Source organism: Triturus cristatus, chromosome 8 (genome assembly GCF_964204655.1).
Source record: "Triturus cristatus chromosome 8, aTriCri1.1, whole genome shotgun sequence".
Taxonomy (NCBI): Eukaryota; Metazoa; Chordata; class Amphibia; order Caudata; family Salamandridae; genus Triturus; species Triturus cristatus.
Window position 1 is genome coordinate 1,530,044,333 of NC_140591.1, and position 288,358 is coordinate 1,530,332,690.

A 288,358-nucleotide genomic window follows, 5' to 3' on the forward strand; every position below is an offset into this window, starting at 1 on the left:
ACTATCATTAGAGAAAGCTAATATAATGAGGAAATGTATGTTTAATATTTTAACTCCAGTGCAATAAATATTGAGGTAAGTACATTCAATTGGGCAGAGGCATGTTTACTATTCTAACTCCAGTCCAACAAAAATTGGAGAAAGTGCATATATTTAGGGAGCTCAGATTTACTATTTTAACTCAAATCCTACTTACATTGGAAAAAGTGCTTATGTTTAGGGGAGGCATGTTTACTACTGTAACTCCAATCCAACAAAAGTGGTGTAAGTGCATATATTTAAAGAGGTCAGACCAGCTGATCCAACAAGCATAGGGGAAAGTGCATATATTTAGGAAAGGCAAGTTTACTATTCTATTTCCAATCCAACAAAAATGGTGTAAGTGCATGTATTTCGTGTGCCAGAACTGCTAATATAGCTCCAGTCCAACTAACATTGGAGTAAGTGCATATAATTGGGCAGAGTCACATTTACAATTCTTGCTTCAGCCCAAAAAGAATTACAGAACGTGCATATATTTAGGGAGGTTGGATTTACTATTCTAACTCCAATCCAACCAACATTGGGGAAAGTGTATATATTTAGGTGAGACATATGTACTGTTCCAACTCCAATCCAACAAATACTGTGTATGGGCATATATGAATATCAGATTACCTATTTTAACTCCAATCCAACTAACATTGGAGAAAGTGCATATATTTAGGGGATGCATGTTTACAATTCTAACTCTAATCCATCAAAAATGGTTTGAGTGCATGTATTGGGGGTGTCAGAATTGCTATTCTCATTCCAGTCCTACTAACATTGTAAGTGCACATGATTGGACAGAGTCATATTTACTGTTCTTACTCCAGCCCAAGAAAAATTACAGAATGTGCATATATTTGGGGGGTGGAGTGGAGGGGGTCAGGGTGGTCTGATTTACTATTCTAACTCCAGTTAGACTAATATTGGGGCAAGTGCATTTAATTGAGGGTGGAGGGGAATTTTTACTGTTCTAACTCTAATCCAAAACTAATTGGGGTAAGGCAGAGGGGGATATATTTACCCTTCTAATTCCAGTCCAACAACCATTGGAATAAGTGCATGTAATTGGAGTGAGGGATGTTTAAAATTTTAATATTTTTAACTCCAGTTCAACAAAAATTGGATTAATTCGATGGGAGGGCATTTATAATATATTATTCTAACTTCAGTCTAACAGACATCAGAGTAAGTAAATATAATTGGGACTGTCAGAAATAATAAAATTGAATTGCAAAAAGCACTACTTATAGAAAACATATTTTTAAAAGTTGACATTAAAAATCAAAATCCAATCCTACACATACTGTTAATTTCCATTTAATTTTAAAATATAACACATGAATTTAAAAATGTAATATGTCTTAATATTTCATATAACTTTATTTTTAAATTGTTGTAAAATTAAATAAAATTAAATACATTGATAAAATTAAATTAACGTTCACATTAAAAATCAGGAACATAATTACTATTGTAGGTATTTATTTTTTAATTATTTAAGAAAAATGTAAATATAACTACAAAATATTTGAATATTTCAATATTTAATGTTTAATCTATTTTAGAAACTGAAATATATGATAAAAATCTGTTGATTTACTATTACCTAATTTTGTATTTTAAACACTACCCACCCAACACACCAGTAAAACCCAGAGGCCCCCCAAAAATGTTTAAAAATCATACAATCTTTGAATATGTTAATATAAAATAATTCTTATGGTAGATAAATACTTAAAACATCAAAAAACACACTTACACACTGCCCATCTAATACAATCTATGAACTCAACAGCTCAAACAAATTAACATCTATTCTTTTAATGCTACATTTTATTTGATGATTAGCAATATAGCAAAAAATCGACCTTCTGGTGAAAGTTTTTCATGATATATTACAATATTTTAGTAATCAATATTTTAAATGTTAATCTTATTCTAGTCCTTATGTTTTGAACTCGATATTAAGCCCCATCAGTATTCTAGAGTCAATATTTAGGATCTGCACCCTCACAGACTAGCCACCGGAATTCTTCAATCTAATAGTTTCAAACCTCCATGGCTACTTAAATAACTATGAAAAATAGAAAAACACGATTGCCCAGAAATTTGAAAAAATGGTTATGGATTTAATGTTGATATCTAGAAATGATTAAAGTAATGTTCTTCAATGCAACTCAGATACCTGTAGATGAAAAAATATGGAAGAGATCAGTGAATTATACCAGCAAGTGTAGGTTGTTATGCTAATTATCCTGGATGTTATTCAGCACTCTGTTATTTACATTTACAAGCAAGTGTAGATTTCCTAAAGTTTTTGAATTTATGAACTCCTCAAGGAATCATCATGGAAATCTCACTTGGTGAGGTGCCCTTGTGGAGTCCTTGGAAATTCATGTGATGTCTTGGAAGAGGATGACTCTGTATGTAGGGATTTCAATATGATGGAAACCTTACACAGAGAGAATAGATTCCTCTACTAAAGAGATAAATAAAACAAATCTCTGTGCGGACTAAATCGTTCCTTGTGGAGATACCCTTTACCTTTCACAACCTCCAAATGATGGGTTAATATTGTCTTTCCCGTCTTGGAAATACATTTACAACACCCTAGGCTGAAGCTAAAATTCAACCATCTTTCCAGGATGGACTGAGTAATGAAAGTAGTTTGTGAATGCCCTCAAAAGTACTTGTTTGTACAATATCCCAACCTTCCTATGCGCACCACATCTTGAAACCCATTTGAGGGGAGTTTATGGGTTTGGAGATCTCCAAACCCATATAGGAGGTCTCCTCTCTCATAACTGGGTTTATGACTGCCAGAAATACCATTGTGAATTTCTGGCAGTTATAACTGAAATATTTCCTTCCAGATGTAGGTATGCATGTGAATTCCCATTGTAAAAATAATTAGAAGCGGGCATGTCATTTTGATTTGATGTTTTAACTGATCTGTAATGCCTTAATGTTAACACTGTATTACAAAAGGCCTTGATTTTGTAAATATATATATATATTCACTGAAAAAACCATAGGTTTCACACATGTTATAGTTAGCTGGACATTTTACTGATAAAAAACCAATGAAATTCCCCCGTTATAGTTAGTGCAGGCAACTATAACTCACGCGACCGCAATCCTCTGCTGATGACATATGTGTCTTTATGAAAAAAATTTGTAATATATGTATAGCTAAAATTTAATGGAAGAAGACATGGGCAAATAAGTGTCTAAATACAGTATTAGCATCAGCAGAGGATTGCGGTCGCGTGAGTTATAGTTGCCTGCACTAACTATAACGGGGGAATTTCATTGGTTTTTTATCAGTAAAATGTCCAGCTAACTATAACATGTGTGAAACCTATGGTTTTTTCAGTGAATTTGCAAGGTTTTTTAAATGCTAATTCCTAACTATAACGTGTGTGAAACCTATGGTTTTTTCAGTGAATTTGTACGGTTTTTTAAATGCTAAGTTACTTTACGCCATTCGTGGCGTGCGCGCCCACTTAACGCAGTTTTTTCAGTGAATTTGTACGTTTTTTTAAATGCTAAGTTACTTTACGCCGTTCGTGGCGTGCGCGCCCACTTAACGCAGTTCGTTCCGTGCGCGCACGGTGCGCTTCGCGCACCGTGCGCGCACAGTGAGCGCGCCCACTTTACGCAGTTAGTGCCGTGCACGCACGGTGGGCACGTGGTGCGCTACGCGCACCGCGTGCCCACGTTACGCTGGATGGGCCATGTACGCACGAGGCGCTTCGCGCACCGTGCGCACATGGAGGACATATTATGCGCTTCATTGTGAAAGGTAATGTTTGATTATTTATGAGTATATAGAAATGCCATGCTCAAAAGTTGCCCTTCGGGCACCATTTGCACACGGGGTGTGGAGAGTGTGGATATTTTTTTTTTTTTTTTTTTTTTGTTTACCGTACGCGTACGGTAAGCGTAATAGGCGATTTTTAAAAAAAATATAAAATTGAATTTTTGGCCTTGGGGGTTCGTTGGGGACACCTTCATCAAGGCTAGGTGGTTGGGAGCAGTCTAAACAGCTCCTTTACATGTTTTTTGCCTTTGTATTTCCTCCCCCCCTCAGAGTGCGAGATAGAAAATGGCGGACGCCGCTTCCTGGTTTCGACCGATTCAAATGTTTACTAAGATCTAACAGCCAATCAGAATCGCGCTCGTGCACGGCACCGTACGCGTACGGTAAGCTTACCGTAAGCGCACGGTAAGCGCACCGTAAGCTGCCACAGATATATTTATTGATTTAAAGGCTATTTTCTCAGGATCTACTGAACAGATTTACACCAAACCTACAAAAGGCACTTCCTTGACCTGTAGACTACCTCTCTGCCAAATTTCAAGTAACTCTGTTCAGCCGTTCGGTCTGTAGCTGTGTCTAAAGGTCCTATGGAAAAATGCATGGGAAAAACGCGTTTTGGGACCCCCCTTTTTTCTCAGCCCCCGCTTGACAAATCCCCCCGAGACTTTCAGGGTAGGAGCGGAGCATAGCGCCCCACCTATTTTGAAAATTTCGCGAGGATTCGTCGACCGGCGCCAAAGTTATTCCAAATAGAATGTTGCGGATTTCCTATGGAAACGTGGTCCTAACTATAACTATCTACTGGCGACCGCCAATAGATAATATATATATATATATATATATATATATATATATATATATATATATATATATATATATATACATTATCTACTGGCGGTCGCCAGTAGATAGTTATAGTTAGGACCCTGTTTCCATAGGAAATCCGCAACATTCTATTTGGAATAACTTTGGCGCCGGTCGATGAATCCTCGCGAAAGTTTCAAAATAGGTGGGGCGCTACGCTCCGCTCCTACCCTGAAAGTCTCGGGGGGATTCGTCAAGCGGGGGCTGAGAAAAAAGGGGGGTCCCAAAACGCATTTTTCCCATGCATTTTTCCATAGGACCTTTAGACACAGCTACAGCCCGAACGGCTGAACAGAGTTACTTGAAATTTGGCAGAGAGATAGTCCTCAGGTCAAGGAAGTGCCTTTTGTAGGTCTGGTGTAAATCTGTTCAGTAGTTCCTGAGAAAATAGCATTTAAATCAATATATATATGTGGGCGGAGCCTAACCACACATCTCATCCTGAGATCTGATTGGCTGTCAGCACTTCATCCAAGAAGTGTTGGCAGCCATCTTGGGACCAATATACATGATAGCACCTCATTAAAAAGCATTGCAGTTAATAGAAGATTTTAAGACTTTAGTTACATTATAAATCATTTGTTGATGGTACCATACTCATTTTAGGAATTGTGGTATGTTCTAAGGTGATTTCACCATGTGAAAAAGCCTTCTGCTGGGATATCATGATTGAGAGAAAAATATTTTCTCATGCTTTTACCACAGAGGTTTGGAAGGTGATCTATAAGCTAAACTGAGAGCTTATTTTCTGTAAATTCACATTATCTTTCTCAGTCATGTGAGAATGAAGTCTGACATTCTCAGTAAAACATGTACATCCAACAAGGGCAGAGACTGTCAGTTGATTCCTTTGTGTTCTACTGCAGCTTTCCAGAGTGTTCCAAAGAACTACTAGAGAGCTAACCGTCCTACTTATGATAAATGTATGGCACACCTGAAGCCATCTTGCTTGGATTAAAGTGGTAACTCTTAAAACATTTAATTTAAAAAGGAACAAAATGAGGTGGTTCATTTTTCCATAAAAAGTATGATTAGTGCTGCAGAAAGAAAAATTAGGGCACATTTTGAGTGACTTCTCAAATCCTGGCATGCAGACTGAAACATGCACTTTCAATACCAGCAGCAGTTTTCCCTGGTGAGCAGTAGCTTTACTACAGTGATCTAATGAGCAAAAAGAGTGCTAACATTCTGATTTTATGGCAAATGTGTGACACATTTGAATGCCTTCTTGATGGAATCAAAGTAAAAAACTGAAAGTATTTCCTACTGAGGAGACTGCAGTAAATGAGGAAATTAGGAAACTTCATAACAAATAAGTCTCCCAAGATGGCCACCAGAGACAAAAGAGCCCAAATGTAGCCCAAATATCACCCAGATGTAGCCCAAGTATAGCCCAATGACAGAATGTCCAAGAATGTTCTTAAAAACAACTAGAGCACTTACTGTCTTCATTATGACAAAAGTATGGCACACCTGAAGCCATCTTGATTGGAATAAACTGGTAACACTTAAAACATTTAATTTAAAAAGGAACACAATGAGGGGGTTCATTTTGCCATAGAAATTATGATTAATGCTGAAGAAAGAAAATGAGGGCACATTTTGAGTGACTTCTCAAATCCTCTTCTATTTCATTAAAAAATTCTGACATGCAGACTGAAACATGCACTTTTAATACCAGGAGCAGACTTCCATGGTGAACAGTAGTTTTACTACAGTGATCTAATGAGCAACTAGAGTGCTAACATTCAGAATTCATGGCAAATGTGTGACATATCTGAATACCTTCATGATGGAATCAAAGTAAAAAACTGAAAGCATTTCCGACTGAGGAGACTGCAGTACATGAGGAAATTAGGAAACTTCATAACAAATAAATCTCCCAAGATGGCCACCGGAGACAAAAGAGCCCAAATGTAGCCCAAAATCACCCAGATATAGCCCAAATATAGCCCAATGACAGAAGTGTGCAAAACACTTATTATTTTGTGTTTTTGCAGTGTTATATAGTGCGGACTTGTCAGGTATTGGAGTGCTTTACATGAGCATTGGTTACATCACACAAGAACAAATTCATTTTGGTTGTAGACATGGGGAGACGAAGTGATTTGACCAGAATCACAGAATGTCGAGCTGAAGCAGAAACTTCAACCTGGTTCCCCAGTTGCAAAGTCTGCAGTTCTGGAAGTAACACCACATCCTCTCCCCTAAGTGCAACATTTAATCAAGTTGTCAACTAGATAAAAAAACATAAAGATAACAAATAATGTAAAAGTGCTTTGTCGCTATTTGAAAACTCAGAAAATATGTCCTTATTTTAGTCTTTTAGAGTACTATCCATAATTTTGATGCCAATAAGACCCTCTCATATATGTAATTTCTAAAGGAATGCTCTAGGTATTACAGTTTTGATTACATCAAGATGATGTCAGGCGTTCCACACTTTTGTAATAAATATAGAATGTTAGCAATCTAGTTGTTCATTAGGATACTGTTGAGAGGCAGAGGCCAGGGGCACGGACTCTGAAAATTGAAGGCAGGTAGGAGGGTGCAAAGGCAACAATTTAACCACACTGAGCAGGCAGGAAGGGCCGTGGAAGCACAACAGACTATGGAGGGCAGTGGAAAGGGGGGCAGGGGCAACAAACCAACAATACAGGACTTGCAAGAGAGGCTGTTGGAGGGAAGATCTATTACGGGTCAAGGAAGCTAGGGGCGGTCCCCAGAGCCCCGGGAGCCACCACAGAACTGAGCAGGAGAGTGAGTCAGGGACAAAAGGGGCACCTTAATTTGAGCCGGGGTGCCTAGGAACGCTTGCTCCAAAAATGAAGAAAACAGACATATGAGACATGGAATTGGAGGCAGAATACAATGGCAGTTTAATGAGAAGATGCAACTTCAAAGAAACCGCAGAATAGAGACATAAAGTACAAAATACAGAATCCAGATAATCATACAGCTGTCATGATATTCTCTGTATCTCAATTGATGGACTGACAGAGAGAGAGAGAAAACACATCTATAAATGCATCATGAGAAACAAGTTACACCAAGGAAAATGTTACCTAGGGACACTCACATTTACTCTTAGAGCAAGCATTCCTGCAATTACAATACAACATCTTTTAAATGCAAAAGTAAAGAGAACAATGGTTAAACATAACATGACATTTCATATAGGTAAAATAGAATAAGATACTTCAAGCAAAGCAGAGCAAGACATTTTAAGCAAAGGAAGACAAGAGCTCCCAGTTCTTGGGGAAAACCTGCACAGCCTGTTAACCTACATACAGACGGCGAGGTTGTCCGTCGATATCTGTGGGTGCTCCCTTTTTATATCATTTTGTGGGCTCCTTTGCACGCTACATCTACCTACGTATGCTACCCAAAAGCTTTGTCTGCAGATTTTACCAGACATTTCGTCATTTACCCACTTAATGCTGACAATGGACTGGGTGAAAAGGTCAGTCTCTCAGGCCAATCGCTTATCGAAAGTTCCATAGAGCAAGCAGAAAATAATGGGTATTGTACAGGAATTCAATATATTCATGTATAAAATCTCCTCAGTTCTCCTAACTTGACGCTCTGCGGTTGCCACTTCCTTAAAAGCGGGAAACCTGCCCAGGAAGCAAGTACCAGTCCAGGATGCAGCCTACTGTATGTCGACAGCTTCAGGGGGATGTTGAACTTTGATACCGAGCACGGAGCACTCGGGTAGGGTGGGGGCTACTAGTTTGGAGCAGAAGGCCTCGCAGACCTGCCTTCAGACTGCTATACACTAAAATTGCAGAGCTATGGTCAATTTAACAAAGAGGCCTACATATTGAACAGAAGGGCCTACACAGGGGTTTTATGCTGGCTGAGTGGTAAGGATGTCTCAGGATAATTATATAGCAACACAGGACCCGCTGGTCAATTTAATACGGCCTACAAATGCGGCTGGCAGGGCAAGGACAAGGGTCTCATACTTCAGGTGTGGACAGAACGGGCCAGGGGCCCCCTGTGATACAAAATCTACCCTCCTTCAAGGCTGTGGCAATGTAATAGACCATTGTGGGCAGAAGGAAGAGGCAATGGTATTACAACCATACATGCCAACAGACCCGATTCAGCCAGGAAACGTCCAATGTTTTTAAGCTCAAATGGGCTTTATTTGATCTGTCTCCTGTCTACAATATCCTCTTTTTCAATGTAACTCAAAGGGGAAAATCAATACCCCAGTTTTTTTTCAAAATCTCCCTCTTACCAAGTTCAAAATGTTCGCAAGTATGGTACATTGGATCATGGAAGGAAATGGGATAGGGACATGGACTTGGATAACAGAGGACAGGAGAGACATGGAGAGGTGCACCAAACTGACCCTGCAGGGCAGGTATCAGGGTTTGCAGCAGCACAATACACCACACAGGGCATGCAGGACGGGAGTGCAGCACAACAATCCATAGAAAGCAAGAGGGAGGGGACAGAACCATGCACATGGACAACAGAGAACAGAGGGGCAAGAGGCAATGGTAGCTAGCTGACCATAATGGACAGACAGGAGAGAAGGCTGCAGCATAACAGACCATAAAGGGCAGGAGGGACGGATCAGGGGCATTACAATGGAACAGACAAGCCAGGAGGGAGGGAGTAGGGGTCTGCACATGTAAACAGAGGGCTGGGGGCAAGGGGGCAGGGCAGGAGCAGCAAGATGGCCATGGAGGTCAGGCAGGATGGGCACTAGAAGCAAGACACAACATGAAGAGCAACAGTGAGACTGTGATGGCATACACACAGACCATGGAGGGAAGGTGGGAGGGGGTCAGGGGCAGCTAACTGACCACACAGGGAAGGTGGGAGGGGCCATGGCAGCACAGAAGACCATGCATGGCAAGTGGGAGGGTTAGTGGCAGCACAATGGCTATGATGGGCAAGAAGGAGGGTGCAGGGGCATGCACAAAGGACGATGGAGGATAGAAGGGAGGGTCAGGACCTGTGCACAGACAAGAAAGTTCAGGGGAAGGGGCCTCACAACAGACCACACGGGGCAGGCAGGAGGAGCAGTTGCAGCACAACAGACCAGGGAGGGCAGAAGGGTGTGGCAGTACAATGGACCATGTAGGACAGGAGGAAGAGGATAGAGGCATGGCATGTGAACAGGCAGGGTGGAGGTGGCAGGGACAGGTTACAGTCATCTGACAATGCTAGGCAGGTGGGAGGGGAGTGGCAGCTCAACAGAACACTCAGAGTAGATAGGAGTGGCAGGTCCATGGGACATGGTGGGCAAAAAGGATGGAGCAGGGGCATGCACAAAGACATCGGAGGGCAGGGGGAAGGAGAATAGGGGAAGCAAGCTAAGCACAGAGTTTAAGCAGGAGGTCAATGATGGGGCATAGAATTGGGCAATGGAGGGCAGGAGGAGTGGACTGGTACATCATACTAAATTGAGGGCAGTGGCAGCACATCAGACCATGCATGGCAGGAGGGAGGAGGCTAGTCTATGGATTCACACAACAGAGGATAGGGAGGAGGGGGATGGGGCAGCAAGCTAACTGTTCAGAGAAGGCGGGTATTAGAAACTTTATTGTTTTTAAAACATTTTGTCTGTGCAAACTACTTAAAATATGAACAAGTATGCAGCATAATCTCACTTTTATTCAGGAAGAAGAAGACGTTAGTGACTGTGACTCCGGGCTCACTTGGCAAAAACACCCCCTGACCCTCCACCCCCTATCGCAAAATGTAATGCCCGTGAAAAGGGTAGGTGAACACAGTGTTATATAGAACATAGTCCTGAGAGCACGATTGAAAATGAAAACTAGATATAGTGTATGGTATAAACTATGCACCAAAAAGTGTGATATAAGATGAACCAGGCGTGAAATATAATATGCAATACATTGTGCGCAATGACAGATTCATTGGAGAGCGCGAGATAGCACAGGCACTAGCGCGTGCTATGCGATATGCGCCTTGGAGTGTAATATGCACAGGGCAGTGTTGTGTAACCTAACTAGTCTCTAAAGTTGTAATATAAAATATGTGCTGGGGAGTGTAACGTTGCATATGCACTTTGACAAAGATATGGATCCCAAATTGTAATATGTATGGAATAGCACTGTGCGTTATAACATAGGCATCGAGGAAGGCACGTTAGATGGGGCAATATAACCCGTGCGAAGACAAGTGTGACATGACATTTTCACGGGGTGGTGTTACAGTGCACATGGGCTAGAGAGTGTCATAGCATATGCACTAGCTAGTGGAATACAATACAGAGGTGTGTGGCACTCGGCAGGCAATGGTGGGTGTAACACAGCATTGGGCTCTGTCAGGAGCGCGCTGTGACTCGCAAGTGATGTTCGTCCCCTTTCCAGAGAGTAAAATAAAAAGTATTACACATCCGGCAGTGGATGTGTGTTTTATTAACTGTGAGGGGGGTTTCTTGCATAGTTTTGGTCAAATTTTTGTCGAATCCCCTTTGAATGGCTTGGTGTGCATGTGTATTAAATGTGCCCGTCAATAGCTACCCATGTTTGTATAAATAAACGACAAGGGTGTCTACCGGGATTAGGCACGGTAGAGCATCAGACATGTCAGAGCTTCACTAGTGGTGTAAATACATTCCACGTGGATTAATTGCATGCATAGTCGCCTTTTAATGAATATCACGCAAATCGTCATGGTGATAGGTACGTACGGTTTGTCCAGCATGTCCTAGGTGTGTCGATAAATATATATTTTTTAAAAATAATAAAAAACAGTGGCCGGCCCTGGGGATTGGGGTCAAAAAAATATAATTAGGAGACAGGCCCTGGGGGATGGGGTCATCAGGGCCAATAAATTAGAATAAGAAGGGGAACCACACAGCCCCCCTTCTTAAAAAAATAAAATAAATAAAAGACTGGCATCGTGCCGGAGGCCATGCCCCCTCCATGCAGCACTCTGCAAACGCGCCCCCAACAGGCATCTCCAGTATGCGCCAGGGAGCTGCGCTGCAGACAGGTGTTCTGAGGCCAAGCCCCTTTTTACACCTCTCTGCAACGCAGCTCTGTGGCGCTTACTGGAGGTACCTAGTGGTCTAGTGTGACCCTAGGGACCCTTAGGATTCAAGGGGACTTAATCTCTCAACTTAGAACAGCCACAGGGCGCGTTTACACAGTGGTGAAGGGAGGGGACGGGGCCTGAGGTGACGTGTGCAAACACGCACCATGGCACGTTTTAAATTGGGGATATAATTTCCCTTCAATACTGAGGGCCCCTGGGGGCTAACTAGCCCACCAAGTGCTTCCAGTAAGCGCCACTGAGCTGCATTGCAGAGAGGTGGTCCAGGCCGTGCCACTTTTTACACCTCTCTGCAACGCAGCTCTGTGGCACTTACTGGAAGCACTTGGTGGGCAAGTTAGCCCCCAGGGGCCCTCAGGACTCAAATGAACTTAATCTCCCAACTAAAAACGGACACAGGGCGTGTTTACACAATGGTGAAAGGAGGGGACGGGGCCTGAGTTAACGTGTGCAAAAACGCCCTGTGGCCCGTTTTAAGAGGTAGTTTTAATCCCCATGCCCTATTATATACTAGGGGCTTATAGAGGAGGTAAGGCTAATCACAGGGGGACCCCAACGCATAATGTTCCCTAGTGTATGTAGGTGTTTTCACTGTATTCTAAGTGTCTTTTAACATAGCACTGGCTCTAGGACTGGTTAGTCAGACTCAGTTACCACCAGTATCCGTCTGAAAAAGTTGAGGGTACAGGATGATTTTGCAACAAGGCTTCTTTCTGCTCTTCTTTTTGTTCTTTCTGCACGTTATCCTTCTTCCTGCACTTATCTTCGTATTTGAGGACTTCTGTTGCTTCTTTCTGCACTTCTTTTGTTTCTTTCTGTGCATTTTTTCTTCTTTCTTCACATGTCGTATCTCTGTAGGCATAGTTGGAAATTAGCATTTAAAAAACCTTTGAAATTAACAGAAAAAACCATAGGTTTCAGGCACGTTATAGTTAGGAATTAGCATTTAAAAAACCTCAGAAATTCACTGAAAAAACCGTAGGTTTCAGGGGTGTTATAGTTAGCTGGACTTTTCACTTGTACAAAACCATTGAAATTCCCCCGTTATAGTTAGTTCAGCTAACTATAACTCGCGCGCCCGCAATGCACTGCTGATGACGTCACATATTACATCACTCATGACATGGTCAGTGACATCACTCATGACATCACTGATGACATCTCAAATGACATCACTGATGACATCACTGATGACATCATCCTTGTGATAGAGTGGCAGACCTCCTCTCACCCTAATATAACCTTTGATACACACATTCAAAAATAGAGACTAAAATTTTCAAAACAATGGACATACCAATACCAGTTACAACAACCTCTTCAGTAATTCTAAGATCCACATACACATCCACTCATTCACCAACAGTCCAATACAGTCACTCATACATGTACTCACTCATCATATGTACTCATACACCTATACATCCTGTTACACAATGCCACTCATCCATAGAGTTACTCACACACATAGTCACTCATGCTAATAAAGAATCAAACATACATTTACTTGCATATACAGTTATACACACACCACCACACTTACTTCTACGGAAACTTACACATACTTAGTCTTTTAAACAATCACTTATAGAAACACATACTTATTCATACAGGAACTCTTTCAATCTCTCACTCTCACATATACTCACATATATACACTAATAGTCACATATACTAGTTTAAAACATATGTAGTTACTCATAAAGACACTATTGAGACAGTCATTCACTCACTAACACACCCATAAACACACTCATCCACCCATACAGTCCTGCACACATACTGTGTTCAACACATACAAACAGTGAGTCACTCATTCATGCACCTATGCACTACGTAATACCCCCACCGAACCATGCAGACACTCAGACTGATACTCAAAAAACCAACTAATAACCTATATAGACACCCATGTAGCTACTCACCAACCCATGCAGCCACTTATACACAAAGTGAGAGACTGATACAGATATTTACATATTTAAACATTACTCACTAAGCCATGTATTCACTATGATACACTTAATCAGTCAGTTACACAATCAATTTTTCAAAAACAAATCATCCATTTAGACACTTATATACCCATTTATTCTTCCATCGACCTTGAGATATACATATATAAAACATATTTAATTTTCAGAATAGCACACATTCACTGGATGATGTCATCAGTGATGTCATCAGTGATGTCATTTGAGATGTCATCAGTGATGTCATGAGTGATGTCACTGACCATGTCATGAGTGATGTAATATGTGACGTCATCAGCAGTGCATTGCGGGCGCGCGAGTTATAGTTAGCTGAACTAACTATAACGGGGGAATTTCAATGGTTTTGTACAAGTGAAAAGTCCAGCTAACTATAACACCCCTGAAACCTATGGTTTTTTCAGTGAATATATATATAAATATATATGTATATATATATATATCGATCAAAAAGTTTCTTCAAATGACGATGCACACTCAGGAGCCCATTGCATCCACAGGTATTTATTTCAAACAATCGCTACGCGTTTCGACACACAGAGTGTCTTGATCACACGATCTCATAAGAAGTTCATGACGTGTATATATTAACAAGCAACATAGAAAAGGCACTTCCTGTCAGGTATACACTCTCGCCTCATTAATTGGCATCCATCTTGCACTAGTTTACATATAATGAAATACATCCCTATTTCTTAGGTTTGCAAGTCTATAGAATGACAGAAGATTGGTTTCGGCATTAATATATCATGTATTCCGTAATCATACATAATGTAGTCATTTGAAAACTGGTGATGTTAAACATTGCGATATACCAAGATAATCGTACATCAGTGCTATAAGGTTGGTTCGATTGCACAGTAAACAAATATGTGTGTTGTACTCGCGAACTGCAAGTGCAGAAAATTGCAAAGTAACTCATCAGCCGAAAACATCTAAAAGCAATACTGACAGCTGTGTGAACTCGTGTTGTCATTGCCAGTTGTCAATAAAGTTTACAACCAAAAAATAATAAGAAATTTATATATAATGCGACAAGTGTCCAAAATAATACAAGACTCAGTTTGTTTCTTGGTAAGTTATTACTAGTGTTGTGCTTACAGGCTATTGTAGCAGAACAGATGGAATGCATCCTATGATTAGACAGCTTCTTCGGCCATACTAAAACATGTGCGATCTAGTGTCCCAATTATTTAACGTTGGTGAAGTATAAGCATGGCTTGAAAAGGCAAGTGCCCTACAAAAACTGACTTGTTATTAGGGAAAGGAAAGTGAGATGGACCGTATAGAAATTAAACGCCACAGTGGCTATGATCCAGGCCTTTAGACGTGGTTCAAGGTAATGAATTCCAGGTAAGTGCATATAATCATACAAAATAGTATCAGAAAAGTGCTGTACATAATCTAATGTGTTTTTACTTCTCTTTGATGGTGAGTGCCCAGATGATTCTGACGAAGGAAAAGGGTAGGGTGCCCGTGAAGTTGTGCCCGCAAGTGCCCGTGAAGGGTCCCTTCCTTTCCTCCTAAAATTCAACAAGAAAAAAACTTAGTTAAAAACACATTATTTACAATATAAATATAAAGTAAGCAATACATTTATCACAAAATTTCTGTACATACAATTTCATATTTCACACAGTTTGTATCCAAGAGAGGGGGGGGGGGGTTAATCTTCATGTAGATGACTTGCTAGTTCTTCATCGAGATTATGCCCCCCCCCCCGGAATCTGGTTTCTAATTCTATAATCCATCTGGATTCCTTCTTTCTAAGGGCTGCCTCTCTGTTTCCGCCCCTCTTACTTGTGTTGACCTGTTCAATGGCAAAAAATCTGAGAAGGGAGTTGTCTGATTGATGTTTTGCTCCGAAATGACGAGCTACGGGGTAATGCTGATCTTTATTAGTAATAGCCCGTAAATGTTCCTGCACTCGTTTCTTAACCATGCAGGTTGTGCTCCCCACATATCTTAATTTGCAAGGGCATTCTAGAACATATATTATGAAGTTAGTGCTGCATGTTAGGAATTGCTCTATCTTTCTGTTGTGTTTTGTCCCTGGGACCCCAAACTCTTTCACCATGTGGCTAGATTTACACGCCCTACAGTGCCCGCATGGGTAGAAGCCTTTGAGGTTATGGTTCTTTTTAAGAATTTCAGTAATGTCTCCTTTAACTAAGATATCCTTTAGGCTTCTGCCTCTCCGATACGTGATCAGGGGTCTGTCTCCTATATTGGGACCTATCACGCTGTCAGTTTTTAAGATTTTCCAGTTGTCAACTAATATTTTCTTAATCTTTTCAGAATCATGATTGAATGTAGTGATTACTCTGGTGTCCGATACATGTTCAAGTATCCACGGTACTCTCAAATTGGATTCAGCACCAGGAACTGCTCACGTGGGGCAGGGGAGCCAGCACAGTACACAGGGATTAAAAGAAGCGGAGATCTACAACCGCAATTTTCTTTCAAATCGTGACGTGTATAATCTATGGTAAAGTACACATAACTCTGTGTGTTTTATACACGGTTTTTCCAATATGGATGAGGAAGATGCAAGGCGAAGAGAAGCACAAACTTTATTTGCCAGAGCACCGGGAAGAGGCATAAAGAAGGTTACAATGGCAGACAAATCGGAAGGGAGTCTGATTAATACTAAACTCAGAAGATACGAAAAATTGAAAAAACAAGAAACCTCTAAGTGGTGGGAGGCAATCTCCCTACAAGACTACATGGAGAAAGACATGGTACCACGAGGATTGCGCATTTATATTACTCCTTCACATGAATCACCCAACCCCAAGATGCTTGATGATTGGGCAGCAAACTCAGCGGCCAGCTCGAAAAATATGTTAGGCATACTGGTGAAGTATGCATGGGAAGATCGGGAAGCCATCATGAAGGAACTTCAACAGCTAGATGAAGAATTTAACAACAGCACTGAACAAGAAAACATCAAAAAATTCAAAGACGAATTGAAAGACAAATTGAAGAAATATGAAGATGATATAAAGTTCCGGAAACAAAGGAAACTTCACAGGGACTGTGGTGACTATGAGAGCGGCTGTATTTTGACATACAGCCCTAAATACGACCACCTATATAATCAGGAAGGAGTTCGTGTAGATGAAATCATCACTGATGAAGTTCCAACAACTATACAAGATCATGGCCTGATTAGCGATACAGACACTGATGTGTCAGCAACAACTATAAGCAGTACCTCTGATGTAGAAATCACCTCCAAACCAGCGACTTTTTTAGACGAGTTTCGGGTGTTGAGAACACGTCGACAAAAGGAACAGTCACAATCAACACCCCAGTCATACCAAACAGAGAGAGGACGAAGCCGGGGGAGAGGAAGAACAAGAGGCAGGGGCGCTCAAAGAAGAAACGCCTCAAACAACAACAGAGGAAACGGAAGGAGAGAGCCAGTGGGAACCAGACGTGGAGGCTACAGAGGAGCAAAGTGGACATGGATATGTCAATGGTAAATCGTACTATCATTAATTTATCATCGAGAACACTGACTCAAAGCGAGAAAACCACACTATGTTTAGGACTTACGTTCTGTCCCACTGAACTGTTTAATTACACTAACACTAGAGTAGACATTTTTAAATTTATTCGTAAATTAAAATTAAAAAAATGGAACTCTATATTTAACAACGAGCGACCCACAACCATGACGGACATATGTGAGGAAGCTAGTAATCTTCCCATGTTGACTGTAGGTGATGCAATTATGTTACAAACTGTGTACAATTTGGGTGACATAGAAACGAATAATGAAGATGGGGTATATTCACAATATACCAACACAAATAGAGCAGCATGTACCCCTTTTAAACCCAAATCTGTATTTTGCCCGGTTCTACCCCACGACTCACTAGATACTTTTCATGAAGTTGTAAACAGAGAACTGAACAAACAGAAATACAGAGCAGTTAAATATAAGAACGTTAAATTTAACTTAACTAGACAACAAAGAGATTTCATCACCACATTGGCCAAAGACACTAATGTGATCATTAGACCATCAGACAAAGGTGGCAACATCGTGCTTTGGGGTAGGCAGATGTACATTGAAGAGGCTTGCAAACAACTCAATGATAGCAACTTTTATGTTGTCAGCAATACTACAGAATACAACCAAACCATTACTGACACATGGGAAAAACTGGCTCTATGGCAAGAAACTGGTCTACTGACTTGGCCAGAGTACTGTTTTCTCAAAAAGGACTATCCTAAACTACCCATAATATACTTGCTACCTAAAGTCCATAAAGATGCAAACAAACCACCAGGCAGACCCATTGTTTCTTCGATAGGAAGCGTGAATGAAAATATATCCAAGTATATTGATTTTTTCCTGAGAGAATATGTCACACTTCTCCCTTCCTACACTAAAGACACGAAAGATTTTCTTAACAAAATCGAAAATGCAAAATGGGCCAAAGAGTATCTTTTGATCGCAATGGATGTAAGTTCACTCTATACAATTATAAACCATGACCAAGGTATAGAGGCTTGTTTTCATTTCTTACAACAACGGGATATATGCTATCTTGAACATACGAACATGATTATTGAAATGTTGAGAATATGCCTTACTAACAATATTTTTATGTTTGATGGTGACCTCTACAAACAAGTACGCGGTACCACTATGGGTTCTTGTTTTTCACCGAGTTTTGCTAATTTATTTTAGGCAAATGGGAGGAAGAAATCCGCAAGGACGATAATCTCAAATCTGAATTTAATTTAGTAGTGATGTGGATCAGGTACATTGATGACCTGTTTGTCATCTGGAAGGGTACGGAATTAGAAGCACATATCTTCATTGAGAAACTTAATTCTAACCCATACAACATTTCACTGACTTCCAACATCAGTAAAGAAAAGTTGGATTTTCTTGACACTCTTATTGTAGTGGAAGAAGGCAAGCTAGTCAGCAGTCTCCACAGAAAAGAAACAGCTGGGAACAGTCTCCTTCATGCCCTCAGTGCTCACCCGGAAGCTCTCAAATGGAGCATCCCTTTCGGGGAATTACTGAGGGCAAGGAGGAACTGTAGTACTGAAGACTTGTATTTACATGAACAGGAGAAAATGCTTGCTAGGTTCAGAGAACGTGGCTACCCAGAATGGGCCCTTAACAGAGCAATTGATAAAATCAAGGATGCCACGAGATCAAGTACCCTGGAAACCAAACAACCAATAGTGAGTGAAGAAGTTGACACCAGAGTAATCACTACATTCAATCATGATTCTGAAAAGATTAAGAAAATATTAGTTGACAACTGGAAAATCTTAAAAACTGACAGCGTGATAGGTCCCAATATAGGAGACAGACCCCTGATCACGTATCGGAGAGGCAGAAGCCTAAAGGATATCTTAGTTAAAGGAGACATTACTGAAATTCCTAAAAAGAACCATAACCTCAAAGGCTTCTACCCATGCGGGCACTGTAGGGCGTGTAAATCTAGCCACATGGTGAAAGAGTTTGGGGTCCCAGGGACAAAACACAACAGAAAGATAGAGCAATTCCTAACATGCAGCACTAACTTCATAATATATGTTCTAGAATGCCCTTGCAAATTAAGATATGTGGGGAGCACAACCTGCATGGTTAAGAAACGAGTGCAGGAACATTTACGGGCTATTACTAATAAAGATCAGCATTACCCCGTAGCTCGTCATTTCGAAGCAAAACATCAATCAGACAACTCCCTTCTGAGATTTTTTGCCATTGAACAGGTCAACACAAGTAAGGGGGGCGGAAACAGAGAGGCAGCCCTTAGAAAGAAGGAATCCAGATGGATTATAGAATTAGAAACCAGATTCCCGGGGGGGGGCATAATCTCGATGAAGAACTAGCAAGTCATCTACATGAAGATTAACCCCCCCCCCCCTCTCTTGGATACAAACTGTGTGAAATATGAAATTGTATGTACAGAAATTTTGTGATAAATGTATTGCTTACTTTATATTTATATTGTAAAAAATGTGTTTTTAACTAAGTTTTTTTCTTGTTGAATTTTACGAGGAAAGGAAGGGACCCTTCACGGGCACTTGCGGGCACAACTTCACGGGCACCCTACCCTTTTCCTTCGTCAGAATCATCTGGGCACTCACCATCAAAGAGAAGTAAAAACACATTAGATTATGTACAGCACTTTTTCTGATACTATTTTGTATGATTATATGCACTTACCTGGAATTCATTAACTTGAACCACGTCTAAAGGCCTGGATCATAGCCACTGTGGCGTTTAATTTCTATACGGTCCATCTCACTTTCCTTTCCCTAATAACAAGTCAGTTTTTGTAGGGCACTTGCCTTTCAAAGCCATGCTTATACTTCACCAACGTTAAATAATTGGGACACTAGATCGCACATGTTTTAGTATGGCCGAAGAAGCTGTCTAATCATGGGATGCATTCCATCTGTTCTGCAACAATAGCCTGTAAGCACAACACTAGTAATAACTTACCAAGAAACAAACTGAGTCTTGTATTATTTTGGACACTTGTCGCATTATATATAAATTTTCTTATTATTTTTTGGTTGTAAACTTTATTGACAACTGGCAATGACAACACGAGTTCACACAGCTGTCAGTATTGCTTTTAGATGTTTTCGGCTGATGAGTTACTTTGCAATTTTCTGCACTTGCAGTTCGCGAGTACAACACACATATTTGTTTACTGTGCAATCGAACCAACCTTATAGCACTGATGTACGATTATCTTGGTATATTGCAATGTTTAACATCACCAGTTTTCAAACGACTACATTATGTATGATTACGGAATACATGATATATTAATGCCGAAACCAATCTTCTGTCATTCTATAGACTTGCAAACCTAAGAAATAGGGATGTATTTCATTATATGTAAACTAGTGCAAGATGGATGCCAATTAATGAGGCGAGAGTGTATACCTGACAGGAAGTGCCTTTTCTATGTTGCTTGTTAATATATACACGTCATGAACTTCTTATGAGATCGTGTGATCAAGACACTCTGTGTGTCGAAACGCGTAGCGATTGTTTGAAATAAATACCTGTGGATGCAATGGACTCCTGAGTGTGCATCGTCATTTGAAGAAACTTTTTGATACTTATTTACCGGCTTGGGTTTCTGCCGGTCGACGCATCACCTGGCAAAGGGACTGATCCCGGAAGGACCCGTATTTCTCTTGGTATATATATATAGATATATATATATATTCACTTAAAAAACCATAGGTTTCACACATGTTATAGTTAGCTGGACATTTCCCTCGTAAAAAAACAATGAAATTCCCCCGTTATAGTTAGTGCAGGCAACTATAACTCACGCGACCGCAATCCTCTGCTGATGACGTCAGATATTACATCACTGTATTTAGACACCTATTTACCCATGTCTTCTTCCATTAATCTTTAGCTATACATATATTACAAATATTTATTTTTCAGAAAGACACATATGTAATCAGTGATGTAATATCTGACGTCATCAGCAGAGGATTGCGGTCGCGTGAGTTATAGTTGCCTGCACTAACTATCACGGGGGAATTTCATTGTTTTTTTATGAGGGAAATGTCCAGTTAATTATAACATGTGTGAAACCTATGGTTTTTTAAGTGAATTTGCAAGGTTTTTTAAATGCTAAGTTATGTATTTATTAATATTTTTTTTCCAGGTTTTTCACCGTGCGCGCGCCGTGCTTTTTCGAAAAAAAAAAATGTTTTTTTCACCCTTGGGGGTCCTTCAGTGACCCCCTGACAAAGGCTAGGGGCTCAGGAACTGTCCACCCTGACCCCTTTTCACGTTCTCCACCTTTGTTTTTCACTGCCTCAGAGTGCGAGAGACAAAATGGCGGCCGACACTTCCTGATTTCGACCGATTCGAATGTTTACTGAGATATAACAACCAATCAGGATTGCGCTCGCGCATGTCACCGTGCACGCACCATGCGCGCACGGTGCGAGCCTATAGATATGTATGTACTTTTAACTGCAATTTTCTCAGGAACTAATGAACAGATTGACTCCAGATATGCAAAAGGCACATCCCTGACCTGAGGACTACCTCTTTGCCAAATTTAAAGTAATTCTGTTCAGCCGTTTGGTCTGTACCTTGGACTAAAGGTCCCTATGGAAAATTGCATGGGAAAAACGCGTTTTGGGTCCCCCCTTTTTTCTCAGCCCACGCTTGACGAATCCCCCCGAGACTTTCAGGGTAGGAGCGGAGCGGAGCGCCCCACCTATTTTGAGGATTCATCAATCGGTGCCAAAGTTATTCCAAATAGAATGTTGCGGATTTCCTATGGAAACACGGTCCTAACTATAACTATCTACTGGCGACCGCCAGTAGATAATATATATATATATATATATATATATATATAGCACTTGATGTAACTGCACTCTATACCAGTATTATACACACAGATGGCATAGCGGCAGTGAAACACTACCTCACACGTAGACCTGAACAATATCAAGACCATAACTCTATGTTGTTGCAGATGCTGGAATTTTGTTTGTGTAATAACATATTCATGTACAACAATCTTCTGTACCGTCAACTGCAGGGTGTAGCCATGGGGGCCAGTTTTTCTCCAAGCTACGCCTGCTTACACATGGGGGCTTGGGAAGAACTGGTCCTCAGGGTCCAACATAAGTCAATCTTCAGTACCAACATCATTGCCTGGTACAGATATATCGATGATCTTTTTGTGGTTTGGAGGGGTAGTAAAGAACAGGCAGAGAATTTCATCTCCATGATCAATGATAATCAATTTAATCTAAAATTCACTGCAACTATGAGTCAATCAAGTATAGCATTTTTGGACACTGAGGTATTTATTTTTAACAACACAATCATACCAGGCTATACAGAAAACACACTGCAGGGAATACCATCCTCCACGCAGGGAGTGCACATCCTAATCATCTTATCCACAGTATCCCATACGGTGAGATGCTTAGACTAAGGAGAATATGCAGTAGTCAATCTGACCTAGAGCTTGCACAACAAGCAAGTAAAATCCGATTTTTGGAGAGAGGATATAATGCACGAGTCATCAACAGTGCTATTATGAAAAGTATGCAAGTAGACAGACAAAAACTGCTTGATACCTATAGAACCTTTGATTCTACGGTACCCGTCAAAAAGAATACTTTGCTACCACCAACAGCTAGTCCATTCAGGATTATCACGGGATACAGTAGTCAACACTCAGATTTGTACAAAATCATCAATAGAAACTGGCCCATTATCCTCAGTGATCCAATCATAGGCCTTACTCTTCCTCACAAAGCTTCTATCACCTATAGCAGGGCCCCCTCCATGAAGGACCGTTTGGTAAATACTAGTCCCGAAACTATTGAACGAACCACATGGCTTCAGACCAACAGCGGATTCTTTAATTGCAAAACTTGCAAATCTTGCATCCATGGTTCTAACACGAAAACATACAAAGATGGCTTTAGTGACAGGGAGCACCTTATTGACAAGGTCTTAACCTGTAAAACAGAATTTGCCATATACGTTTTACAATGTCCCTGCCAACTTAGATATGTCGGCAGTACGAAACTTGCCGTACATAAGCGCATTTTACAGCATCTCAGGGCTATAACTAACGAGGATAATACTTATCCAGTGGCCAGACATTTTAAGGAGCACCACCGTAGTGACAATAAGGGCCTAACATTTTTTGTCATTGATACAGTGACAGCGAGCAGACGTGGAGGAGATAGGGAGCATAGACTCCGCCAACTTGAGACACGATACATATTGCAGCTTGATTCGAAACACCCTGGGGGATTGAATATCACAGAGGATCTTTACACTTGCCTACCTTAAACACCTTCTAATAGTAGGCAGACTGCAGTCCCTTCATCATAGATTCTATTACATCTGGCAGGACTTAGAGGTAACCCACAGTTCCTCCAATTCATTTATATCTATCTATTTATTTATTTATGCATTTTAAATAATCTTACAATCTGATGTAGGAAATATGACCCCTTTTAGATAATGATTCAATATGTACCCCCGGGGTTGCTGCCAGTCTCCTCAGAGTGCAATCTGAACTTACCTGTTCTTGATTTACAGTCACTCTAGCACCCTTAATACATATGGTGCTCTTCTCCATTTTTGTCTCACGTGTTTTCTCATGACAATATACGCCATGGTGAGGGCTCTCACAAATGGGTGTCTTACCTTGAGAAAACATTGCACAGTCTCCTCTTATTTCGATGGCTACTGGACTTGCCTTCCCCTGAGATCTGTTCATTGTGTCCAGTGAGGCAGAAAATATCAAGCAGATTTATAGGTCTCCGTCTGTCTGTTGTATGCTCTTTACATGCTTTTTACTAAGATTTTTAACATCCTGCTTAAATTTTAGTCACCAGGTATACAGGGCCAAGTCCTTTTATACATTCAAGTTAAATCTTGAATCGAATATACCCCTTAATATGTGATTAGCAGTTAATTATTGCTACTAAAATCACACTTGCATACATTTAAATATCCAATTTTATTTATTTATCTCACAGGTTCACACATTTTATTTTGCACATTTGCACAAAAAAAAAAAAAAACTTTTATCTTGTGACTGTACTTATGACATGAGTTCTAATTTAAGCAGACTAGCTTACAGCGTTACCTTTAGGGATTTACCCCGTAATATGTTAATACAGTTTTGAACACTAGGATGTGAGACCATGCGTTTATAAAAATGTGTCATCTTGATTCATTCAGATGGTTACGCAAAGCATTCAAAACAGCGATTTTTTGCACAAATGAAAGTATATATATTTATTTATCCTTTGTAAAATTGCTTGTTATTTGCACATACATTGATTTTAAATATATTATATATTTATTTATTTGATGTATATCCTAACATTGTTTTTTTTAAATTATTTATAATTTAATTACCGTGTGTTCACTACTTTTAAATGCGCTGTTTTGCACTAATATATCAGTTAAGTCTGTTGTCTATATCCTTTTAGAGGCAGTCACATGATCAGTTGAATGTTAGCACAGTCACTTTATAAACCAACTCTCTATTGGTTCATGTTGTCATGTGATCAAGGCTCGGAGGAGCCGAAACGTTATGGTGGCAGAAAGGCACAAAATAAAATAATCAGCACTTCAATTTTGGTCCGTGTCCATGTATGCTGTGACGGTGTGGAGTGGCATTCGCAGCAAGCCCACTGCTTCTCTCATATATATATATATATATATTACCTACTGGCGGTCGCCAGTAGGTAGTTATAGTTAGGACCACGTTTCCATAGGAAAACCTCAACATTCTATTTTGAATAACTTTGGCGCCGGTTGACGAATCCTCGCGAATTTCTCAAAATAGGTGGGGCGCTATGCTCCGCTCCTACCCTGAAAGTCTCGGGGGGATTCATCAAGCGGGGGCTGAGATAAAAGGGGGGTCCCAAAACGCGTTTTTCCCATGCATTTTTCCATAGGACCTTTAGAACGAGCTACAGCCCGAATGGCTGAACAGAATTACTCAAAATTTGGCAGAGAGGTAGTCCCTAGGTCAAGGAAGTGCCTTTTGTAGGTTTGGTGTAAATCTGTTCAGTAGATTCTGAGAAAATAGCCTTTAAATCAATATATATATCTGAGCCCGCTTACGGTACGCTTACCGTACGCTTACGGTAAGCGTACGGTGGCGTGCGCGAGCGCGATTCTGATTGGCTCTTAGATCTTAGTAAACATTCGAATCGGCCGAAACCAGGAAGCGGCGGCCGCCATTTTGTGTATTTCACTCTGAAAAAAAAGAGTGAAAACAAGGAAAGGGGGCAATGAGGAGAGTTACAGACCCCCTAACATTTGTAAGGGGGTCAAAGAAGGACAGAAAAGTACAATAAAAACATTTATTGATTTTAAAAAAAATCACGGGGTACGCGTACGGTAAGCTTACGGTAAGCGTACGGTAAAAAAAATAAAAATAAATAAATGAAAAGCAGATTTAAGAGTTTAGAAATTAGGGAGCTCTAAAAAGAGCTGTTGTGTTTATGAAGTCATTTTTTTAGTGGTACCTACAAGTAAGTACCGATGCAGAGTCTAAGGTTCAAGAGGAAGACTCTGTTCCCTTCATCATTGAAGTGCACACCATCTCCTCTATAAATGTCTTGCATGTCATAACGCAAGTTGTTGTGGTAAATGGCACCCATACCATAGTCACGGAGGAAAGCAGAAACAGATTTGTTGACGTGCTTTCTTGCTTTGTCAATCTGCGGACAGAAATGATTGGACCAGTTCCATTTTTGCCTTTGGCATATGTTGGAAAACACAAAGGCAGTTTTAGGGAAAAGTGTAAACAGTTGTGCAAAGGTGTCCTTCATAAGCATTTCCAGACCTACCCCAGTCAAAGTGCCTAGGTCATTGCCACCACAGTGCACTATTATGAGGTCAGGGTGTTGGATTTGAATGAAGGATTTTACCAATGGCATCAATTGGTGCCACTTTAACCCTCTCTGACCAATCCATTTAATGTCTACATTTGGCAAAGCAAGGTCTCTCACCATATCTGTTTTCTCTGCATACTTTTCACTCCAGAAGACATAGCTGTGCCCTACAATCCACACTGTGAACATCTTCAAAGGAGAACTGGATGCACTCAGGAGGTGTCTTTCAGTAGAATGGCAATAAGAAAAGAAAGACAGTTTGGAAATGGAGGCATACATATTTTTTACAAATTAAAAAGAACTGATTGGCTGTTTCAAACCATTCCAGAATAAAAACTAGGCTGTATGTGAAAATTAATAGAAGCATGTTTTGTATTGGTACAAAAAAATGTGTAACCAAAGAACAGTACTATGGATTTGCTGTTAGGTTTGAAAAGTCAAGCACTCTTGCTCTGTGGAATTGAAACATTGTGTGTCGAACTTCTGACCTAACTGCACACAGCAGTGTTCCATGAGCTGTTGCTATGGTAGCAGGCAGAAGTCAAGTTGGGGGAAGGGTACTAGGCAGAAGTCAAGTTGGGGGCAGGGTACTTTTGGAAAAGGGTTGGTTTTCAACCAATAGAAATGTGTGATTACATTTAAAAAAAGGGGGAAGCACTGAGATTTGAAACTTACATGTATATGTGTGGAAAAATAGAGGGAAAGTTTGCCATTATCTGGTTCTGCTGAGAGGAGACAGGTGAACACAACAGAGATCCTGGCTCTGATAATCTGCTGTTTGAGTGTCACATTTCTTTCAGAACTAACTAATTTTAAAGGTGAGTTTACAGTTTGAGAGGGTATGTATGTGGTAACTTAAGAAATGAATAATAGAAATGGGAATTGTTTTTGTTGTAGTTACACATGGTGGTTTCATAATGTGTCAGTGTGTAAAAGTGATTTACATTTGCCCCTGAAAAAATAAAAGAGCAGTAAGTGTGCTTTGAAATTGGCAAAGAAATTTCGTTTTGGCACTAATGTGAAAACATGACTCTGTGTGCATAGAAGAATTATAGACAGAGATTTATTGCGTCTTGCTCTGGTGATTTCACAGTTGCATTAGATGGAAAGGGGGAGCGAATTTTTGGGGGAAGAAGCAGAGGCTTAGCACACACCCATGTCCTTGCCGTGTATAGTCATGCACAGTATGTACAAGCCAGTGGGGTTTTCAGGTTTAAGTCTGTAATGCAAATACATTCAGCATCACTAAGGCTGGTTGCCCTTGGTGGAGTGTAGGCAGTCACAGAGAATGCACATGGTGGTGGTCTGAAAAAAAAACAGCTTGGACACGTGCAATTAAATAAAGCAAAAATAGTGGTTTCATAATGTGTCAGTCTGTAAAAGTGATTTCAAATTGTAAAAAGAGATTTTCACTTGCCCCTGAAAAAATAAAAGAGCAGTAAGTGTGCTTTGAAATTGGCAAAGAAATTTCGTTTTGGCACTAATGTGAAAACATGACTCTGTGTGCATAGAAGAATTATAGACAGAGATTTATTGCGTCTTGCTCTGGTGATTTCACAGTTGCATTAGATGGAAAGGGGGAGCGAATTTTTGGGGGAAGAAGCAGAGGCTTAGCACACACCCATGTCCTTGCCGTGTATAGTCATGCACAGTATGTACAAGCCAGTGGGGTTTTCAGGTTTAAGTCTGTAATGCAAATACATTCAGCATCACTAAGGCTGGTTGCCCTTGGTGGAGTGTAGGCAGTCACAGAGAATGCACATGGTGGTGGTCTGAAAAAAAAACAGCTTGGACACGTGCAATTAAATAAAGCAAAAATAGTGGTTTCATAATGTGTCAGTCTGTAAAAGTGATTTCAAATTGTAAAAAGAGATTTTCACTTGCCCCTGAAAAAATAAAAGAGCAGTAAGTGTGCTTTGAAATTGGCAAAGAAATTTCGTTTTGGCACTAATGTGAAAACATGACTCTGTGTGCATAGAAGAATTATAGACAGAGATTTATTGCGTCTTGCTCTGGTGATTTCACAGTTGCATTAGATGGAAAGGGGGAGCGAATTTTTGGGGGAAGAAGCAGAGGCTTAGCACACACCCATGTCCTTGCCGTGTATAGTCATGCACAGTATGTACAAGCCAGTGGGGTTTTCAGGTTTAAGTCTGTAATGCAAATACATTCAGCATCACTAAGGCTGGTTGCCCTTGGTGGAGTGTAGGCAGTCACAGAGAATGCACATGGTGGTGGTCTGAAAAAAAAACAGCTTGGACACGTGCAATTAAATAAAGCAAAAATAGTGGTTTCATAATGTGTCAGTCTGTAAAAGTGATTTCAAATTGTAAAAAGAGATTTTCACTTGCCCCTGAAAAAATAAAAGAGCAGTAAGTGTGCTTTGAAATTGGCAAAGAAATTTCGTTTTGGCACTAATGTGAAAACATGACTCTGTGTGCATAGAAGAATTATAGACAGAGATTTATTGCGTCTTGCTCTGGTGATTTCACAGTTGCATTAGATGGAAAGGGGGAGCGAATTTTTGGGGGAAGAAGCAGAGGCTTAGCACACACCCATGTCCTTGCCGTGTATAGTCATGCACAGTATGTACAAGCCAGTGGGGTTTTCAGGTTTAAGTCTGTAATGCAAATACATTCAGCATCACTAAGGCTGGTTGCCCTTGGTGGAGTGTAGGCAGTCACAGAGAATGCACATGGTGGTGGTCTGAAAAAAAAACAGCTTGGACACGTGCAATTAAATAAAGCAAAAATAGTGGTTTCATAATGTGTCAGTCTGTAAAAGTGATTTCAAATTGTAAAAAGAGATTTTCACTTGCCCCTGAAAAAATAAAAGAGCAGTAAGTGTGCTTTGAAATTGGCAAAGAAATTTCGTTTTGGCACTAATGTGAAAACATGACTCTGTGTGCATAGAAGAATTATAGACAGAGATTTATTGCGTCTTGCTCTGGTGATTTCACAGTTGCATTAGATGGAAAGGGGGAGCGAATTTTTGGGGGAAGAAGCAGAGGCTTAGCACACACCCATGTCCTTGCCGTGTATAGTCATGCACAGTATGTACAAGCCAGTGGGGTTTTCAGGTTTAAGTCTGTAATGCAAATACATTCAGCATCACTAAGGCTGGTTGCCCTTGGTGGAGTGTAGGCAGTCACAGAGAATGCACATGGTGGTGGTCTGAAAAAAAAACAGCTTGGACACGTGCAATTAAATAAAGCAAAAATAGTGGTTTCATAATGTGTCAGTCTGTAAAAGTGATTTCAAATTGTAAAAAGAGATTTTCACTTGCCCCTGAAAAAATAAAAGAGCAGTAAGTGTGCTTTGAAATTGGCAAAGAAATTTCGTTTTGGCACTAATGTGAAAACATGACTCTGTGTGCATAGAAGAATTATAGACAGAGATTTATTGCGTCTTGCTCTGGTGATTTCACAGTTGCATTAGATGGAAAGGGGGAGCGAATTTTTGGGGGAAGAAGCAGAGGCTTAGCACACACCCATGTCCTTGCCGTGTATAGTCATGCACAGTATGTACAAGCCAGTGGGGTTTTCAGGTTTAAGTCTGTAATGCAAATACATTCAGCATCACTAAGGCTGGTTGCCCTTGGTGGAGTGTAGGCAGTCACAGAGAATGCACATGGTGGTGGTCTGAAAAAAAAACAGCTTGGACACGTGCAATTAAATAAAGCAAAAATAGTGGTTTCATAATGTGTCAGTCTGTAAAAGTGATTTCAAATTGTAAAAAGAGATTTTCACTTGCCCCTGAAAAAATAAAAGAGCAGTAAGTGTGCTTTGAAATTGGCAAAGAAATTTCGTTTTGGCACTAATGTGGAAACATGACTCTGTGTGCATAGAAGAATTATAGACAGAGATTTATTGCGTCTTGCTCTGGTGATTTCACAGTTGCATTAGATGGAAAGGGGGAGCGAATTTTTGGGGGAAGAAGCAGAGGCTTAGCACACACCCATGTCCTTGCCGTGTATAGTCATGCACAGTATGTACAAGCCAGTGGGGTTTTCAGGTTTAAGTCTGTAATGCAAATACATTCAGCATCACTAAGGCTGGTTGCCCTTGGTGGAGTGTAGGCAGTCACAGAGAATGCACATGGTGGTGGTCTGAAAAAAAACCAGCTTGGACACGTGCAATTAAATAAAGCAAAAATAGTGGTTTCATAATGTGTCAGTCTGTAAAAGTGATTTCAAATTGTAAAAAGAGATTTTCACTTGCCCCTGAAAAAATAAAAGAGCAGTAAGTGTGCTTTGAAATTGGCAAAGAAATTTCGTTTTGGCACTAATGTGAAAACATGACTCTGTGTGCATAGAAGAATTATAGACAGAGATTTATTGCGTCTTGCTCTGGTGATTTCACAGTTGCATTAGATGGAAAGGGGGAGCGAATTTTTTGGGGAAGAAGCAGAGGCTTAGCACACACCCATGTCCTTGCCGTGTATAGTCATGCACAGTATGTACAAGCCAGTGGGGTTTTCAGGTTTAAGTCTGTAATGCAAATACATTCAGCATCACTAAGGCTGGTTGCCCTTGGTGGAGTGTAGGCAGTCACAGAGAATGCACATGGTGGTGGTCTGAAAAAAAAACAGCTTGGACACGTGCAATTAAATAAAGCAAAAATAGTGGTTTCATAATGTGTCAGTCTGTAAAAGTGATTTCAAATTGTAAAAAGAGATTTTCACTTGCCCCTGAAAAAATAAAAGAGCAGTAAGTGTGCTTTGAAATTGGCAAAGAAATTTCGTTTTGGCACTAATGTGAAAACATGACTCTGTGTGCATAGAAGAATTATAGACAGAGATTTATTGCGTCTTGCTCTGGTGATTTCACAGTTGCATTAGATGGAAAGGGGGAGCGAATTTTTGGGGGAAGAAGCAGAGGCTTAGCACACACCCATGTCCTTGCCGTGTATAGTCATGCACAGTATGTACAAGCCAGTGGGGTTTTCAGGTTTAAGTCTGTAATGCAAATACATTCAGCATCACTAAGGCTGGTTGCCCTTGGTGGAGTGTAGGCAGTCACAGAGAATGCACATGGTGGTGGTCTGAAAAAAAAACAGCTTGGACACGTGCAATTAAATAAAGCAAAAATAGTGGTTTCATAATGTGTCAGTCTGTAAAAGTGATTTCAAATTGTAAAAAGAGATTTTCACTTGCCCCTGAAAAAATAAAAGAGCAGTAAGTGTGCTTTGAAATTGGCAAAGAAATTTCGTTTTGGCACTAATGTGAAAACATGACTCTGTGTGCATAGAAGAATTATAGACAGAGATTTATTGCGTCTTGCTCTGGTGATTTCACAGTTGCATTAGATGGAAAGGGGGAGCGAATTTTTGGGGGAAGAAGCAGAGGCTTAGCACACACCCATGTCCTTGCCGTGTATAGTCATGCACAGTATGTACAAGCCAGTGGGGTTTTCAGGTTTAAGTCTGTAATGCAAATACATTCAGCATCACTAAGGCTGGTTGCCCTTGGTGGAGTGTAGGCAGTCACAGAGAATGCACATGGTGGTGGTCTGAAAAAAAAACAGCTTGGACACGTGCAATTAAATAAAGCAAAAATAGTGGTTTCATAATGTGTCAGTCTGTAAAAGTGATTTCAAATTGTAAAAAGAGATTTTCACTTGCCCCTGAAAAAATAAAAGAGCAGTAAGTGTGCTTTGAAATTGGCAAAGAAATTTCGTTTTGGCACTAATGTGGAAACATGACTCTGTGTGCATAGAAGAATTATAGACAGAGATTTATTGCGTCTTGCTCTGGTGATTTCACAGTTGCATTAGATGGAAAGGGGGAGCGAATTTTTTGTGGAAGAAGCAGAGGCTTAGCACACACCCATGTCCTTGCCGTGTATAGTCATGCACAGTATGTACAAGCCAGTGGGGTTTTCAGGTTTAAGTCTGTAATGCAAATACATTCAGCATCACTAAGGCTGGTTGCCCTTGGTGGAGTGTAGCACTGTGGACATGGGCTTTTTAAAAAATCTGAAAAGTGGTTTCATAATGTGACAGTTTGTAAAAGAGATTTTCACTTGCCCAAAAAAAAGAGCAGTTTGTGTGAATTCAAATTGGCAAAGAAATTTCGTTTTGTGACTATTGTGAAAAGAAATTTAGTAATATATTTAAATACAATAACAGATTTTTTTTTTAGTTTTTTTCAGGTATTGCTGAAGAACAGTGAACAAAATTTAAGATGCCTACAAAATCTCGAGTTCAAAAAACGCTAAAAAAAAAACTATATTTGAAGACAACTGGAGGACCAAAGTTAGTAGAAGATGCTGATGTTGGGAAAAAGAAAAAATCTTCTGGTAAGCAAAAAAAACAATTTCTAAACAAAATATTCAAAACAAAGAAAAATGTACAAAATGTCTGTTCTCGGAAAAATGTAACAAAAAATAGAGAACAGCAAAAAATTGAGAATTTAGTTAATGCAAATATACCTTCTGCAATTGAAAAGTTTAACATAAACAGAAAAACAGCATTTAAAGAGATACGTAGAAAAATGTTTCAGAGAAGAGTTATGTCCAATTTGATAAAGGATATAAAGAAATATAAGCAAAAGGCAAAATATTACAAGAGAAAAAAAGAAATTGAAGCCATTGCAGCAAAGGCATTAGAATTAAAAAGGAAACTATTCATTTTAATTTTGAATAGGATGCGTACATTAGATAAAATGGTTAATGTACTGAAATCACAAAGCAAAAGCAAAAGAGTAGTGAACAGAACAAACTTTTGTAAAGTTTTTTTAGGAAAGTGGATGCATAGTTCAAGTAGTGAACCTTTTTTTAATGAAGAGAGCTATTTTCAAAGTAATAGTTTGCTGCATGCAGTTGACACCAGAGGTCGTTCATACGAAGTAAAAAATGGTTGCATAATGGAGAAGGAGATAATGGTTCCAAGAGATGAGGTACAAGTGATGGCAGATGAGGCAATGGGGAGACGTCCTAAAGCCCCAGTGTACACTTGGAATTGTAGTAGTATTTGCACTGTGCGTCAGGAATCTATTGACAGATTTCGAGAGTTTCTAAGAGAATATAGTAAAAAAAGTGTAAAACAAAAGATTAAGGTGCTTCAAAGTCTGGATCCATGCAGAGTGAGAGAGAATACTGGTTTGCAGGGTCATTCTCTTGCTTGTCTATCTAGAAAAGTGTGCAATAGTGTTTTCCATCATTTTAGGATGCTGGCTGTTCATCATACTGAAATGAGAAAGTTTGTGAGACGGTTGTATTTTGCCAAAAGTCCAGCAATAAAGTTAAATGAATTGAATAGGGCTCTGTTCCGAGGAACGGTATCAGATGTAGAGAAGGTTGTTGATGAAATTCAGTTTTGTTACTTTGGTCCTGAACAAAACAGTGCAGAGAAGGACACAGTAAATGAGGCAGAAGTGGAAGAGAATGTAGAACCTTGTGTAAGTAAGACATTTAATGATCACATAACAAAATTTGCAATAATCTCTAATGAAAGACCAAATGTTACTTGTATTTGTTGCCGCAGAACTCATTATAGAAAACAAACTAGGAATGTTGATCTCTACAGAAAGAGTGAAAATGAAGATAATTATAAGTGGATGGATTTTGCCACATATATATTTCTTGAAAATTGTTTTGAATTGGGTGAAGATCAGCGTATTTGTAAATACTGCTACAACAAGTTAGAGGAAAATAGAATGCCGACCAGAGCTGTACATAATAATTTAGAATTGGATGCTATTCCTGCTGAACTTTCTGAATTAAATACATATGAGTCTATACTCATTCAATGTGTTCATCCGTTCCAGACCATAGTACGTATGGAGCCCAAAACTGGTAAATTACCTCCTTCAGATTTACTGAGAGGTTTAAAAGGTAGAGTGGTGTATTTGCCCTTGGATTTGAAAAAAAATATGGAAACTATTGATGCGGATACTTTGGAAACTGAACCATTAATTATTCTGGTTAATGGTGTACCTACAAAGAATAAGAAGATTTGGCAGGAGCTGGTAGATGTGCGGAAAGTACAAAGAGCAAATTTGTATTTGAAAAAAAATAACAAATGGTATGAATCAATTTATATAGAAGAAGAAGAAGAAGAAGAAGAAGATTTACAAGGAGACACAGAAACACCAACTGGACAAATTGAAAAAGTGGACAAGTCAAAGGAAGAAGAAATTTATGAACATTTTAGCATACATCCTCTCCATTCGAAAGAAGTTATGGGAGACAATATTGATCTCTTTCAGATGAAGAAAGCAAAAGGAAATCCCGTGAGTGTATGGGAGGAGAGCTTGGAAGCTCGATGTTTTCCCCAGCTGTTTCCTAAAGGAAAAGGAGGACGATACGATGAACGTCCAGAACAGATTCCAGCTTCAGAGTATCGGACTACAAGACTATATGCTGAAGATCCCAGATTTCGACAAAGTATTCCTTATTTGTTCCATCTTTTATTTGAAAGCGACTTGTCTGCACTGTCTTATGCAGTAAATCACATTTTAAAAAGTGGAGTACATTTACAAAATGTGTCTGCTAAGGATTTTATGGAGAAAGTGCAGCACCGAGATGATCATTTGGAAACACAACTGATCAATCTGATGGCTTGTCAGCGTGGGACAAATGAATATTGGTACCGACGCCATGGTGAACTAAAATGCATGTTACGCAATTTAGGAACACCAACATGGTTCCTTACCCTAAGCTGTGCCGAGTACGCTTGGGATGATTTACTGGATTTTCTACGAGAGGCCAATTCAAACATTAAAAACATCGAATACAAGACAGCAGGAGAACTGTGCTCATTGGATCCGGTTAATGTTTGCAGATATTTCAATCATAGATTTGAGGCTATGATGTCCTTCATCTGCAATAAAAAAAATCCACCCCTTGGAGAAGTAGTGGATTTCTTTTGGAGAAAAGAGTACCAGGCAAGAGGTGCTCCTCATATTCATATGCTGCTGTGGATCAAGGATGCCCCAAAGTTTGGAACAGATACTGATGAAGCAGTGTTATCTTACATTGAAGAATATGCAACATGTGCTATACCTAAAAGCACAGAAGAGAACAAGTTAAAGGAGCAAGTTCTACGTTTCCAAAGTCATCGGTGTGGAAAATACTGTCGACGGAAATACAAGAGCAAAGAAAAATACTACACTAAATGTCGATTTGGATTTCCTAGACCTGTTCTTACAAATGGAAGAGTCAACAGTTTTATGTCAGCTGTGAGACATACTATCACAAGAAAATCACCTAAGAATACCTACAACCTTAAAAGAAAAGAAGAATCAAAAAATATAAATGACTACAACCCAGTCATTTTATCCATGTGGAACGCTAACATGGATATACAGTATGTTGCTGACAATTCCATTGCTGTTGCTCGATATGTAACGTCTTACATTACGAAATCAGAAAAAACAGAATTGAAGGAAATGTGGGAAGAGATTTCTCACGAGAAGACTGTCAGTAAGAAGCTGTACAGTTTCAGTTTGAAGATGTTATCGCATCGAGAAATTGGATCCTACGAATGTTCAGATAGGTTATCTTCTGCAAGTCTCTACTCGAAGTCAAGAAGAATAATTTGGGCAAGTTTAGGCCTTGCAGCAATGAGAAATCGGGTACTGAAATCTGTTGGAGAAATTGAATATTTGGCTGAGAATGACCCAGAAAGTACAGACATATTGAAAACAAACATGTTGGACACATATTATCCCAAGAGAAGTCATCATCTGGAGAACATGTGTCTCTATGAAGTGTTACAGAACTACATTTATTCACGGAAAGCTGCAGAAGACATCAACAGTGGAAAATATAAAGTTGTTGGTGAAGAAGGATGTTTGGTGAAGCAAACCAAAGGAAGTTTGATAAATCACCGGAAGCTGAGTTGCGACACTACCGACAAGAAAGAATTTTACTACTTGGCTCTTTTACAGTTGTTTAAACCATGGCGTACAGAGGATGAACTACTGGGAGAATTCCAGAGCTATGAAGATTCTTTTAATGCTTGCAAAGACAGCATACAATGCAGTACATTCTCAACTTATCTGCAAATGTTAAATGAAGAAATTGAACAGGAAACTACAATTGCAGCAGAAATAGCTAGAGACAGTTCTCAGGACAGCCAAAGTTCAGGAACACACAGTCAAGATCCCCTAGGACAACCAATCGTTGAAAATGAAGCATCAATAGCCATGAATGAAGTGGAAACGGCTATGAATCAAGCTCAAGAAGAATTTATAGACTTAGAAAATTTGGAAAGACAACTGAATCAAGAGCAGCAACAAATTTATGAAGAGATCAAAAACAAAATTGATCACGGATTTCTACATATCAAAAAAGAGTGCTCATGCACATCATTTCATCCAATCAGGATGTATGTAAGCGGACAAGCTGGCACTGGAAAAAGTTTCCTAATTAAAGTCATCAGAAGCTACCTAAAGCAAAAAACGGATTCTACTTTGTCTTGTGTGGTTACTGCTCCAACTGGGTTAGCAGCATATAACATAAAAGGAATCACCTTACATCGTTTGCTAATGTTACCAGTGGAGCATGAGAACAAAATACAATTCAACAAGCTAACTGGAGAAGCATCCTTGGAAGTTTCACGAGTATTGAAGAAGATGCAAGTTCTCATTATTGATGAGGTGAGCATGGTATCAAACTTAATGCTTGCCTTTGTGCATTTAAGAATGCAGCAAATTTTGAAGACAGACTATGACGTGTTATTTGGTGGAAAACACGTCATAGTTTTTGGGGATCTTTTGCAACTTACTCCAGTTAAAGGACAACCAGTGTTTAATACTGTGACACATGAAGACACAAAGAAGTCATTGGGAAGCATTGGAAATACAAATATTTGGTCCTTCTTTGAGTACAAGGAACTTACAACTAATATGAGGCAAGCAAACGATGAAGAATATGGAAGTATTCTGAAAGATATCAGGATTGGACTACTCACAGATGTTGGGAAAAAAGCATTACAGAGTCGGCTGCTACATAATTTATTTCCAAAGGAAGAAATAGTTGCAGAGAAAATATACAAGAATATTGCAGAAAACAAAAGTGTCATCTGCTTAATGCCAACTCTACGTGAATGCTCAATATTTAATGAGGAGCTTTTGAAATTGGAAAAGGAAGACATCAGGAAATTGGAAGCAGTGGACAAAATTGAGGATGGAAGAATTACAGTCACAGTAACAGGCAAACTGAAAAATAAATTGGACTCACTAGAGAAGAACATCTCCAAAACAGCAGGATTAGAAAAAAATCTTTATGTTTGCATGAACTGTAGAGTGTTTTTAAGGAGAAATTTGGATGTTGAGAAAGGCTTAGTGAATGGAGCGATGGGAAGAGTTGTGGGTTTTATTAATTATCAGAAAAAAGAAGGAATTGAATGTTTACAGATAAAATTTGATCAGATAGAGGAAGTTAAAGACATTTGTCGTTGTTCAGTTCGTTTCATGCTTGTGAAAGACTTATATGTACGTAGGAAGCAGTTTCCGTTTTCACTAGCATATGCTGTAACTATCCACAAGTCTCAAGGATTGACTGTAGATTGTGCATTTGTGAACATTGGTTCAACTGTGTTCAAAGAAGGTATGGCATATGTAGCTTTGTCACGAGTCAAAACATTATCAGGTTTATTCATGATAGACTTTGATGACTCAAAAGTTAGTGCTGATACAAACTGTGTAAAGGAGTATAATAGATTAAGAAGAAGCTATGCTCCTCATTTAGGTCAGTATCCTGTGTTGGAGAAACGTGTAGTTTCTCGTAAAAGGAGAAATGAGAATATCTGTAATGAAGATGTAGAGAAGAGGAAAAAAAAGAGGAGTGATGTAATTGCAAGCAAAAAGAATAAGGAAAATGAAGAACAGGTTGTAGGATGTCATTTTGAAAATAGCTCTGGTGTCAACTGCTACGCTAATGTAGTGCTGAATGTTGCATTTTATCTGGAAAGTTTGCAAGAGCAGATAATAGTAAATCAGGGAAAAAGATTCTGTTCAGAGCTCAGTCTCCTTTTTCAAAAGCTGAGTAAAGATAAAACTCAAATAGAAAGTGCTACTGAAATTAGAAAACTTTTAGATGTATGTTCAGGACGAACACAGTTTTCTCAAAATGAACAGCAAGATGCACACGAATTTTTGATGTATTTTCTTCAGGTAGTGGAAGAAGAAGGAGTTCCCATTGACATTTTTTTTGGTCTCTCTTATAAATGGGAACATAGTTGTGATAATTGTTATAATATATGTGGCTCTATTGTTGATAATGAAAGGTTTATTTATTTGACATTGCCAGAGAGTAAAACAGTCACTTTTGCAAAATTAGTTAAAGATGCTAATCATAGCATGAAATGTGGTGAGTGTAATTCTGACATGTTTTCAACATTAATTTTAAGGGAATACGGACAGTATGTAATTTTAATGATGCAACGATGTAGAGCTGATGGATCAAAATTGGATACTTTAATAAAGAAGTTTACAGGACAGCAATTATCAATTTCAGGAAAAACTTTTGTAACTGTTGCAATAATTTTCCATGATGGACCTACTGTTACTTCTGGACATTACACAGTTTATCTAAAATGTGAAAAAGGCTGGACACTGTGTAATGATTCCCAATTGATTTTCAAACAACGTTTGCCTTTTGATTTAGCAAATTCCTATCTAATCTTCCTGAAACCTAAATTTTAGAGAGATTTGGCAAGATCTGGACAAAATAATTTTACCATTTTACTGGATTACCATTGCAATTTTGTAGAAAAAAGATTTTTAAAATTATCATTTGGCCTAAAGGAAAGATAACCAATTGTAATGTGGACTTTTTTAAATTTTAATGCAATTTTCAAAAACCAATAATTTAGAGATAATCGGTAACTTCTGCACATTTTAAATTATGGAATGCTATTGGACTGCCATTGGAAATTTTTTCAAAAATGATTTAAAAAATTACTATTTGGCCATGTGGAAAAGTAAGCAATTCTATTGTGGACTAAATAAATTATTCAAAAAATTTTCGTGAACCAAAATGTTACAGAGAATTGGTGAGATCTGGACAGATTAAACTTTAGAATTTTAATGGTTTTCCCTTGGAAATTTATTCCAGGAAAAAAAAAAAAATACTATTTGGCCTAAAGGAAATAAAATCAGATGTATTTTGGAGTTATTTGAGATATAATATTGTGATTATACTTCTGAAACAAACATATCAGACGGTATTTTAAAGAAAAAAGTATTGTTTTTAGATGATATTTTTTTAGAATAATATGCATTTCTGTAATGATAAGTTTAAGTGAGAAGACATTCTGGGCTTTTTTAATACAATCTTTGTGATTGTTAATTTTTTTTGCCCGCTGTAAAATGATGAATGCAATTGCTTTCACAATTAATAGTGAAATGCAATATATTCTGAAAACAGCAAAAATAAGGCAAAAATATTTTTTTGTAAAAAATGTAAATATGTGTATTGTATTATAAAATGGATAAAAAATATTAATACTTTTTTCTTTATTTTCAGATCGATATAGAAAATTTTCGGAAACTACAACCATTTTAAAAACTATTTTTTAAAAAAACAAATGAATAAATATTTTTTTGAGTGAGTATGGTAAGTTAAAAATAAAAATTGTAGTCTCTCAAGGACTTTGTAATGAGATAAATGATTTTTAGTGTTTTTTTTTAAAAAATAAAAAAAAGGTACGCTTACCGTACGCGTACGGTAAAAAAAAAAAAAAAAAGTTTTTAAAAAAAAAGAAAAAAAAAGATGAAAGATAAGGTTGGCTCTTAAAAGAACCGTTGTGTTCATGCAGGGACAGAGGAAAGAAAGATTGGGAATATTAGACGGTACGACAAGTGTGCTGATCTATTTTACTGTTCACCAGGGAAACACTGGTCTCCCTATAAGTAATTAGATCGTGACAAGTGGCGCACCGTACTTCAACCCTCGCAAACCGAGGGTTAATTTCCAGAGGGCCAGCAAAAGGAGATTCTCCCCCCACAGATGAAGGGCTCACCTGACCTGCAGAAGAAGGAGTCTGCCCTGCAGATGATGGTCCAGGCTGAGCTGCTGTGGATGTACTGGCTCGTCTTTCTGAAGAGTTACCTCCAAAAAGATGACCATGTGTCCTTCTGTGTACTTCCTGGAGGTGTCTCTTCATGGTGTGATTCCCAAAGGAATACTTCCTGTTAGGATTACCTCTAGAAAGTACACGCTTACACAGCTTGCAAGTAACTAAGGGTGCATTCACCTTTTGCTGGCCTTCTGGAAAAGTAAAATACTCCCAAACGTAAGAAGGCTTTACTTTCCTCGCTCTCTGCCTCAAGACAGTGCTGCTGGTGCTAGCCTCACTCTCAGAAGAGCTCTGCTGTTCTGCCATCGTATCCCAAAGACAAACCAGCTCCTTCTCCCAAGGGATCACAAGCAGAAATGAGGGGAATGGGTGTGGTGTAGGAGAGTTCTAGAACTGAAAGTAGTTTCAACCAATCAAAAGTTGTGTTTCAAGATCACATGACCTACCGTACGCTTACGGTACGCTTACGGTGCGCTTACGGCAAAAAGTACGCGTGCGCGTAAAAAAGACACGCGCTTCCGCGCATGCGCATAACAGTCACTCCCCGGCACTTCCGCGTAACGTGCGCGTGTGGCGTAAGCGCGCACGCGTCCCACGCGCAGTACGCGCGGTTACGCAAATTGCGTAACTATACGCAAGCAGCGTAGATAGATTACGGACGTTGCGTAAACCGTACGCTTACCGTGAGCTTACGGTACGCGTACTAAAAAAAAAAAAAAAAAAAAAAAAAAAAAACTGGAAATACATTTTACATGTTTATTTTAAAAAATATATATAAAAAAAATATTTAAGGATTTTAAAAATTTAAGCATAGTCTTTATAAAAGATAAGAAAATTAAATTAAAAATATGTTTGAAAAAAATGAAGAATAAAAAAAAAAATAGCATTTAAAAAACCTTGCAAATTCACTGAAAAAACCATGGGTTTCACACACGTTATATTTAGGAATTAGCATTTAAAAAACCTTGCAAATTCACTGAAAAAACCATGGGTTTCACACACGGTATAGTTAGGAATTAGCATTTAAAAAACCTTAGAAATTCACTGAAAAAACCATAGGTTTCACACACGTTATAGTTAGGAATTAGCATTTAAAAAACCTTAGAAATTCAGTGAAAAAACCATAGGTTTCACACATGTTATAGTTAGCTGGACATTTTACTCGTAAAAAACCAATGAAATTGCCCCGTTATAGTTAGTTCAGCTAACTATAACTCGCGCGCCCGCAATGCACTGCTGATGACGTCACATATTACATCACTCATGACATGGTCAGTGACATCACTCATGACATCACTGATGACATCTCAAATGACATCACTGATGACCTCACTGATGACATCATCCAGTGAATGTGTGTTTTTCTGAAAATTAAATATGTTTTATATATGTATATCTCAAGGTCGATGGAAGAATAAATGGGTATATAAGTGTCTAAATGGATGATTTGTTTTTGAAAAATTGATTGTGTAACTGACTGATTAAGTGTATCTCTCACTTTGTGTATAAGTGGCTGCATGGGTTGGTGAGTAGCTACATGGGTGTCTATATAGGTTATTAGTTGTTTTTTTGAGTATCAGTCTGAGTGTCTGTATGGTACGGTGGGGGGTATTACGTAGTGCATAGATGCATGAATGAGTGACTCACTGTTTGTATGTGTTGAAGACAGCATGTGTGCAGGACTGTATGGGTGGATGAGTGTGTGTATGGGTGTGTTAGTGAGTGAATGACTGTCTCAATAGTGTCTTCAGGAGTAACTACATATGTTTTAAACTAGTATATGTGACTATTGGTGTATATATGTGAGTATATGTGAGAGGGAGAGATTGAAAGAGTTCCTGTATGAATAAGTATGTGTTTCTATAAGTGATTGTTTAAAAGACTAAGTATGTGTAAGTTTCCGTAGAATTAAGTATGGTGGTGTGTGTATTACTGTATATGCAAGTAAATGTATGTTTTATTCTTTATTAGCATGAGTGACTATGTGTGTGAGTAACTCTATGGATGAGTGGCATTGTGTAACAGGATGTATAGATGTATGAGTACATATGATGAGTGAGTACATGTATGAGTGACTGTATAGGACTGTTGGTGAATGAGTGGATGTGTATGTGGATCTTAGAATTACTGAAGAGGTTGTTGTAACTGGTATTGGTATGTCCATTGTTTTGAAATTTTTAGTCTCTATTTTTGAATGTGTGTATCAAAGCTTATATTAAGGTGAGAGGAGGTCTGCCACTCTATCACAAGGATGATGTCATCAGTGAGGTCATCAGTGATGTCATTTGAGATGTCATCAGTGATGTCATGAGTGATGTCACTGACCATGTCATGAGTGATGTAATATGTGACGTCATCAGCAGTGCATTGCGGGCGCGCGAGTTATAGTTAGCTGAACTAACTATAACGGGGCAATTTCATTGGTTTTTTACGAGTAAAATGTCCAGCTAACTATAACATGTGTGAAACCTATGGTTTTTTCACTGAATTTCTAAGGTTTTTTAAATGCTAATTCCTAACTATAACGTGTGTGAAACCTATGTTTTTTTCAGTGAATATATATATATATATATATATATATATATATATATATATATATATATATATGTGTCCACCAAAGTACTCGAGAGCGCACACGACCACAAATGTAATTATTTTCGACACGAAAAACGAACTGCAGCATTCCGGTGTCTTTTATTCTTTTAAGCCTGACGCGTTTCGAGGCTTTGAGCCTCTTACTCATAGGCAGCTTTAGAGAATCTTACACAGTGCTCTGATTGCTTTTTTAATTGCATGCTACTACTTTGCATATTTCCCCCTGTGGGCTTTGCATAGTGCGTTGTCCTTCTGTTGCATGCTGGTACTATTAGTCCAAATCAGAGTCAGTACTACCCTTAGTGGGTTCTGTTTCTCCATTCCCAAATTTCAAGCATGTCTTTTGACCTCAATAGGTGCAGGATGCCGAGGAGGTTTGTATTTTTCCATTTGCAGTGCTGCTGAATGGGTTAAGGCAAAGTTCCAACCATGCAGCCTTTCCTGTTTTCGAAATGGTGCAGCTCTCAACGGCAGGGCAGCCATTTCTTTTATGTCCATCAAAGTACCCGAAAGCTTGAGAGCGCACACGACCACAAATGTAATTATTTTCCACACGAAAAACCAACTGCAGCATTCCGGTGTCTTTTATTCTTTTAAGCCTGACACGTTTCGAGGCTTTGAACCTCTTACTCATAGGCAGCTTTAGAGAATCCTAAAAAGAGTGCTCTGATTGCATTTTTAATTGCATGCTACTAATTTGCATAATTCCCCCAGTGGGCTTTGCATAGTGCGTTGTCCTTCTGTTGCATGCTGGTACTATCAGTCCAAATCAGAGTCAGTACTACCCATATATATATATATATATATATATATATATATATATATATATATATATATATATATTATCTACTGGCGGTCGCCAGTAGATATTTATAGTTAGGACCGTGTTTCCATAGGAAATCTGAAAATTCTATTTTGAATAACTTTGGCGCCGGTTGACGAATCCTCGCAAATGTTTCAAAATAGGTGGGGCGCTCCGCTCAGCTCCTACCCTGAAAGTCTCGGGGGGATTTGTAAAGCGGGGGCTGAGAAAAAAGGGGAGTCCCAAAACGCGTTTTCCCCATGCATTTTTCCATAGGGACCTTTAGTCCAAGGTACAGCCCGAACGGCTGAACAGAATTACTTGAAATTTGGCATAGAGGTAGTCCTCAGGTCAGGGATGTGCCTTTTGGATATCTGGAGTCAATCTGTTCAGTAGTTCCTGAGAAAATTGCAATTAAAAGTACAGATATATCTATAAGCGCGCACCGTGCGCGTACGGTAAGCATACCGTACGCGCACGCTGCCGTGCGCGAGCGCAGTTCTGATTGGCTGTTAGATGTCAGTAAACATTCGAATCGGTCGAAATCAGGAAGTGTCGGCCGCCATTTTGTCTCTCGCAGTCTGAGGCAGTGAAAAACAAAGGTGGAGAACGTGAAAAGGGGGCAGGGTGGACAGTTCCTGACCCCCTAGCTTTTTTAAAAGCGCGAGGTGCATGCACCGTACGCACACGGCATGCACAACGCATCGTGGGCGTTCGGTGCGTGAAGCGCACCGAACGCTCACCGTGCGCGCACGGTGCGCGCACCGCGAAAAATCTGAAAAAAAAAATATTAATATATACATAACTTAGCATTTAAAAAACCGTACAAATTCACTTAAAAAACCATAGGTTTCACACACGTTATAGTTAGGAATTAGCATTTAAAAAACCTTGCAAATTCACTTAAAAAGCCATAGGTTTCACACATGTTATAGTTAGCTGGACATTTCTCTCGTAAAAAAACAATGAAATTCCCCCGTTATAGTTAGTGCAGGCAACTATAACTCACGCAACCGCAATCCTCTGCTGATGACATCAGATATTACATCACTGATGACATATGTGTCTTTCTGAAAGATAAATATTTGTAATATATGTATAGCTAAAGATTAATGGAAGAAGACATGGGTAAATAAGTGTCTAAATACAGTGATGTAATATCTGACGTCATCAGCAGAGGATTGCGGTCGCGTGAGTTATAGTTGCCTGCACTAACTATAACGGGGGAATTTTATTGGTTTTTTACGAGAGAAATGTCCAGCTAACTATAACATGTGTGAAACCTATGGTTTTTTAAGTGAATTTGCAAGGTTTTTTAAATGCTAATTCCTAACTATAACGTGTGTGAAACCTATGGTTTTTTTAAGTGAATATATATATATTCACTGAAATATATATATATATATATTCACTGAAAAAATCATAGGTTTCACGCCTGATATAGTTAGGAATTAGCATTTAAAAAACCTTTAAAAAACCTATTTAGTGAGACACTATAAATTAGTCAAGTAAACAGTCAATCACACTGCTACTAAATCCTCCATCCAGATATTTATATTTATATATCCACTCATTCTTCAATGCAAATTGATACATATATAATACATATTTAAATAACGAACCAAACCACATTCACTGGATGATGTCATCAGTGATGTCATCCGTTATGTCATCAGTGATGTCATCAGTGATGTCATTTGAGATGTCATCAGTGATGTCACTGACCATGTCATGAATGATGTAATATGTGACATCATCAGCAGTGGATTGCGGGGGCGCAAGATGTAGTTAGTACAACTAACTATATCGGAGGAATTTCAATGGTTTTGTTCGAGTGAAATGTCCAGCTAACTATAACACCCCTAAATCCTATCTAATTCCTAACTATATCAGGACTGAAACCTATGTTTTTTTTAGTGAATTTCAAAGGTTTTTTTAAATGCTAATTCCTAACTATATCAGGCCTAAAACCTATGGTTTTTTCACTGAATTTCAAAGGTTTTTTAAATGCTAATTCCTAACTATATCAGGCCTGAAACCTATGGTTTTTTCAGTGAATTTCAAAGGTTTTGTAAATGACAATTTTTAATGTATTGATATACTGATGTTTTTGATACTGATTTACTACATTGTTTAAATTGTTTATTTTTAGATATTTTATTTTTTTAATTACATTATACATTACAATACAAAATATACTTTCTCAGAATGAATTACTTTAGTTTAAATACTTTGAAAATAGGCAATAGACTTTTAAGTACAGTAGTTACAGTTGTTGCAATGGGCAACACAATTTCAAACACAAAGCAACATTGAGCTCAATGTGAATTTCTAGTCAAATGCAATTAGTTACTTTATGGATTACTTTTCTAACCACAGGATTGGATCCTAGATTCAGTCCTTGGACATCTCCTGTAAACAGTTGAGTAAAAGCGTTTTGGTTACAGTAATGATTTTTAAGGATTATTATTGTATTTTAAAAGTTGACACTCCGAAAAAGTTTCACATAGAATCACCAATGTTATCCTACGGCAGAAAATTCACTTAGCAGATAAGTAGTGTTATCGTTACTTTTTCTTACTCAGTGGTGGATCCTGGAACCCGCACTGACCAATCTCCTGTAAACAGTTGAAAGAATGTGTTAAAGACATACAGACAATTTTTTAGGAATATGTTTAGTTTGTGAAAATAGACACTTGGAAACTTTTCTGCTCAAAACCACACAATGGATTCCAATGGAAGGAAATACAAGTGACTGGTAAGTACGCTTAGAATTACTTTTCAGGGTCAGTGCTGGGCTAAAAGATGAGCCCTGGGTTCTCTCCTGATAACGGGTGAGTAAATCGGAATTCGTAGTTCGGCTGATTTTAGAGGAATATTTGTACAATGGTGAAGGAAGGGGGCGGGGCCTGAGGTGACATGTGCAAACACGCCATGTGGCGCATTTTAAGTTGGGGAATTAATTCCTCTTCAATCCTGCGGTCCCCTGGGGGCCAACTAGCCCACCAGGTACCTCCAGTATGCGCCAGGGAGCTGCATTGCAGAGAGGTATTCAGAGGCCACGCCCCTTTTTACAACGTGGCGCTTACTGGAGGTACCTGTTGATGTCATTTGAGATGTCATCAGTGATGTCATGAGTGATGTCACTGACCATGTCATGAGTGATGTAATATGTGACGTCATCAGCAGTGCATTGCGGGCGCGTGAGTTATAGTTAGCTGAACTATAACGGGGGAATTTCAATGGTTTTGTACGAGTGAAAAGTCCAGCTAACTATAACGCCCCTGAAACCTATGGTTTTTTCAGTGAATATATATATATATATATATATATATATTACCTACTGGCAGACGCCAGTAGGTAGTTATAGTTAGGACCTATTTTCCATTGGAAATCCGCAAAATTCTATTTGGAATAACGTTGGCGTCGATTGATGAATCTTCACAAAATTTTCCAAACTTTTGGCCAGCTCCCGTCCGCTCCTATCCTGAAAATTTCACGGTGATTCGTCAAGCTGGGGCCGAGAAAAAAGGGGGGGTCCCAAAACGCGTTTTACCCATGCATTTTCCCATAGGACCTGTTGACACAGCTACAGCCCGAAGTGCTGAACGGAATTACACCAAATTTGGCAAAGAGGTAGTCCTCAGTTCAGACTCATGCCTTTTGCTTAAATGGTGTAAATCCGTTCAGTAGTTCATGAGAAAATCAAAAGTAAAATCACATATATATCTGGGCGGAGCCTAACCACACATCTCATCGTGAGATCTGATTGGCTGTCAGCACTTCATCCAAGAAGTGTTGGCAGCCATCTTGGGACCAATATAAATGATAGCACCTCATTAAAAAGCATTGCAGTTAATAGAAGGTTTTACGACTTTAGTAACATTATAAATCATTTGTTGATGGTACCATACTCATTTTAGGAATTGTGGTGTGTTCTAAGGTGATTTTACCATGTGAAAAAGCCTTCTGCTGTGATATCATGAATCATGTTTGAGAGAAAACTATTTTCTCATGCTTTTCCCACAGAGGTTTGGAAGGTGAACTATAAGCTAAACTGAGAGCATCTTTTCTGTAAATTCACATTATCTTTCTCAGTCATGTGAGAATGAAGTCTGACATTCTCAGTAAAACATGTACATCCAAAAAGGGCAGAGACTGTCAGTTGATTCCTTTGTGTTCTACTGCAGCTTCCCAGAGTGTTCTAAAGAACAACTAGAGCGCTAACAGTCCTACTTATGACAAACGTATGGCACACCTGAAGCCATCTTGGTTGGAATAAAGTGGTAACTATTATAACATTTAATTTAAAAAGGAACAAAATGAGGGGGTTCATTTTGCCATAGAAAGTATGATTAGTGCTGCAGAAAGAAAAATTAGGGCACATTTTGTGTGACTTCTCAAATCCTCTTCTATTTCATACAAAAATTCTGACATGCAGACTGCAACATGCACTTTCAATACCAGCAGCAGACTTCCCTGGTGAGCAGTAGCTTTACTACAGTGGTCTAATAAGCAACTAGAGTGCTAACATTCTGAATTCATGGCAAATGTGTGACACATCTGAATGCCTTCTTGATGGAATCAAAGTAAAACATTTAAAGTATTTCCTACTGAGGAGACTGTAGTAAATGAGGAAATTAGGAAACATCATAACAAATAAGTCTCCCAAAATGGCCACCAGAGACAAAAGAGCCCAAATGTAGCCCAAATATCACCCAGATGTAGCCCAAGTATAGCCCAATGACAGAATGTCCCAGAGTGTTCTAACTAACAACTAGAGCGCTAACAGTCTTACTTATGACAAAAGTATGGCACACCTGAAGCCATCTTGAATGGAATAAAGTGGTAACACTTAAAACATTTAATTTACAAAGGAACAAAATGAGGCGGTTCATTTTGCCATAGAAATTATGATTAGTGCTGCAGAAAGAAAAATTAGGGCACATTTTGACTTCTCAAATCCTCTTCTATTTCATAAAAAAATGCTGACATGCAGACTGAAACATGCACTTTGAATACCAGCAGCAGACTTCCCTGATGAGCAGTAGCTTTACTACAGTGATCTAATGAGTAACTAGAGTGCTAACATTCAGAATTTATGGCAAATGTGTGACACATCTGAATGCCTTCTTGATGGAACCAAAATAAAAAACTGAAAGCATTCCCACTGAGGAGTCTGCAGTAAATGAGGAAATCGGGAAACTTCATAACAAATAAATCTCCCATGATGGCCACCAGAGACAAAAGAGCCCAAATGTAGCCCAAATATCACCCAGATGTAGCCCAAGTATAGCCCAATGACAGAATGTCCCAGAGTGTTCTTAAGAACAACTAGAGCGCTTACTGTCTTACGTATGACAAAAGTATGGCACACCTGAAGCCATCTTGATTGGAATAAACGGGTAACACTTAAAACATTTAATTTAAAAAGGAACACAATGAGGAGGTTCATTTTGCCATAGAAATTATGATTAGTGCTGCAGAAAGAAAAATTAGGGCACATTTTGAGTGACTTCTCAAATCCTCTTCTATTTCATTAAAAAATTCTGATATGCAGACTGAAACAAGCACTTTTAATACCAGCAGCAGACTTCCGTGGTGAGCAGTAGCTTTACTACAGTGATCTAATGAGCAACTAGAGTGCTAGCATTCAGAATTTATGGCAAATGTGTGACATATCTGAATACCTTCTTGATGGAATCAAAGTCAAAAACTGAAAGAATTTCCTACTGAGGAGACTGCAGTAAATGAGGAAATTAGGAAACTTCATAACAAATAAATCTCCCAAGATGGCCACCAGAGACAAAAGAGCCCAAATGCAGCACAAATATCACCCAGATGTAGCCCGCATGTAGCCCAATGACAAAAGTGTGCAAAACACTTATTTTTTGTGTATTTGCAGTTTTTTATAGTGCAGACTTGTCAGGTATTGGAGTGCTTTACATGAGCATTGGTTACATCACACAAGATCACATTCATTTTGGTTGTAGACATGGGGAGATTAAGTGATTTGACCAGAATCACAGAATGTTGAGCTGCAGCAGAAACTCCAACCTGGTTCCCCAGTTGCAAAGTCTGCAGCTCTGGAAGTAACACCACATCCTCTCCCCTAGGTGCAACATTTAATCAAGTGGTCAACTGGATAAAAAAACATAAAGATTACAAATAATTTAAAAGTTCTTTGTCGCTATTTGAAAACTATATGTCCTCATTTTAGTTTTTTAGAGCACTAACCATAATTTTGATGCAAATAAGACCCTCTCATATATGTAATTTCTAAAGGGAATACTCTAGGTATTACAGTTTTGATTACATCAAGATGATGTCAGGCGTTCCACACTTTTGTAATAAATATAGAATGTTAGCAATATAGTTGTTCATTGGGATACTGTTGAGAGGCAGAAGCCAGGGTCACGGACTCTGAAAATTGAAGGCAGGTAGGAGAGTGCAGAGGCAACAATTTGACCACACTGGGCAGGCAGGAAGGGCAGTGGCAGCACAACAGACTATGGAGGGCAGTGGAAAGGGGGCAGGGGCAACAAACCAACAATACAGGACTGGCAAGAGAGGCTGTGGCAATATAATAGACCATTGTGGGCAGAAGGAAGAGGCAGTGGTAATACAACCATACATGCCAACAGACCCGTTTCAGCCAGGAAACGTCCAATGTTTTTAAGCTCAAATGGGCTTTATTTGATCTGTCTCCTGTCTACAATCTCCTCTTTTTCAATGTAACTCAAAGGGGAAAATCAATACCCCAGTTTTTTTTCAAAATCTCCCTCTTACCAAGTTCAAAATGTTCGCAAGTATGGTACATTGGATCATGGTAGGCAGGAGGAATTAGGGTAGGAACATGGACTCGGATAACAGAGAACAGGAGGGACATGGAGAGGTGCACCAAACTGACCCTACCAGGCAGGCATCAGGGTTTGCAGCAGTACAATACACCACACAGCGCATGCGGGACGGGAGTGCAGCACAACAATCCATAGAAAGCAATAGGGAGGGGACAGGACCATGCACATGGACAACAGAGAACAGAGGGGAAAGAGGCAATGGTAGCTAGCTGACCATAATGGACAGACAGGAGAGAAAGCTGCAGCATAACAGACCATAAAGGGCAGGAGGGACGGATCAGGGGCATTACAATGGAACAGACAAGCCAGGAGGGAGGAAATAGAGGTCTGCACATGGAAACAGAGGGCTGGGGGCCAGAGGGCAGGGCAGGAGCAGCAAGATGACCATGGAGGTCAGGCAGGATAGGCACTAGAAACAAGACACACCATGGAGAGCAACAATGATACTATGATGGCATACACACAGACCATGAAGGGAAGGTGGGAGGGGGTCAGGGGCAGCTAGCTGACCACACAGGGAAGGTGGGAGGGGCCATGGCGGCACAGAAGACCATGCATGGCAAGCAGAAGGGTTAGTGGCAGCACAATGGCTATGATGGGCAAGAAGGAGGGTGCAGGTACATGCACAAAGGACCATGGAGGATAGAAGGGAGGGTCAGGACCTGGGCACAGACAAGAGAGTTCAGGGGAAGGGGCCTCACAACAGACCACGTGAGGCAGGCAGGAGGAGCAGTTGCAGCACAATAGACCAGGGAGGGCAGAAGGGTGTGGCAGTAAAATGGACCATTGAGGACAGGAGGAAGGGAATGGGGGCATGGCATGTGGACAGGCAGGGTGGAGGTGGCCGGGACAAGTTACAGTCATCTGACAATGCTAGGCAGGTGGGAGGGGAGTGGCAGCTCAACAGAACACTCAGAGTAGATAGGAGTGGCAGGTCCATGGAACATGGTGGGCAAAAAGGATGGAGCAGGGGCATTCACAAAGACATCGGAGGGCAGGGGGGAGGAGAATCGGGGCAGCAAGCTATGCACAGAGGCTAAGCAGGAGGTCAATGATGGGCCATAGAATTGGGCAATGGAGGGCAGGAGGAGTGGACTGGTACATCATGCTAAATGGAGGGCAGTGGCAGCACATCAGACCATGCATGGCAGGAGGGAGGAGGCTAGTCCATGGATTCAGACAACAGAGGATAGGGAGGAGGTGGATGGGGCAGCAAGCTAACTGTACAGAGAAGGTGGGTATTAGGAACTTTATTGTTTTTAAAATGTGTGTCTGTGCGAACTATGTAAAATATGAACAAGTATGCAGCATAATCTCACTTTTATTCAGGAAGAAGAGAACGTTTGTGACTGTGACTCCGGGCTCACTTGGCAGAAACACCCCCTGACCCTCCACCCCCATCAAAAATTGGAATGCCCATGTAAAGGGAAGGTGGACGCAGTGTTATATAGAACATAGTCCTGAGAGCACGATTGAAAATGAAAACTAGATATAGTATATGGTATAAACTATGCACCAAAAAGTGTGATATAAGATGAACCGGGGCGTGAAATATAATATGCAATACATTGGGCGCAATGACAGATTCATTGGAGAGCGCGAGATAGCACAGGCACTAGCGCGTGCTCTGCAATATGCGCCTTGGAGTGTAATATGCACAGGGCAGTGTTGTGTAACCTAACTAGTTTCTAAAGTTGTAATATAAAATATGTGCTGGGGAGTGTAACGTTGCATATGCACTGTAACAAAGATATGGATCCCAGATTGTAATATGTATGCCATAGCGCTGTGCGTTATAACATAGGCATCGAGGAAGGCACGTTAGATGGGGCAATATAACCCGTGCGAAGGCAAGTGTGGCATGACATATTCACGGGGTGGTGTTACAGTGCACATGGGCTAGAGAGTGTCATAGCATACGCACTAGCTGGTGTAATACAACACAGAGGTGTGAGGCAATCGCCGGGCACAGGTGGCAGTAACACAGCATTGGGCTCAGCCAGGAGCACGCTATGACTCTCAAGTGAGGTTTGTCTCCTTTCCAGAGAGTAAAATAAAAAGTGTTATACATCTGGCGGTGGATGTGTGTTTTAATAACAGTAAGGGGGATTCTTGCATAGTTTGGTCGAATTTTTGTCGAATCCCCTTTGAATGGCTTGGTGTGCGTGTATATTAAATGTGCCCATCAATAGCTACCCATGTTTGTATAAATAAACGACAAGGGTGTCTACTTGGAGAGTACCCACCGGCGGGGATTAGGCACGGTAGGGCGTCAGACATGTCAGAGCTTCACTAGCAGTGTAAATACATTCCATGTGGATTCATTCTATGCATAGTCGCCTTTTAATGAATATCACGCAAATCGTCATGGTGATAGGTACATACGGTTTGTCCAGCATGTCCTAGGTGTTTCTATAAATATATATTTTTTAAAAATATTAAAAAACAAAGGCCGGCCCCGGGGGATGGGGTCCCCGGGGCCATAAGTGGCCTGAGGAGGGGGGCAAGGCGGCCCCCTCCTAAAGAATAAAAAAAAAAAATAAGGCCATGACCCAGGGGCTGGGGTCCCCGGGGCCGATTAAGGCCTTGGGAGGACCAAATTTATTTTTTTCAACAAAATAAGTAGGGGGGCCACACAGCCCTCCTTCTTAAAAAAAAAAAAAAAGAAAGACTGGCATCGTGCTGGAGGCCACGCCCCCTCCTTGCAGCACTCTGCAAACGCGCCCCCTGGCCAGTTGTAAGTTGGGGAATTAATTCCCCTTCAATACTGAGGGTCCCTGAGGGCCAACTAGCCCAACAGGTATCTCCACTATGCGCCAGGGAGCTGCGTTGCAAACAGGTGTTCTGAGGCCACGCCCCATTTTACACCTCTATGCAACGCAGCTCTGTGGCGCTTACTGGAGGTACCGAGTGGGCTGGTTTGACCCTAGGGACCCTTAGGATTCAAGGGTACTTAATCTCTCAACTTAGAATGGCCACAGGGCGCGTTTACACAGTGGTGAAGGGAGGGGATGGGGCCTGAGGTGACGTGTGCAAACACGCACTGCGGCGCGTTTTAAGTTGAGGAAATAATTCCCTTTCAATCCTGAGGGACCCTGGGGGCCAACTAGCCCACCAGGTGCTTCCAGTAGGCGCCACTGCTCTGCGTTGCAGAGAGGTGGTGCAGGCCGTGCCCCTTTTTACACCTCTCTGCAATGGCGCTACCTGGACGTACCTAGTGGGCTATTTTGCCCCTAGGGATCCTCAGGATTCAAGGGGACTTAATCTCCCAACTTAAAAAACGGCCACAGGGTGTGTTTACACAGTGGGGAAGGGAGGGGACGGGGCCTGAGGTGACGTGTGCAAACATGCCCTATGGCGCGTTTTAAGTTGGGGAAATAATTCCCCTTCAATCCTGAGGGACCCTGGGGCCAACTAGCCCACCAGGTGCTTCCATTAAGCGCCACTGAGCTGCGTTGCAGAGAGGTGGTCCAGGCCATGCAACTTTTTACACCTCTCTGCAACGCAGCTCTGTGGCGCTTACTGGAGGTACCTAGTGGGCTAGTTGGACCCTAGGAACCCTCAGGATTCAAATTAACTTAATCTCTCAACTAAAAACGGCCACAGGGCGTGTTTACACAGTGGTGAAGGGAAGGGACAGGGCCTCAGTTAACGTGTGCAAACAAGCCCTGTGGCGCGTTTTAAGTTGGGGAAATAATTCCCCTTCAATCCTGAGGGACCCTGGGGGCCAACTAGCCCACCAGATGCTTCCATTAAGTGCCACTGCGCTGCGTTGCAGAGAGGTGGTCTAGGCCATGCCCCTTTTTACATTTCTCTGCAACACAGCTCTGTGGCGCTTACTGGAGGTACCTAGTGGTCTAGTTGGACCCTAGGGACCCTCAGGTTTCAAGGGGACTTAATCTCCCAACTTAAAACGGCCACAGGGCGTGTTTACACAGTGGGGAAGTGAGGGGACGGGGCCTGAGGTGACGTGTGCAAACACGCCCTATGGCGCGTTTTTAGAGGTAGTTTTAATCCCCTGCCCTATTATATACTAGGGTCTTACAGAGGAGGTCATGCTGATCACAGGGGGACCCCAACGCATAGTGTTCCCTAGTGTATGTAGGTGTTTTCACTGTATTCTGAGTGTCTTTTAACATAGCACTGGCTCTAGGACTGGTTAGTCAGACTCAGTTACCACCAGTATCCGTCTGAAAAAGTTGAGGGTACAGGATGATTTTGCAACAAGGCTTCTTTCTGCTCTTCTGTTTGTTCTTTCTGCACGTTATCCTTCTTCCTGCACTTTTCTTCGTCTTTGAGGACTTCTGTTGCTTCTTTCTGCATTTCTTTTTTTTCTTTCTGTGCGTTTTTTCTTCTTTCTTCACATGTCCTATCTCAGTAGGCATAGTTAGAAATTAGCATTTAAAAAACATTTGAAATTCACTGAAAAAAACATAGTTTTCAGGCACGTTATAGTTAGGAATTAGCATTTAAAAAACCTTAGAAATTCACTGAAAAAACCATAGGTTTCAGGGGCGTTATAGTTAGCTGGACTTTTCACTCGTACAAAACCATTGAAATTCCCCCGTTATAGTTAGTTCAGCTAACTATAACTCGCACGCCCGCAATGCACTGCTGATGACGTCACATATTACATCACTCATGACATGGTCAGTGACATCACTCATGACATCACTGATGACATCTCAAATGACATCACTGGTTACATCATCCTTGTGATAGAGTGGCAGACCTCCTCTCCCCCTAATATAACCTTTGATACACACATTCAAAAATAGAAACTAAAATTTTCAAAACAATGGACATACCAATATCAGTTACAACAACCTATTCAGTAATTCTAAGATCCACATACACATCCACTTATTCACCAACAGATCCATGCAGTCACTCATACATGTACTCACTCATCATATTTACTCATACACCTATACATCCTGTTACACAACACCACATGTCCATAGAGTTACTCACACACATAGTCACTCATGCTAATAAAGAATCAAACATCCATTTACTTGCATATACAGTTATACACAAACCACCACACTTACTTCTACAGAAACGTACACATACTTAGTCGTTTAAACAATCACTTATAGAAACACATAGTTATTCATACAGGAACTCTTTGAATCTCTCACTCTCACATATACTCACTCATATACACCAATAGTCACATATACTAGTTTAAAACATATGTAGTTACTCATAATGACACTATTGAGTCAGTCATTCACTCACTAACACACCCATGCACACACTCATCCACCCATACAGTCCTGCACACATGCTGTCTTCAACACATACAAACAGTGAGTCACTCATTCATGCACCTATGCACTACGTAATACCCCCCACCGAACCATACAGACACTCATACTGATACTCAAAAAAACAACTAATAACCTATATAGACACTCATGTAGCTACTCACCAACCCATGCAGCCACTTATACACAAAGTGAGAGACTGATACAGATATTTACATATTTAAAAATTACTCACTAAGCCATGTATTCACTAAGATACACTTAATCAGTCAGTTATACAATCAATTTTTCAAAAACAAATCATCCATTTAGACACTTATATACCCATTTATTCTTCATTCGACCTTGAGATATACATATATAAAACATGTAATTTTCAGAAAAACACACATTCACTGGATGCGGTCATCAGTGGTGTCATCAGTCATGTCATTTGAGATGTCATCAGTGATGTCATGAGTGATGTCACTGACCATGTCATGAGTGATGTAATATGTGACGTCATCAGCAGTGCATTGCGGGCGCACGAGTTATAGTTAGCTGAACTAACTATAACGGGGGAATTTCAATGGTTTTGTACGAGTGAAAAGTCCAGCTAACTATAACGCCACTGAAACCTATGGTTTTTTCAGTGAATATATTTATATATATATTACCTACTGGCAGTCGCCAGGAGGTAGTTATAGTTAGGACCTTGTTTCTATTCAAAAAGCGGTTTTTCTTTTCCCAATAATGGCGCGGGTTGATGAATCTCCGTGAAATTTTCAAAACGTTGATCCCGCTCCGGTCAGCTCCTATCCTGAAAATTTCGGGGTGATTCACCAAGACGGGGCCGAGAAAAAAGGGGGCATAAAAAACGCGTTTTCTCCATGTTATTTCCCATAGGAAACTTTAGACACAACTACAGCCCTAACTGCTGAACGGAATTGCACCAAATTTGCCAAAAGGTAGCCTTTGGTTCAGAAAGAGACCTTTATTTTAAATGGTGTAAATCCGTTCAGTAGTTCCGGAGAAATTAAAAAAATAGAGGTAATAAAATCAATTTCCCAAAGGAAATTTTAGACACTGTTACAGCTGAAACTGCTGAACGGAATTACACCAAATTTAGGAAAAAGGTAGTTCTTGGTTCATAAAGCAACCTTTTTTCCAAATGGTGTAAATCCATTCAGTAGTTTTCGAGATATTAAAGGAAAAATATCTTTATCTATCTGGGCGGGACCCAACTACACAAGCACGAGCTTGGCTCTAATTGACTGCCAACACTTCAATCCAGGAAGTGTTGGCAGCCATCTTGGTGCAATGCTTTTTAGGCCTCGCCTTGTGATGCAGCGCATGCGCTGCACACTACACAAACACCACTGCACTGCCCTGAACCCTAAAACACTACACCAGCATGACTCCCTACACTGCCCGAACACCACTGCACTGCCCTAAACCCTGAAGCACTTCCCCCAGCATGGCCCCCTACACTGCCCGAACACCACTGTACTGCCCTAAACCCTGAAACACCACCCCCAGCAAGACCCCCTACACTGCCCGGACACCACTGCACTAAACCCTGAAACACCACCCACAGCATGACCCCCTACGCTGCCCGAACACCACTGCACTGCCCTAAACCCTGAAACATCACACCCCTGCACAACCCCCTACACTGCCTGAACACCACTGCACTGCCCTAAACTCTGAAACACCACCCCCAGCAAGACCCCCTACACTGCCCGAACACCACTGCACTGCCCTAAACCCTGAAACACCACCCCAGCAAGACACCCTACACTGCCCGAACACCACTGCACTAAACCCTGAACCACCACCCCCAGCAAGACCCCCCTACACTGCCCGAACACCACTGCACTGCCCTAAACCCTGAAACACCACCCCCAGCAAGACACCCCACACTGCCCGAACACCCCTGCACTGCCCTAAACCCTGAAACACCACCCCCTGCATGGCCCTCTACACTGCCCGAACACCACTTCACTGCCCTAAACCCTGAAACACCACCCCCTGAAGGACCCGTACACTGCCCGAACATCACTTCACTGCCCTAAACCTTGAAACACCACCCCAGCACGACCCACCACACTGCCTGTACACCAATGCTCTGCCCTAAACCCTGAAACACCAGCACCAGCACAACCCCCTACACTGCCTGAACACCACTGCTCTGCCCTAAACCCTAAAACACCACCCCCTGCACGACCCCCTACACTGCCTGAACACTACTGCACTGCCCTAAACCCTGAAACACCACCCACAGCACGACCCCCTACACTGCCCGAACACCACTGCACTGCCCTAAACCCTGAAACACCAGCCCCAGAACGACCCCCTACACTGCCCGAACACCACTGCACTGCCCTAAACCCTGAAATACCACCCCCGCATGACCCCTATACTGCCTGTACATCACTGCACTGCCCTAACACCACTGCCCTAAACCCTGAAACACCACCCCAGCACAATCCCCTATACTGCCTGAACACCACTGCACTGCCCTAAACCCTGAAACACCAGCCCCAGCACGACCACCTACACTGCCCGAACACCACTGCACTGCCCTAAACCCTGAAACACCAGCTCAGCACTATCCCATACACTCTCCGAACACCACTGCACTGCCCTAAACCATGAAACACCAGCCCCAGCATGACCCCTCTACTCCCCGAACACCACTGCACTGCCCTAAACCCTGAAACACCTGCCCCAGCATGACTCCCCACACTGCCCGAACACCACTGCACTGCCCGAAACCCTGAAACACCACCCCCCTGCATGACCCCCCACACTGCCCGAACACCACTGCACTGCCCTTAACCCTGAAATACCACCCCCGCACGACCCCTATACTGCCTGTACATCACTGCACTGCCCTAAACCCTGAAACACCACCCCCGCACAACCCCTACACTGCCAGAACACCACTGCACTGCCCTAAACCCTGAAATACCACCCCCGCACGACCCCTACACTGCCTGTACATCACTGCACTGTCCTAAACCCTGAAACACCACCCCCAAACTATCCCCTACACTGCCCGAACACCACTGCCCTAAACCCTGAAACACCACCCCGCGCACGACCCCCTACACTGCCCGAACACCACTGCGCTGCCCTAAACCCTGAAACACCACCACGCGCACAGCCCCCTACACTGCCCGAACACCACTGCGCTGCCCTAAACCCTGAAACAGCACCCCCCGCAAGACCCCCTACACTGCCCGAAAATCACTGTGCTGCCCTAAACCCTGAAACACCACCCCCAGCAAGACCCCCTAAACTGCCCGGACACCACTGCGCTGCCCTAAACCCTGAAATACCACCCCCAGCAAGACCCCTACACTTCCTGAAAACCACTGCGCTGCCCTAAACCCTGAAACACCACCCCCAGCAAGACCCCCTACACTGCCCAAACACCACTGCACTGCCCTAAACCCTGAAATACCACCCCAGCAAGACCCCCTACACTGCCTGAACACCACTGCCCTAAACCCTGAAACACCACCCCCAGCAAGACCCCCTACACTGCCCGAACACCACTGCGCTGCCCTAAACCTTGAAACACTACCCCCTGCACGACCCCCTACACTGCCCGAACACCACTGCACTGCCCTAAACCCTGAAACACCACCCCCTGCACGAGCCTCTACACTGCCCGAACACCACTGCACTGCCCTAAACCCTGAAACACCACCCCCTGCACGACCCTCTACACTGCCCGAACACCACTGCACTGCCCTAAACCCTGAAACACCACCCCCTGCAGGACTCCCTACACTGCCAAAACACCACTGCACTGCCCTAAACCCTGAAACATCACCCCAGCACGACCCACCACACTGCCTGTACACCACTGCTCTGCCCTAAACCCTGAAACCCAGCACCAGCACAACCCCCTACACTGCCTGAACACCACTGCTCTGCCCTAAACCCTGAAACACCACCCCCAGCACGACCCCCTATACTGCCTGAACACCACTGCACTGCCATAAACCCTGAAACACCACTCCAGCATGACCCCCTACACTGCCCCCTACACTGCCCGAACACCGCTGCACTGCCCTAAACCCTGAAACACCAGCCCCAGCACGACCCCCTACACTGCCCGAACACCACTGCACTGCCCTAAACCCTGAAACACCATCCCAGCACGACCCCCTACACTGCCCGAACCGCGCTGCACTGCCCTAAACCCTGAAACACTACCCCCGCACAACCCCCTTCACTGCCCGAACACCACTGCACTGCCCTAAACCCTGAAACACCACCCCCGCATGACCCCTACACTGCCTGAACACCACTGCACTGACCTAAACCCTGAAACACCATCCCCTGCATGACCCCTACACTGCCCAAACACCACTGCACTGACCTAAACCCTGAAACACCACCCCCCGCACTACCCCCTTCACTGCCCGAACACCACTGCACTGCCCTAAACCCTGAAATACCACCCCCCGCATGACCCCCACAGTGCCGAACAACAATGCACTGCCCTAAACCCTGAAACACCACCCCCCGCACAACCTCTACACTGCCCGAACACCACTGCACTGCCCTAAACCCTGAAACACCACCCCCTGCTCTAACCCCTACACTGCCCGAACACCACTGCCCTAAACCCTGAACCACCACCCCCGCACTAACCCCTACACTGCCTGAACACCACTGCCCTAAACCCTATAACAGCACCCCCAGCAAGACCCCCTACACTGCCCGAACATCACTGCGCTGTCCTAAACCCTGAAACACCACCCCTAGCAAGATCCCCTACACTGCCCGAACACCACTGCGCTGCCCTAAACTCTGAAATACCACCCCCAGCAAGACCCCCTACACTTCCCAAACACCTTTGCGCTGCCCTAAACCCTGAAACACCACTCCCAGCAAGACCCCCTACACTGCCCGAACACCACTGTGCTGCCCTAAACCCTGAAATACCACCCCCAGCAAGACCCCCTACACTGCCTGAACACCACTGCGCTGCCCTAAACCCTGAAACACCACCCCCAGCAAGACCCCCCACACTGCCCGAACACCACTGCGCTGCCCTAAACCTTGAAACACCACCCCCTGCATGACCCCCTACACTGCCTGAACACCACTGCCCTGCCCTGCCCTACCCTAAACCCTGAAACACCACCCCCAGCACAACCCCATATACTACCTGAAGACCACTGCACTGCCCTAAACCCTGAAACACCACCACCAGCACGACCCCCATGCACTACCCGAAGACCACTGCACTGCCCTAAACCCTGAAACACCACCACGCGCCCGACCCCCTACACTGCCCGAACACCATTGCGCTGCCCTAAACCCTGAAACACCACCCCACGCACAGCCCCCTACACTACCCAAACAGCACTGCACTGCCCTAAACCATAAAACACCACCCCAGCACGACCCCTACACTACCCAAACACCACTGCACTACCTTAAACCCTAAATCTACCCCCAGCATGACCCCCTACACTACCCAAACACCACTGCACTAACGTAAACCCTAAATCTACCCTCAGCATGACCCCTACACTACCCAAACACCACTGCACTACCCTAAACCCTAAAACACAACCCCCAGCATGACCCCTACACTACCCAATCACCACTGCACCACCCTAAACCCTAATACACTACCCCAGCACGACCCCCTAGACTACCCAAACACCACTGCACTACCTTAAACCCTAAAACACTACCCCCAGCACGACCCCTACACTACCCAAACACCACTGCACTGCCCTAAACCATAAAACACTACCCCCAGCATGACCCCCTACACTACACAAACACCACTGCACAGCCCTAAACCATAAATCTACCCCCAAGCACGACCCCCTATACTACACAAACATCACTGCACTACCCTAAACCCTAAAACACTACCACCAGCACGACCCCCTACACTACACAAACACCACTGCACTACCCTAAACCCTAAAACACTACCCCAGCACGACCCCTACACTACACAAACACCACTGCACTGCCCTAAACCCTAAAACACTACCCTCAGCACGACCCCCTGCACTACTCAAACACCACTGCACTACCATAAACCCTAGAAAAGTAGCCACCACCCCATGCCCAATCCCCCTTACCTCTCACTCCTCGTGGTCCTCTCTCCTCATGGTTCCTGCTTCATGTCGACTCTCAGGGGTGGTGCACGTCGTTGTGAGGAATCGGAACAGCCTCTGTTTTCTTACAACGAGGTGGATCGTCTACATTTTTTTAGAACTCATGGTCATTTACCGTACATACCTTTACAACAAAATTTGTTGTAAAGGCATGCGTGGTACATGACTATACATTCTAAAAAAATGCATAGTAATGACTTTGCGATGTACAACGCATTCGTGGTAATGCATACATTGTAATGGTTTCGCGAAGTAAAAAATTTGTTGAAATGGCTGTTTACCGATCGAAGCTGGCCTCTGTTCTTCAGTGAGTCTTTTTTTGATAAATTAGGAGGAAGGACTGTGTTTTTTTCACCGAAAAGTGCATTCCCGGCTGTTGCATTGTGAAAGTGTCCACGTGGCCTGGTTTCATTTCCGGTGAGAGAATGGAATAGTCTGTTTGAATCTAAAGGGGCTCTGCTGTTGGATGGGGCTGGCGCGACACGTCATCAGAAAAAACTGCTAATGGAAAGCGTTGTCCCCGAAGTGTGGAGCAGTGCCACGAGAGGTCAACGAGTGTGCGTCCCACTGCAGTATGACCATAACGCGTGACCCTTGTGCCGCCTCCTTTGTACGGAAGGCAGAAGCGACATCCATCGCAGGTCCTCTTGAAGACCGTTGTAGCACTAATTATACATTTTGGAACTAGGACATTTTAACCTTGTTGTTCCTGCCAGATACAAAGAGAAGATCCTGTGTTATTCAGTGCCCACGTTACCTTTTCTGTGGGTAGTGGTGCTTGTCACTTCGCTGACCCGCCGGTGCACACAACTGGGCTCCCCATCTCATGTGCCATCTGCAGGGTCTCTGCCCTCGGATCACTGGTTTTGGTTCCTGGAGTGGTAACATAAACAGTTGCTCCCAAAGGCCTAGCCTGAACACTTAGGTGAATATCCCCTGTGCCAGGGCTCCGCTCGCGACACCGTATGATGTCATAGGAGCCATAAGGGGACCTCGTCGGCGTGCTGACGTCAGTTCCACCCATATCTTCCGTGCCACCGAGGTAAACAGGTGGACCGACAAATTTTCACATGTATACATATTATACTAAATATATATATGTATATATATATATTTATATATTATCTACTGGCGGTCGCCAGTAGATAGTTATAGTTAGGACCGTGTTTCCATAGGAAATCCGCAACATTCTATTTGGAATAACTTTGGCGCCGGTTGACGAATCCTCGCGAAATTTTCAAAATAGGTGGGGCGCTCCGCTCCGCTCCGCTCCTACCCTGAAAGTCTCGGGGGAATTCGTCAAGCGGGGGCTGAGAAAAAAGGGGCGTCCCAAAACGCGTTTTCCCCATGCATTTTCCCATAGGACCTTTAGTCCGAGCTACAGCCCGAACGGCTGAACAGAATTACTTGAAATTTGGCAGAGAGGTAGTCCTCAGGTCAGAGATGTGCCTTTTGCAGGTCTGGTGTAAATCTGTTCAGTAGGTCCTGATAAAATAGCATTTAAATTAATATATATATCTGTAAGCGCGCTCCGTGCGCTTACGGTAAGCTTACGGTACGCGTACGGTGCCGTGCGCGAGCTCAATTCTGATTGGTGGTTACATGACTGTAAATATTCGAATCGGTCGAAATCAGAAAGTGTCGGCCGCCATTTTCTGTCTCTCGCACTGAAAAACAAAGGTGGATAACGTGAAAAGGGGGCAACGAAGAGAGTTGCAGACCCCCTAGCGTTTGTCAGGGGGTCCACGAAGGACCAAAAAGTACGAAAAATACATTTAATAATTTAAAAAAAAAATCGCGGAGTGCGCGTACGGTAAGCTTACCGTACGCACACGGCAAAAAAAATAATTTAAAAAAAAAACGAAATAACAATCACATTTATTAAATAAATTAAAGGACCCGCAAGGGAGAAAAAAAAATTGTTACTGTGTAAAAAAAGGCGAGGCGCGCACGGTGCGTGAAGCGCACCGTGCGCGCAGGGTGTTCGCACGGTGAAAAAACCAGAAAAAAATAAATAAATAAATACATAACTTAGCATTTAAAAAACCGTACAAATTCACTGAAAAAACCATAGGTTTCACACACGTTATAGTTAGGAATTAGCATTTAAAAAACCTTGCAAATTCACTTAAAAAACCATAGGTTTCACACATGTTATAGTTAGCTGTACATTTCACTCGTAAAAAACCAATGAAATTCCACGTTATAGTTAGATATATAACTTGCGCGACCGCAATCCACAATGTGTCATTTCAGATGTCATCATTGATGTGAAGAGTGATGTCACTGACCATGTCATGAGTGATGTAATATGTGACGTCATCAGCAGTTTATTGTGGGCGCGCAAGTTATAGTTACCTGATCTAACTATAACGTGGAATTTCATTGTTTTTTTACGAGTGAAATGTACAGCTAACTATAACATGTGTGAAACCTATGGTTTTTTAAGTGAATATATATATATATATATATATATATATATATATATATATATATATATATATATATATCTATATATATATATATATATATATATATATATATATATATATATTATATATATATATATATATATACAAATGCATAACCAATAAAGGCATAAACAAATAGCAACAGATCAAGCATTTCTCACTATTAAAACATAAACATGATTAAGACATATTAAAAACATTCATGTCAAACAGTAAAAGCATCTTTTTGGTAGAAAGAGGTGGACAACGGGGAGGCGGGTGGGACAGTGAGGAATCCACAGGCAGAAGGAATCCACAGGCAGATACTGTATCCACCAGAAGAAGCGTTACCGAAGGTAAGTAACTTTCTCTTCTGATGGATACTTCTGCCTGTTGATTCCTCACCTTTTGAATAGAATCCTCAAGCCGTACCTCACCCGGAGGAGGGTGTCCACCTGACTAGACTAAAAAATCTTGCAAAACAGATCGAGCAAAATGGCCATCCCACCTAAGCTCCGAATCGAATAATAATCAAATAATTTTTAGTCGAAGTTATATTGAAAATAATACTTTAAAAATACTTTTATTAATAAATTTAGACAAACACTTAAAGAAAAACTTTTATTTATAATTAATTTAAAGATATTTCATGCTTTACAAATTGCGCCAAAGTCGGGAACCCAGCGCGACTTTTCAAAATGGCTACCGGAATGCACGCAGCCATCGTGTAGAGTGCGTGAAGGGTGCACGACTTCTGTATAATATTTAAAAAAAAGAATGAATATAGTTTTCCTTACTAAAAATTGTTCACAATTCTTTTAAATATATATATATAACGCGTCTGGGTCATTTTGGAATACATTTATCTTTCTTTGGCAATTAATCCACGGAGTCAGCGCCTGCTTGATTTGAAAGTTTGGACTGGTTTTTGATACCGGTCTGATTTTGGGACGCCACTTGGTGTATGGAGAGACCCCTCACTGAATGGGTTACCACATCGCACTACGATTACCAGCATGCAACGAGCCTCAGGCCAGCGCGAGGATCAATGCAGCGCACCTGTTAACATTCTGACCTTGGGAGGGGCTACAGTACCAACTTGTGATTATAAACAGCCCCTGGTGTAAGAACTGGCGTAGAAACGAGGCACTGAGGAAAGCCTATGCTGAAACGCGTCTGCCACGGCGTTTCTACATACATGCATCCCACGCGCTGTAAAGAAATTTTGAAATAAATCCAGTTGTTAAATTCCTGGCGTGTCGGACTCATTCGGATGTGAGTGAGTATTGGATTTATGTTTTGACCAGCACGCAGGCGCCGGTCTCCGACACCCCCTCACGGTCTGGAGTGACACGTAAAGCCAGCAACTTTGGACTTTGGTATGTTCGTACAACGTGACACCCCCCCAAGCGGAGATATTGCCACTGTGCTTCACTGTCTGCACGGGGAGTGAGGCAGTAGATTGCACTACTGAGGAAACAACTGGTCTCAAGTTTTATCTATTCTCCTGGGATTCGAGGCTGGAGGTGAGAGAAGTTGTGATGCCAACTGATTTTGGGATGCCACTTGGTGTATGGAGAGACCCCTCACTGAATGGGTTACCACATCGCACTACGATTACCAGCATGCAACGAGCCTCAGGCCAGCGCGAGGATCAACGCAGCGCACCTGTTAACATTCTGACCTTGGGAGTGGCTACAGTACCAACTTGCGATTATAAACAGCCCCTGGTGTAAGAACTGGCGTAGAAACGAGGCACTGAGGAAAGCCTATGCTGAAACGCGTCTGCCACGGCGTTTCTACATACATGCATCCCACGCGCTGTAAAGAAATTTTGAAATAAATCCTGTTGTTAAATTCCTGGCTTGTCGGACTCATTCGGATGTGAGGGAGTATTGGATTTATGTTTTGACCCGCACGCAGGCACTGGTCTCCGACACCCCCTCACGGTCTGGAGTGACACGTAAAGCCAGCAACTTTGGACTTTGGTATGTTCGTACAACGTGTAACCCCCCCAAGCGGAGATATTGCCACTGTGCTTCACTGTCTGCACGGGGAGTGAGGCAGTAGATTGCACTACTGGGGAAACAACTGGTCTCAAGTTTTATCTATTCTCCTGGGATTCGAGGCTGGAGGTGAGAGAAGTTGTGATGCCAACTGATTTTGGGACGCCACTTGGTGTATGGAGAGACCCCTCACTGAATGGGTTACCACATCGCACTACGATTACCAGCATGCAACGAGCCTCAGGCCAGCGCGAGGATCAATGCAACGCACCTGTTAACATTCTGACCTTGGGAGTGGCTACAGTACCAACTTTTGATTATAAACAGCCCCTGGTGTAAGAACTGGCGTAGAAACGAGGCACTGAGGAAAGCCTATGCTGAAACGCGTCTGCACGGAGTTTCTACATACATGCATCCCACGCGCTGTAATGAAATTTTGAAATAAATCCAGTTGTTAAATTCCTGGCGTGTCGGACTCATTCGGATGTGAGTGAGTATTGGATTTATGTTTAGACCAGCACGCAGGCACTGGTCTCCGACACCCCCTCACTGTCTGGAGTGACACATAAAGCCAGCAACTTTGGACTTTGGTATGTTCGTACAACGTGTCACCCCCCCAAGCGGAGATATTGCCACTGTGCTTCACTGTCTGCACGGGGAGTGAGGCAGTAGATTGCACTACTGGGGAAACAACTGGTCTCAAGTTTTATCTATTCTCCTGGGATTCGAGGCTTGAGGTGAGAGAAGTTGTGATGCCAACTGATTTTGGGACGCCACTTGGTGTATGGAGAGACCCCTCACTGAATGGGTTACCACATCGCACTACGATTACCAGCATGCAACGAGCCTCAGGCCAGCGCGAGGATCAATGCAACGCACCTGTTAACATTCTGACCTTGGGAGTGGCTACAGTACCAACTTTTGATTATAAACAGCCCCTGGTGTAAGAACTGGCGTAGAAACGAGGCACTGAGGAAAGCCTATGCTGAAACGCGTCTGCACGGCGTTTCTACATACATGCATCCCACGCGCTGTAATGAAATTTTGAAATAAATCCAGTTGTTAAATTCCTGGCGTGTCGGACTCATTCGGATGTGAGTGAGTATTGGATTTATGTTTAGACCAGCACGCAGGCACTGGTCTCCGACACCCCCTCACGGTCTGGAGTGACACATAAAGCCAGCAACTTTGGACTTTGGTATGTTCGTACAACGTGTCACCCCCCCAAGCGGAGATATTGCCACTGTGCTTCACTGTCTGCACGGGGAGTGAGGCAGTAGATTGCACTACTGGGGAAACAACTGGTCTCAAGTTTTATCTATTCTCCTGGGATTCGAGGCTGGAGGTGAGAGAAGTTGTGATGCCAACTGATTTTGGACGCCACTTGGTGTATGGAGAGACCCCTCACTGAATGGGTTACCACATCGCACTACGATTACCAGCATGCAACGAGCCTCAGGCCAGCGCGAGGATCAATGCAGCGCACCTGTTAACATTCTGACCTTGGGAGTGGCTACAGTACCAACTTGTGATTATAAACAGCCCCTGGTGTAAGATCTGGCGTAGAAATGAGGCACTGAGGAAAGCCTATGCTGAAACGCATCTGCCACGGCGTTTCTACATACATGCATCCCACGCGCTGTAAAGAAATTTTGAAATAAATCCAGTTGTTAAATTCCTGGTGTGTCGGACTCATTCGGATGTGAGTGAGTATTGGATTTATGTTTTGACCAGCACGCAGGCACTGGTCTCCGACACCCCCTCACGGTCTGGAGTGATACGCAAAGCCAGCAACTTTGGACTTTGGTATGTTCGTACAACGTGTCACCCCCCCCAAGCGGAGATATTGCCACTGTGCTTCACTGTCTGCACAGGGAGTGAGGCAGTAGATTGCACTACTGGGGAAACAACTGGTCTCAAGTTTTATCTATTCTCCTGGGATTCGAGGCTGGAGGTGAGAGAAGTTGTGATGCCAACTGATTTTGGGACGCCACTTGGTGTATGGAGAGACCCCTCACTGAATGGGTTACCACATCGCACTACGATTACCAGCATGCAACGAGCCTCAGGCCAGCGCGAGGATCAATGCAGCGCACCTGTTCACATTCTGACCTTGGGAGTGGCTACAGTACCAACTTGTGATTATAAACAGCCCTTGGTGTAAGAACTGGCGTAGAAACGAGGCACTGAGGAAAGCCTATGCTGAAACGCGTCTGCCACGGTGTTTCTACATACATGCATCCCACGCGCTGTAAAGAAATTTTGAAATAAATCCAGTTGTTAAATTCCTGGCGTGTCGGATTCATTCGGATGTGAGTGAGTATTGGATTTATATATATATATATATATATATATACATATTATCTACTGGCAGTCGCCAGTAGATAGTTATAGTTAGGACCATGTTTCCATAGGAAATCCGCAACATTCTATTTGGAATAACTTTGGCGCCGGTGGACGAATCCTCGCGAAATTTTCAAAACTAATGGGGCGCTACGCTCCGCTCCTACCCTGAGAGTCTCGGGGGGATTCGTCAAGTGGGGGCTGAGAAAAAAGGGGGGTCCCAAAACGCGTTTTCACTATGCATTTTTCTATAGGACCTTTAGACACAGCTACAGCCCGAACGGCTGAACAGAGTTACTTGAAATTTGGCAGAGAGGTAGTCTACAGGTCAAGGAAGTGCCTTTTGTAGGTCTGGTGTAAATCTGTTCAGTAGTTCCTGAGAAAATAGCATTTAAATCAATATATATATCTGTGGCAGCGCTCCGTGCGCTTACCGTGCGCTTACGGTAAGCTTACCGTACACATACGGTGCTGTGCGCGAGCGCGATTCTGATTGGCTGTTAGATCTTAGTAAACATTCGAATCGGTCAAAACCAGGAAGTGTCGGCCGCCATTTTCTCTCTCGCACTCTGAGAACATTTAATAGATAACCTTTCACAACGAAGCGCATAATATGTCCTCCGTGTGCGGACGGTGCGCGAAGCGCATCGTGCGTACATGGCCCACCCACCGTGCGTGCACGGCACTAACTGCGTAAAGTGGGCGCGCGGTGCGCTTCGCGCACCGCGCGCGCACGGAACGAACTGCGTGAAGTGGGCGCGCACGCCACGAACGGCGTAAAGTAACTTAGCATTTAAAAAAACTTACAAATTCACTGAAAAAACCATAGGTTTCACACACGTTATAGTTAGGAATTAGCATTTAAAAAACCTTGCAAATTCACTGAAAAAACCATAGGTTTCACACATGTTATAGTTAGCTGGACATTTCACTCGTGAAAAACCATTGAAATTCCCCCGTTATAGTTAGTGCAGGCAACTATAACTCACGCGACCGCAATCCTCTGCTGATGACATATGTGTCTTTATGAAAAAAAAATATTTTTAATATATGTATAGCTAAAATTTAATGGAAGAAGACATGGGCAAATAAGTGTCTAAATACAGTATTAGCATCAGCAGAGGATTGCGGTCGCGTGAGTTATAGTTGCCTGCACTAACTATAACGGGGGAATTTCAATGGTTTTTCACGAGTGAAATGTCCAGCTAACTATAACATGTGTGAAACCTATGGTTTTTTCAGTGAATATATATATATATATATGTATATCCACACGAGCAGGAAAGCCCCAAAGGAGTTCAACCACACGAAGATCAAGTTGTTCATGCCGTTTATTTGAAAACTTGCAAGCAGGCAGAAAACAGGCTTCAAACATCGGTAAATCAAAAGTGCCAGACGCGTTTCAGGAGTCAAATATTCCCTTCTTCAGTGGCAAAGCATAGTGACTAAGAGCAAAGTTTCTGACGCACCTTTTATATTCATGTCCCCTGCCTCAGTGGGCGTTGCCTTTCTCAAAGCCTTCTGGTACACGTAGTGCGCTGCAGTGTTCCACAGTGGGTATACTCTTGTGCCTGTGCAATGAATCAAAGTTATTACCCCAGTGGGTTTGTGCTCTGTCCCGTTCATGTGCCTGCCCCGCTTTACAGGATCCAAAATGAACATAAGCTGACACCAGTCCTGCAAAGGCGCCAAACTCCTTCGTTTCGTTCCTCGCAGCACCATCGTGGCGCCGCTCAAACCCGCTCAGAAGCGGTGGGTCGAAGCTCCGCGGCTGGGCAACAGCCGTTATAAATCCACACGAGCAGGAAAGCCCGAAAGGAGTTCAACCACACGAAGATCAAGTTGTTCATGCCGTTTATTTGAAAACTTGCAAGCAGGCAGAAAACAGGCTTCAGACATCGGTAAATCAAAAGTGCCAGACGCGTTTCAGGAGTCAAATATTCCCTTCTTCAGTGGCAAAGCATAGTGACTAAGAGCAAAGTTTCTGACGCACCTTTTATATTCATGTCACCTGCCTCAGTGGGCGTTGCCTTTCTCAAAGCCTTCTGGTACACGTAGTGCGCTGCAGTGTTCCTCAGTGGGTATGCTCTTGTGCCTGTGCAATGAATCAAAGTTATTACCCCAGTGGGTTTGTGCTCTGTCCCGTTCATGTGCCTGCCCCGCTTTACAGGATCCAAAATGAACATAGGCTGACACCAGTCCTGCAAAGGCGCCAAACTCCTTCGTTTCGTACCTCGCAGCACCATCGTGGCACCGTTCGAACCCGCTCAGAAGCGGTGGGTCGAAGCTCCGCGGCTGGGCAACAGCCGTTATAAATCCACATGAGCAGGAAAGCTCCAAAGGAGTTCAACCACATGAAGATCAAGTTGTTCATGCCGTTTATTTGAAAACTTGCAAGCAGGCAGAAAACAGGCTTCAGACATCGGTAAATCAAAAGTGCCAGACGCGTTTCAGGAGTCAAATATTCCCTTCTTCAGTGGCAAAGCATAGTGACTAAGAGCAAAGTTTCTGACGCACCTTTTATATTCATGTCACCTGCCTCAGTGGGCGTTGCCTTTCTCAAAGCCTTCTGGTACACGTAGTGCGCTGCAGTGTTCCTCAGTGGGTATGCTCTTGTGCCTGTGCAATGAATCAAAGTTATTACCCCAGTGGGTTTGTGCTCTGTCCCGTTCATGTGCCTGCCCCGCTTTACAGGATCCAAAATGAACATAGGCTGACACCAGTCCTGCAAAGGCGCCAAACTCCTTCGTTTCGTACCTCGCAGCACCATCGTGGCGCCGCTCGAACCCGCTCAGAAGCGGTGGGTCGAAGCTCCGCGGCTGGGCAACAGCCGTTATAAATCCACATGAGCAGGAAAGCCCCAAAAGAGTTCAACCACATGAAGATCAAGTTGTTCATGCCGTTTATTTGAAAACTTGCAAGCAGGCAGAAAACAGGCTTCAGAAATCGGTAAATGAAAAGTGCCAGACGCGTTTCAGGAGTCAAATATTCCCTTCTTCAGTGGCAAAGCATAGTGACTAAGAGCAAAGTTTCTGACGCACCTTTTATATTCATGTCACCTGCCTCAGTGGGCATTGCCTTTCTCAAAGCCTTCTGGTACACGTAGTGTGCTGCAGTGTTCCTCAGTGGGTATGCTCTTGTGCCTGTGCAATGAATCAAAGTTATTACCCCAGTGGGTTTGTGCTCTGTCCCGTTCATGTGCCTGCCCCGCTTTACAGGATCCAAAATGAACATAAGCTGACACCAGTCCTGCAAAGGCGCCAAACTCCTTCGTTTCGTACCTCGCAGCACCATCGTGGCGCCGCTCGAACCCGCTCAGAAGCGGTGGGTCGAAGCTCCGCGGCTGGGCAACAGCCGTTATAAAACCACACGAGCAGGAAAGCCCCAAAGGAGTTCAACCACACGAAGATCAAGTTGTTCATGCCGTGTATTTGAAAACTTGCAAGCAGGCAGAAAACAGGCTTCAGACATCGGTAAATCAAAAGTGCCAGACGCGTTTCAGGAGTCAAATATTCCCTTCTTCAGTGGCAAAGCATAGTGACTAAGAGCAAAGTTTCTGACGCACCTTTTATATTCATGTCACCTGCCTCAGTGGGCGTTGCCTTTCTCAAAGCCTTCTGGTACACGTAGTGCGCTGCAGTGTTCCTCAGTGGGTATGCTCTTGTGCCTGTGCAATGAATCAAAGTTATTACCCCAGTGGGTTTGTGCTCTGTCCCGTTCATGTGCCTGCCCCGCTTTACAGGATCCAAAATGAACATAGGCTGACACCAGTCCTGCAAAGGCGCCAAACTCCTTCGTTTCGTACATCGCAGCACCATCGTGGCGCCGCTCGAACCCGGTCAGAAGCGGTGGGTCGAAGCTCCGCGGCTGGGCAACAGCCGTTATAAATCCACATGAGCAGGAAAGCCCCAAAGGAGTTCAACCACATGAAGATCAAGTTGTTCATGCCGTTTATTTGAAAACTTGCAAGCAGGCAGAAAACAGGCTTCAGACATCGGTAAATGAAAAGTGCCAGACGCGTTTCAGGAGTCAAATATTCCCTTCTTCAGTGGCAAAGCATAGTGACTAAGAGCAAAGTTTCTGACGCACCTTTTATATTCATGTCACCTGCCTCAGTGGGCATTGCCTTTCTCAAAGCCTTCTGGTACACGTAGTGTGCTGCAGTGTTCCTCAGTGGGTATGCTCTTGTGCCTGTGCAATGAATCAAAGTTATTCCCCCAGTGGGTTTGTGCTCTGTCCCGTTCATGTGCCTGCCCCGCTTTACAGGATCCAAAATGAACATAAGCTGACACCAGTCCTGCAAAGGCGCCAAACTCCTTCGTTTCGTACCTCGCAGCACCATCGTGGCGCCGCTCGAACCCGCTCAGAAGCGGTGGGTCGAAGCTCCGCGGCTGGGCAACAGCCGTTATAAATCCACACGAGCAGAAAAGCCCCAAAGGAGTTCAACCACACGAAGATCAAGTTGTTCATGCCGTTTATTTGAAAACTTGCAAGCAGGCAGAAAACAGGCTTCAGACATCGGTAAATCAAAAGTGCCAGACGCGTTTCAGGAGTCAAATATTCCCTTCTTCAGTGGCAAAGCATAGTGACTAAGAGCAAAGTTTCTGACGCACCTTTTATATTCATGTCACCTGCCTCAGTGGGCGTTGCCTTTCTCAAAGCCTTCTGGTACACGTAGTGCGCTGCAGTGTTCCTCAGTGGGTATGCTCTTGTGCCTGTGCAATGAATCAAAGTTATTACCCCAGTGTGTTTGTGCTCTGTCCCGTTCATGTGCCTGCCCCGCTTTACAGGATCCAAAATGAACATAAGCTGACACCAGTCCTGCAAAGGCGCCAAACTCCTTCGTTTCGTACCTCGCAGCACCATCGTGGCGCCGCTCGAACCCGCTCAGAAGCGGTGGGTCGAAGCTCTGTGGCTGGGCAACAGCCGTTATAAATCCACACGAGCAGGAAAGCCCCAAAGGAGTTCAACCACACGAAGATCAAGTTGTTCATGCCGTTTATTTGAAAACTTGCAAGCAGGCAGAAAACAGGCTTCAGACATCGGTAAATCAAAAGTGCCAGACGCGTTTCAGGAGTCAAATATTCCCTTCTTCAGTGGCAAAGCATAGTGACTAAGAGCAAAGTTTCTGACGCACCTTTTATATTCATGTCACCTGCCTCAGTGGGCGTTGCCTTTCTCAAAGCCTTCTGGTACACGTAGTGCGCTGCAGTGTTCCTCAGTGGGTATGCTCTTGTGCCTGTGCAATGAATCAAAGTTATTACCCCAGTGGGTTTGTGCTCTGTCCCGTTCATGTGCCTGCCCCGCTTTACAGGATCCAAAATGAACATAAGCTGACACCAGTCCTGCAAAGGCGCCAAACTCCTTCGTTTCGTACCTCGCAGCACCATCGTGGCGCCGCTCGAACCCGCTCAGAAGCGGTGGGTCGAAGCTCCGCGGCTGGGCAACAGCCGTTATAAATCCACATGAGCAGGAAAGCCCCAAAGGAGTTCAACCACACGAAGATCAAGTTGTTCATGCCGTTTATTTGAAAACTTGCAAGCAGGCAGAAAACAGCCTTCAGACATCGGTAAATCAAAAGTGCCAGACGCGTTTCAGAAGTCAAATATTCCCTTCTTCCCTATATGTATATATATATATATATATAAGAAAAAAATTGGATTGAGATACATTAGACTTATAGATTTTCATTTAAAAAACCTTTGAAATTCACTGGAAAAAGCATAGGCTTCAGGGACGTTATAGTTAGAGATTTGCATTTAAAAAACCATGGAAATTCACTGAAAAAAACATATGTTTCAGGCACATTATAGTTAGAAATTAACATTTAAGAAACCATAGAAATTAACTGAAAAAACCATAGGTTTCAGGAACGTTATAGTTAGTTGGACACTTCACTCGTACAAAACCATAGAAATTCCAGCGTTATAGTTAGTGCAGCTAACTATAACTCGCGTGCCCGCAATCCACTGCTGATGACGTCACATATTACATCATTCATGACATGGTCAGTGACATCACTGATGACATCACTCATGATATCACTGATGACATCATCCATGTGAAAATCTGATGCACCTCCCCACACCTGAATATAACCTTTGATACACCCACTCTAAAATACAGACTACTATTTTAGAAAAAATAGACACATCAATACCACTTACTAAATACGCACTGACTGATTCCTAGGTCTACCCACACATCCACTCATTCACCCATACAGTCACTCATACATGCAGTCACTCATCAATACAACATTATCATATGCAGTCATACACCTATACAGACACTCACACACTGCCACTTATCCAGAGTTACTCACACCCTTAGTCAGCCATGCAAAGACTCAATCATACTTCCATTTACTCACCTATGCAATTATACAGACACAACCTCACTTATTCATACAGATACTAACACATAATTACTCTCTTATAGAATCACTGATACAAATACACACTCATCCATGCAGCCAATCTCACAATTACTGACTCTCACATATTGTAATTTATATACACTATTACTCACATATACTGCCTTTTACATATGTAGTTACTTGCACATGTACCACTGAGACATCCATTCACTCACCAACACACCCATACACACACTCACCCACCCATACAGCTGTATCCACATGCACTCTTGAACCCATACACACAGTGAATCAACCACTCACACATCTATGCACAGAGTCACACACCTCCCACCCACCCACACACACACTCAGGCAGCCATACAAATACTCAGGCAAGCAATCAATAACCCATATAGACACTCATGCAGCTACTCACCAACCCATGCAGCAGCTTACACAACAACAGACAGACTGATACAGACTTTCATACAGTTTAGTCACTAACCCATTTATTCAGTAAGACACATTTAATCACTCATTTATACAGTCAGTCACATACCTACTAAATCCTCCATACAGACACTTATACACCCACTCATTCCTCAATACAGCTTGGCATATATATATATAAAACAAAATTAAACTTTATAGAAACACACAGAAAAACCATAGGTTTCAGGAACGTTATAGTTAGTTGGACACTTCACTCGTACAAAACCATAGAAATTCCAGCGTTATAGTTAGTGCAGCTAACTATAACTTGCGTGCCTGCAATCCACTGCTGATGACGTCACATATTACATCATTCATGACATGGTCAGTGACATCACTGATGACATCACTCATGATATCACTGATGACATCATCCATGTGAAAATCTGATGCACCTCCCCACACCTGAATATAACCTTTAATACACCCACTCTAAAATACAGACTACCATTTTAGAAAAAATAGACACATCAATACCACTTACTAAATACGCACTGACTGATTCCTAGGTCTACCCACACATCCACTCATTCACCCATACAGTCACTCATACATGCAGTCACTCATCAATACAACATTATCATATGCAGTCATACACCTATACAGACACTCACACACTGCCACTTATCCAGAGTTACTCACACCCTTAGTCAGTCATGCAAAGAATCAATCATACTTCCATTTACTCACCTATGCAATTATACAGACACAACCTCACTTATTCATACAGATACTAACACATAATTACTCTCTTATAGAATCACTGATACAAATACACACTCATCCATGCAGCCAATCTCACAATTACTGATTCTCACATATTGTAATTTATATACACTATTACTCACATATACTGCCTTTTACATATGTAGTTACTTGCACATGTACCACTGAGACATCCATTCACTCACCAACACACCCATACACACACTCACCCACCCATACAGCTGTATCCACATGCACTCTTGAACCCATACACCCAGTGAATCAACCACTCACACATCTATGCACAGAGTCACACACCTCCCACCCACCCACACACACACTCAGGCAGCCATACAAATACTCAGGCAAGCAATCAATAACCCATATAGACACTCATGCAGCTACTCACCAACCCATGCAGCAGCTTACACAACAACAGACAGACTGATACAGACTTTCATACAGTTTTGTCACTAACCCATTTATTCAGAAAGACACATTTAATCACTCATTTATACAGTCAGTAACGTACCTACTAAATCCTCCATACAGACACTTATACACCCACTCATTCCTCAATACAGCTTGGCATATATATATAAAACAAAATTAAACTTTATAGAAACACACAGAAAAACCATAGGTTTCAGGAACGTTATAGTTAGTTGGACATATCACTCGTACAAAACCATAGAAATTCCGGCGTTATAGTTAGTGCAGCTAACTATAACTTGCGTGCCCGCAATCCACTGCTGATGACGTCACATATTACATCACTCATGACATCGTCAGTGACATCACTGATGACATCACTGATGACATCTCAAATGACATCACTGATGACATCACTGATGACATCATCAAGTGAATGTGTGTCTTTCTGAAAAATAAATATTTTTTATATATGTATATCTAAAGGTTGCTGGAAGAAAAAATGGGTAAATAAGTGTCTAAATGGATGTTTTTTTTTGTAAAATTAATTGTATAACTGACTTATTAACAGTATCTTAGTGAATAGAAGTATTAGTGAGTAATGTTTAAATATTTAAATATCTGTATCAGCGTCTCGCTTTGTGTAGAAGTGGCTGCATGGGTTGGTGAGTAGCTACATGAGTGTGTATATGGGTCATTAGTTCGTTTTTAGAGTATCAGTATGAGTGTCTGTATAGTTCAGTGGGGGATGTTACTTAGCGTATGGATGCATGAATGAGTGACACACTGTTTGTATGTATTTTGAAGACAGTATGTGAGCAGGACAGTATGGGTGGATGAGTGTGTGTATGGGTGAGTAAGAGAGTGAATGACTGTCTCAATAGTGTCTTTATGAGTAAGTCCATATGTTTTGAACTAGTATATGTGAGTATTGATGTGTACAAGTGAGGATATATGAGAATGAGAGATTGGAAGAGTTCCTGTATAAATAAGTATGTGTTTCTATAACTGATTGTTTTAGAGAGTAAGTATGTGTACGTTTCTGTAGAAGTAAGTGTCCTGGTGTGTGTATAGCTGTACATGCAAGTAAATGGATGTTTATTTGCATGTGTGAGTATGTGTGTGAGTAACTCTATGTATGAGTGTAGGTGTGTAACAGGATGTATAGGTGTATGAGTACATATGATGACTGAGTACATGTATGAGTGACTATATAGAAGGGTTGATGAATGAGTGGATGCGTATGTAGATTTTGGAATTACTGAATAGGTTGTTCTAACTGGTATTGGTATCTCTATAGTATTCAAAGCCTTAGTTTGTATTTTTCAATGTGTGTATCAAAGTTTATATTCGGATAAGAGGAGGTCTGCCACTCTTACACAAGAATGATGTCATCAGTGATGTCATCAGTGATGTAATTTGAGATGTCATTAGTGATGTCATGAGTGATGTCACTGACCATGTCATGAGTGATGTAATATGTGACGTTATCAGCAGTGGATTGCGGGCGCGCGAGTTATAGTTAGCTGAACTAAGTATAACGGGGGAATTTCAATGGTTTTGTACGAGTGAAATGTCCAGCTAACTATAACATGTGTGAAACCTATGGTTTTTTCAGTGAATTTGCAAGGTTTTTTAAATGCTAATTCCTAACTATAACGTGTGTGAAACCTATGTTTTTTTCAGTGAATTTGCAAGGTTTTTTAAATGCTAATTCCTAACTATAACGTGTGTGAAACCTATGGTTTTTTCAGTGAATTTGCAAGTTTTTTTAAATGCTAATGCCTAACTACACCGAGTGTGAAACCTATGGTTTTTTAAGTTAATTTGCAAGGTTTTTTAAATGCTAATTTATGAATGTATTATTATGTTTTTTAAATATTTATTTTACAATAAGCAACCTATGTATATAGTTATATATTGACTGTATCCTGTAATATGGAATGGCTCAGCTCTTTTTTTTTTATTTGGATAATGTTGAACAGCATAGTTAATATCTCCTATAAACTTATAAACAGTTTAAAATGTTTTTTTTTTTTTGAAGGGTTTTTCACGGTGCGCGCACCGTGCGCGCACCAGCAATTTTTTTAATTAAACAAAATGGTTTTTTTTGATTTACGAGGTCATTTAGGGACCCCCTGAGAAGGTCTAGGGGGTCAGGGAGTGTCTTCCCTGACTCCTTTTCATGTTTTAGAAATCGGGTTAAAAGTAATTCATTTCTGAGGCGTGCGTGCACCGTGCGAGCACCATGCGCGCACGGCAAGTCATGTGATTACGAAACAACACTTTTCATTGGTTAATAGTAGTTTCTGTTCCAGAATCTTCAAACACCACACCCACTCCCCTCACTATTTCTTCTTATTTCCTGGGACAAGGAGCTGAACAGCTATTCTAGCACAATTTTACTTTGAAATGGCAGAACAGCAGTCTACTTCAGGGAGTGAGGAGGAGACCTTTATGGTACCACCAAGGAAGACCAAAAAAAAAGGCTCTTTCATCTGGAAATACTTCACCTTTCCAGAGGGCCAAAAGAAGGTCAATGCCCCGAAGGTGACATGCACTATTTGTGGAAGTGTCTTATCCAGAGGAGATCCAGGCAAGAAATACTTGTTTAGTATTTATTCAATGTTGAGACACTTCAAGACAGTGCATCCTGTACCTTATGCTCGAGAGACAACTAGAGCCCTAAGAGACAACCCTCAACCTGCTCAGCCGAGCACATCATCTGCGGCCGCAGATTCTCCGTGTACCAGGACACTGGAAATCCGCCCACTTTTCCAGAAGGTGCACATACATTGTAATGTGTGCAATGCTGTTCTTTGCTATGGTGAGAGCAGTATTAACGTGGTCGAAAACAAAATACAGCAGCACACATGCTCCAGCCCATAATTTTTTTCATTTATTATTTTTGTTCCTGTTGAACAGTTCTTCATTACCAGTTGTATTTTTTTTTAAGGGTTTTTAACCGTGTGCGCACGGTGCGTGCATTCGTACGTGCTCCGTGTGCGCATGCGTACGTGCTCCACGTGCGCACTGTGCGCGCACCTCGCCGCGCACGGTGAAATAAAATGGTTTTTTCACCCTTCGGGGTCCTTCAGGGACAACCTGACAAAAGCTAGGGGGTCAGGCACTCTGTACCCTGCCCCCTTTTCACATTCTCCACCTTTCTTTTTCACTGTCACACACAAAATGGCGGACGACACTTCCTGATTTCGACCGATTCGAATGTTGACTGACATGTAACCACCAATCACAATTACGCTCGTGCACGGTGCGCGCACCGTGCGCGCACGGTGCGTGCATATAGATATTTATGTACTTTCAACTGCAATTTTCACAGGAACTACTGAACAGATTGACACCATATATGCAAAAGGCACATGCCTGACCTGAGGACTACCTCTTTGCCAAATTGCAAGTAATTCTGTTCAGCCGTTCGGGCTGTACCTTCGACTAAAGGTCCTATGGGAAAATGCATGGGGAAAACGCGTTTTGGGACCCCCATTTTTTCTCAGCCCCCGCTTGATGAATCACCCCGAGACTTTCAGGGTAGGAGCTGAGCGGAGCGCCTCATTAGTTTTGAAAATTTCACGAAGATAAGTCAACCGGCGCCAAAGTTATTCAAAATTTAATTTTCAGATTTCCTATGGGAACTCGGTCCTAACTATAATCTACCGGCAACCGCCAGTAGATAATATATAAACATATATATATATATATATATATATATATATATATATATATATATATATATATGTATATATATTAATCACTGAAAAAAACAAAGGTTTCAGGGACGTTATAGTTAGGAAATAGAATTAAAAATCCTTAGAAGTTCACTGAAAAATACCAAAGGTCACAGGGATGTTATAGATTTTATTATTACAAAACCATTGAAATTCGTCAGTTACTTGAGCTAATAACTTCATATATTACTTGACTCATGACATGGTCAGTGATATCACTGATGACATCTCAAATGACATCACTGATGACACCATTCACTGATTGCATGGTAAATGCAGGGACTGGAAATGTTGCAATGATTTTTAATGAAGGAGTAATTAAATAGCGAGATTAATTTTACCTGGAAAGTTAACATATACTAACAGAGAAAACGTACACTCAAGAGCCAGAACATCTAGTCTGACTAGTACAAATTTATACCTAAGGTTAAACTTGGTGCCATTTTGAACTCCTCACTATAGTCATTTGGTAAAACTCATAGGGGTTGGTGTAACTCCTAATTGTCCATGTTTTTCGTCCATCAAACCAAAATGTTTGATTCAAGCTGTTCTAGCTTGTATTATAAATTCCCCATTTCTATTTCCCACAAGAAAATTGTGGGAATAAAGCACTATTTTTGGAATTAGATGGGTTAGAATACATGGGACTTAATATGTTGCCAAAGGATATAGATTTTTTTTTAAGTTATCATTGAATAAATAGTATTTTTTATGCAAATCAACATCATAGAGCAACAGGAGACTCTGTATCTTTAAGATATCATAAGATTGATAGCTGAGTATAAAATGTTTGTTTTGCTACAGTTTACATTGCCATTTCCTTTAATTAGGAATTTGTTGCAGAAGGGTAGAGATATTAAAGAACTGAAAACCAAGTTCACTGGCTTTGAAAAATAAAACGAAATTAAATGAAAAAAGAATTTTTAAAGCGCACTACAATCCGAAAGTGTCTAGGCACTGGCCTACAGAAAAGAAGCAGACTAGAGAAGCTTTCACTAAAATGCTTTCCACTCCCGCTTTCTCCATGAGCAATGCAAACAAATTGTAGGGCATGTGGAGTAGCATTCACTCTTGTTCTGCACAGAACATCAGAAATTCACTAACCATTGCGCAGATCAGAACAAAGCTGAAGAGACATCTCTTCAGAGGACACTATCTATTCAGGTGACGGGATTCAACACAGACAAACCTAATGCTTCATTGTAAAAGATCATAGATCATACCACTGGGCTCTCTCCCAAGCTCAGCACTCCCTTGGCTTTAGGCCTGGACAAAAATTAAATTACGCCAATGTCAATCGAGTAATTTGGGAACTTTGCATTAGTCTTGTTATGCGAGATTCCTAAAATCACAAGATTACACCACTCCTCATAATTACAAGCTACTGTGAAACACAGCATTTTTATAGCGAATGCACTTATAAACAATGGCGTATAAGCAGCTGTTGGTTGTGGTGCTTTGTTTAAAGCTATCCTCGTGGGAAAAAATGACCAAGGATAGATTTCACTCTAAAGTATAATGCAAAATGATAGATTTGCATTTTGCATACTATAGCCTTATAACCAGGCTATACTGGCTATTAAAGGCATTCTGCAGCGTTAAAGGCATGAGCCGAAGGTGAGGGACTTTAACAAGGGAGCGATACATTAATAGCCAGTATAGTCCAGATACAAAGTGCTAAAAGGCTATTAGAACATTCTGCCACTAGAGGGCAGAATGTTCAAATTAATTAAACATAGGCCTCTCGGAGTTCGAGGGGTTTTAAATCCCCTCGGGCTCCAAGAGGCCTTTGTGAAAACAACATTGGAATGTTGCTTTGCGGGCCTTTACCGGCCTGTAGAAGCATGAAGCACTCTATTGTCTTCAATGGAGTGTGCCACATTCCAATGTTCTAATTACACATACATTTGCAGAAATTTCGTGTAATGGCACAAAAGCAAATTAAACAAATTTTGCACACCCCTACTAGGATTGCACTCTACAGATACCTATACCTGCATACCTGTATATTCATTAGTATTTTCAATTGCTTTATTGTAATGATTTTTCTCTCCCTTTTTGTTCTTGTGAAAGTCTTGTAGATGGTCTCTTGTGTCCTCCTTTAACAACCTGTTCATTATTATTTAGGGCATAACAAAGATTGCTGACAGTAGGATTTTGGAGTGCATGCTTCAACTCTTTTCACTTTTTAATTCAGCTGGTAGAGCCAAAACCGCTTGGCATAAACACTATTGTCATCCCGCTCCACATTTCAACATCCCAACATGTTTTCATCTGCAGTCACAAGTCACTTGACAGGGGTTCTAACCGTTTGGATGTTGCTACCAATAGTGTCCTAGACTCTCTTGGGGTGTAGAGTTACACCCCTAGCAGTGCTAGTTTGATCTTGGGTCACTACAGTCCCTATGATCAAGCGATGAACTAAACTCAACACATTACCAGATTATCCAACATCTAAAGCATAATATATAGTTTCCAACAAAAAAACTTGCCTCTAGCTGGGGTGTATTACATCTTGCTAAAACGACCTGCATGTGAGGCATCGCAGCAAGCCTTTTCTAAAAATTAATTGGTCACATTTGATTTCCCGGTTGCTATATTCAGGAGCTAAACTGGTGCTAATGAGCTGAAACGTTTCCCCAGTCAGTTTTAATGAATGTTAAAAAGAAAAAAAATAACTGTGGAATATTACTGTCACAGCATGTGCCGTATAACATCACAAAATGTGCCTTTACTTCCTGAATTCTAAGATCGTCAGTTGCCGCATAATTACTGAAGTCCTGACCACTACCTAGAGAGAGAATGTTTACCTGGACTGTGGCTTTACACTCAATATGAGAGAAAGGTCTTGTGTCCCCTTTGGTAATAAACACAAGTGCTGCTGCGTTGCAATGTTGGACTGTCCACACTAGCTGTAATGTTGTCACACATCTCACAGCTTCTCTTGTTCTCCCTTTAAAAATTGCTCTGAATTTTATGTATTTTAGATACAATTAAATCGTTGCTAGGATACACAAACATACGCTCACACGCACAGAGTTATTGTTAATGAAAAGAAACCCATTTCACAAAATATCTTGATTAATACAAATGTAAATTAGAAAAGAGCCTGTGAAGGATTGCAGAAGATTGATGGCTAGGGACCGTATTCTTTAAATCACCAGGGAACAGCACACACTGAATGGAGGTGCATAAGGATGTATGCGTTAACCTTGCATGCAGATTATTTTACTTTGGTTCTGAAATTCATGTCTCACTTTCAATTACAGCTTTGCACGCTTCCTAGATTTTCAACTTAAGATGACTGATTTACCTCTGATGGAATAATCAATCTACCTAGCAGAGGTGAATGATTTATCATTGTTTAATCAGGATGAGCACTGGGGATAGCATTTAATTGTTTCTGCGTGAACAGGTGTGCCGTATATTAAGGCCAGAGATAAAAGTCTGCACTTTGTTTTTTTTTGTTTTAGGAAAGTGGAAGTTGGAGCCTGTAAAAGGAATACGGCGAAACTTTCAGGTGAAATGACATGCAGGAAAAAATACAATTGTCGACATAATCATTTAGCTAGGGGCATATCTATTTGAATGTATAGCGGGTATTCTGTATGAGCTGCTTCTTGGCAAAGTAATCTAACAATTCTTAAATCTTTACCTGATTGCCTCCTTTTGTAGCATTTTGTCATACAGCCATTGTCAGAGACTAAAGTACTCAAACCTACTCTAAAGGGTAACCTTTCAAAACAGAAGGCTACAAAGTCAGTATGCAAGACTGTGTCAAAAATCAGCTCAGCTCATATGATTTGCACACCATCTGCTTTTATTAAACTATCTCGAGATGAGAAGACTTTCCTCAGTGGCGTCTCTAGAAATGATTTTTAGGGTGAACACACAATAGGCCACAGCTAAAATTGTTGGGACCACCTACAATGGGCAATCGTGAACTATGTATACGTGTCATTTATTTGTAACTTGTGGCATGCCTTAGGCACAATTTCTTCTGGGCTTTCCTACCACACCCTAGGTTTTTGAGCTCCATTAGCTGCCCATCTTGCCCTTCCTCTCTCTTAATGTCTGCCCCAGTAGACGAGGCTGAACCGCTGCTTGAAACTCCTAACTGCAATCTTCGTGTCCGTCCTACCTACACCACCTCACCCTGTTTTACATTATTTCTCTGATGTTCATGATACACATGCACCACCTTTCTTATTAATGTTTGTACCCCCCTATCTTTATTAATGGACTTCCTGGGCAGAAGGTACCCCCTTTAATTAAACCAGATCAGTGGGTGGATTTTTAATCTGTTGTCATATGTGCGCCTAAACTTTTCCACCTCCACTAAATGTGTGATGAGCTCCAAAAACTTAATATTCTATCTTATATCTTAAATGTTGCTCTCCCTGCTGCTAGACAATTTGTATCTGATGTTAAATAGCTATTAGATGCATTTAACCTAACACGCTACGTGCACCCAAATTGATCTACCTCATTTGGTGACTTTTTACCTTAACCGTTTCTTTATTAGCTGCTTGATAATCTGTATTTCAGCTGGAAATGCTCCAAGATGTTTTGTACTTTATGCGCTATGTATCCCAAAAGTACCTACCTCACTGTGATATTTTATATTTTATATGGTTCCTTACCCGTTGTTAGACAATTCTGTAATTTTGTTTTTCAGAATTGCTGCTGGTCGGTAACCTAATGCACTATGTGCTTCCAAATTGTTCCTCATCATTGTAATGCTCTTATTTCAAATGTTTCCTTGTCCGCTGCTAGGCCATCTGTATTGTTAATCTAACATGCTATGTGAACCCAAATTAATTTACCTCATTGTTAACCTAATATGCTACTTGCACCCAAAGTAATCTATCCCATCTTGAGATTTTCTATTTCAAATGTTTTTTAGCTTGCTGCTAGTCTATCTTTATTCTATTTGGAATGGTGACTAGATCTTTTAACCCATACTACTACATGCTCCCAAACTGTTCTTCCTCATCCTGATTTTAACTGTCTTGAACGACGTTGATCCGCTCTGTCACCCTAATTCACTCCATACTACCCACCTCTATCCCACAGACCGGACCCCTAACTTCCCGTGGGAAGAAGATCATTGGGATCCTGCATTTCTCCCCGGTCTCCTCGCAATCTTAATCTCTCCCCTCTCGCTCAGGCCTATTCTTCCACCCGCTGGTCTATAACAGGGACTCCCCAAGTCACTCGTATCACTCTTCATTTCCCCTCCCATCCTCACCCCCATAATCTCCCCACTTCCCAACCATGCCACCCCCCCACACCTCCCTCTCTCCTCCTGATCCTGCACTTTATAGACATGGCCCCAACTCATGGAACATCCTATACCCCTCCAACCTTTCAAAAAACGGCAAGAAAAACTTCAAGCATAAATTTCTCACTCGTCTCCCAGAAACCTTAATAGCCGATACCTATCTTAGTCTCACCTCTCCCATTAAATCGAATTACATTTTCTTTACCAAACGCCCCTCTAAATGGAAAAGCACCTTCCTCCGCCACCTTCAAATCTCTAAATCTACTAACATTCCTTATGGTTTTAAACTGTCTACCTCCCCATCCCCAACCTTTCCCGGTGAAATTGACATTTCCATCTTCAAAACTGGCAACATCATCATACAAGCCTCAGACCACCACCTCACCCTCCTTGACAAACACTTTAGTACCTTGACGTACCAACTCTCTCTACCCTCTCCTAACCCCACCCAGACTCAACTACCCGACGACCACATTCGGTCCCCTCCCCACTAGATCTCCCTCTCCCATCCCTACACATCAACCCAGTACAAACTGTCATACCTACTTTCCCTCTCACCCACGACCAACCGTCACCTACCCTTCTGCCTGCCCTTAACCTCTCTCCTCTCACCCTTCCCCTACAACTTATACATCCTGCCCCACCTCTCCCACTGCTAATCTCTCCCCCCTGAATGGCTCCCCCCTCATTCGGAAGTAACCATTCCCAATACCCCCAATCCCCACTCTCCGCCTTCCTCTGCCCTGAATTACCCTACTTCCAACCGTTCTCTATACACGCATAACATCCTGCAAAACAGCTGGAAGGTCCTTCCACCGGCACCTCTGGATCCCCCTTCCCCTCCACACGCTAGATGTTCTCCAAAGACAAGAACGAAACCTACTGCATCCCCCTCTCCCTTTCAACTGAACCCTCACCTACTCTTCTAACTCAGACGCTTACCAACATCGAGCGATGTCTCTCCATTGTGACCTCTGAACTCTCAAGGTTCACAAAGGACTACAACTCCCTCAAATCCATGGTCCTCCCTAACTACAAGGAGGCACCCTGTACCGGCACCCGAAGCATGCACCTACACAATAAGTATTAAACGACATCCTCCCGTGACCGAGCTCGCAGGCCTATGCGCACTGTTAACGACTTATCCTCTTCTGACCTCAGGGACCTCTGTGACTCCTTCCTCCCTTATTTGTCGGTTCCCAACCTTCCCCCAACATGCCAATGATCACGGGTATCAACAGAATCCCATCCACATTCCCTTCCCCCGACCCCCTGCTCAACTCACCTCCATCCAATGCATTACTACATCAGATAGCCCAAACCCCTCTCCTACATGCTAGTAAACTGCCGCTCGGCGGTCCGACCTGCAACCGAATTATCCGAAACTATACTCAGCGAAGACATTGACATCGCCTTCCTGACAGAAACCTGGTTCAAGGACCATTCGACGGCTTTTCTGGACCTAATCATCCCACCCGGCTTCTCTAGCCTCGGGAAAAATAGGCCTGTAAAGAACGGTGGCGGTCAAGCCATAATATATAAAAACGTTCTTAATCTCTCCCCTCTAAAAGACTCTGACCACCAAACCTTTGAATACCTTGGTGCTGAACTCTCAATACAGGGCGCCCCCCCATCCGACTGCACAACATCTACCACCCGCCGGGCGAACCGCTTCTCTTTGCCGAAGAACTGTCTGACTTCATCTCACTATCCTCTCTTTCAAACTCCAAAAATCTCTTCCTAGGTGACTTCAACATCCATTGGAACAATTTAGAGGATCCTATTGTCATGCGCCTCAGTAACCTCCTAGAGATTAATGATCTCAAAAAACTATGTCAAAATCCAACCCACATCAAAGGAGCAACTCTTGACGCTATCATTTCTGACAGTGACCTTACCAGCATCACTCCCACTGACTGGTCGGACCATCACCTCATCCTTTTTCAGATCGTAACTAATCCCATTTAACAAGACAGTCAATGAGGTGCTGGATCACTTAGCCCCTCCCAAACTAAAAAAACAAAGAAGCATCCCATTCAACTCTTGGTTCAACTCTGATCTGAATATTGAAAGACGTTCTCTTAGACAAACTGAAAGAACATGGAGACAACACCCCTCTCCCTCCCATCTAGCACTCCTCAGATCAGCAAGATCGAAATACAAGAAACACATCTTCAAGGAAAAGGCTAGTTTTTTTCGTTCCCAGCTTGATCGCGCTAAAAATAGGCCCAGAGAACTGTTCAATATTGTGAGAAAAAAACATCTTCTGCCCCCCCGGAGCTGATTGCCTCCTCTGAGAGATGTGCAGAAATTGCCAACTTCTTCTCTGAGAAAATCACAAAAATCGAGCAATCTTTCCTCACTACTCCTGCCTCGCCTACCCTTCTACCTGCGAGTGTTATCTTTTCAGCCCTCTCGCCCACGTCGATCCCGCACCTTCATCTCAGCACTCCAACACATAGTCCTTTTTCTGCCTCTCGTGTTTCCTTCCCCTCCATTTTACAGCTGAAAAATAATGCCTTCAGGCAAAATTTCCATCTTGTGACTGAACAGGAAGTCCTCAACATCATCTCTAAACTTAAACCTTCTTCGCACTCCAAAGATCCCCTCCCCCCCAGCCTCGTCCAGGGCCTCAAACACATCATCGCCCCTTACTGGACTTCAATCATTAACTCCTCCTTTGCCACGGGGTTTGTCCCTGTCTCTCCCCAGCTCGGTCAAATCACTCCCATCCTCAAAAACCCATCAGCCGACCCGAATGACCCTTGCGCCCCATTTCAAACCTCCCACTGCTATCTAAAGTCCTGGAAAAATGTGCTCTCCGACAACTCGACAATCACATCGACAATTTCCAACTACTTGACCCATTGCAATCCGGTTTCAGAAAAGGATGCAGCACGGAAACAGCCAGACCTTCACCAGTTCGTTGACAATGGGGAGTCCTGCCTTCTCATTCTCCTTGACCTCTCCGCTGCCTTCGATACAGTTAACCACGACTCGCTACTTAACTCACTCAAAACACGTTTTTGCATCAATGGTCTAGCCCTCAAATGATTCTCCTCCTTTCTCCAACATAGAACACAACAAATCAAAATCAAGGACTGCCTCTCCAACCCCACGCCGGTCTCCCTAAGCGTACCCCAGGGGTCCATTCTCTCTCCCTCCCTCTTCAACCTCTTTATGGAACCCCTTACCCTCATTCTGAAACAAGCAGGAATTAACTACCATCTCTACACGGACGACACCCAACTGTACTACAAGATCAAATCCCACTCAGATATTCTTCACCTTAACAATGCCCTGAGTATGATCCAATCCTGGTTCTTCTTCAACCACCTCAAACTTAACCCTAATAAAACCAAAATCATTCTCTTCTCACCCAAAAACAACAAACTCCCTGCCCAAGATTGCCTCTCTGACCTCAATGCCCTGAACTGCTCGCTCTCCTTATCTAACTCAGCAAAATTTCTTGGCTTCAATATTGACAATAAACTCACTCTTAATAACCACATTAAGAATGCGGCAAAAGGAGCTCTCTGCACCCTTCTGACGACTTTAAATGGGTTGTCCAATCCCTAGTCCTCTCCAAAATAGACTATGGTAATGCTATCCTCACTGGAATCCCCAAAACACACCTCGCTCCCCTCAGATCTGTGCTTAACTCACCGATTGCAAGTACTTCGACCACATATCCCCAGCCCTCAAGGCCCTAAACTGGCTACCCATTGAGGGAAGATCAGCATACAAAACTGTTTGCATTACACACAAAGCCCTCCACCAACAAACCCCACTATATCTCTCTGACAAACTTGAAAAAGCGGGCTGTGCCTGGCAGACGAGAAGCTCTAATGCTCTTCTTCTCGTCCCCCCCTATCAAATAGGTGCTCCACACAATCCCGTTCCTTCTCGGGAAACGCCCCGAACATCTTGAATGCCCTCCCCAGAGACCTGCGCTGCCACCCCTTGTACCACAGCTTTACAAAAGACCTCAAATCCCACCTTCTTTGCAAATACTGGGGTCCGTAATCGCTGCATTCTACCCTTTATTCATCCCCCGGTATTCATTTCCCCCTGAAAGTCTTTTTCTGTCCGACTCCTCTCCCCTCTCCCCTCTCTCTCCCTCCTTGACTTTTTTTCTCCACTCTAATGCTACCCTCCCTCCATTTAACACTTACCTCTAGCTCCTCCTCAATTCTCCCCCAAACTCGTTGCTCCCTTCTCCTCTCTTTTGCTCCTTCCCACCCTATTTCACTTGATTCTTCTTCTCTTCCTCACTTAACAGACCCAATCTCTCCCTCTCCCCCTTTCCTAATTTGAGCGGTGCTGCATGTTTCGGTCAATGTACATCTGATCAGCCCTATCCCATTTAACTGCATAAACGAAAGCCTTGTCCCGGGTAAACTACCCTCCTTTACCTTCCTTGCCTTTTTTATTGTTTCTGTGTTAATTGTCTGCAGTGGCATTTTCATTCTACTCATGGCCATATCTGTTAGTTTATTTTGCTTATTTAAGAAGTGTTTTTGTTAAATGTGCAATGTCTGTATACTTTCTTCGATCCCGCTGAATCTACTGTACCGACTGGAATCTTAATGCTCATGTAAAGCGCTCTGCTACCCCCGGGTCTTGTTGCACTATATAAAACTTTTCAAATAAATAAAATAAATAAATACATTTATATATATATTCACAGAAAAAACCATAGGTTTCAGGCACGTTATAGTTAGGAATTAGCATTTAAAAAACCTCAGAAATTCACTGAAAAAACCATAGGTTTCAGGGGTGTTATAGTTAGCTGGACTTTTCACTTGTACAAAACCATTGAAATTCCCCCGTTATAGTTAGTTCAGCTAACTATAACTCGCGTGCCCGCAATGCACTGCTGATGACGTCACATATTACATCACTCATGACATGGTCAGTGACATCACTCATGACATCACTGATGACATCTCAAATGACATCACTGATGACATCATCCAGTGAATGTGTGTTTTTCTGAAAATTAAATATGTTTTATATATGTATATCTCAAGGTCGATGGAAGAATAAATGGGTATATACGTGTCTAAATGGATGATTTGTTTTTGAAAAATTGATTGTGTAACTGACTGATTAAGTGCATCATAGTGAATACATGGCTTAGTGAGTAATGTTTAAATATGTAAATATCTGTATCAGTCTCTCACTTTGTGTATAAGTGGCTGCATGGGTTGGTGAGTAGCTACATGGGTGTCTATATACGTTATTAGTTGGTTTTTTGAGTATCAGTCTGAGTGTCTGCATGGTTCGGTGGGGGGTATTACGTAGTGCATAGGTGCATGAATGAGTGACTCACTCTTTGCATGTGTTGAAGACAGCATGTGTGCAGGACTGTATGGGTGGATGAGTGTGTGTATGGGTGTGTTAGTGAGTGAATGACTGTCTCAATAGTGTCTTTATGAGTAACTACATATTTTTAAACTAGTATATGTGACTATTGGTGTATATAAGTGAGTATATGTGAGAGTGAGAGATTGAAAGAGTTCCTGTATGAATAAGTATGTGTTTCTATAAGTGATTGTTTAAAAGACTAAGTATGTGTAAGTTTCCGTAGAAGTAAGTGTGGTGGTGTGTGTATAACTGTATATGCAAATAAATGTATGTTTGATTCTTTATTAGCATGAGTGACAATGTGTGTGAGTAACTCTATGGATGAGTGGCATTGTGTAACAGGATGGATAGGTGTATGAGTACATATGATGAGTGAATACATGTATGAGTGACTGTATAGGACTGTTGGTGAATGAGTGGATGTGTATGTGGATCTTAGAATTACTGAAGAGGTTGTTGTAACTGGTATTGGTATGTCCATTGTTTTGAAAAGTTTAGTCTCTATTTTTGAATGTGTGTATCAAAGGTTATATTAGGGTGAGAGGAGGTCTGCCACTCTATCACAAGGATGATGTCATCAGTGATGTCATCAGTGATGTCATTTGAGATGTCATGAGTGATGTCACTGACCATGTCATGAGTGATGTAATATGTGACGTCATCAGCAGTGCATTGCGGGCGCGCGAGTTACAGTTAGCTGAACTAACTATAACGGGGTAATTTCAATGGTTTTGTACAAGTGAAAAGTCCAGCTAACTATAACACCCCTGAAACCTATGGTTTTTTCAGTGAATTTCTGAGGTTTTTTTAAATGCTAATTCCTAACTATAACGTGCCTGAAACCTATGGTTTTTTCTGTGAATTTAAAAGGTTTTTTAAATGCTAATTTCTAACTATGCCTACAGAGATAGGACATGTGAAGAAAGAAGAAAACATGCACAGAAAGAAAAAAAAGAAGTGCAGAAAGAAGCAACAGAAGTCCTCAAAGACGAAGAAAAGTGCAGGAAGAAGGATAACGTGCAGAAAGAACAAAAAGAAGAGCAGAAAGAAGCCTTGTTGCAAAATCATTCTGTACCCTCAACTTTTTCAGACGGATACTGGTGGTAACTGAGTCTGACTAACCAGTCCTAGAGCCAGTGCTTTGTTAAAAGATACTTGGAATACAGTGAAAACACCTACATACACTAGGGAACATTATGCGTTGGGGTCCCCCTGTGATTAGCATGACCTCCTCTTTAAGCCCCTAGTATATAATAGGGCAGGGGGATTAAAACTACCTCTTAAAACAGGCCACAGGGCGTTTTTGCACACGTTAACTCAGGCCCCGTCCCCTCCCTTCACCACTGTGTAAACTCGCCCTGTGTCCGTTTTTAGTTGGGAGATTAAGTTCATTTGAATCCTGAGGGTCCCTAGGGTCCAACTAGCTCACTAGGTACCTCCAGTAAGTGCCACAGAGCTGCGTTGCAGAGAGGTGTAAAAAGTGGCACGGCCTGTACCACCTCTTTGCAATGCAGCTCAGTGGCGCTTACTGGAAGCACTTGGTGGGCTAGTTAGACCCCAGGGGCCCTCAGTATTGAAGGAAAATTATATCCCCAATTTAAAACGTGCCATAGTGCGTGTTTGCACACGTCACCTCAGGCCCCGTCCCCTCCCTTCACCACTGTGTAAACGCGCCCTGTGGCTGTTCTAAGTTGAGAGATTAAGTCTCCTTGAATTCTAAGGGTCCCTAGGGTCAAACTAGACCACTAGGTACCTCCAGTAAGCGCCACAGAGCTGCGTTGCAGAGAGGTGTAAAAAGGGGCTTGGCCTCAGAACACCTGTCTGCAGCGCAGCTCCCTGGTGCATACTGGAGATGCCTGTTGGGCTAGTTGGCCCTCAGGGACCCTCAGTATTGAAGAGGAATTAATTCCCCAACTTACAACTCGCCAGAGGGCGCGTTTGCAGAGTGCTGCAAGGAGGGGGCGTGGCCTCCGGCACGATGCCAGTCTTTTATTTATTTTAATTTTTTAAGAAGGGGGGCTGTGTGGTTCCCCTTCTTAGTCTAATTTATTGGCCCTGATGACCCCATCCCCCAGGGCCTGTCTCCTAATTATATTTTTTTGACCCCAATCCCCAGGGCCGGCCACTGTTTTTTATTATTTTTAAAAAATATATATTTATAGACACACCTAGGACATGCTGGACAAACCGTACGTACCTATCACCATGACGATTTGCGTGATATTCATTAAAAGGCGACTATGCATACAATGAATCCATGTGGAATGTATTTACACCACAAGTGAAGCTCTGACATGTCTGATGCCCTACCGTGCCTAATCCCGGTAGACACCCTTGTCGTTTATTTATACAAACATGGGTAGCTATTGACGGGCACATTTAATACACATGCACACCAAGCCATTCAAAGGGGATTCGACAAAAATTCGACCAAAACTATGCAAGAAACCCCCCTCACGGTTAACAAAACACACATCCACTGCCGGATGTGTAATACTTTTTATTTTACTCTCTGGAAAGGGGACGAACATCACTTGAGAGTCACAGCGCGCTCCTGGCAGAGCCCAATGCTGTGTTACACCCACCATTGCCTGCTGAGTGCCACACACCTCTGTGTTGTATTCCACTAGCTAGCGCATATGCTATGACACTCTCTAGCCCATGTGCACTGTAACACCACCCCGTGAATATGTCATACCACACTTGTCTTCGCACGGGTTATATTGCCCCATCTAACGTGCCTTCCTCGATGCCTATGTTATAACGCACAGTGCTATGCCATACATATTACAATCTGGGATCCATATCTTTGTCACAGTGCATATGCAACGTTACACTCCCCAGCACATATTTTATATTACAACTTTAGAGACTAGTTAGGTTACACAACACTGCCCTGTGCATATTACACTCCAAGGCGCATATCGCATAGCACGCGCTAGTGCCTGTGCTATCTCGCGCTCTCCAATGAATCTGTCATTGCGCACAATGTATTGCATATTATATTTCACGCCCGGTTCATCTTATATCACACTTTTTGGTGCATAGTTTATACCATGCACTATATCTAGTTTTCATTTTCAATCGTGCTCTCAGGACTATGTTCTATATAACACTGTGTTCACCTACCCTTTTCACGGGCATTACATTTTGCGATAGGGGGTGGAGGGTCAGGGGGTGTTTCTGCCAAGTGAGCCCGGAGTCACAGTCACAAACGTCCTCTTCTTCCTGAATAAAAGTGAGATTATGCTGCATACTTGTTCATATTTTAAGTAGTTCGCACAGACACACGTTTTAAAAACAATAAAGTTCCTAATACCCGCCTTCTCTGAACAGTTAGCTTGCTGCCCCATCCCCCACCTCCCTATCGTCTGTTGTGTGAATCCATGGACTAGCCTCCTCCCTCCTGCCATGCATGGTCTGATGTGCTGCCACTGCCCTCAATTTAGTATGATGTACCAGTCCACTCCTCCTGCCCTCCATTGCCCAATTCTATGCCCCATCATTGACCTCCTGCTTAAACTCTGTGCTTAGCTTGCTGCCCCTATTCTCCTTCCCCCTGCCCTCCGATGTCTTTGTGTATGCCCCTGCTCCATCCATTTTGCCCACCATGTTCCATGGACCTGCCACTCCTATCTACTCTGCTGTGTTCTGTTGAGCTGCCACTCCCCTCCCACCTGCCTAGCATTGTCAGATGACTGTAACCTGTCCCTGCCACCTCCACCCTGCCTGTCCACATGCCATGCCCCTATCCTCTTCCTCCTGTCCTACATGGTCCATTGTACTGCCACACCCTTCTGCCCTCCCTGGTCTGTTGTGCTGCAACTGCTCCTCCTGCCTGCCCCGTGCGGTCTGTTGTGAGGCCCCTTCCCCTGAACTTTCTTGTCTGTGCACATGTCCTGACCCTCCCTTCTATCCTCCATCGTCCTTTGTGCATGCCCCTGCACCCTCCTTCTTGCCCATCATAGCCATTGTGCTACCACTAACCCTCCCACTTGCCATGCATGGTCTTCTGTGCTGCCATGGCCCCTCCCACCTTCCCTGTGTGGTCAGTTAGCTGCCCCTGAACCCCTCCCACCTTCCCTACATGGTCTGTGTGTATGCCATCACAGTCTCACTGTCGCTCTTCATGGTGTGTCTTGCTTCTAGTGCCCATCCTGCCTGACCTCCATGGCTATCTTCCTGCTCCTGCCCTGCCCCCTTGACCCCAGCCCTCTGTTTACATGTGCAGACCCCTACTCCCTCCCTCCTGGCTTGTCTGTTCCATTGTAATGCCCCTGATCCATCCCTCCTGCCCTTTATGGTCTGTTATGCTGCAGCTTTCTCTCCTGTCTGTCCATTATGGTCCTGCCTCTTGCCCCTCTGTTCTCTGTTGTCCATGTGCATGGTCCTGTCCCCTCCCTCTTGCTTTCTATGGATTGTTGTGCTGCACTCCCGTCCCGCATGCCCTGTGTGGTGTATTGTGCTGCTGCAAACCCTGATGCCTGCCCTGCAGGGTCAGTTTGGTGCACCTCTCCATGTCGCTCCTGTCCTCTGTTATCCAAGTCCATGTCCCTACCCCATTTCCTTCCATTATCCAATGTACCATACTTGTGAACATTTTGAACTTGGTAAGAGGGAGATTTTCCCCTTTGAGTTACATTGAAAAAGAGGAGATTGTAGACAGGAGACAGATAAAATAAAGCCCATTTGAGCTTAAAAACATTGGAAGTTTCCTGGCTGAATCGGGTCTGTTGGCATGTATGGTTGTACTACCATTGCCTCTTCCTTCTGCCCACAATGGTCTATTACATTGCCACAGCCTCTCTTGCAAGTCCTGTATTGTTGGTTTGTTGACCCTGCCCCCCTTTCCACTGCCCTCCATAGTCTGTTGTGCTGCCATGGCCCTTCCTGCCTGCTTACTGTGGTTAAATTGTTGCCTTTGCACCCTCCTACCTGCCTTCAATTTTCAGAGTCCGTGCCCCTGGCCTCTGCCTCTCAACAGTATCCTAATGAACAACTAGATTGCTAACATTCTATATTTATTACAAAAGTGTGGAACGCCTGACGTCATCTTGATGTAATCAAAACTTTAATACCTAGAGCATTTCCTTTAGAAATTACATATATGAGAGGGTCTTATTGGCATCAAAATTATGGTTAGTGCTCTAAAAGACTAAAATAAGGACATATTTTCTGAGTTTTCAAATAGCGAGAAAGCACTTTTAAATAATTTGTTACCTTTATGTTTTTTTATCCAGTTGACCACTTGATTAAATGTTGCACTTAGGGGAGAGGATGTGGTGTTACTTCCAGAACTGCAGACTTTGCAACTGGGGAACCAGGTTGGAGTTTCTGCTTCAGCTCGACATTCTGTGATTCTGGTCAAATCACTTAGTCTCCCCATGTCTACAACCAAAATGAATTTGTTCTTGTGTGATGTAACCAATGCTCATGTAAAGCACTCCAATACCTGACAAGTCTGCACTATATAACACTGCAAAAACACAAAATAATAAGTGTTTTGCACACTTCTGTCATTGGGCTATATTTGGGCTACATCTGGGTGATTTTGGGCTACATTTGGGCTCTTTTGTCTCCGGTGACCATCTTGGGAGATTTATTTGTTATGAAGTTTCCTAATTTCCTCATGTACTGCAGTCTCCTCAGTAGGAAATGCTTTCAGTTTTTTACTTTGATTCCATCATGAAGGTATTCAGATATGTCACACATTTGCCATACATTCTGAATGTTAGCACTCTAGTTGCTCATTAGATCACTGTAGTAAAACTACTGTTCACCATGGAAGTCTGCTCCTGGTATTAAAAGTGCATGTTTCAGTCTGCATGTCAGAATTTTTTAATGAAATATAAGAGGATTTGAGAAGTCACTCAAAATGTGCCCTCATTTTCTTTCTTCAGCATTAATCATAATTTCTATGGCAAAATGAACCCCCTCATTGTGTTCCTTTTTAAATTAAATGTTTTAAGTGTTACCAGTTTATTCCAATCAAGATGGCTTCAGGTGTGCCATACTTTTGTCATAATGAAGACAGTAAGCGCTCTAGTTGTTTTTAAGAACACTCTGGGACATTCTGTCATTGGGCTATACTTGGGCTACATCTGGGTGATATTTGGGCTACATTTGGTCTCTTTTGTCTCTGGTGGCCATCTTGGCAGACTTATTTGTTATGAAGTTTCCTAATTTCCTCATTTACTGCAGTCTCCTCAGTAGGAAATACTTTCAGTTTTTTACTTTGATTCCAAAGGCATTCAGATGTGTCACACATTTGCCATAAATTCAGAATGTTAGCACTCTTTTTGCTCATTAGATCACTGTAGTAAAGCTACTGCTCACCAGGGAAAACTGCTGCTGGTATTGAAAGTGCATGTTTCAGTCTGCATGTCACAATTTTTTAATGAAATAGAAGAGGATTTGAGAAGTCACTCAAAATGTGCCCTAATTTTTCTTTCTGCAGCACTAATCATACTTTTTATGGAAAAATGAACCCCCTCATTTTGTTCCTTTTTAAATTAAATGTTTTAAGAGTTACCACTTTAATCCAAGCAAGATGGCTTCAGGTGTGCCATACGTTTATCATAAGTAGGACTGTTAGCGCCCTAGTTGTTCTTTGGAACACTCTGGGAAGCTGCAGTAGAACACAAAGGAATCAACTGACAGTCTCTGACCTTGTTGAATGTACATGTTTTACTGAGAATGTCAGACTTCATTCTCACATGACTGAGAAAGATAATGTGAATTTACAGAAAATAAGCTCTCAGTTTAGCTTATAGATCACCTTCCAAACCTCTGTGGGAAAAGCATGAGGCTTTTTCACATGGTGAAATCACCTTAGAACATACCACAATTCCTAAAATGAGTATGGTACCATCAACAAATGATTTATAATGTAACTAAAGTCTTAAAACCTTCTATTAACTGCAATGCTTTTTAATGAGGTGCTATCATGTATATTGGTCCCAAGATGGCTGCCAACACTTCTTGGATGAAGTGCTGACAGCCAATCAGATCTCAGGATGAGATGTGTGGTTAGGCTCCGCCCACATATATATATGATTTTACTTTTGATTTTCTCAGGAACTACTGAACAGATTGACACCAGACCTGCAAAAGACACATCCCTGACCTGAGGACTACCTCTCTGCCAAATTTCAAGTAATTCTGTTCAGCCGTTCGGGCTGTACCTTGGACTAAAGGTCCCTATGGAAAATTGCATGGGGAAAACGCGTTTTGGGACCCCCCTTTTTTCTCAGCCCCCGCTTGACGAATTCCCCCGAGACTTTCAGCGTAGGAGCGGAGCGGAGCGCCCCACCTATTTTGAAAATTTCGCGAGGATTCGTCAACCGGCACCAAAGTTATTCCAAATAGAATGTTGCGGATTTCCTATGGAAACATGGTCCTAACTATAACTATCTACTGGCGACCGCCAGTAGATAATATATGTATATATATATATATATATATATATATATATATATATATATATATATATATATATATATATATTCACTGAAAAAAACATAGGTTTCACTCACGTTATAGTTACGAATTAGCATTTAAAAAACCTTGCAAATTCACTTAAAAAACCATAGGTTTCACACATGTTATAGTTAGCTGGACATTTCACTCGTAAAAAACCAATTAAATTCCCCCGTTATAGTTAGTGCAGGCAACTATAACTCACGCGACCGCAATCCTGTGCTGATGACGTCAGATATTACATCACTGTATTTAGACACTTATTTACCCATATCTTCTTCCATTAATCTTTAGCTATACATATATTAAAAATATTTATTTTTCAGAAAGACACAGATGTCATCAGTGATGTAATATCTGACGTCATCAGCAGAGGATTGCGGTATATATATTATCTACTGGCGGTCGCCAGTAGATAGTTATAGTTAGGATCGAGTTCCTATAGGAAATCTGAAAATTCTATTTTGAATAACTTTGGCGCCGGTTGACTTATCTTCGTGAAATTTTCAAAACTAATGGGGCGCTCCGCTCAGTTCCTACCCTGAAAGTCTCGGGGTGATTCGTCAAGCGGGGGCTGAGAAAAAAGGGGGCTCCCAAAATGCGTTTTCCCCATGCATTTTCCCATAGGACCTTTAGTCGAAGGTACAGCCCGAACGGCTGAACAGAATTACTTGAAATTTGGCAAAGAGGTAGTCCTCAGGTCAGGCATGTGCCATTTGCATATATGGTGTCAATCTGTTCAGTAGTTCCTGAGAAAATTGCAGTTAAAAGTACATAAATATCTATATGCGCGCACGGTGCTCGCACGGTGCGCGCACCTAATGTCCGCGAGCGTAATTCTGATGGGTGATTAGATGTCAGTCAACACTCCAATCGGTCAAAATCAGGAAGTGTCGGACGCCATTTTGTGTGGGACAGTGAAAAAGAAAGGTGGAGAACGTGAAAAGGGGACAGGGTAGAGAGTTCCTGGCCCCCTAGCCTTTGTCAGGGGGTCCCTGAAGGACCCCGAAGGGTGAAAACAACATTTTATTTTTTTTCAAAATATCACGGGGTGCGCGCACCCCCCAGCCGCCATTTTGAGTTTTAGAGGCAGAAGAGAGCTAAAAACACAAGTGGAGAACGTTAAAAGGGGGCAGGGTAGAGAGTCCCTGACCCCCTAGGCCTTCACAGGGGGACCATGAAAGACCCGTAAGGTCCCCAAAAAAAAACAATTATAAATATTGCGCGGTGCGCGCACGGTGGCAAAAAATTCATTAAAAAAATAGAATTAAAAATCAAGTTTAAGTGTTTAGATGTTGGTTGGCTCTAAAAAGAGCCGTTGTGTTCATTGAGTGTTTTTTTGTACCAACAAGTAAGTACCGATGCAGAGTCTAAAGTTCAAGAGGAAGACTCTGTTCCCTTCATCTGTGAAATGTACACCGTCTCCTCTATAAATGCCTTGCATATTGTAACGCAAGTTGTTGTGGTATATAGAACCCATACCCTAGTCTCTGAGGAAAGCAGAAACAGACTTATTGACGTGCTTTTTTGCTTTCTCAATCTGCGGACAATATTGGTTGGACCAGTTCCACTTTTGCCTTTGGCATATATTAGAATATACAAAGGTAGTTTGTGGAAAAAGTGACACCAATTGCACAAAGGTGTCCTTAACAAGCATTTCCAGACCTACCCCAGTTAAAGTGCCTAGGTCATTTCCACCACAGTGCACAATTATAAGGTCAGGCTGTGGGAGATGTAGAAAGGATTTCACCAAAGGCATTAATTGGTGCCACTTTAACCCTCTCTGACCAATCCATTTAATGTCTACATTTGGCAAAGCAAGGTCTTTCACAATACCTCTTTTTTCCGCATACTTTTCACTCCAGTAGACATAGCTATGACCTACAATCCACACTGTGAACATCTTTCAAGGAGATCTGGATGCACTCAGAAGGTGTCTTTCAGTAGAATGGCAATATGAAAAGAAAGATAGTTGTAAAATGGAGGCTTACATACTTTTTTTTAATAAAAAGAACTCATTAGCTGTTTCAGACCATTCAATACTAAAAACTAGGCTGTATGTTTAAATTTTTAAAAGCATGTTTTGTATTGGTTCAGAAAAATGTGTTCCCACAGAAGATTACTTTGGATATGCTGTTAGGTTTGAAAAGTCAAGCACTCTTGCTCTTTGGATTAGAAACATTGTGTGCTGAACTTCTGACCTCTCTGCTCACACCAGTGTTCCATGATCTGTTGCTATGGTAGCAGGCAGAAGTCATGTTGGGGGTAGGAATCATTTGGAAAGGGTTGAAATTTGCAACCAATAGAAATGTGTTTTTCCATTTAAAAAATGTGGGAAGCAATGTGATTTGAAGTTAACATGTATATGTGGGAAAAAAGAGAGGGAAATTTTGCCATTTAGTGGTTCTGGTGAGAGGAGTACAGCTCAGAGATTCTGGCTCTGATAATCTGCTGTGTGAGTGGCACATTTTTTTCTCAACTAACTACTTTTAAAGGTGAGTTATGAATTTGAGAGGGGATGTATGTGGTGTATTTTGATATAAATAATAGAAGAAATGTGTTTCTTCTTTTAAAGTTGTGTTTTACATTTTATGTTTTGGAAGATATTTAACTGCCTTGAACTTGTAAGCTATTGTGGAGTATGTCTTCACCATAAGTTAAGGTGTACTGGTATCACCCAGGAATACGGTTTTGTGCCTAGAATCACATCATGAGTCTGTGTGCACACAGGAAGTGTTGTCAAAGATTTAATTTGTGTTGCTCTTGTTCTGTAAGACTTGCACTCGTAGGAAAGGGGCAGCTTGTTTTCTTGAACTGTGATGGTTAGCATTCAGCAGAAATCACTATCTCACAGATGAGAGGCAAATGCTAACACATTTGAAAACAACAGGGTAGATTTTCCTTCCACTCCTGCAATGGGTGAGGTAGTTCCTACATGTTCAAAACTCCAATTAACCCTTACCACAGGTGATCTTACATACATCCCTGCAGTCTTCATGCAGTTGTGCAAGCGTCCATGCAGATCTCTCTTGCACCTGACAATACACAGTCTCCAGAAACACACTTTTAGCACACAGGCAGCTGCTTCTCCTGCACTCTCATGCTTACTGTTCAGCACTGTGGGGTATTTCAGATAGCAGTGTGTAACGCTAACACATTCAACATCACCAAGGCTCATTTCCTTTGCTCTAGTCTAATCACTCACCCAGGTTCCACATGCTCATGGTCTCAAGTAGCTGTTAGGACATGTGCTCTTTTCTGCCTCTCTAAACTATAAGGAAAATGTGTCAGGCTGTTACAGTAATTATCACTTGCTCTACCACAGTAGTAAATGTGCTTTGAAATTGCCAATCAAATATCGTTTTCTGCCTAGAATCACACCATGAGTCTGTCTGCACACAGGAATTGTTGTCAGAGATTTAATTTGTGTTGCTCTTGTTCTGTAAGACTTGCACTCATAGGAAAGGGGCAGCTTGTTTTCTTGAACTGTGATGGTTAGCATACAGCACACATCACCATCTCACAGATGAGAGGCAAATGCTAACAAATTTCAAAACAACAGGGTAGATTTTCCTTGCAGTACTGTAATGAGTGAGGTAGTTCCTACATGTTCATAAGCCCAATTAACCCTTACCACGTGTGCTCTTACATACATCTCTGCAGTCTTCATGCAGTTGTGCAAGCGTCCATGCAGATCTCTCTTGCACCTGAAAATACACAGTCTCCAGAAACACACTTTTAGCACACAGGCAGCTGCTTCTCCTGCACTCCCATGCTTACTGTTCAGCACTGTGTGGTATTTCAGATAGCAGTGTGTAACTCTAACACATTCAACATCACCAAGGCTCATTTCCTTTGCTCTAGTCTAATCACTCTCCCAGGTTCCACATGCTCATGGTCTCAAGTAGCTGTTAGGACATGTGCTCTTTTCTGCCTCTCTAAACTATAAGGAAAATGTGTCAGGCTGTTACAGTAAATATCACTTGCTCTACCACAGTAGTAAATGTGCTTTGAAATTTCCAATCAAATATCGTTTTGTGCCTAGAATCACACCATGAATCTGTGTGCACACAGGAATTGTTGTCAGAGATTTAATTTGTGTTGCTCTTGTTCTGTAAGACTTGCACTGATAGGAAAGGGGCAGCTTGTTTTCTTGAACTGTGATGGTTAGCATGCAGCACACATCACCATCTCACAGATGAGAGGCAAATGCTAACACCTTTGAAAACAACAGGGTAGATTTTCCTTGCAGTACTGTAATGAGTGAGGTAGTTCCTACATGTTCATAAGCCAAATGAACCCTTACCACATGTGCTCTTTCATACATCTCTGCAGTCTTCATGCAGTTGTGCAAGCGTCCATGCAGATCTCTCTTGCACCTGACAATACACAGTCTCCAGAAACACACCCTTAGCACACAGGCAGCTGCTTCACAACACTGAAATAAATTAAACATGCCTATAAAATCAAAAAAGAGAAAAGAACAGCAAAAACATCAATATTTGAAGACAACTGGAAACCAAAAATTAGTTGAAGAACCTCATGTTGGAAAAAAGAAAAAGTCTTCTGGTAAGCAGACTAAGGATTTTTTTTTTAAATATCCTCAAACATAGAAAAAATGTACAAAGTATATCCACTGCAAATAGTGTTTCAAGAAGAAAACAACAAGACAATAGAAAGAAAATACTAAATGCTAATGTACAATCAGAAGCAAGAATGAATGACTTAAAAAGAAAAACAGAATTTCAAAACATTCGTAAACAAATGTTTCAGAGAAGAGTGGTGTTCAATTTGCCAACGGATGTGAAAAAATATAGGAAGAAAGCAATATTTTATAAGAAAAAAACCATATAGAATCAATTGTTGCAAAGGCTTTGGAATTAAAAATAAAACTATCCATTTTAATTTTGAACAGTATCCGTACATTAGATAAAATAGTCAATGTAATGAAGTCAAAAAGCAAAAGGAAAAGAGTAGTGAAAAAAAATAACTTTTGTAATGTGTTCTTAGGAGAATGGAAGCATAGTTCAAGTACTGAACCATTTTTTAATGAAGAGAGTTATCTTCAAAGTAATAGTTTGCTGCATGCAGTTGACACCAGTGGTCGAACTTATGAAGTTAAAGATGGTTGTGTAATGAAAAAGGAGAAAATGGTTCCAAGAAATGAGGAAGAAGTGTTAGCTGATGAGTTTATGGGGAAACGTCCTAAAGCCCCAGTGTACACTTGGAATTGTAGTAGTATTTGTAATGTACGACAAGAATCTATTGAAAAATTACGTCACTTTCGAAGAATATAGTAAAAAAAGTGTTAAACAGAAGATTAAGGTGCTTCAAAGGCTAGATCCATGCAGAGTGAGAAAGAATAATGGTTTGCAAGGACATTCTCTGGCTTGTCTTTCTAGGAAAGTTTGTCAAAGTGTTTTTCACCATTTTAGGATGCTGGCAGTACATCATACTGAAATGAGAAAGTTTGTGAGAAGATTGTATTTTGCTAAAAGTCCAGCACTAAAGTTAAATGAGTTGAATAGTGCTCTGTTGCGTGGATCTGTATCAGATGTAGAGAAGGTTACTGATGATATTCAGTTTTGTTACTTTGGTCCAGAACATGAAAGTGCAGGAAATGACACAGTTATTGAAGAAAATGTGGAAGAGAATGTAGATCCCACTGTTAGTAAAAATTTTGAAGATCAAATGACAAAATTTACTATCATCTCTAACGAAACACCAAATATTACTTGTATTTGTTGCCGGAGAAGCCATTATAAAACTCAAACAAGGAATGTTGATCTCTATAAAAAAAGTGAAAAAGAAAATAATTATGAGTGGAAGGATTTTGCTACATATTTGTTTCTGGAAAATTGTTTTGATTTGGGTGAAGATCAGCGTATTTGTAAATACTGTTATAACAAGTTAGAAGAAAATAAAATGCCAGCTAGAGCTGAACATAATAATTTAGAATTGGTTGATATTCCTGCGGAACTTAGTGATTTCAATACGTATGAGTCTATACTCAATCAATGTGTCCATCCGCTTCAGACTATAGTTCGTATGGAGCCCAAAACAGGTAAATTACCTCCTTCAGATTTACAAAGAGGTTTAAAAGGAAGAGTTGTCTATTTGCCATTAGATTTGAAAAAAAATATTGAAACAATTGATGCAGATAGTTTGGAAACTGAACCATTAGTTATTCTGGTTAATGGTGTACCTACAAAGAATAAGAAAATTTGGCAGGAGCTAGTAGATGTACGAAAAGTACAAAGAGCAAATTTATATTTGAAAAGAAATAATAAGTACTATGAATCAATTTATATGGACGAAGATGGAGAAGTTTTACTAGCAGACACAGGAATACCAACTGGGCAAATTGAAAAAGTGGATAAGTCAGAAGAAGAAGAAATTTATGAACATTTCAGCATACATCCTCTTCATTCTAAAGAAGGTATGGGAAACACTATTGATCTGTTTCAGATGAAAAAAGCAAAAGGAACTCCCGTGAGTGTATGGGAGGAGAGCTTGGAAGCTCGTTGTTTTCCCCAGCTGTTTCCTACAGGAAAAGGTGGACGATATGATGAACGTCCAGTACAGATTCCTGCTTCTGAGTATCGGTCTACAAGATTATATGCAGAAGGTCCAAGATTTCGTCAAAGTATTCCTTATTTGTTCCATCTTTTTTTTTAAAGTGACTTGTCTGCACTATCTTATGCAGTAAATCACATTTTAAAAACTGGAGTACATCTACATAATGTGTCTGCAAAGGATTTTATGAACAAAGTGCAACAGCGAGATGATCATTTGGAATCTCAATTGATTAATCTGATGGCTTGTCAGCGTGGAACTAATGAATATTGGTACCGACGCCATGGAGAATTGAAATGTATGTTACGGAATTTAGGAACTCCTACATGGTTCCTTACCCTAAGCTGTGCTGAGTACGCTTGGGATGATTTACTGGATTTTCTTCGAGAGGCAAATTCAAATATTGAAAACATCCAATACAAGACAGCAGGAGAATTGTGCTCATTGGATCTGGTTAATGTTTGCAGATATTTCAATCATAGATTTGAGGCTATGATGTCCTTCATCTGCAATAAAAAAAATCCACCTCTTGGAGAAGTTGTGGATTTCTTTTGGAGAAAAGAGTACCAAGCAAGAGGTGCTCCTCATATTCATATGCTGTTGTGGATCAAGGATGCCCCAAAATTTGGAACAGATTCTGATGATGCAGTTTTATCTTTCATTGAAGAATATGCAACATGTGCTATACCTAAAAGCACAGAAGAAAAAAACTTAAAAAAGCAAGTTTTAAGTTTCCAAAATCATCGGTGTGGAAAATACTGTCGATGAAAGTACAAGAGTAAAGATAAATTCTACACAAAATGTCGATTTGGATTTCCACGACCTGCTCTTTCAAAAGGAAGACTAAACAGTTTTATGTCAGCTGTGCGACATACCATTACAGGAAAATCTCCGAAAAATACCTACAACCTAAGAAGAAAAGAAGAGTCAAAATATATAAATGACTACAACCCAGTCATTTTATCCATGTGGAATACTTGGTATGTCACATCTTACATCACTAAATCTGAGAAAACGGAATTGAAAGAAATGTGGGAAGAGATTTCTCACGAGAAGACAGTAAAAAGCTATACAGTTTCAGTTTAAAGATGTTATCGCATCGAGAAATTGGGTCATACGAATGCTCAGATAGGTTATCATCTGCAAGTCTGTACTCCAAATCCAGAAGAATAATTTGGGTAAGTTTAGGCCTTGCAGGAATGCGAAATCGGGTACTGAAATCTATTCGAGAAATTTAATATTTAGCAGAGAACGAACCAGAAAGTACAGAAAATTTGAAAACAAATATGTTGGACACATATTACCCAAACAGAAGTCATCATCTTGAGAACATGTGTCTCTATGAAGTGCTGCAGAACTACATTTTTACACGGAATGCCACAGAAGACATCAACAATGGAAAATATAAAGTCATTGGTGAGGAAGGATGTTTGGTGAAACAAACAAAAGGAAGTTTGATTAATCACAGGAAGCTGAGTTGCGACACTACTGACAAAAAGGAATTTTACTACTTAGCACTTGTACAGCTGTTTAAACAATGACGTTCAGAGGATGAATTACTTGGAGATTTTCAGAGCTATGAAGATTCCTTTAATGCATGTAAAGATAGCATAGAATGCAGTACTTTCACAAATTATGTACAAATGTTAAATGAAGAAATAGAACAAGAAGCTACAATTGCAGCTGAAGTAGCTAGAGACAGTTCTCAAGACCGTCAAAGTTCTGGTACGCTCAGTCAAGATCCCCTCGGACAACCAATCGTAGAAAATGAAGCTACAATAGCCATGACTGAAGTGGAAACAGCTATGAATCAAGCTCAGGAAGATTTAATAGACTTAGCAAATTTGGAACAACAACTGAATGATGAACAACAACAAATTTATGAAGAAGTCACAAAACAAATTGATCATGGATTACTACATGAAAATAAAGCGTGCTCAAGCACATCATTTGAACCAATCAGAATGTATGTGAGTGGACAAGCTGGAACTGGAAAAAGTTTCTTAATTAAAGTAATTAAAAGCTACCTACAGAAAAAAACTGATTCAACTTTGTCTTGTGTTGTTACAGCTCCAACTGGGTTAACAGCATATAACATAAAAGGAATTACCTTACATCGTTTGCTAATGTTACCAGTAGAGCATGAGAACAAAACAGAATACCACAAGCTAACAGGAGAAGCATGTTTTCAAGTTTCAAGAGTGTTGAAGAAAATGAAAGTTCTCATTATTGATGAGGTAAGCATGGTATCAAACTTAATGCTTGCCTTTGTGCATTTAAGAATGCAGCAAATTCTAAAGACAGACTATGACGTGTTATTTGGAGGAAAACATGTTCTAGTTTTTGGGGATCTACTGCAGCTCACTCCAGTTAAAGGACAACCAGTATTTAATACTCTTGCACATGAAGACACGAAAAAGTCATTAGGAAGTATAGGTAATGTGAATATTTAGTCATACTTTGAGTACAAAGAACTCATTACCAATATGCGGCAAGCAAATGATGATGATTATGCAAGTATTCTCAAAGATATCAGAATTGGACTACTCACAGAACATGGCAGAAAAGCTTTACAGAGTCGATTGCTATGTAATTTGTTTCCAACAGAACAAATAGTTCCAGAGAAAATATACAAGAAAATTGCAGAAAAAAATACTGTAATCTGCTTAATGCCAACACTACATGAATGCTCTATATTCAATGAACAACTTTTGAAATTGGAAAATGAAGAGATTATGAAAATGGAAGCCGTGGATAAAATACAGCATGAAGGAACAACTATTATATTGACAGGCAAATTGAAAACTAAATTGGATTCTCTAGAGAAAAACATATCGAAAACAGCTGGTTTGGGAAAGAATCTTCATGTATGTATGAACTGTCGATTAATTTTAAGACGTAATTTGAATGTAGAAAAAGGTTTAGTGAATGGAGCTATGGGTAAAGTTGTGAGTTTTGTTAATTACCAGCAAAAAGATGGAATTTAATTTTTAAAAATACACTTTTATCCATTGAAGAGGTTAAAGACATTAGTCGTTGTTCAGTTCGTTTTTTGCTTGTGAAAGACTTATATGTACGTAGGAAGCAGTTTCCGTTATCTCTAGCATATGCTGTAACTATTCACAAATCTCAAGGATTAAATGTAGATAGTGCTTTTGTAAGCATTGAATCTAGTGTGTTTAAAGAAGGTATGGCATATGTTGCTTTGTCACGAGTGAAAAAATGATCTGGTTTATTCATGATAGACTTTGATGACTTAAAAGTTAGTGCTGATGCAAATTGTGTAAAGGAGTATAATAGATTAAGAAGAAGCTATGCTCCTCATTTAGGTCAGTATCCTCTGTTTGAAAAACGTGTTGTTTGTCGGAAAAGGAGAATTGAGAATATCTGTAATGAGGATGTACAGAAGAGAAAACAAAAAGAGAGTGATGTGATTGCAAGCAAAAAGAAAAAGGACAATGTTGAAGAGGTTGTTGGTTGTCATTTTGAAGATAGCTCTGGTGTCAACTGCTACGCTAATGTAGTGCTGAATGTTGTATTTTATCTTGAAAGTTTGCAAGAGCAGATAATACTAAATCATGAAAAAAGATTTTGTTCTCTGCTGAATTTCCTTTATGAGAAGTTGAGTAATGATAAAACTAAAATAGAAAGTGCTTCTGATGTTAGAAATCTTTTAGATGTATGTTCTGGATGTACACAGTTTACACAAAATGTCCAGCAAGATGCACAGGAATTCTTAATGTATATGCTTATGGTACTGGAAGATGAAGGGGTAGAAATTGAAAATATGTTTGGTCTCTCTTATAAATGGGAACATTGTTGTGAAAACTGTATGAACACATGCAGCACTAATGTTGATTCTGAAAGGTTCATACATTTAACATTACCAGAGAGTAAATCAGTGACTTTTAGTAAATTAGTTAAAGATGCAAATCACAACATGGAATGTTCTCAATGTAAATCAGAAATGTTATCAACGTTATTTTTAAAGAAATATGGACAGTATATAATTTTAATGATGCAACGTTGTAGAGCTGATGGAACAAAATTGGACACTTTAATAAAGAAGTTTGTAGGAAATCAATTATCAATATCAGGAAAGACTTTTGTTGCAGTTGCAATAATTTTCCATGATGGACCTTCTATAACTTCTGGTCATTACACAGTTTATCTAAAATGTGAAAAAGGCTGGACACTGTGTAATGATTCTCAATTGATTTTCAAGCAACGTTTGCCTGCAGAATTACCAAATTCCTACTTAATTTTTCTAAAACCAAAATTTTAGATACAAATTGCAGCATCTGAAGAAACCATTATTTCGATTTTATAGGATTACCATTGGATATTTCACCTAAAAAGGATTTAAAAATTACCATTTGGCCTCATGGAAAGGTAAATGTTTCTATTGTGGACTTCTTTGACAGATATTATTTTGGTGTATGTGCTTAAGCAACAAGATTTACAGACGTTATTTATTGCAAATAGTTATTGTTCTTAGAAGATATTTTTAATATATATGTTATATTTCTATCAAGGTATGTTTTACTGAGGATAGATTCAGGGCTTTTTTAAGCAATCTTTCAGATTGTTTATTTTTTTGCCCGCTGTTAAGTGATGAATACAATTGATATCACTATTTTCAGTGAAATTCAATATATTCTGAAAACAGCAAAAAAAGGGCAAAAAATTACTTTGTTATATATGAAAATATGAGTACTGTATTCTAAAATGTATTGTTAAATATTACTACTTTTTTTCTTTTTTTTCAGATCTAGAAAGAAAATTTAGGAAATTGAGTCCATTTTTCTTGTAATTAAAAAAAACCCATTTATTTCTAATTAAGTTATTTTGTTGGTCAGGTAAGTTTAAAAAATCTGTATTTCTCACCCCTTCACTTTCATGCTCCCTTTTCTTCACTTTTCCTCACTCTGCTTCTCTCATTCCCCTTCCCTCTCTCTTCTTCCTTTACTGCTCTTTCGTAACTCCCTCACTCCTTCTCTACTACTCCCCTAGGTTTACTGCCTCCATCACTATTTTTTCAACCATGTTTCTCTCCCTGTCTCCATATGTCTCAGTCATTCTAACTGCCTTACTCCTTCTCAGTTCCATGCTCTCTGTCTCTGTTTCTGTCTCTCTCCCTTTGTCTGTCTTACCCTTAATTTCCTTCACATCTCTGTTTCTACCACTCCTCCTCTCTCCATCACTCATTTTCCATCTATGTTCATTTTTTAACCGTCTCCGTCATTCTCCTTCCCTCACCTTCCCTAACTGTCACTATCCTTTACTCATAGTCACTCCTATTCTCCTACTTCACTTCCTCCTGTCTGTATCTCACACCCCTTCACCTTTTCGCATTCTTTCCTTCACTCTCCCTCACTCTCCTTTGCTCATTGAAATCCTGACTCCCTTTCTCTCACTCCAGTTTCCTAAATCCCTCCATCCCCTCACTCCCCATCTTTCACTTTCCCTTACCCCCTTTTCTAATCCTCATACCCCTTATCTCACCATCACTCCACTTCTCTTACTTTCAATCCCTTTATCCTGCTGTACTTCATCTGCTTCATCTGTTACTCCCTTTTCCTATCTCCGTCCCTTACTCCCCTTTTCTCACTCCCCCTCCATCACTCTCCATTACTCACTGCCATTCCCTTACTCATTCACTCTTTTTACCTGTATCCTCTACCCTTAGTCCTTTTGTTGCAGTCAGTCTTTCACTTCCCTTTCATGACTGATCATACTTTCCTTTTCTCACTCATTCTGTCTTTCCTTTCCTCCTCTTCACTCAGTCATTTCAATCATTTCAATCATTCATGTATACACTACACATTCATTCAATAAAATTACAACACAGTATATTAGGAATATAGCTCTTCTTGGAGAAGTGAAGTAAGTTTTGAAAAGAACTGTTTTTTTTGTCTTTTTGTTTTGTATTGTTTTTTTAGTTTTTTAACAATTTTGTAGTTTTTTTAGTTTTTTAGAGCACCAAAAAAAAACTGGTAATGAAAAACTGTTCAACAGAAACAAAAATAATATATGAAAAAAATTATGGGCTGGAGCATGTGTGCTGCTGTATTTTGTTTTTGATCAAGTTAATACTGCTCTCACCGTAGCAAAGAACAGCATTGCACACATTACAATGTATGTGCACCTTCTGGAAAAATGGGCGGATTTCCAGTGTCCTGGTACACGGAGAATCTGCGGCCGCAGATGATGTGCTCGGCTGAGCAGGTTGAGGGTTGTCTCTTAGGGCTCTTGTTGTCTCTCGAGCATAAGGTACAGGATGCACTGTCTTGAAGTGTCTCAACATTGAATAAATACTAAACGAGTATTTCTTGCTGGGATCTCCTCTGGATAAGACACTTCCACAAATAGTGCATGTCACCTTCAGGGCATTGACCTTCTTTTGGCCCTCTGGAAAGGTGAAGTATTTCCAGATGAAAGAGTCTTTTTGTTTGGTCTTCCTTGGTGGTACCATAAAGGTCTCCTCCTCACTCCCTGAAGTAGACTGCTGTTCTGCCATTTCCAAGTAAAATTGTGCTAGAATAGCTGTTCAGCTCCTTGTCCCAGGAAATAAGAAGAAATAGTGAGGGGAGTGGGTGTGGTGTTTGAAGATTCTGGAACAGAAACTACTATGAACCAATGAAAAGTGTTGTTTCGTAATCACATGACTTGCCGTGCGCGCATGGTGCTCGCACGGTGCACGCAGGGTGCACGCACGCATCAGAAATGAATTACTTTTAACCCGATTTCTAAAACATGAAAAGGAGTCAGGGAAGACACTCCCTGACCCCCTAGACCTTCTCAGGGGGTCCCTAAATGACCTCGTAAATCAAAAAAAACCATTTTGTTTAATAAAAAAAATTGCTGGTGCGCGCACGGTGCGCGCACCGTGAAAAACCCTTAAAAAAAAAAAACATTTTAAACTGTTTATATGTTTATAGAAGATATTAACTATGCTGTTCAACTTTATCCAAATTCAAAAAAAAAGAGCTGAGCCATTCCATATTACAGGATACAGTCAATCTATAACTATTTACATAGGTAGTTTATTGTAAAATAAATATATAAAAAATATAATAATACATACATAAATTAGCATTCAAAAAACCTTACAAATTCACTAAAAAAACCATAGGTTTCACAAAAATTAGCATTTAAAAACCTTGCAAATTCACTGAAAAAACCATAGGTTTCACACACTTTATAGTTAGGAATTAGCATTTAAAAAACCTTGCAAATTCACTGAAAAAACCATAGGTTTCACACACGTTATAGTTAGGAATTAGCATTTAAAACATCCTTGCAAATTCACTGAAAAAACCATAGGTTTCACACATGTTATGGTTAGCTGGACATTTCACTTGTACAAAACCATTGAAATTCCCCCGTTATAGTTAGTTCAGCTGACTATAACTCGCGCGACCGCAATCCACTGCTGATGACGTCACATTTTACATCACTCATGACATGGTCAGTGACATCACTCATGACATCACTGATGACATCTCAAATGACATCACTGATGACATCACTGATGACATCATCCAGTGAATATGTGTCTTTCTGAAAAATAAATATTTTTTATATATGTATATCTAAAGGTTAATGGAAGAATAAATGGGTAAATAAGTGTCTAAATGGATGGTTTTTTTTGTAAAATTGTATAACTGACTTATTAACAGTATCTTAGTGAATACAAGTATTAGTGAGTAATTTTTAAATATTTAAATATCTGTATCAGTGTCTCACTTTGTGTATAAGTGGCTGCATGGGTTGGTGAGTAGCTACATGAGTGTGTATATGGGTTATTAGTTTGTTTTTAGAGTATCAGTATGAGTGTCTGTTTGGTTCAGTGGGGGATGTTACTTAGCGTATAGATGCATGAATGAGTGACTCACTGTTTGTATGTGTTTTGAAGACAGTATGTGAGCAGGACAGTATGGGTGGATGAGTGTGTGTATGGGTGAGTAAGAGAGTGAATGACTGTCTCAATACTGTCTTTATGAGTAAGTCCATATGTTTTAAACTAGTATATGTGAGTATTCATGTATATAAGTGAGGATATATGAGAGTGAGATATTGGAAGAGTTCCTGTATAAATAAGTATGTGTTTCTATAGGTGATTGTTTAAGAGAGTAAGTATGTGTACGTTTCTGTAGAAGTAAGTGTAGTGGTGTGTGTATAGCTGTATATGCAAGTAAATGGATGCTTATTTGCATGTGTGAGTATGTGTGTGAGTAACTCTATGTATGAGTGTAGGTGTGTAACAGGATGTATAGGTGTATGAGTACATATGATGACTGAGTACATGTATGAGTGACTATATAGAAGTGTTGATTAATGAGTGGATGCGTATGTAGATTTTGGAATTACTGAATAGGTTGTTCTAACTGGTATTGGTATCTCTATACTTTTCAAAACTTTAGTTTGTATTTTTCAATGTGTGTATCAAAGTTTATATTAGTATAAGAGGAGGTCTGCCACTCTTACACAAGGATGATGTCATCAGTGATGTCATCAGTGATGTCATTTGAGATGTCATCAGTGATGTCACGAGTGATGTCACTGACCATGTCATGAGTGATGTAATATGTGACGTCATCAGCAGTGGATTGCGGTCGCGCGAGTTATAGTTAGCTGAACTAACTATAACGGGGGAATTTCAATGGTTTTGTACGAGTGAAATGTCCAGCTAACTATAACATGTGTGAAACCTATGTTTTTTTCAGTGAATTTGCAAGGTTTTTTAAATGCTAATTCCTAACTATAACGTGTGTGAAACCTATGGTTTTTTCAGTGAATATATATATATATATTATCTACTGGCGGTCGCCAGTAGATAGTTATAGTTACAACCTAGTTTCCATAGGAAATCTCAAAATTCTATTTTGAATAACTTTGGCGCCGGTTGACAAATCCTCGTGAAATTTTCAAAACAAATGGGGCACTCCGTTCAGCTCCTACCCTGAAAGTCTTGGGGTGATTCGTGAAGCGGGGGCCGAGAAAAAGGGGGGTCCCAAAACGTGTTTTCCCCATGCATTTTTCCATAGGACCTTTAGTCGAAGGTACAGCCCGAACGGCTGAACAGAATTCCGTGAAATTTGGCAAAGAGGTAGTCCTCAGGTCAGGCATGTGCCTTTTGCATATATGGTGTAAATCCGTTCAGTAGTTCCTGTGAAAATCAAAAGTAAAATCATATACATATCTGGGCGGAGCCTAACCACACATCTCATTGTGAGATCTGATTGGCTGTCAGCACTTCATCCAAGAAGTGTTGGCAGCCATCTTAGGACCAATATACATGATAACACCTCATTAAAAAGCATTGCAGTTAATAGAAGGTTTTAAGACTTTAGTTACATTATAAATCATTTGTTGATGGTACCATACTCATTTTAGGAATTGTGGTATGTTCTAAGGTGATTTTACCATGTGAAAAAGCCTTCTGCTGGGATATCATGAATCATGTTTGAGAGAAAACTATTTTCACATGCTTTTCCCACAGAGGTTTGGAAGGTGATCTATAAGCCAGTCAGTCAGTCAGTCAGTCAGTAATACTTTATTCGATAAAAAAATGTCATCATAAAAGTAGTATACAGTATTCATGACCTATTATGAATCATCATTAAAATTTTACAACAAAAGTCACATAAAAATCTCAATACAGAAAATATAGTTTAAAATTCATCAATTACTCTACAATTAACGGCATAAATACTTGTTTCCCCGACTAAATAAGTAACAGGGGTCTCTAACCCAGCCCATGAATCATTCCTTCAATATGACGTCCCGGCCTGCAAGGTAAGTAGGAGCTTTAGTCTCCTCAAACGGATCACCCAAGCACTTCCGATAAATTTGGCAACACCACATACCAAGGAAGAGGAAGATGTATCAGTACAGAGCACTCGCAGGGCCATTACGTGACATCGCAGGCCCAGGCCCCTGCATAGCGGTTTTAGCCATATCCTTCTAGATACTCTGTAAGCCGGGCAAGCAAACATAAAATGCGCCACAGACTCAATAGGGGCTGCACAGCACGGGCACCCCTTTGATGAACTACCTTGTGCATTCCACCCGAAGGTAAAGGCATTTACAGGGAGGGTTCCATACCTAAGTTTTAAGTATAGTGATCTATCCAATGGTTTCTCGATGTAATCAAGGAGTAATTCAAATTGGCATAACCCCTTTATTTCTAGAAACCGCTCGGTGAGGGAACCCACACCACCTCTGGACAGGCTCTCCATCTTAACCCACTCCCAATAAAGCTTCTTGATGACTAATTTAGGTGGCGGGGAATGACTCTTCCATAGATCACTTAGGCCTATGAGTCCCACCAGCTGACCTAAGTTACTCAGCCACTTAATCCTATTACCTTTATCCAACAGGATAAGTTCATCCAATGCCGCAGCATAGTTCTTGAGCTCCTCAGTCCTTCTCAGCCGTACCCAGAAAAGTAGGGGGCGAAGGCGCACTATTTCCTTAAGGGGGCGCCTGCCCATATCTAAACGTAATGGTAACACTGGGGTAGAGGTTGGTAAGGTGACCAGGTCTCTCAAGAACTTGTTTTCTAAAATGATTAAATCCTGAATATTCTCAAACCCCCATAGTTCGGAGCCATACAGAGCACTTGGCAAAATTTGACCTTCATAGATGGCTAGAGCCGGGGCCACAGGTTTACTCACTGACTCCCTATGCTCGCGTATTACCACCCCAGCAACTCTTTTGAAATTTAGTGACATTTTAGCCAGATGGTCATTCCAGCGCATCCGGCTATTCACCCTGACACCCAGGTAGTCAAAGGACTCCACCATGTCCAGAGACTCCCCATTGAGCGAAAAATTATTCCGAAATCTTCTGGACGGGGAGAGGGCCATCAATTTCGTTTTCGTAGTATTAATTGTAAGGCCCCTGTCATTACAGAAGTCACTAAAGCGATGTAATAGCTTTTGAAGGCCTGCCGGGGTTTTTGAAATCAGGATGGTATCGTCCGCGAAGAGGAGGGTTGGTATTTTTTCCCCAGCCAGGGATGGCGCATCCGCCGCCTCAATCCTCAGGTGGTCCACCACACCATTCACAAATAGGGAGAATAGGGTCGGCGCCATGACGCATCCCTGGCGGACTCCCCTCATCACGGGGACCCTCTCAGTCAATTGGCCTTGGGTACCCCATCTGATTCTTGCATAGTTCCCTTCATGGAGCTTAACTATAAGATCCAAAAGGTATCCCGGCAAACCCATCTCCTCCAAAACTTCCCATAGCCTAGCTCGGGGGACCAGGTCGAACGCCATCCTGAGATCTATAAACGCCAGGTAGAGACTACCCTGGTTAATTAGCACAGTTTTCCAGTAGATCGCAAAAAAGCGGAAGACCTGGTCCATTGTACCCACTTTTTTCCGGAACCCGGCCTGGAAGTGAGAGAGGACCTGCTCCTCCTCCATCCATACACCTACTCGCAAAATGATGACCCTGCCAACCACTTTCTGAATTACGTCTATCAGGCTAATTGGTCTGTAGTTGGCAGGGTCATCCCTGTCACCCTTTTTAAAGACTGTGATCAATAAGATAAACTGGGAGCATATTTTCTGTAAATTCACATTATCTTTCTCAGTCATGTGAGAATGAAGTCTGACATTCTCAGTAAAACATGTCCATCCAACAAGGGCAGAGACTGTCAGTTGATTCCTTTGTGTTCTACTGCAGCTTCCCAGAGTGTTCCAAAGAACAACTAGAGCGCTAACAGTCTTACTTATGACAAAGGTATGGCACACCTGAAGCCATCTTGATTGGAATAAAGTGGTAACATTTAAAACATTTAATTTAAAAAGGGACAAAATGAGAGGGTTCATTTTGCCATAGAATGTATGATTAGTGCTGCAGAAAGAAAAATTAGGGCACATTTTGAGTGACTTCTCAAATCCTCTTCTATTTCATTAAAGAATTCTGACATGCAGACTGAAACATGCACTTTCAATGCCAGCAGCAGACTTCCCTGGTGAGCAGTAGCTTTACTACAGTGATCTAATGAGCGACTAGAGTGCTAACATTCTGAATTTATGGCAAATGTGTGACACATCTGAATGCCTTCTTCATTGAATCAAAGTAAAAAACTGACAGTATGCCTACTGAGGAGACTGCAGTAAATGAGGAAATTAGGAATCTTCATAACAAGGTTCCCAAGATGGCCACCAGAGACAAAAGAGCCCAAATGTAGCACAAATATCACCGAGATGTAGCCCAAGTATAGCCCAATGACAGAAATCCCAGAGTGTTTTAAAGAACAACTAGAGCGCTAACAGTCTTACTTATGACAAAGGTATGGCACACCTGAAGCCATCTTGATTGGAATAAAGTGGTAACATTTAAAACATTTAATTTGCAAAGGAACAAAATGAGGGGGTTCATTTTGCCATAGAAATTATGATTAGTGCTGCAGAAAGAAAACTTAGGGCACATTTTGACTTCTCAAATCCTCTTCTATTTCATTAAAAAGTTCTGACATGCAGACTGAAACATGCACTTTGAATACCAGCAGCAGACTTCCATGGTGAGCAGTAGCTTTGCTACAGTGATCTAATGAGGAACTAGAGTGCTACCATTCAGAATTTATGGCAAATGTGTCACATCTGAATGCCTTCTTGATGGAACCAAAGTAAACAAGCATTGAAAATGCAATAGGTCTCGCCCTCGTTTAAGTTAAAGCAATTCTGTTTATAATTAGGTGGCTTTTTAGCTTTGCTTTTAGTAGTGTTTTTCAAAATTTCATATACATACCATGCATATGTATGCATATATGTATATGTATATGTTTGCATGAATTTATATTTATATAGATATGGGAGATGTAGTCCGTAATTGCTTATCCATAGATGGTTGCTTCCTTAGTAATTGCCAGCTCATAGCTCTACATTGAGCCCCAAGGAGTGAAGCCGCGCTCAATCCATGCGCCGTGCTCCACATTGAGCCCCGTGCTTCGGAACTCGTGGCCCCCTTCACATGGGGTGGTGCTCGCTCAGCGGCTGGTCTGCCGCTTGTTACATCAAGGCTCATAGGGGTGACCAAAGGGCAAGCAGCATTCGAACACGACACTCTTTTCCCCAGTAAAAGCATTTATTTGGTATGCTCTACTTCGCTTCTCAGACTATTAGCATACGACTGCCACCTGACACGTTTCGTAGTTCACTTCCTCAGAGGCACCGCAGTCGAAGGAAGCAAGCCAGGCCACATCCTCCTTTTTAATCCAATCGTCCGCTGATCTGCAGCTGCTCTGGATGAGACAAAACGCAATGATTAATGGGAGATGTAGTCCGTAATTACTTATCCATAGATGGTTGCTTCCTTAATAATTGCCAGTTCATAGCTCTACATTGAGCCCCAAGGAGTGAAGCCGCGCTCAATCCATGCGCCGTGCTCCACATTGAGCCCCGTGCTTCGGAACTCGTGGCCTCCTTCACATGGGGTGGTGCTCGCTCAGAGGCTGGTCTGCCGCTTGTTACATCAGGCTCATAGGGGTGACCAAAGGGCAAGCAGCACTCAAACACGACACTCTTTTACCCAGTAAAAGCATTTATTTGGTATGCTCAGCTTCGCTTCTCAGTCTATTAGCATACGACTGCCACCTGACGCGTTTCGTAGTTCACTTCCTCAGAGGCACCGCAGTCGAAGGAAGCAAGCTGGGCCACATCCTCCTTTTTAATCCAATCGTCCGCTGATATGCAGCTGCTCTGGATGAGACAAAACCCAATGATTAATGGGAGATGTAGTCCATAATTACTTATCCATAGATGGTTGCTTCCTTAATAATTGCCAGTTCATAGCTCTACATTGAGCCCCAAGGAGTGAAGCAGCGCTCAATCCATGCGCCGTGCTCCACATTGAGCACCGTGCTTCGGAACTCGTGGCCCCCTTCACATGGGGTGGTGCTCGCTCAGCGGCAGGTCTGCCGCTTGTTACATCAAGGCTCATAGGGGTGACCATCCAACCACACACAAACTCAGTGTCCCATACAAATACTCACCCAACTAATCAATAACTAATATACACACTCATGTAGTTAGTGACCAACTGAGGCAGCATGTTATACAACAATAGAGACAGTGCTGCACACATTCACATAGTTTCGTTACTAATCCATGTATTAAGTGAGACACTTTTAACTACTCACTTAAAAAGACAGTCAGACAGCTACTAAATCCTCCATCCAGACAGTTATATATCCACTCAATCTTCAATACAGATTGGTATATATATAATACATATTTAAATTTCAAACTAAACCACATTCAGTGGATGATGTCATCAGTGATGTCATTTGAGATGTCATCAGTGATGTCATCAGTGATGTCACTGACCATGTCATGAATGATGCAATATGTGACATCATCAGCAGTGCATTGCGGGCGCGTGAGTTATAGTTAGCAGAACTAACTATAACGGAGGAATTTCTATGGTTTTGTACGAGTGAAATGGGCAGCTAACTATAACACCCCTGAAACCTATGGTTTTTTCTGTGAATATATATCTGTGTAGGCATTTTTTTGTGTTGCTAATAAGTTTGGGTCCATTTGATGAAATAGTGTTATTTTTGCTTACTTTGTGTAAGGAAAGTTTGGGGTGCTGTTTGTGATTTGGTGTAAATCCATTCAGTGGTTTTTGAAAAACTAAGGTTTCAAAAAAATTATTTATCTGGATGATTGGGTCTGCAATAGGCTCACAAGAGTTTAGTTGGAGCGGCAATTTAAAAATAGAGCTTTCTGGTTGTCCCAGGGAGCTTTTTTCCCTTGGGCCATTTCGCTTCTGTGGGAGTAAGACTCCTGTGGGAGTGAGCACTCCGACTGGCTGCCAGCAACATGAGAAAAACGTTGCTGGCAGCCATTACAGGACTCGGGGACATAGTAAAAATAAACAAGCATTGGCATAGCAAATAGGTCTCGCTTTTGGGACCTTATAAGTATTTAGTTATGCAGCACAATACCCTTGGTGCAACAACATGAACTGTTGCATGGCTAAACACTTTTAAGGTCCCAAAGGTGAGACCTATTGGCTATGCCAGTGCTTGTTGCATTTCTGTTTACCCCTTGCAGGTGGGAGCTGTGGGCAGATAGACTGTACTACTTTGTACTGTTGCCCATTTGTGTTATGCCTGCTTTGGGCAGCACCTCTGTCGCAGGAGGGCAGAGGAGAGGAGTGGAGGATTGCACAGTGAGGGGTACGATGACGGGGGGGTGCTGAAGCCACATGAAGAATCGGCTTACTTTAGGCAGGTCATACTCTGGCGTCGCCTTGAATACCATGCTGATCTTCCATTTCCTCTGTCACGGCCAGGCCTCTCTTGTATCAGAATACCTACCCCACCCCGGGCGGGTGCACAATGAAGGTGGAACTCAGATGAAGCCTAGCCTCTGCCTAAACGTCTCTTGGGCTGTCCAAGCTCTGAATCTTCGTTTGCTTGAGCAGCATGTAAAGAATCCTCGAGCCTACATAGTACGTGCAGTGAGGGGGCACAGGAAAGTAGACAGTGTGTGCACAGATTCGCCTGCTTTCGCTTGCAGGCAGATCTAGAGTCAGAAATGGTTTGTTGAAAACTCTGCCCTGCCGTAGGAGCTCTCTGCCATTCAGTTCCCTTGAAGGGAAGTCTCAAGGCATCCATAGCTGTGAAGTCTGCCTGGGCTGAATAATCAATCGTAATCGTAGCAATTAATATTGAGGGTTTCTTGGAAACTCTAAACCTAAATTTCCTCACAGTGGTGCGTGAAAGAGCTGCGATGCCTGTGAACACCAAGGTGCATAGGCTAGTGCAGTCTTTTCTTCATTCTCTTCCTCGGATCAGCTGATGGTGCTGCCAGGCGAGAAGCAGAGAGAGAGAGGAGTACCCATGATGAAACAGCCTTCTCTAACAAGTAAAGTCAAGTTTAGATGTTAAGGGAACTAATTCCAAGGAATCACATTTTGCAGCCTGTGTGCATTGTATTTGTGTTTTTGAATAGGGAAATCCTCTTCTACTTGTGCATGCAGCTAAACTATATTCGAAGTGACCTGCTTACACTGGAGTTTCAAAAATGATCATGTTTGGTTATGTACCATGTTGGAAATACCCACTCCCACACCGGAAGGGTGGTGGTGGTCTTCCCGAACACACTGTGGTAGCTTGGCTCGAGTGGTCAGGAAACAGGCACCGTGCTAAGCATACGTTATACCCATACAATAACCATGCGTGCATCCGTTCCAAAAACGACTCTACACCGTAAAAATTATGAAAATATCTTTCTTTATCTTTTTCTCTCAGTTGCTGATTGGAAAAATAAATAAGACAATCACAATGTACAAATTTTAAATAGTGCAGGTCAAATAAATACTGTCTGAAGATTCAATAAATAGGGGTGATCATAAATATAAGGGACATAAATATAAGTGCAGGTAATACAGGCAATTAAATATTCTGAGGCAATAAATACTGTACCAATAAATATTGTGCACCAACAAGTCCTGTGGACCAATAAATATAGTGAAGTAATAAATAGGTAAAACTCAATAAATACAGTGCCCCCAATAAATAATTAACAGTATACAGCAACACTCATGTAATCAGATCACTTTTCAATTCCTAAGGGCTGATTTGGCCCAGGCACAGCTTGTAGGGTTGTGGAAGGCTTGAGGGGGGGGGTCTACTCCCTGGCTGGGACAAGGCTGAGGCCTAAACTGAGGTAGATCAAGGGGGGAATACCAGTGCCCTGGCTTTCTCTCTCCACACAACCTCTCTAGGTTAGTCCCAGTTCACCCCTGGCACAGTCAGGTTGGTTTCAGCACCTCCCTAGCCCCTTAGAGCAGTCTCTCAGGTCTCCACAGGGCCTTAGGCGCCCTCTACTCCACTTACTGCCCTTTTTCTGATGTTCCGACGCCGCTGGAGTCGTGTCGATGCCGTGAGGCGGTTCCGGATCGATCTCGGCGGCCTCGGCACAATGTCAGTTCTTTGTCGACGCCGGTAGGCGGTTCCGGTCCGATGTCGGCGGCCTCGGGTCGATCTCGACCTCCGATTCGACGGCGTCGGGCAGTCTCTACTCGATGTCGACTCCGGGTGGCTCCAGTCCGATGGCGCTCTCGGCTTCGATGACGTCAGCCGGCCTGGCCTCGATGTCGACTTCCGGCGACTCCGGGGTGCGATCCTCACCCCCGACCTCCGGTGCTCCTCTCCTCAGGTTCCGGCGACTCCGGAGTGCGATCCTCACTCCCGACCTCCGGTACACTTCACCTCGGTCTCCGACGACTCCGGAGGGCGGACTTCACTCCTCCGATGACGCCGCTCGCTCGACCTCGGTTCACTTCCTCCTCGACCTCTGGTATTCCTCACGACCTCCGTCGGCGCCCTCTCACGACCTCAGGCGGCTCCGGGTACGACGTCTGCTTCTTCAGTCAGCGCCGCTTCTCCACCTCGGGCTCCAGATCTCAGGCTACTCGACGCCGGACTCCAGGGAAACCAGTTTCCAGGTCAGGATCTTGCTATCTTCTGTTTCTAAGGCCTGTTCCTGCTGTCCAGGTCCTTAGGATGAGTTTTTCTGGCTTTTTCCCACACAGGGCTCCAGGCTGGGATCCGTCAGTAGGGACTAGTATCAAGGGTGGGTTTATGGACCCCACTCCAGGCACAAGTTTCCACCCCTGCTGCTTCACTCCTTCCTCCTTCACTGTTGTGCTGCTCACTCTTCACCAGTCAGGTGCCAACTGCCAGCTCCAACTGCCAACACTCTGTCTTAACCTCCCAACATTCTAAACCGCCTCCAACTGTCACAGAGTTCTGGAATGTTCTGGAAGGTGCTGGTAGGTTCCAGTGGATGCTGGTGATGTCACAGGTGGCCACCATTTTGTGCTCCAGGCCCTCAGACAGAAGTTTCAGGGGTAGCTAAAATGGCTCCCTGAATCTGCAGCAACACTAAAAAGTCTGGTGGTTCCCAAAAAGGAAAAATTCAAACAGGGTTTGAGGCAAAAGTGGGACAAAATAAATAATGATGAGGAGGGACCACCCAAAGGGCTGACAGGTCTAACATACCAGTTTTACCTCTCTTGAAAACCTTGGTGCATGATGTAATGTTTTCTTGGTAGTTGGCGTTTATTTTTCTGTGTAGTAGCTTTGCTTTCTTTCTTCTTGATATCTGCTTGCTAATGCCATTATTTGGGCTCCACACGACTTGAACAACTCCTCCAATCTACCCTGCAATATGTTAAATGTGTTTTGAAGGGATTTCAGTGCATTCGTAGATTGCCTATTTGCCACGCAGAACGGCTGCATTTCATTACAATGCACATAAAGGTTTTCGGAAGCGTAAACTATTGTAATTTATTGGACAAAATAAAACGCAGAGGAAATGTTCTATGAAAGAGATTGTTTACTGTGAGTAATAACATTTTCGGGATTTGCCTGAATCTGGGCACAAAGATAATCACAAAGACAGTTACAGTTATTTTGTCCATAATGCCTCAGTTCTGCAGAAGTAGAAACTAAATAGTTGTAAGCTTCAACAAGCGCGCGTGCCTCGCGCTGCAGCGGGAGAGAGAGGCGGAGGGGTGCACCCGCGAGTGGTGCGCGCGCGCTGGAGAGAGCGTCTGCTCTTTTTCAAAGCACGTGCTTGTAGCACGCTGCTGCACACTCCTGCAAGCTGTATGCTGCCTCAAGCACGAGTATGTGCTTGGAAAAAGAGCTGCACGATGGCTAAAGGTCTCCTATGCAGCGCTTGTGCGTTGCATAGGCAAGACCTAACAAACATAATAGACACAAGAATGTCACTGAAGAAGGAAAGGCATAGCGAGCATTGGAGAGGCAGAGCGAGGCGCTCGTGCTTGTGCGCATAACCGCAAGCTCTAGGTCGCCACAAGCAAAAGCGTGTGGTAGCATTTTCTGGAGCCACACACTAAATGCCTCGCAGTACAGCGCATGCGCTGGCTCAGCGAGACCTAAAAATGATATAAGGGGGCAAGGTAGGGATACCCTGCCCCGTAGGATCCACAGGGGGACCAAAATGAAGAAAACAAAATCAGTGTGTATTGCCACAATCCCTCAGGACTCCTACAGAATTGTGGCAAAAACAACAACAAAAATAAAAAGATTGGCCGCCCAGACGAACCCTATGGAAGAGGGAAACCGTCACCTGACGTAAGGTGGCGGATCGCAGCGGTCTATTAGGAGTATAGAAGGCAAACCGCTTTTGAATGTAGAGAGGACCCGTATTGTGCAAGGCACGGTGGGCCAAAATCAGGGATTTGAATTGCACTCTTTGGAGGACTGGCAGCCAGTGTAAATCACAGAGGTGTTTTTTGACGCTAGATCGACCTGAGATTTTAAACAGGAGTCTAGAAGCGGCATTCTGAATGGTCTGTAGTTTGTTAATTAGGTATCTAGGATTAGGTATCTAGGGGTACCCAAATACAGAGCGTTAGCGTAGTCAAGCCGAGAAAGAATAAGGGCACGAATCACGGCTTCCTTGGCTGACTGAGGCAGTAACGGGAGAAATCTTCTCAATACCTTGAGAGTGCCAAAACACTGACCAACCAGTTTAATAATTTGATAAGTAAACCGTAAGTCCTCCGTGAACCAAATCCCAAGATTGTTTGCAGGAGAGCCCTCAGAGTGAGGGCGGGGCAGATTAGAAGGCCATAAAGATGATCTAAAATCAGAGGGGAACCGTCCATACAGGAGAACTTCAGACTTGTCCTCATTACATTTTAGATGTGCAGCGGCCAGCCACTTAAAAACTGCCGAAAGGCAGTTCTGGGCGGACGCAGTAGACCAATCTGAATCCATCCATGTAAAAAAGGAGTTGTGTATCATCCGCATAGGCCATTATTTTTGCACCAAGTTCCTCTGCCAAAAAAATCAAAGGTGTAAGATAGATATTGAAGAGCAGGGGACTCAAGGTGGATCCCTGCGGGACGCCCATAGATACCTTCCTCACTGTCGAGGACAAAGGCGGCATCCACACCTGCTGGGACCGGTCCTCTAAGAAAGATTTTAGCCAGTTCAACACATGGCCACCGACACCAATGTTAGCCAGGCGAGAAAGAAGGAGCTGATGAGGAACCGTATCGAAGGCGGCAGAGAGATCGAGTAGCACTAAAGCTGCTCTGCCGCCCGCATTAAGGCACCCCCGAATAGCTTCGGCCACCTCCACCAGCGCAGTCTCGGTACTATAGGCGGACCTAAAACCAGACTGTGCAGGGTGTAATAGGCCGGAGGATTCCACGAAGGCTTCCAGTTGCCGAAAAACAACCTTCTCACAAATTTTAGCCATGGCAGGGAGAAGAGAAATAGGACGATAGCTAGTCAGAATAGAAGGGTCGAGTGAGGGTTTTTTCAGGAGAGGAAGAAGTTTAGCCTGCTTCCAGCTACTGGGAACCGTAGAAGTCTGCAGGGAAAGATTTATAATTCTGTTGACCTTCAGAGAGATCACCTCAGCAATACCAGCAAACACTCTGGCCGGAGCGGGGTCAGAGGGAGACCCTGATTTGAGAGTTTTAAGATAGCCAACGTGTCACATTCCTCAACATACGTGAACATGGAGAAGGAAGAGGAACAGACAGGAAAGGTCGGGAGAGTCAGGGAAGAGGAATCAGTCGGAGAAGAAGAATCCTGACCAAGGCTGTCCTGAATCACTTGGATTTTATCGATAAAGAAAGACGACTGTTCCTCACAACGCTCTAAGAAGGCTGGAAGGGGAGATTGTCCTGCGGCAGGAGATAAGAAACTTCTGACGATCGAGAAGATCTCTTTGCTGTTGTTTTTGGCTTTGGCTATACGGGCAACAAAGAAACTGCTCTTAGCTGCGCTAATAGCTGCGTAATAGTCACGTTGGGCCTTACGCAGAGTAGCCTTGGCTGAAGGACAGTAGGCCCGGTGCCATATGCGCTCCAATGCCTTACAAGACAGTTTAAGAGCTCTAAGCGAGGGCGAGTACCAAGGTTTGGGTGGAATGGCCCTAGGTCTGCGAACGTGGTGAGCTTTAGACACTGTTTCCACACCACGAGCAATCCATGAGGAAAAATCGGCACATTCAGTCTCCAGGATGCTGGTACGTGAAGGTTCCGACCGAGCCAACGTATTTGCATGAGCCGGAATGTCGATCCTGCGAGACTGTGAGTCATGAACAGGACGGGCACTAGGCGAGAATTTACCAATAAACCATGAGAAATGAAGCAGATAATGGTCAGACCATGAGATCGGTAGCGGGTCAGGAGTTAAAATATCAAAATTGGAGCAGATCAAATCAATCAAATGCCCCCCTTGATGGGTAGGTGATTTGATCCATTGGGTCAAGTGAGCCAGGTCACACAAATCATTTAACTCCCTAGAACCCGGCGCATCAGGACAATAAAGATGTATATTAAAATCCCCTAGAAGAAGAAACCTTGGGAATCGCAGGGCACGCGGAATGATCACATCATCCAAGACCTTAAGAAAGCCACCCGGGGAACCCGGGGGCCGGTAAACCAACGTACCACCCAAGGTAAAATGGGGGTACAAAGCAATAGAAAAATCAAGGGCCTCACCGTCTACAAACCCCACCGAGGCTTCACAGGAGAACGACCAAATGTCTCGGAGAACTAAGGCAATACCACCTCCTCTCCCAGAGGATCTATCAAGTCTAACAATTTTAAACCCAGGTGGAATAGAAAGTGCGATCGTAGGGGCACACGACTCATTTAGCCATGTCTCGGTTATGAATAGTAGGTCCAAGCCCGCATCAGAGAGAAGTTCGTATATATCAGGGGCATGTTTCACCATCGACCGAGCATTGATGAGTGCAGCCTGAATAATAGCTCCACAATCATGGTGACTAGTACCGCCCCTTAGGCCGAGACAAAAATTACAGGCAGGGCAGAACGAAGTGAGGTCCTGGATCACAGCCCAGTTCTTACAGCCCTTGCGGCATGGCGTGTTCAGGGCCAACAATTGACTTTTACTATATCTCTTACCTCCTAACACCTCCCCACTCAAACCGGCAGCATGGCACGCCCCTTGCACGTCCTTGGCGCGGACGGGCGCAGACGGGCCTACCTTTGGCGTGCCTTCGGCTCACCGCCGGCGCGCCCGCTGCGCCCGTCCACTGCGTGAACGCAGCATCCGGTTTTTGAAGGAAGGGAGTGGGTGGAGTCAACGAGACTAGAATGCTGACACAAGCGAGAAGCGCCCTCGAGTGTCACACGTCAAAAGTGCAAAGTGGCAATAAATAAGCACGGGCTAAAAGCAGAATTCAGTTCTTATTCTAAAAAATACCATAAAAATCTGACTTTTTGACCAGTAAAATACATACAAGAGCACAGAAAACGTTATTTGAATTTTTACAAGGATTACAAAAGTTCAGAACACACTTATGCCCCCCACAACGTAAAGCAGCAACAGTGCAAACACAATTACCGGCGCGAACGCAGCATCCGGTTTTTGAAGGAAGGGAGTGGGTGGAGTCAACGAGACTAGAACGCTGACACGAGCGAGAAGCGCCCTCGAGTGTCACGCGTCAAAAGTGCAAAGTGGCAATAAATAAGCACGGGCTAAAAGCAGAATTCAGTTCTTATTCTAAAATATACCATAAAAATCGGACTTTTTGAACAGTAAAAAACACACAAGAGCACAGAAAACGTTATTTGAATTTTTACAAGGATTACAAAAGTTCAGAACACACTTATGCCCCCCACAACGTAAAGCAGCAACAGTGCAAACACAATATATGGGGAGGGACGCACATGGCTCCCTCCCCAAGCCGTTTTTCCCCAGGGCCTAATCTATTTAATAAGGCGAACGGGCCGTGTGAACCCTCCCTCCCCTTTATAATAAATAAGTCTCTTGGGGATGGGGTCCTCGGGGCAAAATGAGGCTCTCAGCTCCCCTCCTCTAAAAAAACAAAATAGATGCCACCACTGTATGTGGTCCCTGATGCCAGACAAGGTGGCCCCTTCCCCTTTACAATAAGACACTGCCTCAGGGGATGGGGTCCTCAGGGACTATAAAGCATTGGGGAGGTAGCCCACTGTCCCACCCTCCTTTTATTGAAATTTCGGCCCCTGAGATGGGGTTGTGGGGGCCTAATTAGGCTCAGGGAGGAGGGCTTCACCCCCTTCCCATTATTAAGTACTTGGGATTGGTTCCCTGTGGTCTATCAAGGCTCAGTGGAGGCCCCCTTTTAACATATAGATATTAAACAAAATACATATTACGTGGAGGGGGCATGTTGCATGGCCCCACTCCCTAAGCCTCATTAGCCCCTTTGGACCCTATCCCATGGACTGTATTTTTTTTAAAGGGGGGTGCATATCCCCCCTCCGGGGCCTTATTAGGCCCTGGAGACCCCATTCCCCAGGGCTTTAAATATATATATACGCACCGCCAGCAAGTGCGCAATCATTACCCAACCCTGGACCAATTTTAAAAATCTTGTGAAGACGATTGTGGGTAACGGACGCTGCCATATACCAGATATTGCTTAAAATGCAATTGTTGTTTGTGGCTCGTAATCGGTTCCTGCTGCCTGCGCTTACCTCGGAAGAAGTTCAAGGATGAATGAAACGCGTCAGGACTGCCCGTAGCTGCTCAATAAATGCCTTTAGCATCAGTGTTGCGTGTGCGGCTCATGCCTTTCCAGCAATGTGGAGAAAAGTGTTTGAATTGTTAGAGGTTTGGTCCCGCCGCAGAGCTATGCACCGCCAGCAAGTGCGCCATCATTACCCAACCCTGGACCAATTTTAAAAACCTTGTGAAGACGATTGTGGGTAACGGACGCTGCCATATACCAGATATGGCATGGTTCCTTGCAGCCTCGAAAATAGGACTGCAAACGGAGCAACACTGACCTGGAAATCAAATCGTTCCGGTGAGACAGCAAAAAAACGAACATTGGCACAGCCCACTGGAGGGTTTTCATTATGACTGATTCACGAAACCACAAATCCCAGCATGCATCAAAAAAACACCCACCATGGTGTCCACTAGAGGGCCGAAATTGCTTAAAATGCAATTGTTGTTTGTGGCTTGTAATCGGTTCCTGCTGCCTAGGATTACCTCGGAAGAAGTTCAAGGATTGAAACACGTCAGGACTGCCCGTAGCTGCTCAATAAATGCCTTTAGCATCAGTGTTGCGTGTGCGGCTCATGACTTGCCAGCAATGTGGAGAAAAGTGTTTACATATATATATATATAAATATATATATATATATATATATATATATATATATATATATATATATATATATATATATATATATATATATATTATCTACTGGCGGTCGCCAGTAGATAGTTATAGTTAGGACCGAGTTTCCATAGGAAATCTCAAAATTCTATTTTCAATAACTTTGGCGGCGGTTGACGATTCCTCGCGAAATTTTCAAAACTAATGGGGCGCTCCGCTCAGCTCCTACCCTGGAAGTCTCAGGGTGATTCGTAAAGCGGGGGCTGAGAAAAAGGGGGGGTCCCAAAACACGTTTTCCCCATGGATTTTTCCATAGGGACTTTAGTCGCAGCTACAGCCTGAACGGCTTAACATAATTATGTGAAATTTGGCAGAGAGGTAGCTAAAAAGTCCATGAAGTGCCTTTTGCAGGTTTGGTGTAAATCTGTTCAGTATTTCCAGAGAAAAAAGCATTTAAAACAATATATATATATCTGTAAGCGCGCAGCGTACGCGCTGGGTGCGCGCACTCGGCAGTGCGCGAGCGAACTTCTGATTGGTTGTTAGAAGTAAGTAAACATTCGAATCAGTGGAAATTAGGAAGCGGCGGCCGCCATTTTGTCTCTCGCATAAAGAGGGGGTGAGAAACAAAGGGGGAGAACGTGAAAAGGGGGCAGAGTGGTGAGATATTGACCCACTAGGCATTGTAAGGGGGTCACAGTAGGACCTTGTAGGGCAAAAAAAAAAAATTATATTTTGAAAAAAAACTTTTTAAAAAAAAGAATAAAAAATCGCATTTAAGTGTTTAGATATAAGGTGGCTCTAAAAAGAGCCCTTGTGTTCATTGTGTGTTTTTTGGTACCTACAAGTAAGTACCGATGCAGAGTCTAAAGTTCAAGAGGAAGACTCTGTTGCCTTCATCAGTGAAGTGTACACCATCTCCTCTATAAATGTCTTGCATGTTGTAACGCAAGTTGTTGTGGTATATAGAACCCATACCATAGTCTCTGAGGAAAGCAGAAATAGATTTGTTGACGTGCTTCCTTGCTTTGTCAATCTGTGGACAAAATTGGTTGGATCAGTTCCACTTTTGCCTTTGGCATATATTAGAATATACAAAGGCAGTTTGTGGAAAAAGCGACATCAATTGCACAAAGGTGTCCTTAATAAGCATTTCCAGACCTACCCCAGTTAGAGTGCCTAGTTCATTACCACCACAGTGCACAATAATAAGGTTAGGCTGTGGGAGATGTAGAAAGGTTTTCACCAAAGGCATTAATTGGTGCCACTTTAACCCTCTCTGACCAAACCATTTAATGTCTACATTTGGCAAAGCAAGATCTCTCACCATACCTCTTTTTTCTGCAAACTTTTCACTCCAGAAGACATAGCTGTGACCTACAATCCACGCTGTGAACATCTTCCAAGGAGATCTGGATGCACTCAGGAGGTGTCTTTCAGTAGAAAGGCAATATGAAATGAAAGACAGTTGTAAAATGGAGGCATACATATTTTTTTAACATAAAAAGAACACATTGGCTGATTCAAATCTTTTAACAGAAAAAAGTAGGCTGTATGTGTATATTTTTAGAAGCATGTTTTGTATTGGTTCAGAAAATTGTGTTCCCACAGAAGATTAGATTGGATTTGCTGTTAGGTTGGACAGGTGAACTACTCTTGCTCTTTGGATTTGAAACATTGTGTGCTGAACTTCTGACCTTTCTCCTCACAGCAGTGTTCCATGAGCTGTTGCTATGGTAGCAGGCAGAAGTCAAGTTGGGGGAAGGGTACATTTGGAAAGGGGTTGAAGTTTTCAACCAATAGAAACGTGTGATTTCATTTGAAAAAAAGTGGGAAGCACTGAGATTTGAAATTAACATGTATATGTGTGAAAAAAGAGAGGGAAACGTTGCCATTTACTGGTTCTGGAGAGAGGAGAGAGGTGTAGAGCTCTGATATTCTGACTCTGATAGTCTGCTGTTTGAGTGGCACATTTCTTAAACAACTAACTAATTTTAAAGGTGAGTTATGAGTTTGAGAGGGGAAGTATGTGGTGATTTTTGATATAAATATTAGAATTGTGAATCTTCTTCAAAAGCTATGTTTTACATTTTGAGGTTTGGGAGATATTTAACTGTTTTTAACTAGTTAAATATTATGGAGTATGTTTTCACCATAAGTTAATGTGTACTGGTAACAATGAGGAATACTGTTTTGTGCCTACCATCAAACCATGAGTCTGTGTGCAGAGAAGAATTGTTGACAGAGATATAAATTGTGTTGCTGTTGAAAAGTAAGACTTGCAGTTGAAAGAAAAGGACAGCTTCTTTTTAATTGTGATGGTTAGGATTTAGCAGAAATCACTTTGAAAGAAAAGAGAGGAAAATGGCAACACATTTGAAATTAGCATTAGTTCTGTAAGAATTGCAGTCCCAGGAAAGGGGCAGCCTGTGTTTTGTGCCTACCAACACAGCATGAGTCTGTGTGCATATAGGAATTGTTGTCTGAGATTTAATTTGTGAAGTTGTTGTTCTGTATGAATTGCAGACCCAGGAAAGGGGCAGTCTGTTTTCAAAACACAAATTAACTCTTACCACACATGCACTGTTACATACATCCCAGCAGTCTTCATGCAGTTTTGGAAGTCTCTTTGCTCATCTGTCTTGCACCAGACAATACACAGTCTCCAGAAACACACTCTTGGCACACACGCAGCAGCTTCTCCAACACTCCCATGCGTACTACTCAGCTCTGTGTGCTGTTTCAGATAGCACTGTGTAACGCAAACACATTCAACGTCACCAAGGCTCATTTCCTTTGCTCTAGTGTAGTCACTCACCCAGGTTGCACATGCTCATGGTATGAAAAAGCAGTAAGGACATGTGCTCTTTTCTGCCTCTGTAATCTACAAGGAAAATGTGTCAGGCTGTAACAGTAATTATCACTTGCTCTACCACAGTAGTAAATGTGCTTTGAAATTGCCAATCAAATTCTGTTTTCTGCTTAGAATCACACCATAAGGCTGTGTGCGCACAGGAATTGTGGCCAGAGATGTAATTTGTGTTGCAGTTGTTCTGTAAAACATGCACTTGCAGGAAAGGGACAGCTTGTTTTCTTCAAATGTGGTGGTTAGCACTCAGCAGAAAACAGTAAATCGCAAATGAGAGGCAAAAGCTAAAACATTTGAAACCAACAGGGTAGATTTCCCTTTCAAAATAGCAAAGGCACAGGTAGTTGCCATATGTTCAAAACTGAAAATAACCCTTAGCACACATGCACTGTTACATACATCCCAGCAGTCTTCATGCAGTTTTGGAAGTCTCTTTGCTCATCTGTCTTGCACCAGACAATACACAGTCTCCAGAAACACACTCTTGGCACACACGCAGCAGCTTCTCCAACACTCCCATGCGTAGTACTCAGCTCTGTGTGCTGTTTCAGATAGCACTGTGTAACGCAAACACATTCAACGTCACCAAGGCTCATTTCCTTTGCTCTAGTGTAGTCACTCACCCAGGTTGCACATGCTCATGGTATGAAAAAGCAGTACGGACATGTGCTCTTTTCTGCCTCTGTAATCTACAAGGAAAATGTGTCAGGCTGTAACAGTAATTATCACTTGCTCTACCACAGTAGTAAATGTGCTTTGAAATTGCCAATCAAATTCTGTTTTCTGCTTAGAATCACATCATGAGGCTGTGTGCGCACAGGAATTGTGGCCAAAGATGTAATTTGTGTTGCAGTTGTTCTGTAAAACATGTACTTGCAGGAAAGGGACAGCTTGTTTTCTTCAAATGTGGTGGTTAGCACTCAGCAGAAAACACTAAATCGCAAATGACAGGCAAAAGCTAAAACATTTGAAACCAACAGGGTAGATTTCCCTTTCAAAATAGCAAAGGCACAGGTAGTTGCCATATGTTCAAAACTGAAAATAAACCTTAGCACACATGCACTGTTACATACATCCCAGCAGTCTTCATGCAGTTTTGGAAGTCTCTTTGCTCATCTGTCTTGCACCAGACAATACACAGTCTCCAGAAACACACTCTTGGCACACACGCAGCAGCTTCTCCAACACTCCCATGCGTACTACTCAGCTCTGTGTGCTGTTTCAGATAGCACTGTGTAACGCAAACACATTCAACGTCACCAAGGCTCATTTCCTTTGCTCTAGTGTAGTCACTCACCCAGGTTGCACATGCTCATGGTATGAAAAAGCAGTAAGGACATGTGCTCTTTTCTGCCTCTGTAATCTACAAGGAAAATGTGTCAGGCTGTAACAGTAATTATCACTTGCTCTACCACAGTAGTAAATGTGCTTTGAAATTGCCAATCAAATTCTGTTTTCTGCTTAGAATCACACCATAAGGCTGTGTGCGCACAGGAATTGTGGCCAGAGATGTAATTTGTGTTGCAGTTGTTCTGTAAAACATGCACTTGCAGGAAAGGGACAGCTTGTTTTCTTCAAATGTGGTGGTTAGCACTCAGCAGAAAACACTAAATCGCAAATGAGAGGCAAAAGCTAAAACATTTGAAACCAACAGGGTAGATTTCCCTTTCAAAATAGCAAAGGCACAGGTAGTTGCCATATGTTCAAAACTGAAAATAACCCTTAGCACACATGCACTGTTACATACATCCCAGCAGTCTTCATGCAGTTTTGGAAGTCTCTTTGCTCATCTGTCTTGCACCAGACAATACACAGTCTCCAGAAACACACTCTTGGCACACACGCAGCAGCTTCTCCAACACTCCCATGCGTAGTACTCAGCTCTGTGTGCTGTTTCAGATAGCACTGTGTAACGCAAACACATTCAACGTCACCAAGGCTCATTTCCTTTGCTCTAGTGTAGTCACTCACCCAGGTTGCACATGCTCATGGTATGAAAAAGCAGTACGGACATGTGCTCTTTTCTGCCTCTGTAATCTACAAGGAAAATGTGTCAGGCTGTAACAGTAATTATCACTTGCTCTACCACAGTAGTAAATGTGCTTTGAAATTGCCAATCAAATTCTGTTTTCTGCTTAGAATCACATCATGAGGCTGTGTGCGCACAGGAATTGTGGCCAGAGATGTAATTTGTGTTGCAGTTGTTCTGTAAAACATGTACTTGCAGGAAAGGGACAGCTTGCTTTCTTCAAATGTGGTGGTTAGCACTCAGCAGAAAACACTAAATCGCAAATGACAGGCAAAAGCTAAAACATTTGAAACCAACAGGGTAGATTTCCCTTTCAAAATAGCAAAGGCACAGGTAGTTGCCATATGTTCAAAACTGAAAATAAACCTTAGCACACATGCACTGTTACATACATCCCAGCAGTCTTCATGCAGTTTTGGAAGTCTCTTTGCTCATCTGTCTTGCACCAGACAATACACAGTCTCCAGAAACACACTCTTGGCACACACGCAGCAGCTTCTCCAACACTCCCATGCGTAGTACTCAGCTCTGTGTGCTGTTTCAGATAGCACTGTGTAACGCAAACACATTCAACGTCACCAAGGCTCATTTCCTTTGCTCTAGTGTAGTCACTCACCCAGGTTGCACATGCTCATGGTATGAAAAAGCAGTACGGACATGTGCTCTTTTATGCCTCTGTAATCTACAAGGAAAATGTGTCAGGCTGTAACAGTAATTATCACTTGCTCTACCACAGTAGTAAATGTGCTTTGAAATTGCCAATCAAATTCTGTTTTCTGCTTAGAATCACATCATGAGGCTGTGTGCGCACAGGAATTGTGGCCAGAGATGTAATTTGTGTTGCAGTTGTTCTGTAAAACATGTACTTGCAGGAAAGGGACAGCTTGTTTTCTTCAAATGTGGTGGTTAGCACTCAGCAGAAAACACTAAATCGCAAATGACAGGCAAAAGCTAAAACATTTGAAACCAACAGGGTAGATTTCCCTTTCAAAATAGCAAAGGCACAGGTAGTTGCCATATGTTCAAAACTGAAAATAAACCTTAGCACACATGCACTGTTACATACATCCCAGCAGTCTTCATGCAGTTTTGGAAGTCTCTTTGCTCATCTGTCTTGCACCAGACAATACACAGTCTCCAGAAACACACTCTTGGCACACACGCAGCAGCTTCTCCAACACTCCCATGCGTACTACTCAGCTCTGTGTGCTGTTTCAGATAGCACTGTGTAACGCAAACACATTCAACGTCACCAAGGCTCATTTCCTTTGCTCTAGTGTAGTCACTCACCCAGGTTGCACATGCTCATGGTATGAAAAAGCAGTAAGGACATGTGCTCTTTTCTGCCTCTGTAATCTACAAGGAAAATGTGTCAGGCTGTAACAGTAATTATCACTTGCTCTACCACAGTAGTAAATGTGCTTTGAAATTGCCAATCAAATTCTGTTTTCTGCTTAGAATCACACCATAAGGCTGTGTGCGCACAGGAATTGTGGCCAGAGATGTAATTTGTGTTGCAGTTGTTCTGTAAAACATGTACTTGCAGGAAAGGGACAGCTTGCTTTCTTCAAATGTGGTGGTTAGCACTCAGCAGAAAACACTAAATCGCAAATGACAGGCAAAAGCTAAAACATTTGAAACCAACAGGGTAGATTTCCCTTTCAAAATAGCAAAGGCACAGGTAGTTGCCATATGTTCAAAACTGAAAATAAACCTTAGCACACATGCACTGTTACATACATCCCAGCAGTCTTCATGCAGTTTTGGAAGTCTCTTTGCTCATCTGTCTTGCACCAGACAATACACAGTCTCCAGAAACACACTCTTGGCACACACGCAGCAGCTTCTCCAACACTCCCATGCGTACTACTCAGCTCTGTGTGCTGTTTCAGATAGCACTGTGTAACGCAAACACATTCAAAGTCACCAAGGCTCATTTCCTTTGCTCTAGTGTAGTCACTCACCCAGGTTGCACATGCTCATGGTATGAAAAAGCAGTACGGACATGTGCTCTTTTCTGCCTCTGTAATCTACAAGGAAAATGTGTCAGGCTGTAACAGTAATTATCACTTGCTCTACCACAGTAGTAAATGTGCTTTGAAATTGCCAATCAAATTCTGTTTTCTGCTTAGAATCACATCATGAGGCTGTGTGCGCACAGGAATTGTGGCCAGAGATGTAATTTGTGTTGCAGTTGTTCTGTAAAACATGTACTTGCAGGAAAGGGACAGCTTGCTTTCTTCAAATGTGGTGGTTAGCACTCAGCAGAAAACACTAAATCGCAAATGACAGGCAAAAGCTAAAACATTTGAAACCAACAGGGTAGATTTCCCTTTCAAAATAGCAAAGGCACAGGTAGTTGCCATATGTTCAAAACTGAAAATAAACCTTAGCACACATGCACTGTTACATACATCCCAGCAGTCTTCATGCAGTTTTGGAAGTCTCTTTGCTCATCTGTCTTGCACCAGACAATACACAGTCTCCAGAAACACACTCTTGGCACACACGCAGCAGCTTCTCCAACACTCCCATGCGTACTACTCAGCTCTGTGTGCTGTTTCAGATAGCACTGTGTAACGCAAACACATTCAACGTCACCAAGGCTCATTTCCTTTGCTCTAGTGTAGTCACTCACCCAGGTTGCACATGCTCATGGTATGAAAAAGCAGTAAGGACATGTGCTCTTTTCTGCCTTTGTAATCTACAAGGAAAATGTGTCAGGCTGTAACAGTAATTATCACTTGCTCTACCACAGTAGTAAATGTGCTTTGAAATTGCCAATCAAATTCTGTTTTCTGCTTAGAATCACACCATGAGGCTGTGTGCGCACAGGAATTGTGACCAGAGATGTAATTTGTGTTGCAGTTGTTCTGTAAAACATGCACTTGCAGGAAAGGGACAGCTTGTTTTCTTCAAATGTGGTGGATAGCACTCAGCAGAAAACACTAAATCGCAAATGAGAGGCAAAAGCTAAAACATTTGAAACCAACAGGGTAGATTTCCCTTTCAAAATAGCAAAGGCACAGGTAGCTGCCATATGTTCAAAACTGAAAATAACCCTTAGCACACATGCACTGTTACATACATCCCAGCAGTCTTCATGCAGTTTTGGAAGTCTCTTTGCTCATCTGTCTTGCACCAGACAATACACAGTCTCCAGAAACACACTCTTGGCACACACGCAGCAGCTTCTCCAACACTCCCATGCGTACTACTCAGCTCTGTGTGCTGTTTCAGATAGCACTGTGTAACGCAAACACATTCAATGTCACCAAGGCTCATTTCCTTTGCTCTAGTGTAGTCACTCACCCAGGTTGCACATGCTCATGGTATGAAAAAGCAGTAAGGACATATGCTCTTTTCTGCCTCTGTAATCTACTAGGAAAATGTGTCAGGCTGTAACAGTAATTATCACTTGCTCTACCACAGTAGTAAATGTGCTTTGAAATTGCCAATCAAATTCTGTTTTTTGCTTAGAATCACACCATGAGGCTGTGTGCGCACATGAATTGTGGCCAGAGATGTAATTTGTGTTGCAGTTGTTCTGTAAAACATGCACTTGCAGGAAAGGGACAGCTTGTTTTCTTCAAATGTGGTGGTTAGCACTCAGCAGAAAACACTAAAACGCAAATGAGAGGCAAAAGCTAAAACATTTGAAACCAACAGGGTAGATTTCCCTTTCAAAATAGCAAAGGCACAGGTAGTTGCCATATGTTCAAAACTGAAAATAACCCTTAGCACACATGCACTGTTACATACATCCCAGCAGTCTTCATGCAGTTTTGGAAGTCTCTTTGCTCATCTGTCTTGCACCAGACAATACACAGTGTCCAGAAACACACTCTTGGCACACACGCAGCAGCTTCTCCAACACTCCCATGCGTACTACTCAGCTCTGTGTGCTGTTTAAGATAGCACTGTGTAACGCAAACACATTCAACGTCACCAAGGCTCATTTCCTTTGCTCTAGTGTAGTCACTCACCCAGGTTGCACATGCTCATGGTATGAAAAAGCAGTAAGGACATGTGCTCTTTTCTGCCTCTGTAATCTACAAGAAAAATGTGTCAGGCTGTAACAGTAATTATCACTTGCTCCACCACAGTAGTAAATGTGCTTTGAAATTGCCAATCAAATTCTGTTTTCTGCTTAGAATCACACCATAAGGCTGTGTGCGCACAGGAATTGTGGCCAGAGATGTAATTTGTGTTGCAGTTGTTCTGTAAAACATGCACTTGCAGGAAAGGGACAGCTTGTTTTCTTCAAATCTGGTGGTTAGCACTCAGCAGAAAACGCTAAATCGCAAATGAGAGGCAAAAGCTAAAACATTTGAAACCAACAGGGTAGATTTCCCTTTCAAAATAGCAAAGGCACAGGTAGTTGCCATATGTTCAAAACTGAAAATAACCCTTAGCACACATGCACTGTTACATACATCCCAGCAGTCTTCATGCAGTTTTGGAAGTCTCTTTGCTCATCTGTCTTGCACCAGACAATACACAGTCTCCAGAAACACACTCTTGGCACACACGCAGCAGCTTCTCCAACACTCCCATGCGTAGTACTCAGCTCTGTGTGCTGTTTCAGATAGCACTGTGTAACGCAAACACATTCAACGTCACCAAGGCTCATTTCCTTTGCTCTAGTGTAGTCACTCACCCAGGTTGCACATGCTCATGGTATGAAAAAGCAGTACGGACATGTGCTCTTTTCTGCCTCTGTAATCTACAAGGAAAATGTGTCAGGCCGTAACAGTAATTATCACTTGCTCTACCACAGTAGTAAATGTGCTTTGAAATTGCCAATCAAATTCTGTTTTCTGCTTAGAATCACATCATGAGGCTGTGTGCGCACAGGAATTGTGGCCAGAGATGTAATTTGTGTTGCAGTTGTTCTGTAAAACATGTACTTGCAGGAAAGGGACAGCTTGTTTTCTTCAAATGTGGTGGTTAGCACTCAGCAGAAAACACTAAATCGCAAATGACAGGCAAAAGCTAAAACATTTGAAACCAACAGGGTAGATTTCCCTTTCAAAATAGCAAAGGCACAGGTAGTTGCCATATGTCAAAAACTGAAAATAAACCTTAGCACACATGCACTGTTACATACATCTCAGCAGTCTTCATGCAGTTTTGGAAGTCTCTTTGCTCATCTGTCTTGCACCAGACAATACACAGTCTCCAGAAACACACTCTTGGCACACACGCAGCAGCTTCTCCAACACTCCCATGCGTAGTACTCAGCTCTGTGTGCTGTTTCAGATAGCACTGTGTAACGCAAACACATTCAACGTCACCAAGGCTCATTTCCTTTGCTCTAGTGTAGTCACTCACCCAGGTTGCACATGCTCATGGTATGAAAAAGCAGTACGGACATGTGCTCTTTTCTGCCTCTGTAATCTACAAGGAAAATGTGTCAGGCTGTAACAGTAATTATCACTTGCTCTACCACAGTAGTAAATGTGCTTTGAAATTGCCAATCAAATTCTGTTTTCTGCTTAGAATCACATCATGAGGCTGTGTGCGCACAGGAATTGTGGCCAGAGATGTAATTTGTGTTGCAGTTGTTCTGTAAAACATGTACTTGCAGGAAAGGGACAGCTTGCTTTCTTCAAATGTGGTGGTTAGCACTCAGCAGAAAACACTAAATCGCAAATGACAGGCAAAAGCTAAAACATTTGAAACCAACAGGGTAGATTTCCCTTTCAAAATAGCAAAGGCACAGGTAGTTGCCATATGTTCAAAACTGAAAATAAACCTTAGCACACATGCACTGTTACATACATCCCAGCAGTCTTCATGCAGTTTTGGAAGTCTCTTTGCTCATCTGTCTTGCACCAGACAATACACAGTCTCCAGAAACACACTCTTGGCACACACGCAGCAGCTTCTCCAACACTCCCATGCGTACTACTCAGCTCTGTGTGCTGTTTCAGATAGCACTGTGTAACGCAAACACATTCAACGTCACCAAGGCTCATTTCCTTTGCTCTAGTGTAGTCACTCACCCAGGTTGCACATGCTCATGGTATGAAAAAGCAGTAAGGACATGTGCTCTTTTCTGCCTTTGTAATCTACAAGGAAAATGTGTCAGGCTGTAACAGTAATTATCACTTGCTCTACCACAGTAGTAAATGTGCTTTGAAATTGCCAATCAAATTCTGTTTTCTGCTTAGAATCACACCATGAGGCTGTGTGCGCACAGGAATTGTGACCAGAGATGTAATTTGTGTTGCAGTTGTTCTGTAAAACATGCACTTGCAGGAAAGGGACAGCTTGTTTTCTTCAAATGTGGTGGATAGCACTCAGCAGAAAACACTAAATCGCAAATGAGAGGCAAAAGCTAAAACATTTGAAACCAACAGGGTAGATTTCCCTTTCAAAATAGCAAAGGCACAGGTAGCTGCCATATGTTCAAAACTGAAAATAACCCTTAGCACACATGCACTGTTACATACATCCCAGCAGTCTTCATGCAGTTTTGGAAGTCTCTTTGCTCATCTGTCTTGCACCAGACAATACACAGTCTCCAGAAACACACTCTTGGCACACACGCAGCAGCTTCTCCAACACTCCCATGCGTACTACTCAGCTCTGTGTGCTGTTTCAGATAGCACTGTGTAACGCAAACACATTCAATGTCACCAAGGCTCATTTCCTTTGCTCTAGTGTAGTCACTCACCCAGGTTGCACATGCTCATGGTATGAAAAAGCAGTAAGGACATATGCTCTTTTCTGCCTCTGTAATCTACTAGGAAAATGTGTCAGGCTGTAACAGTAATTATCACTTGCTCTACCACAGTAGTAAATGTGCTTTGAAATTGCCAATCAAATTCTGTTTTTTGCTTAGAATCACACCATGAGGCTGTGTGCGCACATGAATTGTGGCCAGAGATGTAATTTGTGTTGCAGTTGTTCTGTAAAACATGCACTTGCAGGAAAGGGACAGCTTGTTTTCTTCAAATGTGGTGGTTAGCACTCAGCAGAAAACACTAAAACGCAAATGAGAGGCAAAAGCTAAAACATTTGAAACCAACAGGGTAGATTTCCCTTTCAAAATAGCAAAGGCACAGGTAGTTGCCATATGTTCAAAACTGAAAATAACCCTTAGCACACATGCACTGTTACATACATCCCAGCAGTCTTCATGCAGTTTTGGAAGTCTCTTTGCTCATCTGTCTTGCACCAGACAATACACAGTGTCCAGAAACACACTCTTGGCACACACGCAGCAGCTTCTCCAACACTCCCATGCGTACTACTCAGCTCTGTGTGCTGTTTCAGATAGCACTGTGTAACGCAAACACATTCAACGTCACCAAGGCTCATTTCCTTTGCTCTAGTGTAGTCACTCACCCAGGTTGCACATGCTCATGGTATGAAAAAGCAGTAAGGACATGTGCTCTTTTCTGCCTCTGTAATCTACAAGAAAAATGTGTCAGGCTGTAACAGTAATTATCACTTGCTCCACCACAGTAGTAAATGTGCTTTGAAATTGCCAATCAAATTCTGTTTTCTGCTTAGAATCACACCATAAGGCTGCGTGCGCACAGGAATTGTGGCCAGAGATGTAATTTGTGTTGCAGTTGTTCTGTAAAACATGCACTTGCAGGAAAGGGACAGCTTGTTTTCTTCAAATCTGGTGGTTAGCACTCAGCAGAAAACGCTAAATCGCAAATGAGAGGCAAAAGCTAAAACATTTGAAACCAACAGGGTAGATTTCCCTTTCAAAATAGCAAAGGCACAGGTGGTTGCCATATGTTCAAAACTGAAAATAACCCTTAGCACACATGCACTGTTACATACATCCCAGCAGTCTTCATGCAGTTTTGGAAGTCTCTTTGCTCATCTGTCTTGCACCAGACAATACACAGTCTCCAGAAACACACTCTTGGCACACACGCAGCAGCTTCTCCAACACTCCCATGCGTAGTACTCAGCTCTGTGTGCTGTTTCAGATAGCACTGTGTAACGCAAACACATTCAACGTCACCAAGGCTCATTTCCTTTGCTCTAGTGTAGTCACTCACCCAGGTTGCACATGCTCATGGTATGAAAAAGCAGTACGGACATGTGCTCTTTTCTGCCTCTGTAATCTACAAGGAAAATGTGTCAGGCTGTAACAGTAATTATCACTTGCTCTACCACAGTAGTAAATGTGCTTTGAAATTGCCAATCAAATTCTGTTTTCTGCTTAGAATCACATCATGAGGCTGTGTGCGCACAGGAATTGTGGCCAGAGATGTAATTTGTGTTGCAGTTGTTCTGTAAAACATGTACTTGCAGGAAAGGGACAGCTTGTTTTCTTCAAATGTGGTGGTTAGCACTCAGCAGAAAACACTAAATCGCAAATGACAGGCAAAAGCTAAAACATTTGAAACCAACAGGGTAGATTTCCCTTTCAAAATAGCAAAGGCACAGGTAGTTGCCATATGTCAAAAACTGAAAATAAACCTTAGCACACATGCACTGTTACATACATCTCAGCAGTCTTCATGCAGTTTTGGAAGTCTCTTTGCTCATCTGTCTTGCACCAGACAATACACAGTCTCCAGAAACACACTCTTGGCACACACGCAGCAGCTTCTCCAACACTCCCATGCGTACTACTCAGCTCTGTGTGCTGTTTCAGATAGCACTGTGTAACGCAAACACATTCAACGTCACCAAGGCTCATTTCCTTTGCTCTAGTGTAGTCACTCACCCAGGTTGCACATGCTCATGGTATGAAAAAGCAGTAAGGACATGTGCTCTTTTCTGCCTCTGTAATCTACAAGGAAAATGTGTCAGGCTGTAACAGTAATTATCACTTGCTCTACCACAGTAGTAAATGTGCTTTGAAATTGCCAATCAAATTCTGTTTTCTGCTTAGAATCACACCATGAGGCTGTGTGCGCACAGGAATTGTGACCAGAGATGTAATTTGTGTTGCAGTTGTTCTGTAAAACATGCACTTGCAGGAAAGGAACAGCTTGTTTTCTTCAAATGTGGTGGATAGCACTCAGCAGAAAACACTAAATCGCAAATGAGAGGCAAAAGCTAAAACATTTGAAACCAACAGGGTAGATTTCCCTTTCAAAATAGCAAAGGCACAGGTAGCTGCCATATGTTCAAAACTGAAAATAACCCTTAGCACACATGCACTGTTACATACATCCCAGCAGTCTTCATGCAGTTTTGGAAGTCTCTTTGCTCATCTGTCTTGCACCAGACAATACACAGTCTCCAGAAACACACTCTTGGCACACACGCAGCAGCTTCTCCAACACTCCCATGCGTACTACTCAGCTCTGTGTGCTGTTTCAGATAGCACTGTGTAACGCAAACACATTCAATGTCACCAAGGCTCATTTCCTTTGCTCTAGTGTAGTCACTCACCCAGGTTGCACATGCTCATGGTATGAAAAAGCAGTAAGGACATATGCTCTTTTCTGCCTCTGTAATCTACTAGGAAAATGTGTCAGGCTGTAACAGTAATTATCACTTGCTCTACCACAGTAGTAAATGTGCTTTGAAATTGCCAATCAAATTCTGTTTTTTGCTTAGAATCACACCATGAGGCTGTGTGCGCACATGAATTGTGGCCAGAGATGTAATTTGTGTTGCAGTTGTTCTGTAAAACATGCACTTGCAGGAAAGGGACAGCTTGTTTTCTTCAAATGTGGTGGTTAGCACTCAGCAGAAAACACTAAAACGCAAATGAGAGGCAAAAGCTAAAACATTTGAAACCAACAGGGTAGATTTCCCTTTCAAAATAGCAAAGGCACAGGTAGTTGCCATATGTTCAAAACTGAAAATAACCCTTAGCACACATGCACTGTTACATACATCCCAGCAGTCTTCATGCAGTTTTGGAAGTCTCTTTGCTCATCTGTCTTGCACCAGACAATACACAGTGTCCAGAAACACACTCTTGGCACACACGCAGCAGCTTCTCCAACACTCCCATGCGTACTACTCAGCTCTGTGTGCTGTTTCAGATAGCACTGTGTAACGCAAACACATTCAACGTCACCAAGGCTCATTTCCTTTGCTCTAGTGTAGTCACTCACCCAGGTTGCACATGCTCATGGTATGAAAAAGCAGTAAGGACATGTGCTCTTTTCTGCCTCTGTAATCTACAAGAAAAATGTGTCAGGCTGTAACAGTAATTATCACTTGCTCCACCACAGTAGTAAATGTGCTTTGAAATTGCCAATCAAATTCTGTTTTCTGCTTAGAATCACACCATAAGGCTGTGTGCGCACAGGAATTGTGGCCAGAGATGTAATTTGTGTTGCAGTTGTTCTGTAAAACATGCACTTGCAGGAAAGGGACAGATTGTTTTCTTCAAATGTGGTGGTTAGCACTCAGCAGAAAACGCTAAATCGCAAATGAGAGGCAAAAGCTAAAACATTTGAAACCAACAGGGTAGATTTCCCTTTCAAAATAGCAAAGGCACAGGTAGTTGCCATATGTTCAAAACTGAAAATAACCCTTAGCACACATGCACTGTTACATACATCCCAGCAGTCTTCATGCAGTTTTGGAAGTCTCTTTGCTCATCTGTCTTGCACCAGACAATACACAGTCTCCAGAAACACACTCTTGGCACACACGCAGCAGCTTCTCCAACACTCCCATGCGTAGTACTCAGCTCTGTGTGCTGTTTCAGATAGCACTGTGTAACGCAAACACATTCAACGTCACCAAGGCTCATTTCCTTTGCTCTAGTGTAGTCACTCACCCAGGTTGCACATGCTCATGGTATGAAAAAGCAGTACGGACATGTGCTCTTTTCTGCCTCTGTAATCTACAAGGAAAATGTGTCAGGCCGTAACAGTAATTATCACTTGCTCTACCACAGTAGTAAATGTGCTTTGAAATTGCCAATCAAATTCTGTTTTCTGCTTAGAATCACATCATGAGGCTGTGTGCGCACAGGAATTGTGGCCAGAGATGTAATTTGTGTTGCAGTTGTTCTGTAAAACATGTACTTGCAGGAAAGGGACAGCTTGTTTTCTTCAAATGTGGTGGTTAGCACTCAGCAGAAAACACTAAATCGCAAATGACAGGCAAAAGCTAAAACATTTGAAACCAACAGGGTAGATTTCCCTTTCAAAATAGCAAAGGCACAGGTAGTTGCCATATGTCAAAAACTGAAAATAAACCTTAGCACACATGCACTGTTACATACATCTCAGCAGTCTTCATGCAGTTTTGGAAGTCTCTTTGCTCATCTGTCTTGCACCAGACAATACACAGTCTCCAGAAACACACTCTTGGCACACACGCAGCAGCTTCTCCAACACTCCCATGCGTACTACTCAGCTCTGTGTGCTGTTTCAGATAGCACTGTGTAACGCAAACACATTCAACGTCACCAAGGCTCATTTCCTTTTCTCTAGTGTAGTCACTCACCTAGGTTGCACATGCTCATGGTATGAAAAAGCAGTAAGGACATGTGCTCTTTTCTGCCTCTGTAATCTACAAGGAAAATGTGTCAGGCTGTAACAGTAATTATCACTTGCTCTACCACAGTAGTAAATGTGCTTTGAAATTGCCAATCAAATTCTGTTTTCTGCTTAGAATCACACCATGAGGCTGTGTGCGCACAGGAATTGTGACCAGAGATGTAATTTGTGTTGCAGTTGTTCTGTAAAACATGCACTTGCAGGAAAGGAACAGCTTGTTTTCTTCAAATGTGGTGGATAGCACTCAGCAGAAAACACTAAATCGCAAATGAGAGGCAAAAGCTAAAACATTTGAAACCAACAGGGTAGATTTCCCTTTCAAAATAGCAAAGGCACAGGTAGCTGCCATATGTTCAAAACTGAAAATAACCCTTAGCACACATGCACTGTTACATACATCCCAGCAGTCTTCATGCAGTTTTGGAAGTCTCTTTGCTCATCTGTCTTGCACCAGACAATACACAGTCTCCAGAAACACACTCTTGGCACACACGCAGCAGCTTCTCCAACACTCCCATGCATACTACTCAGCTCTGTGTGCTGTTTCAGATAGCACTGTGTAACGCAAACACATTCAACGTCACCAAGGCTCATTTCCTTTGCTCTAGTGTAGTCACTCACCCAGGTTGCACATGCTCATGGTATGAAAAAGCAGTAAGGACATGTGCTCTTTTCTGCCTCTGTAATCTACTAGGAAAATGTGTCAGGCTGTAACAGTAATTATCACTTGCTCTACCACAGTAGTAAATGTGCTTTGAAATTGCCAATCAAATTCTGTTTTTTGCTTAGAATCACACCATGAGGCTGTGTGCGCACATGAATTGTGGCCAGAGATGTAATTTGTGTTGCAGTTGTTCTGTAAAACATGCACTTGCAGGAAAGGAACAGCTTGTTTTCTTCAAATGTGGTGGATAGCACTCAGCAGAAAACACTAAAACGCAAATGAGAGGCAAAAGCTAAAACATTTGAAACCAACAGGGTAGATTTCCCTTTCAAAATAGCAAAGGCACAGGTAGTTGCCATATGTTCAAAACTGAAAATAACCCTTAGCACACATGCACTGTTACATACATCCCAGCAGTCTTCATGCAGTTTTGGAAGTCTCTTTGCTCATCTGTCTTGCACCAGACAATACACAGTCTCCAGAAACACACTCTTGGCACACACGCAGCAGCTTCTCCAACACTCCCATGCGTACTACTCAGCTCTGTGTGCTGTTTCAGATAGCACTGTGTAACGCAAACACATTCAACGTCACCAAGGCTCATTTCCTTTGCTCTAGTGTAGTCACTCACCCAGGTTGCACATGCTCATGGTATGAAGTAGCTGTTAGGACATGTGCTCTTTTCTGCCTCTGTAATCTACTAGGAAAATGTGTCAGGCTGTAACAGTAATTATCACTTGCTCTACCACAGTAGTAAATGTGCTTTGGAATTGCCAATCAAATTCTGTTTTCTGCTTAGAATCACACCATGAGGCTGTGTGCGCACAGAAATTGTGGCCAGAGTTGTAATTTGTGTTGCAGTTGTTCTGTAAAACATGCACTTGCAGGAAAGGGACAGCTTGTTTTCTTCAAATGTGGTGGTTAGCACTCAGCAGAAAACACTAAAACGCAAATGAGAGGCAAAAGCTAAAACATTTTAAATTATTGAAAAGCTAAAAAAAATTTAAATTAATTATAATTACAAAAAGGTATTTTTTTTACAGTTTCTTGCAGGTATTGCTGAGCAACAGTGACAAAATAAAAAAAATGCCTTTAATGACAAGAAAGAGGAAAGAAAAGCAACAACAACTATATCTGGAGAAAACTGGAAAAAAAAAATAGGAGGAAAAGCTGGTGATGGCAAAAAGAAAAAGTCTACTGGTTAGCAGAGTGGAGATTTCTTAAAAAAGATCTTCAAAAAACAAAAAAATGGAAAAAATAAATGTAAAACAAACAGTGTTTTAGGTACAAAGCAACAACAGAGTCAACAGCAAAAAACAAAAGCTAATGTACATCAGAAGTAAGTAAAAGTGATTTAACATGAAAATTAGATTTTAAAAACATTCGTCGAAAAATGTTTCAGAGAAGAGTGATGTTAAATTTGCTAAAGGATGTGAAAAAATATAAGAAAAAAACTAAATTTATTAAGACATTTTTTTTTATAGAAAATATTGTAATTAAGGCTTTGGAAATAAAAAGAAAACTTTTTATTTTAATTTTGAATAGGATGCGTAGATTAGATAAATTAGTCAATGCAATGAAGTCACAAAGCAAAAGGAAAAGAGAAGTGAAAAAAGTAACTTTTGTAAAGTGTTCTTGGGAGAATGGAAGCACAGATCAAGTACTGAACCATTTTTTAATGAAGAGAGTTATCTTCAAAGTATTAGCTTGTTGCATGCAGTTGACACCAATGGTAGAGCATATGAAGTTAGAGATGGTTGTGTGATGGAAAAGGAGAAAATGGTTCCAAGAAATGAGGAAGAAGTGATGGCTGCTGAGGCTATGGGGAGACGTCCAAAAGCCCCAGTGTACACTTGGAATTGTAGTAGTATTTGTACTGTGCGTCAGGAATCTATTGATAAATTACGTGAGTTTCTAAGAGAATTTAGTAAAAAGAGTGTAAAACAGAAGATTAAGGTGCTTCAAAGACTAGATCCATGCAGAGTGAGAGAGAATACTGGTTTGCAAGGACATTCTCTGGCTTGTCTATCTAGGAAAGTGTGTCAAAGTGTTTTTCACCATTTTAGGATGCTGGCTGTTCATCATACTGAAATGAGAAAGTTTGTGAGAACATTGTATTTTGCTAAAAGTCCAGCAGTAAAGTTAAATGAGTTAAATAATGCTCTGTTCCGTGGATCTGTATCAGATGTAGTGAAGGTTACCGATGAGATTCAGTTTTGTTACTTTGGTCCAGAACAAGAAAGTGCAGAAAAGGACACAGTTAAAGAGAAAAATGAGGAACAGAATGTAAAACTCATTATTACTAAAAATTTTGAGGATGAAATGACAAGATTTTCTATCATCTCTAATGAAAGACCAAATATTACTTGTATTTGTTGCCGCAGAAGCTATTATAAAATTCAAACAAGGAATGTTGATCTGTATAAAAAAAGTGAAAATGAAGATAATTATAAGTGGAAGGATTTTGCAACATATATATTTCTGGAAAATTGTTTTGAATTGGGTGAAGATCAGCGTATTTGTAAATACTGTTATAATAAGTTAGAAGAAAATAGAATGCCGACCAGAGCTGTACATAAGAATTTAGAATTGGATGCTATTCCTGCCGAACTTTCTGATTTAAATACATACGAGTCTATACTCATTCAATGTGTTCATCCGTTCCAGACCATAGTACGTATGGAGCCCAAAACTGGTAAATTACCTCCTTCAGATTTACTGAGAGGTTTAAAAGGAAGAGTGGTGTATTTGCCATTGGATTTGAAAAAAAATATGGAAACTATTGATGCAGATACTTTGGAAACTGAACCATTAGTAATTCTGGTTAATGGTGTACCTACAAAGAATAAGAAGATTTGGCAGGAGCTGGTAGATGTACGGAAAGTACAAAGAGCAAATTTATATTTGAAAAGGAATAATAAATGGTATGAATCAATTTATATAGATGAAGATGAAGAAGATTTACAAGAAGACACAGAAACACCAACTGGGCAAATTGAAAAAGTGGACAAGTCAAAAGAAGAAGAAATTTATGAACATTTTAGCATACATCCTCTTCATTCAAAAGAAGTTATGGGAGACACTATTGATCTGTTTCAGATGAAGAAAGCAAAAGGAACTCCCGTGAGTGTATGGAAGAAGAGCTTGGAAGCTCGATGTTTTCCCCAGCTGTTTCCTACAGGAAAAGGTGGACGATACGATGAACGCCCAGAACAGATTCCAGCTTCTGAGTATCGGACTACAAGATTGTATGCAGAAGATCCAAGATTTCGTCAAAGTATTCCTTATTTGTTTCATCTTTTATTTGAAAGCTACTTGTCTGCACTATCTTATGCAGTAAATCACATTTTAAAAAGTGGAGTACATCTACATAATGTGTCTGCTAAGGATTTTATGGACAAAGTGCAGCACCGAGATGATCATTTGGAAACACAATTGATCAATCTGATGGCTTGTCAGCGTGGGACAAATGAATATTGGTACCGACGCCATGGAGAATTAAAATGCATGTTACGGAATTTAGGAACACCAACATGGTTCCTTACCCTAAGCTGTGCCGAGTACGCTTGGGATGATTTACTGGATTTTCTTCGAGAGGCAAATTCTAACATTAAAAACATCGAATACAAGACAGCAGGAGAATTGTGCTCATTGGATCAATCAATCAATCAATCAATCATGGAATTTATATCGCGCACTACTCACCCGGAAGGGTCTCAAGGCGCTTGGGGGAGGGGGTCTGCTACTGCTCGATCAGCCAGGTCTTGAGCTGTTTCCTGAAGGCGAAGTGGTCCTGGGTCCTGGGTCAGCCGCAGGTGGACGGGCAGGGAGTTCCATGTCTTGGCCGCTAGGAAGGAGAAGGATCTTCCTCCGGCGGTGGCTCTCTGGATGCGAGGGACGACGGCGAGGGCGAGGTTTGCGGATCGTAGCTGTCGGGTGGGCGTGTAGAAGGTCAGGCGGTCGTTGAGGTACCTTGGGCCCAGGTTGTGGAGGGATTTGTGTGCGTGGGTGAGGAGTCTGAACGTGATCCTCTTGTTGACAGGGAGCCAGTGCAGGTCTCTCGGGTGGCTCGAGATGTGGCTGCGTCGGGGGCGTCCAGGATGAGACGGGCGGAGGCGTTCTGGATACGCTGAAGTCTTTTCAGAAGCTTGGCTGTTGTACCGGCGTAGAGGGTGTTTCCGTAGTCTAGTCTGCTGGTGACGAGGGCCTGGGTGACAGTCTTCCTGGTCTCGGTCGGGATCCATCTGAAGATCTTGCGGAGCATGCGGAGGTTGTGGAAGCAAGATGAGGAGACAGCGTTGACTTGTCTGGTCATTGATAGGGAGGAGTCCAGGATGACGCCCAGGTTGCGTGCGTGGTCCGTTGGCTTGGGTGCGGTGCCCAGGGCCGGGGGCCACCAGGAGTCGTCCCATGAGGAGGGCGACGGTCCCAGGATGAGGACTTCTGTCTTGTCCGTGTTCAACTTCAGGCGGCTGATGTTCATCCATTCGGCGACATCTTTCATCCCTTCGTGTAGGTCGGGAGAGAATCAGCTGGGTGTCATCGGCGTAGGAAATGATGTTGAGGTTGTGTTGGCGTGCGATGGCAGCGAGGGGTTTCATGTAGATGTTGAAGAGAGTGGGGCTGAGCGACGATCCTTGCGGGACGCCGCAGATGACTTCGGTGGCCTCAGAGCGGAACGGAGGGAGGCGTACTCTGTGTTCTGCCGGAGAGGAATGAGATGATCCATTCCAGAGCAATCCCCTGGATGCCGGTGTCGTTGAGGCGTTGGACTAGGGTGCGGTGGCAGACCGTGTCAAATGCTGCGGAGAGGTCAAGGAGGATGAGTGCCGCTGTTTCACCTTTGTCGAGCAGGGCTCGGATGTCGTCGGTGGCTGCGATGAGGGCGGTCTCGGTGCTGTGGTTGGCTCTGAATCCGGATTGCGATGGGTCGAGGGATCCGTTCGTCTCGAGGCAGGCGGCCAGCTGCTTGTTGACGACCTTCTCGATGACTTTGGCAGGGAATGGAAGGAGCGAGATTGGGCGGAAGTTCTTGAGGTCGGTCGGGTCCGCTGTTGGTTTCTTCAGTAGTGCGCTGAGCTCGGCGTGCTTCCAGCTCTCCGGGAAGGTGGCTGTGTCGAAGGAGGCGTTGATGATGTCTCGGAGGTGAGGTGTGATGGTAGAGGCGGCCTTGTTGAAGACATGGTGGGGGCATGGGTCGGTCGGAGATCCGGAGTGGATGGTGTTCATCATGCGTGTCGTGTCTTCGGGGGTCACTTTGGTCCATGTCTGGAGGATAGCGGCGGGGTGTGTAGGTTCGGTCGATGGGTGCGGGGGTGGGGCGTTCTTGTCCAGTCGTTCCTTCAAAGATTTCTTCTTGGTGGTGCGGATGAGCTGATGATGTCTGCGGGTGGCGAGTTTGAGGGCGGTCATGTTGTCGGTGGTCTTGTCGAGGCGCCAGGCCTTCTCGAGGGTGCGGCAGGCCTTCTTGGAGTCCTTGAGTTCGTCAGTGAACCAGGGGGCCTTCTTGCTTCTGGGCCTGGTGAGTGGGTTCTTCAGTGGGGCGAGGTCGTTGGCACAGGAGGTCAGCCATTGCATGAGGTCGAGGGCTGCTGTGTTAGGGTCCGTTGTCCTGACCGGTGGGTTCTGGCTGAGGGAGGTGGTGAGCTGGTCGACGGTGATCTTGCTCCAGTTTCTGTGGGGAACCTGCTTCGGGTGGTGGTGGACCGTGTTCTTCTTGAAGCTGAAGTGGACGCAGCTGTGGTCAGTCCAGTGGAGTCCGGTGCAGTGGCTGAAGGTGACGTGCTTGCTGGATGAGAAGAGGGGGTCGAGCGTGTGGCCGGCGTAGTGGGTGGGGGTGTTGACCAGTTGCTGGAGTCCGAGGTTGGCGAGGTTGTCCAGCAGGGTGGTCGTGTTGCGGTCGTTGTTGTTCTCCAGGTGGAAGTTGAGGTCCCCGAGGAGGATGTAGTCGGCGGAGGGGAGGGCGTGAGGGCTGATGAAGTCCGTGATGTCTTCGCAGAACTGTGCGCGTGGTCCCGGGGGTCTGTAGATGAGGGTGCCTCTGATGGTAGTCTTGGGGTCGGTGTGGATCTGGAAGTGCAGGTATTCTGCGGTGTTGAATGCATCGGTGGAGTCAGTCGAGATGCGAATGGTGTCTTTGTGTACGATGGCGATCCCTCCTCCGGTCTGGTTGATGCGATCCCTCCTGATGATCTTGTAGCCGTCCGGGATGGCTATGGCGATGTCGGGGGCTGAGGAGGCGTTCATCCAGGTTTCCGTGAGGAAGGCGACGTCTGGAGATGCGGTGTCGAGGAGGGTCCAGAGTTCCACGGCGTGTCTGTGGACGGAGCGGGTGTTGATCAGGATGCACTTGAGGTGGTTGCTGTTGTCCGTCTTGGTGGGCGTGGTGCTTGTTTGGAGGCAGGAGAAGTTGCAGGATCGGCAGACGAAGGGTCCATGGGTGTGTCGCGGGGACGCTCGGTAGCACCCGGGGGCTCGGGCGGTTTTGAGTGCGATGAGTGTTGCGAAGTCGTAGGTCCTGCGGGGGGGCTGGCGGACGCGGGGGCCAGGGGGTCTGGCGCTGGGCGCGGTCCAGGCGCGGACGGGCGCAGACGGGCTTACCTTTGGCGCACCTTCGGCGCTCAGTCGGTGCTCCCGCTGCGCGCGTCCGCTGCGCGGTCGCTGAGGGGGCGTCATAAATAAGGAGCCGGGAGGGAGGGTCAGCTGGGAGGCGGGAGCGGGTTGTCCAATGGGCAGAGGGGGGAGGCGGGACTGCAGGCGGGAGCAGGAAGGAGGAGAGCGGTCAGCGGTGGCGGAAACGGCGGGAAAAACGGAGCAGAAGTCACCGGGGCAGCGTCGGAGGTCAGCGGGCGAGGAGGGGCAGCAGCGGCAGGAAGCGACAGGCAGGAGGCAGGAGGCGGCGGCGGCGTGAAACCAGGTGAGTGGCGTCAGGCGGAGGTTACAGGGTGGGCAGGTGCCAGGCAGCGACAGGTAGGCAGAGCAGTGAAGAGGAGCGACCGGCTGTGGGGGCACAGGGGTCACACTGACCAGCCCGCTACTGTCCCTTTAAATAAGGAGCCGGGAGGGAGGGTCAGCTGGGAGGCGGGAGCGGGTTGTCCAATGGGCAGAGGGGGGAGGCGGGACTGCAGGCGGGAGCAGGAAGGAGGAGAGTGGTCAGCCGTGGCGGAAACGGTGGGAAAAACGGAGCAGAAGTCACCGGGGCAGCGTCGGAGGTCAGCGGGCGAGGAGGGGCAGCAGCGGCAGGAAGCGACAGGCAGGAGGCAGGAGGCGGCGGCGGCGTGAAACCAGGTGAGTGGCGTCAGGCGGAGGTTACAGGGTGGGCAGGTGCCAGGCAGCGACAGGTAGGCAGAGCAGTGAAGAGGAGCGACCGGCTGTGGGGGCACAGGGGTCACGTTAATGTTTGCAGATATTTTAATCATAGATTTGAGGCTATGATGTCCTTCATCTGCAATAAAAAAAATCCACCTCTTGGAGAAGTTGTGGATTTCTTTTGGAGAAAAGAGTACCAAGCAAGAGGTGCTCCTCATATTCATATGTTGTTGTGGATCAAGGATGCCCCAAAATTTAGAACAGATGCAGATGAAGCAGTTTTAAGTTTCATTGAAGAATATGCAACATGTGCTATACCTAAAAGCACACAAGAGAAAAAGTTAAAAGAGCAAGTTCTACGCTTTCAAAATCATCGGTGTGGAAAATACTGTCGGCGAAAGTACAAGAGCAAAGATAAATTCTACACAAAATGTCGATTTGGATTTCCACGACCTGTTCTTTCAAAAGGAAGAGTAAACAGTTTTATGTCAGCTGTGCAACATACTATTACAAGCAAATCGCCAAAAAATACCTATAACCTAAGAAGAAAAGAAGAGTCGAAATACATAAATGACTACAACCCAGTCATTTTATCCATGTGGAATGCTAACATGGATATTCAGTATGTGGCAGACAATTCTATTGCTGTTGCTCGGTATGTCACATCATACATCACTAAATCTGAGAAAACAGAATTGAAGGAAATGTGGGAAGAGATTTCTCATGAGAAGACTGTCAGTAAGAAGCTATACAGTTTCAGTTTAAAGATGTTATCGCATCGAGAAATTGGATCCTACGAATGTTCAGATAGGTTATCATCTGCAAGTCTTTACTCGAAATCCAGAAGAATAATTTGGGCAAGTTTAGGTCTTGCAGGAATGCGAAATCGGGTACTGAAATCTATTCGAGAAATTGAATATTTAGCAGAGTTCGAACCAGAAAGTACAGACATTTTAAGAACAAACATGTTGGACACATATTACCCACAAAGAAGTCATCACCTTGAGAACATGTGTCTCTATGAAGTGCTGCAGAACTTTATGTTTAAACGGAATGTCACAGAAGATATCAACAATGGAAAATATAAAGTCATTGGTGAGGAAGGATGTTTGGTGAAGCAAACAAAAGGAAGTTTAATAAATCACCGGAAGCTGAGTTGCGACACTCCTGATAAAAAGGAATTTTACTACTTGGCACTTTTGCAGCTGTTTAAACCATGGCGTTCAGAGGACGAACTTCTTGGAGAATTTCAGAGCTATGAAGATTCCTTCAATGCTAGGAAAGACAGCATTGAATGTAGTACTTTCACAACTTATGTTCAAATGTTAAATGAAGAAATTGAACAAGAAGCAACAATTGCAGCTGAAGTAGCTAGAGACAGTTGGGACATTCAGTCAAGATCCTCTAGGACAACCGATCATCGAAAATGAAGCAGCAATAGCTATGAACGAAGTGGAAACAGCTATGAATCAAGCTCAAGAAGAATTAGTAGACGTAACATATTTGGAGGAGCAACTGAATGAAGAACAAAAACAAATTTATGAAGAAGTCAGACAAAAAATTGATCACGGATTACTACATGAAAATAAAGAGTGCCCATGTACATCTTTTGAACCAATGAGAATGTATGTGAGTGGACAAGCTGGAACTGGAAAAAGTTTCTTAATTAACGTAATTAGAAGCTACTTACAGAAGAAAATGGAATCCATTTTGTCTTGTGTTGTTACTGCTCCAACTGGGTTAGCAGCATATAACATCAAAGGAGTTACCTTACATCGTTTGCTAATGTTACCAGTAGAGCATGAGAACAAAATACAGTACCACAAACTAGCAGGAGAAGCATGCTTGGAAGTTTCAAGAGTATTGAAGAAAATGAAAGTACTCATTATTGATGAGGTAAGCATGGTATCAAACTTAATGCTTGCCTTTGTGCATTTAAGAATGCAGCAAATTCTGAAGACAGACTTTGACGTCCTATTTGGAGGAAAACACGTCATAGTTTTTGGAGATCTTTTGCAACTTACTCCAGTTAAAGGACAACCGGTATTCCATACTCTTACACATGAAGACACGAAAAAGTCATTAGGAAGTATAGGCAATGTAAATATTTGGACATATTTTGAGTATAAGGAACTCATTGCCAATATGAGGCAAGCCAATGATGAGGACTATGCAAGTATTCTGAAAGATATAAGAATTGGACTACTCACAGAACATGGCAGAAAAGCATTACAGAGTCGATTGCTGAGTAATTTGTTTCCAACAAAACAAATAGTTCCAGAGAAAATATACAAGGAAATTGCGGAAAAAAATACTGTAATCTGCTTAATGCCAACACTACATGAATGCTCTGTATTCAATGAAGAACTTTTGAAATTGGAAAATGAAGAGATCATAAAACTGGAAGCTGTGGATAAAATAGAACATGAACGAATAACTGTTATATTGACAGGCAAATTGGGTACTAAATTGGATTCTCTGGAGAAAAACATTTCAAAAACAGCTGGTTTGGAAAAGAATCTCTATGTGTGTATGAACTGTAGAGTAATTTTAAAACGTAATTTGGATGTAGAGAAAGGTTTAGTGAATGGAGCTATGGGAAGAGTTGTGGGTTTTATTAATTACCAGAAAAAAGTTGGAATTGAATGTTTAAAAATAAAATTTGATCAGATACAAGAGGTTAAAGACATTTGTCGTTGTTCAGTTCGTTTCTTGCTTGTGAAAGACTTATATGTGCGTAGGAAGCAGTTTCCGTTTTCTCTAGCATATGCTGTAACTATTCACAAATCTCAAGGATTAACTGTTGACAGTGCTTTTGTAAACATTGGATCTACTGTGTTTAAAGAAGGTATGGCATATGTTGCTTTGTCACGCGTGAAAAAATTATCTGGGTTATTCATGATAGACATTGATGATTCAAAAGTAAGTGCTGATGCAAACTGTGTAAAGGAGTATAATAGATTAAGAAGGAGCTATGCTCCTCATTTAGGTCAGTATCCTGTGTTTGAAAAACGTGTTGTTTGTCGGAAAAGGAGATTTGAGAATATCTGTAATGAGGATGTACAGAAGAGAAAACAAAAAGAGAGTAATGAGACTGCAAGCAAAAAGAAAAAGGACAGTGTGGAAGAGGTTGTTGGTTATCATTTTGAAAATAGCTCTGGTGTCAACTGCTACGCAAATGTAGTGCTGAATGTTGTATTTTATCTTGATTTTTTGCAAGAGCAGATAATACTAAATCATGAAAAAAGATTCTGTTCTTTGCTGAGTCTCCTCTATGAGAAGCTGAGTAATGATAAAACTAAAATAGAAAGTGCTTCTGATGTTAGAAATCTTTTAGATGTATGTTCAGGAAGTACACAGTTTAGTCAAAATGTCCAGCAAGATGCACAAGAATTCTTAATATATATGATGATGGTACTTGAAGATGAAGGAGTAGAAGTAGAAAACTTATTTGGTATCTCTTATAAATGGGAACATTGCTGTGAAAACTGTATGAACACATGCAGTAGTAATGTTGATTCTGAAAGGTTCATATATTTACCATTACCACAAAGTAAATCAGTGACTTTTAGTAAATTAGTTAAAGATGCCAATCATAACATGGAATGTTCTGAATGTAAATCTGACATGTTTTCCACGTTATTTTTACAGAAATACGGTCAGTATGTTATTTTAATGATGCAACGTTGTAGAGCTGATGGTTCTAAATTGGATACTTTAATAAAGAAGTTTATAGGACAACAATTATCAATTTCTTGCAAAACTTTTGTTACAGTTGCAATAATTTTTCATGAAGGACCTACTGTAACTTCGGGACATTACACAGTTTATCTTAAATGTGAAAAAGGCTGGACATTGTGTAATGATTCCCAATTGATTTTCAAACGTTTGCCTTATGATTTACCCAATTCTTACTTAATTTTTCTGAAACCTAAATTTAAAAAAATAAAAACTGCATCTGAAGAAAGCATTTTTTGAAATTTTAAGGATTATAATTGAAGATATCACTTAAAAAGGATTTTGAAATTACTATTTGGACTAAAGGAAAAGTAATAAAAGGATTTTGAAATTACTATTTGGCCTAAAGGAAAAGTAATAAAAACAATTGTGGACTTCTTTGATAGATATTATTTTGCCATATGTGCTTTTGCAACAAGGGTTAAAGACGGAATATCTAAAAAAAATGTATTCATCTAGAAAGGTATTTGTAATATATATGTAATATTTGTAACAAGGTATATTTTAGTGTGGATAGTTTTGGGGCTTTTTTAAACAATCTTTCTGATTGTTTTTTTTTTGCCCGCTGTTAAATGATGAATAAAATTGTTTTCACTATTTTAAGTGAAAATTAAAAAATTCTAAAAACAGCAAAAAAAGGGCAAAACATTGCTTTGTAAAATATGTAAAAACATGTACTGCTTTATAAAATGTATGATTGAATATTAATATTTTTTTCTTTTTTTTCAGAACTTGAAAGAAAAATTAAAAAATGAAATTCTGTTTCCTTGCAAATTATTAAAAATGTTTTTTATCAAAATAAGTTTTAAAAAAAATAAGATAACTAAAAAATATTTGTATTTCTTAATCCTTCCTTTTCATGATTCCTTTTCTTCACCTCTCTTTGTTCATTAAAATTAAAAAAATATATATTTTTTTTTAAAAACCTCCTTGGGTGCGCGCAGAGTGCGCGCACACCAAAAAATTTTTTTTTTTAAAAATCCCCCAAAAATATTTTTGGGTTTAGTTTTTAGGTGGCTCTGAAAAGAGCCCTTGAGTTAATGTAGGGAAACAGGAAGAGAAAAACGAAAAAAAGAAAAAACATCTATGGCCTAGAGCAATGATGCGCATCAAATTTTCGCTGAAGGAGATCAAGACTGGTCTCCCCCACAGAAATAAGACTACCGCAATCAGTGCACCGTGTAGACAACCTCGCCAAACAAGGTGGACCAACAAGAGGTGTAGAAAAAGGTGAAGGCACCATCGCAGTAGAAGTGCTTGCCTGAGCTGCCGAAGATGTGCTCGGCTGAGCTGCTGCAGATGTCGTCGGCTGAGCAGGTGGAGGGTTTGCTCCAGAAGCTCGACGAAAAGTCACTGGATGCATTTTGTCAACATGCCTCAACATAGTGTGAATACTAAAAGAATACTTCTTGTTAGGATTCCCACGTGACAAGACTTTTTGACAAAGTACACAAGTAACTTTAGGTGCATTTACCTTTTTTTGTCCCTCTGGAAAAGTGAAAAACTGCCATATAAAGCTGTCTTTCTGCTTCCTGTTCCTCTGTCTCTCAAGAGTGTCCTCATCACTCTCTGAAGATGGATGCTGCTCAGCCATTGTCTCTCAACAACAGATTAGCTCCTTCTCCAAGGGAATCAGAACTAATAATGAGGAAAGTGGGAGTGGTGTTGGAAGAATCTGGAACTGAAAGTACTTCAAACCAATCAAAAGTGATGATTCTTGAACACATGACTTTCTATGAGGGGATTGTGTGTGGTGTTGAAACAATCTGAAACTGAAAGTAATGAGAACCAATTAAAAGTGTTGTTTTATTCATCACATACCCCGAGGTGCGCGCACCGCGCAAGCTCCCAGCGCGCACGGTGCAATTACACATGCGCATACGTACTATTCGCGTACGTAACGCGCATACGCGGCACGCACGTATACGCGAACGTCAGCGCACGGACTCTACGCGTATACGGAAGTGTACCGCGTGGAGCACGTACGACGCACGCACGCATGCGTACGTGCGCATGCGTACTGGGTGCGCGCTCCGAACGCGCACGAAAACATATGTTTGCGTACGTAAATAACGTACGCCGAAATTCACAAAAAACGTACGCAAACGTACTAGGAGCGCGCTACGAGCGCGCACCCCAAGAATGTATAAAAAAAAAAAAAAGTGAACACAAGTTAATAGAAGATATTAACTATGTTGTTGTACTTCATCCTAATTGAAAGTAAAAAAAAAAAAGCCACACCAAATTAAAGGATACAGATAATATATAAATGTATACATAGGGAAATTTTTGAAAAACAAATATATAAAAAAAATAATACAAAAATACAAAAATTAGCATTTAAAAACCTTGCAAATTCACTGAAAAACCATAGGTTTCACACACGTTATAGTTAGGAATTAGCATTTAAAAAACCTTGCAAATTCACTGAAAAAACCATAGGTTTCACACACGTTATAGTTAGGAATTAGCATTTAAAAAACCTTGCAAATTCACTGAAAAAACCATAGGTTTCACACATGTTATAGTTAGCTGGTCATTTTACTCGTAAAAAACCAATGAAATTCCCCCGTTATAGATAGTTCAGCTAACTATAACTCGCGCGCCCGCAATCCACTGCTGATGACGTCACATATTACATCACTCATGACATGGTCAGTGACATCACTCATGACATCACTGATGACATCTCAAATGACATCACTGATGACATCACTGATGACATCATCCATGTAAAAAATTACCACATCTTCTCACACCCTAATATAACCTTTGATACACCAACTAAAAATTTAAGAGTTCCATTCTCAAAACCATATATACTGCAATACCAATCATAACATACCCACTGATTAAATCTTAGGTCTTCATATACCTCCACAAGGTCAACTGTACAGTCACTCATACTTACAGTCACTCGGTACAAAACTATTATATACATTTAAACACTGATATAGACACTCACACACTAACAAGTATCCATAGAGCTACTGTTACACCTACTCAGTCATGCAAATAATCACACTCCCATTTTCTCACCTATGCAGTAAAACACACTCAAGTTCAATGACTCATAAAAATAGTATCACAATCTTACACTCTTATAGAATCATTGATACAAGCACTCACTCATCCATACAGTCACTTTCACAATCACATACTCTCATATCTACCGACTTATATACTCTTACGCACACATATACTGGCATTCACATATGTAGATAATCACAAATATACTACTGAGATATATATTCAATCCCTAACACACCCATACAGTCCATCACAGATGCACTCTTAAAACCATGCACCCATAGAATCGCCCACTCACACATCTGTGCATAGAGTGACACACACCCTACCCACACAAACACTCAGGCACCCATACAGATACTCAGACAACCAATCAATTACCCATATAGAGACTCATATAGCTGTTCTCAAAACCATGCAGCCACTTATACACCAACATACACACATACACACATTTACACAGTTTAGTCACTAGTCTGCAGTAAGAAACATTTAATGACTTACTTAAAGAATCATGTTATGCACCACAGAAAATCATCCATTTAAACACTTGTACACCCACTCATTCTTAAACAGGCCTTTCCGTATATATATTAAATATATTGAAATTTATGAGTAACACATACTCACTGGATGATGTCATCAGTGATGTCATTTGAGATGTCATCAGTGATGTCATGAGTGATGTCACTGACCATGTCATGAGTGATGAAATATGTGACGTCATCAGCAGTGGATTGAGGGTGCGCGAGTTATAGTTAGCTGAACTAACTATAACGGGGGAATTTCATTGTTTTTTTACGAGTAAAATGACCAGCTAACTATAACATGTGATAAACCTATGGTTTTTTCAGTGAATTTGCAAGGTTTTTTATATATTTGTGATTAACTACATATGTGAATGCCAGTATATGTGTGTGTAAGAGTATATAAGTCAGTAGATATGAGAGTATGTGATTGTGAAAGTGACTGTATGGATGAGTGAGTGCTTGTATCAATGATTCTATAAGAGTGTAAGATTGTGATCCTATTTTTATGAGTCATTGAACTTGAGTGTGTTTTACTGCATAGGTGAGAAAATGGGAGTGTGATTATTTGCATGACTGAGTAGGTGTAACAGTAGCTCTATGGATACTTGTTAGTGTGTGAGTGTCTATATCAGTGTTTAAATGTATATAATAGTTTTGTACCGAGTGACTGTAAGTATGAGTGACTGTACAGTTGACCTTGTGGAGGTATATGAAGACCTAAGATTTATTCAGTGGGTATGTTATGATTGGTATTGCAGTATATATGGTTTTGAGAATGGAACTCTTACATTTTTAGTTGGTGTATCAAAGGTTATATTAGGGTGTGAGAAGATGTGGTAATTTTTTACATGGATGATGTCATCAGTGATGTCATCAGTGATGTCATTTGAAATGTCATCAGTGATGTCATGAGTGATGTCACTGACCATGTCATGAGTGATGTAATATGTGACGTCATCAGCAGTGGATTGCGGGTGCGCGAGTTATAGTTAGCTGAACTAACTATAACGGGGGAATTTCATTGGTTTTTTACGAGTAAAATGACCAGCTAACTATAACATGTGTGAAACCTATGGTTTTTTCAGTGAATTTGCAAGGTTTTTTAAATGCTAATTCCTAACTATAACGTGTGTGAAACCTATGGTTTTTTCAGTGTATATATATATATATATTTATATATATATATATATATATATATATATAATATTTTCTTTCTTTACTTGAAGGCAAACACATCCATAAAAGATACGATAATACAATCATGCAATAGAAAAATCATTATACACAGTTAAAACATTGCCAGCTTTTAAAACGATACAGATTAATATTACTCTGAGGATCTAAAGCTATACACACCTTCATGCTAACGGTGGCCTCATGAGTGCAGGACATTCAGAGACCAATCAATTCTAGACAGCCTAGATCGGTGAGCTGTCGGTAAAACGTTTATCACTGCACAGAGGGTATAGGGGTTTGGTAACAACTGCAAGTGCAGAAGTGCCACTTAAGCCTGCCTAAACTTAATACTCTTGAGCAGGGGCCAGAGGAATTCTTCTCTTGGCTGTGAGAACAGTTTACACATTAAGACAAAGCGAAGCATGTCCTGTGGAAAAATGAGATCGCAGCCACAAGGGCCTCTTTGAGTTAAAGGAAAAATCCAGCCGGTGATGCCAAAAAGTGGTGAAGTTGAGTAAATCTAAAACGTGTAATTAAAAAACTGTCATGAGACCTAGAAAGTGCAAAAAGATATGGTTCCATACCCGACACAGATTTTAACATTGCATAAGCCCTCACTGTGGGTTTACTGAGCTCAATATTTTCACGCTGTGCAGTGGAACATTTATGGTGTAAGTCTTTTGCGATGTTAACATCGCTGGGGTTTAAAGTGTTATGTGCGAAAAAAATGTCTACACCTGGAAGTATTCCTTTATAGGTATATAGGTCGCCAGTAGGTAGTTATAGTTAGGACCTCGTTTCTATTCAAAAATAGTTTTTTCTTTTGCCAATATCTTTAGCGCTGTTTGACGAATCCTCGCAAAATTTTCAAAACTAATGAGTCGCTCCGGACAGCTCCTGTCATTGAAGTTTTGGGGTGATTCGTCAAGCGGAGGTTGAGAAAAAAGGGGGGTCCCAAAATGCGTTTTCCCAATGTTAATTTCCATAGGAAAAATTGGAACAGGCTACATCCTGAACTGCTGAATGGAATTATACCAAATTTTGCAAATAGGTAGTTCCTGGTTCAGAAAGCCACCTTTTTTTTAAATGGTGTAAATCCGTTCGGTAGTTCCTGAGAAATTAAAAAAAGAAAACTTTCGATATCTGAGCACCGAGGAGAACCTCCCGGGCATGAGCGTCACTCGGATTGGCTGCCAACACTCCAAACCAGGAAGTGTTGGCAGCCATCTTGTAACCAAGTCACAAGAAATCAGTGAAAAAAAGGTTAAACAAGAAAAGGGGGCAGGGTAGAAACACCCAGACCCATAGGCCTGCTCAGGAGGTCCCACAGGAACCCCAAGGCCCCCAAAAACATTAAAACAAATAAAATAGTTAGAATTCGCGTTGGGTGCGCGAATCCTGCCGAGAACATTTTTAAAAAACAAAGTGCGGACTCCCGCGCTTCGTTCTCTGTGCGCCCCCGGGTGGGCCAGGTTATATAGCAGGGCCCCCGCAGCCCCAGGGACCGCCACCTCCCCACGGCTATACTAATTATATGTGGGGGGACATTGCCCCCCAGCAGTCCAGGAGACCGCCCATTCCCCGGGGCTTGTTTTAATAAGATGCGGGGTGTCTCTCAGGCACCCCAAGCCCCGGGGACCACCACCTCCTGGGGCTAAAATTTGCATTAAAAATGTGGGGGGGTCTCATGGACCCCCCCAAGCCTGCCACCTCCCCGGGGCTTTCTACAATTATTTGCGGGGGCCTCACGGGCCACCACTACCTCAGCTGGGCTATAAAAACATTGGGAGGGGGGCAGCGCTGCCCCGCTCTAGGAGCCCCTGATGGCCCTGGGGAACGCCACCCCCAGGGCAGGCTCCTGAATAGTCCCAGGGCCCCCCTCCTGCAAATAAAAATACATTTAAAAAAACGCAGACTGGCCCTGGGGGATGGGGTCCCCTGGGCCAATAGTGGCCTAGAGAAGGGGGGCCACGCGGCCTCTTGGTGCACTGCTGCTTGGGGATGAAGTCCAGTTGTGTCCTGAGGGCCTCAGGACACAAGAGAACCTCATTGCCCCACCAGCAGTGCACCAAGAGGCGTATTTGCTGAGTGGTGTAAAAAGGGGCATGGCCTTGGACCACCTCTTTGCAATCCAGCTGTGTGGTGCTTACTGGAGGTACCTGGTGGGCTAGTTGGCCCCCAGGGACCCTCAACATTCAAGAGGACTTAATCCCCCAACTTAGAATGGGCCAGGGGGTGTGTTTGCAGAGTGGTAGAGAAAGGGGGCGCGGCCTGTGTCCACCTCTCAGCAATCCCACTGTGTGGGGCTTACTGGAGGTAAGCAGTAGGCTAGTTGATCCCTAAAGGACACCCAGCAGCGAAGGGAACTTCAATCCCCATCCACCAGTGCACCAGGGAGCACGTTGCAGAGTGGTGGGCAAAGGAGGCGTGGCCTGTTTTGAGAACTTAGCAATCCTGCTGTGTAGGACTTACTGGAGGTAATAGGAGGGATAGTTGGCCCCCAAGGATGTCATTGGGGGCCAACTACCCCTCTTGTTACCTGTAATAAGTCCCACACAGTAGGATTGCTAAGACGTCTAAGGAGGACAGGCCCCCCTTTCTCCACCACTCTGCAAACGCACCTCCTGGCAGACTACGGGATAAGGGATGAAGTCCAATTTACTCCTGAGTGACTTTGGGGGCTAAGAAGCCCTCTTGGTACCTCCTCTAAGTCCTCTGCAGTGGAATTCCTGAGCTCTGGTCGGAGGCCAGGCACCCTTTATCCACCACTCTGCAAACGTGATTACTTCTGCACCTCTGACTTACAGGTAGTTTTAATCCCCCTGCCCTATTATGTACTAGGGCCTTACAGAGGAGGTCATGCCAATCACAGAGGTACCCCAACGCAAAGTGTTCCCTAGTATATGTAGGTGTTTTCACTGTATTCTAAGTGTCTTTAATCATAGCACTGGCTCTAGGCCTGGTGAGTCAGAGTCAGTTACCACCTGTACCATCAGCAAAAAGTTGGGGACACAGGATCACTTTGCAACAAGGCCTCTTTCTGCTCCTCTGTTGGTTCATTGTGCACTTCTCTTGCTTCTTGCTACACCTTTCTTCATCTATCTGGACTTCTGTTGCCTCTTTATGCATTTCTCGTGCTTCTTTCTGCGCCTTTCTTCCTCTTTCTACACATGCCCTACCTCTATAGCCATAGTTAGAAATTAGCATTTAAAAAATCTTTGCAATTCACTGAAAAAAACATAGGTTTCAGGGTCGTTATAGTTAGAAATTAGCATTTAAAAAACCTTTGAAGTTCACTGAAAAAACCATAAGTTTCAGGGACGTTATAGTTAGAAATCAGCATTTAAAAAACCTTTAGAAATTCACTGAAAAAACCACAGGTTTCAGGGACGTTATAGTTAGTTGGACATTTCACTCGCACAAAACCAGAGAAATTCAGCCTTTATAGTTAGTTCAGCTAGCTATAACTCGCGCCCCCGCAATGCACTGCTGATGACATCACACATTACATCATTCATGACATGGTCAGTGACATCAATGATGACATCTCAAATGACATCACTGATGACATCATCCATGTGATAATTTGATGCCCCTCCTTATACTCTGATATAACCTTTGATATACCCTCTTAAAATACAGACTATCATTTTTGAAACCAGACACACCAATACCAGTTACTATATACCCACTCACTGATTCCTAGGTCTACACACACATCCACTCATTCACCCATACAGTCACTCATGCATGCGGTCAACCATCAATACGGCCCTATCAGTCAGTCAAAAAATATGTTTATTCAGATCATAATCTTTAAACAGGTGCAAAGAAATAATTACTGATTTAAAATATTCAACAGAAAAACAGAGAAAATAGTTACAGGTTAAAATATTCTACAGCAAATTTATAAAACTTCCACACACCAGATACATGTCTTAAAAGCATATACCAATAAAACACTTTCTTAGGATAGTCCTTACCCTTTGAGAATTATTGTTACATTAAAAACAGCCTTTTCTGTTAGACAAGCTATATAATACATTTATAATAACATTTCTAAAATTTTACTCCTAACTTATTAGGGATCTCTGTACTACCTTTATATAATTCCCTAGAGCAATTGCAATTTCGATAGAAGGCATTTCCGTGAGAAGGTTGACCGCCTGTGCCCGTGTTCTTATATCATATTTTAAAAGTATTGGGCGCAGACATAATTTACGCTGTTTTAATATAGTTAAGCAATTAAGCAGGATGTGCACTAGATCCCCTTTTGTGCACAGCCTACACTTGCAACACCCTTTGTGATCTAACATTTTCGATTTGGTTTCTTTGTTTATCAGCCACGGATTAATCCCAATTCGCATCCTTAGTATCTCCTGTCTATACCAACGATTTGGTAAGGTATCCAAATAAGGGGACCAGTTTTCCTTTGACCAAGAGTTCAACAGGAACTCTACTGATTTTTTCTTAGCCAGATATTCCATATCGGTTCTTCTAGAGACTTCTTGCCCGTTAAACTTCAGATCACTTTTAGTACAGTCTATTCATTGGGATTCTTGGCACATGACCACCTTTAAACGCTCACAGGCCTGCACCATTTTCTTCCTACAAGTTTTTGCCCATTTTAAGTTACTAAATTGGATCTCTTTTCTACACCATTGTGCAACTTTTTGGCCTTTTTCATTTTCCAAGCGTTTCCAAAATCTAATCACTGCTATTTGTGCTTGTACCCCCCAGGTCGTTGTTCCTAATTCAGTTCTTATTGCTTGGACCATTGATGATGGTGGTAGGGACAAAAGGGTTTTCAGGCATTTCCCTTCCTCCAGGTCCCAGACTCCCTTACCGCTCAAGTAAAGGATTTCTACGCCGTAGAGTACTTGCGGGAGTATCATTGCACTGAAAGCCTTTAGTAATGGACGGTGAGACATATCCCCGTAATCCCGATTAAACATTTTTAAACCAGAGATTGATGTGTGTGCTTTCGCTTTTTGGGCTTCCAGGTGTGTATGCCAGTTTAGTGTCTTATCAAACCACATCCCTAGGTATCGATATTCGTTAACCTATTCCAATTTAAGATCGCCTAAGAACCAATTAAACTTAATTGCCTTTTTCCCAAAGCATAACATTTTTGTCTTGTCTAAGTTGACTGTTAAAAATTTCCTTACACAGTATTCACTAAAAGATTTCAACTTTCTTTGGAGGCCTGATTCAGTCTGGTCTACTATTACCAGATCGTCCGCGTATAGAAGGCAAGGCACCTTTTTTCCATCCATTCTTGGGCTTGCACTACCCTCAACCTCTAGACAGGTGGGTAGATCAGACAGAAATATAGAGAATAACTGTGGGGCCAGAACGCAGCCCTGTCTCAGGCCATTTGCAATAGGTATTTTTGGCGTTAATGACCCCTCAGTATCCCTAATTACTTGTGCCCAATTACCTCGGTGTAATTCTTTTATTATAGCCAGCAGGTCATTTGGTATATTTTTCTTAATAAGAGTTTCCCAGAGGCAGTCCCGGTCTACTGAATCGAACGCTGCTCGAAAGTCAACGAAACAGCAGCAAAGATTACCATTTTGTTCCGTTGACTTCCTCGCCATTGCCCATAATGCAAAGCAGTGGTCTATCGTGGAATGCCCCTCTCTGAATTCTCCCTGTTCAATGGGTACGATTGAGAACTTGCCGACCCAAGCATTTAGTCTATTTAACACAATTTTTGAGAATACCTTTTCTCCTATATCTAGAAGGTTAATCAATCTATAATTTTGTGGTGCGTCCATGCTACCTTTTTTATGGATTGGCCTGATTACAGCGCCCTTCCAATTCAATGGCATTATGCCTTCTACTAGAGTTATTTGAAACATCTGGGAGAGGAATCTTGCCCACCACTTTATCTGTGACTTTAATATTATTGCAGGGAGGTTATCAGGCTCTGCGGCACGGGTTAACTTCAGCTTCCTTATTATGTTTTCTACTTGCTGTTCGTTAAAATCTAATTTGAGTTCTTCCGATATTTCCTGCCAATGTTGGGGCTCTATGTCTACTTGGGGTTCTCGAGCCCCATACAATTCCCTTAAGTACTTCTCCCAGACTGTCTCACTAACGACACATTTAATTTCTCCGTCTGTAGGGGCGGATGCTGCTTTTACCAGTTTCCAAAATTGTCTTAGGTTTTTAGCTTCAATTGATTCTAGCAAATTTACCCAACATTTCTCTTTGTACGACCTTTTTGCATCCGTAACCATCTTTTTAAACTCAGTTTTCAGCTTCTTAAGATATTTTTGTCTCTCTTGGTTGAACTTTTTCCTTTGGCTTCTTAATACAGTCCTTATCTCCCTTTTTTGGTTTGACAGTCAATGGGGAACCATTTCAGTTGGCTAACCAGGATTATAGTACCCTTTCTTTTATCCTTTTTTAGTTCTATCCTAAGGCACTGAACTACTTGGGCTATCTTCTCCACAAACCATCCCAAGTTTTTACTCCCGAGGTCTCCTAGTTCGACCTTAAGTTGAAAGGACTTTAATTTTTCCTGATACTCCTCTGTTAGTCTTCTCGTCGCACATTTGGGGTAGTCAACCTCTTGTGGGATCACTTTCTCTCTGGGTTCCATCCTGCCCGCATATATTGTTAATTGCAACGGGTTGTGGTCACTCCTTTCGCTTTGGTGTAACTTAAATTCCCGCACTAGAGAGAAGTTCCAGGCTAACATAAAAACTTAATCAATTGGACAGTTTTGTGAACCTATTTTGAAGGTCTTCTTTGCCGGGCAGTCTGTTTTAACTCTGCCATTTAGGCAGAAGAGACCCCTCCCCCCTAAATAATTTACCAATTCCATATCCTGTTTCGAGGGATCACATACTGGGAAGCTGGCATAGTTAATTCCATAAGCATCCAACAGTTCTCTATTCCAGAGGTCGGTCTTCTTCGGGTGCAGTTTATGGTTGAAATCTCCCATAATTAGCAATACATCTGAAGCATACTTTTCTAATAAGGAGTCTATATCCTCTTTGAAGCTCCCCATCTCAATTACATACTATGCCACATTATCCCACTGCATATATACATTTATAACAGTCACCATTTCATATTTCTTATCCAGGGTCAGTAGGTCTAATCTACAAGCCAATAGCCATTTACATTTCACTTTGAACAGGGTTACATCTCTTAATACTTTTGTTGATACGAGAGTCATGATTCCCCCCGATGGGCGACCAAATCTTTTTCTCTTGGCCGGTCGATTTAGTTGAAGGTAACCCTCGATGTTAGGGGTTTCGTCGCATACCCAAGTCTCTTGTAGGCAGGCAATTTCCACTTTATTTACTAATTTCTTTATGTGCTCTTGTTTTATCTCATTGCCTAAGCCATTTACGTTCCATGATAAGAGACTTAGACTGTACGACACCCCCCATCCTATTCTACCTCACTTAGACCATCATCTTCAGCCATTCCCTCCATGTACCTCTCGGAGGGTTCTCCCAGGTAGCTTCTTTGGCTCCAATTACCCCATGAGTCTTCCTTTACTGTGTTATTTACCACTATGTTTAGGCGGCTACCCTCTTCTTCATTATCTCTTAGTAGCTTCACCTGTCTCCTCCCTAGACCTGCATGGCACTTTAGGAAACTGCTTCCTGAGTGCACTTTTCCCTTTACTTCCCTCTCTGGGATTAACCTTATTCCCACATGGATTATCTCACTAGCTGCTTCTACAATTGCCATTTTTACCAGGTCCGCGTAAAGTAATACTCTTGTTATTTCCTTGCCATTTGTATTTTCTATGAAGGCCACCTGTCTCAGATCTTTCGAGCCAATTCCACTCAGACTTGTGCATTTAGAAAAGGAAGTCAGAATTTGTGCCCTATTTAGTGGGTTAATTTTCCTCAATTTCTTTCCCCTTTGACCTGATTGCGCTGGTTCCAGGTACACACATTTGTTATTATCCACCTCTAATACTTTCTTGGGGGTTTCTGGTTTTAGCTGTCTACCCTTTGCCCACCATGGGGGTCTCATTTTACTTTCCACTTCTACTAGATCTTGAAGTTGTGGTGTTTCATCTGGGTTACCATACCTCTGGTGGTTTTGGGTTTGCCCCCCTGAGGATGGGTTTACTCTCTGATTTGCAAATTCAATTTTTGAAAATTTCTCATTTAAACCCTTACTACTCTGGCTCTTCCTTTGTACACTTGGGGTGTTTCTTTTGCTCTTTGATAGCGGGGATCTAGTGGGTACGTGAGTCAGGGCAGAGGCATTTAGGCTTAGCTGTTCCTCAGCCTCCATTTCCTTCCTTTTTCCCTTTATTTTTGTTTTAGGGGCCCACTTCTTGCTTGCCCTACTTTTAGTGAGAACCCTTACGTATTCACATCACCTTTTTATCAGCATTAGGCGCTTGGATAAATATACGTTATCTAATGCAGCTGCCTTTTCACTCGCAATACTTTGTTCTGTGGGCTGGGGAGTAACTACTGATCTTAACATGTGTGGCATTTGACCCTTAATTCCTACCAGCTCCTCTTCAATTTTTTTTTAAAACAACTTTTGTGATTTTAAAACTCCATTATTCAACATTGTTACTTCTAGAATTCCCTGAAGGGTTTTCTGTAACATCAATAATAAGTCCATCATGGAGGATGTGGGTGATACTGATAGGTCTGGGTCCTGGGGATTGTTTCTCTCGGGGGTAGCTTGACTTCCTGTTCTTGAAGCGTCCTGCTGGTTTATGTTTTTTTGCCCATTTAAGTGTTGCAGTACTTGGTTGGGTGAAGCCCCCCCAAAAAAACTTGGGCCCTGACTTTCATTTCCCAGTTGCCCTGCATTCTCCGAAGTTTGCAAAGAAAAAAGTTTTGGGGATGATGAAAGACGTGGTGCTGGTATTTGTAGATTTTGGCTCAGGAAGGAGAGGTTTATTAGTAGGGGATCCCCCAATTTTTCTTCTATTTCTTCTTCTGGGGGCACTCCCATGCCTTTCTCCGTCTGGTGCTCCTCATCAGTTTCCAAGTTTTTTTCGTTCTCAGTCCGGTGCTCCTCCTCAATTTACAAGTTTATTACAGACGGCTCTGTAATTGTATAGTGTTTCCCTACAAAGTCCTTTATGGATTTAGAGGCTGCAGTGCTATCTTTCGGGATAGATGTTGAGGTGCAACCCTTTTTGGCTTGCGGGACTTGTTTGGTGGCTCTTTTATCTTTCCTCTTCTTTCGTCGTCTCTTACTATTGTCCTCGGGGGAGGCCTGGCTTTCCTGGCTCCCTTCCAGTGTCCCTGATCCCTCCATTAGCTCGCTCCTCCCTGGACTGTCTTCAAGAGCTTCCTTGCGTAATTTTTGCTTTCTTTTAGGGGCCATCTTCCTTTACTTTAGGGCTACTTTCTGGCTCGGGTGTTGCTACAGTTATCCCCTGTATACTCCCAGTTCGCAATTTGTATATGCTTATTGGGGTGGTAGGTTACTACAATTATAATATTTCTTTTACTCACACACTCACTTACCTCTGTTGTGCCGATTGCCCGCCAGCCTGCCTTGCCGCTCTTTTGAGACACTTTTACTAGGCTCTGGTCAAGTGGTCTCTCTTTTTTTCTACTTTTCGTCGGGGGGCAGCCACTCGGAGTCTGCTTCCCTTCGCAAGCTCCTTCCCCTTCTGGGGTCGTCTCCCCGCTGTACCTTGAGGTTCTTTTCTTCCTCAATGGGCTCATTCGGCCCCTCCTTCCCTTCACCGGGGCGAAATACTGCTGGCCTGAGTTTTGTCACCCAAAGCACGTTTGAGCTCGTTTGCGCTCTTTTTGCTCCTTGGGTGCCGCCTCTCTGCTGCAGCACGCCTGCCTGTCCCCCCCGCCGATCCGCTATGCCGCTCGCGGTTGGATCTGACGGTGCAGGCAGTTCCAGACAGGTTCCAAAAAGCTCCGGTGACTCTCGGAGACAGGGACGGGGTCTATTCACCACGAACTTCTCGCCACGTACTCCGCGTTCTCCTAGACGTTTTTGCTGCCATGACGCCCGCGGTCCTGATCCTTGCTCCACAATTAGCTCCACGATCAGCAACCTGGGCTGCGCACGTCTCAGCTCGGCTGCTCGGCTCTCCTCACACGTCGGCTGGCTGGCTGGCTATTCGCTAGGCAACAACAAAGGCCATGTCTAGAACAACCTCCTTCTCTCCAACTACCATCCAACAAGTGTCTGTTTACCAAACACCATGGCACTATCATATGCACTGACATACTTATACAGACACTCACACACCTCCACTCATCCATAGAGTTACTCACACACCTAGTCAGTCATGCAAAGAATCAATCACACTCCCATTTACTCACCTATACAGTTATACACACACCACCTCACTTATTCAAACATATACTAACACATACTTATACTCTTATACAATAACTAATACAAGCACACACTCATCCATACACCCACTCTCACAATCACTCACTCTCACATATAGTCATTTATATACTCCAATACTCACATATACTGGCTTTCACATATGTAGTTACTCACACATTTACAACTGAGACATCTAAACATTCACCAACTCGCCCATACATACACTCACCCATCCATACAGCCCTTCACAGATGTACTCTTGAACATATACACCCAGTGAATCACCCACTCACACATCAATGCACAAAGTCAAACACACAGACACTCAGGCACCCATACAGATACTCAGACAACCAATCAATAACCCATATAGACACTCATTTAGCTACTCACCAACCCATGCAACCGCTTACACACCAACTGACAAACTAAACTGTGTGAATGTCTGTATCAGTCACTAAAGCATGCATTCAGTAAGACACATTTAATCACTCACTTATACAGTCAGTTATGCACCAACTAAATCATCTATTCAGACACTTATACACAAACTCATTCTTCAATACACGTTGATATATATATATATATATATATATATATATATATATATATATATATATATATATATATATATATATATATATATATATATATATATATATTCACTGAAAAAACCATAGGGTTTTAGGGAACGTTATAGTTAGTTGGACATTTCACTCGCACAAAACCATAGAAATTCCCCCATAATAGTTAGTTCAGCTAACTATAACTCGTGCCCCCGCAATGCACTGCTGATGACGTCACATATTACATTACTCATGACATGGTCAGTGACATCACTGATGACATAACTGATGACATCACTGATGACATCACTGATGACATCATCCAGTGACTGTGTGTTTCTGTAAAGTTTAAATATATTTAATATATATAGGGAAAGGCGTATTGAAGACTGACTGGGTGTATAAGTGTCTGAATGGATGATTTAGTAGGTGCGTGACTGAGTCTATAAATGAGTGATTAAACGTATCTTACTGAATGCATGAGTTGGTGAGTAAACTGTGTGAATGTCTGTATCCATCTGTCTGTTGGTGTGTAAGTGACTGCATGGGATTGTGATTAGCTACATTAGTGTCTATAAGAGTTATTGATTGGTTGTCTGAGTATCTGTATGGGTGCCTGAGTATTTGTGTGGGTGGGGTGTGTGTGACTCTGTGCATAGATGTGTGACTGGGTGATTCACTGGGTGCATGGTTTCAAGAGGGCATCTGTGATGGACTGCATGGGTGGGTGAGTGTGTGTTTGGGTGTGTTAGTGAGTGAATGTATATCTCAGTGGTACATGTGCGAGTAACTACATATGTAAAAGGCAGTATATATGTGTGTTACAGTATTTAAATGTCTATAAGTGAGAGTGTGTAATTGTGAGAGTGGCTGTATGGATGAGTGTGTGCTTGTAGCAGTGATTGTATAAGAGCATAAGACTGTTCTAGTATTTATATGTGTAAGTGAGCTGGTGTATGTATAACTGTATAGGTGAGTAAATGGATGTGTGATTATTTATTTGCATGACTCACTAGATGTGTGAGTACCTCTATGGATGAGTTGCGATGTGTGAGTGTCTATATCGGTGTATGAGTGCATATGATAGTCCTGTACTAAGTGACCATAATATGAGTGACTATACGAATGAGTGAGTGGATGTGTGTGTAGACCCAAGAATCAGTGAGTGGGTATGTAGTTATTGATATTGGAGTGTCAATGGTTTTGAGAATGGCCGTCTGTAATTTTGAGTGGGTGTATCAAAGGTTATATTAGGGTGTCAGAAGATGCATCAAATTATCACATGGATGATGTCATTTGAGATGTCATCAGTGATGTCAGAAGTGATTTCACTGACCATGTATTGAGTGATGTAATATGTGACGTCATCCGCAGTGCATTGCGGGACGTGAGTTATAGTTAGCTGAACTAACTATAACGGGGGAATTTCTATGGTTTTGTAAGAGTGAAATGTCCACCTAACTATAACTTTCCCTAAAACCTATGTTTTTTTCAGTGAATTTCTAAGGTTTTTTAAATGCTAATTGCTAACTATAACGTGCCTGAAACCTATGGTTTTTTAAGTGAATATATATATACATATATATATTCACTGAAAAAACCATAGGTTTCACACATGTTATAGTTAGCTGGACATTTTACTGATAAAAAACCAATGAAATTCCCCCGTTATAGTTACTGTAGGCAACTATAACTCACGCGACCGTAATCCTCTGCTGATGCTAATACTGTATTTAGACACTTATTTGCCCATGTCTTCTTCCATTAAATTTTAGCTATACATATATTACAAATATTTTTTTTTCATAAAGACACATATGTCATCAGCAAAGGATTACGGTCGCGTGAGTTATAGTTGCCTACAGTAACTATAACGGGGGAATTTCATTGGTTTTTTATCAGTAAAATGTCCAGCTAACTATAACATGTGTGAAACCTATGGTTTTTTCAGTGAATTTGCAAGGTTTTTTAAATGTTAATTCCTAACTATAACGTGTGTGAAACCTATGGTTTTTTCAGTGAATTTGTACGTTTTTTTAAATGCTAAGTTACTTTACGCCATTCGTGGCGTGCGCGCCCACTTAACGCAGTTCGTTCCGTGCGCGCACAGTGAGCACGCGGTGCGCTTTGCGCACCGCGTGCCCACGTTACGCTAGATGGGCCATGAACGCACGATGCGCTTCGCGCACCGTGCGCACATGGAGGACATAAGATGAGCATCGTTGAGACAGGTAAAATATAAGTTTTGCTTTTGTAGTGATATGCCATGCGCAAATGGTGACCTTCGGGCACCATTTGCACATGGGGTGGGGAGAGTGTTATTATTTTTTTATTTGTTTTATTATTTATTACCGTACGCGTACGGTAAGCGTAATCGGCAAAATTTTCGAAAAAAATAAAATTGCCTTTTTTCACTTGGGGGATCGTTGGGGACTCCCTCAATATGGCTAGGTGCTTGGGAGCTGTCTAAACAGCCCCTTTACATGTTTTTGCCCTTTGTTTTTCAATCCCCTGTCAGAGTGCGAGATAGAAAATGGCGGCCGCCGCTTCCTGGTTTCGACCGATTCGAATGTTTACTAAGATCTATCAGCCAATCAGAATCGCGCTCGCGCACGTCACCGTACGCGTACGGTAAGCGCACCGTAAGCGCACTGGAAGCTGGCTCAGATATATATATTGATTTAAAGGCTATTTTCTCAGGAACTACTGAACAGATTTACACCAGACCTACAAAAGGCACTTCCTTGACCTGAGGACTACCTCTCTGCCAAATTTCAAGGAACTCTGTTCAGCCGTTCGGGCTGTAGCTGTGTCTAAAGGTCCTATGGAAAAATGCATGGGAAAAACTCGTTTTGGGACCCCCCTTTTATCTCAGCCCCCGCTTGATGAATCCCCCCGAGACTTTCAGGGTAGGAGCGGAGCTCAGCGCCCCACCTATTTTGAAAATTTGGCGAGGATTCGTTGACCGGCGCCAAAGTTATTCAAAATAGAATGTTGCGTTTTTCCTATGGAAACAGGGTCCTAACTATAACTATCTCCAGTAGATAATATATATATATATATATATATATATATATATATATATATATATATATAGGTTTCAGGCCTGATATAGTTACGAATTATCATTTAAAAAACCTTAGAAATTCACTGAAAAAACAATAGATTTTAGGGGTGTTATAGCTAGCTGGACATTTCACTCGAACAAAACCATTAAAATTCCTCCGATATAGTTAGTTGTAGTAACTACATCTCGCGCGCCCGCAATCCACTTCTGATCTCACATATTACATCATTCATGACATGGTCAGTGACATCACTGATGACATCTCAAATGACATCACTGATGACATCACTGATGACATCATCCAGTGAATGTGGTTTGGTTCGTTATTTAAATATGTATTATATATCTAGCAATTTGCATTGAAGAATGAGTGGATATATAAATATAAATATCTGGATGGAGGATTTAGTAGCAGTGTGATTGACTAATTTATAGTGTCTCACTAAATATATTGGATAGTGACTAAACTGTGTGAATATCTGTATCACTTTGTCAGTTGTTGTGTAAACTGCTGCACTAGTTGGTTACTAGCTACGTGAAAGTCTATATTATGTATTGATTAGTTAACTGAGTCCGCTTAGAATTGCTTTTCAGAGTCAGTGCTGGTCTAAAAGATGCAGCACTGGGTTCTCTGCTGATAACAGGTGAGTAAATCGGAATTCGTAGTTCGGCTGATTTTAGAGGAATATTTGTAAGTTTCAAAAATGGACACTTAGAAACTTTTCTGGAGAAAACCACACAATGGATTCCTATGGAAGGAAATACAAGTTACTGGTAAGTACGCTTAGAATTACTTTTCAGGGTCAGTGCTGGGCTAAAAGATGCAGCCCTGGGTTCTCTCCTGAGAACAGGTGAGTAAATCGGAATTCGTAGTTCGGCTGATTTTAGAGGAATATTTGTAAGTTTCAAAAATGGACACTTAGAAACTTTTCTGGAGAAAACCACACAATGGATTCCTATGGAAGGAAATACAAGTTACTGGTAAATACGCTTAGAATTACTTTTCAGGGTCAGTGCTGGGCTAAAAGATGCAGCACTGGGTTCTCTCCTGATAACAGGTGAGTAAATCGGAATTCGTAGTTCGGCTGAGTTCAGAGGAATTTTTGTACGTTTCAAAAATGGACACTTCGAAACTTTTCTGGTGAAAACCTCACAATGGATTCCTATGGAAGGAAATACAAGTTACTGGTAAGTACGCTTAGAATTACTTTTCAGGGTCAATGCTGGGCTAAAAGATGCTGCACTGGGTTCTCTCCTGATAACAGGTGAGTAAATCGGAATTCGTAGATCGGCTGATTTTAGAGGAATATTTGTACAATGGTGAAGGAAGGGGGCGGGGCCTGAGGTGACTTGTGCAAACACGCCCTGTGGCGTGTTTTAAGTTGGGGTATTAATTCCTCTTCAATCCAGAGGTCCCCTGGGGGCCAACTAGCCCACCAGGTACCTCCAGTATGCGCCAGGGAGCTGCGTTGCAGAGAGGTGTTCAGAGGACACGCCCCTTTTTACAACACTCTGCAACGCAGCTCCATGGAGCTTACTGGAGGTACCTGGTGGGCTAGTTGGCCCCTAGGGGACCTCTGGATTGAAGAGGAATTAATTCCCCAACTTAAAACGCACCACAGGGCGTGTTTGCACACATATCACCTCAGGCCCCGCCCCCTATCTTCACCACTGTGCCAGGGGGCGCATTTGCAGAGTGGTGTAAGGAGGGTGTGGCCTCCGGCCCGATCCCGGTCTTTTTTTTTTTCTTCTTTTTTTTTAGAAGGGAGGCTGTGTAGCCCCACCACCCCTTCTTTTTTCATTTTTTTGGCCCTGAGGACCCCATCCCCCAGGGCCTGCCCCCAATTTTTGTTTATAAAAAAAAAAAATCGGGAAGGGGGCCGCGTGGCCCCCCTCCCAAGACCAAAATTTGCCTCGGGGACCCCACTCCCCGGGGCATGGCCCTTTTTTCATTTATTTTTTATGGAGGGGAGCTGCGTAGCCCCCCTCCTCAGGCCCCGCCCCCTATCTTCACCACTGTGCCAGGGGGCGCGTTTGCAGAGTGGTGTAAGGAGGGGGCGTGGCCTCCGGCCCGATCCCGGTCTTTTTTTTTTCTTCTTTTTTTTTAGAAGGGAGGCTGTGTAGCCCCACCACCCCTTCTTTTTTCATTTTTTTGTCCCTGAGGACCCCATCCCCCAGGGCCTGCCCCCAATTTTTGTTTATAAAAAAAAAAAATCGGGAAGGGGGCCGCGTGGCCCCCCTCCCAAGACCATAATTTGCCTCGGGGACCCCATCCCCCGGGGCATGGCCCTTTTTTCATTTATTTTTTATGGAGGGGAGCTGCGTAGCCCCCCTCCTCTGGCCACTTTAAGACCCCATACCCCGGGGCCAGCCATTGCTTTTTTTGTGTTTTTTTTTAATCTGGGAGGGGGGCCGCGTGGCCCCTCTCCCAGGCCACTTATTGCGCCGGGAACCCCATCCCCCGGGGCCTGGCCTCTGTCTTCTGCCTATTGAGATTCACCCTCTTGACCAGTATGAATTTATAATTTATACTGACGGATGAGCACAACCCGCTACGGAAAGTAAGCAAGCTTACAGTGCAGCATGTGCAATCGATTAAAGGTCACATGCCCAATGGTAAATTCCAACCAATGGTCACCAAAACACAATCTCTAGGAGATTGTACAGCTCAGCGAGCTGAACTACAAGCATTAAAATTGGCACTTGAAAATACGGATCCCGAATTCCCCACACTAGTTTGCGATTCTTTTACTGTGTTCAATCATATAATTAATATTTACAGAATTGACTTCAAAATGGTTTCAAAGATGCAAAAGGTAGCACAATAAAGCATAAAACGCTTTGGGAACAAATAGTTCAGTTGCAAAACAGACTACAAAACACTCATGTAATACACACGCTGAGTCATCAATGTGATTGCGTTCACGTTGCAGGGAATTCATTGGCTGATGAAGCCGCAAAGGGGGCTGTGCAAATGGCTTCCGTAGCTGCGATCACTCGTTCAAAAACAAAAATAGACAGTGAGATATTGTTGGCTTTCAATGCTTCAAGCAAAGGCAGTGGTGCAGCGTTACCTAAAAAAATTTCCACTCAAATACTCGTATAGAATTGATGCGAACAACTTTACGTTTGCTCAAATCCCTGGAGTGGGGGATAGGGTAATTCCAAACATGGAATGTAGAGCAGCTTTGATTTATGAAGCACATCTGGGAGAGGGTCTGTCACATCAGAGGATCTCTAAAACAATATTAACATTAAAAGAGATGTGCTGGTGGCCTGGAATGAATACACTGATTCACATCTTCATCAATAACTGCATGGACTGCAATAGAGACCGCAGTGCAGAACGCCACCAGACACCAGACCACAAAGTAGCCTGCCCAGTACAGACACCATTGTTAGACAGCATTAGACTATCTACGTGCAGACGTCCTTTTGGACAAATGAAATCCCACAAACACTGACGCTCGAACTGTTATAAAAGATTTCCGAGTCTTTATCGGCCCTTTCGCAATTGGCACGCTACACTCTGACCAGGGCCCTGCGTTTAGCTCTCGGGCTTACAAAGAAGCCATGGCCAGTTCGGGCGTTGCATTGCGGTACTCCTCTCCTGTAGTGTAGTTCCTATATCCCTGATAGGCTCTGCGCATTGGAATAACATACACTATAGATTTGACATAGGTCTAAGGTCAGTATGTCTCTATCGAGTATATTAAACTTAATTACTTGTGTGTGCCAGTTAACTCTGAGGTCACTAGAAACTTCTTGAATATCCAAGAAGGGATAAGTCTCTGACAACCGCATAAACATGACAACTTTGTTTCCTTTTAGATTCCGAACAGTGTCAGAATCGTGGAAACAATAGATAACAGTTTCACTTAGTCAGTCGTGCATGCTTCGTTTCTACAGAGTTGCACAGAAATAGAGAGGCGGGCGTTTCAATAAAAGGGTTTATTAAACAGTCTTATTTCTCATGCAAGAGATATGAATTGCTACAATCGTAAGACAGACTGCGAAGTACAATATGTATGAGGTTAGCAGTAAGATAAAATAATACTGCAATAGCATGGTTTGTAGCTATGACATATATTAATCAAAATACATACATAAATAACATAAGCTAAGATACTCATCTGATCCTTCTAAATTGTTCTACTCCAGTGTACTAACCTAAGTGCAGTATGAGGTTTGAAGTAGGTGCCATTTCTAAAGTATAGCTAGCTATATTTTAGTTTAGCCAAGAGTTGCCAAAAGTTTCTCTAAGTTCTAGTCAGCTCCATACCTTAGAATTAGAGAGGTTGGAATCTCTTTTCTGGACTCGATAATCTAACCACCCGCAAGGGAAGTCAGAGAGCACTGGAGCTGGATTCTCTGCGAGGAGGATGGCAGCGTCAGGTCAGTGCATCAGGCTGGAACTCGATCTCCTTCCGAACTTGCTGCGGCGAACCGCGTAGTCTGGGTTGGATCGAATCCTCCGGGAACCACAATTTGCCAGGGCAAGTGCTGGTATATTTATACCTTGAAGGTGTATAGGAATGTCAGTATTGATGTAAAAGTTGGGCAAAGGAACGTCATGAATGAACCCCTAAGGAATAGATGTTCATGCATACTTAATGAGTTCTTGGAGAAATCAATATTCAAGCTGAGGGAAATTCCTAAAGGCTTAAGTGCCTGGTTTTCCAAGAATTTGTTGTGACGTGGATGGACGGATGTAGGTGGCCATGCCTGTATTTGGTTTGTACGGACAATGTCTAAATAAGGGCCGGATTTCTAAGTCCAAATAAGGGCAATGTGAATTGTACCTATATAAGGGCATAAATAGGGAAACCTATATACGGAATCTAAGTCTGCATACAACACTCCATTCCATCCTGAGGGAAATTCTGTTGTGGAAAGGAAAAACCGGGACATAAAGCGGTCTATAACAGCTAGAGTATTAGGTTTGGGTGATGGGTGGGTCAAACATCTTTATGGGGTCCAACGCTCATTAAACAATTTGCCAAGAAGTTCTCTAGGGGGGGGTCACTCCATATGAGGTCCTATTTGGGACAAGAATGTGGTTTTCTGATCCCGAATGTAAAGGCACAGTGGTGGAAAATAAACAATATGATATCAAAGATCGTTTGGCTGTCTTACAGGACTTAAATGAACTAAGATTGAAACAAAGTAACGTGTTCATGAAGTCAACCACCACTGGGCGAAATCCAGCATTCCCAGCAAGGCCTGTCTGGATCTCAAAGCTTGGGGATCTAGTCAGAAAGAAGATCACAGACAAGAAGGAATTTGGGCCTTCTTACAGACAACCAGTACCTGTCCTAGACATCCACGGGACAAGAACATTACTTCTGCCGCCCCTTGCTGGTAAAAAGGAGAAAAGATTTGTGTCCATCGACCTCATCGAACCACACTATGTGGCCAATACTAAGCTGTAGGCTGTGTGGACTCCGACCAAGTAGCAGACGCACTCCTCTAGCTACTATCCAAGATGTTCAAACTGAAAGTCTTATCACCATTGAGAGTTCAACAGTAAGAAATGAAGGACTAAGCAACAATGCTATGGAACTCATTCCTCTTGAAACCAAAATAACAGTTTGTCCTGATACACATGTCTACACCAACGTAACACGTGATCAACTGGTTCCAGCGATTTCAACAAATCCTGATGAAATTTCAACCATTGACAGAACTGCCTCTGGCTATTTCATTAACTTTGATACGTTTTCTGAGGATCCAAGCGAGCCTGAAACGACGACAGTCAAAAGAACTTTTAAAGAACAAGCACAAGACTTCTTTTATCACGTAAAAAAGACTTATCTGGTTTTACCATGGATTGATTTATGGATTACATCTGGAATATTTTACTTTCTGCTTTGGCTAGCTTTAGTAATGACTCTGGGCATGCTGATAAATGAAAGATATATTCACTTGGACACAGAAAGTAAAAATGTGAACTTACTTTTGAAACCACACAAATCATCGCATCGTGAAGCAAGAGACTTGTCAGCAGTGAGCATCACAGCAATTCCTATAAAAGATGGTATAGTTTGTGACAAAACAGATTATGATATATTCGGCCCGTCGGAGCTCTTGAAGATTCCACACTTATTTAAAATTTCATTAAGTGACTTTATTACCTCCAGTACCTATTCTGATGATTGGGACTTTGAGACTGTTAATACCATTATGTCTCATCTAGAAAGATCTGCTGCATTCTCTAACTTCGAATACTTAGAGGGTTCAACAGATTATGAGCAGCTTTTTTGTTATAACCACTATGGTCATCATTTCTTGCATTAATCTGCAACACCTAGAAATGTATTTATGTATAACCAATGGGAACATTGTCCTACACCACCAAGGGGTAGCTCAAAAACGTTTGCAATAAAGTTTCCATATCCAATCCAGAAACGTTTTAAAAATGTGAACAAAACAGAAACGGAAAATATGTTAACCAATACGAAACAGATTTATTCTGCAGCCTTTATAGCCCAACTCTCTAGAAAGGGATTTGATTTTTGGAAAAACACAATTGACACAAAATCTGTCTGGGGTACAAAAGATTGGCAAGTGCAGGGAATTGAAGCTTTGTTTAGAGCCTGCATCATTCCACAGCAAATAATATTTTTCAATGACACTGTCCAATAAACGTCTTGACTTGGGTTGGCCAAGATCAAAGACATGAACACACTTTCTGTGCCAACTCCAGCTAGTAATAGCACTGAACAGGGAGCGGTGACAGTAGACACACTTTTACAAAACAACAGATCAGATTCCGAATGGAAAAAATGGTTGCTCTTGCCCACAGACACAAACATCTGTCAAGAAAGGTTCCTGAAGAAAATACAGGGTTTTACTACCAATAGGCCAAACCCACGTTATGTTCAAAGACAGCATCCAGGGGTAGTAACAACATACAATGTAGGAAAATTATGCCTTGATTCGCTACAGATATCTACACTAGAGGATGTGAAACAACACTTATCTTTACTTAAAGATGACACAAACCTTAGGAATTTCTTGCTAGGTCCAAGAAAACCGCGTCAAAAAAGTTTCATATATGCCGGCATCTATGCTGCTTATAATGAAATATGGAAGGTTACCCAAGCAGACGCCGCAGAAAGAATACGAGAAATTGATCGTATTCATTTAGAGAAATCTCTCACTGTGGTCGACAATGCGTTAACGACTCTGCCATCCAGGATTTATTCACTAGGCAACATTGTATGCTCTGCTATAGACATTGTAGAACACGATTTGGTCCTGCTGCGACAAGGCCAGTCTCAATTACGTTATATTCTGTTATTAGGCTGGACGCTACAAAACTTGCATGCAGGCTATGTGCCTTGGTGTTTCATCAACACGTTGTGTCTGTTTTCAGATTGCAATCTCACTGATAAACAGATCAAACTGTCACAAAGGAGAGCAAAGTATACAGTGATGAGCACTGAAAAACTGGAAAAATTGCCATTTACGATAGCAGAAAAACCGGCTACAGAATGGATAATTCATGGGAAAATAACTCTGTCTGTTACAACTTTCCATTTTCAGTATTGCCTCAAACACATGCCAGCAGGCAAATATGAAAGGTTGGGTAAAGAATACATCCGGACATCCTGGGATTTACCTTACACACACAGATGTTGGAGTGGGGGGGTTAAGCGTTTCTTAGCGGTAGACACTGTGAAAATGCACTGAGCGGTTCACTCATATGTCGGGATATTAGTTTACACGTGGCCTGTAACGGTTCTGCTGCAAATTTGTCCTGCCGCCTGCAAGGTTCACCTGCTGCTGTGATTAATCCAATGTTTGGCCAACTTTCAAATGGGAGTTACCTCATGTTGAATGATCAGAGCTGTTGTAGCATGTTGCCAGGTATCCCACATCTAGTAGCGGTTAGTTCCAGGGTCACTTGCTGCATGCAAGTCTTGTTCCCCCAAATAGACACAGTCAGGGAGTTGCCTTTATGGCCTTCACTGAACATCTCTTCTATACGAATTGATACTTTAAGCAGAATAAAAGCCATTGTTTTACAACAAACCGTGCCTTTGACCTCGGCTAAAGAAACCTATGATCTACAAGTTGCAAGGACTTCGGCTGAGATACAGGCTCTGTTAAGGACAAACTGCCCTACGCATTTTACAGAAATGTTTGGACGTTTCTTAAACATGTCTGATACGAGCGGTGTTGTGCTTGTATTTAAGACCATATGTTCAGGACTGTTAACACCTTTTCAAGCAGTCCTCGGAATCATTCCAAACTTTGTGCACTCGGCGTTTGGTGGTCTGCCGCTAATTCTGGCACTCGTTGCAGGAATCCTGTTTTTATTCCTACTACTACGCTATGGCAAGCCAATCCACCAGTGTCACTCCCTGCGACTTGGAGAAAGCTCTCCTGGAGAGGGAGTGTCGTGAGCGCATAGTACAGCTATTGGGTTTAACTCATCTACAAGAACTAAATACCACATGGTTTCTGTCATTCAGACCAATCTGGCAAGATTGCATCTTACCTGTTCTACGCTGCCTGCTTTGCGGTGAAGAATTTGTGCTAGACATCTGTCTAACACTCCCATCAGTCGTCCCAATGGATATCGATACTCTGCTGGACCCGATGACGGCCCATGCTCTATGTTGTCCCCAGAGGCTACCAATCCTGATGACGGCATTCATTGAGATCTCACAGACGCAACATGCTACTGCTGAGGTACGAGATGGATCAACAGGCACACAGGTAACATCGGTAACGAAAGTTGCTACTGACGATGTGTCACATCTATGTGCAGTTAGTCTTCTAAAAGAGGTAATCGACCTATCACTGACATCGGTCGACGATTTTTTGTCTACAGGATTTCATGTTTTCACCGGCATCATACATTGACTTTTGATTCGGATCACAGTGTACCGGATAATCTATGAATATGGCCTTCTTTTTTCAAAACAAGAGACTAATTTTGGAACTTTTTTTTTTCTCTTTTTACGGCTAAAACAACTCTGCTTAAAGTAGAACTATTCATAGAGAACAGACTTCTTTGAACACTTCCAGGGACACATTGTCACCTTTTCTTCGCATTTATGTAATCATGACATGAATTGGCTCTGAACTACTTTTTTTCCTTTCTGTAAAAATGGACCATTTCATTGTATATGTGTATATTTCTGTGCATACATTTAGCATCCATTGTAAACATATGTTTCAGATGGAAACGTTACTTAAAATATGTACAGCACCTTTGCATTCCATGTTTACTTGAGAGTTTTTAACATGAACTTATTTTTTAGCATACTTTTACAACAGTTTTAGCGAACATGTGATACTCAATTTTATGTGTTTAGCATTTTTAGCATTTAGTAATATCGATCATTTGTCAATGGAGTGAGTGTTGTGTTTCGATTTAGATGTCTGTACATAGGTTTCCCTGAATCATGTCCTTATATAGGCACCATTCGCATTGCCTTTATTTAGGCATAGAATCACAGTCCTTATTTAGGCATTAGCCATCCTATCTAAATACAGGCATGGTCACCTACATCCGTCCATCCCAACGTCACAACGAGTTCTTAGAAACCAGAACCTTAAGCCATCAGGACTTTCCCTAGCTAGGATTATTGATTTCTCCAAGAACTCATCTATTATGCATGAAGTATTATTCCTTAGGGGTTCATTCATGACGTCTTCCTCTGCCCGACTTTACGTCAATGCTAGCATTCCTAAGTACCTTCCAGGTATAAATATACCTTCCCTTACCATGGCAAACCACAGCTCGGCTACACAGCTCGATACGGCTCGCAACGGCAGGTTCGGAAGAATTCGAGCCCCCACCTGACGCACTGACCAGACACTGTCATCCCTGCTCGCAGAGAATCTAGCTTCCAGTGATGGAGTTCGAGATTCGGAAAGAGATTCCCACCTCTCTCATTCTAAGGTATGTTGCTGACTAGAACCTAGAGGGACTCTTGGCATATAAACTTAGTATATACCATACTATAGAAAACAGCACCTACTTCTTACCTTGTACTACACTTAGGTTAGGTACACTGGAGTAGAACTATTTATTAGAAGCCTCAGATGAGTATTCACTTTTTAGCCTGTGTTATTTATGTAAGTATATATGAATATATGTCATAGCTAAAAGACAATGCTATTGCAATATTATTTATTTTTACTGTTTACGCTGTGCGTATTATATCTTGCTTACTGTCTAATGATTGTAACAGCTCATATCTCTTACACGAGAAACAAGACTGTTCAATAAATCCTTTTATTGAAACACCCGTCTATCTATTTCTGTGTAACTATGAAGAAACTAAGCATGCACGATTGACTGAGTGAAACTGTTATCTATTGTTTCCACAATTCTGAGAAACGTTCCAATTCTAAGGGAAACAAAGTTGTCATGTTTATGCGGTTCTCAGAAACGACTCCTTTCTTATTTATTCTAGAAGTTTCTAATGACCTCTGAGTTAGCTGGTACACAAGTAATTAAGTTTAATGTACTCGATAGAGGCATACTGACCTCAGTCCTATGCCACAACTATAGTGTATATTATTCCAATGAGCAGAGCCTATAAGGAAAATAGGAACTACACTACAGCATAGTCGCGCTGTTACTATGATGAGCGATATAAAAGAGCTTAATCCAGAGTGCAGCTCTGTCTTATAGCCAAGCATACACTCTTTTTCCATATATTGTATGTCAATCTTCAAGCGATCGCCTATTATATGCATAACATCTTTCCAAAAGGCTGTCAAGTCTAAGCAAGTAACAAACATGTGTAAGCAGTATGCGGCAACCAATCCACATTTAGCGCATTTACCTTTATCGCTCATATTAGTACCCTTAGTAGATGCCCACCTAGCGATTCGTTCTAGAGCGTAATAAAGCATGCATATGGTTTTCAACTGTTGCAATTTTAGATTAGTGGAGTGTACCGCCTGATCGACAGTCTCTAGCGCATCTTCAATATCTCCAGAACTAATACCTTGACCCAGTTGCTGACTCCATTTAGATGCCAATATTGAACCAACATTCTCCCAAAATTGAGAGACTAACTGATAGGTCTTACTGATAGTCAATTTTGCATCTGAGTGCAGATAAGTCAATATATCTGATCCCCTGGGTTTTCTTATATCCCTGCGCACCAATAAGCAGTCTCTAATCTGTAGGTATTTGTAAAACATATTCTTGGGGATACCGGATAGCATCTGTAAATCTTCAAACATACGAAACCCGTTGTTATTATACAAATGCCTAAGTTGGCTAATATCATATCTATCCTACAATTTAGCTTGAGTGTCATGAAATATTTCCGGAAGCAGGGGATTGCTCCATAATGGTAAACTAAGGTGCATCAATGTCGAAGAGCATTTAGCTGTGATCTCACACCAGATATATACTATGTCCTTAAGAGTCTTAAACCATTCACTTTTGAAGTAATTTGGATCATTGATCCTACATAAAAACATACTACTATCACTACCAAAAGCAAGGCTATAGCAGCAATGTTGTATGCTAGGGAAGAGAAGATCCCATAAGCGACCTTTGAAAGAAGCCCAAAAGTAAAGTTTAAAGTCAGGTAATTAACCCCTTCGATGCGCATGACGGAGCGGTTCCGTCATGCGCATCGGTTGCGCTGTGCATATGACGGAACCGCTCCGTCATGGCCCCGCCCGCGCAATAGAACCTTCAGCACAGTGCGGTAATCCGCGCCGCGCTGACGGGGTTAAAATCCTCCGTTTTTATAGAGAAGGTTTAAGTATCTCAGGGCGTGTCATGGTTGTTTATAGCCCCATATGAAATTGCTAATAGCCCCCTGAAGTTTAAAAAAAAGTAATTGGGGACTCTCAATTGTATTGCCCTAAATAAATAAAGAAATGTTGGTAAAACAATCATTTTAATAATGTTACAGCGCCCTAGGATACTAATAGGCAAGTTATGGCAATTCTTCATATTGGAGATCATAAGTTTTAGAAAGACATCATAATTCAACTTTATGAACTGTCTCAAGTATGAGGTAATCCGTACACCTAAGTAAGTTGCTACTGAGCAGACTCCAATTACTTCCCTATTGGTTTGATAATTGAGGATAGTCTGTGTCTTATTTACATTCAATTTGTAACTAGAAAAATTCCCAAATGTCCTAGCCTCAATTTGAATTGCCTCTATAGCATTGACTGTGTCTATTGAGAAAACAGCTATGTCGTCAGCATAAGCCGTTATTTTTAGTTCACCGGAGCCTAAAAAAACTGGCAGAATGGATGAGTTGGCAAGCAGTGATCTTATAAAAGGTTCTTTATATAAGGTGAAAAGTAATGGGGAGAGGGGACAACCTTGCTGGGTGCCCCTGAGTATCATAAAAGAAGCAGATTGGTAATGTAAGTAAACTAAATTAGCATTTATATAAGGCTCAAATCCATCCATAAAACCGACCATGGATGTTATACGCAGTAAGTATGGCCCATGCCACATGGTCAGATGCTTTTTCAGCATTAAGCATGACCATCCCCATATCGAAGTTCAGCTTAAAGGCAGCATTAAAAGCAAGTACAGCAGTGTTCACGTGTGCAATCGTATCCCTGCCGGGTATGAAGCCATGTTGTTGATCAGCAATTAATTGTACCATATAGGGTGCAAGGCGCATTGCCAGTATTTTTGCAAACATTTTTGCATCAGCATTTATGAGTGAGATCGGACGATATGACCCACACTCTTCCTTCGGTTTGTTCTTTTTTAAAAAGAAGACAATGTTTGTATCCCGCGAGCTAGGCACCAATCCAGTCACACTGATATAGTTCATGATTTCGCATAAGGGCATCAAACTTGTCTTAAACGTTTTATAAAATTCTGCCGGTATGGTATCCTCGCCTGCTGCTTTTCCAGAAGGGAGATCCCCTATGGCACCAGCTATTTCTTCAGCTGTACTATCTAGGTTAAGGGAATTTGCCTATTCTGCTTCAAGCCTTTGCATAGAATTACGAAAATTGCAATTTTCTATGTAATCAAAAAAAATGTTTTCATCAAACAAATTGGGGCTACTATATAGTTTCTTAAAGAAGCAGAGACATTGCCCTATTATCTTCTTTGGATGTGTATAAAGTGCCCTCCCATCGCCTTTTATGCCCTTTATTTTTTGTTCCTCCCTTTTATCCGAGAGTTGATGTGCAAGAACTTTGCCTACTTGTTCCCCATACTCATATTGAAGAGTGCGGTTTTTATTGTAGCTAGCCGTCCTAGTGTGGCCCGTTTCTCAATTAAAAGTAAATATATTTGTGAATATGTTGACGCTGTCGAAGTAAGTCCTTGTCTAATTTCACCGGTATGTGCAATTTCTAATTGCCGAATGGTCTCCCTAGTGGCCTTAGTTGCCAAGTTCTTGCTGCCATTCTGCCTAAAAACATATTGTTAAGTGGCTCTTCTTCTGTAAGCTTTAAGTGAATCCCAGATAGATAAAAGGGAAGCAGAGTCTTCATTGTCTAAAATAAAATTCCTAATGCTATTCTTCATGAATGCTATAAACTCCATATCCGTCACCAGATAGCAAGGAAAAGAAAACTGACGTGTTTGTTTATTACATGGGCTGAGCATAAGTGTCAACAATATGAGGTTATGATCTGATACTATCGTAGGACATATTTCACATTTGACTATATTCAAAATTGTATCATTAACCAAAAACATATCAATTCTTGAATACTGCAGGTGAGGTGCACTATAATAAGTATATCCAGGTTGTAGGGGGTGCAGAGCATGCCATGCATCTTTAAGACTATGCAGTTGAGCCATTTCCATAATAGCAGCCCTTACTTTCATCATTCTGACTGAGGCACCTCGATTAGTTGAATCTATATTCGGATTCATAATGCAATTAAAATCTCCAATAATGATTAAGTCTCCCTGCCAGTCAAAAAGATCTAATGATAATGTCTCAAACATAAATAGCTCATCTGAATTTGGGCCATACAGGATGCACAATACAAATTTATGGCCATTAATAAGTAGCTGTACAATTAGCCACCAGCCGCGATTATCATGAGAGGCTTTAAGCAGTGTGTAGTCAAGCTGTTTGTCCATTAAAATGGTAACCCTGATAGAGACTGTCTGGGAAGTGCATTCAATTATATTATAGCCCAGTTGTTTTAACAGCTGTCTATCGTTATATGCAATATGCGTCTCAATGAGAGCAACAATGTGAGGTTTATAATTTTGCAGCTCTTCACGTACCATCTGACGCTTACTGGTGGAGTATAGTCCAGACACATTCCAACATAAGCACTTGATTAACCCCATTTATATAATATATATAACATGTAGTATCCTAGATGCCACATTCCATTTCTCTATCTATTTTCCATATTTTTAATTGTAGCCAAGCGAAAAAATATTTTTAAAAACATATAGAGTCCTGATCCAAAAGAAGTCAAGAAAATCAGAACCATATTCCTGCCTGTATCATCATATAATCATACATATAATCATAAGTGAGTTTCTACCAACATCTTATCTTATCCAGTTTTCATCCCCAGAAAAAATAAGAGACACAATAAAGAGATGGATTCGACAAGAAAACTAAATAGCACAAGATGAGATCATATATATAAAAATCCATCATATATATTCAGGTTTTAAATAGCCTTCTTCTCTGGTGCCCTCCAGGAATTGAAGGTCTGCTGAGCTTCGCTGGCCACATGAAAGGTCCAGGTATGGCCCCCACATATAACTTTAAGTCGTGCTGGTTCTTGAAGAAATTCTTGTGCACCAGCTGCCTTCATAGGATCGATCAATTGGCGCAGCTCCCAACGCCTCTCCATGGTTTCTTTGCAAAGATCTGACCTAGCAGAAAATGTAAGTGCATTAGCCGGGCCTGTGCGGCCTCGGAAGAAGGCTGCCTGTCTTAGTAAGACATTTCCAAAGTAGATTATCATAGGTCGAGGGTGTTGCCTACTAGCTCGTGACTCTAGATTTAAAAATAGTGGAAGTCTATGAGCCCGCAAGATCTGGGAGTCCCAGTCAGAGAGATCTGGGAATGACTTCTGGAGCAGCAGAACAATATAGGCCCGAGGGTCAGCACCCTCTTTTTCCTCAGGAATACCAAAGAGTCTTAGATTATTCCTACATTGCCTATTTTCAAGGTCTTCAATTTTACTTGTGAGAGACAGGAGTTGGCCATCATGTATTTCCGTTGTTTTTGCCGTTGTTGCTACGATGTCTTCCGTGTTCGACAAACGCTGCTGTATTTCTCCTATTTCTTTGGCTAAGCCAGCTACTTTGACCGATACCTCAGACAATCCTTGCTGTACCAAACCACGATCTATTCTAGCTTGGTTAAAGCTGGTTTGCATCTCAGTTCTCTATTTATGGAGTGCTTGAAAAATAGTAGATAGTGATGGTTCCTTGGCAGTAGCAGTTATATGCCCTACATCCTTTATAAGGGTAGCTGAGGTAACAAAGAAAGAATCTGCAAAGGTACCTTCCTCGCTACCCACCGAGTGAAGACCACTAAAAGCTTCACAGGATTGGGCGGCTAAGTCAGGGCTCACAATAGCAGATGTTTGCAAATCATTGCTAGATAATGAGCCAGACAGCCTTGATATGATGGCTTTAACTTCTCCTTTAGCCGTGACCCATTTTCGAAGCGGGCTGACCTTACTAGCACGCCCACCAATGTCTTGTGATTTTACCACATTAGAATATGTTGAAGAGTGCTCCCTAGTTTTCTGTTTCTTTTTCAGTTTTGTCCTCCTATTGGGTTCAGTGGTTGCAGCTATCTGCTTATCTTTCTGAGCGCCTACAGTTCGGACTTCCCATAATGACTGTCGTAGCAGGTATAGGTGGAGAAGTGAACAGCATAGGCTTATCAGCGCATTCATTTTCTATTAAAGTAATGTCACAATCAGAAGCGTGGTAATCTGATTTCCTCTCTGCTGTGCCATCAGCTTCTCTATCCCCTTCATTCTCAGAGTCCTCTTCCCTTTGGTTATGAATTTCCTTATCACCGTTTGGCTCCATTTTCTCATGCAGCAGTGTAGCCTCCACTTGAGCATTATTGTTCATCATTATTGCAGGGTTCTCATTACCATGTCCACTACTAGTGTTGCTAACAATGCATGGAGCGGCAATTATTGATTCCAATTGAGGCGTGATTAAGGCAAGGTTTACAGAAGAATTATGCGAAGCAGTATCATTTATAGCCTCTTTAACCATGCTATTTGCTCCCTCTGAGCCAGATCCAGATTGTAAAGTTGGCGGGTTACCTTGGATCGGTGCAGCGTTTGTCTCATCCTCACTCTGACCTTCGAGAAAAAAAGAGACTGCTACATTGTCTCGATCCGGCTGCTCTGCCTCCATCAAAGTCGCCGCCATGGTCTGCTCAAGCAGGGGAGCGGCACACGTTTGAATAATGCCTGCCGCCTTTCTGGTCTGAAAAAATTTAAGAACGGGTTTACCAAGTTGGAAGCTCCCTCTCAGATCTCCAGATATGCAGCGTCCTGCGGTCTCAGTGAGTTTGCATCCTTTGGGTTCAATATGAACGGCGGAAGCTTGTACTGCTGCGGGCGTACGCTGATTTCGGGCCCGTGGTTGAGACGTACTCGTCCGCAAACCTTGCGGACCTTTCGGTCTCTGCATTAAAGAGCGGCTTTAGTGGGATATCAGGCAATTTGCCCGGCATGCCACCGTGCAGCTCTAAAGAGTCGAAGAGAGTACTGAGGAGCGTAAATTTGCATCAATAGCTTTCCAGGCGTCTCTTGTTCAGTGGCTACAAAACATCCAGGATAACATCAATTGGAGGAGCCGAGGTTGCGAACTCTCTATGGCGGAATCAAACCGCCATCTTCCTTCCCCCTTTTTCAGTGAATTTCTACTTTTTTTTATTTTTATTCAAAAGCAGATCTTATTATCACAGCTAATTATAACATCACTTTAACCTTAGGTTTTTTGAGTGAATGTCAAAGGTATTTTTAAATGTAAATTAAGATAAAATTATAATTCCTAACTAAAACGTTACATTAGCCATTGTTTTTTCTGTGAAGTTCTAGGGTTTTTTGACATGAAGTAATATTAAATTACCATATCTAAAGCCAAAGCCTGTGCTAGGGGATGGTTGCGGGGCGTGGCATGCGATCAGGCCCTAGGGTCAACCTCTTGCAGTCAACCTACCCCACGCCGCGTACAAACATTGGGAATTCTTGGCATGGGATTGACCACAGGGCCAGGCCTGAGGCCAGACCAGTAGTCCAAATTGCCCCAAGCAGCCTATCCCCCACAGAGTGAGGGTTTTGTGAAGCACCCTCCCCACTCCACTATTGGGCACAGGGACCCCGGGGCTCTTTGTTTTTTTAAATGAAAGGGAGTGTGAGCAGCCTACCTCCCCAAGCAACTATTGGCCCGATGACCACATCCCGGGGCCCAAAAAATATGCTAGGGGAGGGGGATGCATGCCCCCCAATCCCCAAGCATTAAGAGGCCCCCAAAAACCATCCTCTGGGTCAAATACAATAGCATTCGGTGAGTGTCATAATCCTCCATGGAGTAAAGGGCACATGAGGACTGCACAAACTACAAGTCCCAACATGCCACAAGGCAACCATCGGGTTTTCTCAGGGTTTTCTCTGCCTTTATAAGCCCTTCCCTCGGGGCACACCGGTGCTTGTCAATTTTGCTAGTGATCCTTTGACCTTGGGTTCCCCATAATAATCTTGCCGCCAAGAATTTTTATCGCGCTCTGTAGATTCAGAGCCTTCCTGATCTGTTTAGAGCATCTGCTGACAGTGGGAGTTGTCGCTGCGTTGTTGCCTGTAATCGTTTACCGCGCTCCAAGGACTGGAGCCTTCTGCACAGGTTAGAGCGTCTGCAGGCAGTGGGAGCTGCCGGCTTGCTGTTGCTGGTGCTCGCACACAGCGCTCCAAGGAACGGAGCCTATCCACACTGGTTTGAGCTTACCCAGGCAGCCTCTCTGTTGTTGATACCTCCAGGATTTTTGTAGTCAGGACAGAGAATTATTTAAAGGACTCTAGGTAAGCTTGCTTTTGCTTGCACTTTAACTGAATTGTGGCCGATACCGCTCTGTGATTAGGAGCATCAGTCTTTCCACGATTTCTGCATCATGATAGATATATGTGCATCCAATTCTGGCACGTGTCTGTGTTTGGACCGTGTTGCCCTTTTGGATTGTGGACCTTTCCCTGCTCAACATGAGATTTATCACGCCCTGGCTGGGATATATTCTTTTCTACTCATACTTCATTTGTTTCCGTGCCTTACAGACATCCTACCAGTTTTGTTAGAGACTATTCTTGCAAGGCTAGTGCGCACTCTCAAAGAGAGTGACCTACGCACATATATTTCTTTTTTGGGGACCTTGTATTTCTGGACTGTCTGTACCTTGGATTCCAGGATGAATTCCTCATTCGCAGCCCACCTGATTCCCTATTAATTCAGCAAGGTACAACTTGTTAGTAGTATAGCTGGGGTGGTAGGGAGTTGGTACATCTTCCTAGGACACATTTGATAGTCTGATGGGATTAATTGCTGTCCTTTCTTCCATGTGCAGGGTATCTCCAGTGGCTGTTGGATTCTTCGAATAAGAATGTTCGCTTCTATACAAGAGGATCGAAAAGGCTCTTTAAGTAGTGGACCGCTACCTTTTTTTGTTTTATCCCTGCCGAGAAAGAGCTTACAAGTTTCCTAGGTGAGGTAGTGCAGGGGGAATAGGGAGCTATACATCGCCCCTGCTACATTTGTTCCTGAAGGTTAGTGGCTGTGTGTTGTTAATCAGTCTGAGATATGACAGAGAGGAGGTTGTGTGCCCCATCTCCTACACCTACGCCGAGGAGGCGTAGGATTCTGATGCATTCCCAACTTTACAAAACTTTGTAAATCTGGTAATGTGTCAGGTTCCATGGATGTTGCGTGGGACACCCGCAGCAACACCTATGAAATGTCCCTTTCATGATGAGTAATGCGGGAAAGGGGCCCATATTTACAAGGCCATCAAAAGTCACACAGGGTGACTCTACATGGCCTTGAAAATATCGGCAGGCACACTGCGCAGCCGGGGTGTCAAAAAAGTGATGCATCGGTGGCACAATGACCTAGTAAATGAGGCCCTAATTTTCTTTAAATTGGGTTCGAGGGACTCTTGCCAGAGCCTCTCGAACCCAACCATTGAGCCCCAACGGTCCAGATATAGAAATATATTTCAACCTTAGTATCTCAAAAACTACTGAATGGATTTACATCAAATCACAAAAAGCACAACACCATTGCGGAAGGTAACCGCCTGACTTCAGGTTGGTGATTCCGACTGCAGTATTTTGATGCGACCGCCCATAGTGTACTCATACCAACATCTTGCTCCATAGGAGTGGAGTTTCCTTGAGGACCGCTAATGAGATTTCGTTTGGAACCAGGAAAAGGGAAGGGCAACCTTTGCTGATTACTAGCATGATTTCTTTGCTGGTGATAGAATAATTGGTTGGCATCTCGACTTTATCAGAGCTAGTAGGGGTACTTGTCAGTGGTGGCTCGCATAGGGCGTGCTGCGGGGTGGTGGGGTAGGGAGGGGCAGGGTGGGGGGTAGTAAACTCAGACATATGAGGGAACGGAGGAAAGTAAAAATTACTTTCTTCCGTTCCGTCGTATGTCCAAGTTTACTAACCCCCCACCCTGCCCCTCCCCCCGCCTCACCACCCCGCAGGACTCCCCATGCGAGCCGCCACTGATACTTGTAGCTTCTACAAATGTAATTCCTATATCTTATCTGTGATACAGTAATCATGAAACATTTCAATGCTAATTAAGGTCAAGAATTTGTTTGTGTCTTTTTATTGATTAGTGCAAACTAATGCAATCTTCCTTTTGTGTACAACAAATCACAGTTAGGGATTTTTTTAATTTGACTTTTGGCACCTTGATTTTATGGTACCGACTATTCAGAGGAGGATATTTCAATAGGGACCTTGGGGGCTCTTGTATTATTATTCCATTTGCAAAAATATTCATTAGGCAGGTCGTAATTTGCAACCCCCCATCGATGGCCACAATCTCCGGGATGGTAGACTGCAAGGGTAGACTATGGTTGTGGTTAAATGCAGCCTGTTTTCTTTTCTTTTTTTTAAGTTTCAGTGTGAGTTGGGAGTGATCCTTGCCTCATGCCATACAAAATATTATGCCTAGGCAAACAATAAAACTTTTCTCACTATGTATGTGTGATGTACAATGCAAAAGTTGGAAAAGTGTGGAAAAATAAAATAATTTCTCCAAGTTAACGTCAGTGTCAAAGAGGCATTATTTTTTGGCACAGAACCCTGTATCCTGTTGTTAGTAGACAGGTTTTTACATCAAAACCCAATAAACACCCCATGATAAAAGGTTATACAAAGTGCAGCTTTGGGTTATTTCAGGCAACCATCCAACAAACACATTTTGTGCTGCAAAGTAACTTTCAAATATCTTGTGTTGGTTTGCATAACCTTTTTGATCCAAACCAGGTGCAAAACGTTAGTAAATCTGCTCCCAGGTCTCATAAATATGCAAACTGTAATACTTTAATTGGAACTAAGCTTGTGCAAGACTGCAGGATTTTCAGCAGTGCATATCCCGCGGTTATGTGAGAACCTTCACAAACTTAAGCCAGGCAATTTTTTTAAAACGTCGTAAAAAAGACGAGCACATATGGATTTTTGGAAGAAATACCCCCTCAAATTGGAGTTTTGCAGACTTAACTTTCAGCAATATAATTGTAACGCCCTTAAATATCCTTTCCCTTATTTTGCTGAAAATAAACCGTCCAAAATCCTGTCACTGTACACTCTGGGCCAGATCACAAAACATTTTTGACTGGTGCTATTTCATGTCCTTGGTGGTAACTGAGTACTTGGTGCAAATATAAATATGGAGATGGTAATGTGTGACAAGAATGTTTGAGCATATTTGTTGTGTAGCATTTCGTTGTAGAGCAGACGTGCTTCATTATTTCAATGCGATGTTGTGTTCACAATTTGTTGTGTAGCATTTGTGTTCACATTTTGTTGTGTTGTTAATATTGCTTTGCATATGTTAATATGATGTGTTCTGTTTTCTACTTTAGAGCTTTCAAAACAATTTTAGGACTGTCTAAGGTGGTAAAATAGTGCTTTCCCATATCTTCACTTATTTAACACACCAGCCAGCCCAAAACTGTGTCAGACACCTCTCTTACAGTAGCACTTTCAATGCTCACTTGATGTGAAACAGCCCTCTATGTCCTCAGTCAGATATGAAGGTCTTGGCTCCAAAGGGCTCTGTGTTATCAAACCTACCACAGTACCTTAACTGAACTTCAGAATGTTTTGTGCCAGGATATTGTGAGCAACCATTAGACCTTGTTCCAAGGAAGCACATCACATAAATGGACTGAAATGCATCCTGCTTTTAACAGTAAACACAGCTCTGATGGCACCACTAGGACCATGAGCAAGTGGAGGGCTTGGAGCAGCACAGGATGCCATTCCTGTGCCCTTCTGCTCTCCTCCATGGCACAGAGACTCTGAGAGGGCCAAGCTCTCTCCCACTGTCATTGATCGCAAAGCATGAATTATTAACCGGTTTTTGTCAGCCTAAGAGATTAGATAAAGATGTCTTCATCGTTAATGATGTTCAGCATTATGGATCCTGTCGGCAGCACTATTTACAGGAGGTACTTGTTTGTCGATATTATGAAAGTGTCCTGCTTGATTGCCTCTGCCACAGTCAGATAGATCCGGCATTCATTAGGAGTGCCTTAGAAAATCATGGAATTTATACACGCATTCACAGGGTGTGTTCGGAGGCTTTCTCCCATAATGTAAAGGTATGCAGCTGATGGATTTTGAGGCATTGACTCTTGTTCGCAATGCAGCCTTCTAACTCTGCCACAAGTGCGCAAAAAAAAAGCTCAAACAAACTTAGGGCGAGATGTACAAAGCATTTTTCCTGTCACAAACACCCCAATTCACAGAATCGTGCAATTTGCGACCGGAAAAATGTTTTTTCTGATGTACAAAATGCAAAACACAATTTGGTAACTTGTCACCGAATCGCAATTTACATTTGCAATTCGGTATTTGGAAGGGGTGTGTTTTGGGCATCCCTTCCAAATACTGAATTGGTATGGTATGTAATACTGTTTCACGCCCAAATTCCAGTCTCAAAACGGTAATATTTTACCACCAGTTTAAAAGTGGTGGTGACCCTTTCGAATATCAGAAGGGGTCCCTTTAGGAGCCCTTCCCTTTTCAGAGTGCTTGAAAAAATATTTTGTTAGGAGCAGGCAGGAACCGATGCCTACTCTTAAAAAATGAAAACTTACACAAATCATTTTTTTCTTTTTAAAGGCATCCTGTTTAAAGGAAAACGGGCTGTGTTTAACAAATAAAGATTGCATTATTTAAAAGCAGTCACGGACATGGTGGTCTGCTCATTAATGAGTTTCATACATTCAGAATAGGAATTTCGTAATTGCAATTTGGAAAAGAATTGCATTTAGGAAATCGCTCGTCCTAATCTTCATACATCTAGCCCTCAGATTGGAAACCAATCCAGGCTTTTTAGCATTTTCCCAAGGTAGTGTGGTGAGTTCTATTTGCAAACAAACTTGGAAGATAAAATGCTGCATGTATCTATTTGTTTATTCATTCATGGGGTTGCTACCGACCGCTATTTAGCCCTTTCAGAGCGCTTGAAGGAGCAAGTTGCAGGAACTAGATCGATATTGTAAAAGAATTACCCCCCTAACCTGTGTACTATCTTCGGTGGACAAATGTGCCTGCAGAGTAAAGACACTCTGCTGTTGGACATCCTAAAATTCTCTAGCACTGTAACAACCCCTTCCCCTTTCCTCCACTACAAAGAATACGAGTAAGCCCACTTATTTAATGACAATACATTTTTTTATCTTCTCTGGAACAGTATTCAGTTTCATATGGAAATAGTTGCTTTATTGCAAGCAAGTAGAGCTCACAATTTCTGCACGCCTTCAGCTTAGCAACGCATTCTAATCACCGATCTATGAGCCATAAGTGCAAAACCTTTTTTGGGGGTTGCACACGGCCAGATTCTGTTTACGACCCTAAAAACGGTTTATAAAATGCATAGAAGACAAATTGCGATTCGGTAACGTTACCGAATCACAATTTGGGCTTGCAAATCAGTATTTGGAAGGCGCGTGTTTAGGGCCGAATCGCAGTGGTATGTATGAATGTTTTGTGACCAAATTATGATCACAAAACATTCATTTTTTTATCGACACCTCAATGGTGGAGGTAACTATTTGCAAATGGGAAGGGGTCCCCAGAGGATGCCTTTCCCTTTGTGGATGCTAAAAAATATTTTTCCGAGTTGGGAGTGTCCCTTCTGCTCTTAAAAAAATTAAATTTCCATTTTCTTTTTTTAAATATTTTAAAACAAATCCCATTTTTCTTTAAGGAAAATGGCCCGCATTTATGGAAAAAAAAGATTGCTTCATTAAAAATCAATTACAGACATGGTGATCCACTGACCCCAACTCGCGACCATCCCTGTAATTCCTAATGGCTGCAAAAAGCGGCCTACCTCATTTATAATCACGAGGTAGGTCTATTGTGCCTCCATTAGGAATCACTATTTCCAACTTCTCTATTTTTGTATATTAGGAATTGAGATACCACTATAAGGTACTACAAAAACCCAAGTACTGGATCCCACTGCAGCCACCAATGTAAGAAATTGGGTTGTTGGTTGAAGGGGTGAAACCTTACTCAAGCAACAACCATAATTCTTGTCAGGGTGAACCACAACAACTCAATAAATTAACCTGTTCTTAACCCTCTGCTAACTTGGCACAAAACAAAATCCCACACCAATTTGTAAAAATAATGTAAATGAAAAAAAATGACTTGCCACCAAAACAACAAACATCCAATCAGTAGAACGGAAGTTGTGAATTTTTAAAGATTAAAGTGGAAAATAGAGTCTATAAGATCAAATCACCAACAATCAATATCTAGTCGCACGATACCTGGGCAAATTGAAAAGTTATGGCGACTTCTATGGACTACAGATACACAAAGTGGATTGTGCCTGTCTCTCCTTACCTTCGGACTTAGAAGAAAGTTTAGAGAAAAATGTCGGAGAAGGTGAAATTCAGCGGGGCAAGGAAGCGGGCGGTGTCCGATGGGAGGCTCCTGGACGAAGTAATGGTGAAGATTTCAACGTTCAGACTTAGGGGCATATTTACTGGAAACTGGGGGAGCACTCCGTCAATTTCGAAATGCAGGGATGCGCCATATTTACAAGAATGCGGCGCACACCTGTGTTTCCTCTAGCGCTGGCACTAAAGAAGCTGCCTAGCGCCAGCCCAGACACCCTTGCGCCATGTTGCAACGTTGCCTGTACTGCAGGGCTGATTGTTTATGTGCAAGAAGGGACACCTTCCTGCACATAAACAATCTTTACAGTCGATGTGCTGTTTCTAGCACACATGGAAAGAGCAAAATAAGAGGAGAAATGAAACATTTCTCCTCATATCGCCTGCTTAAGACCAGGTATTCCCTGGCGATATTCTTGGCGCTGCCATATACCTTGTGTATATGGGGCAGTGTCAAAAATCAATAAGGGTTGTGGCAGAACGCCCACTACAACACCCATTGCACACCCCTTTCACGCTAAGTGCTGTGTGAATAGGGACATTTTTTACAAGGCAGCATTAAGCCACGTTATGTAATAAGGCAAAGAACTTAACGCCACCAGAATGTCAGAAATAGTGACATTCTGGTGGCATTAACTCCTTGTAAATATGCCCCTTAGTGTCTTTTTTAAAAGTCGAAAATCTCCAGTGGGTCAACTCTGCAGACTGTATCCAGCGAGAGTTCCTGGAGGACGGATATACTTCTAGGTGGATGCATAAATGTGATCAGAAAATACAACCATATAAAATTCCTACTAATAGAGTCTAATAAGGATTACCATGCTGCAAATCTTCTATCCCCATGGTTTGTTCGGGCGGGTCACCAAATCCAAAACCTTTGCCTTCTACAGTAATCTGTGAGATTCTATGTAGCAAACAATTCCCCCTTTAAAGTTAGTTGCCTTTAACAGATGTTTTGTTACAATAAATAAGGCCTTCTTGCTTTGTCATAACTTTCCACTTTACATAAATCACACCTAAGGAATCTGACTTAACTTTTGTCAGTGAACCGATAAGACCTCTATGGTTTACCAATGGCATGACACAATATATACAACACAGGCCTACTGAAGTATGCATAAATTGGCAATGTACAAAATTACAGTTGTCAAAACAATATACAACCGCTCTCAAAAAGGCCTAGCAAGAATCATCAGGGTGAAATCTTAGGGCTTTTCAGAGTGGGTGACCAACACCAAAACCTGTGGGGGCCCCTTGCGACAACTTTACGCCACCTTTGCGTCACTTCTGTGATGCAGCGGCGTCGTAAACAATGCACCACGATGCAACATATTTACAACGTGACTCATCTAGGGAGATGTGTGACGTTGTAAAGCCCTGCGCTGCATTATATCTGCGTCAAGTATAATGTATGCAGGGTGGCCGTCGCAAGGAAGCCTTGTAAAATCCCTAGCTTCTTTAGTGCCAGCGCTAGAGGAAACACAGGGGTGCGCCGCATTCTTGTAAATATGGCGCATCCCTGCATTTTGAAATTGACGGAGTGCTCCCCCAGTTTCCAGTAAGGGAAATCTACAAGATTTCACTGAGTCACTTTTACGATGCCACTGCGTCAAAACCTTGAGCCTGCTTGAATCAGGCAGGTGTAAGGAGTGATGCAGCACAATGGGAATAGGCATTCCTGACCATTGCTGGAGTTGCGTCATGCCTATGACACGACTCCATAAATGCGCTGCCTTTCCGCGAAAAGATGCATCACGCATCTGCCTATCCTTGTGCCATGGTGCACCGCATTATAAATGTGATGCATCCATGGTGGTGCAAGGGTTTTTTTTCCGTCACGCAATTTAGCTGATGCATCTCTGCTAATATGCAGAGATGCGCCAGTTCTTGTGAATCTGCCCCTTGCCTACTAAGATAATCTGACAGATTTCTTTAACCAAATATCTACCTACAGGCTTTAGCACAGTGTAATAACAATTCACCCTTAAAAGCCTATTGCCTTTAACATGCTTTTCACAATAAATTAGTAAGGTCCACCAGGGCGAAACAAAACCTTCTTGTTTTTCCAGTTTATGTCTTTTTTCGGTCTTCCTATCCGAGGGCCAGGACACTTCCTTCTGGGAGTATCCGTTTCGCAATTTATACATTACCAAATCAATCAATCACTCAATCAATCACTTTACATTATAAACAGAACATGCCTACGGAATCTGTAGGATTTAATTCAAAGTAATAACAATCCACCTATAATATTAACTTTGGCATATGCTTTTCCCAATCAATATGCCAGGCCTCCTGTCTTTATCATGTCTTTCATGAAAAACCAATCAGGCCTACAGCCGCTATCAGTGGCTTGTCACCATTAACAATTCAAGCCTATTGCACTGATTGTAAGCTTTCCAAAAGGCATTCATTCGGCATACAGTCATAAAAGTACAAATGTACACAGAATTACAGTTGGCAAAGCAAAATACAATCTCTTATAAGAGAGCCTAGCAATTATCATCTTAGTGCATATATTATATCCCCACAGTTTGTTTGGGTGGATCATCAATACTGAAAACCTTGTCTATTATGTTAATTTGTGAAATTCAATATATCAAAATACCTGGCTATGGACATGCAAGCCATCCTTAAAAGTCAATTGTCTTTAACCCATGCTTTTCACAAAAAGTATGCCAGGCCTACTGGCTTTGTTATAATGTTTCTTAATAAACAGACCAATCCTATGGCACCTGGCCTGACTTTTCCCAATAAAGTGATAAAGCCTATACCCTTTACCATTGGCTTTAGACCTTATCCAACACCGGTCTATTCAGGTGCACAAAAAACGGCCGCCATTATGCACACAGATATAAAATTACAAATATGTAGAAAAACACTGCTTGCAAAACAACATACAATCTCTAGCAACAGGGCCTAACAGGAATCATCATAGTGAAGAGTGGTTGGCCAATACCAAAACCAATGCCTATTATGGTAATCTGTGAGGTCCCATGTAACAAAATACTTGTCTATAACATGCAGCACAATGCAATAATAACCAACTGTTAAAGGCTTACTGGCTTTAACAAATGCTTTTCACAATTAATAACCTAGACCAACTGCCTTCGCCATAATGTTTCATAATAAGTAGACCAGATCGGTGGTTCTAGACACAGCAGATCCTAGTGTAACAATCAGGCTTATAGCTTCTCACCGTAATCAGCTCAGTCCAACAGTTTTGAGCGTAAGCTTTCCCACAACGCAACAATCAGACACAAAGTCTAAAATTGTAATGGCATACACAATTAATTAGCTAAGAAAAATACTATCTCTCCCATGATGGACTAACATGATTCTCACTAAACAAACCTTCTATGTCCAAGGTTTGTCACTCGGGATAACCAACACCAAAACCATTCGCTACTGGGGAAATCTGTGAAATTCTATGTAATAAAATACTTATCTATTGGCTATAATATAGAGCAATGACAATCCACACTTAAATTACTATTGCCCTTAACATATACTTTTTATAATAAATATGTCAGGCCTAGTGCCACGACCTTAATCATAACATTTCATAATAAACAGATCAAGCCTATCGCTATGATCATTGGGTGACCACCACAACTAACTCAGTCCTACTATGTCGAGTATAAGTTTTACCACAAGCCACAAAGTGAAATACATGCATTATGTTTAGTGAAAGCATGCAAATTCAGCCAAGTCAAATCCCGTACACAGGGGATCCAACGTGTGAGTGGAGCCTAAGACCCTCTTTCCGTAATAGTTTGAAAGGTATGTTTTGTTGATCAAATAAGGTAAAGCCGCAGCTGCAGTATCAAGCCAGACCTAAAACTGCATATAGTGAGCATCCCATGCTGCTCTCAAACACAAAGGCGCACACTGAAGTCTAAAGTTAATGATGAAACTGAAGGTTGCTGGCCTGTATCAGAGAAAACCAAACGCCATATATTACCAGCTCATCTTAGTCACTTTCACAGCATTACAATTCAGTGTGCGTGACCCTGAAAGTTCTAGCTCAGGCAGCTGGATAAACAAACAAACTATTCACCAGTAGCAGAGGAGTGTGGTGGGGTGGGGGGGGCAGTATTTGCCTGAACGCCAATAATTTGCGCTTCCAGGGTGACTAGGAGCCTGTGCTTTACTGTCTCCAACCCAGCAATACAGCTGGGTTGGAGAGAGCTTCAGTGCGCATGATAGTTTGGCCGACCTGAGACGGCCGGCCAAACCATCTTCCCATGAGTGTCTTTCATCCCCCTGGGCCCACCCCAAGACTCCAGGAAACAACACAAAACAATAATAAACCAAGGTTTATTATCATTTTCTTTTTTTTTAACCTGCTGGCAGGAGGAGCTGCGCCCCTCTGCCGTAGCAGAGGAGCCGCCCTGCTAGTCACATGTACGTGGATGGAAAACACTTTTTTCAGTGTACGCACACAATGTCTGCTTATAAAAGCATGTATTCCTGGCTAAAACATGTGGGGGAACCCAAAGCCCCTCTTTGTGATACTCCTGAAACCTCTCTATGGTTGATCACATTATGTCTGGCGAAGGCTGCATTGTGAAGCCAGACCTAAAAAAAAGCATTATGCAGCTCACTTGCTGCATGTTATTCTGCATTTTGAGCCCAAAACTACTATTTGCCCAGTAATGGAGTAATAATATCACTTGGCATAGGTCCGGTACTAGCACTCACTGTAGTAACACGCTGCACAAATGGAAGTTAAATAAGCTCCTTTATTATGCACCCGGGTGCTCTGAGTCTTCCAGCAGCTGATTTCTGCCTACTTTCTCAATTCTAACTTCATCAATCCACATGCTACTGATGTCATGACTGCCATTACATCACCTCTACACTCATTTTACCAACTCACTGGTAATGAGAGCCTTACAATGGGCAGGGACAGAAAATCTTTTTGAGAAAGTGTGACCTACTTAAACGAATCCTAATCATGTTTTATGGTGCTTGATGTTTTAGGTTTGTCAAGAAATTGCACTGGAAAATAGAAATTAAATTGTTTATTTTCTCATCAACATTTTTATTTCCTTTCCAATTATTTTCTGAAAAGATTTTGATCTGGTGAGCTCTTGGGCACAGAGTGTACTTTTCAGAAGCTCGATCTGTGCCCTCTGGCAGATGACAGCCAAGCAGAACCACTTTCATGCCTCTGCAAGAGTAATAGCATTCTCTTCCAGCAATTACTCCTCAGCCATGGGGTACTGTGAAAATGCTTACCTACGGGCAGCTGTTCGTTAAGAACTGGAATACTTACTGTAAATTGCCCTGTCTAAAGCTAGAGTTTACTTTGATTGAAATATGTCGCATATCATGCAGAGTCTGCATCTGCTGGCTTGGCAAAGACAGTGTTTGGTTATAATTAAACACCACTTAGCATTTTTTTTACTGCAGATATTTGCATTAGATGCCTCATAAAATGGGAAAAAGGCAGGAGGGCTTGCAAGGACTCTCTCTGTGCCCCAAGGCAACCTGTCGAAAAACATCTAATGCCAGTTTGTGGAGCAATTAAACAATCCTAAATGGATGACTGCCATAATTATTTTGAACAAGGTTTCCCAGCTATTAATTTTGAGTGGTAAGTAAATCCTTTTGAACAAAGTACTGCTAATATAATTGTCAGACCATTTGTATTAATTTACTAGAGAGACAATTCAGAAAATATTTTGAATAGCTAAGTATAAATGTCAGATTTACAAAGACGTTTTCCCCTGAAGTTGAAATTGACAATAACAAAATATTTGGGGGTGGCCAGATATTCTGTGAGCACAAGTATAGGAATAGCAGAAGAGGATGGGCATTAGGAATTTCAGGAATGCCAATACATTCGGAACATACTGCATCTTTCCAACCTCCATGCATGTCTAAGCCTACTGTATAAAAAAGCTGACGTAATAGTGCATTTAGGGCTCAATTCAGAAATGGAATTTATACATGTATATTTCATCACGTGTATATTTACTACCATGCCTATGTGTAACTCTCCTCTTTTTCGGTTCACCATTTCTGAGTGTACAGTTACATCAAGGTGTAGCCTTACGTTTTTCCACCCACTCAAATGAGGTGATGGAGTCTCCTATGAGTGTATTTAGGACCATGAACTTAGTACACATAACTTTGCATATTTATTTTATGTTCCCCTGTTTGGCGGTCATGTCCGCCACTTGGGAAGACTCCTCTGCCAATGAGATGGAGATCTCCTTCTTGGGGAGTTTAGGGAAATGTATAATATAAATGTAATGCAGTGTTTTTTGTGGACTGCAATTTATTTTCTTACTATTCTGTATCATTGTGCAATTATCATACCTTCCTTAAATTTTCCTAATCTTCTCCTATTTAGAAATACGTATTCCCTATTTTCCAACCACTCCCCATTGCAGCTCTCACATATCTCTAAATATGTGGAGATATCTGCATATGTGGTGGAGACCAACACACAGGTCAGTATAGAAGAGGCAGGTTTGTGAATTGCATTTTGTAGCATGTGAGTAGTACTGCTGTAGTAACACTTTACATACTACAAAATGCAGTTTGTGACTCAGGTCCATAGTATAGAAAAGTGACCCAAACATCCACATATTTTTAGGAGGTGTATAAGAGGGGGTTTCCCCACATCAGAAATTCTATGTAAAGAAAAATAACTATGAAAAAATGTGTCCATTCAAGTTACCTCTTATTTTAAACTGTCATATTGTCCAGGGGAGTCTAAAATTGTTACCTTCACTTTCTGAAAGTAGTATAAGGGACAGCGAGTGGAAAACAGAAAAACCTTTAAATTGCAAAAGTGCCACTACTGGTATCAATACCTTCGTGAATGTTTGGGCAGTGATGAGAGGTGAAGGGCAGAGGTTGAAATTGAAAGGATTCCCATCTACACAGAATCTTGGCAATGTCTGGCTTTTGAGATAGATGGTAACATGGAAGTAAGCATCCCCTAAATCCAATGTTGCCAGAAAGTCAACCTCTTTAGTCAGTGGGATTATCGTTTGCAATGAAATCACATCCAAAATTGAACCAACTGAACAAACTTGTTTAGCGTCTTGAGAGCCAATACCGAACAGAATGGCCCATGTACTTTTGCCACCAGATACAGGATTGAATAAAATCCGTCCCTCTCCTGGTGCGTAGGAACTGGAATAATTCTAGTTTCTTGATAGCATTGCTTCTCTCTTTACTTGGTCCTTTGATATTGGTGTAGTTTTGAAAAGCAAGGGAGGTAGCAAGTGTGTTTGAAAGGAATGTGATAACACTCATTAATAATTGCTAGAACCCAAACATTGGTTCTACATGCAGCCCGTTATGGAAGAAAGTATTTCAGTCTCGCTCCCACCTCTTTATAGTCATTCCTGGGAAGAGTGTTTATGAGATTGGCCTTGTGGCCGGGACATCTTGGCAATTGCAGCTCCACAACCCCTAGCCTGGTACTAAAGGGAAAGGGATGTTTACTATCTTGCAATTACTGGGTTTGCATTTGCAGAAATGACTTTTTGCCCTGAAACAACTTAAAGTGCTTTAGCATTTTCTTTTCTTCCGCTTCTTTTTTACCATGCCATAAAGCCCTTCCCTGAAGAGGATCTCTCTTGAGAATGGTAGTTTCTGTTCCAAAGTTGTACGTGCACTTTTCAGTTTCCACAGTTTCATTCAGTGGGTTCTCCACCCTATTTGTTCTACACCAGCGGAAGATGCAGAAGCCCACAGATTATCAACATCAAAAAGGAACTGAGACAACAGTTCCATCTGGGCTAGGATTGTAGTAGGATCTCCATTTCTTTGTTTACAATCATATGTCACCCCTATTCTGAAGAAACCCGCCTTGGATCCCCTAAATTGGAGAATTATCGCCCAATCTCTCTTCTCCCTTGGGCTGCCAAGGTTGCGGAGGCTTATGTAAACGGTATTCTGACTCAGCATCTTCAGACGGCTAATATCTTGGATTCCTCCCAGAACGGGTTTCGAGCAGGTCACAGCACAGAGACTGCTCTTCTCGCGATGACGGAACATCTTCGCACCGTGCTTGATTCCGGTCAAACTGCGGACACACGAAAAAAGTGGCTGCTGCTTGCTTTGGGGTTTTGCGGGGGGTTAGGCCAACCCTGAAATTTTTCGACGCCCCCACTAGACAGCTGATAATTCAGGCCACCATACTCTCGCGGCTGGATTACACGAGTTCGCTCTTGGTGGGGGCCAATCAGGCGGAAGTTACTTGGATGCAGCGAGTACAGAACGCGGCGGCCAGAGCCCTGGTGGATTTACCTAGGTTCTGTCCTGCGAGGGAGACTATTCGGAAACTACATTGGCTGCCTGTGGCTCAAAGGATTGAGTTTAAAACTTTATGTCTCTCCTTTAAGATCCTTAAATTGTCCTCTCCTCCGATTCTGGAGCAACTTCTTACTCCTTATGTTCCTGCTCACTGTTTGAGGTCACTGGACCAAAATCTAGCAGTAGTTCCACGGTTCAAACGCTGCAGAGCGGGAGGACGTTCCTTCCGCGTTCTAGCGGCTAGGCTTTGGAACTCACTACCTGCTCATATTCGTGCCCTTGATGATCTGCTTATGTTCAGGAGGGCTATTAAATCCTATCTCTTTCCCTCTGTATGTCATCTTACTACATAGGATTTTATTCCTCGGTCCCGCTTCTCCCTCTCTCTGTTACATCCTGTTCTATGTATCTTTTCGTTCTGCCGCTCAAAGCGCCGGGACGCCCCTTTGCTGGGGCAGCTGTGCACTATAGAAGAACGAATAACATAACATAACATAACATATAGACTTTGGAAGTCCTTATCAATACTTGACAGCATACACAGAATATGAACTTGCTTGCATACCATAATTAGCTGCTGCATGGGATCTCTTAAGTGCAGAGTCAACTTTGCTGTCTACTGGATCTGACAGAGTAAACTCTTCTGAAGAGAGAGAAAAAGAAAAAGCCATAGATGAAAATATTGAATGAACTTTTGTGATTTGAGGGAATTTCACATCAAACTGCTCAATTAAATAGCTTTTATTTAAGAATCATGGAATATCATGTTTGTCTACATCTTTGCACTCTTTCAATACAATGTTCTTTAATACAGCATTGAAAATAAGACTTGTCCACTATAATGGGCATAGACTACTTCTTTAAACTGGGGTTTCTTCTCAAAACCCAAAGCATCCCTTACATTTTTTAGCACATCCAAAAAGGATTCTGTTGTATAGATATCCCTCTCTGCTCCAGTGTCTGCCTCTTGACTGATGATCTGTTGCTGGTCCCTCTAACTTCAACAATCCACATGCTACTGATGTCATGACTGCCATTACATCACCTCTACACTCATTTTACCAACTCACTGGTAACGAGAGCCTTACAATGGGCAGGGGCAGAAAATCTTTTTGAGAAAGTGTGACCTACTTAAACGAATCCTAATCATGTTTTATGGTGCTTGATGTTTTAGATTTGTCAAGAAATTGCACTGGAAAATAGAAATTAAATGGTTTATTTTCTCATCAACATTTTTATTTCCTTTCCAATTATTTTCTGAAAATATTTTGATCTGGTGAGCTCTGGGGCGCAGAGTGTACTTTTCAGAAGCTCGAGCTGTGCCCTCTGGCAGATGACAGCCAAGCAGAACCACTTTCATGCCTCTACAAGAGTAATAGCATTCTCTTCCACAAATTACTCCTCAGCCATGGGGCACTGTGAAAATGCTTACCTACGGGCAGCTGTTCGTTAAGAACTGGAATACTTACTGTAAATTGCCCTGTCTAAAGCTAGAGTTTACTTTGATTGAAATGTGTCGCATATCATGCAGAGTCTGCATCTGCTGGCTTGGCAAAGAGAGCGTTTGGTTATAATTAAACACCGATTAGCATTTTATTTACTGCAGATATTTGCATTAGATGCCTCATAAAAATGGGAAAAAAGCAGGAGGGCATGCAAGGACTCTCTGTGTGCCCCAAGTTGACCTGTTGAAAAACATCTAATGCCAGTTTGTGGCGAACTTAAACAATCCTAAATGGATGACTTCCATAATTCTTTTGAACAAGTTTTCCCAGCTATTAATTTTGAGTGGTAACTAAATCCTTCTGAACAAAGTACTTCTCATATAATTGTCAGACAATTCATTTCATTTACTAGAGAGACAAATCAGAAAATATTTTGAATAGCTAAGTGTAAATTTTAGATTTACAAGACATTTTCCCCAGAAGTTGAAATTGACAGTAACAAAATATCTGGGGGTGGCCAGATATTCTGTGAGCACAAGTATAAGAGAAGCAGTAGAGGATGGGCATTGGGAATTTCAGGAATGCCAATACATTTGGAACATACTGCATCTTTCCAACCTCCATGCATGTCTGAACCTACTGGTTAAAAAGGCTGACGTGATAGTGCATTTAGGGTTCAATTCAGAAAATTGAATGTATACGTGTATATTTGCTCACATATATATTTGCTACCATGCCTAGGTGTAACTTTCCTCTTTATTCTATTCACCTTCCCACTTTTTTCAATTCACCATTTCTGAGTGTCCAGTTACACCAAACCGTGTAGTCTTTTTCTACCCACTCAAATGAGGTGATGGAGTCTCCTATGAGTGTATTTAGGACCATGAACTTAGTACACATAACTTTGCAAATGTATTTTATGTTCCCCTGGTTGGCGGTCATGTCCGCCACTTGGGAAGACACCTCTGCCAATGAGATGGAGATCTCCTTCTTGGGGAGTTTAGGGAAATGTATAAACGAAATGTAATGCAGTGTTTTTTGTGGACTGCAATTTATTTTCTTACTATTCTGTATCTTTCTGCAATTATCATACCTTCCTTAAATTTTCCTAATCTTCTCCTATTTAGAAATAGGTATTCCCTATTTTCCAACCACTCCCCATTGCAGCTCTCACATATCTCTAAATATGTGGAGATATCTGCATATGTGGTGGAGACCAACACACAGTTCAGGATAGAAGAGGCAGGTTTGTGAATTGCATTTTGTAGCATGTGAGTAGTACTGCTGAAGTAACACTTTACATACTACAAGGTGCACTTTGTGACTCAGGTCCATAGTATAGAAAAGTGACCCAAACATTCACATATTTTTAGGAGGTTATACAGAGGGGGTTTCTCCACATCAGGAAATGATTTCTATGTAAAGAAAAATAACTATGAAAAAATGTGTCCATTCAAGTTACCTCTAATTCTAAACTGTCATATTGTCCAGGGGTGTCTGAAATTGTTACCTTCACTTTCTAAAAAGGGTATAAGGGACAGCGGGTGGAAAACAAAACAACCTTTACATTGCAAGATTGTCACTACTGGTATCAATACCTTCGTGAATGTTTGAGGCGGTGATGAGAGGCGAAGGGCATACGTTGAAATTGAAATGATTTCCATCTACACAGAATCTTGGCAATGTCTGGCTTTTGAGGTAGATGGTAACATGGAAGTAAGCATGCCCTAAATCCAATGTTGCCAGAAAGTTAACCTCTTTAGTCAGTGGGATTTCGTTTGCAATGAAATCACATCCAAAATTGAAACAACTGAACAAACTTGTTTAGCGTCTTGAGAGCCAATACCGAACAGAATGGCCCATGTGCTTTTGCCACCAGATACAGGATTGAATAAAATCCGTCCCTCTCCTGGTGCGTAGGAACTGGAATAATTGCAGTTTCTTGATAGCATTGCTTCTCTCTTTACTTGGTCCTTTGATATTGGTGTAGTTTTGAAAAGCAAGGGAGGTAGCAAGTGTGTTTGAAAGGAATGTGATAACACTCATTATTAATTGCTAGAACCCAAACATTGGTTCTACATGCAGTCCATTATGGAAGAAAGTATTTTAGTCTCGCTCCCACCTCTTTATAGTCATTCCTGGGAAGAGTGTTTATGAGATTGGCCTCGTGGCCGGGACATCTTGGCAAATGCAGCTCCACAACCCCTAGCCTGGTACTAAAGGGAAAGGGATGTTTACTATCTTGCAATTACTGGGTTTGCATTTGCAGAAATGACTTTTTGCCCTGAAACATCTTAAAGTGCTTTAGCATTTTCTTTTCTTCCGCTTCTCTTTTACCATGCCATAAAGCCCTTCCCTGAAGAGGATCTCTCTTGAGAATGGTAGTTTCTGTTCCAAAGTTACTTGTGCACTTTTCAGTTTCCACAGTTTCATTCAGTGGGTTCTCCACCCTATTTGTTCTACACCAGCGGAAGATGCAGAAGCCCACAGTTTATCAACATCAGAAAGGAACTGAGACAACACTTCCATCTGGGCTAGGATTGTAGTAGGGTCTCCATTTCTTTGTATACAATCACATAGCCTTTGGAAGTCCTTATCAATAATTGAGAGCATAATAAGATCTTGCTTGCATACCATAATTAGCTGCTGCATATGATCTCTGAAGTGCAGATTCAACTTTCCTGTCTAGTGGATCTGACAGAGTAAACTCTTCTGAAGAGAGAGAAAATGAAGAAGCCATAGATGAAAATATTGAATGAACTTTCGTGATTTGAGGGAATTTCACATCAAACTGCTCAATTAAATAGCTTTTATTTATGAATCATGGAATATCCTGTTTGTCTACATCTTTGTACTTTTTCTTTTTTGAGTTTATAAAGCTTTATTGAGATGATAAACCAAGTAAAACATCAGTACAAGTAAAATGATGGGAGGTAGAAAAATAAAATGTAAGCATAACAGTAAAAATACAATATTAATCACAACCTCAAAAGATAAATCCGTACAAAGTAAAAATGCATTTTAAGATTATAAGAAGAAAAGAGGAGAAGAAAAGAAAAGGAAAGAAAGAAAGAAAGAGAGAGAGGGGGAGAAGAGGGAAAAGAAGAAAAGAAGAGTCCAATACAAGAAGAAAAAAACAATCTAGGTAACAATGAATAATAGCAAAAGCAATAACACAATAATAAATGCACATACAAAGTCAGTTGATCGACCTAGAGAGAAAAGAAGTTAAAGGCGACTGTAACAAATCTTTTTTAATCAACAAAGCAGTAGAGCTAGCAAAAGCGCGATCAAGTCTGTAATGATGACACAGTAAATTCCACCAAGCTTGAAACAAAATTTTTGAAGTGTCCTACCAGTTGGTAGTAATAATTTGAAATGTGATAGCTAAAAATAAATCAATAAATGTACCCACATTGCTATAAGCATGCCAAATAGAGGAGTAACTTCCTAGAAAGACATGTGAGATATCAGAAGGAACATTAGACAATAAAATGTCATTCAATTTCAACCAGACTTGAGACCAAAAAGATTTAACTAAATGGCAGAGGAAAAACATATGAAGAAAATTGCTGTTGTCATTAGAACAAGACCAACACTTTGGGGAGTCTATTAATTTAAATATGTACATGTCAGAAGGGGTAAGAAAAAGTCTATTGTAAAAGTAATACAAGGTCTGAGACGTGCTAGCAGAGCGTGAGGAAGTATGAATTTTAGATCAAAGGGAATCCCAAGTGTGAAGGGGAAGATCTAGGGCCAGATCTTTTTCCCATATGAGTTCTAAACTAGATTTTGTCCTGACATTTAAAGGGTGGGATAATATTTTATATATAGTAGAGGCTTTAAATTGAGTGGAGAAGTCAATGGAGGGAGAGAGAATATGGTCAAATTTAGTCGTGGGATATTCCTGAAGAGAGAGGCGAGTGAGAGAGTCCTTAAGCAAGAGGTAGTGAAGGGAGTGGGAAGTGGAAACACTATAGGAGGTTTGAAGATCCGAGAAGCCCATAAATGACCCAGCTTTCATTAAGTGCTGAGGTTTAATAATACCCTTATCAATCCACTCTTTCCAAAACAGAGCTCGATTATTAATCTTTAGATATTTGTTATACCAAATTGGAATGTGTAGAAAAGGATCTGCAGAATGGAAGTGAGAGTTGAGCAGAGAAGTAGTCAGTGCTTTGGAATGAACAAAAATAGGAGAAGAGAAGCGTTTCGGAGGTTGAGAAATGCGGACGGCGGAAATAAAGGAAAAAGGAGAATATTGAGCTTGCTCTAACGAGCTCCACGCTGTTGTAGGCGGATCTGTGGTATCAGATAAGGAAGTCCAGATTTGCTTTAGGGTGAATGCTGAGTGAGATTGTTTGATATTAGGAAAGTTAAGTCCACCCAGTCCCTTAGGTAACTGAAGAGGAGCCAATGAAATCCTAGGCTTACGATTGTTCCAGAGAAACCTGGACAGATAACTATTGATTACACGAAAAAAAGAGTTGGGAAGAGAGTGGGAAGCATAGATAAGTAAAAATGTATAAAAGGAAGAAGCATCATTTTAATTGTGGCTAATCTACCCCAACAGGAGAGGAATAACGGAGACCTGCCTTCAGTCAGAGCGGAGAGTTTTTTAAGTATATCTGCAAGATTAATTTTGATAGTTTCCTTTATGCTGTTGGAGTAAAGAATGCCAAGACATTTAGTATGTTTGGAATTCCACTCAAAACCTGTGTCTAGAAACATGGAAGAGAGACAATATTTATTGAGAGGCAGGATTTCAGATTTATCTACATTCAATTTATAGCAAGAAACTCTAGAGTAATCGTTTAAAAGTGAAAAAAAAAGCAGGCAAGAATGTGGATGGATTGGAAATGTACAAAAGAATATCGTCTGCATATGCAGTGAACTTGATATCGAATGAATTACATTGAAAACCCGTATAGTGAGGTGAGCGTCTAAGTGTTAGTAGGAAGGGTTCCAAAGCAAGGATAAAAATAAGGGGGGAAAGAGGACAACCCTGTCTAGTCCCTCTAAGAAGGGGGAAATAACGAGATTGGCAACCATTTACCCAAACAGAAGTGGTCGGAGCAGAGTAAAGTAATTGAATGTATTGAGGAATGGGAGGGCTGAAACCATCCCATTTTAGGGCACCAAAAATAAATTCCCAATTAACCCTGTCAAATGCTTTTACAGCATCTAATGTTATAGCGGCTACGGGAGAATCAAGTTTGGTAGCCAAATGAACGATGTTAACAAAGGTGCGTGAGTTATCTGTAATAGAACGACCCTTGACAAAGCCAGATTGGTATATATTAACTAGGTCAGGGATAACTTTATTAATACTTATGGCAAGTAATTTAGTAACATTTTTACAATCTGTGTTTATCAAAGAGACGGGCCTATAATTTTTACAAAGGGAGGGGTCCTTATCTTTTTGGGGTATTAGGCAGAGAACCAAGCGATGTACCAATGCCAAAGAAATGGTTAATCAAAGAAAGGAGGTGAGGAATCAATAGTGATTTGAATTGGAGGAAGAATCGAACGGTAAAAGCCATCAGAGCCCGGTGTTTTATCTTTAGGCAAAAGGGTGATTGCATCAATGTTTTCTTGTTCGGAGGTGGGAGCATTCAGAGATGAGAGGTCAACCTGACTCCTAGGGGATTTGGGAATATTTTGAAAAAAGGAATCAATAAGATCAGGAGAAGGGGAAGATTCCGGGGTGTAAAGAGAAGTGTAATAATCAGTAAAGCAATCAAGGATCTTGGCGTCTGAAAGATGTAGAACTCCCGAATAATCTCTAATAGCAGCAATCTTAGATTTTTGCTTTTTAATTTTAAGGTACTTGGCTAAGGATCTGGCGGCCTTGTTCCACCCACCATACATTTTTGCATTAAATTTGAGAAGATTATTACAGGCAGAGTCCCAAGACTGTTTGTTATATTGAAATTTTGCTTTAATGAGATTGGATAATGTGCCGGGGCAGTTAGTGGTGAAATATTGATGTTCCAAAGTTTTCATTTGTTTAAGGAGAGATGTTGTTTCCAAGAGAGCCTTCTTTTTCTTCCGGGACACAAAGTCAATTATAAAACCTCTGGCAGATGCTTTAAAGGCGTCCCAAACAACGTGAAATTGAGAAACAGAGGAGAGATTATGAAGAAAAGATTCTTGAGCAAAGAGCAAAAACTGCTCCACAAATTGAGAGTCCAAGAGAAGAGAGTTATTAAAGCGCCAGCGCCGAGATGAGGGTGTAGATGAAGGATATTCTATATCTAAAATGATAGGGACATGATCGGAAATAAGAATAGAGCCAATCTCAACATTGTTCATGAATTGTAGGGTATGGTGTGTGATGTAAATGTAGTCAATACGGGAGTGGGATCTATGAGCAGGGGAAAAAAAGGAAAATTCAAAAAACATCCGGGTGGGAGGTTCTCCAAGCATCAAAAAGACCTCTTGCAGTAATAGCCTTATGAAAGGTTTTTTGCATCTTGTTGGGGATATATTTGGTTTGAGATTTTCGGGCAAGGAAAGGGTCCATAAGCTGGATGTAGTCACCACCCACAATCAAATTGTCAGCGGCATGGGAGGAGAGGAGAGTGGAAAAGTAAGACCAAAAGGATGAGTCATTACCATTCGGGCCATAAACATTGCAGTAAGAGAGTTGGGTATTATTAACTTTAACATCTAAGAGAAGCCACCTACCATTGGTGCCTATAAATTTGTCTTGTAAAAGAACATTCAAGGACATATGAAATAAAATAACAACACCATTCTCCACCCAATGTTTACTTAATTAAGGCAAATCCTGTAACTTGAGGTGTGATTCTCAACGCAACATGACATTTCAATTTATCAAGGTGGGACAACACCCTTTGTTTCTTAACAGGATTACGCATACCTTTTACATTCCATGAAATAATGCGGAGACCTTTCATGGGTAAAGCTTATAGAAAATTAAACAACAGGAAAGTATAGCAGGTGTAGAATAGATTGTAACTAAAGTATGAGGAAACACCCAAAGAGGGGGTGTGACGAGCAAAAGAGAAAACAGATATGGAATAAGGAAGACATACAAGTATGAACAAAATTTGAGAAAAAGAAAATAGCAAAAAGGAAGGGGAATAGAAAACATAACTTGGTAAAACCAAAGAAGTAAGCGAAAGGATGGAAAAAAAAATACTGTAATGGAAAAGTAAGAAAAACACAATGCAGAAAAGGACCCAAGAAAGGAAAGGAGGAAGATAAAAGAGTAAGGAGTGGACTCAAAAGAGAAGGAGAAGGAGATAAAGGAAGGGTAAGAGGAGATGAAAGTTAGATTACCTTCTGGCCGTGCGCTGTGAGTGCCGGTCCGTTTTTGCTGTGCTTTTTAAAATGTATGTATTGTAATTCTATGTTCTAATTCTGTGTTCTTAAATAGAGTGTGGTAACTTTTTTTAAAAATAAACGTACTCGCCTTTTTGCTCATTAGTTACTTTGGTGCCCATCTGTCAGAGCGGACCCGAAGTGAGATCAGCATTCTAGTAGCTGACTCATCGCCTTGCAGCCACTTACCAGATGCTGAGAGTGCGCAGCGGGCGTGCCGATGGCGCACCAAAGGCAAGCCCGTCTGCGCCCGTTGGTGCCCGAGCGTGACCAGCGCCAGAACCCCTGCCCAATTTGTTGGGAGCTGTTATTCGTGAAGCGAACTGATGAGTCTAAATACTGGTGAGTGCTCTACTTATAAATGGAAGCCGGATACTGTGAATGGTAGCCTCTTGCAGTGCAATCTATGTGGATTGAAGGCCCTTGATGGTAGCACAAACCAGACTGACAAGGCCAGGGTAGGTTCCAGCCAACATAACACTTATCTTCCATCAGGAACCACTATTTCAACAGCCTCCAATAATAACTCTGATATATTAAGCTGCATCCTACTTAATACTAGATCGATGGTCAAACACAAATATGACCTTGAGTGTCTGATTCAAACTAGACGGAAACCTGGTACACAGAAGCTAGCAAGCCAGATTGGAACACGGTGGTCCCAGCGGGCTACCTGGTTGCCGACTGCGACAGGGTGGGTCCAAAGGGGGGGGGATAGCGTTGATCTACAGAGCCTGCTACGGGGTGAGGATTTCGCCTGAGCCCACTATGGAGGCTGAGGCGATCTCATTTAGTGTTAAAAAAAACAACGTAGAACTCTTTCAGGGGCTACTTATTTATAGACACTCAGGCTCACGTACATCTTTTACCAATTCCCTACAGATGCATCTGGAATCCTGCCTGGACTCCACCTCTGTGACAATATTAGGTGATCTTAATTATCATTTAGAGGCTAAGAACAATTATGATACGACATTTTTGATAGACACCTTAGCTAGTTTTGGTGTGAGACAGATCGTCTTAAAGCCCACCCATCAAGCTGGTCATACCCTTGATGCTATCTTTACCAACAATGAGAATATTGTAATAAAGACTGTGTTGCCATTACCCTGGTCTGATCACTTTTTAGTTAATTTTGAGGTTAAAATTCCTCCAACGAAGTTGGGTCATAGAACCAGACCTGGGGTAACTAATTTTCGTGCCTGGAAATCGGTTCAACAAAACGATCTGATCAGAACATTACAAAAGGAGCCCCCAATATTGGCCGCCACTAAGGAGGCAGCTACTAATTTCGACAAGTGGCTAAATCAGGTAGCCAACACTTTGGCACCAGAAAAAAGCAAACATCCTAGAGTGAGGCAGGTATCATCCCCTTGGTACACGTCTGATTTAAAGCTGATTAAAATTAAATGCAGGCATAAAGAGCGTATCTGGAGGACTGATTATAGCTCAGCCCTCAGAAAGGATTACTGCTTAGCCCTTGAGGAGTATAAGACTGCCATAATACAGGCTAAAACAGTCTATTTTACTAAAAAAATCCAGGAGGCCTCTAATTCCTCGAAGGAGCTATTTAAAACTGTCAATGCCCTGTCTAGTTGCCTGAGAGACGCTGTGTTTGCTCTGGATCAGAACTTTGTAAATAATCTGGCTGTGTTCTTTCAAAGCAAAGTTCAGAAAGTTTACAATGATTTTGCAAACACAGCTGTAGCAGGTAGCATTATTCATCAGGGGGAGGTATCAGAGATTTCACCACAAGGAAGCTTCACACAATTTTCTGTGTTGGAGAAAGAAACGGTCCATGAGCTTTTGCTTCAAACAAAATCCGGGTCTTGACCCTTGCCCCCCATTTATTCTACATCTGGCTGCAGAGGAGATTGCTCTCTCCCTGACGCCACTGTTAAATCATGTTACTAGTACTAGAATTTTCCCATCTGACTGGAAAAGGGCTTGTATAAGACCTATATTGAAGAAGCCCTCGCTTGCTCCCCTGGAAGCCAAAAACTATCGCCCACTTTTGTGTCTTCCTCTGCCATCTAAGGTTCTGGAGAAAGCCATGAATGTCGAACTAACATCATATCTAGATTCCACTCAACATGGCTTTAGAGCCCAGCATTCCACTGAGTCTGCCTTGATTCTGGCGACAGAGGAAGTTCGTAAAGCAATGGATGGGGATGGGTGGGCAGCCCTTATCCTGCTTGACCTTACAGCTGCCTTTGATACGGTAAATCACAAAGTGCTGATACATAGGCTCCAGAAGGTTGGCGTTAGTGGAAAAGCCCTAACCCTACTATCATACTTTCTGTCAGATAGGGAACAGTTAATACATTGGAATGGACTTAAGTCACACCGGTTCACTCTACCGGGTGGAGTCCCTCAGGGCTCTGCTCTATCTCCCACCTTGTTTAACATTTATGTGACTCCTTTAGCCAGCTTAAAAAAGAATCACGGTTTCTTGCTTGTGTCCTATGCTGATGACACACAGTTAGTGGTGTCCGTAACACACAGCGTTGACGCTACGGCGGAACATTTTCGAAACTGCATCGTAGACCTGATGATCTGGATGAACCACAACTTTTTAAAGCTAAATGCGGGTAAAACCGAAGTTGTGGAATTTGGCACAAAAGCATCTGTTTGGAGTCAACCATGGTGGCCCCCTGAAGCTGGAACGTGTTCGCTGCCGGCACCCAAAGCATGAAATTTTGGTGTCCTGATAGACAAAGACCTCACTCTTGCCCCACAGATTAACCAGATTTCCTCAGCCTGTTTTTACACCTTGAAGGTCCTTCGGAAGATCCTACCCTTCATCCCTTTCTCAATGAGGAAAACGGTGGTTGGAGCTTTGGTGCTGTCAAGGCTGGATTATTCTAATGCTCTATATCTGGGAGTAGGGGCAGCCCAGCTTTCCAAACTCCAATCGTTACAAAACGCAGCCGTAAGAGTATTACTTAATCTTCCTAATGACGTACTTTATAATTTGGGACCGCGTAGGAGGCAGGGCCCTACCCCTGTCTCTCCCAGTATTAGCGAACCGCGAATGGTCAATGCGGTATGTACAAGTGCTTTATATAATGTTCTAGCTATGAATACACTGTGTATACATTATTAGACATCACTACGTGGGTTCCATCTTAGAGCGGTGGCCATCTTATAGTTGCCCTCACATAGGCTATATACATATCATGAAGCAAATACGGACCTTTAAAGGGCATGTACTTTCCTTTGACTTCTCTGTGACCTGGGCAGCTTGGCTCCGCTGCACCAGGTCAGTCCGGTCTCACGAGCTCCCCGTCCCCTGGCCACCTGTGATTAGTATCAGGGCTTGACACACCATAAAGCCTTTTCATCCCACACAAGCCTCCAGCTAATTTCTTTCACACCTGACTGTTCCTGCTTTATGGCTTGTTTTATCAACGGGAGCTGCCCGTGTTTATTGGGGTCAGTTGATATCTGATGTGGGATCTGAGCCTTGCTGGGTAAATAATTGTGGGCTGACTGAACTGAAATGTGAGATTGCAATCATGACTCTGCTTGTTCTTTGAAGTAAAATATGTGAATGACCAACTGCAAGAGAAGGGCGGTGTTGCCCAGAGCGTAACATTCTCCATAAAAGAGGAGACTGGTTTCTGTTCTGGAGGCTGCCTCATTCAGTTGCTAAGGCTTCTGTGCGACGTAGTCTCACTCATTTGAGTTTAATAAAGATGTCTTTTCATATTTCAGCTTCTGTTGCCAAGTTCTTTGTTATATTATCAAGATATGCAGAATTCTATAATACCACATCAGGAAGTACTCAAAGTCATAGGGTGCTACCCCTGGCACCTCTGGGGTCTCAAACATTGGAGTACTTCAGTTGGCGCCCACGTGGGGCCTCATCAGAGAAGTGACTTTCTGTGGGAGTGATCTTGTCAGGAGACTGAAATCTACAGAGGAGGACAGAACGGGATTCTATCAATAAGGTACTCTGTGCACAGGGATTCTGGAGATTCTTCGACTATGTAGCCCGGTATATTTCTGCTCTTCCTGATTTTGATCCTCCACATGATGTCACTCAAAAGGTGAGAAAAAGAACCCTTTTGGCGTGAGTATTATAGAAGACGTTTGGTCATGTAGAACTTGGCAATTAGAATTTGGATAACCTTTTGATTATTAAGAATAAGAATTAAGTATAAGTGGGTCGCTCCCAGTCCTTTGGTTCTTTGGGTCTTTAATTTGGTTATCGCAATTACCAAAGCCGAGGGGTTGGTTTCTTGGTTTCTGATTTGGTTATTGCAATTACCAAAACCGAGGGTCTCGCATATTTGCGAGTGTATTGGTAGAGATAACCCCTTGAAGTTTGAAGCTAGATTAGTGAGCTATAAGATGCCTGATCTTAGCAAATTTGGAAATGTAGCTTTTGGTTTGTATAGGTTTGGATATGCGAATTGCAATTTGTGTAGGCAGGTAATGAGGAGATATTTCTCCATTTGGTTTTGATTATAATACTTGCGTTTTCCGCAGTATTTTTGGCATGCCTGTTTGTAAGCTCACATGAAAAAATGTGTTGCTTTTTGTTTTGAAAGGTACCATAGTGTGGGAAATATCTAAATAGGTTAAATTTAAAAACATATTTCTTCCTTGGTGATTTTGTATCCCCAGGGAATTAAAATATGACATAATACAAAACAAGGATCCTTCGTTCTGCGCAGTTTCATGAATGAAGATATGCAGAACGATGTTTGTGGTGTTCTGCTAGGCAAAGCTAGTGAATTGAGCGTATTCACTACTTCTTGGACATGCATCTGTCTGTGGGGCTGTTTATGCAGCCTTTTGGAACACTATTGAAAAGCGTTGCTTGTAAATATGACCTACAACTAGTATTTGCAAATGGTTTGTTTCAAGTATAGTCTGTGAGCTGTTCTTTCTTTCTGTCATGCGTATTGATTTGTAAGTCAACTGTGTGTTTAAATGTCTGTGGTTTTTTTTTCATTAGTGCAACTTCTGTAAGTAAATTGCGACGGCGCTATTTATGAAAAATGGCTAAAGCGCGCTGTATTGTCTGTTTAACCCCTTTCTGTTTATGTCTGAAATGAGCTCAATATGTGTTTGTGGGTCTTCTGATGTTTCCAGTCTGTTAAGTAAATTGTTGGTTAATTAATATCAAGTAGAAACTTAAAAAAGAAATCCAGAAACGAACCATGTGACGTGCTAAAATAGCTATATGGTGCTCTTTAATTTATAGAATGAGCAATTGTGCACATATACAAAACTGCCGTTAAATGCTTAAAGGATAAAATTAGAAACACATTCAATAGATATAAATCAGGCCCCAAAAACGAAATTATCTATTTTTGCAAAAGTAAATAAATTTACAGCATTTTCCTTAGATGCATTGTATTAGATGTTCACAGGCAAACTTTTCAGCTGCAGTATATTTGATAGAAATGTTCATTCAGCCAGCACCTTCCCAGTTGAACACGGGTGGAATTTTGCAGAACCATCCTTTTAAATGAAAGTGGCGCAAAAATGTGACGCGTTTCAAGTTGGGCTTATGCGCTTAGGCGTGTGAGTTAATGTGTCCAAAATGATAGGCAAGAGATGCAGCTTGTTTTTTATACATGGAATTATCACAAAAACGAATAATTGGGATTTTTTTAAAAGAAAATTATTAATCATGGAAAAATTATTTTAAAAAAAAATAAGTGCTTTTCAAAATCGTTTTTTGATATTTATAAAGCTTAATACTCATACTATGACCTCCTAGCATTAAAATTTGATTTAAGTTGTGTTGCATCACTAAAAGGACAAGCATTCGCGTGTACAATTTTCCCTTGGCGCAGGCGCAAACAAGCTCATTTCTATAAAGTATAAGTTATTATTTCCAATGCCTGACTCATGGGTTATGTAATAAACATTCTGGTAATGCATATTATGCTAAAAAAATTGTAGGATATTCATTTTTTAATGTCAAAAAAATGAAAGTCGAATTTGGGTAGAAAACACTGTTTGAACTGCATTTTCTTCCATTCAGAGTACTTTTTAAAGTGTCTCAGACTTCAGTAAATGCATACGTTTGGGTTTGATATATATTTACAGGTTGTGCCTTCTTATGATTCAATGAGTCAATGTGCCAGTACAATGGCTTGTTTTAATATCAGGGTTGAAGGTTCTAACTTTAGCTGTGTCTGTCACGATACTTCGGGGGTAGCTGTGCGCTCTACAAACAAACTACATAAATACTACTGAACACGCTATGAAAAACAGGACCTTTTTAAAACTTGGAGAAATTAAATAAAATATGGTGTCGCAACCCGCAACTATTTGATGTTAATAAAAAACGGCCTTAATGGAGTTAGCACCCACATAGAGAAAGAGAAATGGAGAATTCCTTTTTGATGAAGGAAAAAGAGGATGTTTGTGAGCAGGTACGTGATGAAGTCAGTAATGATAGAGGGGTGGAGAAATGTAGAATTACGGTTATAGGAACTAGGTAATACGTAGGAAGGAGAAGAACAATTGGGAAAATAGAATGCCGTGGAGGGAAGAGAGATGATGAAGGGGAGTAATAAAGACATGAAGAGTAGCGTGAGGAAGGTTGTATTGACGAAGGGAATAAAGAGGAATGTGGTATCGGTTTGAGTAAGTGGGAGGGGAAAGATGAGATTGCAAGTTCTAGCAGTAGGGGTGAAAATATTGTAATTACCTAACGGGAGGCACTGAGTTTCATATGCTAATATGAAAGCGACGAACAGAGCTTGAATAAAGGCAAGTGACTAAATGATGAAGAAAATATCAAAACTCATTGCGAATGCAATTCACAGTGCCAGTGGACTGGGGCAGAAAGCGGTCTCAATTGCTGGAGTTCAGTCTAACTTTAGCTGGGCCTACTGAGACGTTCATTCATTTAAGGTTGTTGAAATGTGTACCATTAAATAGGATTGTAACAAGGATTTATTCTAAAAAGTGGTATGTGTGCTATTAAATTTTGTGAATTATTCACAGTAAATGTAGTTTAATAATATGGGAATAGAGATAATTTTTTTAGCGCCTAAAAAGGAGAAATTATTTTTCAAAATAGAGTGAATTATTGCAAGTTAGGAGGAATTAGGAAGGCCTTCTGGCTTTGACGAATTCAGAGTGTCAGAAGCTGGGGGTTGGGAGAGCTGCAGAGGCTGGCTCGGTCACGCTGCTGAGATGCTATCTTTCCCGTAAACAATGGAGTTGACATTTATGACCTTTTAAATTAGGGCCTTGCCTCTGTGGAATGCAGAATTACCTTGCTACACGGGCCTCTAAAGGTGGGGTTTCTGGTTTCTCCATAGCATCACTAAAACTAAAGAACTTAATTCCAAAGGGAAAATATAGCAAAGGGGTTTTCTTTGAAAGTCCAAACATCATGTTAAATGCTTTGCAGATACATTGGTGCTCTAAAAAAAAAAAAAAATAGAATGATGCCTGCTATAGTTGCTCTTCTTTAACAGAAAACAAAGTGTTGCATTAAGTCTTAGACAGAAAATGAGATTCTAAATTTTTTTAAGGCTACATGCTAAGTGTGAACGAATTGACAATTAAGACTTGTTTTTCACAGTGGAAATTGTAGGTGCCAAATTAATATGGAGTGTCAGTTTAACGATTTTTATTTTTAGACAGGTAAAACTAAAGTGGCTTGATGTTGCAAGGACTGACAAGAGGGTAACAGTTATTAATGGCAATTTATTTTTGTGTATGGTTCTATCATGAATTGTTCTTGCTGGTCCTGTATGTTAGAAGAGAAACAGTAAAGTTATATTTGACAGCAGATTTCCATTGCCTGGTGATCTACTGTCAAAAAGGAGGGTAAGGATTTTAAACCTGACAAATTAAACAGGCCCAAATATTGGGTTTTGGGCTGCAGGTTTACAGTGCATAAAAGTACATGACATGGTGTTGTGTGTCACCGCTTATTTGCATATGCTATTGTTTTGTCTATGCTTTTTGTGCTGGATATACAGCAAGTATATCTGATGGCTTGACGTTTTGTGCGTTTTTATTATTTTTTGAATGTTTTCGTTGTTTTTGTTGCTGCTTTTGATACTATTACAAGTTTACCTGTGTTGTGAGGGGATGGTCATGACGATGCCCATCGCTACGCAACAGTTGGTTGAACTTGTTCTGGTTACTAAATTCCACAGCTAATGATATTTCATGCTGTGAGCATGAGAGACAACACTTCACCAGTGCATGTCTAAATTGGCTATAATGGTATTACAGAAAACTAAAAGAGATCTACAGGATCGAAGTGTGTCACCTGTAGTTAGTCACGTTACTGCCCTTCCCTTAACCCCTTCAGCGCTGCGCGGATTCCCCCGCGGTGCTGAAGGGTTCTAGCGCGGGCGTGGTCATGACGGAACGGTTCCGTCATGAGCACAGCTCAACCGATGCTCATGACGGAACCGTTCCGTCATGAGCATCGAAGGGGTTAAAGGAACAGGCAGCCCTACATTTATGTATCCTTGATTGGACCTAAGGATGAAATTATAGATCTGTGACTCAAGGTGGCCTAATCTCTATATTACATTAGTTAATGATGTTTTGCTTCCTAAGTAGCCTATGGCTTTTGTTCCTTAAAAGAAAACTAGGTTTTCATTTTTCCCTGAAGAAGGAACTGGAACATTACCTAAGATTACCGTATATGGTGTAGTCGCCAGCGGTAGAGTTAAAACGTATGTGACTTTAGCCTTTGTGTATCACCCGTACTCTTGGTGTTGTCACATGCCTGACTATCATCCAAGTAAATTCTCGTCCTTCCTATAGATTTTTTATTTTTTATTGCTTTTGTTGCTTCTTCCCTGATCGATGTCGCATCATGCTTAGTTATTGGGAATTTTAGTTGTGTCCTAATTCCAATTCCCTTTTCTGTATTCCTTTCACCAGTCAGCCCATTTATTATTGTAGGTGTATTGTTCAGGTACACACTTCCAGACTGCAGTGATGCACCAGGAAACTCCATGTTATGTATAATCCCCTCTTATATGACCAGACTGGTTTTCAAGAATTGTCCCTAGGCCTGCTTCAATGTTTTCCAGCCTGACTGTCAAGTATATTATATTATAGTAAGACAAGTTTTCCATCCCGATAGGAGATAACTTACGTTTACCTTTTTTGAACATGACGAATTTTCAATGTCTATTTTTTAATGTGGTTTTTACCCTTTTGGTTCCTGCTGCTTTAATTTTCGGTGGGATCAGAAGTTTCTAATCATGCAAATATCAGTACCCTGTAGTTCTTGTCTTTTGTTTTCATATCTGACTATTAGCCTGTGTATTGCCTAGTGCACCTGATGTGAAAGGTTTCTACATGCCTATGATAATCTGTACCATGTGATTTCTCTATTGAGATGTCCTAGATAAGGAATTTAGAAACACTTATATGTAATCATTGAAAAAAAAAATGTGTTTGCCCTATTAGACAATGCCACCATATGTGAAGACATCCATTTTAGATAGAATTCTCGTGTAGTTATCTACCCTTAGATGATGGAGGCTCTCACACGGAAACCCAATTGAAAAGTTTAGAGGCACTGTTTTGCCTACTGCCTTTTTATTTGTATTGCTTCCTGAGAAAGACAGTGTATTCTAGACGAAAATTGTCCCATGGCGTGTGGCCACTCCTTTGAAAATCACAGGCCACCTGTTTACAGTCCCCTTGTTATACAACGAACTGTTTAAAGCATCACACTTGCTTCATCAGAAGGCGTTCAACATCAGAAAAGAAGGAGGAGCTGGTTTTGCCACAGAACCAGAATTCCAGTGCAAAAGAGCGCCTGTCATGTGCTGGTAACCTCTGACAGTGTGCAGTCCCTTGAGCCGCTTGGCCTGAGTTTTTGGCCACACACCCCCCCTCTTTTCCTTTGCTCCAATGAAAGTGCAGTGCACCGGCTGATCCAAGATTGACAGAAGGCACTACATTCCAGTGCCCATAGAAGAGCAGCCTGAGCGTCCTCTGACACTGAATGACGAGTGTTGGAGTCTGAGAATGGTCCTGAATCTGCACGAGATGACATGTGCCCTTGATCAATGGAGAGCACACTACCTGTAGTGCCTGCCGCAAAGGAAAAATACTGGCGCACTGCCTTGAGACATTGAGACTTTTTTTCGAGTGAGCTGTGGGTGTTTGCCAGGAGGGCACTCCAACTAAGCAGTACTTTTCTCATGAAGGGCTTGAATGAAGAGGCCCAGGCAAAAGAAAACAACAGAAGAAGATTTGATGGACAATAGAAGCCTGCCAGAGAGGCTTTTTGAACGGACTCTGGGGATAGGTGGTTTCACATGAGGTTTCCGTGTGATTGTATAGACTAGGTGTTAGAAGACTGTTTGTTTTGCTGGCATTGTCTAGTATAAGCAGAATAAAATCCATTTTCTGTGGAAGAGTACCCCCTTTTCACCTCAGAGCATTGATGAGGGTCACCACTGTTTCACCTGAACATAAAAATTATTATTTCATTTGTAATAGTGGTCACTACTTTCTCCCGTTGTCTATATGTTTTTAATAACGAGTTTTCTAGTGTTTTTTTAAACATGACGTTGTCATTTATGGATGGGATTGTTTTCTCTACCCAATTGACTTCTGCACCCGCTTCCCAACCTATGTCCTTTCCTACTACTGCTTCTTTGTACTCTTTTCACCCTTTTCCTGAACATGAGCAGGTTAGAAGATCAGAATTCGTAAGCAATTCTTTTGTGCAGCTTCCGCATCAACACTAGTTAGTAATGACCATCACTAATTATTGGGTGTGTGATCTTATGCCGCCTACTACAGACAGAGGTATTCCTTATTTTGTCCTGCCATATGTGGCCTTTGTGCTACTACATGTGTGAGGAAACATGTATCTGAAGACGAGCTAAGTAATAGGATGATGCTACAGCAACATCTCCATGACTTCATGAATATTGACCTGGACTCGGATTAATGAGAGTATAGTTATTGCCTATGTAAGGGCAAAAGGAGGGTCTGACGTACTTTATAATTTGGGACCGCGTAGGAGGCAGGGCCCTACCCCTGTCTCTCCCAGTATTAGCGAACCGCGAATGGTCAATGCGGTATGTACAAGTGCTTTATATAACGTTCTAGCTATGAATACACTGTGTATATATTATTAGACATCACTACGTGGGTTCCATCTTAGAGCGGTGGCCATCTTATAGTTGCCCTCACATAGGCTATATACATATCATGAAGCAAATATGGACCTTTAAAGGGCATGTACTTTCCTTTGACTTCTCTGTGACCTGGGCAGCTTGGCTCCGCTGCACCAGGTCAGTCCGGTCTCACGAGCTCCCCGTCCCCTGGCCACCTGTGATTAGTATCAGGGCTTGACACACCATAAAGCCTTTTCATCCCACACAAGCCTCCAGCTAATCTCTTTCACACCTGACTGTTCCTGCTTTATGGCTTGTTTTATCAACGGGAGCTGCCCGTGTTTATTGGGGTCAGTTGATATCTGAGCCTTGCTGGGTAAATAATTGCGGGCTGACTGAACTGAAATGTGAGATTGCAATCATGACTCTGCTTGTTCTTTGAAGTAAAATATGTGAATGACCAACTGCAAGAGAAGGGCGGTGTTGCCCAGAGCGTAACATTCTCCATAAAAGAGGAGACTGGTTTCTGTTCTGGAGGCTGCCTCATTCAGTTGCTAAGGCTTCTGTGCGACGTAGTCTCACTCATTTGAGTTTAATAAAGATGTCTTTTCATATTTCAGCTTCTGTTGCCAAGTTCTTTGTTATATTATCAAGATATGCAGAATTCTATAATACCACATCAGGAAGTACTCAAAGTCATAGGGTGCTACCCCTGGCACCTCTGGGGTCTCAAAAATTGGAGTACTTCACTAAGCATCACTCCACATCTGCCGGGGTAAAGCAACTATACTGGCTTCCAGTCAAACGACGGGTGGATTTTAAGGCTCTGTGTATAGTCCACAAAGCCTTTTATGGAGGAGGGGCATCTGATCTACAAGCTCTGTTCCCGCGCTATAACCCATCGGACCATCTTAGATCCTCTAATGCGGGATTGGTGTTATGTCCTAAGATAAATAGAGCGAGGTGGGGAGGAAAGCGATTTTCATATTCAGCCGCCAAATTGTGGAACTCACTTCCGACACCACTCTGACTCCAACCAAGTAGAATACTTTTTAGGAAGCAAATTAAAACCTGGCTCTACTCTCAATGCTAATCGATCTAGTCGCACTTGCAGGTACTTTATCTTAGCGCCAAGACGCCTCGGCATTAGTTGCGCTTTATAAATATGTCAGTCAGTCAAAGAAACAAAAGGAGGGGAGCATAGTCCCCTTAAAAGAGAGATCAAAAAGAGGATGACAAAAAGCCAATAGGCTTTAGTCATAAAGAACCATACACGAAAAAACATTAATGTGGGAGGGGGGCGGCAAAGAACAAGACAACCACGCACAAAAAAAGACATCGAGGAGAAACAAGTTACCATATAAGAACAAATAAGGAATTGGAAAAGGAGTCCAAAGACAAAAGGTAACCAAATGAGACAAAAAGAAGGGAACTTACCAAACAATAGGGGAAACTGCAGCGGAGTGAATCGCACATTACAGACACAAGGGCAGCATGGGTAAAGAATGTCAGCAGCAAATCTGCAGAGGGAAGGCCTAGGAAATATGAGATAGAACAAACAAAGACGCAATGAAAGTTTGCACTACATAGTAAAAAACTCAAAATAACAGACCGAAGAATCAGTAACAGAACAATTAAGGTTTGCTCAGTTCCATAAGTTCTCCTTTGTGAGTATGAATGAACTTCCGGAGGTCGGTTGGATTTTCAAAACTGAAAGTTCGGTCCTTATAGGTAACTTTGAAGAAGCAAGGATGGATTAAACCATAGCGAGCGTTCCTGGATCTCAAAGCAGGTCTGAGGTCGAGGAATTCCTTCCTCCGGTTAGCAGTTGGTTTGAAGACATGTTGAGTGAAGAAAACCCTATGGCCAGACCAAAGCATCTGCTTGTGTTGCTTAGGCACATTGAGAATCGCCATGAGATCGGAGTATAGAAGGAAATAGGCAATTATACCTCTTGGTTTGAATGAAGAAGATGCATTCTGTGGCCCCAAACAATGAGCTCTTTGGATATTGAAATCCATGGATTTTGGGAGACCAACGATCTGGATGACTTGTGTTTTAAAAAAATTAATCATTTCCGACCCTTCAGAACCTTCCGGAATACCATATACGTGAAGGTTGTTTCGCCTGTTGCGATTTTCAAAATCCTCTGTGGTCTTCTTCAGTTGTTTAACTTCTTTATTGAGACTATCAACTCTGGCGACAACATCCTGAGCATCACTAACTTTTTGTTCTACATCTGATAGTCTCGAATCAAGGCCAGACCATTTCTCCTCCATCCTCTGGAGAGTAGCAGCAGTATCAGTCATAAAAGGACAAATGAGGCGCAATTCCTCCATGAAATCCTCTAACGTGAGAGGAAGCCATGACTTCGAAGGAGAGGGTGGGTCCTTCTTGGTACGTTTGCCAGAACACGCAGTTGGTTCTTTACGCCCTCCAGAAGAAGTCCCCTGACATTTCTTTGGACGTGAAGAATCCATAGTGAAGTCGTAAATGAAGGACCACACGAAAAATGCAGCCAAGGACCATACAGAAGGCAGGAGGAGGAACAACGCTGATATAGCGAGGAGGAGGTGCCAAAAAATGTAAATCACCAGCAGTCTATTAACAAGAGGGAGTAGCAAGTGAAAAGCACAGTTCTGTAATAAAGGCGTTCCAATAAGGGTCACAAAAGGACCACACTTAACAAGTAAAGCAAGATTACGGTATAGACACAGCTGCAATCAGAGGGTCGAACCACTAGCCACTAGACCTAAACTCCTCTGCGAACCAAGAATGCTGTGTAAGAAAAAACACACTCCCACCTCTTTCCTCCTTTTTCATTTATTTCTTTGTGTCCTATTTAATAAAAAAACAAAAAACACAAACTGAGGTGAATTAGGAAACAAACAAGGAGATACTTAAGGCAAAAAACATTCCTTCAGGGGCCACAGAGAGAAGCTGCCATGAGCACCATAAGATGTTGCAGTCAAGGAGACAAGAAGAACAACATCGCGCCAAAGGAGATGCTGTGTTAAGAAGGTATTCAAAATGGCGGCCGCAATGAGGCAAAAACGGACTGGGCGAGTAAAGAGTCAAAGAGACTGATTCAAGGTCTGAAGACTTGCCATAACGTGCCCGGCCATCTCTGATGTGTAAAGCCGTATTTGCCGTGCATCAGCGCTACCGGAAAGGGGTCCCTTCGTCAACGAGCGTCGCTCAATGAAGCGGAGCTCCTCAGGTGGCGGCCATCTTGTGTCGCCGTTGCTGCGCGCTCCCTCTTTGCACTTTTTCAATACACTGTTCTTTATTACAGGGTTGAAAGTAAGATTTGTCCACTATATTGGGCATAGACTACTTCCTCAAACTGGGGTTTCTTCTCAAAACCCAAAACATTCCTTACATTTTTGAGCACATCCAAAAAGGATTCTGTTGTATAGATATCCCTCTCTGCTCCAATGTCTGCCTCTTGACTGATGATCTGTTGCTGGTCCGCTCTAACTTCAACAATCCACATGCTACTGATGTCATTACTGCCATTACATCACCTCTACACTCATTTTACCAACTCACTGGTAATGAGAGCCTTACAATGGGCAGGGGCAGAAAATCTTTTTGAGAAAGTGTGACCTTCCTAAACGAATCCTAATCATGTTTTATGGTGCTTGATGGTTTAGATTCATCAAGAAATTGCACCAGGAAATAGAAATTAAATTGTTTATTTTCTCATCAACATTTTTATTTCCTTTCCAATTATTTTCTGAAAAGATTTTGATCTGATGAGCTCTTGGGCACAGAGTGTACTTTTCAGAAGCTCGAGCTATGCCCTCTGGCAGATGACAGCCAAGCAGAACCACTTTCATGCCTCTGCAAGAGTAATAACATTCTCTTCCAGCAATTACTCCTCAGCCATGGGGTACTGTGAAAATGCCGTTCGTTAAGAACTGGAATACTTACTGTAAATTGCCCTGTCTAAAGCTAGAGTTTACTTTGATTGAAATATGTCGATATCATGCAGAGTCTGCATTTATCGGCTTGGCAAAGAGACTGTTTGGTTATAATTAAAAAACAATTAGCATTTTTTTACTGCAGATATTTGCATTAGATGCATCATAAAAGCAGCAAAAAAGCAGGCGGGCATGCAAGGACTCTCTGTGTGCCCCAAGGCGACCTGCCGATAAACATCTAATGCCAGTTTCAGGTGAAATTAAACTATCCTAAATGGAGGACTTCCATAATTCTTTTGAACAAGTTTTCCCAGCTATTAATTTTGAGTGGTAACTAAATCCTTATGAATAAAGTACTGCTAATATAATTGTCAAGCCATTTGTATTCATTTACTAGAGAGACAATTCAAAATATTTTAATAGCTCAGTGTAAATGTCAGATTTACAAAGACATTTTCCCCTGAAGTTGAAATTGACAATAATAAAATATCTGGGGGTGGCCAGATATTCTATGAGCACAAGTATAAGAGAAGCAGTAGAGGATGGGCTTTGGGAATTTCAGGAATGCCAATACATTCGGAAAATACTGCATCTTTCCAACCTCCATGCATGTCTAAACCTACTGTATAAAAAGGCTGACATGATAGTGCATTTAGGGCTCAATTCAGAAAATTAAATTTATACGTGTATATTTGCTCACATGTATATTTACGACCATGCCTAGGTGTAACTCTCTCTTTTTTACATTCACCTCTCCACTTTTTTGCATTCACCTTTTCTGAGTGTACAGTTACACCTAGGTGTATTCTTACATTTTTCCACCCCCTCAAATGAGGTGATGGAGTATCCTATGAGTGTATTTAGGAACATAAAGTTAGTACACATAACTTTGCAAATGTATTTTATGTTCCCCTTGCTGGTGGTCATGTCCGCCACTTGGGAAGACACCTCTGCCAATGAGATGGCGATCTCCTTCTTGGGGAGTTTAGGGAAATGTATAATAGAAATGTATTGCAGTTTATTTCATGGACTGCAATTTATTTTCTTACTATTTTGTATCTTTGTGCAATTATCATTCCTTCCATAAATTTGCTTAATTTCCTCCTATTTAGAAATAAGTATTCCCTATTTTCCAACCACGCCCTATTGCCGCTCTCACATATCTCTAAATATGTGGAGATATCTGCATATATGGTGGAGACCAACACACAGGTCAGGATAGAAGGGCCAGGTTTGTGAATTGCATTTTGTAGCATGTGAGTAGTACTGCTGTAGTAACACTTTACATACTCCAAAATGCAGTTTGTGACTCAGGTCCATAGTATAGAAAAGCGACCCAAACATCCACATATTTTCAAGAGCTGTATAAGAGGGGGTTTCTCCACATCAGGAAATGTTTTCTGTGTAAAGAAAAATAACTATGAAAAAAAGTGTCCATTCAAGTTACCTCTAATTCCAAACTGTAATATTGTCCAGGGGTATCTGAAATTGTTACCTCCTCTTTCTAAAAGGGGTTTCTTTTACGGACAGCAGGTGGAAAGCAGAAAAACCTTTAAATTGCAAGATTGCAACTACTGGTATCAATACCTTTGTGAATGTTTGAGGCGCTGATAAGAGGGAAAGGGCAGAGGTTGAAATTGAAATGATTCCCATCTACACAGAATCTTAGCAATGTCTGGCTTTTGAGGTAGATGGTAACATGGAAGTAAGCATCCTCTAAATCCAATGTTGCCAGAAAGTCAACCTCTTTAGTCAATGGGATTATCATTCGCAATGAAATCACATCCAAAATTGAGAGCCAATACCGAACAGAATGACCCATGTGCTTTTGCCACCAGATACAGGATTGAATAAAATCCGTCCCTCTCCTGGTGCGTGGGAACTGGAATAACTGCAGTTTCTTGACAGCATTGCTTCTCTCTTTACTTGGTCCTTTGATATTGGTGAAGTTTTGAAAATCAAGAGAGGTAGCAAGTGTGTTTGAAAGGAATGCGATAACACTCATTAATAATTGCGAGAACCCAATATTGGTTTTACATGCAGTCATTGTGGAAGAAAGTATTTCGGTCTCGCTCCCACCTCTGCATAGTCATTCTTGGCAAGAGTGTTTATGTACCTTGTGGCCGGGACACCTTGGCAAATGCAGCTCCACAACCCCTAGCCTGGTACTAAAGGGAAAGAGACGTTTACTATCTTGCAATTACTGGGTTTGCATTTGCAGAAATTACTTTTTGCCCTGAAACAACTTAAAGGGCTTTAGAATTTTCTTTACTTCCGGTTCTCTTTTACCATGCCATTAAGTCCTTCCCTGAAGAGGTTCTCCCTTGAGAATAGTAGTTTCTGTTCCAAAGTTGTACGTGCACTTTTCAGTTTCCACAGTTTCATTCAGTGGGTTCTCCACCCTATTTGTTCTACACCAGCGGAAGATGCAGAAGCCCACAGATTATCAACATCAAAAAGGAACTGAGACAACAGTTCCATCTGGGCTAGGATTGTAGTAGGATCTCCATTTCTTTGTATACAATCATATAGACTTTGGAAGTCCTTATCAATACTTGAGAGCATACACAGAATAAGAACTTGCTTACAAACCGTATTTAGCTGCTGCATAGTGTTAGAAATGGGGGTCTCTAGTTGGCAGAGGTAGGTACTTTTGACCAAATAGGGACCATTGCTTCTAGTCAGGGTAAGGGGGATACACACGTTAGATAACCCCTGCCCACCCCCTTGGTAGCTTGGCACCAGCAGACAGGCTTATCCCAAAGGCAATGTGTAACGTATTTGTACCAACACTCACAGTAACACAGTGAAAACACCACAAATGGACACAACACCAGTTTAGGAATGTTAGAATCTGGGTTCTCTGGTTGGCACAGTTAGGTACTTGTGACAAGCAGGGAACCTTTCCTCTAGTCAGGGTAAGGGGTTACACTCCTAAAATAACCCCTGCTCACCCTCTAGGTAGCTTGGCGCGAGCAGACAAGGCTTATCTCAGAGCGTTATAGGTTAAGCATTTGTAAACACATACAGTAACCAAGTGACAACACTACAAATGGACACCACACAGGTATTTATATTAAAAATAAGGATTCTTTATATAGGATTATCACAAGACCATTAAACGATTAAAAATACACAATACGGTTGCTTAGTTGGTAGAAGATTGCTTAGTTTCTCTTAAGTTTTTAAATGCGACACTTTAAGTCAATGTACCTTAGATGCGACACCAGGGCAACGAAAGTGTTGCAGTGATGCAGTTGCGTTGAAGTTCTTGGTGCAAAAGAAATAAAGACGGGATCTTCCAGATGCGTTACGCTTCTCCGATGTTGCGAGAAGGCTCGACTCGATGCGTCAGCTACAGCAGCGTCACCTTTGACGAGATGCGACGACAGCGGCCTTGGCAGCGGCACTCTTCTCCGACGTTGCGAGACGCTTCCGGATGCTGCAGCGGCCACACCCCTTCTGCGAGATGCGACGACAGCGGCTCCGACGGCGGCACGCTTCTCCGTGGATGCGAGGCGCCTTTCTGGTTGCGGTGCAATGCGACAACTACGATGGCTGTGATGGCGACACGCTTCTTCCTCGATGCGAGACTCTTCTCTCGATGCGGTGCAATGTGACAGCTACGATGGCTGCGATGGTGACACGCTTCTTCGGCGTTGCGAGACACTTCCGGAATGATGCGAGACGCTTCCGCTCAGTGCGATGCTGCAGCGGCGACACTCTTTGCGAGATACGACGACAGCGGCTCCGACGGCGGCACGCTTCTCTTCCTTGCATCGTGCTTCCAGCTCCTTGCGACACGCAGTCCCTCAGAAGGCCCAACAACAGCAGCAGGCACTTCCAAAAGACTCTGGGGAGCGGGGGGTGAAGTCCACTGGTCCTGGGACTTCGTTCAGGGGGCAAGCTCAGTTCAAGCCCTTGGAGATCTTTATAAAGCACAAGTTGAAGCAAAGTCTTTAGTAGACTTTCTCCTCTCCTTCAGCAGCAAGGCAACCACTGCAGGCCAGTCCCCCAGGTCAGGGACAGTACTCCTCCTACAGCTTTCCCAGTTCCTTCTCCTCTGGCAGAGGTTCTTCTTGTTTCAGCAGGATCTCATTTCTTGGGAGCAGGGTCCCAATACTTATACCCCTAATTCCTTTGTTCCTCTGGGGTAGAGGGGCCTTTGCCCAGTCCAAACCAGTTCTTGAGCACTCTGTTGACATGACTCTGTCTTTCTATTCAGGGTGCAGGGCAGAGACATCAGCCGCTCCGCAGGAGGTGGAGCCAGCATTGTGGTAGCAGAGCACAACCCTATTCAGAGCCCAGGTGTACTCCTCCCACCCATCTGACTGCCAATCTTCCTATTCACCACCAGGCTACCTAGCCCTGCCCCTCTGGGTTTCCCCAGCCCTGTCACTCACACAACCAGACAGCCAGATACACATCATAGCAGAGGAGGGCTGAAATGGTCAGGCCAGCAAATACCAACTTTCTAAAAGTGGTATTTGCAAACACAGAATATTAAAATAAACTTTACTAAAAGATGTATTTTATTATTCTGAGTTCAGGCATACTAAACTCGAATTTCTACCATGTGCCCTGGGTCTGTTAGGATCATAGAATGTAACAATTCTAGCAGCCCATTCTGGCCTATGGAGAACAGGTAGCCTTACAATAGTGAAAAACGAAAATGGCTGTAATTTACTATTAGGACATGCCACACACATCAGGGCTTGTCCTACCTTATGCTTACAATGCACCCTGCCCTTGGGTCTACCATAGGGGTGACTGATATGAAGTTAAGGGAAGGTTTAGGGACTGGCAAGTGGGTGCACTTGCCCAGTCAGCATGACAGTACCAGACTGCATGCAGGTTCTGCAATGGCAGACCTTAGACACATTTTACTAGACCGCTTCTGTGGGTGGCACAACCAGTGCTGCAAGCCCACCAGCAGCATTTGTATTTACAAGCCCTGGGCACTCCTGGTGCACTTTACTGGGGTCTGACAGTAAACCAAATAAGCCAATCATGGAATCCAACCAACATATACATTTTACAGTAGGGAGAGCATATGCACTTTAGCACTGATCAGCAGTGGTAAAGTGTCCAGAGTCATAGAATAGCCAACAACAGGTCAGAAAAAGTACAGGTGGAAGGCGAAAAGTCTAGGGACCATCCAGCCAAAAGGGCCAGGTCCAACAAGGAAAATAACATATCTTTATCGAAACTAAACAAGAGCAAAACGACAAAAATCCAACATACAGAAACTCAGTAGAATGTCTTTAAAAAGGGTTGTTGCAAAAATAAAATTGTAGATGATAAATCCGACACTTTAGTCTCAAAGTACCTGGGATGCGTAACGCAAGACACACAAAAGGGGCGCTGAGAAGGCGATGCGTCGATTCTTCCTGCGCTCCGATTCTGCTGCGACAAGATGGCGCCTCTATGGCTTGCGATGATCCGGTGCAATGCGACAAAATGGCGTCTCTGTTGCGATGCGACAACGTGGAGGCGATGCATACACGCCCAACGGCCGTGCGGCGAACTCGGTGGTTTTCTGAGCCGCGACAGGCCCTGCGACACGCTTCCCTGGTGATGCGACAACACCCTCGGCGGCTGCAACATGCTTCTCCGGTGTTGCAGCCGTGATCAGCGGCGGAGTGCTTCCTCAGTGATGCTACGGCCCTGCAACACACTTCTCCGGTGATGCGACAGCACCCTCTGTGGCGGTGCCACGCTCTTCCGGTGTTGCAGCGGTGAACAGCGGCAGTGGAAACACGCTTCCTCTATGATGCAACAGCGGTTGCTGCGGCGGCGTCACTCTTCTCTCTCGTTGCGCTTCCAGCTCCCACAGCAAAAAGGCCTCACACACAGTTACAGGCCCTCCTGGCAGACTGGAACTCCCAGCAAGGAAGTTCAGGGACCCTGGGGGTGAAGTCCTTTTGTGCCTGGGACTTCAGAAACAGGAGGCCACCTCTTCTCAGGCCCTTGGAGACTTTTGTTCAGATGGACACAGCACACAACAATGTCCTTCTTCAAGCAGGGGACACACCACACATCAAAGTTCCTTGGTCCTCTCCTCAGTAGAAACAGCAAACTGCAGGCCAACCCCAGACACACAGCAAGGGCAGTACTTCTCCTCAGTCTCTTAAGCTGATCTTCTTTGGCAGGGATTCCTCTTGATCACAAAGTAGTCTAACTTTCAGGGGTTTCAGCTCTCATATTTATACCCAACAGTCTTTGTTCTCTATGTGTGAGGGGTCCTGGACCAAGTCCAAACCAGTTCTGGGGACACTCTGCCAGTGCACATCTTCTTCCTTTGTGAGTGTGGGCCAGAAGCCATCAGACAGACCGCAGGGGGTGGAGACAGTATTGTGGAAGGCAGGCACAGCCCTAATCAGGCCCAGGTGCTACTCCTCACACCACTCCAAATGGAGATAGGCCTATTCAGCCTAGTGCAGACTCACCCAGACTCCTGGAGCCACCCCAGCCCCTGTCACTCTCAAACCAGACAGTCAATCCACAAACAGGCAGAGGCACACAGAAAGGTTGAACAAGAAAATAGCCACTTTCTAAAAGTGCTATTTTCAAACACTGTATTTAAAAAACATCTTTACTAAAAGATTTGGTATCTTTTCTTCCTTGCTCCTATGGAAAGATATGCAGGTAAACATGTTACACAGCATTTCCCATTCTGTCCTGTGGGCAAGATAGCCTTTCAATAGTGAAAAACGAAATTGCCAGTATTTCACTATCAGGACATGTTACCCACACTAGTACATGTCCTACCTTTCACATACACCTCACCCTGCCCAGGGGGGTACTTTGGGCCTACCATAGGGGTGTCCAATGTGTAAAAAAAGGGACAAGTAAGGCCTGGCAAGTGGGTGGACTGGCCAGGTCGACATGGCAGTTAACAAACTGCGCACAGGCACTGCAGTGGCAGGCCTGAGACGCCTTTTCAGCGCTACTCCTGTGGGTGGCTCAATCAGTGCTGCAAGCCCACTAGAAGCATTGGAATTACCAGCCCTGGAACACTCGGTGCACTTTACTAGGGACCTGCTGGTAAAACAAATAGGCCAATCATGGATAACCAATCACAATAACAATTTACACAGGGAGCACTTTGGCATTGTTCAGCAGTGGCAAAGTGCCCAAAGCATCTAAACCAGCAAAAACGAAATCCAGCACAGTGTCAAAAATAGGTAGAGGCAAAAAGTCAGGGAAACCACGCCAAGGATGCCAGGTCTAACACATGGGATCTCTTAAGTGCAATTTCAACTTTCCTGTCTACTGGATCTGACAGAGTAAACTCTTCTGAAGAGAGAGAAAAGGAAGAAGCCATAGACGAAAATATTAAATGAACTTTTGTGATTTGAGGGAAATTCACATCAAACTGCTCAGTTAAATAGCTTTTATTTAAGAATCATGGAATATCCTTTTTGTCTACATCTTTGCACTCTTTCAATACAATGTTCTTTAATACAGGGTTGAAAGTAAGATATGTCCACTAAATTGGGCATAGACTACTTCATCAAACTGAGGTTTCTTCTCAAAACCCAGAACATCACTTACATTTTTTAGCACATCTGAAAAGGATTCTGTTGTATAGATATCCCTCTCTGCTCCAATGTCTGCCTCTTAACTGATGATCTGTTGCTGGTCCGCTCTGGAAATCTGTAGTACATTTCCCTCCTCAATTTCCTCCAAACTTTTCAGCTTTTCAGTTCTTTTACCTCCTGAGTTTGTCAACTCCATAACTCAAGAAATCGAGTTTGAGCTAAGGCTACAACTTCCTTATATACAGGATACCAAGGACCATATTTATGACCCAGTTTTTGTCCCTCTTACACCATGCAACGTGATGCAAGAGCGACGCAAACCATAAGTCATGTTTTTGAAGCTACTCAAAGCCACTTTGCCTGGCTTTGATAGGCTCCAAAAATATGGACTAACGCAACACAGTGAAAATTACTGAGTTGCATTACTCTGCCCTGGGTAGGTGTTCCATGGATTTTCCCATGCAACACCCATGGTTTTTGATGCTTTGCCAGATTTACGAGACCTTGTAAACCTGGGAATGTGCCAAAAAAGTAGGCGTAGCAAGGAGAAGTATCTTTATTTCTCCTCATTTTTCCTGTTTCTTGCCTCTCAGGATTTGTTTGTCCTGGCAGGTGCCCCTTCCTGCTTACAACACAGGGACCCTTGCACAATGGTGCGAGGGTTTCTGCATTGGCACTTGGGTGCCAAAGTACACCAGTGCAAAAGAAAAGGACAGGAATGCTCTGTATTGGAAAAAAACAGCACATTTCTGCCCTTTCCCTGTGCCACAGGGCAGTGCAGCAAGGTAACTTGCTGTGCTGCCCCGCACCACAAAGGCAATATATCTGGCCCCAAGTCTCATGAAAATTGAGACTTGGAAGCTGTAATAACCAGCCTTCCCTGCAAGTAAATATGCACTTTGATGACCCACAGGAAACCTCCTCACGGTCCCTGACATACCCTGCCTTCAGTGTACTGTCATTTGCTCCCTGCCCAGCCTTAAACTAGAGTGAAAAGTGAGAACAGGGAAAACACCACCCTCCTGGCGAACTGGTAAGCTTCAATACAAATAAAAACTATCTTATTTACAATGCAATACGTGTTAGTGTGTCGTAGCCTTACCTTTTAAAAATACAACAAACAGAATGTGGAGAGGGAGGTAGGCGCTTTATGTCCATGTTGTTCATAGATTGTGATGACGAACATGATTAAGACCGTAGGGCCGAAACGCGTCGTCAATAAAATTTCAACTACAAAAGCCCGCTGAGTGCTCCGATTGCTCTTTGTGGAGTATTGGTGGGATATTATCGGGTGGGGACCACAGCTCACTGCGGAGGCACCCGTTCAAGAGTTTGGCAGGACCTTGTGGAATTGGTGAGACATACATATATATATATATATATATATATATCAAACAAATGGGACACCCTCGTGGCCGGCACTCACGGGCAGATAGGTTCAAGGTCCTCGTCGGGCTGACGGCTCTCATACAAACTGCCCCTCAGAAGCATAGGTCGACGCGTTTCGGGAGTCAATCCCTTCATCATGAACCATTAAAACAGCAAGCGGCAGGCAAAACGGGCTACAACAAGTCCTCCTTTTATTTCAAATAATACAGGAAGTCTGTCTCAAGTGAGTCTCATTGCATGCTGGGGCATGTAGTCCATCAATACATTTTATAAACCCAAGTGGGGTGTCTGCCGTATGGTTTTTGCACAAAAGTTCTTAAAAGAGGGGGCCAGTGAGTTCCGTTTTAGCCGTAACACAAGGCAACCTCCAGGCCACCCATACCGCACTCCTGCCAAGTGTTACAGGGGCGGTTCCGCAAGGGTCTCGCAGCGGTGCCATGCCGTGGCCGGGTTGAGGCCACATATTAATCAAACAAATGGGACACCCTCGTGGCCGGCACTCACGGGCAGATAGGTTCAAGGTCCTCGTCGGGCTGACGGCTCTCATACAAACTGCCCCTCAGAAGCATAGGTCGACGCGTTTCGGGAGTCAATCCCTTCATCATGAGGGGCAGTTTGTATGAGAGCCGTCAGCCCGACGAGGACCTTGAACCTATCTGCCCGTGAGTGCCGGCCACGAGGGTGTCCCATTTGTTTGATTAATATGTGGCCTCAACCCAGCCACGGCATGGCACCGCTGCGAGACCCTTGCGGAACCGCCCCTGTAACACTTGGCAGGAGTGCGGTATGGGTGGCCTGGAGGTTGCCTTGTGTTACGGCTAAAACGGAACTCACTGGCCCCCTCTTTTAAGAACTTTTGTGCAAAAACCATACGGCAGACACCCCACTTGGGTTTATAAAATGTATTGATGGACTACATGCCCCAGCATGCAATGAGACTCACTTGAGACAGACTTCCTGTATTATTTGAAATAAAAGGAGGACTTGTTGTAGCCCGTTTTGCCTGCCGCTTGCTGTTTTAATGGTTCATGATGAAGGGATTGACTCCCGAAACGCATCGACCTATGCTTCTGAGGGGCAGTTTGTATGAGAGCCGTCAGCCCGACGAGGACCTTGAACCTATCTGCCCGTGAGTGCCGGCCACGAGGGTGTCCCATTTGTTTGATTAATATGTGGCCTCAACCCGGCCACGGCATGGCACCGCTGCGAGACCCTTGCGGAACCGCCCCTGTAACACTTGGCAGGAGTGCGGTATGGGTGGCCTGGAGGTTGCCTTGTGTTACGGCTAAAACGGAACTCACTGGCCCCCTCTTTTAAGAACTTTTGTGCAAAAACCATACGGCAGACACCCCACTTGGGTTTATAAAATGTATTGATGGACTACATGCCCCAGCATGCAATGAGACTCACTTGAGACAGACTTCCTGTATTATTTGAAATAAAAGGAGGACTTGTTGTAGCCCGTTTTGCCTGCCGCTTGCTGTTTTAATGGTTCATGATGAAGGGATTGACTCCCGAAACGCGTCGACCTATGCTTCTGAGGGGCAGTTTGTATGAGAGCCGTCAGCCCGACGAGGACCTTGAACCTATCTGCCCGTGAGTGCCGGCCACGAGGGTGTCCCATTTGTTTGATTAATATGTGGCCTCAACCCGGCCACGGCATGGCACCGCTGCGAGACCCTTGCGGAACCGCCCCTGTAACACTTGGCAGGAGTGCGGTATGGGTGGCCTGGAGGTTGCCTTGTGTTACGGCTAAAACGGAACTCACTGGCCCCCTCTTTTAAGAACTTTTGTGCAAAAACCATACAACAGACACCCCACTTGGGTTTATAAAATGTATTGATGGACTACATGCCCCAGCATGCAATGAGACTCACTTGAGACAGACTTCCTGTATTATTTGAAATAAAAGGAGGACTTGTTGTAGCCCGTTTTGCCTGCCGCTTGCTGTTTTAATGGTTCATGATGAAGGGATTGACTCCCGAAACGCGTCGACCTATGCTTCTGAGGGGCAGTTTGTATGAGAGCCGTCAGCCCGACGAGGACCTTGAACCTATCTGCCCGTGAGTGCCGGCCACGAGGGTGTCCCATTTGTTTGATTAATATGTGGCTTCAACCCGGCCACGGCATGGCACCGCTGCGAGACCCTTGCGGAACCGCCCCTGTAACACTTGGCAGGAGTGCGGTATGGGTGGCCTGGAGGTTGCCTTGTGTTACGGCTAAAACGGAACTCACTGGCCCCCTCTTTTAAGAACTTTTGTGCAAAAACCATACGGCAGACACCCCACTTGGGTTTATAAAATGTATTGATGGACTACATGCCCCAGCATGCAATGAGACGCACTTGAGACAGACTTCCTGTATTATTTGAAATAAAAGGAGGACTTGTTGTAGCCCGTTTTGCCTGCCGCTTGCTGTTTTAATGGTTCATGATGAAGGGATTGACTCCCGAAACGCGTCGACCTATGCTTCTGAGGGGCAGTTTGTATGAGAGCCGTCAGCCCGACGAGGACCTTGAACCTATCTGCCCGTGAGTGCCGGCCACGAGGGTGTCCCATTTGTTTGATTAATATGTGGCCTCAACCCGGCCACGGCATGGCACCGCTGCGAGACCCTTGTGGAACCGCCCCTGTAACACTTGGCAGGAGTGCGGTATGGGTGGCCTGGAGGTTGCCTTGTGTTACGGCTAAAACGGAACTCACTGGCCCCCTCTTTTAAGAACTTTTGTGCAAAAACCATACGGCAGACACCCCACTTGGGTTTATAAAATGTATTGATGGACTACATGCCCCAGCATGCAATGAGACTCACTTGAGACAGACTTCCTGTATTATTTGAAATAAAAGGAGGACTTGTTGTAGCCCGTTTTGCCTGCCGCTTGCTGTTTTAATGGTTCATGATGAAGGGATTGACTCCCGAAACGCGTCGACCTTTGCTTCTGAGGGGCAGTTTGTATGAGAGCCGTCAGCCCGACGAGGACCTTGAACCTATCTGCCCGTGAGTGCCGGCCACGAGGGTGTCCCATTTGTTTGATTAATATGTGGCCTCAACCCGGCCACGGCATGGCACCGCTGCGAGACCCTTGCGGACCCGCCCCTGTAACACTTGGCAGGAGTGCGGTATGGGTGGCCTGGAGGTTGCCTTGTGTTACGGCTAAAACGGAACTCACTGGCCCCCTATTTTAAGAACTTTTGTGCAAAAACCATACGGCAGACACCCCACTTGGGTTTATAAAATGTATTGATGGACTACATGCCCCAGCATGCAATGAGACTCACTTGAGACAGACTTCCTGTATTATTTGAAATAAAAGGAGGACTTGTTGTAGCCCGTTTTGCCTGCCGCTTGCTGTTTTAATGGTTCATGATGAAGGGATTGACTCCCAAAACGCATCGACCTATGCTTCTGAGGGGCAGTTTGAATGAGAGCCGTCAGCCCGACGAGGACCTTGAACCTATCTGCCCGTGAGTGCCGGCCACGAGGGTGTCCCATTTGTTTGATTAATATGTGGCCTCAACCCGGCCACGGCATGGCACCGCTGCGAGACCCTTGCGGAACCGCCCCTGTAACACTTGGCAGGAGTGCGGTATGGGTGGCCTGGAGGTTGCCTTGTGTTACGGCTAAAACGGAACTCACTGGCCCCCTCTTTTAAGAACTTTTGTGCAAAAACCATACGGCAGACACCCCACTTGGGTTTATAAAATGTATTGATGGACTACATGCCCCAGCATGCAATGAGACTCACTTGAGACAGACTTCCTGTATTATTTGAAATAAAAGGAGGACTTGTTGTAGCCCGTTTTGCCTGCCGCTTGCTGTTTTAATGGTTCATGATGAAGGGATTGACTCCCGAAACGCGTCGACCTATGCTTCTGAGGGGCAGTTTGTATGAGAGCAGTCAGCCCGACGAGGACCTTGAACCTATCTGCCCGTGAGTGCCGGCCACGAGGGTGTCCCATTTGTTTGATTAATATGTGGCCTCAACCCGGCCACGGCATGGCACCGCTGCGAGACCCTTGCGGAACCGCCCCTGTAACACTTGGCAGGAGTGCGGTATGGGTGGCCTGGAGGTTGCCTTGTGTTACGGCTAAAACGGAACTCACTGGCCCCCTCTTTTAAGAACTTTTGTGCAAAAACCATACAACAGACACCCCACTTGGGTTTATAAAATGTATTGATGGACTACATGCCCCAGCATGCAATGAGACTCACTTGAGACAGACTTCCTGTATTATTTTAAATAAAAGGAGGACTTGTTGTAGCCCGTTTTGCCTGACGCTTGCTGTTTTAATGGTTCATGATGAAGGGATTGACTCCCGAAACGCGTCGACCTATGCTTCTGAGGGGCAGTTTGTATGAGAGCCGTCAGCCCGACGAGGACCTTGAACCTATCTGCCCGTGAGTGCCGGCCACGAGGGTGTCCCATTTGTTTGATTAATATGTGGCTTCAACCCGGCCACGGCATGGCACCGCTGCGAGACCCTTGCGGAACCGCCCCTGTAACACTTGGCAGGAGTGCGGTATGGGTGGCCTGGAGGTTGCCTTGTGTTACGGCTAAAACAGAACTCACTGGCCCCCTCTTTTAAGAACTTTTGTGCAAAAACCATACGGCAGACACCCCACTTGGGTTTATAAAATGTATTGATGGACTACATGCCCCAGCATGCAATGAGACTCACTTGAGACAGACTTCCTGTATTATTTGAAATAAAAGGAGGACTTGTTGTAGCCCGTTTTGCCTGCCGCTTGCTGTTTTAATGGTTTATGATGAAGGGATTGACTCCCGAAATGCGTCGACCTATGCTTCTGAGGGGCAGTTTGTATGAGAGCCGTCAGCCCGACGAGGACCTTGAACCTATCTGCCCGTGAGTGCCGGCCACGAGGGTGTCCCATTTGTTTGATTAATATGTGGCCTCAACCCGGCCACGGCATGGCACCGCTGCGAGACCCTTGCGGAACCGCCCCTGTAACACTTGGCAGGAGTGCGGTATGGGTGGCCTGGAGGTTGCCTTGTGTTACGGCTAAAACGGAACTCACTGGCCCCCTCTTTTAAGAACTTTTGTGCAAAAACCATACGGCAGACACCCCACTTGGGTTTATAAAATGTATTGATGGACTACATGCCCCAGCATGCAATGAGACGCACTTGAGACAGACTTCCTGTATTATTTAAAATAAAAGGAGGACTTGTTGTAGCCCGTTTTGCCTGCCGCTTGCTGTTTTAATGGTTCATGATGAAGGGATTGACTCCCGAAACGCGTCGACCTATGCTTCTGAGGGGCAGTTTGTATGAGAGCCGTCAGCCCGACGAGGACCTTGAACCTATCTGCCCGTGAGTGCCGGCCACGAGGGTGTCCCATTTGTTTGATTAATATGTGGCCTCAACCCGGCCACGGCATGGCACCGCTGCGAGACCCTTGCGGAACCGCCTCTGTAACACTTGGCAGGAGTGCGGTATGGGTGGCCTGGAGGTTGCCTTGTGTTACGGCTAAAACGGAACTCACTGGCCCCCTCTTTTAAGAACTTTTGTGCAAAAACCATACGGCAGACACCCCACTTGGGTTTATAAAATGTATTGATGGACTACATGCCCCAGCATGCAATGAGACTCACTTGAGACAGACTTCCTGTATTATTTGAAATAAAAGGAGGACTTGTTGTAGCCCGTTTTGCCTGCCGCTTGCTGTTTTAATGGTTCATGATGAAGGGATTGACTCCCGAAACGCGTCGACCTTTGCTTCTGAGGGGCAGTTTGTATGAGAGCCGTCAGCCCGACGAGGACCTTGAACCTATCTGCCCGTGAGTGCCGGCCACGAGGGTGTCCCATTTGTTTGATTAATATGTGGCCTCAACCCGGCCACGGCATGGCACCGCTGCGAGACCCTTGCGGAACCGCCCCTGTAACTCTTGGCAGGAGTGCGGTATGGGTGGCCTGGAGGTTGCCTTGTGTTACGGCTAAAACGGAACTCACTGGCCCCCTCTTTTAAGAACTTTTGTGCAAAAACCATACGGCAGACACCCCACTTGGGTTTATAAAATGTATTGATGGACTACATGCCCCAGCATGCAATAAGACTCACTTGAGACAGACTTCCTGTATTATTTGAAATAAAAGGAGGACTTGTTGTAGCCCGTTTTGCCTGCCGCTTGCTGTTTTAATGGTTCATGATGAAGGGATTGACTCCCGAAACGCGTCGACCTATGCGTCTGAGGGGCAGTTTGTATGAGAGCCGTCAGCCCGACGAGGACCTTGAACCTATCTGCCCGTGAGTGCCGGCCACGAGGGTGTCCCATTTGTTTGATTAATATGTGGCCTCAACCCGGCCACGGCATGGCACCGCTGCGAGACCCTTGCGGAACCGCCCCTGTAACACTTGGCAGGAGTGCGGTATGGGTGGCCTGGAGGTTGCCTTGTGTTACGGCTAAAACGGAACTCACTGGCCCCCTCTTTTAAGAACTTTTGTGCAAAAACCATACGGCAGACACCCCACTTGGGTTTATAAAATGTATTGATGGACTACATGCCCCAGCATGCAATGAGACTCACTTGAGACAGACTTCCTGTATTATTTGAAATAAAAGGAGGACTTGTTGTAGCCCGTTTTGCCTGCCGCTTGCTGTTTTAATGGTTCATGATGAAGGGATTGACTCCCGAAACGCGTCGACCTATGCTTCTGAGGGGCAGTTTGTATGAGAGCCGTCAGCCCGACGAGGACCTTGAACCTATCTGCCCGTGAGTGCCGGCCACGAGGGTGTCCCATTTGTTTGATATATATATATATATATATATATATATATTACCTACTGGCGGTCGCCAGTAGGTAGTTATAGTTAGGACCCCTTTTCCATAGGAAATCCGCAACATTCTATTTTGAATAACTTTGGCGCCGGTCGATGAATCCTCGCGAATTTCTCAAAATAGGTGGGGCGCTACGCTCCGCTCCTACCCTGAAAGTCTCGGGGGGATACGTCAAGCGGGGGCTGAGATAAAAGGGGGGTCCCAAAACGCGTTTTTCCCATGCATTTTTCCATAGGACCTTTAGAACGAGCTACAGCCCGAACGGCTGAACAGAATTACTAGAAATTTGGCAGAGAGGTAGTCCCTATGTCAAGGAAGTGCCTTTTGTAGGTTTGGTGTAAATCTGTTCAGTAGATTCTGAGAAAATAGCCTTTAAATCAATATATATATCTGAGCCCGCTTACGGTACGCTTACAGTACGCTTACCGTAAGCGTACGGTGGCGTGCGCGAGCGCGATTCTGATTGGCTGTTAGATCTTAGTAAACATTCGAATCGGCCGAAACCAGGAAGCGGCGGCCGCCATTTTGTGTGTTTCACTCAGAAAAAAAAGAGTGAAAACAAGAAAAGGGGGCAATGAGGAGAGTTACAGACCCCCTTACATTGGTGAGGGGGTCAAAGAAGGACTGTAAAGTACAAAGAAAACATTTATTGATTTTTTAAAAAAATCACGGGGTACGCGTACGGTAAGCTTACGGTAAGCGTACGGTAGAAAAAAAATAAAAAAATAAATGAAATTCAGATTTAAGTGTTTAGATATTAGGGGGCTCTAAAAAGAGCCGTTGTGTTTATGAAATGATTTTTTAGTGGTACCTACAAGTAAGTACCGATGCAGAGTCTAAGGTTCAAGAGGAAGACTCTGTTCCCTTTATCATTGAAGTGCACACCATCTCCTCTATAAATGTCTTGCATGTCAAAACGCAAGTTGTTGTGGTAAATGGCACCCATACCATAGTCACGGAGGAAAGCAGAAACAGATTTGTTGACGTGCTTTCTTGCTTTGTCAATCTGCGGACAGAAATGATTGGACCAGTTCCATTTTTGCCTTTGGCATATGTTGGAAAACACAAAGGCAGTTTTAGGGAAAAGTGAAAACAGTTGTGCAAAGGTGTCCTTCATAAGCATTTCCAGACCTACCCCAGTCAAAGTGCCTAGGTCATTGCCACCACAGTGCACTATTATGAGGTCAGGGTGTTGGATTTGCATGAAGGATTTCACCAATGGCATCAATTGGTGCCACTTTAACCCTCTCTGACCAATCCATTTAATGTCTACATTTGGCAAAGCAAGGTCTCTCACCATATCTGTTTTCTTTGCAAACTTTTCACTCCAGAAGACATAGCTGTGCCCTACAATCCACACTGTGAACATCTTCAAAGGAGAACTGGATGCACTCAGGAGGTGTCTTTCAGTAGAATGGCAATATGAAAAGAAAGACAGTTTGGAAATGGAGGCATACATATTTTTTACAAAACAAAAAGAACTGATTGGCTGTTTCATACCATTCTAGAATAAAAACTAGGCTGTATGTGTAAACTAATAGAAGCATGTTTTGTATTGGTACAAAAAAATGTGTTACCAAAGAACAGTACTATGGATTTGCTGTTAGGTTTGAAAAGTCAAGCACTCTTGCTCTGTGGAATTGAAACATTGTGTGGCGAACTTCTGACCTAACTCCACACAGCAGTGTTCCATGAGCTGTTGCTATGGTAGCAGGCAGAAGTCAAGTTGGGGGAAGGGTACTAGGCAGAAGTCAAGTTGGGGGCAGGGTACTTTTGGAAAAGGGTTGGTTTTCAACCAATAGAAATGTGTGATTACATTTGAAAAAAAGGGGGAAGCACGAAGATTTGAAACTTACATGTATATGTGTGGAAAAATAGAGGGAAAGTTTGCCATTATCGGGTTCTGCTGAGAGGAGAGAGGTGAACACAACAGAGATCCTGGCTCTGATAATCTGCTGTTTGAGTGTCACATTTCTTTCACAACTAACTAATTTTAAAGGTGAGTTTAGAGTTTGAGAGGGGATGTATGTGGTAACTTAAGAAATGAATAATAGAAATGGAAATTCTTTTTGTTGTAGTTGCGTTTATCATTTTCTGTTTTGGGAGAAATTTAAATGTGAGGAACATGTAAAATAATATGGAGTATGTTTTCACAATAAATTAAGGTGTACTGGAAAAAAAAAGAATAGTTTAAGGGTTTGAGGTTGGACTCAGTAATGCAAATACATTCAGCATCACTAAGGCTGGTTGCCCTTGCTGGAGTGTAGGCAGCCACCCAGGTTACACATGGAGGTGGTCTGAAAAAGAAGTTTGGACATGTGCATTTAAGAAAATCGAAAAAAGTGGTTTCATAATGTGTCAGTCTGTAAAAGTGATATTCACTTGCCCAAAAAAAAAAGAGCAGTAAGTGTGCTTTCAAATTGGCAAAGAAATTTCGTTTTGGGACTAATGTGAAAACATGACTCTGTGTGCAGAGAGGAATTATAGGCAGAGATTTATTGCGTATTGCTCTGGTGATTTCACAGTTGCATTAGATGGAAAGGGGGAGCGATTTTTTGGGGGAAGAAGCAGACTCTTAGCACACACCCATGTGTTTGCCATGTATAATCATGCACAGTATTTACAAGCGAGTGGGGTTTTCAGGTTTCAGTCTGTAATGCAAATACATTCAGCATCACTAAGGCTGGTTGCCCTTGCTGGAGTGTAGGCAGCCACCCAGGTTACACATGGAGGTGGTCTGAAAAAGAAGTTTGGACATGTGCATTTAAGAAAATCGAAAAAAGTGGTTTCATAATGTGTCAGTCTGTAAAAGTGATTTTCACTTGCCCCAAAAAAAAAGAGCAGTAAGTGTGCTTTCAAATTGGCAAAGAAATTTCGTTTTGGGACTAATGTGAAAACATGACTCTGTGTGCAGAGAGGAATTATAGGCAGAGATTTATTGCGTATTGCTCTGGTGATTTCACAGTTGCATTAGATGGAAAGGGGGAGCGATTTTTTGGGGGAAGAAGCAGACTCTTAGCACACACCCATGTGCTTGCCATGTATAATCATGCACAGTATTTACAAGCGAGTGGGGTTTTCAGGTTTCAGTCTGTAATGCAAATACATTCAGCATCACTAAGGCTGGTTGCCCTTGCTGGAGTGTAGGCAGCCACCCAGGTTACACATGGAGGTGGTCTGAAAAAGAAGTTTGGACATGTGCATTTAAGAAAATCGAAAAAAGTGGTTTCATAATGTGTCAGTCTGTAAAAGTGATTTTCACTTGCCCAAAAAAAAAAGAGCAGTAAGTGTGCTTTCAAATTGGCAAAGAAATTTCGTTTTGGGACTAATGTGAAAACATGACTCTGTGTGCAGAGAGGAATTATAGGCAGAGATTTATTGCGTATTGCTCTGGTGATTTCACAGTTGCATTAGATGGAAAGGGGGAGCGATTTTTTGGGGGAAGAAGCAGACTCTTAGCACACACCCATGTGCTTGCCATGTATAATCATGCACAGTATTTACAAGCGAGTGGGGTTTTCAGGTTTCAGTCTGTAATGCAAATACATTCAGCATCACTAAGGCTGGTTGCCCTTGCTGGAGTGTAGGCAGCCACCCAGGTTACACATGGAGGTGGTCTGAAAAAGAAGTTTGGACATGTGCATTTAAGAAAATCGAAAAAAGTGGTTTCATAATGTGTCAGTCTGTAAAAGTGATTTTCACTTGCCCAAAAAAAAAGAGCAGTAAGTGTGCTTTCAAATTGGCAAAGAAATTTCGTTTTGGGACTAATGTGAAAACATGACTCTGTGTGCAGAGAGGAATTATAGGCAGAGATTTATTGCGTATTGCTCTGGTGATTTCACAGTTGCATTAGATGGAAAGGGGGAGCGATTTTTTGGGGGAAGAAGCAGACTCTTAGCACACACCCATGTGCTTGCCATGTATAATCATGCACAGTATTTACAAGCGAGTGGGGTTTTCAGGTTTCAGTCTGTAATGCAAATACATTCAGCATCACTAAGGCTGGTTGCCCTTGCTGGAGTGTAGGCAGCCACCCAGGTTACACATGGAGGTGGTCTGAAAAAGAAGTTTGGACATGTGCATTTAAGAAAATCGAAAAAAGTGGTTTCATAATGTGTCAGTCTGTAAAAGTGATTTTCACTTGCCCAAAAAAAAAAGAGCAGTAAGTGTGCTTTCAAATTGGCAAAGAAATTTCGTTTTGGGACTAATGTGAAAACATGACTCTGTGTGCAGAGAGGAATTATAGGCAGAGATTTATTGCGTATTGCTCTGGTGATTTCACAGTTGCATTAGATGGAAAGGGGGAGCGATTTTTTGGGGGAAGAAGCAGACTCTTAGCACACACCCATGTGCTTGCCATGTATAATCATGCACAGTATTTACAAGCGAGTGGGGTTTTCAGGTTTCAGTCTGTAATGCAAATACATTCAGCATCACTAAGGCTGGTTGCCCTTGCTGGAGTGTAGGCAGCCACCCAGGTTACACATGGAGGTGGTCTGAAAAATAAGTTTGGACATGTGCATTTAAGAAAATCGAAAAAAGTGGTTTCATAATGTGTCAGTCTGTAAAAGTGATTTTCACTTGCCCCAAAAAAAAAGAGCAGTAAGTGTGCTTTCAAATTGGCAAAGAAATTTCGTTTTGGGACTAATGTGAAAACATGACTCTGTGTGCAGAGAGGAATTATAGGCAGAGATTTATTGCGTATTGCTCTGGTGATTTCACAGTTGCATTAGATGGAAAGGGGGAGCGATTTTTTGGGGGAAGAAGCAGACTCTTAGCACACACCCATGTGCTTGCCATGTATAATCATGCACAGTATTTACAAGCGAGTGGGGTTTTCAGGTTTCAGTCTGTAATGCAAATACATTCAGCATCACTAAGGCTGGTTGCCCTTGCTGGAGTGTAGGCAGCCACCCAGGTTACACATGGAGGTGGTCTGAAAAAGAAGTTTGGACATGTGCATTTAAGAAAATCGAAAAAAGAGGTTTCATAATGTGACAGTCTGTAAAAGTGATTTTCACTTGCCCAAAAAAAAAAGAGCAGTAAGTGTGCTTTCAAATTGGCAAAGAAATTTCGTTTTGGGACTAATGTGAAAACATGACTCTGTGTGCAGAGAGGAATTATAGGCAGAGATTTATTGCGTATTGCTCTGGTGATTTCACAGTTGCATTAGATGGAAAGGGGGAGCGATTTTTTGGGGGAAGAAGCAGACTCTTAGCACACACCCATGTGCTTGCCATGTATAATCATGCACAGTATTTACAAGCGAGTGGGGTTTTCAGGTTTCAGTCTGTAATGCAAATACATTCAGCATCACTAAGGCTGGTTGCCCTTGCTGGAGTGTAGCAGTCTGGACATGGGCTTTTTAAAAAATCTGAAAAGTGGTTTCATAATGTGACAGTTTGTAAAAGTGATTTTCACTTGCCCAAAAAAAAGAGCAGTTAGTGTGCATTCAAATTGGCAAAGAAATTTCGTTTTGTGACTATTGTGAAAAGAAATGTAGTAATATATTTAAATAAAATAAAGGAATTTTTTTTTAGTTTTTTTCAGGTATTGCTGAAGAGCAGTGAACAAAATTAAAGATGCCTACAAAATCCAGAGTTCAAAAAACGCACAAAAAAAAACTATATTTGAAGACAACTAGAGGATCAAAGTTAGTAGAAGATGCTGATGTTGGAAGGAAGAAAAAATCTTCTGGTAAGCAAAAAAAAGATTTTCTAAGGAATATATTCAAAAAAAGGAAAAATGTACAAAATGTCTGTACAGGAAAGAATGATTTCAAACAAAAAGGACAAGAAAAAATTGAGAATTTAGTTAATGCAAATATACCTTCTGCAACTAAAAAGTTAAACTTAAACAGAAAAACAGCGTTTAAAGAGATACGTAGAAAAATGTTTCAGAGAAGAGTTATGTCCAATTTGATAAAGGATGTGAAGAAATATAAGCAAAAGGCTAAGTTTTTTAAGAGAAAAAAAGAAATTGAAGCCATTGCAGCAAAGGCATTAGAATTAAAAAGGAAACTATTCATTTTAATTTTGAATAGGATGCGTACATTAGACAAAATGGTTAATGTACTGAAATCACATAGCAAAAGGAAAAGAGTAGTGAACAGAACAAACTTTTGTAAAGTGTTTTTAGGAAAGTGGATGCATAGTTCAAGTAGTGAACCTTTTTTTAATGAAGAGAGCTATTTTCAAAGTAATAGTTTGCTGCATGCAGTTGACACCAGAGGTCGTTCATACGAAGTAAAAAATGGTTGCATAATGGAGAAGGAGATAATGGTTCCAAGAGATGAGGTACAAGTGATGGCAGATGAGGCAATGGGGAGACGTCCTAAAGCCCCAGTGTACACTTGGAATTGTAGTAGTATTTGCACTGTGCGTCAGGAATCTATTGACAAATTTCGAGAGTTTCTAAGAGAATATAGTAAAAAAAAGTGTAAAACAGAAGATTAAGGTGCTTCAAAGTCTGGATCCATGCAGAGTGAGAGAGAATACTGGTTTGCAGGGTCATTCTCTGGCTTGTCTATCTAGAAAAGTGTGCAATAGTGTTTTCCATCATTTTAGGATGCTGGCTGTTCATCATACTGAAATGAGAAAGTTTGTGAGACGGTTGTATTTTGCCAAAAGTCCAGCAATAAAGTTAAATGAATTGAATAGGGCTCTGTTCCGAGGAACGGTATCAGATGTAGAGAAGGTTGTTGATGAAATTCAGTTTTGTTACTTTGGTCCTGAACAAAACAGTGCAGAGAAGGACACAGTAAATGAGGAAGAAGTGGAAGAGAATGTAGAACCCTCTGTAAGTAACACATTTAATGATCACATAACAAAATTTGCAATAGTCTCTAATGAAAGACCAAATTTTACTTGTATTTGTTGCCGCAGAACTCATTATAGAAAACAAACTAGGAATGTTGATCTCTACAGAAAGAGTGAAAATGAAGATAATTATAAGTGGAAGGATTTTGCCACATATATATTTCTAGAAAATTGTTTTGAATTGGGTGAAGATCAGCGTATTTGTAAATACTGTTACAACAAGTTAGAGGAAAATAGAATGCCGACCAGAGCTGTACATAATAATTTAGAATTGGATGCTATTCCTGCTGAACTTTCTGAATTAAATACATATGAGTCTATACTCATTCAATGTGTTCATCCGTTCCAGACCATAGTACGTATGGAGCCGAAAACTGGTAAATTACCTCCTTCAGATTTACTGAGAGGTTTAAAAGGTAGAGTGGTGTATTTGCCCTTGGATTTGAAAAAAAATATGGAAACTATTGATGCGGATACTTTGGAAACTGAACCATTAATTATTCTGGTTAATGGTGTACCTACAAAGAATAAGAAGATTTGGCAGGAGCTGGTAGATGTGCGGAAAGTACAAAGAGCAAATTTGTATTTGAAAAAGAATAACAAATGGTATGAATCAATTTATATAGAAGAAGAAGAAGAAGAAGAAGATTTACAAGAAGACACAGAAACACCAACTGGACAAATTGAAAAAGTGGACAAGTCAAAGGAAGAAGAAATTTATGAACATTTTAGCATACATCCTCTTCATTCGAAAGAAGTTATGGGAGACAATATTGATCTCTTTCAGATGAAGAAAGCAAAAGGAACTCCCGTGAGTGTATGGGAGGAGAGCTTGGAAGCTCGATGTTTTCCCCAGCTGTTTCCTAAAGGAAAAGGAGGACGATATGATGAACGTCCAGAACAGATTCCAGCTTCTGAGTATCGGACTACAAGACTATATGCTGAAGATCCCAGATTTCGACAAAGTATTCCTTATTTGTTCCATCTTTTATTTGAAAGCGACTTGTCTGCACTGTCTTATGCAGTAAATCACATTTTAAAAAGTGGAGTACATTTACAAAATGTGTCTGCTAAGGATTTTATGGAGAAAGTGCAGCACCGAGATGATCATTTGGAAACACAACTGATCAATCTGATGGCTTGTCAGCGTGGGACAAATGAATATTGGTACAGACACCATGGTGAACTAAAATGCATGTTACGGAATTTAGGAACACCAACATGGTTCCTTACCCTAAGCTGTGCCGAGTACGCTTGGGATGATTTACTGGATTTTCTACGAGAGGCCAATTCAAACATTAAAAACATCGAATACAAGACAGCAGGAGAACTGTGCTCATTGGATCCGGTTAATGTTTGCAGATATTTCAATCATAGATTTGAGGCTATGATGTCCTTCATCTGCAATAAAAAAAATCCACCCCTTGGAGAAGTAGTGGATTTCTTTTGGAGAAAAGAGTACCAGGCAAGAGGTGCTCCTCATATTCATATGCTGTTGTGGATCAAGGATGCCCCAAAGTTTGGAACAGATACTGATGAAGCAGTGTTATCTTACATTGAAGAATATGCAACATGTGCTATACCAAAAAGCACAGAAGAGAACAAGTTAAAGGAGCAAGTTTTACGTTTCCAAAGTCATCGGTGTGGAAAATACTGTCGACGGAAATACAAGAGCAAAGAAAAATACTACACTAAATGTCGATTTGGATTTCCTAGACCTGTTCTTTCAAATGGAAGAGTAAACAGTTTTATGTCAGCTGTGAGACATACTATCACAAGAAAATCACCTAAGAATACCTACAACCTTAAAAGAAAAGAAGAATCAAAAAATATAAATGACTACAACCCAGTCATTTTATCCATGTGGAACGCTAACATGGATATACAGTATGTTGCTGACAATTCCATTGCTGTTGCTCGATATGTAACGTCTTACATTACAAAATCATAAAAAACAGAATTGAAGGAAATGTGGGAAGAGATTTCTCACGAGAAGACTGTCAGTAAGAAGCTGTACAGTTTCAGTTTGAAGATGTTATCGCATCGAGAAATTGGATCCTACGAATGTTCAGATAGGTTATCTTCTGCAAGTCTCTACTCGAAGTCAAGAAGAATAATTTGGGCAAGTTTAGGCCTTGCAGCAATGAGAAATCGGGTACTGAAATCTGTAGGAGAAATTGAATATTTGGCCGAGAATGACCCAGAAAGTACCGATATTTTGAAATCAAACATGTTGGACACATATTATCCCAAGAGAAGTCATCATCTGGAGAACATGTGTCTCTATGAAGTGCTGCAAAACTACATTTATTCACGGAAAGCTGCAGAAGACATCAACAATGGAAAATATAAAGTCGTTGGTGAAGAAGGATGTTTGGTGAAGCAAACAAAAGGAAGTTTGATAAATCACCGGAAGCTGAGTTGCGACACTACTGACAAGAAGGAATTTTACTACTTGGCTCTTTTACAGTTGTTTAAACCATGGCGTACAGAGGATGAACTACTGGGAGAATTCCAGAGCTATGAAGATTCTTTTAATGCTTGCAAAGACAGCATACAATGCAGTACATTCTCAACTTATCTGCAAATGTTAAATGAAGAAATTGAACAGGAAACTACAATTGCAGCAGAAATAGCTAGAGATAGTTCTCAGGACAGCCAAAGTTCAGGAACACTCAGTCAAGATCCCCTAGGACAACCAATCGTTGAAAATGAAGCATCAATAGCCATGAATGAAGTGGAAACGGCTATGAATCAAGCTCAAGAAGAATTTATAGACTTAGAAAATTTGGAAAGACAACTGAATCAAGAGCAGCAACAAATTTATGAAGAGATCAAAAACAAAATTGATCACGGATTTCTACATGAAAAAAAAGAGTGCTCATGCACATCATTTCATCCAATCAGGATGTATGTAAGCGGACAAGCTGGAACTGGAAAAAGTTTCCTAATAAAAGTCATCAGAAGCTACCTAAAGCAAAAAACGGATTCTACTTTGTCTTGTGTGGTTACTGCTCCAACTGGGTTAGCAGCATATAACATAAAAGGAATCACTTTACATCGTTTGCTAATGTTACCAGTGGAGCATGAGAACAAAATACAATTCAACAAGCTAACTGGAGAAGCATCCTTGGAAGTTTCAAGAGTATTGAAGAAGATGCAAGTTCTCATTATTGATGAGGTGAGCATGGTATCAAACTTAATGCTTGCCTTTGTGCATTTAAGAATGCAGCAAATTTTGAAGACAGACTATGACATGTTATTTGGTGGAAAACACGTCATAGTTTTTGGAGATCTTTTGCAACTTACTCCAGTTAAAGGACAACCAGTGTTTAATACTGTCACACATGAAGACACGAAGAAGTCATTGGGAAGCATCGGAAATACAAATATTTGGTCCTTCTTTGAGTACAAGGAACTTACTACTAATATGAGGCAAGCAAACGATGAAGAATATGGAAGTATTCTGAAAGATATCAGGATTGGACTACTCACAGAAGTTGGCAAAAAAGCATTACAGAGTCGGCTGCTACATAATTTATTTCCAAAGGAAGAAATAGTTGCAGAGAAGATATACAAGAACATTGCAGAAAACAAAAGTGTCATCTGCTTAATGCCAACTCTACGTGAATGCTCAATATTCAATGAGGAGCTTTTGAAATTGGAAAAGGAAGAGATCAGGAAATTGGAAGCAGTGGACAAAATTGAGGATGGAAGAATTACTGTCACAGTAACAGGCAAAATGAAAAATAAATTGGACTCACTAGAGAAGAACATCTCCAAAACAGCTGGATTAGAAAAAAATCTATATGTTTGCATGAACTGTAGAGTATTTATAAGAAGAAATTTGGATGTTGAAAAAGGTTTAGTTAATGGAGCGATGGGAAGAGTTGTGGGTTTTATTAATTATCAGAAAAAAGATGGAATTGAATGTTTAAAAATAAAATTTGATCAGATAGAAGAAGTTAAAGACATTTGTCGTTGTTCAGTTCGTTTCATGCTTGTGAAAGACTTATATGTACGTAGGAAGCAGTTTCCGTTTTCGCTAGCATATGCTGTAACTATTCACAAGTCTCAAGGATTGACTGTAGATTGTGCATTTGTGAACATTGGTTCAACTGTGTTCAAAGAGGGTATGGCATATGTTGCTTTGTCACGAGTGAAAACATTATCAGGTTTATTCATGATAGACTTTGATGACTCAAAAGTTAGTGCTGATACAAACTGTGTAAAGGAGTATAATAGATTAAGAAGAAGCTATGCTCCTCATTTAGGTCAGTATCCTGTGTTAGAGAAACGTGTAGTTTCTCGTAAAAGAAGAAATGAGAATATCTGTAATGAAGATGTAGAGAAGAGGAAAAAAAAGAGGAGTGATGTAATTGTAAGCAAAAAGAAAAAGGAAAATGAAGAACAGGTTGTAGGATGTCATTTTGAAAATAGCTCTGGTGTCAACTGCTACGCAAATGTAGTGCTGAATGTTGCATTTTATCTGGAAAGTTTGCAAGAGCAGATAATAGTAAATCAGGGAAAAAGATTCTGTTCAGAGCTGACTCTCCTTTTTCAAAAGCTAAGTAAAGATAAAACTCAAATAGAAAGTGCTACTGAAATTAGAAAACTTTTAGATGTATGTTCAGGACGAACACAGTTTTCTCAAAATGTACAGCAAGACGCACAGGAATTCTTGTTGTATTTTCTTCAGGTAGTGGAAGAAGAAGGAGTTCCCATTGAAAATTTATTTGGTCTCTCTTATAAATGGGAACATAGTTGTGAAAATTGTTATAATATATGTGGCTCTAATGTTGATAATGAAAGGTTTATTTATTTGACATTGCCAGAGAGTAAAACAGTTACTTTTGCAAAATTAGTTAAAGATGCTAATCATAGCATGAAATGTGGTGAGTGTAAATCTGACATGTTTTCAACATTAATTTTAAAGGAATACGGACAGTATGTAATTTTAATGATGCAACGATGTAGAGCTGATGGTTCAAAATTGGATACTTTAATAAAGAAGTTTACAGGACAGCAATTATCAATTTCAGGAAAAACTTTTGTAACTGTTGCAATAATTTTCCATGATGGACCTACTGTTACTTCTGGACATTACACAGTTTATCTTAAATGTGAAAAAGGCTGGACACTGTGTAATGATTCCCAATTGATTTTCAAGCAACGTTTGCCTTTTGATTTAGCAAATTCCTATCTAATCTTCCTGAAACCTAAATTTTAGACAGATTTGGCAAGATCTCGACAAAATAATTTTACCATTTTACTGGATTACCATTGCAATTTTATAGAAAAAAGATTTTTTAAATTATCATTTGGCCTAATGGAAAGATAACCAATTGTAATGTGGACTTTTTTAATTTTAAATGAAACTTTGAAAAACCAATAATTTAGAGATAATCGGTAACATCTGCACAATTTAAATTTTGGAATGTTATTGGACTGCCATTACAAATTTTTTCAAAAAAGATTTTAAAAATTACTATTTGGCCATGCGGAAAAGTAACCAATTCTATTGTGGACTTAATAAATTATTCAAAAAATTTTCGTGAACCAAAATGTTACAGAGAATCGGTGAGATCTGGACAAATTAAACTTTAGAATTTTATTGGATTACCGTTTGAAATTTATTCCAAAAAAAAATTTTAAATTACTATTTGGCCTAAAGGAAATGGAATCAGATGTATTTTGGAGTTATTTGAGATATAATATTGTGATTATACTTCTGAAACAAACATATCAGACGGTATTTTAAAGAAATAACTATTGGTATTAGATGATATTTTTTTAGAATATTATGCATTTCTATAATGTTAAGTTTAAGTAAAAAGAGATTCTGGGCTTTTTTATTACAATCTTTGTGATTGTTATTTTTTTTTGCCCGCTGTAAAATGATGAATGCAATTGCTTTCACAATTTATAGTGAAATGCAATATATTCTGAAAACAGCAAAAATAAGGCAAAAATGTTTTTGGGAAAAAAATGTAAATATGTGTACTGTATTATAAATTGTTTTAAAAATATTAATACTTTTTTCTTTTTTTTCAGATTGATATAGAAAATTTTCGAAAACTAGAACCATTTTTAAAACTATTTTTTAAAAAAACAAATGAATAAATATTTTTTTGAGTGAGTATGGTAAGTCAATAATAATAATTGTAGTCTCTCAAGGACCTTGTAATGTGATAATTGATTTTTAGTGTTTTTTTTAAAAAATAAAAAAAAAGTACGCGCACCGTACGCGTACGGTAAAAAAAAAAAAAAAAAGTTTTTAAAAACATATGTAAAAAAAAGATGAAAGATAAGGTTGGCTCTTAAAAGAACCGTTGTGTTCATGCAGGGACAGAGGAAAGAAAGCATGGAAAAATTAGTCTCTGTGACAAGTGTGCTGATCTATTTTGTTGTTCACTAGGGAAACACTGGTCTCCCTATGACAAATTAGATCATGACAAGAGGCACATCGAATATCAACCCTCAGAAAACGAGGGTTAATTTCCAGAGGGCCAGCAGAAGGAGATGCTCCCCCCACAGATGAAGGGCTCACCTGACCTGAAGAAGAAGGAGTCAGCCCTGCAGATGATGGTCCAGGCTGAGCTGCTGTGGATGTACTTGCTTGTCTTTCTGAAGAGTTACCTCCAAAAAGATGACCATGTGTCCTTCTGTGTACATCCTGGAGGTGTCTCTTCATGGTGTGATTCCCAAAGGAATACTTCCTGTCAGGATTACCTCTAGAAAGTACACGCTGACACAGCCTGCAAGTTACTAAGGGTGCATTCACCTTTTGCTGGCCTTCAGGAAAAGTAAAATAATCCCATACATAAGAGGGCTTTTGTTTCCTCGATCTCTGCCTCAAGACAGTGCTGCTAGTGCTAGCCTCACTCTCAGAAGAGCTCTGCTGTTCTGCCATCGTATCCCAAAGACAAACCAGCTCCTTCTCCCAAGGGATCACAAGCAGAAATGAGGGGAATGGGTGTGGTGTAGGAGAGTTCTAGAACTGAAAGTAGTTTCAACCAATCAAAAGTTGTGTTTCATGATCACATGACCTACCGTACGCTTACGGTACGCTTACGGTACGCTTACGGCAAAAGTGCGCATGCGCGTAAAAAAGACACGCGCTTGCGCGCATGCGCATAACAGTCACTACCCGACACTTCCGCGTAACGTGCGCGTGTAGCGTACACGCGCACTGGTCCCACGTGGAGGACACACGGCTACGCAAATTGCGTAACTCTACGCAAACAGCGTAGATAAATTGCGGACGTTGCGTAAACCGTACGCTTACCGTAAGCTTACGGTACGCGTACTAAAAAAAAATTTTAAAAAAAGGAAAACATTTATTGCTAATAAATTTTACATGTTTATTTTATAAAATATATTAAAAAAAACATATTATAGAATTTTAAAAATGTAACCATAGTCTTTAAAAAAGGATAGAAAATTAAAATAAAAATATGTTTAAAAAAATAGAAGAAAAAAAACAAAATTAGCATTTAAAAAACCTTGCAAATTCACTGAAAAAACCATGGGTTTCACACACGTTATAGTTAGGACTTAGCATTTAAAAAACCTTAGAAATTCAGTGAAAAAACCATAGGTTTCACACACGTTATAGTTAGGAATTAGCATTTAAAAAACCTTAGAAATTCAGTGAAAAAAACCATAGGTTTCACACGTTATAGTTAACTGGACATTTTACTCGTAAAAAACCATTGAAATTGCCCCGTTATAGTTAGTTCAGCTAACTATAACTCGCGCGCCCGCAATGCACTGCTGATGACGTCACATATTACATCACTCATGACATGGTCAGTGACATCACTCATGACATCACTGATGACATCTCAAATGACATCACTGATGACATCACTGATGACATCATCCAGTGAATGTGTGTTTTTCTGAAAATTAAATATGTTTTATATATGTATATCTCAAGGTCGATGGAAGAATAAATGGGTATATAAGTGTCTAAATGGATGAATTGTTTTTGAAAAATTGATTGTATTACTGACTGATTAAGTGTATCTTAGGGAATACATGGCTTAGTGAGTAATGTTTAAATATGTAAATATCTGTATCAGTCTCTCACTTTGTGTATAAGTGGCTGCATGGGTTGGTGTGTAGCTACATGAGTGTCTAAATAGGTTATTAGTTGGTTTTTTGAGTATCAGTATGAGTGTGAGTGTCTGGTTCGGTGAGGGGTATTACGTAGTGCATGGGTGCATGAATGAGTGACTCATTGTTTGTATGTGTTGAAGACAGCATGTGTGCAGGACTGTATGGGTGGATGAGTGTGTGTATGGGTGTGTTAGTGAGTGAATGACTGTCTCAATAGTGTCTTTATGTGTAACAACATATGTTTTAAACTAGTATATGTGACTATTGGTGTATATATGTGAGTATATGTGAGAGTGAGAGATTGAAAGAGTTCCTGTATGAATAAGTATGTGTTTCTATAAGTGATTGTTTAAAAGACTAAGTATATGTAAGTTTCCGTAGAAGTAAGTGTGGTGGTGTGTGTATAACTGTATATGCAAGTAAATGTATGTTTGATTCTTTATTAGCATGACTAACTATGTGTGTGAGTACCTCTATGGATGAGTGGCATTGTGTAACAGGATGTATACGTGTATGAGTACATATGATGAGTGAGTACATGTATGAGTGACTGTATAGGACTGTTGGTGAATGAGTGGATGTGTATTTGGATCTTAGAATTACTGTATAGGTTGTTGTAACTGGTATTGGTATGTCCATTGTTTTTAAAATTTTAATTTCTATTTTTGATTGTGTGTATCAAAGGTTATATTAGGGGAAGAGGAGGTCTGCCACTCTATCACAAGGATGATGTCATCAGTGATGTCATCAGTGATGTCATTTGAGATGTCATCAGTGATGTCATGAGTGATGTCACTGACCATGTCATGAGTGATGTAATATGTGACGTCATCAGCAGTGCATTGCGGGCGCGCGAGTTATAGTTAGCTGAACTAACTATAACGGGGCAATTTCAATGGTTTTTTACGAGTAAAATGTCCAGTTAACTATAACATGTGTGAAACCTATGGTTTTTTTCACTGAATTTCTAAGGTTTTTTAAATGCTAATTCCTAACTATAACGTGTGTGAAACCTATGGTTTTTTCACTGAATTTCTAAGGTTTTTTAAATGCTAAGTCCTAACTATAACGTGTGTGAAACCCATGGTTTTTTCAGTGAATATATATATATATATATATATATATAGATATATTCACAGAAAAAACCATAGGTTTCAGGGGTGTTATTGTTAGCTGAACATTTCACTCGTACAAAATCATAGAAATTCCTCCGTTGTAGTTAGTTCTGCTAACTATAACTCGTGCGCCCGCAATGCACTGCTGATGATGTCACATATTACATCATTCATGACATGGTCAGTGACATCCCAAATGACATTACTGATGTCATCACTGATGACATCATCCAGTGAATGTGGTTTAGTTTGAAATTTAAATATGTATTATATATATACCAATCGGTATTGAAGATTGAGTGGATATATAACTGTCTGGATGGAGGATTTAGTAGCTGTCTGACTGTCTGTTTAAGTGAGTAATTAAAAGTGTCTCACTTAATACATGGATTAGTAACTAAACTATGAGAATGTGTGCATCACTGTCTCTGTTGTTGTAGAACATGCTGCATCAGTTAGTCACTGTGGATATTAGGTATTGATTAGTTGGGTGAGTATTTGCATGGGACACTGAGTTTGTGTGTGGTTGGATGGGCTGTGTGTAACTATGCATAGATGAGTGAATGGATGATTGACTAGGTGTATAGGTTTAAGAGTGCATGTGGAAACAGTTGTTTGGGTGACTGAGTGTATTTATTTGTGTGTTGGTGAGCAAATATATGTTTTAGTTGTACATCTTCAACAAAGTAAAAAAATAAAGGGCATTGTATGTGAGAGTTGGTGTATATAAATAAGTATATATAAGAGTCAGTGATTGTGAGAGTAACTATATGAATGCGTGTATAATTGTAATGGTGATTTTTTAACATGTTAACTGTAAGTTACTATGTGTTTGAATAAATGAGGTGTTGTGTGTATAATTGTGTAAGTGAGTAAATGTAAGTGTTGTTAATTTTTTTCATGAGGGAGTAGGATGACTGCATAACCGACTAAGATGACTGTTGATGTGTAAGTGTCTATATATGTGTCTAAGTGCATTTGATAGTGTTCTATTAGTTATTGACTGCATGTATAAGTGATTCTGTTGTTGAATGGGTAGTTGTGTGTGTAGACTTAGGAATCAGTGAGTGGGTACGTAGTAACTGGTATTGGTGTGTCAATGGTTTCAAATATGGTACTCTGTATTTTACAGTGAGTGATGAAAGGTTATACTAGTGTATGATGAGGTGTATCAGATTGCCACGTGGATGATGTCATCAGTGATGTCATCAGTGATGACATTTGAGATGTCATCAGTGATGTCACTGGCCATGTCATGAATGATGTAATATGTGACATCATCAGCAGTGCATTGCGGGCGCACGAGTTATAGTTAGCAGAACTAACTATAACAGAGGAATTTTTATGGTTTTGTACGAGTGAAATGTCCAGCTAACTATAACACCCCTGAAACCTGTTTTTTTCTGTGAATTTCTAAGGTTTTTTAAATGCTAATTTCTAACTTTAACATCTCTGAAACCTATGGTTTTTTCAGTGAATTTCAAAGGTTTTTTAAATGCTAATTTTTAAGTGTAATAGTAGTTATACCTTTTTTTGAACTGATTTTCTACAGTTTTTTAACTGTTTATTTAAAAATATTTTATTCATTAAATAACATATTTTTTTCTGAAAATTGCAAAAACAAATAAAAAAAATGAAAACTAAAATATTGTTTAATTTTTTTGTTTTATTTTTTTATTTAAATATATTTATATTATTTTCTTTTTTAAATTTTTTTTTCCAACATTTTTTGGGAGTCGCGCACCCAAAGCATACACATCGCGGTGGGTGCACGGATTCTAGCCGCCATTTTAGAAACGTTGTGAAGGATCCGCGTACGGTGTGCGATGGCTGCGTGTTTTTCAGTTACATCATATACAATTAATATTACGTGATGTGTGCAATTGGTATGCGACCAGTCCGCGACTCCTGCTCCCGTGCATTTGCATCACATGCGCATTACGGTACGCGACGCTTGCGCGGTGGCGGGTCCCGCGTGACGTCATATATGTGCTGGGGCGCACTGGGTGCGCGACTCCCGCGAATTTTTTTTATGATCTAAAATGATATGTATGTGTGTTTAATATACATATTAGGGAAGAGACTATCTAAGATATTCATAAAAATAATATATTTGTACTTATAACAAACTTAAATTATTTTTAAATATATTTTTGCGAAGTCGCGTCCGGTGCGTGCTTCGTGAGCGCACAGTGCACGGATCCCATGTGACCTAAAATAAAAGGATTTCATTGGTTCATAACATTTCCCACTGTAACTATTGAAGGACCCCCACCCATTTTAATCATTCTGGTTGGAGCATCTTTAGAGAGACATCTCTTTTCCTACAAGAACCCTTTTTGCTTGTTTTTTTGGGTGTTTTTCAAAAAATATCAAACAAAATGGCATCTGGACAGCAGCAGCAGCAGGAGGAAGTATCTTTTGAAGAAGAATTCTTGCAGGCTGCACCACATCCACAGAGCCCGGAATCTGTTGTGCGGAAATTCTTCACTTTCCACCTGGAGAGAAGAAAGTAAATGCGAGAAAGGTGACGTGCAAAATTTGTGACCGAGTCCTGTCAAGAGGCAGTGAAAAAAAATACTCTTGTGGCACTGTTTCTCTGTACAAGCATCTCCAGACCACACATCCTCTCAATCTTGCTCGGGAGGAAATGAGGCGAGCTGATTTGAACCCCTCACCTGCTGTGGCAAGTACATCTGGAGCGTCCTCAGGAACAACTGCAATGGACATTAGGCCAGAATTCGCCTTTCTCGAGCAACACTGCGTGAAGTGTAAGAAACTTATATGTTTCTGTGAGATGTCGGTGGATGCAGTTTGTGCTGCGCAACGCAACCATCGTTGTTAATTTTTTGTTTTTTTGTTTTTGGAATGATAAGTAATTCCAAATGTTTCCTGTTTTATTCGTTCTTTTTTTTATTCATTTTTTGAAAATACTAAATTGTTAAAAAAAAGAAAAAGAAAATGCAAAAGAAAAAAGAAGAAAAAAAAAGTTCTTATCAGAACTACCTTATCTGGTTAAAGAAAGAACTATAATTGCAAGGCAATGTGTGAAAGTTTGGTTAAATATATGTATACAGCATGATTGACTGAAAGAATGCATTAGTAGTGTATGGTGAATTTATAGGTGAAGATTTATGAGGAAGTACTGCAGCATGAAACTGCAAGCTCTTTACCTGCAGTGCACTGTGGCACTTCCGAAGCACAGGGATGTGACATATGTACATGAATATGTTGCAACTCTGTGCTTCCCTCTGCACTGCTGCACAAACTGCAGCCATGCGGTGACACAGACACCCTTGCACCATGGTGCAAGGATGTCTGTGTCGTGTGGAGATTATTTTTGTGCAGGAAGGGATACCTTCCTGCACAAAAACAATCAGTAAAGGCATTTTCCTCTTTCAATGTATGCTGTGGAATGCAGCATGCATTGAAAGAGGACAAAATGAGGAGAAATGAAAACAATTCTCCTCGTTGCACCTTGCTACACCAACTCTAGGATGGTGCAGCATTCACACACATCTCCAGATTTACGATTTCTCATAAATCTGAAGATGTGTCTTGTTCTATGGGTGTTGTGTGGGAACACCCACAGCAACACGTATGGGACGCCCCTTCAACGCAAAGTTCTGTGTATGAAGGAGACGTACTTACAAGGAGAGGAAAAAACACGCAGGGTGAATTTTCCTCTCCTTGTAAATATGAAGGAGTGTATGGCGCCATCACTACGTTACAAAAAGTGACGTACTGGTGGCGCAGGGTGTTTGTAAATCTGCCCCATAAGTGCTGAGGTATTGGCAGACTGATACAATAAGAACATAGTGCTGGATGGGTGATTGAAGAATTGCATGAGACTGACAGGAGGTATCCTACGCTGCATGGGTACTACTTCAGTATTTAATGGCGTAGACCAATAGTATGTATCTGCTTAGAGATTTGTAGGGATTATGCACAGAATATTTTATGTGTACTTGTGTTGGTGCCTAGGTCATTTTATAAGAATACCACTAGTAACTGTAATGATGACAGTGCTGCAAACAGAATGAACACTTAATTTATAAGTGCTTACGTATTGGTGGAGTGATAGGATAAGTAGATAGTGGTAGATAAGTGATTAAAGAAGTGCATGGGAAAGACTGGACGATTCCTAAACTGCATGAGTACTAACTGGGTATTTAGAAGAGTGTATCAATAGTATGTATCTAGTTAGAGGTCTGCTTGGATAGTGCACAAAATATTATAGATGTACTAGTGTTAGTAGCTAGGCCATTCCATAAGTTCATGACTAGTAAGTAAAATAATTACAGTATTACAAGCAGAGTGTATAGTGAAATTATAAGTGCTTAGGTATTGGTGGAGTAATAGGATAAGTAGATAGTGCTGTACAGGTGATTGGAGAACTGCATGGGACAGACAGGAGGATTCCTAGACTGCATAGGTACTAACTGGGTATTTAGAAGAGCGTATCAATAGTATGTAGCTGGTTAGAGGTGTGCATGCATAGTGTACAAAATATTGTACCTGCACTTGTGTTTTTGACTACGCTATTCCTTATGTATATGACTAATAACTGGAGTAATTTCAGTGTTGCAAAGAAAGTGCGTGCTGAATTTATAAGTGCTTAGGTATTGGTAGAGTGATAGGATACGTAGATAGTGCTGGATGGGTGGATGGAGAAGTGCATGGGACAGACAGATGGATTCCTAGACTGCATAGGTACTAACTGGGTATTTAGAAGAGCGTATCAATATTATGTAGCTGGTTAGAGGTCTGCATGCATAGTGTACAAAATATTGTACCTGCACTTGTGTTAGTGGCTAGGCCATTCCTTAAGTATATGACTAATAACTGGAGTAATTTTAGTGCTGCAAAGAGAGTGCATGCTAAATGTATTAGTGCTTAGGTATTGGCATAGTGATTGGATATGTAGATAGTGCTGGATGGTTGAATGGAGAAGTGCATAGGACAGATAGAAGGATTTCTAGACTGCATAGGTACTAACTGAGCATTTAAAAGACTGTATCAAAGCTATGTAGCTGATTAGAAGTCTGCATGCATAGTGCAAAGAATATTGTAGCTGTACTAGTATTGGTGTGTGTATGATTTTGAGAATGGTAGTCTGTATTTTAGGGTGTGAGGAGGTGCATCAGATGATCACGTAGATGATGTCATCAGTGATGTCACTGACCATGTCATGAGTGATGTAATATGTGATGTCATCAGCAGTGCATTACTTTAATCCAAAAAGCTGGCGGCCATATTGGCCAGGTCACGATGTGAAAATTCAGGAATTGATACAATAAAGAAAAGAAAACAAGTGTTAATATGCACACAATGTCATTTCAGCATATCTTGCCACATGACCGCCATACCTGTATGTTCATCAACGTGACTTATTCATAATAAACATACTTAGAATTGCAAACATCAACATAAACAATGGTCTGCACATTACTTTAAAGTGAAAGGCTATCGGCCATATTAATCTGGGCACGTTGCGTATTATAATGGTTCTTACACGAAAGAAAAGGAAAAAAAGGGGTGTTAATATACACACACTATCCCTAGATAAAGTTCTAGCGATTATAGTTCCATTCCATTCACAGCTTATTAGAGATGTCATGAGTGATGTCATGAGTGATGTAACTGACCATGTCATGAATGATGTAATATCTGAGGTAATTAGCAGTATATTGTGGGGGCGTAAGTTATAGTTAGCTCAGGTAACTATAACTGCAGAATTTCACTGGTTGTGTATGAGTGAAATCTGAGTCTAACTATCCCGTCCCTGTAATCTTTGTTTTTTTCAGCAAATATCTATTCTTTTTTTTAACGTTAAGTAAGATGCATATCACAATGGATGGTGGGGGGTTGGAAGCAGGGCCTGGCATTGTGCTGCCACCAACCAAGCTTGCTGCTCCTGCCTTCCCTCCTCCTAGCCATCCATTGTCCAAGTCCATGTCCCTGCTCCCTTATTACAGCCCTGTGTGGCCGTTGTTCTGCCACTGGCCTTCCCGCCTTCTCTGAACAGTTAGCTTGCTGCCCCATCCACCTCCTCCCTATCCTCTGTTGTCTGAATCCATGGACTAGCCTCCTCCCTCCTGCCATGCATGGTCTGATGTGCTGCCACTGCCCTCCATTTAGCATGATGTACCAGTCCACTCCTCCTGCCCTCCATTGCCCAATTCTATGGCCCATCATTGACCTCCTGCTTAGCCTTTGTGCTTAGCTTGCTGCCCCTATTCTCCTTCCCCCTGCCCTCCGATGTCTTTGTGCATGCCCCTGCTCCATCCTTTTTGCCCACTATGTTCCATGACCTGCCACTCCTATCTACTCCGAGTGTTCTGTTGAGCTGCCACTCCCCTCCCACCTGCCTAGCATTGTCAGATGACTGTAACCTGTCCCTGCCACCTCCACCCTGCCTGTCCACATGCCATGCCCCTATCCCCTTCCTCCTGTGCTCCATGGTCCATTTTACTGCCACACCCTTTTGCTCTCCCTGATCTGTTGTGCTGCAACTGCTCCTCCTGCCTGCCCCGCGCGGTCTGTTGTGAGGCCCCTTCCCCTGAACTCTCTTGTCTGTGCCCAGGTCCTGACCCTCCCTTCTATCCTCCATGGTCCTTTGTGCATGCCCCTGCACCATCCTTCTTGCCCATCATAGCCATTGTGCTGCCACTAACCCTCCCGCTTGCCATGCATGGTCTTCTGTGCTGCCATGGCCCCTCCCACCTTCCCTGTGTGGTCAGCTAGCTGCCCCTGACCCCCTCCCACCTTCCCACCATGGTCTGTGTGTATGCCACCATAGTCTCATTGTTGCTCTCCATGGTGTGTCTTGTTTCTAGTGCTCATCCTGCCTGACCTCCATGGTCATCTTGCTGTTCCTGCCCTGCCACCTTGCCCCCAGCCCTCTGTTTCCATGTGCAGACCCCCTATTCCCTCCCTCCTGGCTTGTCTGTTCCATTGTAATGCCCCTGATCCGTCCCTCCTGCCCTTTATGGTCTGTTATGCTGCAGCTTTCTCTCCTGTCTGTCCATTATGGTCAGCTAGCTACCATTGCCTCTTTCCCATCTGTTCTCTGTTGTCCATGTGCATGGTCCTGTCCCCTCCCTATTGCTTTCTATGGATTGTTGTGCTGCACTCCCGTCCCGCATGCGCTGTGTGGTGTATTGTGCTGCTGCAAACCCTGATGCCTGCCCTGTAGGGTCAGTTTGGTGCACCTCTCCATGTCCCTCCTGTCCTCTGTTATCCGAGTCCATGTCCCTACCCCAATTCCTTCTGCCTACCATGATTCAATGTACCATACTTGCGAACATTTTGAACTTGGTAAGAGGGAGACTTTGAAAAAAAACTGGGGTATTGATTTTCCCCTTTGAGTTACATTGAAAAAGAGGAGATTGTAGACAGGAGACAGATCAAATAAAGCCCATTTGAGCTTAAAAACATTGGACGTTTCCTGGCTGAAACGGGTCTATTGGCATGTATGGTTGTACTCCCACTGCCTCTTCTTTCTGCCCACAATGGTCTCTTATATTGCCACAGCCTCTCTTGCCAGTCCTGTATTTTTGGTTTCTTGCCCCTGCCCCCCTTTCCACTGCACTCCATAGTCTGTTGTGCTGCCACTGCCCTTCCTGCCTGCCCAGTGTGGTCAAATTGTTGCCTCGGCTCTCTCCTACCTGCCTTCAATTTTCAGAGTCCGTGCCCCTGGCCTCTGCCTCTCAACAGTATCACAATGAACAACTAGATTGCTAACATTCTATATTTATTACAAAAGTGTGGAACGCCTGACGTCATCTTGATGTAATCAAAACTGTGATACCTAGAGTATTTCCTTTAGAAATTACATATATGAGAGGGTCTTATTTGCATCAAAATTATGGTTAGTGCTCTAAAAAACTAAAATGAGGACATATTTTCTGAGTTTTCAAATAGCGACAAAGAACTTTTAAATTATTTGTAATCTTTATGTTTTTTTATCCAGTTGACCACTTGATTAAATGTTGCACCTTGGCGAGAGGATGTGGTGTTACTTCCAGAGCTGCAGGCTTTGCAACTGGGGAACCAGGTTGGAGTTTCTGCTTCAGCTCAACATTCTGTGATTGTGGTCAAATCACTTAATCTCCCCATGTCTACAACCAAAATGAATTTGATCTTGTGTGATGTAACCAATGTTCATGTAAAGCACTCCAATACCTGAGAAGTCTGCACTATATAAAACTGCAAATACACAAAAAATAAGTGTTTTGCACACTTCTGTCATTGGGCTACATGTGGGCTACATCTGGGTGATATTTGTGCTGCATTTAGGCTCTTTTGTGTCTGGTGGCCATCTTGGGAGATTTATTTGTTACGAAGTTTCCTAATTTTCTCATTTACTGCAGTCTCCTCAGTAGGAAATGCTTTCAGTTTTTTACTTTGATTCCATCAAGAAGGTATTCAGATATGTCACACATTTGCCATAAATTCTGAATGTTAGCACTCTAGTTGCTCATTAGATCACTGTAGTAAAGCTACTGCTCACCACGGAAGTCTGCTGCTGGTATTAAAAGTGCATGTTTCAGTCTGCATATCAGAATTTTTTAATGAAATAGAAGAGGATTTGAGAAGTCACTCAAAATGTGCCCTAATTTTTCTTTCTTCAGCACTAATCATAATTTCTATGGCAAAATGTACCCCCTCATTGTGTTCCTTTTTAAATTAAATGTTTTAAGTGTTACCAGTTTATTCCAATCAAGATGGCTTCAGGTGTGCCATACTTTTGTCAAAAGTAAGACAGTAAGCGCTCTAGTTGTTCTTAAGAACACTCTGGGACATTCTGTCATTAGGCTATACTTGGGCTACATCTGGGTGATATTTGGGCTACATTTGGGCTCTTTTGTCTCTGGTGGCCATCTTGGGAGATTTATTTGTTATGAAGATTCCTAATTTCCTCATTTACTGCAGTCTCCTCAGTGGGAATACTTTCAGTTTTTTATTTTGGTTCCATCAAGAAGGCATTCAGATGTGTCACACATTTGCCATAAATTCTGAATGTTAGCACTCTAGTTGCTCATTAGATCACTGTAGTAAAACTACTGCTCACCGGGGAAGTCTGCTGCTGGTATTCAAAGTGCATGTTTCAGTCTGCATGTCAGAATTTGTTTATGAAATAGAAGAGGATTTGAGAAGTCAAAATGTGCCCTCATTTTTCTTTCTGCAGAACTAATCATAATTTCTATGGCAAAATGAACCCTCTCATTTTGTTCCTTTGTAAATTAAATGTTTTAAGGGTTACCACTTTATTCCAATCAAGATGGCTTCAGGTGTGCCATACTTTTGTCATAAGTAAGACTGTTAGCGCTCTAGTTGTTCGTTAGAACACTCTGGGACATTCTGTCATTGGGCTATACTTGGGCTACATCTGGGTGATATTTGGGCTACATTTGGGCTCTTTTGTCTCTGGTGGCCATCTTGGGAGATTTATTTGTTATGAAGTTTCCCAATTTCCTCATTTACTGCAGTCTCCTCAGTAGGAAATACTTTCAGTTTTTTACTTGGTTCCATCAAGAAGGCATTCAGATGTGTCACACATTTGCCATAAATTCTGAATGTTAGCACTCTAGTTGCTCATTAGATCACTGTAGTAAAGCTAAGTCAAAATGTGCCCTAATTTTTCTTTCTGCAGCACTAATCATAATTTCTATGGCAAAATGAATCCCCTCATTGTGTTCCTTTGTAAATTAAATGTTTTAAGTGTTACCACTTTATTCCAACCAAGATGGCTTCAGGTGTGCCATACGTTTGTCATAAGTAGGACTGTTAGCGCTCTAGTTGTTCTTTAGAACACGCTGGGAAGCTGCAGTAGAACACAAAGGAATCAACTGACAGTCTCTGCCCTTGTTGGATGTACATGTTTTACTGAGAATGTCAGACTTCATTCTCACATGACTGAGAAAGATAATGTGAATTTACAGAAAATATGCTCTCAGTTAGCTTATAGATCACCTTCCAAACCTCTGTGGGAAAAGCATGAGAAAATAGTTTTCTCTCAAACATGATTCATGATATCACAGCAGAAGGCTTTTTCACATGGTAAAATCACCTTAGAACACACCACAATTCCTAAAATGAGTATGGTACCATCAACAAATGATTTATAATGTAACTAAAGTCTTAAACCCTTCTATTAACTGCAATGATTTTTAACGAGGTGCAATCATGTATATTGGTCCCAAGATGGCTGCCAACACTTCTTGGATGAAGTGCAGACAGCCAATCAGATCTCACAATGAGATGTGTGGTTAGGCTCCGCCCAGATATATATGTGATTTTACTTTTGATTTTCTCAGGAACTACTTAACGGATTTACACCATTTAAGCAAAAGGCACATGCCTGACCTGAGGACTACCTCTTTGCCAAATTTCAAGTAATTCTGTTCAGCCGTTAGGGCTGTACCTTCGACTAAAGGTCCTATGGGAAAATGCATGGGGAAAACATGTTTTGGGACCCCCCTTTTTTCTCAGCCCCCGCTTGACGAATCACCCCGAGACTTTCAGGGTAGGAGCTGAGCGGAGCGCTCCATTAGTTTTGAAAATTTCCCGAAGATACGTCAACCGGTGCCAAAGTTATTCAAAATAGAATTTTCAGATTTCCTATGGGAACTCGGTCCTAACTATAACTATCGACTCGAATTGACGTAGTTGTTTTTCTCTATTCCCCCCACGGATTGAAGGGGGAACTGCCCCAATAACAAAGTATTTAAGGTCACAAATTTTGTTGGAATGAATAGCTTTAAAATGTCGGGCAACAGGATACTTAGAATCCGAGTTAACAATCGCACGTAGATGTTGCAATATGCGATTAAAAACTGACAATTTTGTGCTGCCAATGTACTTGAGGTGACAAGTACATAAACTGCTAAATCCGTTCCGCACGTAAAATGGTTTTTAATTGGAACTGGACTATTGCTGAATGCTGTATGGTACTCAGAAGTATTAGTTCCGAATTTACATGCACGACAGGACGAACATTTAAAAAAGCCAGGACTTGACAACCAAGTAGTTTTGGCCATAAGTTCAGGACTAGATTTGATTAGAGCATCCCTCATAGAGGGAGCTCTCCTGAAAGTAATGTTTGGTAAAGTGGGCAGTAAGAATTTCAAGGTGATGTCAGTTAGAATGATAGGACAATGTCTGTAGATTATTTTGCGAACAGTCTTGTTTTGTTTACAATACGTGGTGATTAGTCTAATGGGTTGCATATCCTCACTGGTCAATTCACCTTTGTTAGATGTAACTTGTTGTAGTTTAGTTGCAAGGCAGATTTCACGAGGACATAGATTGGCTTTGCTGAGAGCTTTCTTTAAGTTGGATAGTTTGTAACCCCGAGCTAAAAAGCGATCTAGCGCTTCTTTCTGACAATGTTCTAAGTCAGATTCACGGCTGCAAATCCGCCGTAAGCGGAGGAATTCCCCAGAGGGTATGCTGTGTATGAGATGGGGTGGATGGGCACTACTGGCATGTAATATGGAATTTCCAGCAGTGGATTTCCTATGCAATTTGGTTTCTATACGGTTTTCCAAAATGAAAACTTCCACATCCAGAAATTCAACCCTCTCAGTACTGATGGTAGCAGTGAAACATAGGTTCATAGCATTGGCATGTATAGCTGTTACAAACAAAGCTGCCTCGTGTTCAGTTCCTTCCCAGACGATAAAGATATCGTCAATATATCTGCCGTAATAGCGGATATGTGTGTCCCAGATTGTCTTGTGGGTGGCCATGAGGACATGCTCCTCCCACCAACCAACCAAAAGACAGGCATAGGTTGGAGAAAAGCAAGCCCCCATAGCCACCCCCCTCAACTGTATGTATAATGTTTTGTCAAAAAGAAACACATTGTTGTTGAGGCAAAGATCAATCATTTGGAGAAGGATGGAGTTGTGGTCATTTAGATTGATCGAACGAGAATCCAAGAAATGTTTAACAGCTACCAACCCTTGAGAATGTATAATACTAGTATATAGGGAGGCTATGTCAAGCGTTATTAATGCAAAACCAGATTTCCATTGTACTGTTTGTATTTTCTTTAGAAAATCGCCTGTATCCTTTATAAAGTATGGCAGAGCGGTCATGTGGGGCTGAAGAAAATAATCAACATATTTAGACATAGCTTCCAAAAGATTATTCCTTGCAGAGATGATAGGTCTGCCAGGTATGGGATGGGTACCCTTATGAACCTTAGGAATAAAGTAAAGAGTAGCAGTTGTGGGAAAATCATTTTTTAAAAACAGATACTCATTCTTGGAAAGAAGACCCATTCTTTTCCACTGTGCCAAGTGGGTGGATACAGATTTGTTAACTTGTGTCAAATAGTCACGGCCTACTTTGCAATAGCAGTTAGTATCAGACAAATGTCGTTGAGCCTCCTGGAGGTATTCTTTTTTTGGCCATAAGACTATGTTACCACCCTTATCAGCACCCATGACCCATGATATATATATATACATTCAGTGAAACAAAGTTTAAAGTAACAATATAGTTAAGTAAAATGTTCAGTAACAACGTAATATTTTAAACTCGAAAAACCACAGAAATTCACCGTTTATAGTTATCTCAAGTAACTATAACTCGTTCCCTACAGTAATTATGACTTTCACCCCAGCCATGCAAGTTTTCTCATCAATAATTTCATTGCAAATGTTGCGGTGATATTGTCAATTATGTCATAGAAGATGTCATGAGTATGTAACATGTGGGGTACTTAGCAAAGCATGGGGAGGGCACAAGTTATTGTTACATCCCTGAGCTATATTAGGCCCCGGTACCCCATCCTCAGAAGCCACACTTTAGGGGGGCTGCACGCCTCCCTTCCCCGAGCCTTATTAGGTCCAGAGGACCCCCTCCCCCATCGCTGTGAAAGTAATAAAAGGAGGATGTGCACGCCCCCCTCTCTGAGCCTAATTAGTCCCCAGGGACCCCATTCCCCTTGGCCGAAATTTAAATAAAAGGAGAGGGACCAGGTTGCCCCCTCCTCGAGCCTTCATAGGCCCCAGGTACCCCATTCCTCAGAGCTGTATCTTTTTAAAAGGTTAGGGGGGGCTGCTTTGTTCCCCTCATCAAGCCTCATCAGGACCTAGGGACCCCATCCCCAGGACCATTTTTGTTTTATAGGGGATGTGGGTCGTGTGGACCTCATCCCTGAGACTATTATGGCCCCAGGGACCCCATCTCTCTAAGACCCACATTATTTAAAGGTGGGTGCCTTGGTGTCGACCCAGGGCACCCACCATGCACAACTTTGGTGGCCCCACTGCCCCAGCTGGCTCTCTGTGTGGTGGGCAGGAGAAATATCTTGATCAGCTGGCTGTCCATATGATGAGCGGGAGCAATATCTTGATCTGTTTCCCTGCCCATCAGTACGGACAGGGAAACAGATCATAAGTCTGTTCTCAGCTGGCGGAAGCATTTTTGAAGCTCCCACTGGCTGGTAGCAGACTTTGTGTTTGCTCCCATGTGGCGGTATTTTTAAAAATGCTCCTGCCAGGTGGGAGCAAACACAAATATGGGGTTCCCTGGGCCATTAAAGGATAGGGGAGGGGGCTGTTCAGCCTTCCTCTCCTTAAAATATACTTTGGGCCCCTGGAGATGGGGTTCCCAGGGCCGAATATGGCTCAGCCCCCTCAATGCATTAAATTGGACCCCAGAGTAGGAGGTCCTCAGAGATAGAAGTGGCTCAAGGAGGGGGCATGGGCGGAGGAAGCGTGGGGGACACGGGGGATATATCCCCCCCAGATGTTGGAGTGGGGGGACATGGGGGACAAGGATGGGTGGGCGAGGGGACGAAAGAATTTCCCTTCTCTCTTCTGTCTCCGGCAGGGCCATTGGTTCGTCAAAGCACGAGTGCTTTGAAGTGCTAATGGCCCTGCACTTGACTTGTGACCTTCCCTTTTGTTGTTGCCAAAAGTTCAAGGAATTTTTCACACCTGGTCCTCCCCGCCACCGCTGCATGCAGTCAACATACAGGACAAAGGAAGAGAGGTAGGTAGTTTTTTAATTACTGACTGCATCCTGCCCCTCCTCTGCTGGGACCCTACCTCATTTGACTGTTTCACACTGTGCAATTCAGCCACTCAAAGCCTAATTTTTTGTTAAAATGTTTATTTTGAGCAGTTGAACCTTGCCCTGGAACATGAGAACAATTAGCATCAGACATAGATAGTCTAAGCACACATCTTGCATTATGTTGTGGCAGATGTGTTTGTCTGTCCTAATATTTACGCAAATACCAATTTAAATACCACTATTTAGTCTTACTTTAGTCTTACTTCTGTTATAGCGCTACTCCACCCAATCCATCCTACTTTCCTACAGCTCCGCCCCTCCAAATATAAGGACGAGGCTAACCTTGGCCATTTAAGTCTTCATTTTCTAAGTGGAAATATCTGGAAGGTCCATCTTCATTGGCATGGTTACTCCCAGGTCTATGTTCCACTGAAAAGTCCATCCCCTGTAGGGAAATGGACCATCTCAAAAGTCTGAGGTTTTAACCTTTCATCTGTTTAAGCCATAAGCAGGGCTTATGGTCTGTCTGAACAAAATAAAGTGAGTACCAAACAGGTATGGCCTCAACTTCTTCAAGGTCCAGACCACAGCAAAGGCCTTCTCTCAGAAGCTGACCGATGCTTCTCCCTGGGAGTCTACTTTCTGCTTATAAAAGATACTGAATGGACAATGAATGGTTTGGAGTAGTCAGGACTTTGCAGAAGTGGAGCAGAGCACATGGCTTGCTTCAGGTTATCAAATGCCTTCTGACAGATAAATGCTAGATTGTCAGGCCTTGTCAGGCCCAGGCTCCTCTGAGACAGTTCTTTCACAGGTACTGAGATCATCTCCCTCAGGAGGCTGACTCTCAATGGGAGTCTGAGAGGAGGATACCTCTTTATCCTTCTTGCTCTTTGTCTTTGGAGCTGGCTGGTCCATTTCTTCAGAATCCAGAGCTCCCTCAGTGCCTAACTGCTCGGCCTCAGCCCTAATGATAGCAAAGACACTGGGCCCGATTCACAGAACTAACTTAAGACAAAATCCTAAACTTACTACCATTTTGGTATTCACAGAAGGCACTTACTCATTTTGGTATTCACAGAAGGCACTTACTCATTTCGGTATTCACAGAAGTTAGGAGTCCTAACTTTAGGACTCCTAAATGCCTTCTGTGAATACCGAAAGTCTTAAAATTAGGATTTTTCGCAGTTTAGTAGTAGTATAATTAGGAGTCCTAACTTTAGGACTCCTAAATGAATTCTGTGAATACCGAAAGTCTTAAAATTTGGATTTTTCTCAATTTAGTAGTCCTAAGTTTAGATTTAGGACTACTAAATTGAGAAAAATCCTAATTTTAAGACTTTCGGTATTCACAGAAGGCATTTAGGAGTCCCAAAGTTAGGAGTCCTAACTTTACTACTACTAAACTGAGAAAAATCCTAATTTTAAGACTTTCGGTATTCACAGAAGGCATTTAGGAGTCCTAAGGTTAGGAGTCCTAACTTTACTACTACTAAACTGAGAAAAATCCTAATTTTAAGGCTTTCGGTAGTCACAGAAGGCATTTAGGAGTCCTAAAGTTAGGAGTCCTAAATTTAGGACTACTAAATTGAGAAAAATCTTAATTTTAGGAAATTCGGTATTCACAGAAGGCATTTAGGAGTCCTAAAGTTAGGAGTCCTAACTATACTACTGCTAAACTGAGAAAAATCCTAATTTTAAGGCTTTCGGTAGTCACAGAAGGCATTTAGGAGTCCTAAAGTTAGGAGTCCTAAACTTAGGACTACTAAATTGAGAAAAATCCTAATTTTAAGAATTTCGGTATTCACAGAAGGCATTTAGGAGTCCTAAAGTTAGGAGTCCTAACTATACTACTACTAAACTGAGAAAAATCCTAATTTTAAGACTTTCGGTATTCACAGAAGGCATTTAGGAGTCCTAAAGTTAGGAGTCCTAACTTCTGTGAATACCGAAATGAGTAAGTGCCTTCTGTGAATACCAAAATGAGTAAGTGCCTTCTGTGAATACCAAAATGGTAGTAAGTTTAGGATTTTGTCTTAAGTTAGTTCTGTGAATCGGGAACACTGGCTGAAATTCCCATCATTTCTGCATGAGTTCTGAACTCCACTTCAGACCAGGCTGCAGTTTCCAAATGATTGCCCAGTAGACAGTCCACAGGTAGGTAGGGGGATGCCACAACTCTCTTTGGACCAGTTACCCATCCTCAGCTGAGATTGACAACTGCCATGGAATGATCTGTCCGGGTACTGTTAGCATTGGTCACTTGGTAAATCTGACCAAGTAGAATCTGCTCAGGAGACACAAGGTTCTCTGTCACCATAGTGACACTGGCCCCTGTGTCCCTGTATGCCACAGCTTCCTGACTATTGATAAGAGGCTGTTGTCTGTATTTGCCTAAGTTAGTGTGACTTACAATAAGGGTGGCAAGCTCAGTGCCACCGCCACAGACTAAAACAGCCTGAGTGGGTGTCCTGAATAGGCCAGAGCCTATTTCAGTACCCAAGTTTAACCCAGCTAAACTCTTGGGGGCACTATTACTACCAGTGCTATTGCTAGGGGCACTAGGAGGTTTAGTAGTAGTAATAGCAGTATTGGTTCTAGATTGTGAGCAATCGGCATCCTTTGCCCCTTGGCCTTTTTCCTTACACAAATAGCACCAAGGTTTCTTAATAGAGGAGGAAGAGGAATGAGACCTGCTCCCAGAGGAAGCTTTGTGAGGGCCTTCTTTTCTTTTCTTTAGATTTATCGCCCCTTTCTCTTGGGCCTTAGAAGAATCTTGCTGCTTCTGGTCACCACCACCATGAGACTTTTGTTTCACCCTGGTGCGGACCCACTTGTCTGCCTTCTTTTCCAGTTCTTAGAGAGAGGTCAGATCTGAGTCCACCATGTACTGGTGCAGTTGCCGATTTTTACAGTTGTTAATGATGTGGTTCCTTACAAGTAAATTGTACAGTCCCTCATAATAATGCACATTACTTCCATGAAGCCAGTCTTCCAGAGCCTTAATAGCACTATCTACAACATCTACCCAGTCTTGGGTGTATGCCATCTGTGTGTCCCTAAACCTAACCCTGTATTGCTCAGTGGTTAAACCACACCCATCTATGAGGGCACTCTTCAAGGTTTTGTAATTGTCTGCATCTTCTTCCTTCACAGTCAAGAGTTTGTCTCTTCCTTAGTTAGAAGAGGAGAACCACAGGATAGCTGCCCACTGGCCCTGAGGAAACTTCTGAACTATACAGCCCCTCTAAAGTAGTAATCAACGTATGCATGTCATCACCCTGCTGGTAAGGAGGGACTATCCTGCTCAAGTTCCTAGAGTCAAAGGAGTGTTCCCTAACTCTAGGTTCACTAGTGCTGCCACCATGGGATTCTAATCCCAAATTCTTCCTAGCCCTCTGTACTTCTAGGGTTTCCTTATCTAGGGCCAACTGTTCCTTCTTTATTCTGAGCTTTGCTCTCTTAACTTTGAGCAGGTGGTATTCCCTTTCTAAAGAATCCACTCTCTTGCTATAGATGGAGGTCCCTATTGAAGTGGCAGAGGAGGTTGAAATAACTTTGGAGGACTTGGACACTTTGTACCCACCCAGGAGGAATAAAGGGGTCCTACTTCAAGCGCATCCCGTATGTCACTAGAGCTATTCCCTGGAGGACAAGAGTTCTCAAATAAGGGGTCGTCAGACTCCTCCTGGACATGCTCAGAAGCAGAGTCATTGGTGTTGGACACCCCTGGCTCATCTCCTGAAGCATCAGCCTCCATATCTAAGTTATCCTGCCCATCTGACTTTTTTTTGGGCAGCAATAACTATTCCCCAAAGATTACTTCACTGTTTATACACAACTCTCCAAATGTCACTTGTAAATAATTCTTCATAGTCTTGAGCAAGGCCTCCATGCCTTCAATTATTTTTTTAATTAAATGCTCAATATTTTGGCTCGAATAATCCTAGCACGAGGCATATTTGCTTGTTTTGAGCATTTTATAGTTTTTGTGAGCCTCCCATATGACAAAGTTTTTGTGCTTTAGTGCATTTCATTCACTACTCATTTGTGACTTTCCACCCACTCTATTCATCTGTAAGCTTCACAAACAAACACTATGTTTCTGGTGTTCATCACTAACACCTCATATCTGATCTTTGCCACACACCTCCTTCTGCATATCTCACTATACCGATCTTCTGAGAGCATCTCATAAGTGTCTCGCACAGCAAGCCTTTTTACATTGGTAAGCATCTCTCATCCACAAAAACACTGTGCATCCCATTTTTGTGAGCATCCCACACAAGGCTAATTCTTATTGCTAATTTATCTCTTAGGGCTTTTTATAATTTTGTGCAAGAATATGCGGTTTGAGTGCACTCTACACTCGTATCATTCATCTGCAATAACGCTTCCATAGATTAGACATCAAAACTTTCTGTATTGTGTTGTATACTTTGCGAAGCATTAAGGATTTCTTCACCCTCCAGTCACAAGAATGCAGGCAATAAACTTCCAGTGTTTGAGAAGCTATTCTCGCTCTCCTTCTTGGGCCCACTAAACAAGGTGTTTCAAAAAGGGATCCAACTGACTTTAATACCCAGACACACAGAATCATATACCATAATATTAGACCTGACAGCCTTAGGGTGGTCTTCCCCCAAACCTTTTGCATGTTTACCTTCTCTTTTTGGTTATTCTTTTTGTTGGCCTTAGGACTCAGAGCACTTTACCACAGCTGACCAGTGCTAAAGTGCATGTGTTTATCCCCCAAACATGGTAACATTTTGTGTATACACAACTAGCATATTTAATTTACTTATAAGTGCCTTATAACAGTGGTATACCATATACCCAGGGCCTGTAAATTAAATGCTGCTAGTGGGTCTGCAGCACTGATTGTGCCACCCACACAAGTAGCCCTTTAAACATGCCTCAGGCCTGCCACTGCAGAGCCTGTGTGTGCAGTTTTACTGCCTTGTGAACTTGGTATTAAAAACCCCTTGCCAAGCCGTAAACTCTTTTATTACACATACCTCACCCCTAATGTAGGCCCTAGGTAGCCCATATGGCAGGGTGCTATGTTACTAAAAGGTAGGACATGTACTTTTAAGTTTTGCATGTCCTTGTAGTGAAAAACTCCTACATTCGTTTTTCACTTCTGTGAGGCCTACTCCTCTTATAGATTAACATTGAGAATTACTCAAAACACTCTTTTGAGCTGTAATTCCTGATTAGAAAGGAGTAGCTGTGCCATGTTTTCCATCTTTGGTATGTTAATGATAAATCCTCGTTACTGGTAAGGTTGAATTTCATATTACTATTTTAGATATGCCACTTTTACAAAGTTGACATTTCTCTGCTCTTACAGCTTTGTGTGTGTGTAGCCTGTCTCCAATACACTCCCATATTAGTCCAATTGTATTTTTAGGTTTAGGAATGTCGCAAAGAGCATTCAGTTTATTCTTCCTTTTTTGTCCCACCTTTGTTTGCTTCGTGCATGAAGATGTAAGTTTAAAAAAACATGTTTTTTTCACATTTGGTCTAATTACTTTGTAAATGTAAATAACAATTTAAGCATACTTGCAAACTGTAACTACATGCCTGTCTTTATCAATGTTTCACTACAAAACTATGCGATTGTATTTGTTTAATGGAGTGTACGATTCTCAGACAATAGTCGATTTATATCGGGTCACTGGAAAGTCCAAACGGTTGTCCTTGTCCCCCCCCAGAAATTTTGTGTCTCCGACACCCCGGAGACGGGGCTCTGTGTCTCGCTCCCCTTTAAAAATACTTTGGGCCCCAGGGGATGGGGTTCCCGGTCCGAACCTAGCCTTGGAAGGTGGCCTCGCGCCCCCCTGCCAATTAAAAATACTTCAGTCTTTCGGGGACGAGGTCACCTGGGTCCAAAAACAGCTCAGTGACAGGTGCTTGACACCCTCCCCTCCCTCCCCTCCCCCCTCAAGAAATGTGTTGTCCTCAAGGCCCTTGCCCATCCTGGGAGGGGGGTTTAAAAAGAAGCACAGGATCTCTTACTTTTTTATTTTTCCATAAGTTTGCGGATCCTTGAAAATTTGGTTTTTGAAACCAGACAAGGTCCCTCAGGAACCCCACCACCAGCCCTAAGGGGTCGGGTTATCCCTACCCTACCCCCTTGTGTCTTTTTTAAAACTTTTATTTTGGATTTAGGACTGAGTCCCGAGTCCTGAGATGGCAGCCACCACTTCCTCATTGAGGTGGTGGCGGCCTCTCAGATTGAGACGTGTCGGCTCCGGTATCTATACAATTCTTTAACCTCAATTTCTCCATAACTGCAGAACAAATTTATACCAAAACACAAAAAGAAATCTTTCTGGACCAAGGTCTATCTTTCTGCCAAATTTGGTGTAAATCCATTCTGCAGTTTTGGCTATAGCTGTGCTCATGTAAAGCCTCCAATATCCAGCTGGCGCTATGTAAACCTGCAAAATAAAATATAAAGCCTTCCGAGGATGAAACACACCTTGGGTTGCCTATATTCGAATGCTGGTTGCAAGAGTTGGCATAGAACCTGGTTACAGTCAGAAGAGAATCTGACAGTCTGAAGAGAATCAAAATATTCAGCTTTTACAGTGCAGTCTGCGAGCTCTTACAAGCACAACAGATCTCTCTGCTCCAGCCTCAGTCTCCAGGAAACGCAATGCCTCACGTAAATGCGAGACCTATTGCATTGCAAATGCTTGTTTTAATTCTTCCTGTTTGGGAAAGCAAATGCAAGGATGATAGTCTGCTTTATACCCCACCATCCCCGTTTTCACAGTTAATCAATGGGGTCGCATATTGTTATCTGTCTAACTCATAAGACAGTTCTATTTGCCACCACCTATGAATAAACAATTTGCAATGTTATCTCTTAGTACATAGGTTGCATTGGAAATTGTATTTCCATTAGCAAAATGGGCAGTGAGGGCCAAATTGTGCATCCTTGGTTTGGGAGCAGAAATACGTTGAGCCCTAACTCATGAATTATCAATAGCAATTTGATAACCCAGACACTGAGGGCCTTGTTCACAAAGGAATAGTTAGACATTTGGTGTAAGTTTACACCAAATGTCTTAATTTACTACTTTTCGGTATTCACAAAGATAAGTTATGAGTACTATCTTTACGGCTGTGGAGTTTCCACACTCGGGTTAAGTTTCCGCAATTGGAGTGGAGTCCGAGTGCGAAAACGTCCCCCGATTGTGGAAGCTCCGGCCCTGGGTCAACAACACAGTGCTCGGACTGGAATGTGTCACTCTCATTGCTTTTACCACCAATTCAAGCCTTGGTAATCCACTCCACATCAGTGCTCATCGGTGTCATGGTACACTGCAAAAATATTAACCCTGTCACACCAGTGTCAGTAGCATCTGCGCATGTCTTGTGCAAACCAAGACACTGCAAAGCTTAAAATGAGCCACAATATAAGTCTAGTACCCTAGCAGCCTTGGTTAGTCGGCGGTTCATTCGTAAATGTATTTGTCTGTCTATTTAGCTACTGGGTGTACAAAAATACTTTGCTGCATCTAAATGTATCATCCGATTCTTAGATTCAAGATTAGTGAAAAGTTGCAAGGACAAATTGCACTAATGACGGCAGAGAATAGGGACATTTCCCATAAAAGGGAAAGTGAAAATGTCCTAATCACCCGCACATTTGTAGGGATGATGAGTTTTAGCACTGCTTTAGCGCTGGTGCCGCCTGGTGAGACAATCATTTTTAGCGACCCCTACCCCCCATGAACTCCTCCTCCTCGGACTCCCTCACTACCACCCTGCAAAAGTGCCCCTCATCTCTCCACAGCCCCTCTCTCACATACATTTCATTTATTTTAAAGAACTGGTAAAGGCTGGCTTTACTAAACCACTCAGTTATCCACACAAAATACAGATTTGTTTTTTGCAGCAGGCATATTAACTCTCTGTGCTACTTCATGGTCAAAACTAGCACTAGACAAAATCACGATCTCTCTCTGAAGTAGGAACATTAATCACAAGAATTATCATGACATATTTATTGCTGCCTGAAAGCTGGATGCACAAGTATCTCTGCAGCAGGTGCTTTTAAATCTTCAATAATGCTCAACGCAGCACCCCCCCTAAGGTCTGTGCCCCCCCCCCAGGTGGCAAGAGAGCATGCTGGTATTTGCAGTTCATTGCCCACTTAATCATGCCAAACCCCAGTGGGTGCCTGGATCTGTCCGAAGTGTCAAAATGTCTTTACCCAAGCGGGCGGATTAGAGTAGCAACAGTGCCACTATGCTGTCAATATTTTCCGACGGCTCAGGGCCTCCTCGTTCCTGTCACCGCTCACAAGACCAGCAGTGTGGATCCGCTAAAAGATGCGGCGGGGCATTCCGCGACCGGACTAGCCGCAATTAATTCCAAACACTAGGTTGTCCCATAGGAATGCCACACACGAAAGGGTTCACACACAAATGCCGCGGGTAACAGCACACCAGCCTGTAACACTCCAACCCAGTTCAGGCCAAACGCGTTTCGGGCGACCTCACGCCCTTGTTCACTGGCTACACATTGGAAACAGAGGCTAAATGTTTGCACCTGTTTTATTCAATGGGCGGCGGCAAGAAAGCATGCTGGTATTTGCAGTTCATTGCCCCACTATGGGGCAACCTAGTGTTTGGAATTAATTGTGGCTAGTCTGGTTGTGGAATGCCCCGCCGCATCTTTCAGCGGATCCACACTGCTCAGTCTTGTGAGCGGTGACAGGAACGAGGGGGCCTAAGCCGTCGGAAAATATTGGCAGCGTAGTGGCACTGTTGCTGCTCTAATCTGCCCACTTGGGTAAAGACATTGTGACACTTCGGACAGATCCAGGCACCCACTGGGGTTTGGCACGATTAAGTGGGGCAATGAACTGCAAATACCAGCATGCTCTCTTGCTGCCGCCCATTGGGGCGGGACTTCCTATTTTGAATAAAACAGGTGCAAACAATCAGCCTCTGTTTCCAATGTGTAGCCAGTGAACAAGGGCGTGAGGTCGCCCGAAACGCATATGGCCTGAACTGGATTGGAGTGTGACAGGCTGGTGTGCTGCTACCCGCGGCATTTGTGCGTGAACCCCTTCGTGTGTGGCATTCCTATGGGGCAGAATCACGGGTAAGAGTGAGCATCACAGTCTCATGTTATTTACAGCTCTCATGTCAGTGATAAGCCTGACACGTTTCTGAACTTCTTGTTCTCATCAGAGGCTCGACAAATGAGTTCATGCTGACACACCCACGCATTTATACATCATTTTGGCGCCCTCTGATGGACTTCAGCGCAATGCTTGCTGGGGTTTGTAGTGTGTGTCAAAATCAGTAGTCCACAGATGGATGCACGTTTATTTAAAAGCTGTTGTTCATCTAAGCCCTTGAATGGGCCTCGGAATGCGTGCCACTCATAAATCCCTTCCACTTCTTTGGGCTCGGCAGAATTTCCGGGCCCCGTGACCCCCAGGGATCAAGGGGTGGTGCATCCTTCGCGGCCGGGCCACCGCGTATAATATCTCGCTATAAGTTTGCCCGCAGGCAAGGACGCACTCAACAGCAGATTCACGGGTAAGAGTGAGCAACACAGTCTGATGTTATTTACAGCTTCCATGTCGGTGATAAGCCTGACGCGTTTCTGAACTTCTTGTTCTCATCAGAGGCTCGACGAATGAGTTCGTGCTGACACACCCACGCAATTTAATACATTATTTGAGACTAAAATTACAACAATCCAATCAGTAGAAGCAGAGATATGCAATTTTGAAGATTTTAGGTAAGTACAGCACCTAAAAGCAGAAAGCGCCACTCGCAGTTATCTGGTCGTGCGAAACCGGATGAAAGTCTCAGGGTCAGTTTGACCGCAATGGAGTGTGGGCCAGATATGGGGGCCATGTTTGTCCCGCTGAAAGAGTAACCTTCAAAAGCCCTGCTCGAATAGGTCCGTTCGAGATGGAGTGGGCTGCGAGGTGCATGGACAGCTTTATGGATGGTCGCTGATGTAGTGTGAAGAGCATGCTGGGCGTTGCGGATGGATATCGCTGGAGCATAAAGATCCTATTGAGTGTCACAGATGCTCATTCCTGGAGATTAAAGTTGGTGGTCATCGCGGGCTGTCAATGCTCTAAAGTGAAGTGCAGATCATGTGTTGCAGAATATCACTAATTGTTGCTGTGGCAATAAGAGTCAGGTACACTGGAGCTTGGTATTTGTGTGTGGCAGGGGACGCAAGATCATGGCACTAACAGACCTGTTCGTTGTCACCAAGAGCCCAAAACTTC